General features: G+C 39.4%; 1 protein-coding gene and 1 long non-coding RNA gene across 4 annotated transcripts; both read left to right on the top strand.

The window, feature by feature from the left end:
* The first annotated feature begins 47566 nt into the window (after positions 1-47566).
* Positions 47567-273607, top strand: LOC124556845 (C2 domain-containing protein 5). Of its 3 annotated transcripts, none has more exons than XM_047130863.1 (22): positions 47567-47763; positions 81144-81227; positions 121588-121787; positions 132620-132806; positions 150700-150840; positions 171804-172020; positions 172106-172237; positions 175011-177400; positions 201420-201569; positions 209087-209436; positions 231818-231951; positions 232027-232261; positions 234748-234951; positions 239788-239901; positions 239975-240190; positions 240301-240403; positions 241147-241239; positions 257009-257139; positions 257217-257261; positions 257345-257470; positions 257554-257700; positions 272549-273607. In XM_047130863.1, the coding sequence occupies exons 2-22, from the start codon at positions 81155-81157 to the stop codon at positions 272609-272611; spliced, it is 5451 nt and encodes a 1816-aa protein (XP_046986819.1). In that variant the 5' UTR covers positions 47567-47763; positions 81144-81154; the 3' UTR covers positions 272612-273607. The 3 variants fall into 3 exon arrangements, with proteins under 3 accessions (XP_046986819.1, XP_046986821.1, XP_046986820.1); XM_047130865.1 differs by having other exon boundaries at positions 177234-177400; positions 272549-273602; XM_047130864.1 differs by lacking the exon at positions 81144-81227.
* On the top strand, positions 81674-84652 carry LOC124556846. Its single transcript, XR_006968707.1, has 2 exons — positions 81674-82520; positions 82709-84652. It is a non-coding gene; the product is annotated as an uncharacterized LOC124556846 (long non-coding RNA).
* Positions 273608-288358: the final 14751 nt, after the last annotated feature.

Genomic DNA, 288358 nt, shown 5'->3' with positions numbered 1-288358 from the left:
AACAGTTTCTTCTCTTTGAGTACAGAAAAAGAAATACGAATTTTAGGATTTTTTAAAATATTTTCACGTTGTTCAAGTCTATAAATTGGTTCATAATTAACAACAGGTACACGTATTTCAATAGATTCTACAATAATTTTACCTTCTTTTGGAAGAGTATCTTTTATATCAACACCAATATCATTTTTATCAAATCAATGTAAATTGCATCTCCAGAAGATGTAAAAACAGTTAAGTTTCCTTCAAACATAATTTATTTGTAATCTTTAAAAAATGGTAATGGGAAAAGTACTTCATTTCTGTTACTATTTATTTTTCCTGTATTAAGATTATGTCCTTCAAAACTTATTTTGTCAGTAACAGATGAAATTAAATGTGGTAAAACTGTTGATGAAATAAAAGGATGTTCAAATCTAGATATTGTATTATTTCCTTTTTTTATTGTTATAAAGTCAAACAATTTAGTCACATTATTATCAATTAATTTTTTATTTGATTTTCTATCATAAGTTGTATAATCTGAAACATCATTTCCAATAATACGAAAATTCCTGTATAATTTTGAAGGTTTTGGATGTAGCCAACAATCACCAATATTTATATAGATTTCTGTATCTTTGTTCGGAAAATTTAAATTATTTTTAGTTTTTTAATTGATAGGAAATAACAAAACTGTAAATTTTCAATTTTATGCATGATTTATTAAGAAAAAAATTTATTAAGATATTTTTAAAATAACTGTAACAGTAGCACCATTACAGTCACTTAAACTATCATTTTCATCAGTTATAGTAACTTCTAAAACTTGTGTATTAAAAAGAGTAATATTTACATGTTGATTTGGTTCATAAATTATTGGTCTACCAAATCCTGCAATGTGACTAAATGAAGCAATAAAATTAGTTTTTTTAAATGATCGTTTGTTTTACATACATTCCACCAGTAAGATAAAATTTTTTATTCATTAATTCAAAAAGAATTATTTTAAGAGCATCTTTAGCTATAGCTTTTTCATTAGCTTGAACAACTTGATTTTTAAAACCAAGTGAACTTCCAATACTATCTGCTGTATCCAGTTACAATTTTACATCACTTTCAATAACAATTCTGTTTACAACTTTATCTGCTCTAATGTGCATCTTCAAATGCATATTTTTTTTAATTTTTTAAAACTATAGTGATCTACAGGAATTTCTTTTGTTTCTCCATCACAATAAAGTTTATTATTTTTTGTTGTAATATTTGGTGTTACAAAAATTGAATAAAAACCAACTAGTGTAACAGTAGCATAATTAACATGTTTTGGAACAGTTAATCTTTGTCTAAGTATAGAAGATTTATCACAAAATGATTAATTAATGTAAAAATTATTAATAAATGAAGTAAACAGATTGGGAACCAAAAGTAAGAATTTTAGACAATAATTTAAAAAACAAACATGGAAAACTTTTACCAAATTTTATAATATGTACTATAATTGGATAAAGTGCTTGTGGAAAAACAACATTAATGATTGATAATTATATTTTAGCTCCAGGATGGTTAAATTGGAATAAAGTTAACCATTTGAATGTTTATACAAAAAGTTTAGAACAACCAAAGTATCAAGAACTAATTGGAGCAAAAGCAGGTGGCTGCCGCTGCACAGGAACCTGATGCGGCGGATGCAGCAAAGACATCAAGGTTCGATGAGGACGACCGTGGAGCAACTCAGCCGGCGAGCGATCATCTCGGGGCTGAGAGCGATACGAGGACAAGAAGAGCAACAACGCGTCCTCCCGAGAATGCGACTCTTTCAACTTCAACATCTGTGACTTGAAAGTCCGGACTTTCGTTCAGCGGCACCGTTTGACTAAGGCGAAAACGGCGCGGATGTCAGATGTTGAATACCAATGGCCTCGCACAATGACTGAATTGTGGGCCATTGTCGGAAACAATAGTCTGTGGAAGACCTTCAATGCAAAAGATAGTGGATAACGCTTGGATGGTGGCAGACGACATCGCGGAAGACATCCGGACAACAAAAGGAAAATTACTGAATGACTCGACAGCAACCAACCATCGAGCATTCCAGAATGGACCAGCAAAATCTATGTGTACGCGTTGCCAAGGGGAAGTGGCTTTCGGCCATGCAAAGAATTTGCGCGGTGGTGCGGATTTTTGTTCAGCACACGCCATGCAAGAAGAGCACATATTCGTAATCGCAGCATCGATGCCGAACCAAGTAATGTGCTGACGAGCAAGTAGATCCGTTCGCACTATACCCCAATGTCCTTGGTGGAGAAGCCGTAAGACAGAGGACTGTAACGAACGTGGGACAACGACCCTGGACTGATCATTATCAGAACGCAACAGGAAAACACCACGTCGAACAAAAAGTCTCTCCTTGTGAGCAAAAAATCGGCGAACCAACGGATCCTCGATCCGTGATTTCGACAAGGGCTATTGCGTAGCAACAAAACGCAAAACGGTAGCAAGGACAGGGTCAGCAGCTGTGGCTGTAGCTACACGACGAAAATCAATCGGAAACGATTCGACCACGTCATCGGCCTCCGCATCAATGAACATGCAAGCAAGTTCGGAAGAATCGAATGCTCTATCCTCAGCAACAGGCAAACGGGACAACGCATCGACGTTTCCGTGCTTAGCAGTGAACCGATACAAGATATCGTAGCGGTACTACGAGAGGAAAATAGACCAGCGAATGAATTTCTGCGCTGTACGTGGAGGTACAGGCTTGTTCGGATGAAAAAGCGATGTCAAAGGTTTGTGTCTGTGATGATGGTAAAGTGACGACCATACAAGAAATCATGAAACTTAGTAACACCAAAGACGAGAGCCAAAGCTTCTTTCTCTATCTGTGAATAATTTCTTTGCGCAGACGAGAGCAATTTGGACGCAACGGCAATAGGGCGATCATGCGATCCATCTTTGTGCGCAAGCACAGCACCGATCCTGAAGTCCGATGAATCTACCATCAACAAAAGGTGTTTCTGGGGATCAAATGGCGTAAGGCAAGTATTTGAAAGCAACGCCGATTTCAACTGGCGAAAGGCGCGTTCGCCGTCCGTCGTCCAGACGAACGGAACACCTTTACGGCGTAAGCGATGAAGCGGAGCTGAAATAGAAGAGGTATGTGAGATATATTTATTATAGTAATTTATTTTTCCCAACACGCTCTGTAGCTGCTTCAAATTCTGCGGCGAAGGCAAGTCTTGTATGGCACGGAGGTGCTCTGGACTAGGATGTATGCCTTGGGCATTGATTACATGTCCCAAATATGGTAAGTCACGAGCAAAAAACACACATTTGTCCTTCCGCAAGCGAAGACCATTTTTTCGCAAGACCTGAAATAATGTTCGGAGGTTGGCTAAATGTTCTTGTTCCGTCTTTCTGGAGATCACAATATCGTCCAGATAGTTTGCTGCAGTATGGACCGATGCACAAACAGTTTGCAGATATTGCTGAAACAATACAGGGGCGGATCCACACCTGAATGGTAGTCTTTTGAATCGATACAAACCAAGATGCGTGTTAACCACCAAAACGCGCTGGGATTCTTCGTCCACAGGTATTTGCAAGTACGCATCGGCTAGGTCCAACTTCGAAAAATATTTACCCGGGCACAGTTTGTCAAAAAGATCTTCCGGGCGGGGTAAAGGAAAAGTTGCAATCACTAATTGTGGATTCACCGTAGCTTTGAAGTCCACACAAAGTCTCAGTTTACCAGAAGGTTTTGGCAAAATTACTAAGGGTGATGCCCAGAGAGAAGCCTGTACACGTTCTATCACACCTTGTGATTCCAAATCGTGTAATGTTCTTGCTACCTCATCACGCAAAGCGTGGGGAACATTGCGCGCTCTGAAAAATTTTGGTTGCGCGTTTACTTTCAGTTCCAAATGTGCTGTATAGTTCGTAGCGCAACCTAGGCCCGGTGCAAAAATGTCTGCAAATTCTTCACATAGACGAGAAACACCGGCTGAAGGCACAGTCTGGATCACTGATAGGACCTGATTGACTATAGACAAGTTAAACAACTGAAATAAATCTAAACCAAACAAGTTCACTGCAGAAGAAGAATGAAGGACATAAAAAGACACAAGTTTTGTTTGTCCCTTGTATGTGGCAAGAAGGCTGCACTGTCCTAACACAGGGATCTTGTGACCTGAATATGTAGTTAGCTTAACATTTGCGGCACGCAACGGAGGTGTGCCCAGTTGTTTGTACGTGTCTTTATTGATCAATCAAACTGCAGCTCCGGTATCGAGCTGGAATGGTATCACGTGGCCATGAATGTCCAAGACTACAAAAAGTTTATTGTCCTGCTGATGACAAGAGCGACTGTCTCGTGCAACGTGAACAGACACTGGTACAGAATCACTTGCTAATTGACGTGATTTCCGGCGATGTCGACGCACACTTTTTGTGGGACGCACACAGTCACTTTTAGCGAGAGTGGCACTGGGCGGAGTGGAATTAACTACATGAATGTCCATGGGCGAAGGTTCACGAGCCTGAGTATTCTTGGTTCGATTCCGATTCCGGCGTGAAGCAAAGGGCCTGGAATGGTTGTGAGTGTCCGATCTGAGCTTTTTCTGGCAAACACTCTGAACATGACCTTTTTTATTACAGAAAAAGCAAATAGCTTGGCGTGACGGGCAATTTTCACGCGAATGTCTAGTAGCACACCACGGGCATGATTTCACTGCATTTTCTTGCTGCCACGGGACACGTGGTTGATAGCTAGGCGGCAGCTGCGCGGACGAGTGTGAGGGCTGTTTACAGTTCCATGCAGCTCGCCCGGCGGGCCGGTTAATGTGACACACAGCTGGCGAAGTTGCAAATGATTCCTGAGCAAAGTCAAGTGTGTCTTGCCTATCCAATATGTCTATCACTTGTTGAAGGGAGGGATTGACTAGTTTCAAAATTTACTCCCGTATACGAACATCAGAAACGTTCTGTGCAATTGCATCACGCACCATAGTATCTGAATAAGGGAGTCCACATTCACACTCAAAAGGACAATCCCTTGTAAGGCCTTGCAAAGTTGCAACCCACTCCCGATTAGTTTGACCGGCTGTACATTTTGAACGAAAGAACGTATACCTTTTTGCAACTACATTGACTGATTCCTTGAAATATGCATCTAATGCAGACAAAATTTCTTCGTAGGACAGAGTTGCTACGTCGCGTCGGGGAAACAATTTCACTATCACTTGGTACGTGTGGACGCCAACACATGATAATAAGTGAGGCTGCCGGTCATTACCTTGAATTCTGTAGGCGGCGAGATGGAATCCAAATTGGCGTGACCACTCCGTCCAGCTTTCCATCGCCGCATCAAACGGACGAAAAGGTGGTGCAACAGCATGTTGTGGCTGCGGTAGCGGTGGAGCAGCGGCTGCCGCATCGTTTTGCATTGCACTTTGACCCTGGACGAGCTGTCCAAGGGCAGCCAATAACGCCTGCGTCTGCTGATTCTGCAAGCGAAACAATTCGGACGTACATCTGGAGATTGTGGCGAAGCCATGACACAGGTAAATTAGAGCAATACAACCGTTAAATCTTCGTCGCCAAATATGTTGTGACTTAGCACGACAGCCAAGTCACAACGAGAGGAAGCCGAAAGGCACGCGTTAAGCTCACGCAGATTGGCGTGAGGTCTGGAACAGGACAATATCTCGAGAATTGCAAATAAAGTGCGTAGTTGATATTATACTTAACTTTAATCCACAATTGTAGAACATCTCTCGTTACAGTACATACTTCATAATATTAATTATCCATTGAATACGGCGCCTTGCTAGGTCGTACCAAATGTAGCTGAAGGCTATGCTAACTATCGTCTCGGCATATGAGAGCGTAGTTGTCAGTGAACCATTGCTATGAACGTCGGCTGTACAACTGGGGCGAGTGCTAGTACGTCTCTGTAGACCTGCCGTGTGGTGGCGCTCGGTCTGCGATCACTGACAGTGGCGACACGTGGGTCCGGCGTATACTAATGGACCGCGGCTGATTTAAAGGCTACCACCTAGCAAGTGTGGTGTCTGGCGGTGAAACCACAGTTATCATAAAAATAATGATAAAAAATTTGTTTTTCATTCATTTTGTGGTTTTATACCAAAAGAATAACTATTTAGCAAAAATTATCTGATGTACAATGTGCCAGCCGTGGTGGTCTCGCGGTTCTAGGCGCGCAGTCCAGAACCGTGCGACTGCTACGGTCGCAGGTTCGAATCCTGCCTCGGGCATGGATGTGTGTGATGTCCTTAGGTTAGTTAGGTTTAAGTAGTTGTAAGTTCTAGGGGACTGATGACCACAGCTGTTAAGTCCCATAGTACTCAGAGCCATTTGAACCATTTGTTGTACAATGTAGAAAGAATACAAAATTTTGAAGATGTAATATTTGCTCATTTATGATTATTTTTCTTAAAATGCTTTGTGAGAATTACAATTTTAATGGTATTTTGGATTTAATAAATGAAATTTTTGGAAATAACATAATCTAACAAAACAAAATGAACTAGTACTTAATACATCTATATTCTATTAACAAATATTTGAAAAAAATGGAAAAAAATTAAAAATTTTCTAATTAACTACCATCATCAATAGATCTAAAGATAACTAATGCAATTAAACAATTTAAAAAAGAACATAATCTTATTTTTAAAACATCTGAAAGTAATATCTTCTTTAAATAAAGAAGACTTGCTAATATAAATGATCCAATTGATGCAAAAGATGTAGTTAACAAACAATACTTGGAAAAAGAATATGTTAAAAAACGAGAATACACAAGCATTTTAACACAGTTAAATAATTATTTTAGCAAAAAAGAAGTAGAAGAGAATTTTTCAGATTTCTTTTCAAAACAGATTTAACACCATACTTTAATGAGTTAAGTATTCTTAAAGATAATGTAGTATAAGATATACAAATAATTCAATTTAATTTTAAAAAAGTGAACAAAAAATGTAGAATTCCGATTACAGTGTTGTTTTTAAAAAAGTTATGTAAGTTGGTCAAAATAAAAATAAGGAATTAACAATTAAGGATTCCAATATTTTTTTTGTAAATGTTTATGATAGTCTTGATATAGTAACTTCTTCTAATCAGTAAGCAATAGCAATAGATAAATCACGTTTTCTAAAAATAATATTTAAAGATTCTGTTAAAACTGTTCCAGTTGATGTAAAGTTAATTATAGGTTTCGAAATATTTTTATAAGTTTATTAAATTTTTATCTATATACTTTTTTAATCTATATAAATTATATATATATATATATATATATATATACAAATGGATAATCATACTTCACATAACTACAATATTGATTGTTTAGAGTGTAAAGAATTTAAAGAAACACATAATCAACATAGAAGACAAAGAATTGAAGGTATTTGAACAATTAGTAAATCTAAAGAGAGCAAATTTGTTAAAAAGTTTGAAAATGGTGAAGATTTGATGCAGTCTAAGACTCCATTGCTGTTGCTAAGTAATATTCGTGAAAATTCAATTAATGAATTACATAAACCAATTAGAAAGAATTTTAAAAGAAGACACATTGTTTCTCTTGTTATAGATGAATAATGGAGAGCTGATGTAGTTGAAATTGATTCAGGTAATATAAAAGGAATTTCAAAAATAAACAAAGGTTATTAATATTTGTTGTTGTTGTGGGGTCTAGTCCAGAGACTGGTTTCATGCAGTTCTTCATGCTACTCTATCCTGTGCAAGTTTCTTCATCTCGCACTAACTACTCCAACCTACATCTTTCTGTATCTGTTTAGTGTATTCATCGGTTGGTCTCGTTCTACGATTTTTGCCTCTCCGCTGCCCTCCAATACTAAATTGGTGATTCCTTGATGCCTAAGAATATACCTACCAATCGACCCCTTTTCTAGTTAAGTTGTGCCATAACATTTATTAACATTAATTGATGTTTTTTCAAAATATGAATTTGCTGTTCCTATTAAAGAGAAAACAAGTAAAAATATAGTTGTTGCTTTTCAGAAAATATTCAGGTTAGAAAGCCAATGATTTTCAAACAGATAATGGTAAAGCATTCTATATAAAAGAATTTAAAGGTTTAATGAATAAATATAACATTAATCATTATCAACTTTTTCAAAATTAGAAGTATCTGTTGTTGAATATTTTAACAGAACAGAATAAATGTGGAAGAAATTTGCCTTACAAGGAAATTATAAATGGTTAAAATTAGTTAAAGATCTAATTGATGAATACAGTTACACTAAACATTCTACAATAAGAATGAAATCAATAGAAGCTACTGAAAAAAAATTAAAAATAGGTGACATATTATATACTGAAAAAGCTAAATTTAAAACAAGGAGATAAAGTGAGAATTAGTAAACTTATAGATCTCTTTAAAAAAGGATATATAGCCAATTGGTCAACAGAAGTATTTGAAATCGAAGATGTTATTCATTCTAATCCTATTACATATGAATTTTTTATTTTTGAAAACTAATAAATTTTTTTCTACACTCCTGGAAATTGAAATAAGAACACCGTGAATTCATTGTCCCAGGAAGGGGAAACTTTATTGACACATTCCTGGGGTCAGATACATCACATGATCACACTGACAGAACCACAGGCACATAGACACAGGCAACAGAGCATGCACAATGTCGGCACTAGTACAGTGTATATCCACCTTTCGCAGCAATGCAGGCTGCTATTCTCCCATGGAGACGATCGTAGAGATGCTGGATGTAGTCCTGTGTAACGGCTTGCCATGCCATTTCCACCTGGCGCCTCAGTTGGACCAGCGTTCGTGCTGGACGTGCAGACCGCGTGAGACGACGCTTCATCCAGTCCCAAACATGCTCAATGGGGGACAGATCCGGAGATCTTGCTGGCCAGGGTAGTTGACTTACACCTTCTAGAGCACGTTAGGTGGCACGGGATACATGCGGACGTGCATTGTCCTGTTGGAACAGCAAGTTCCCTTGCCGGTCTAGGAATGGTAGAACGATGGGTTCGATGACGGTTTGGATGTACCGTGCACTATTCAGTGTCCCCTCGACGATCACCAGTGGTGTACGGCCAGTGTAGGAGATCGCGCCCCACACCATGATGCCGGGTGTTGGCCCTGTGTGCCTCGGTCGTATGCAGTCCTGATTGTGGCGCTCACCTGCACGGCGCCAAACACGCATACGACCATCATTGGCACCAAGGCAGAAGCGACTCTCATCGCTGAAGACGACACATCTCCATTCGTCCCTCCATTCACGCCTGTCGCGACACCACTGGAGGCGGGCTGCACGATGTTGGGGCGTGAGCGGAAGACGGCCTAACGGTGTGCGGGACCGTAGCCCAGCTTCATGGAGACGGTTGCAAATGGTCCTCGCCGATACCCCAGGAGCAACAGTGTCCCTAATTTGCTGGGAAGTGGCGGTGCGGTCCCCTACGGCACTGCGTAGGATCCTACGGTCTTGACGTGCATCCGTGCGTCGCTGCGGTCCGGTCCCAGGTCGACGGGCACGTGCACTTTCCGCCGACCACTGGCGACAACATCGATGTACTGTGGAGACCTCACGCCCCACGTGTTGAGTAATTCGGCGGTACGTCCACCCGGCCTCCCGCATGCCCACTATACGCCCTCGCTCAAAGTCCGTCAACTGCACATACGGTTCACGTCCACGCTGTCGCGGCATGCTACCAGTGTTAAAGACTGCGATGGAGCTCCGTATGCCACGGCAAACTGGCTGACACTGACGGCGGCGGTGCACAAATGCTGCGCAGCTAGCGCCATTCGACGGCCAACACCGCGGTTCCTGGTGTGTCCGCTGTGCCGTGCGTGTGATCATTGCTTGTACAGCCCTCTCGCAGTGTCCGGAGCAAGTATGGTGGGTCTGACACACCGGTGTCAATGTGTTCTTTTTTCCATTTCCAGGAGTGTATATTAATGGAAACTACTTTAATCAAGAAGCAAATTAATTTTAGAATTTACAAAGAAATTAGAAAAGTAAATGAGCTAGAAATAAATGTTTTATATAATATTATGAAATGTGAATATTTTAAAATACTAGATTTGGAGAACAATTTTGTCTAGAATTTAATAATGATTTTAAAGATATTTTACCAAGTAGAGTTTCTAAATTAATTAATGATTTTGATAAAATTAAAAAAGGACAAATGAATTTAAATATAAAGGAATGAAGAAACTTAAAAATAGAAACAATGAATTTCATCATTTAGAATTCACAATGTGATTTTTTTAAATAATTTACTTTTATTAACCAATACATTTTAATTAATTTACTTATGTTGATAAAGTGATTTTTAAAATGATGTATTTTAATTAACTAATACATTTTAATTAATTTACTTATCTTCATGATGTGATTTTTTAAAATAATTTACTTTTGATATCTAATACATTTTATTTTGCTACTATCACCTAGTAAACTAAATAATAAAGTTAGAAATCAGTTGTTTGTTGTATTTATTTATATTATTGTAAAAATGGGAATTTTGTTAACGTTAATAAAATCGGTTGATTTAATTAAATATACTGAATTTTTAAAAAGAAATATTAAAATCGTTTTTTTTACATATAAAACACAGAATTTATTTTAACATTGTGCCAGAACTGGCCAAATCATTCTACTATGGAGAATTACCAGAAGACATACACTATATACCGCCATTTATATACACCTACCGGAATTGGCTGTACAAGGCTGGTTGAACCTTGTGGGAACGAAGCCAATTTCACGTCTGATAACTTGACTTTCGGGTGGCAGGTAGCATTGTCTATAAAATAGAGAACTTGGCGAGTTCCTTCTTTCATTTTGTCATTGAAAGAGCCCAGCCACGTGTCTATAAGACCGCTCACCATAAAGGCTGTTTTATTGCTCAAATTCAGTCCGGAACCACGTGACTTCTACGGTCGCAGGTTCGAATCCTGCCTCGGGCATGGATGTGTGTGATGTGCTTAGGTTAGTTAGGTTTAAGTAGTTCTAAGTTCTAGGGGACTGATGACCTAAGATGTTAAGTCCCATAGTACTCAGAGCCATTTTTTATTGCTTCACCATCTGACTGGAAGCTTACTGATGTCTACATTTTTGAAACAGTGGAGTTCTCCCACCTTTCTACTCTCCAGTGCCCTCTACATTTTACCTAGCATTTTCCAACGCAGCAGTATTTTAAGTCTTTAATAGGACATTTTTTTCGCTGATCCAAGTTTCACATCGAACAGCTACGGATTTTGAACAAGGAGGTTAGAAAATAAGGAGACGCCCATACACCAAAAAAGTAAAGCCTACTTTCCATCAGCCTCCACCATATGGCTGAGTCTTGGTGTAGTGTTGATATTTCTATGCGGCTTTTGGAAAGAGAATCTTAAATTCGTTAAGAATGGTTTCTTGTGTTGCCTACGATGTTTCTATCATACATGCAGAATTTAAATTTCACAAGTTGTTACTTAAATAATTGTAATGTTTCAATGTATTGTGTACTTTTTGGAATGTCAAATTTGGCTGTTACTCATTTTGTGTTGGTATCCAATTTGTCTTTAGTACATGCTAAGTTTAACGTTTTGAGCTAATACAGGGACTGAATATTGTGATCTGACACAAAATAATCTTTCGAAATTTTTAGTCTTTTTTGTTCCTACAAGTGGTTCCAGTTCTAATTATATGTTTTAGGATTCCTCTGATTTCTTCAAAGCCATTGCACATTACGATTGTTAGCTATATGTATGGATAATCAGAAAAAAGGGGAGAGTTAAAAAAACTAATGTACAAAGGTGTCGTGAATCAGTTGGAGTACATAACCTCTTCATAAAAGGTTTTGTGTAGCTTTCTAAACACTTTCCTATGATTTTATATAGTACCTAAATGACATGTAGCATACTGTGATCTCATGACTAGTGGTGGGTAAACTTCTCATGGGGCAGCATAATTGGGTTCAATGGTCTTGAATACAGTTACTCTTTTATTTCATACAAAAATTCATTTTATGTGATACACAACTATCTCTTAGCACCTTCAGAGGCTACCTTGTTACTGCAATATTAAAGTGGAGTTAGAAAACAGGGCTTGAAAAAGAAAAAAATGGATGACTCTAATGTAAGATCTGTTGAAAAATACATTATCAGGAAGCCAGTCTCCATATTAACTATAAATCTCCATGAAGAAGATAACGTGATTTTGGACTCATACAATCTATAATTGTAGGCTGTTTTTAAATTATCTGCAATGTATTATTTGTCTGAACTTTTGTTTTGTTTTCTGTTCTGCTGGTATCCATATGAATTATACGAGTTCATTTAATGGTAGTAACATTGCCAATTCAGAGGTTAGGTCTTGAGCACATCTTGCTTTAACATATGCTGCATTTTTGAGCAAGTATTGCAATGTTGCAGGTTCACAAGTAGAGACATGTTTTGCAGTGCTCAACACGGGAAGTGACATCTGTGATATGTAATGTAGAGAACCACCAAGTTCCCAAGAAAGTAAGTCTTATACTAACTCTCCAGAAATTAGTGCAGTGATTTTTAAACCTTTTCATAGATCTTCACTTCATATGTACCCTTGATTAGGTCTTGCGAACTGCAAGTCTACCCATTTCAAGTGTTATTATACTTTTATGTTGGAGTTTTTAGAATAACTTTCAATGGCCAAGCCCATTCAGTCTATCTTATGCTTTGCCTGTTAAATGTGTTTCAAAATAGTGCTACAATGAGGGGTGTAAGAGGGGCTTAAATCTTTATTAATGTTACTGTCGTGGCAACAGATTGTGTGAGCTGTCCACAGAATCCTTTGGGATCTATGGATCATAGTTTGAGAACCATTGCTCCATTAAGTAGTAATAATTACTGTGCTTCTAAAACTTATGAAATGTTACTTTTGTAATTTACTGTATTATTTTTTTTAGTGTTGCCAAATCCAATCACATCACCTCGTGACCCTATTGTAGCAATGATGCAGAAATTGGACAGTGTCTCAGAGGCAAACACGCAGTACAGAAAAAAATAAAGATTCTTCAGCAGACAAACAGTCGCCTCAAAAAGCGAAATTCCGGTTTGAAATACATTATAAATACTTTGCAGAAGAAGAACTATTGAGATGAAGACAGTATTTCAGTTCCAGACACTGTAACTGGTGTTAATGAAGAGTTGTAGTCATGTCAGTGTGCAAAGGTTACAGGGACTTCATCTCCAAAAAGATATGGATCAACCTTGACAGCCTTTGGATTAACACTCAACTTTTATCCTACAAGAGCGTATGATTAGGTGAGAGCTACATTTGACACATTTTTACCACACCCAACAAAAATAAGCAAGTGGTACCAGAGTGTGAATGGGGCACCTGCTTTACAAGTGGGGCATTTGAACTTTTAAAAGAGAAAGCTGCTGCATATAAGTCAAATTATCCTCTCATCAGTAGTCTTATAATGGATGATCTTCAGTAAGGCAACATGTAGAATATGATGGCCATTGGTACTTCAGCTATATTGATGTTGGATTCGCTGTTGACCCAGATAGTTTGCCAGTAGCGGAAGAGGCAATGGTGTTCTTGATTGGGAGTGTAAAGTGGAGCTGGAAACTACCAATTGAGTATTTTTTAATTGCTGGAGTGAATGGAGCCCAAAGAGCTAAATTGGTGAGGAAGCGTATTGTTCTCGCTGAGTCTGCATGTGCGAAAGTTATATCTTCAACATGTGATGGTGCTGCATCAAAACTTTTCATGGCAATTGCTCTCGGCTGTTCTTTCTACCATCAGCTTTGCGAACTGCTTTCAGTGTTTTTTGAAAAACACATCTGTTTCATTTTTTCTAGATCCCCGCATATGCTTCAGTTGATAAGGAACGCTTTAGAAGACGAAAGGGATTTACTTGATTGTGATGACAGTACTACAATGAAGAGCCGAAGAAAGAGGTATACCTGCCTCATATCGTGTAGGACCCCCACAAGCACGCAGAAGTGCCACAGTGCGATGTGACATGGACTCCAGTTATGTCTGGAGTAGTGCTGTATGGAATTGACTCCATGAATCTTGCAGGGCTGTGCATAAATCCGTAAGAATACGAGGGGGTGGAAATCTCGTCTGAACAGCATGTTGCAAGGCATCCCAGTTTTGCTCCATAATGTTCATGTCTAGGGAGTCTGGTGAACAGCAGAAGTGTTTAAACTCAGAAGAGTGTTCGTGGAACCACTCTGTAGCAATTCTTCATGTGTGGGTGTCACATTGTCCTGCTGGAATTGTCCAAGTTCACTGGAATGCACAATGGACATGAATGGATGCAAGTCATCAAACAGGATGCTTACGTATACATCACCTGTCACAGTCGTATCTAGATGTATCAGTCCATCACTCCACCTACACATGCACCACACCATTATAGAACCTCCACCACCTTCAACAGTCCCCTGCTCACATGCAGGGTTCATGGATTCATGAGGTTGTCTCCACACCTGTACATGTCCATCTGCTCGATACAATTTGAAACGAGACTCGTTAGATCAGGCAACATGTTTCCAGTCATCAACAGTCCAATGTCAGTGTTGATGGGCCCAGGCGAGGCATAAATCTTTTGTGTCATGCAGTCATCAAGGATGCATCAGTGGGCCTTTGGCTCTGAAAGCCCATATCGATAATGTTTCGTTGAATGGTTCACATGCTGACACTTGTTGATGGCCCAGCACTGAAATCTGCATCAATTTTGCGGAAGAGCTGCACTTCTGTCACGTTGAACGAGTCTCTTCAGTTGTCGTTGGTCCCATTCTTGCAGTATCTTTTTCTGGCTGCAGCGATGTCAGAGATTTAATGTTTTCCGGATTCCTGATATTCTCACTTAAACCTTCATAACGTGCCATTGTAGCAGCAGTAACCGATCTAACGACTGCCCCCAACACTTTTTGCCTTATATAGGCGTTGCTGACCGCAGCGCAATATTCTACCTGTTTACATCTGTATTTGAATGTATATGCCTATAGCAGTTTCTTTGGTGGTTCAGTGTATATCATGGGGCTTCACTCAGGTACTGCACAGACTTCAAGAAAATGAGCGTGTTCATCTAGCTAATAAGTTACATACAAGTCACATCAATGGGGCTAAAAACAAAATGAAAGTAGCACTTTCCACTCATCTCTTTAGTAACTCAATCAGAGTAATGAATCGGCTGTTTGACATGATCAATTCAAGGAGCATGGCACAGTATGGTTGGAAGAAACCAGTCAGTATTTCTAATTACAGTGAGATTCACTATTTCCTTATAGAAGCAAGGCAATACATACTCATTCTATAATTAAATGGTAGTAATGAGCTGGTCACTCATTTGTGCGGCAAACTGGGTTCATTGGTTTTTTGGTATGCATATCAAGTTTATTGTATCTGTACGAGCTGTTTGTTAAGGGTAATGTGTACACCTGTGCTGAAGTATTTGCCTCTTTACAAATGTTCGCAGGACCACTTAGGAATAATGTTTGGAATGATAAGGTTGCGTGGAGGTTGGAACAACAACCCCATTGCAGAGCAGTTTGTAGGGGCATACAAGAAGATACTGTCGAAACGTGAATGGAGAGAATCTGGGAAAGGCAACCTTCTTGACTTTAAAGGCAATAAAATAGTCCTGTTAATGTCTGTTCTTAACACATCTTTTGGGTCATAATTCGCAATTAGGTTGTGCATTACTGTATTCCATTCTGTTGCTATGGTTTTCTGCACATTGTTAGCTTAATTCCATAACATATTGCGTCTAGCTTTGAAACTGTCCAACCATTCTATGAATGAGAAACTCCATATTCCCAAGCTTGTTAGCGTCTTTAGGACCCTCACTCTGCAATGTGGGTCCACATAAAGGTAAGCATGCCAACACACTTACAAACTGTACCCACACTATCTCGTTAATTTCCTCATTTCCTGTCGTCTTCGCCTTTCTTTTCATTTTCCTGTTCCCTTTCGTCCATTCATGCTCTATCATTCCTTTGTCTTTGAAGGGGACTCGTCCATGATACCAGGGGAAACCTTGCAAAAATTGTCAATTTTCTAAACTCAAAGAATAAGATTTGTAAGCCCATATCATGCTCACCATCTTTTAAGACATCTTTTGGGAACATTTTTATGTGTGAACCAAAGCTTTAGCTCTCGCCCTTTTTTTAATTGTATTGTTTTATTGCAATTGAAATAAAGGATGCTGATTATTTTTGTATATCATAAGCACACATTACTCAAAATACAAACAAAGTAGGTGGTTTATTTTTTTCCTGTAAGTTCTTTACGCTATTATCTTTAAAGCAGACTATTGAAAAGATGGTGCTGTCATAAATTGTGGTACAAAAAATTTTAAGTATGATTATCAAAAATTTTGGAAATGAATTCAGGGTTTTTCTTCAAAAAAGCATTTTACTTTCAAAGTTAAGTCACAAAATTAGTCCACCTTTTAGTTAAGCATGTTTTAAGACAGTACACAAAATTTGAGCTCTCTATCTTTAATAATTTTCAGCCAAAGTTTACCTGCCAGAACATGAAGTAATTTAACTTTCAGGATATTAAAGTTAAAGTTAAAATTTGCTTTTTCTATTAAACTTGCATGGCACTAATACATCCTGGGTCCATATTCATCTAGCTTCCTCAGTTGGTCTTCCTCCTTTCTCTTTTCCACACTACTTCTTCTTATTCTTGCTTCTTTGTTGGCTCCCAACACTAATTTATCTGCCTCAAAGAGCCTCCTTCAGTCAATGGCTATTAGAACTCTTTGCATATTTAGTTCACCAGCCACTCCCATCAGTTCCATAAAATCAAGCCTTGGCGCTGCACTGTCATTGAAACATAGAACAGCATCTAGTACACCTATTTTCAAAGTATTTAGCCCTACTAGAACAGTTTTTGGTATCTGTTCCCGCATACATTGTTGAATCTTTCATTTGGATTTCGAGTCCCACCATGGAAACATTTCTCTAATAATCTTGTGTCACTAAAATCCCTATATATAGCTTTCATAACATCCATTATAGCAGATGGCAAAGAATGTTTATCGTTGTGGGTCTTTGCGACCCCATGAATCACTGCCAGGTGGCAGAGTGCATGACATGTGTTGTCATCTGTGGAGGATTTATGAAAGAAGGTAGCCCACAATGCATTTTTCATTCCCTCAAGCTCATTTTTATTTTGTCTTATGGCTCGTCCATAATAATACTGCAAGCTGTCTGTTTCTTCGTCTGTAAGCCAACCACGTCCACTAATACACTTACCATCAGCTAATTTCCTTCCCTTCAGATTCCCCTTCGAGTTCCTCATTCTTGTACCCAAACTTTTCTGGGGGTGTCCAACACATTCCATTTTTTTAAATTTTTGTATCAACATAAGGTTTGGATTCACAGACTTTCTGGTAGCCTTTTGAGTCTCAGTCTCCTAGGTAAGATGTATACATTACACCATATTTCTCCACTAACCTGTGAAACATCTACACAACACCTTCAGATTCCATCCGTCCACTACAACAACTAAAATTAATCAAACATTTATGATTTTCAGTTCCACTAGTACAACCTTGACAGTACTTGGTAACACTCCACATCAATGACTTTACCGTTGTCCAAGGAGATAGCTGTCACTACACCACGTAGGGAGCTATGGGATCTTCATTGCCAGGATGCATCCAGGATTGCAGACATACATTTCTGTCATTCATGTCGACAATTTCCTGAACAGCATTTTTCATACTTTCACCAACTGCGACATAATTGCATACACAAACAGTGATCCAATACTGTCAAGTGTTTTTTTTTCCAGTCTCTGATCACAATATCAATTCTTTAGACGATGACCGGTTTCAGTCCATAATGACCATCCTCAGATCTAAAATATAGAAATACATACATCTAGTGAGCAGTGTGTCTTTCAACATAAAACAGCAATATGTATCACAATATACTGTCATACAACCAGGGAAATGTACAAATAAAATATAGTATAACATAACTTTTTACACCATGTCCTAAAGTAATAAGACCATAATGGCATCGTCAAAACATATAAATATAATCAGCACAGCATCGTCACATGGATCTAATATAAGGTGTAGAGCAGGCCACATCATCTACATAGTGATTATTGCAATTGGCTACTGAAGTGCAGTAGCAACGACAAACCTTTTTGCCGACATCCTCCCTAGATGTCGCTACTGTGGGCTTCATTAGATGCTGTCATCATTTACACAAAAAACATAATCTGATAAAAACAAATTAGGTAAAATGCATGTAGCAGACTAATTAAAATTGGTGACTCACTACCATAAAATGTGTAACCCACGATTAACTAATGCAGCTTTCATTACATCAAGCAGAAACAAAAATTTAATGGACTGTGTTTTAAAATCCCGTGTAATATAAACAAAGAGATCATTCGGTTACTATATTCAAAGTACTAAATTTAAATTATTAATACCAATAAATGTTATTAAAAGTTAAACACATTATAGTGATTGACAGTCAATATCAATAAGCATATGCCTATAGTTCTATCTGTTGTTTGATTGATTTAAGGAATACTGTTGACATGAGGGAAGGCTATACAAATTCAAGAAGCTGCATTCTTTATTCAATATCATTTATTTACAATGTCGCTGCAGTGCACCCCATTGACATATGTTAGAATTTTGAAATATTGCCACTGTACAGATCTATCTTCAAGAGAGTAGTTTGCAAACCATTCTCTTCTTAAAGTGGCCTGCTTCGAATAATTATTGTTTCTAATGTTAATAAACATTACTGTTAATGTTGATAATTAATGGTGTTGATGAAATAGCGTCATCACCAACTAAAGCCGTATCTTATAGCACGCCGAGTGTTCTCGATTGTAATGCACACAATATGATATGTAATTTCAGTTCTGACGACAGTGCTTCATGCAATACAGTACCTTTATTCCTTATCACATAATTAACTCTATTTAGAAGTAATGTGAACACTTCTGGTGACATTCTAAGATAATTAAAATAACTTCTTCCGTCTTCCACTATAAATTATTTCAGCAAGGATGCTGAGCTACTGAGCTGACGTCTTTTCTTCACCCAGTCACGAATCGAAACACGTTTCTAATTTTTTTTCTTATGCAGCGATTCCACAAAACAAGCTTTAACTCCATCAAAACTAGTGCGAGGTGCAGCTGCCAAAACTTTCATTTCAGACACAACCCAGGAACCCACTAAACGACAACACTGAAGTGTGTACAGATTTCGCCATGTCTACAATCAAATATGAAACCATTTGCTTCAAGTGGCTCTAAGCACTATGGGGCATAACACCTGAGGTCATCAGTCCCCTAGACTTAAAACCACTTAAACCTAACTAACCAAACGACATCACACACATCCATGCCCGAGGCAGGATTCGAACCTGCGACCGTAGCAGCCACGTGGTTCAGAACTGAAGCGCCTAGAACCACTCAGTCACAACGGTCGGCATGAAACCATTTGCGTGAAACTCATTCCACGCAACGAGTGGCGCAACCCAATGTCGTCTTGTAAACTAGGCTTTAGCATCTGAGTTAACTGATCTCTTTTTGTAATGTCCTATGTTGCATCTGTAATAATAGAAAATAATGAGGCAGTATTATTGTCATTAATAATTTCCTTCTCGACTGTGCAGAATAGTACATTTTGAATTGAAGTGCTAAGGTATTTTAGCGTATAGAACAATTTGATTTATTTATTAGACTATGTAATACCGGATTGTAATTTGCGACAAGTATGGTGGTTGGTAAAATTTCCACTCTTTGATTTTCTAATTTTCTCTCTATGCCCTAGAGGGCTATGTTATTGGATTCCAGTGTTATGTTATTGTCATATTCACAATAAGCTCAAGAACATGTTTTGAAACATTCTTACTTTTCCTTAGCTATGAATACACACCAATGTCAAATGCGTGTTTCTTACACTACCAATCAAACACAATGCATGCCTTCAGACGTACATATAGTTTCTTGTCACATTACAGTTTTGGTTAGCCACCTCCAATCTCGAATCACTTCCCTCTAAGTTGAAGATTTCGTCAAGGAAAGAGCTTTATAGTTTCATCATTTACATCCAACTGGGAATCTGCGTGATCATTTGAACTGTCTGTGGTATTAATGAGCCTAAATACATTTATGCCGACTTTACTACTATCGTCAATTCCGCCTTGATAATTGCTGTTATAGCTTTTCCCTTGAGAATAGCACTCACTTGTGACACTTCAAACTTCTGTCAACGTTGTGCTAAACTAAGTAGACTGCCAGTTATTACATCACTACTTCTTATTGGATAACCGACAGTTTTGCCAAATAAAGATATGATAAAAGTTACATGTTCAGAAAAATGCGCATTATACAGTCTCAGGTACACTAAACATCAAGAATGCATAATTTTATACCTAAATGTGATAGTTTGGTATTCATTTTCATTGTTCTCATTGTTTTATAATAATTAATCTGCGCCGCACTTTTTTGAAGTCTGAAGAACATGCTGCAATCAGAATGGTACGAGAGATGACAAGGACAAGCTCTCTTTCCATACTCTGTGCTAATCTCAGTTAAGCGTGACTGATGCTACGAAAACGTGTGATCTGACGATTTCTATGCATCTTAATTTACCGTTTATTGTATACATGTTTCTTTGTTTATATTTGTATATATTTTATTTAACTTCTGTTTTTAATTCTCAATATAATAACAATAATCTTTTACTTTCTGCGATCTGCTAAACTAGCAGACCAGCCCACATTTCAGGCCCTGTAACTGCAGCAGCAGTTGCTGAATTAATTAAAATGCAAAACATTTTTAACCGACTATGGCTTATCTCCATCTCCTAAAGAGAGACAACGTAGTAGTTGGGCAAAAACTTTTTTCCCTAAAGCTCGAACACCAATAGACTGAAAAATCTAAGTCAATACAAAGAATACTAATAAAAACCAAAGAGTAAAGCAGATTGTCCTTGCTCTCGTCGCCACAGAAGAATGCTGCGTTTCATTGTGCATTCACATTTGTTCTTATGGCGACACCTACACAGAGGTTTTTTTTATTATTTCATCAGAAAATAAGTTTTTCGGTTGTATCTGTAACCAATTTTGCATCGCAGCAATGACGTCTTCATCACTTTCAAATCTTCTTTCCTGTAGTGCTTCCGTTAAGGGCCCAAACATGTGAAAATCGCTTGGAGCTAGGTCTGGACTGTATGGTGGATGTTCCAGCACCTCGAATCTCAACTCCTTTATTGCGTTGGCTGTCCGTTCGGCAGAATGTGGGCGAGCGTTAGCTTGCTGCAGGATGACACCTCTTCACAGTTTTCCACGACGTTTGGATCATTGCAGGTTTTTGTTTCGTATGCAACACATCACATCCACCATACAATACAAACCTGGCTCTAAAGCCTCGGTTACTCTGGGGCGACGTCTTGCAACATTGTGGCATGCTACGGAAATGTGGCGTGCGTCGTCTTGTTGCTTGCTACAACAGGTAACGTCTTGCGGCGTATGTTGCATGCGGCAAGTTAATTTATACCAAAGTAACAGTATTTCTGCCACATGTGTGTCGGTCTTGCAGTATAATGGATGATAAAGTGATCGCAGCGGCGGCCTACTTCGTACTTGCACAGGCAACTAACAACGGAAATGAAAACCAACGAAAAAGAAAACGATGGTGGAAGAGAGGAGTATTTAAAGAAGATCCACGAAATAGAACTAGAAGCAGACGATGGTGCGTTATTTAGTAATTTTACGAGAATTTTGACTGAAGACTTTAATTACTTACTGCACTTAACTACACCTCTTATTGTAAAGGAAGATAACTGCCAAGACAGTATTTCACCAAGAATTCGATGGGCCATCACATTACGATTTCTATCCACTGGCGATTCATACAAGTCGCTAATGTACTTATTTAAAGTATCATATTCTGCTATTTCCCTCATAGTGCCAGAAGTACAGAAGCTATTTCGTTGGTGTTGAAGAATTACATAAAGGTAAGCACGCAAAATTCAATACTGATTTCATTTAAGTAATGTTTTATTGGAATTTTTAAGCAAATTAAAATGGATATTAAAGAACTGTTAAAAAATACTTATTTCTTAAATCGAATTAATTCGAGCTCTTTTGTTTCTATTTGAACAAATTCGTCACAATTATTATTGTCCACATATACAGTTTCACAGCTAGGTTTTGCAACCAATATTTCGATTATTGGAGTTTGCTGTTCATACTCCCCCAAGGCCACCTTAAATAGAACATTTGAAAATATGTCCTTGACATATGTGGGAGGTACATGTTCTTCAAGATCTACATCGCCGTAATCTTTTGATACTGTGTCCTCTGTGTCATTAGTCTGAAAAAATAGGGAAAGTAATGAATATGTTTTACTTTTCAGATTCCAAAGGATGCTGAAGAATGGCAGACGGTAGCAAGAAATTTCGAAGTGAAGTGCATAGGAGCCATATATGTCAAACACGTGCAAATTATGTGTCCTACGAATACTGGAAGTGAATACATCAACTACAAAAAAACATTCAGCATTGTCCTTACGGCAATTGTAGACGCAAATTACTACTTTCAGTATGTAAATGTTGGATGTCACAGAGAGAGGAAGAGAGGGGAGGAGGAGATTGACTTAGAGGGGGAGAGAAATTGACCTTAGTGAAGGGGAGAGTGACGGAGGGGGTAGGAGGTGATAGAAGAGAGAAGCAGATGGACAGAGAGAAGGGCAGGAGAAGATGGGGAGTGGGAAAAGAAGGAGATGGACATAAGGGGGAGGTAGAAGCATCCGGGCAATGCCGAGTTTATTTACCTCATTTATAAAATTAATAAATCTTCATATGTTGTTAATTAACAACTTTGTCAATTATTCATGATACTCAACCTACACTAAAATATGAGATGAACAAAATGCAATATTACAATTTTTGTGTTTTTTGTGCTTCATTTAACACTCTGAAGTCATAAATGAATGTTAATTTGTTAAATCATCATATTATGACAAAGCCACAGTGAAGTTTGGCCGGTTCAGTTAGTACTACAGTATATAATTGTCATTTTAACTTACAGAGTTTAGTTGAAGAAACGAGATGAATGAGACTGCTTCTGAAGATTCGAGGGTTTGCCTGTTGGTTTGTCAAGGGCGCTATGGTGCTGAGACTTGATCCATCTTGCTGCAAATTTTTCTGCATCGAAGCAATACAGTGGAGGTCCATTTATTGAAGTGAAAAGTATTTTTGAAAGTGTCGGAATTGGTAAGTGATTTCTCTGATCAGTCAGTGTTAAATTCATGGCACTAAATCCACATTCTCATTCAGCCATAGATATAGGTATAACTTCGACTGCTTTCACAAGTTCCTTCACAGATTTGGGCATGTGTTGAGGATTTTCTTTATAGATTCGAAAATCTTTAACTAGTGACGCACACGTGCTTTCAGGTAATTTAAAATCCACCTTATTACACAAGCAAGAAATTGACATGTCACCATAAAACACACGTTCATAATCATCTGAAGGCCGTGTATCTGAATTTAATATGGCTGCATCCGAAAAGAAATCCAGGTACTCAAAGCGGTTTTTTATATTGTCTACCAAAGACTGAAAAAATTTCTTCCGAAATGTCTGAAATCTGTTATATTCATCACAAGATGTTTCTTTAATTTATACCCTTTGAATGTGCGCTTTTCCTCCATGTAATGTTGATGCATTAATTTGTTCTGAAAGTGGTGCTGATATTCAAGACAATAAAAGCAGGTTAAACGCTGTGAGCTATCTGGGGAAGTTAACCTTGCATTACTGAGCAACTGTTTCACCAGGTATCCAGTCTAGCTTACCAAATTCCCAAACAGACTAACATTAATTATAATCTTTTAATAGTCATCTTACAATAACCGGTGATATATATATATATATATATATATATATATATATATATATATATATATATATATATATATATAAAGACAATTTAAATAAAAAGAAATAAATCAGTTTATATTTGGACATTTATTTTAACAGTGATCATTGTTCTGTTAAAATTTCAGCATATTAAACTTGATTCATAACTAAACTGATGCCTTATTTAGGATTGTGAAAATGTGAGTTTGTAATCTTATGGAACAGATCAAATATAGAGCCAAGATTGGGAGACTGCATACAACACTGCATTCATAAAATAACACACGAAGAACGTTGAAACATATGCAAGAGGAAATTAACCACAACCAACCGGTTAAATTTTTACCTAAAGAAGTTATGTTCGTAGCGCAATCCCGTCCGTCATGAAATTACCACACACTGGTATACTAAATTCATACTAACTCTCTGTGAAATCTTCACGAAAAGAATAGCTGAGGGCTACTTTGATTATTACACTACATGCCTCACGTGGTCAACTTGGTTTACACAGAGAGTGTAACTCCACAATAATTTTGATAATTAAAATAAATTACATCGAAACACAAATTACAAAAGAAAAACCTCGAACTGGTTACTATCGTCTTACTATTAACCTGATGGGTCAAACAATTGTATAAGCACGTGGTACCGGTCTCACAAAGTACACCCCACATGGGTTGAACATAACGAAAAGTTGCTATATTGAAAAATATTGTCAAGACGAGACGTTATAATCTCAGGCACATTCGAATTTAAGATTGATGATCTTAGTTAGAGTTACGGATCATCCACACATGGTTCCACTTTACTCACAAAGTAGTGACAAAGCAACTACTGGAAGATATTCTGAACTTCACACTCGAATTACTGCGTTGCAATTTAAGATAACATTAGATATTTTAGATCTAAACCGGAAATAAAGGTGCTTAAATTTTCAGTTAGGCTGAACTTAAGAAATCCATTGGCCTACGGACTTAGCAGGGACGCGCTTTGCCGGAGATCTTACCACTTCAGACGCTCGCCGTGGACCGACTGCTGTGGGCCCCTACCAAAGGTTCTTCCAGATACAAAACGGAAGTGACCAGAGAAGCAGCTTCCTATACCAACATGACAAGGGACGGACAGGACCATACTAAGAATAGAAACCTCTTTGCTTTTAGAAAGCATAGCTATCTGTTCCGACGTTGGTCCTACTGTTCTCTGGCAGACAGGCTTGTCTGCTTCCATCAAGCATGCAACTAGACATACATTTGCTCATTCATCCTTTCACACAGAAGGGAAGGGAGATGACAGTATCGTATCATATACAGTATATAAAAGAAAGCGGATGTAGGTTCTGTATGAGACTGTGTGACATGAATTACGTATAAACTGTGTTTTAAAGTGTAATAGTGTGACAGATCGTTCTTGATTATGTGTAAAAGTAACACGTTCCACTGCTCAGTCTCCTCCCAGATAGAGTCAGAAACACCACAGTAAATTTAGAAGAGGAATTTGTGCCATAAATGACAACAGATTTAAGAAATTAACATGAAAGGAATCCAACAGAGACCTTTCATAACCCTGACGCTCCGGGAAAAGACTATGCAGGGAATTTTCTGGCCATGGTAGGACATTCCCAAGCAGGCTTCTCACACCCAACTTAAACCAAAAATTGTAAAGAAAAAGCAAAAGGTCACCAGCTATTTGCTAAAACACAATAATTGCAACACATCTTTAGAAACTACCAATTTCAAAGAGAAAAAAACAATCTGTGACACCTATTTAAAAGATAGTGTAGACCTAATTCGGTCAGCAAGTAAAAACAAAGGTCCCTGTGTCATTAATATCAAAACAATTTCTGGATGTTACCCTTATGGAGTTCACCAGTATTTGCTCATTGCAAGAGCCAACTGATCTCAGGGAAATTTGTGACTGTTTATTAACAAGTAAAATTTATGAAAATAGCAAAGGTGCCACACCAATTTAAAAAAGCATGTAAATAACATCAGTATCATAAAGCAGAACATTACAATGCACAATCTGTGAAAGCAAAAAGAATGATAAGAGAAAAAAACATGTTTTACAAAATGGTTATCGCAAAAAAATTCTATATCTTATAAAAATAATAATTTGTAGAACTAAAATAACTTTGTGGCACTAATTTAATCACTCTACTATATTTCAGTTGGTTAGCAAACAATGATCACTGTGTCGTTATACTGAAACTACAATCAATTACGTGATTGTTACCCTTATGGGGTTCCTAATTATAAATATGCCTCATGCAAAGGCTAATCGATCACAGTCCAATGAGAATGAATAGCTATCTGACTGATAAACGAAGCAATGCCACAGGAATGACTTTACGAAACAAAATATCACAAATCCAATACATCACACAAAAACAAACATTGAGAAATAAAACAGCTCTGAAAGTACAGTAGTCAACATCTAAAAACAAAGAAAACAAAAACACCAATAAATAAAACACCTGCAAAATACAGGATTCAATTCTAAGAAAACAATAAATAGAACACCTGCAAAATACACAAGTCAGTCTAATAAAAAAAACACCAATAAATCGAACCCCTGCAAAATACATGAGTCAAAGTTCCTCTGAAAGAAACACACATATACGCATTGGACCTAGAATCATATGATCACTGTTCACTAGCACACTCAGTAGTTCCACTGTTCCAAGGCACAATTTAAGGGGAAGGGGGGCGGGGGTGTTCGTCGCCGCAGTTGTCAGTAGGGATTTTTGTCCATCTGTTGCGTGCAATCCCGCCGTCTCTGCCCTCTCATGAAGTTTCTCTTAGTGGCCCGTGTCACGTACATCTCGATTTGGTTCCCTGTTTGTGTTGTCAAATTCGTGCGGTATCCTCGTTTGATTCGCCGGGTTGATATTCCTGGGCAAGGATGACACTTAATGGCTCTTCTTTGTGTCACCCTTAGCGACCAGAGAACATCGAACCATGATTTACTGTCGCTTGACACTGGGCAGCATCTGCCAGGAAACGTTGATAGGCGTCATTGAAGTCTGCCAGTTTCTCTGCTCAGTACATGTCAAAAGGCTCCACGCCGTTTGTGTTGTTAAATTCTTGAGTTATCCTCAACTGGCTCGCCAGTTTGATATTCCTGGGCAAGGATGACACTTAGTGGCTCTGCTTTGTGCCACCCTTCACAACCAGAGAACACCGAACCATGATTTACTGTCGCTTGACAATGGGCTTCCGCCAGGAAATGTTGACAGGCGTCGTTGAAGTCTGCAAGTTTCTCTGGACTGTACCTGTCAAAAGACTCCACGACCCTTTATCCCCTGTCTTCTGTCGTTTCACAGCGGCCGTCTCGTCACGGTCGCGTGCGTGTGGTGCGTTGCCAGCAGATGGATTTCCGTGCGGTGGACCACTCAGCCATCACAGGTCATCGCCTCCACGAAGGGTCGCACTGGTGCTGCCGGCCATTAGCTCCAGGTGTAAGGGAAAGTGTTTGCTCCGCACCCTTCTTTTGTTGTCGAGCATGCTCCAGAAGTGGCCCGGCTGACAGTGTGTCCTGCTGGGAAACGTACCTGTTTACAACTAGTCCTCCTCCTCGCTGCTCCCGCTGTCTCGTAAGAGTTTAGCCGGTTCGCTTTCACGTTCTCAACTGCATTCACAGAAATTGTTCATCATAGTTGTGTGATTACAAAATGTCATACATAATACCACTTAGTATTGTCTTTCACAATTTTTAAGAACAAAAGTGAGACTTTTTTTGGGTATAAAAAAATTACATGAATTGACAATATAAAAATAAAAGTTAAATGACTTGACAGTATTAAAAAAAGTGAAATGACTTGACAGTATAAAAACAAAAAATAAATAAACTGACAATATAATATCTAAATCCACATCACTAATGTGGTATGCTTCAAATTTAAACAATTTACTTCGGTTTTAATAAAATAAACGCTACTTATTAATCCACTAAAATGAATAGTATTATGTCTTGTGCAAGTATAGGTCAGGACAGCATAGGGTTCACATGTTACTTACACACACACATTTACACCTGTTGTCTATTCTACAAACTAACTACCCATAAACATGAATTACTCAAAATTTTACTTCAATCCACTACTAGTTAATCCAACAACCTACTTCAATCCTACTTCAACACAGTGTTTATACCACTATAACATTGCTCTAATTTGTCCTCTTGTTGACGCTCGCCGCATATGTCTTGTCACATGATAAATTTGGAGAAACTTTCCTTAAACATACATAGTAAAAGAACAATGGTTATTTACGCGCCAAAACATTTATACCAGTTGACACACCTGATAAGAGACTCGCAATTATACATTTATCATACTCATATGTTTATACATAGAACAGTAAGACAATTTCTTCTAAAATTACGTTATCACAAGAATTAATCACACAGATGACTCTGAGAAGGGTAAAAATATTTTCATCATACAGGTTATACTACATTTTCTTACCCATTTTGCTCCAATTTCGTTCCTTCTTTAAGTTACCTTTCGCTTCCAAATAAGTTATTTCGCCTGTGGTGGTTATTCTGGATTCATTTCTCATGAATGGCAAAATTGTGGTCCCCTCTATTCTATAAAACAGTTTCATCTTAACATCCTATTGAACTTACAACTGACACAAAAGATCCGAATCCTCCTGTAGTTAAAATGAAAAATGTTTTGCTTCATCCTTATTACATTAAACCAAGCTGTCCTTCGGACCCATAATCAAAATTATTTAATCTTCCTCTACCTTCAAGAGGGAAATTTCGTCAGTTCAACTCATATAGGCACCAGCGAAAACAGTAAGCTGTAATGCTCACAGCATCAGCAAAACACATAAACGTCGCTTTTCTAGGACAAGTATAAATGCAGAATAATTTTTCAGGCTCTGGCTCAACATCAATCAACACTACAGAAAGGATCCATATTTCTGTTCCATTCTCCATTTGCTGAAAAACTGCTCGTCATTTGACTACCACAATAATATTTCAGGGCCACGTAAATTACACAAACCACAATTTTTCTTTCACCTCAAGGGAATCGATCCACTTACGAAATCCACAGATAGCACTTCATGTACTCAGCTGTAAAGAACAAAAAAAGACATATATCATCAATATTAACGTATCATCGCATATTGGGAAGCCATTGGTTAAACAATCGTATTATTACATCCTGTTTTCAAAATTCTAAACTTACTCATTCCTTTCTCAGAGTTCTCCTATCTTAAAATATTCATACAGCATGCATACTATAGTAAGAGATCCTCATTTATGACAGATATAGAATAGTAATAGATAGATAGTAGCACTGAAAGCAGAAAATCGGAAACAAGGCTACTAACAGCTTGGGAGCTGGGTTTGCCAGACCCATAATACCACAGATCGGATAATCCCCTGAGTTTTGCATTAATTCAACACAGATCTTGCTTCCCTTGGGAGCGACTTTTTCAATTTACACAAAAAAACCATAAACAGCATTTCACTCGTTCACAAAGAAACCTTTTGTCTTCACATTTGAACCAACCTAAATCCTAATTGCACAAGGAAAGAAAAAAACTACAAACATCACTTCAATCAATCATGTAGAAACATCTTTATCATTACTTTTACCAACATATTATTCAAAATGCATATGTCACAAATGTAAGCTAATCAATTCAAATGGCTCTGAGCACTATGCGACTTAACTTCGGATGTCATCAGTCGCCTAGAACTTAGAACTAATTCAACCTAACTAACCTAAGGACTTCACACACATCCATTCCCCAGGCAGGATTCGAACCTGCGACCGTAGCGGTCGCTCGGCTCCAGACTGTAGCACCTAGAACCGCACGGCCACTCCAACTGGCCTAATCAATTCATTCTCCTCTCTATACACCCTATGTACTCATTTGCCATGTCACTCATTTGTTACGATTGGGCGCCTTTTGCGCTGATCATTTCACTGTCGGTTTTGTTCATTTCTATTTGCTGGATTATGTCTTGGGTTAGCCGGCCGGATTTCAACATCATGTGGTGCTCCACCTACAGTCCTATTCCCACCGTGTTCACGGTGGTATTGATTCTGGTTGCTGTAACTGTTGCGTTCACGATCTTGTCCACGTCCTCGATCATTTCCGTTGTTCCACCTGTGTTCGCGAATGTTACCCCAGTTTCTATACGGCCGATCCCGATTATTGTTCCGTTCGCGTCGCGACGATTAGTCACGCCGTTGATTAGTACTTTGGCCACGACTGCGGTCGCGCTGCTGTGCCCCGTAATAACTTTGTGCCTGATTAGGCGGGTATTCTCCTGTATTATATTCCAACTCTTGGAGAAGTGTCTTAAACGTTTCCACGTCCTCTTTGCATCGTCCCGCAAGAATGACGTGGCGCAAGTGCATCGGCAATATGGTGATGCATATCCTTATTAGTTCCGCAGGCCCGTATGGGTCGTATAGAAATTGATTCGCCTGCAGCATGTGGTCGAATAGGCGTGCTGGGCTGCCGAAACCAGACTGGTTCAAATTTGGCAGCATAATTATGTCATGCTTGACCCTATCTTGTGCCGCTTCCGACCAATACGCGGACAGAAAGGCTTGTCGAAACTCCTGAGTGGAGTTGCAGTGTCACGCTGCCGACCTCATGCTACTCGCCAGTTCACCTTTCCAAATAGCCACACATATATTCTATCTTATTTGAACTTGCCCAGTTGGGGGGAAGACAGAATTCAAATTGCTCGAGCCATGCTCGTGGATGTATTCCTTTTTGCGAATTTCGAAATATCTCAAACTTTCTCACCATAAGGAAATGTTTGAAATCAAATCCCCGCATTTCCTCCCGGAGAGGCCCTTGAATGTTTCTATTTTTCTCATGTCTGCCCCTCAAAATACATTCTTCCCTGTCGTCACTATCTCCCTCGTGGCCGGGGTCCCTCTCTCCACTGTTCGTATGGCTATTTTTAGTGCTGTTGGTGAGTTCGGAATCACACCCCATGCGGCTTTCCAGATGCGCCACGCGTTCTTGTAATTCGCCTGCTACAGCTTTGTGTCGCCTGTTCACTTCGAACTGTCCCTTCTGAAATCTAAGAAGCGAATGCACTTCTTCGGTCTCTGCGACTGCTACCGGTGTAGTATTGATATCGCTCTCCGTCACCTTCATCGTGCCTACGATGTCCGCTAATGCCACAATCTTATCATGTATTTGTCCGTTGTCCTCCGCCCCAGTCTGCTTCAATTATTCTACTTGCTGTTCGAGTGCGTGAATCGCTTGACTGTTGTCCGCTACTTTGTTGCTAACGGATGTGGGACAACGCGTTTCCGCCTCCTGGACCCTGAAGAGTACCTGCTGGTGTTCCCTTTGGCATTCTTCTCTCAGCACTTGGAAATTCCTAAGTAGCTGTTCCTCGCTCTCTTTCGATTCCGCATCGCGACTCCCCTTACCCTGTTCTAAGGCTTGCAGATGATCATCGATTTGTTCAAATGGACAACCTAATTCTTTCATAATATCACTTTTTATTTCACTTGCCAGATTGTTTATTCTTTGTGAGATATCATCGGACACTCTCTGCATCGACTTGTCGACTTTATTCGTCTGCTGGATTAGTTTTTCGTCTATTTATTCGCCTAGCTCGCGGATCGATTTTTCAGATTTCTGTGTCATTTGTTCGCCTAGCTCATGGATCGATTTACAGATTTCTCTGCATTTTCTTTATTTTGTTGCAATAAGGCTTTCATGAGTTCTGCCAAATCAATTTGGTTAGTTGGAGGCAAATTAATTTCTGGCTCTGCTGTGAGCCCGTTCGTCCTGTTTCCTCTGAAGTATTCCCCATTGCATTTTCGGAACCGTCCGACGCGTTAATATTCGAAATCAAATTATCCCCTTGGTCCATGTTGCTTAAGTTGTTGGACCGCCTACTTTTAGCTTGGTTACGTGTCTGCATTAGTTCAATTTATATCTGGTACGCAACACACTGATCACAATAAATGTATCCCCGAAAAATTACGACAGTTACATGAAAGGTACCCAACCTAGTACGCACTTTTCACATGCAAAACAAATTTTTATCTTTGATCGAAGCAGTGCAATTTACAACCGAGGAAAAAAAACACACACACATATAAAACACACAAATATAGAAAACAAAACAACAAGACAAACAACGCTGCTCAACAACGCCGTGAATCTTTTCAAGGTCTGCTCAGAAACAACGCAGAAGTTGTTTGACCGCTACAGGGGAAAAAAATTAAGATTATCCAAGGCTAGCAATCTAACGTTTCAGAGATTCCAGAGTCTAGCGGAATCACAGAACAGGGTCGCCATGTGTAATGTTGATGCATTAATTTGTTCTGAAAGCTGTGCTGATATTCAAGACAGTAAACTCTTGTTCTATTAGTGTTGTATCATTAGCACCCTGCCAACTGGCTTTCTCCACCGCAGTCGACACTCCATCTTTCTGACAACAGAAGGGGTATCAACTCAGGCTCCTGGATATCTTACAGAAGTACTGAATACAGGCTTTGGCGACCACATCGTATAGAAACTTACTCTCCACTCAGAAAATCAACTAAATTCAACAATTATATATGTTTGACACAGTGTCAACTGTTGGGGACGGTCTGAATTGTTATATCAATCTGAAATATCAGTAAGCCAAGACCACTTGTAAAAAGATTTAAAAGTGACCTTGGTGTACCTGATATATCAGAATAACAAACTCAAGGAACTGCTTAATAAACATCAGTAGATGCTATGATGCTGATAACACAAATTAATTTCTCCTTTGCCTAATGAAACAAAAATGGGAAGAAATATATAAGTGCTCAAAAACAGATAAGAAATTTGATAGCTTCATTAGCAACTTTGTTTATTACTTTGAACTGTGTTTCCTTCTTAAAAAGAAGAAAATGCAAAAAGAAAAAACACTGGAATACAAATACCTTCAGACAGTTACTATGCTAAATGTCCAAATAGAATACATTTTGGGAGTTATATACCTATTCAAATCCTACAGGAACATTCTCAGTAGGATCATAGGAAAATAAAATGAAACCCATGTGGAATTTTGTAAGGAGGGAAACAGCAGCAAAACATGAAGATTTCCAAAATATTGACCTCTCTGAAAGTCCACATGTATTATCAGACCCCAGAAAAACTGCAAATAAATTTCATTCGCACTTCACGCAGGTACTAAAAAATCTCGTACAGCAGGATTCACAGTGTGTCATAACGAATCAGAACAGATGCAGCCCAAGTAATAAGTCTCTCTTTCTACACCCTACCAGTGAGAAGGGAATGCTACATATAATTTAAGAATTCATATTAAAACACTCCTCTGGTGTAAATTATGTCCCTAATTTCATAATAAAGAAGTATTCTCCCATCATAACAATCTGTGAGAGGTTGTGTTCCTAAATATACTGGAAACAGCCAAAGTAAAACTTCTCTACAGAAAAGGGATAAATAAGACTATGTAACTGTAGGTCCAAATTACCCCTACCAGCTTTTTGTAAATCCAGGTCTACTGAGGCTGCCATCTTTGCAGCCCTGAATGAAGCTTTAAATAAAATTGACAGTAAATAGCACAATTCTGCAATTTTTCTACTCCTTTCAATAGCAACCAAATATTGCTCAACAATCTGGGGTTTGTGGGTGTTAGGAGAGCAGCCCATGAATGGTTAAAATCATATATACAAGGCAGAGAGCAAATACACTCCTGGAAATTGAAATAAGAACACCGTGAATTCATTGTCCCAGGAAGGGGAAACTTTATTGACACATTCCTGGGGTCAGATACATCACATGATCACACTGACAGAACCACAGGCACATAGACACAGGCAACAGAGCATGCACAATGTCGGCACTAGTACAGTGTATATCCACCTTTCGCAGCAATGCAGGCTGCTATTCTCCCATGGAGACGATCGTAGAGATGCTGGATGTAGTCCTGTGGAACGGCTTGCCATGCCATTTCCACCTGGCGCCTCAGTTGGACCAGCGTTCGTGCTGGACGTGCAGACCGCGTGAGACGACGCTTCATCCAGTCCCAAACATGCTCAATGGGGGACAGATCCGGAGATTTTGCTGGCCAGGGTAGTTGACTTACACCTTCTAGAGCACGTTGGGTGGCACGGGATACATGCGGACGTGCATTGTCCTGTTGGAACAGCAAGTTCCCTTGCCGGTCTAGGAATGGTAGAACGATGGGTTCGATGACGGTTTGGATGTACTGTGCACTATTCAGTGTCCCCTCGACGATCACCAGTGGTGTACGGCCAGTGTAGGAGATCGCTCCCCACACCATGATGCCGGGTGTTGGCCCTGTGTGCCTCGGTCGTATGCAGTCCTGATTGTGGCGCTCACCTGCACGGCGCCAAACACGCATACGACCATCATTGGCACCAAGGCAGAAGCGACTCTCATCGCTGAAGACGACACGTCTCCATTCGTCCCTCCATTCACGCCTGTCGCGACACCACTGGAGGCGGGCTGCACGATGTTGGGGCGTGAGCGGAAGACGGCCTAACGGTGTGCGGGGCCGTAGCCCAGCTTCATGGAGACGGTTGCGAATGGTCCTCGCCGATACCCCAGGAGCAACAGCGTCCCTAATTTGCTGGGAAGTGGCGGTGTGGTCCCCTACGGCACTGCGTAGGATCCTACGGTCTTGGCGTGCATCCGTGCGTCGCTGCGGTCCGGTCCCAGGTCGACGGGCACGTGCACCTTCCGCCGACCACTGGCGACAACATCGATGTACTGTGGAGACCTCACGCCCCACGTGTTGAGCAATTCGGCGGTACGCCCACCCGGCCTCCTGCATGCCCACTATACGCCCTCGCTCAAAGTCCGTCAACTGCACATACGGTTCACGTCCACACTGTCGCGGCATGCTACCAGTGTTAAAGACTGCGATGGAGCTCCGTATGCCACGGCGAACTGGCTGACACTGACGGCGGCGGTGCACAAATGCTGCGCAGCTAGCGCCATTCGACGGCCAACACCGCGGTTCCTGGTGTGTCCGCTGTGCCGTGCGTGTGATCATTGCTTGTACAGCCCTCTCGCAGTGTCCGGAGCAAGTATGGTGGGTCTGACACACCGGTGTCAATGTGTTCTTTTTTCCATTTCCAGGAGTGTAGTTGAACCTACATTCCAAGAAAGGAATAACATAAAATCCTACAACGGAGAAAAAATGTGTATTAAGTAAGGTGTGCCACAAAGCTTCATTCTGGGGCTTGGTTTGCTTTTGTTCCTCGCGAATGACCTGGAACCATCTCACATCGAGAAGCATATTAAATCTGCAGATGATTCAAGTGTGCTAGTAAAATGAACGACCGAATAAGACTTACAAAATGAAATCAAAACATGCACTTCCTACATTACAAATAGGGTTTCTGGAAAAAATCTCATAATAAATACACAAAAACCCGTTACTATGATTCTTCACACGGTACAGAAGACACAGCCATTAAGACTTCCTATTCAGCTATTCTCTAGAAACCTGGAAAATGTAAGTGCTGCAAACTTCCTTAGACTATGCATCCAGGTGAAGCTGAGTTGTCCAATATACAAAATATGTGAACAGTAAACCGAATACCATGTATTGCTACGCTGTACTGATTAAGTGTTTGAGGAGACCAAACAGCTAAGACCTTCAGCCATCTATTCACCCCCCTCCAAGATCAATGTATTTCAGTCTGTCTGTGTGTAGAGTAAATTCTGTGTGCAGATGTGATAAAGTGTTCTAAATGTTTACGTAGTATGTATCTGAGGTGGAACATGGGAACAAACCCAGTATTCACCTAATGGGATGTCGGAAACTGCTAAAAGCCAACATATAGGCTGACCAATACATCGCCCCTCACCGTAAATCTGCTGGGCGGTTTCAATCCAGGGCCAGTATACCTCAGCAATAGGGTGCATATCAAATTGATATGCAAATTAATTAAGTTATGACAGCTGATTGGTTTATGACCGTAACCTATTATTCTGCTAAGTACTTAATGACATCCTGAGGGCTGATTTTTGACCACCTGGGGATAATACATCCTTCTGAGAAAGCCTCCCACCTCTCCTCCTACTACTTCACCTCCCCCATCCCTCTGGAAAGCTCCAACATTCCCCTCTCCCTTTTGCCAATACAATCTCACTTTCAAGCCTGAGTTATTCCTCCCATTTTATCAATTTGATTGACTAATTAAGTCAATAAATTAACTAACCCATGTCGCTCTGGAAAATCTCCCAGTCCTCTGCCCTCCCCCACTTGGAAATTGACGAGGAAAGGACTCAGTCTGTAATGGAGAGGAAGGACCTCACAACAGGAAATTCAAATCAATGTCAATTGCATAGCAAAAGATACACTCTTATTTATAAAATTCAGTTTGTTTGGTGCGAGAAGCTCATCATTCTCTGCTGTCTGGGAAGACGCAGGTCTTGTAAAATACATCTGAAAGAAGTAATTCATTAGATCACTTTTTCTTCCAATTGCGCAAGGAATACCGTAACGAAAACGACGTGAACATATTCCACCACATGTAAACTTCTGATCGTATCTTCGCATTGATTGCAGGCCAGACGTGCTGGCTGGTACATTGTGTGCTTGAGAGCTGAACTCACTGCAAGGCTGCACCATGTGCTGGTGTCCAAGAGGCCCCACTATGCCCGCTCAGGCTGCTTGGGATAATTACAACCTATCTGTCCAAACCACCAGGTTTAGTCTCAGAATACTGCAGTCATTTTTTGTGACCATCCGGCAGCCAGGTCACGTCCACAGCCGTGGTCCTCTTTGTACATGGCAGTGTCCTATGCCACCTCAAGTGGCTGCTTCTGGTTGCAGCACCTGCACAATCTGCTCCCAAACACGTACCTTTCATGTCAGGTCAGTGGAAGCTATTGTTCTATGTGTTCACCTGCTGTAGAGATACTGACTGAGTTGGTTCACAATACCACCAGCAAAGGACGCTGGGAGAAGGAAGCCCACCAGCCATCCTCCCTCCAGTTCCCTCCTATCATCCCATCAACCTTCCAGTTACTTCCACTCAGACAAAGAACCAGGTGGCAGCAACTGTTTGATACGGGCGGCGGCAACTCTTTGATATTGAAACCTGGGAAATTCCTCTCGAATCATATGCTCTCTCTCCCTCTCCCCCCCCCCCCTCTCTCTCTCTCTCTCTCTCTCTCTCCCTCACTCTCTCTCACGTGGCTACTTCCTGCCCAGCGAGCATCTGTCATGTGCCACACTAACCACTCTTCTGTCCAGAATAAAGTAGTGGATACCTGGTAAATCCCCAGCTGTCGATGTCTTAGATATATTCCCTCACTCTATCAGGTTCATCGACTAATTAATTAAATCGATACCCTCTGTGTATAGGCAATTTTTTCTTGCATCCTGTTGGAGGATACTAGGACTAGTATATGTGGTAGCATCCAATCCCACAACTGTCCAGTTTCCAAACTCTTCCAGATTTTTTTCTTCCCTTGCGTCCTGTTGGTGGATAATGGAACAGTTAGGCCCTTTGGCAGGAGGTCAATTCATTGGAGGTAGCTGAGAATTCCAAATTTCAGCTCAATCACATACTATGTCCTTAAACAATCTGCGGAGTGATTGGGTTGATGTGTGTGCTCTCAGTACCACTACTGGAAACAATAAATTAACCAATCGAGGATTTGACATCTCGATTGGAAGCAGTGCTGAATAAAATGATAGTTGGAATTTCAAATTTTGGAGTGGATTCATACCGTCACGATAATGGAATTCCCGACCACTACAGGTCTGATAAGTGTACTTCATGAAGCACTCCACAATTCCTAAATTGGTTCTTTCTGCTACATTCAGAAGGAGAAGGCGGAGGAAGGGCCTACTACATGATAGGGTAGAGACAACTACAAATACCACTGCAAGACAGAGTTCACTGCGATGTATTGGGAAGCACTAAACACGACACACTTAAACTGCAGTCCAATCCAAAGTAGTAGTTATCATGGCTAGATGTCTGAAACACTCATGCATCCCATGCTCTCATGTGTAGATGTCCACATGCAGCATGTCTGTCTCCTTGTACAGTTTCAACACTCAGAGGTCAGAGAAAACTGCTGCCACAGCCGCAGTTGCAGTCGTGGACGCATGTGTATTCAGAGTGCACCACCCTGGCCATGGAGGGTATCTGGGGGTGATTACAATGATAGAAATTCGGATGTTGTCAGCACATCCAGCGCCAACACCTGTCAGTGATCGATACTGAATTGCTCAGTCTTCCACAGAGAATAGATGCAACACATGCGGTCGCAGTGACAGCTCAATGCACACTGATATTAGTTCACTATTCAGCTATCCAGAGGGCGCCATTGCCTGGACTTACCCGCGCAGCTGAGGGCAAGAACTGACTAGCTGGCTGGCTGGAACTTTTCTTTGTACCCCTCGCTCGCAGCAGCCTTAAGCTGGAAATGTCAGTTTGCTCCGGCCAACAGCTACCTCCACCATGTGCCCCACATGGCAAATGGTATCGTCCTAGCAAACCACCCACGTATTGACCAAGGACACCACCATGAACAAAGATGACCATGGTTGTGTGGGTTACCTGGCTGTCAGATGGCCACAAAAAACTAGTGCCGTATTCTGAGACTTTATGGTTTGGTGGTTTGGACAGATTGGTCGTAATTCTTCCAAGCAGTGACATGTGGCAGGAATTAGCAAATTGGGGTGTGAATATACCACGAGATGGCTGGTGGGGCAGTCGCTGACAGTGATCGGGGGGCTCGGATGGGCATAGTGGGGCCTCTTGGACACCGGTGTGAGGTGCAGCCCAGAGAAGCAGTCATCATGTGATTCCACAATGTACCAATCGGCACGTCTGGCCTGCGGTCAGTGCGAAGATATGAGCAGAAGATTATGTACCGTGAGATATGTTCATGTCGATTTCATCACTGTATTCCATATGCAACTGGAAGAAAAAACAATCTACTGAATTACTTTTTTTACTTCTTCACAAATAGCAGAGATGATGAGCTTTTTCCACCAAATAAAAGAGATATTACACCCCTATGAATTGGATTTTATAGATAAACAGTATATCTTTTGCTATGCAATTGACATTGATTTGAATTTCCTGTCGTGAGATACTTCCTCTCCAGTACAGACTGCGTCTTTTTCTCGCCAGCTTCCATATTGGGGAAGGGAGGGGCTGGGGCATTTAGCAGAGGGGGATAGGTTAACTAATTTATTGATTTAATTAATCAGTAAATCAAACTGACAGAGAGGGAGGGGGCTATTCGAATAAGTCAGGCTTGAAAGTGTGTTTGTGTCAGTGAGGGGGTAGGGGGAGGGTTGGAGATTTACAGAGATGTGGAGTGGGAGGGGAAGAGATGGTGCGCTTTCTCAGAAGGACGGATTATCCCCAAGGAGTCATAAACCACTTAACAGAACAATAGGTGAAGATCGTAAATCAATCAGGTGTCACAGTTTAATTAATTTGCGCATGAATTTGACATAAAAATTCGGATAGAAACCCTGTTTCCCTATTACTTACCTCCCTGTGCCAGAAGTGATCACGTTAGCACATGTGGCTACCAGGGCAGGTCAGTTACTGTATAAAAATTCTCATAAGAGGAAATAATAAATAAATTGTACTTTGTCAAAGGAGAATTTTTGACGTTATATGGCGCAATATTCTGGGGAATCTTGAGTGCTAGCAAAAGTCGTTTCACAACTCAGAAGGGAATTGCATGAGCCACAGAAATTACAGTTCCTGAAAGATGGTGCAAGTCTTTGTCTTAAAAAACACAAGTCCATCCATTGTCTTGTTTATACATACGTTGTTTAAAAAAAAAGTGTCTAATACTTTGAGAGCTGGTAGTGCTCATCATAACAAGAAAAATAAGTGCAGTAAATATTAGCCTGGAAACACATACTTTCCAAGATAAACATGTGTTTATAAAAAGGGCTGCACAATGCTTGGTTGCAGATATTAGCACAGCCGTTGCACTGGTGCTCCGCCAAATGTGTCAGGCGGGTATTATGATGTCTTACTCACAGTACACTGTATAACATTAGGTGCTCTGCAATCAGTTGTGTGGTTCGTGTTGTACAGTACGGTATGTTAGTTTTCGTTATGTTTGTGTGCCTTATTGTACAGAACTGTCAACCCTGGGTATGTATCACAGTGTTATACCTTCTTCCAAACACGGATTCACTCATGTGTTTAGTGTTATTACGTCGTCTGTACATACAGATGGTGTAGCACATTTACATTGTCTCTCTTCCACCGCTTTTTAGCAGTGGAAACCTAATATTTGCATGTTCTGGTAAGCTGTTCAGCAGATTTTTCCATGGTCTGAGGGATACAGATACCGTTGCACCTCATAAGCCTGACAGTGGAAGGCCCAGCACTGTCCGCAAGCCTGACATGGAGGAGTGTGCACTATGTTGGGTGGAAAAAGCCCCAAGGGATGTGCGACGATTAGCAGCGGCAGAAGGCGTGTCTCATTCTACCTGGAGGAGGGGAGGGTGGGTGGTTAGTTCATGAAAAATAGGATATTTGACTGTTTTCTGGAAATTGTCTTAGATAATTAATTACGTCATTTTATGATCCTAACATGCTGTTTTTCCTCTTGAGTTTCAGTATTCTCTTACAAAATAGGATTTGAAATTCAAATAATTTGTATCCCCACTAAAAGGTACCATTCGAGTCATGTGATGTCTGTAATGTCACTGGCTAGCTCGCTGCTCTACTGTCATAATACCAATTCACAGTGATGTCTAGTTTTGGAATTTTTGTTTCGCAAAATGGGTTACAATGGGTGTGTAGTACCATGAAGTACATCCGCTCCCCATAGCTGAGTGGTCAGCGCGACAGAAGGTCAGTCCTAAGGGCTCAGGTTCGATTCCCACCTGGGTCGGAGATTTTCTCCGCTCAGGGACTGGGTGTTGTGTTGTCCTAATCATCATCATTTCATCCCGACGCGCAAGTCGCTGAAGTGGCGTCAAATCGAAAGACTTGCATCCAGCAAACAGTCTACCCGATGGGAGGCCCTAGTCACACGACATTTTTACCATGCTGTACAAATACATCTAGAAAAACTCCTGAAAAATTGTTTTTGAATGTTCCAGAGAATGAGAAGATTCGTAAAATGTGATTGAACTGTAACAGCAAATTGCCACTACGTCGACGCACAATTTCAATAAATTCATTAAAAACGTGCCGCACTAAGAAATTAACGTTAATTTACCTCTGAGATTGGCTTTCCCACTGTTACAAGAAAGGATAGCGCCACTGAACGAAACGAAACTCGTAGTGAAAATTGTCGTTTTACCCAATTTCCCATCAATTATTCGGTGGGCCACTTGTTAGGTCGGTAAACCATCGAATTTTATAAGTCCATAGATAGCTGGTTCGAATCCAACTTGAAAGAATATTTTAACTTATTTGTCAAACGATTCGTCAATTCTCTCATATGAAATCCAAATCACAATTACAAAACTTCACGCCGCTGATCAGAAACAGAATATAATTGTGTTTTCCTTGCTGTTTACATGTGCTTACATTTGGAATCGCTGTTCAAATGCCTCACATTCAAAAACATATTTTCTAGTTAATGTGACCACCCACATTTTACTGTATTAGGAATAATGTTTTTCTTTTATCTTCGTACTGTCCAGCTAGGATCCTTACTTTTTACACTTTTGCAGTTTCATCATCTTACATAAAGATGAAGTAACTGTTTCAGACGCTAAATTAGTTTAAATTCATAAGCATCACGGCCCTTACATTTGTCTCACCTGCATGTGTACCCACTTTATATCGTCCTACACCTCGTTGCACAGTGGACACATGGTGATATATTCACTACTCGCAATGCTTTCCAAAAAAAGTTGATTACTTGTTTACAATGTAAATGCATTTATCTTCTGTTGTCTGTTTCTCAGACTAAGACTAGGGTGAAGCTATATATAATACATCTCACAATCGAAACAACTGCTACAATCAGTTCTTGCTGAAGCTGTTTTCGTATTTCGTGTAAAACTTTTAAAAACATGTGACCCTTCCAGGATTCGAACATAGGAGCTCTTTCATTGGAGTCGGGGGTGCTATCCACTGCGCCACAGAACTCTTAATAGCTGCAGTATGTCTGCCAGCTACACAGGAAGTCAGCACAAAGTTTTGTCAAGAATAATTTAGTTGTGCTTTGGGCTGTGGTTGGTGACAGATAGTCGACAATCTAGTTATAATATACCGACCCATTTGAAAAAGTTCTACAATTCCTTAGTTTTTAGCGAGTTTAATGATATTTCAGGAAACAGGGAAAAGAATGTCCATTGTTGCACATATCTGCACCCTAAATGGGTGAAGCACAAATGCATCAACTTTTCCAAGGCCCCCACTCTCAGCATTCACAAAATTCATTTCTATTGTTACTTAAGAGTTGTAATTGCGTTTTTCATCACTAAATAACTAAATTATTTGCAGTAAAAGCACATAAAAATCTCATGACTTCGGGTGACACTCCTATAACACAAGTATAGCTTCGTTTTACTCCTAGCCTGTGACATCACCAGAGCATCAGCCAATAACAGAGCGTTTTCAATCACATGACCAGAGCTTGATATTTAATGTTTTTTAAGCTTTAATTACATAAAAATAAAATATATTTTGTGAGAATATTAACCATAAATGCTATTTAAATGTTATAATTAATCAGAATAACAACAATCTGAACCATATTTTTAGCATGGGAAAACAGTCTATTGCTGTCCCCATATCATCTATTGTGCATTAAGGCCCTCAGGCCACAGGATCACAATGGCAAATGGCGGTTCTGTCAATGGCTGTTGCAGAAGTGTGCTACAGATCCACTGTCCACATCAAGGTGTTATTTACCAATGAGGCAGGGCTCACAAGAGATAGTGTTGTGAATTTCCACAACGATCATGTACAGGCAGATGTAAATCCCCAAGAAATTCAAGAAAGAGGGCATCAACACCGATTCTCAATCAATGTATAGGTAGGCATACATGGTGACAGGTTAATAGGGCTATACGTGCTACCACAAAGGTTAACTGGGGCGCATTATCTGGACTGTCTCATTAATGTATTGCTTAACTTTCTGGAGGCTGTGTCATAACAGCAACAGATACAAATATGGTTTATGCATGATGGTGCACCAGCACACTTTCGTTACAGTGTGTGCGAACATCTCATGCAGACAGTTCAGGACCACTGGATTGGCCAGGGGGCCCAACGCCCTGGACTGCTCGTTCCCCAAACCTCAATCCCCTAGACTTTTGGTTATGGGGGCACTTCAAGGAACTGATCTATGTGACACCAATCAATGATCTGGGGACACTATAGGGTCACATCTTCAATTTATGCCAGCAGATACAACAACAACAGTGTGTACTTCAAAGGTGCATTAGTCTTTACACCGGGAAATCAGAAGGGTGCATTGTTATGAATGGATGCCACGTTGAACACTTCATGGAAACGTGGTTATAGCAGAGAGTATGCACTTCTTGGACTTATCTCAGAAAGTATAAATTTCCAGATCCAAGTTTATTGGACTTATTTCTCTTGTTTTGATGAGTAATATCACCTCTCAAAGTATTTGACACTTTTTTGAACACCCTGTTTATTTTGCAAGTAATACTTATCACTAGGAAAATGTTAGCTGATGATAACCAGCATGTAGTTAAATACGAGATTGCACATTCACACAACACAAGATGAAATGAGAAATATACTAGACCAATATTCAAATACAACACTAAAACAAAATGATCTACCACAAATGGCAAACAAGCTGTACAACAAACTATTTTGTGACGCCAAATGATCGAAGATATTTTTGCATTCAAAACAACTGTTCATGCTTACCTACTTCAGAGGTGTTATATGGTGTAGGTGAGTATCTAGCAGGTAACAAATTTGTAAATTACAACTGCAAAAATATAATGATAGTACAAAATTTATATAGATTTTGTCAAGTGAGAAATATCTGAATTTGTGCCAATGGTCATACGAACTACACCCAAAGAATTAAAGGCCCATCCACACGCAACGATCTGACCGTGTAAATGTCTACGCATATCACTACTGTGCAGAGAGATCGCTGCGTGTGGGCAGGAGTTTTGCGCAAGTATGAGATTCGATTAGATTAGATTTACTTTCATTCCAATTGATCCGTAGTGAGGAGGTCCTCCAGGATGTGGAACATGTCAGAAAAACAACAATACACGACAAATATTTACAACTAAAACAAGTAAGCTAATGTACCATTCCACAGGTCCCAAGTGGAATGATCGTCATTTTTTAATGAACACTAAGAGTCATTTTACAAATACTAATGCACTGAATTTAAAATAAAAAAGTTTTTTATTTATTTATAAGGTAATAAACATGTAATACAACTACTGTAATACTTATTTACAATGAACACATTACCGCACTGAAATGGTGCAGAAGTTAGATTAAACACACACACACACACACACACACACACACACACACACACACACACACACACACACACACACACACACACACACACACACACACAAATTTTCAATGAACACATTACTGCACTGAAATTGTGCAGAAGTTATGTTGTACTTATATACAAATCAGTTGGTTTTACTAAGAAATTCATCAATGGAGTAGAAGGAGTTGGCCACCAATAAATCCTTTAGGCTTCTCTTAAACTGAATTTCATTGGTTGTTAAGCTTTTTATGGCTGTTGGCAAGTTATTGAAAATGTGTGTTCCTGAATAATGCACACCTTTTTGTACAAGACTAAGTGACTTTAAATCCTTGTGAAGATTATTCTTATTTCTAGTATTGATTCCATGAATTGAGCTGTTGCTTTGAAAAAGTGATATATTTTTAATGACAAATTTCATTAAGGAATAAATATATTGGGAAGCAGTAGTTAGTATCCCTAGTTCCCTAAACAGGCTTCTGCAGGATGTTCTTGAGTTCACACCACATATAACTATTACTGCGCGTTTTTGTGCCCAGAAAACTTTAGCTTGGCTTGACGAATTACCCCAAAAAATAATCCCACATGACATTATGGAAAGAAAGTAAGCATAGTATGCCAGCTTTTTCATTTTTATATCCCCCATGTTTGACAAAATTCGCATTGCAAACAGCGATTTGTTAAGATGCTTCAGCAGTTCTGTGGTGTGCTCCTCCCAGTTGAATTTATTATCAAGCTTTAATCCCAAGAATTTAACACTGTCCACTTTTTCTATCTTCTTGTCATCATATGTTAGACATATACTCTTGGGACACCCCTTACAAGTTCTGAACTGCATGTAGTGTGTTTTTTCACAGTTTAGTGACAAAGAATTGGCTAGGAACCAGTGATTAATGTCCACAAATATTTTATTGCCTGATCTTTCTAAGACTACACTTGATTTGCTATTTATTGCAATGTTTGTATCATCGGCAAACAAAACAAACTTGGCATCTAGTAATGTTACTGATGAAAGGTCATTGATATACACAAGAAAAAGTAAGGGCCCAAAAATGGAACCTTGTGGGAGCCCACATGTAATTAGTTCCCAGTTGGATGATGCCTGATAGCTTGATACATGTCTCTTTCCTAGTAACACCCTTTGTTTCCTGCCAGAGATATAAGATTTGAACCATTTTGCAGCATTTCCCGTTACACTATAATATTCTAGTTTACTTAAAAGGATATTGTGATTGACACAGACAAATGCCTTTGACAGATCACAAAATATACCAGTTGCCTGCAATTTTTTGTCTAATGAATTAAGCACATTTCCACTGTAAGTGTAGATAGCCTTCTCAATATAAGAACCTTTTAGAAATCCAAACTGTGACTTTGACAGTATGTTATTTGAGATAAGATGGTTATAAAGACGACTGTACATTACTTTTTCGAAAATTTTTGAGAATGCTGGCAACAGTGAAATCGGACGGAAATTTGATGCTATTTCTTTATCTCCCTTCTTAAACAGTGGCTTAACTTCAGCATATTTCAGCCACTCAGGAAATATTCCACTGATACGCGACTGGTTACACAGATAGCTTAATATGTTACTTAGCTCAGAATCACATTCTTTAATTAACTTTGTTGATATTTCATCATACCCACTAGATGTTTTTAATTTTAAAGGTTTTATGATGGACATTATTTCTGTTGGGGTAGTGAGGGTCAAATTCATATTATGGAAGTAACTTGATATGTCTGGTCTAAGTTAATACATAGCAGCATCTACCGAACCTGACAACCCCATCTTTTCAGTAACGGTTATAAAATGTTTGTTAAAAAGTTCTGCAACACTATACACATCTGTCACCAATGTCTCATTTACTCTTAATGCTATTTGTTCCTCTTCATGTCTGGTTCTACCGGTCTCCTCCTTCACTATATCCCATATTGTCTTTATTTTGTTATCTGATATGACTATCTTTTCCCTGTAATATATTTGCTTTGACATCCGTATTACAGTCTTTAATATTTTGCAGTATTTCTTATAATGTGCTATAGTATCAACATTGGAAATGTTTCGGATTGACAGATACAGTTTTCTTTTTGTGTGATGTGGGCAAACTGTCAAGCTTGAGTTTTAAATAAAACTGCTCAAATCTGTGTTTTGAATTCACATCTGCGCAGACGACCCCAAACCTGTCGCTAAAACGTCTTTTAGTCAGCTGTTTGTTTGGTTAGGTGCTTCTCGTCTCTGGATGCAGAGTGAATTTTAATATGGCGGATACACGTCTGTGTTCTACATAGTTTATTGCCTAATTGATCGAAATGTTTAGGGATCATACATGTTTGGAGAAAATTAAAAGCTGGTACTACAGCGATAGGAATCAGAAAGTAGATGATTATAGTTCTTTAATAGGGAAATTACGAACGGTTGAGCCTATGGAAAATGGGGAAACGGTACATAATAATTCATTGCGGACTCTTTACTGCAAAGAGCTAAGTAAAATAACGAAGTCTGTCTACTGCATCTCAAACACCTGTAAAACCGTAAAAATATGACCGGTAAATTGTCAGAACTGAAGTATAGCATTTTACTTGCCTCTGTAAAATTAACCTTCAGGACAGCGAAAATAGTTCACTTTACTGGCGTATGATTTCATTCAACGCTTCTTTCGAAACTGCAGTTGGGAATTCTGCATCGTTGTAGCTTATTGTCTGGAACCTTAATATCACCGTCAGCCACTTATGTGGAGAAATTGCTCTCCTCATACAAACTTTTTCCCTATTTACTAGAAGTTATGAGCATCAAAAGATAATTATACATTCCTAAATCCATCCTCAAATAACTACGCCAGTAGTCTAGTTCGCTCTGCAACTCGTGAAGTAAATCTATGTGTGAAAACTGCCTTACCTTAAGCAACCATTGTGTAGACCATTTTGATCTGTCTTCCTATTTCTGGTATTTTGCTTTTTGCATCGTAAGTTCCTCATTTCTGAATAAGTGAAATAAAGTTTGAGGATACTGTAAGAGGATGTTAGCGCTAGCCACTCAAATTTCTTTTCTACATCGAGACATGGCGGGCGAACAATAGACTGGAGCTTGTGTCGTGTCTACCACATCTGCAGCACAATCATTTGCGAATATATCTGCGCAGACAAGTCGTTGCATGTGGACCGACGGTCCTTCATCGCATGCGTCGGCTAAGATGTTATCGTGTTGTAGGTTTTGTCTTTTAAGAATCTTTGGTCATATTGTTGTGAAGATACGTATGTAGGCGGGTACTAGATATATTTATACACACACAAACAGACAAACAAACAAAAAAAAGTATGCCGACTGGAGTTCATATAAACTGTCAACATAAAGTACATTTTTTTGTGTGTGTATCTTGAAATAACGCGGCAGTGTTGAGAATGTGTGGTTCGAAAGTAGACAACAGTGAGCAGTATACAGTGAGTATTCACGAAAAGAAAGATCAACCTTACAATATACCGGAGCTTCAGTTGTTCGAACGAATACGTATTTTATTTATCCAGAGGTGGTTCATTGCTTTGTAGTTCCACAATTAAAAGTACATGACGCATTCTTAGCGAGCAGTGTGCATGCTATTATGATAGTGTTTAGATAATTCTTTTAGAATGCTCAATATTTGTCTGTAGATTTGGCAAAAAAAAGTCGTGTATAAATTGTTATAAATATGGAGAGTATAAACCATGCTGCTTGGACTGTGGTAAATTATTTCTTTACTGGTACTGTTCGGAATTATCATTATGTAAATTCCCTAAACATTTGGAAGTGAGGCCATGGCTTCATGACTACGCGGACAAGCATAATTATACTGCGTGTCTATTTCGCCTTGGTCTCAATTTGGTTCTAGTATTTCTAATACCATTTACTTGTGGCAGTGCTTTCTGTTTGTGTAAATGTTAAATTGCACATCAAGTTACAGATTCACCTATGGTGTTCCAATTATTGGCCTGGCCATGTGGATTTATGTTTTCGGTGATTGCTCTAAATTTCTTAAGATAAATACCTGGTTGTCAGCATCGAAAATGTGACAATCAGTTACCTCCCCTAATCCAAGCTTGTGCTCCACATCTAATGATGATGTAAATGTTATGTTACACCCTTTTTTTCAGCACACTATTATTAAGAAATCTCAACTGCTGCAGGTACTACTGACCCATTGTCTATTTTTTAGCAGTTGCGTAGTACATGTTTATGTTTGTGCTGTATGTGCAAAGTTCAACAAAAAGTATAGGAAATGCACTAAAGCATTCCAAAGGTTATAATATGAAACTTAAAAAATGAACACTGGTTCATTCAGTGTAAGCAGTTGTAACAATTCAAATTCAGAAGGGACTTAACAAAAACAGAATCATCATCATTGAGAAATATAATTGGCACCACTTTGTTGTTCACCTAGAAATTGATGTTTGTCAAGTTTGTCATTGCTGCCTCTGGATACAGATTTTAACTGTACTGTTATGAATCAAATGTACTGAAGAAGCATTTCTGGGCCAACTAATTTGTTTCACACAATGTTACCATTATACAAAATGTATGTGCCCAGATGTCTTTGCTACAGATTAATTTGTACCTGCGGCCCTAATCATAATGAGTCATGCACGCAATTGCCTGTCAGGTCATCCAATAATTTGTGATTGTTTGTTTGTAATGAATTAGTTACACATACAGGGCTTGGACAAAAATATAGAAATACTGCAAGGAATGCATGCTTGGGCATAAATCCTGCTTGTTGTGCTGTTGTATTTAATCACAAATGGCTCCTGTGCAATGTCTTTGATACATTGCAAATGTCAATCATTGGCGAAACAGTGGTCTGTGTGTGTGCACTATGTTGGAGCTAAGTGAATTCGAACGCGGGCTAATAGTTGGTGCTCCTATGGTGAGTGATTGCATAACCAAGGTACCCAAAGTGTTTGGTGTTTCAAGGGGCACCTTATCGAGGATTTACACCGCATACAGGGAAAGCTGAGAAATATCATCCACTAAGTCACAAAGCAGAAAAAATGTGTGTTACATGATTATGATGGGCTGTCATTGAAGAGAATTGTGATGAAAAATACAAGAATGACAGCTGCAAAAGTCATTGCAGAACTGAATGTTACTCTTGCGCACCCTGTCAGCACCAAAACATCGAGGATGCTCCATAAGCTGAGAATTACAGGGCAAGCTGGAATTCCGAAGCCACAAATCGGTGATTCAAATGCCTGCAACGGGAAAAAGCAGTGACAAAGCTGTAAAACCTGGACTATGGAACAATGGAAGGAAGTCATTAGGTCAGATGAAGCTTGTTTCATGCTGTTTCCAACTTGTGGCTGAGTTTACCCAGGGGTGAAACATGGCAGGGGGTTGGTGGTGATTTAGGCAGCTGTATCATAGTACGTTTTGGGCCCCACAGATAATCTCCAAGGTTGCAACACTGCTAAGAATTAGGTGACCGTTTTGGCAGATGGAGCCCCTGTTCACCCATCTCGCAGCATACAGGCTGCTTTCATGAGCACAAGGATGAATTGACACATCATCCATGGCCACCACAGTCACTAGATTTCAATTTTATTGAGCCTTTGTGGTATATTTTGGAGAGAAGGGTGCATGATGCCATCCACCTCCATCACCATACCTGAAGTTGCCACTATTTGCAAACTGAAGTGTATAAGGTTCCCTTGAAAATGATACAGGATAACTGGAAGCTGTTTTGAATGCAAATGGTTTTTCTATACTTTATTACACATGTCTCACGTTTGTTGTTTTTCCATATTTTTGTCCACCCACTCTACAACCTGTTAGCTTTTATCTCGGGATCTTCGGCCTACATTTGTTCTTTGAATTTTACCAGCATGAGTGGCTGGCTATGTTGAAGGTTCCATTGCTGCTAAAAGACTGGGAGTGGATGGTGAACCCTTACACTGCCAGTCACTCGTCCTGGTGAAAAACCATGAAATAAATGTAGGTTAAAGATTCTGAGACAGAAGCCAATGGGAGATAACAAGTGCACATGAGAGCTTCAACAATTTTTTATGCTTAATAGTTCTAATGGATAAGTTCATAAGCCAAACACAAGAATTTATACCAATAAAGGAGAGGTTGAAAATGATGAAACAGATCATGTGTCCTAACATGTAAGATGGAAATATGAATATTAATCTACATTTGCTCATAAGGATTCGTCCTAAGCTATTAAAATCAGTAGTTTATTTGTCCTGAGTAGTGTGGAAAGAGGAGCAAGTAAGGTGTATACTTTTTCATATGCTGCGTGGCAAATTTCAATATTGTCTTGTGTTTTGAGGTCCATAATAATCTGATTTTAAGTCCCACTTCCTCCTTCCCTCATTTTCTCTCTTCCCTGTACCAATGTTGAGATTCATCCTCATTTAATTTTTTACAGTGATTTTAAATAGTCTTTTTGTAAGGGATCAGATATCTATAATGTAAAGTACCCAAGTTTTTGATAACTCTAGTAGAAACAGTTGCAACACATGTTTATTGTAAGTAAGTTTTTAATGAATTTGGACTCAGAAGTATGTGGTTATTCTTATTTTCATAAATAAGGGAAACTAAAATGATCCGTTGAAAAAACATTTTTCTCAAATTAATTTACATGGCTTTTTTTTACTTGTGGGAACATATAACTTTGGTTGGTACACTGCATGCAGCATGAAGATGTCACATACATCTTTATACAGCCAATTTCTCTAAAGCAGTGTGGTTGCATGGTAGAGGATGGTATATTGTCATTGGTGTCTGGTCAATTTTTTGTGTAATCTTTGAAAATGTTACTGAATTTTCCTCCTAGTTGAGAACAGCCTTAACGAAATGTATATTTGCAGAACAGTTTATTGACGAACAAAGTTGAATTGGATTTGCTATTAGATGATGGATAGTGCTTCCTATATATATTAAATTTAGTACATGTTGCTATGACTGGTGACCTGCTATTTCTATCCATCCGCAGCATGCAAAATAAATTAAATAGTGTAGTGTGTGTGTTCTCATTTTTCTTTTTGTGTTTGTTATGTTTGCTTGTTAATAGGCATGCAATTTTTTGTGTTTACCTTAGAAATGCAGAAGCATTTGATACAGGGTATTGGCTTTCTCACATGGCATCATCAAAATGGCAAACATAAGTAACTCCTCTAAATTCAGTATGGCTACAGTGAAATCAATTGTGCTACCATAATTAACAAATAGCAACAGCATTCTGTCATAAAAAATATATTTCAGATAGCCTAAATCAACATACAATTAATGGGTGATGTGTGTTGATTCTCCATTACAAAATTGAACAGAAATTCATTATTCTTACATTACATAAATCCTACATGAAACCCAAATAACCTATGTAGCTAAGCTGAACTCCATAAAACCAATTAATCATGAAACTGATATTCACAGAGGAGGGGAAGAGGGTCTGAGATGTAAATTCTGCTATCGGTAAATTCACTTAATGGTATAGGTAAAATGAACTTCCCTATCCACCAAACACAAAACTATGACATCTGAAACATAAAAAGCCATTTAACACATATTTTTCATATCATTATTTGCACTTAATCTGTATAGCTAAAATGAACTTTACAGTACAAGGCAAACATCAAACATAAAAAACTAGTTGTGATGTAGGACTGGTATTGTTATATGCATTTAACCTACCTAGTCAAAGTGAATGCCACAGTAACCATGAATGATTCACAAAGAAACCAAATAACAGGACAATATGAACATACATTAGTATCACTAACTTCAATTCGCCTATATGTCTAAAATGAGGTCCACGTCACCCACTAAACAAACATCAATACATTTGTAGTAAAACCCATAAAACAGTATACCTACGAAAAACACAGTAGTACAAAAAAATCTGCAGTTTTGCAAAACAGGAACAGAAAATAAAATATCGTTCAGTATAGTGTCCAGTCAACACAAAAAGTGAATGGAACCTGTTAAAATACCTGCCTCACCTGTTTGCTCCAGGCAATCATGCCAACTTACCCTGATCCCCAAAAATCCTTTTCCACCAATCAATATCCATTTCCTTACAGCAAACACAATACATGCTGAAATTAAGTTAAAAAGTAGAGAACACACTTTTTGAAATAAACCGTATCGAACATATAAACTATAGAATATAAAACTCGCCACACACCCCTTCACAACTGACCAGTAACTGAACAATCATTGACAACTATACAAAATCACACGGAAGACAAGCAATACCAGTCTTGTGGATCATCTGCCTAGATCTTTTTGAACCAAGTTCCCCACCAAATCTATCGTTAAAAATTATCCAAATGACAGCACCATATGCAATCATTACTGCTATGGAAAGGAGACATTTTTCAACAAACTTGCAGATTCTAAACATTTTTGACATTTAACATATTGCAGCAATACACCCTATTTGTGAAGAAAAGTTACAGTTCTCAGCATGTCATCCATCTCCTCAGTCAGCATAAGGCTGTTAAACTTCACTGTTGGATTCATCATTTAACCAACACATTCAGTGATCTTTTGGAAATAACAACACATTTAGCAACTTTCCTGCATTGAAATTAATCACAAGGGAGCACCACATCAAGCAACACACCTCCTTCAAAACACCCTCTTGTCACATGCTAACTTTCAAATACGTAATGATATGAAATGCCAGATCATCATCATGTCATGGGTCAAAGCCAATGCAGTACTGAATTCTTGGGCTGACCCATCAAAACTGTGGAAAAGATTTTTACATTCATATGTTCCCAACAGGAAATCTTTCAGTGTGTTCTGTACTGCTGTCAACTAATTTATTTTCTAAAATGTTTCGATAGCAAATAAATGGACAGTTGAGAAATGATAATGTGCCTTTTGGTTCATGATGTTTCACAGAAGTAAGTCACTCTTTAAGAAAGGCTTAGTAACACTGATGTTTTCTCTGTCATTACTGTTCTCATCTCATAATGCCTTTCACTTTCTTTAATCTAAAATACGTATAATATAGCCAGTTAGTGTCACAGGAAGCATTACCATTGTTAAAAGTGGTTTTAGTAAAAGACGGGGATTGAGATACTCCCAGTGTTGCAAATTAGTCCCATAACAACCATATGTCTCTCATAGTGACTCCTTTGTTGTAGACACTTTCAAGGGAATATCAAAGATTACAGTATCTCACATCCGCTTTGACCCGTGACATCATCAAGATGTCGGACACCCTATTTCAATGTATCAGGAATTTCACTTGACTTATCTAGCCCAAGCAAAGTCCACAGTACCTTGAAAATCCACGCGTAACTCCAGAACCCAGTACCAGAAATTTCACTTGATCTATATAGCTCAAATTAAGTCCACCATACCACAAACCAATACATAACCCCAAAACCCAGCTCCAGAAATTTCACTTGACTTGGTTAGCTCGAGCAGAGCTCAAGATACTAACAAACCACAACTAGTAGAACTAGTATCAAAACCTAACCAGACCAGAATAAGTACAACATACTCCATGATACCCACCAGTGTAAACTATAAATGTGAACTTCAACCACCAACCCAAGCCATAAAAGCATAAAAAACTACTCAAACATAAATTTCAACACCCACATTTCAAAGAAAATTACAAGCATAAAAAAATACACTATACTACTTACAATTTCAGAAAACTAATAAAAACCAATCACAACAAAACACAATAGCACAAACGTAATTGCCACCTCCTCCCATCTCAAAAAAAGGTCATTTTCCTTAAAACAGAACCCTGGGCCACATTAAACAATGCCGCCCATACATTTAAGTAAAAATCTTCAGCACATACATTTTCCCAACAAGCTTGGAAAGACTGAAATGTAAATGGTTTTCAGGCAAACTCTTCCTCCAACTCTACTCATAAGAAGAAGCTGTAGGATCCCTATGATGGATGTCACTACCACCCCCGCCCCCCTTTCCTGTACCCCTCCATACCATTAATATAAGTTCCCATCATGCAACATTTAAACTGTACATTATGATGTACCATTAAATGTCAGTAACCCCTAATACCAAAAAATCTGTATGAAGAAAATAGATTTGAAACAATAGTGGAATCCTCTGCAATGTACTCCTCAATTAATCAAACCAAAATCCATTTTGTATACTTACCCACCACTATAAAAACCACATCAGAATACCCAGCCCCTGAAACAACAGCCCCCCACATCCCCAGATACCCACAGCACCACCACTCCTCCCATACTTCACCTTCCCAAATGCAAACTCATCAATTCCCACAACTACCCCACTACACCCCCACACCCCTCCAATGACCACCTCTACTTTATAAACTGTGAACAAAATTCATGACAAAAATAAAAACAATCTAAAACAGCTCATGGCAAGAAAACCAAATTAGCGAGCAATAGCGCCAGTTATATGTTAGCAAAACAATATCTCGTATAGCCAACCTAGAATTCTCGTATCAGAAACTCCTTGTAACTGACCTCCAAATATTGTCATGTTGACCGTGCCATGTGTTCATATATTCCCCTACTGCTTTGTCTTCAGATTTTCTGCCACGAGATCATATAATCAGAGAAATTTGGTAGTAGCAGCCATATCATCACCCATAGCTGCAACTAACGAATAACTAGTAAATTTTTTCATAAGATCCATGTTTTGCAAAAAATTGTCCTCATTCCTCAAATGATACCTGTGTTACCGAGCGAGGTGGCGCAGTGGTTAGACACTGGACTTGCATTCGGGAGGACGACGGTTCAATCCCGCGTCCGGCCATCCTAATTTAGGTTTTCCGTGATTTCCCTAAATCGCTCCAGGCAAATGCCGGGATGGTTCCTCTGAAAGGGCATGGCCGACTTCCTTCCCCATCCTTCCCTAATCCGATGAGACCGATGACCGCGCTGTCTGGTCTCCTTCCCCAAACCAACCAACCAACCAATACCTGTGTTAGCCCATGGAAAAGTTCCATAATTCTCTTGTAATCATTGAAGTAACTGGTAAAAAGTGTAGTATCATACCTCTGAGTTGCTTTGCTTTGCACCATTAATCTGACTTGATGGGAATCCTAAACACTTGAGCAGTACTTGAGAGTGGGTTGTAAAAGCATTCTGTATACACTCCCCTTTATAGGTATGCTACACTTCTGCAGAATTCTGTCAATAAATCATAGTCTGCCACTCACTTTCCCTGCAACTGATCATGTGTGCTCATTTCATTTCATACCATCTCAGAAGTTTAAATTTGACACCTAGATATTTAATCGTAGAGACTGAGCCATTCATTGTGTCGTTAGTACTGTATTAGAACATTATAGGAACATTTTTCCTAGCCGTCGGTATTAATTTACATATGTCTACATCTGAAGCCTGCCATGCATCACACGAAATGGAAATTCCACCTAAGTCATTCTGTCCAGCCATGACACTTTCCTTCATACAACAACATTCATCAAGCAAGTTCAGATTGCTGTGTTCTCTATCTGATAGTGTTTATGTACATGATAGACAGGAATGCTCGTGTCAACTCACCTGGAGCACTCTTGGCATTACATCTGTCACTGATGAACACGAGTTACCACAATATACAGGGTTCCATTGCCACATTCAGTTACGTATTGTTAATTGTCTACAGTGTGCTTCAGTGTTGAATGCTTTGCTGAAATCTAGAAATATGGGATCTGCCTGCTGGCTTGCATCTACGGTTTGCATGATATTGTTGAAAGAATGAGCTTAGTTTCACTTTGCTTTCTAAATCCATGCTTTTCTCTCTGAGGGGAAACTGATTGTATCAAAGCGTAGAATATGCTCAAGGATCCTACATCTTTAAATTATTGCACTGCAATTTAGTGGGAGTAACCTACAATTTTTTTAAAGTCACTTGAGACTGTTTGTTATTTGAGAGAGTCACAACAAATGTGAGCTTGAAAAGAGGCCAGTGCTGCAAGGTACTCTCTGTAAAACCAAAATAGAATTCCATTAGGGCCTGGTGCCTTATTTGTTTTCACCTAGTTCAGATACTTTTCAACACCAGTAAGTCTTATTTCTAAGCTTCAGTTTTAGAGCTTGTGTGACAGTCAAATGATGGTAACTCTGTATGATTTTTCTATGTGAATGATTTGTTTAAATGTGAGACTTAAGACATTACCTTTGAGTTTGCTGCCATCTATTTCACACCAGGCTGGCTGATGAGTGAAGTGACTAAATAGACATTTTTGACCTGCTTAGTGGTGTTAAATAGTATTAGAATTTTCTAGGATTCTCTATATTTCACTAATAAATGACAGTGAAGTGATGAATAGCTCTCCTTACAAATGTGTGAGATTCTATAAACTTTTGCGTCTCGGGATATCTACACCTTTTTTTTTTCTTTTTTTAAATGAGTGTGTAACAATCTGTGTTCCTGCTGTTTCTCAGCATTTTCTGGATTATATTAAAGCAAGGTAGGTCTTAACAACCTTTAATCAGCAAATAATTATCCAGAATGCAACACACAATAATTTTAAACTTTTCTCACGATACCTCAGTGTCTGCACCATTTGAATTTCCCGATGTTCGTTCATATTGTATGTACACTACTCTGCAAAACTTAAGGATGAGATAGATGAAGTAACATAACATATTACCCACTCAATGGAAATGAGTGAAAGTGAGGGAACATGTTGCTAGAGGTCTCCCAGTGCACAGAAGGTTGGACATCATGTGGTGTGAAGTAGTTTTCCTGTAGTGCCAGATGGGGCTAGCCTTGCAACACGAGGTAGTTGAAGGAACAGGAAAAAGACAGTGTGTGTCAATCAACAGGCAGTTATGGTGTTCTGTGGTGTTCTTAATTACAACAGGGGGCCGGACACAAAATTTGGATAACTTCACAAGGGGAAGAATCGTCATGAAACTAGAAGAAAGGTGAAGCGTGATAAGTGTAGTCCAGGAGCTTGGTATTGCTTACAGCATTGTTCACATTCATGGGGGGGCATTCCAGATCACACGCACTGCTGCCCAAAGGATAGGAGGCGGTTGACTGTGGTCAGCTACATCAGCAGATGATTGCTATTTTGCAATGGGCAAGAAGGGATCTGTTCCAAACAGTGGTGCAGCTGCAGCCAAATTTAACAGGGCTCCAAGGGACGAATTCTCACTCTCCACAGTGGCCTGGTGACCGCATGGGGATAGTCTCTTTGCCTGACAGCCAGTACATTGTGTTCTGTTGACACCCACTCTTCGGTGGCACTGTTGAGATGGTGTCAAAAGCATAGGAACAGGACCAGTGGGGAGTTGGTTCACATGCTCTTCTTGGATGAGAGCAGATTCAGCCTGAGTAGTGATCCACAATGTACCCTCATATGATGAGAAATTAGAACACATAAGTGTACGCCAGGAATATTGTCGAACATTATTGTTTTGGTGATACATGTGCTTTGGTGTGGGAAGTTATAATGTTGTGTGGGCGTGCCGACCTCCAAATCTTTGAATGTACTGTGATACACTCACTGGTCAACATTATTGTGTCACTATACGCTCTCCCCTTGTGCATCTTTTCAGGGGTGCATTCAGCCCTGACTTAATTTTTATGGATGACAGTGGACAACCATATCAAACAGTGCAGGTGGAGGAGCTTTTGGAAAAATAGAGGATATTCAGCGAATGGACTGGCCTGCCTATTCCCTCAACTTACATCCAAGTGAGCACATAAATCCACGTGAGCACATATGGGATGTGGTGGGGAAACATATTGCAGCACATCCATTTGCACAAATGACCATCCAACAGCCTGAGCTGGTGGAGGAATGGAACATCCTGCCACAAGAACACCTTACTAACCTTGTTGTCAGCGTAGCAGCGTGTTGCAGAGCATGCATTGCAGTCCATGGTGGTCACAACCCTATTAAGAAGGTTGTCCCACCTTTTGTAATGGCCAGGGGACCATCATAAATTGTGATGGCTTTGTGCAATTATTGTTTTTGAATAAGTATGTCACTTTTGTTTGTCTCATTGCATGTTGCAGTTACCTTCTGTACTATACTGTAGCAGTTCTTTAGGGTCCAAGTTTCATTGAGTTATGTTACTTGGCAGTGACACGTCATGTGAAAGTTACTTTCATCCTTAAGTTTTGCACACCAGTGTACAGACTATTTATCTGCTGTATCAAGCATAACAACTCTCCTGGTCTTCTTGATGGATTTATTGAATCTCGAAACCATCACGGCTATGATGATATGGTGCTAGTTAATCTCTGCCTCTTGACTGATACCACTGGTAAGGTAAGGTTTGTTTGTAACTAAGGTGTACGATATTTTTGTTATATGTTTGCTGCTGAACTAATACCCCATGTGTCCTTGACAGCTGGACACGCTATTGCCAGCTTTCAAGCCTAAATTGCAGAAGGCCACTTTAACTGTCAAAGATCTTCTATCACCATTTGGACTATAGTTGTAGAAGACAGTTTTTGAGCCAGCAGGTGTGGCTGAGCGTTTCTAGGCGCTCCAGTCTGGAACCGTGCGACCGCTACGGTCACAGGTTCGAATCATGCCTCGGGCATAGATGTGTGTGATGTCCTTAGGTTAGTTAGGTTTAAGTAGTTCTAAGTTCTAGGGGACTGATGACCTCAGATGTTAAGTCCCATAGTGCTCAGAGTCATTTGAAGACAGTTTTAGAAGAAAGTATCCAGAACTATTTTGCAAGACTGCCTCTCCATTTCACCAGCAGCCTAAACGTGGTAGATTAAAGTCTCATTCTCCTCCTGTTATTGCATAATTGGAGTATTTCTGCACAGTGGTACTTGAACTTTTTTGAATGATTCTATAAATTTAACAGAATTGGATAACAGGTAAAATTATCCAATGATTAATTTGAGAGCACCCATGCTGGTTAATCACATTCAGATAAGTTCAGTCATAGGAAATTTTGATGTTCCTAAACATAATATTTTTGTTTATTGCAATGAACATACCCTCTTCCCCAATAATCTAGCAGTTTTTTTTGTCAAAGTAAGTCCCATGTTTCATTAAATATTTTAGAACTTTTTACTTGGGTTTTCATCAGGCTCTCACTTTCGAGGATAATTTGCATTCAAAAATTTTTATGTAGTCTGGTAAATTATGGGACTTTGTTACAAATGCTTTGGCAGTGAACTACTAGAATATTGATATTGTCACTCTGTAAGTTGTTGGCAAACTGATTGTGGGCTTTATAAATGATCTGGTGAGCGTCCATCAGAGGTTCTTGAAATTTTGTCAAGCCATAAAATGCTCCTCTGTGCAGTCTGCATGCACTCTGCAAGCCTGGTTGCTGCTTCCTCTGAGAAGTGATGTATCAAGTGAAGTGCTAAAATCCTTCACTCCATGGTGTAGATCCAGATACACTATGTGATCAAAAGTATCTGGACAACCCCAAAAACATATGTTTTTCATAATAGATGCATTGTGCTGCCACTTGCTGCCAGATACTCCATTAGTTATTAGACATTGTGGGAGAGCAGAATGGGGTGCTCTGCGGAACTCACGGACTTCGAACATGATCAGGTCATGGGGTGTCACTTGTGTCGTATGTCTTTACGCAAGATTTCCACACTCCTAAACATCCCTAAGTCCACTGTTTCCGGTATGATAGTGAAGTGGAAACGTGAAGGAACACATACAGCACAAAAGCGTACAGGCCGACGTTGTCTGTTGACTGACAGAGACCGACGACAGTTGAAGAGGGTCATAATGTGTAATAGGCAGACATCTATCCAGACCATCGCACAGGAATTCCAAACTGCGTAAGGATCCACTGCAAGTACTATGACAGTTAGGCGGCAGGTGAGAAAATTTGGACTTCATGGTTGAGCGGCTGCTATTAAGCTGCACACCATGCCAGTAAATGCCAAACGATGCCTCGCTTGGTGTAAGGAGCATAAACACTGGATGATTGAACAGTGGAAAAACGTAGTGTGGAGTGACGAATCACGTTACACAATGTGACAATCCGATGGCAGGGTGTGGGTATGGCGAATGCCCAGTAATTGTCATCTGCCAGCGTGTATAGTGCCAACAATAAAATTTGGAGGCGGTGTTGTTATGGTGTGGTTGTGTTTTTCATGGAGGGGGCTTGCACAACTTGTTGTTTTGCATAGCACTATCATAGCACAGGCCTACATTGATATTTTAAGCACCTTTTTGCTTCCCACTGTTGAAGAGCAATTCAGGGATGGCGATTGCATCTTTCAACACAATCGAGCGCCTGTTGATAATGCACAGCCTGTGGTCGAGTAGTTACACAACAATAGCATCCCTGTAATGGACTGGCCTGCACAGAGTCCTGACCTGAATCCTGTAGAACACCTTTGGGATGTTTTGGAATGTCGACTTCGTGCCAGGCCTCACCGACTGACATCAATACCTCTCCTCAGTGCAGCACTCCCTGAAGGTTGGGTTGCTATTCGCCAAGAAACGTTCCAGCACCTGATTGAACGTATGCCTTCGAGAGTAGAAGCTGTCATCAAGGCTTAGGGTGGGCCAACACTGTATTGAATTCCAGCATTGCCGATGGAGGGCGCCACAAACTTGTAAGTCATTTTCAGCCAGGTGTCTGGATACATTTGATCACTCAGTGTATCTGTAGCTAGGACCGTCACAGAGTTGACAGAGCCACTCATTGAGACCCTCTACCCGATTCCAAACAATAGGACCCAAATTAATGCAGATGGTAAGCTTCACTTGCACCCTTTGATCAGGGGAGCAGCCTTTACAATTCATGCCATCCCGATTCCAAGCTATATGCATCATTGGTACTAACATTAGCTATGATTTGAGGATGACCGCACCTTCAATAACAATAGTCAGAAGCCTCCTCCACACATCAAATGAGACCTAGGAGACATGTACAGTGGCTTGCTTTGTAGCCCTAGGTGCTATTTTCCAAAGGGGTTTCATAACCTACCTGAGAGTGAAGAATCTGATAAGTAACAACCTTTCCCCCTGCTGAGAGAACAGCACATGTCTTTGCTATCTATGTCAATCCTCTGCAGTCCACCTTAAGGCGTGTGATGGGGTGTACCCTGTACTATTACTAGTCATTTCCTTTCCTGTTCCACACACAAATAGAATGAGGGAAGGCAACAGAATTCTTCTGCAGTCAACTTTGAATTCTGGCTCTCTAAATTTTCTCAATAGTGATCCTCGAAAAAAATGTCTTCCCTCCAGGGATTCCCACTTGAGTTTCCAAATCACCTCTGTAACACTTGCATGTTGTTCGAACCTACCAGCAACAAATCTAGCAGCCCACCTATGAATTGTATCAATGTCGTCCTTTAATCGGAACTGGTACAGATCCCAAACACTCGAGCAGTACTCAAGAACAGACTGCACTAGTGTCCTATATGCGATCTCCTTGACAAATGAACCACGCATCTCACGTGCCCGTCCCATTTCATACTGCTTTGCAGTGTTACACGCAGATATTTAAATGACTTGACTGTGGCAAGCAGGACACTACTAATACTGTATCTGAACATTATGGGTTTGTTTTTCCTACATATCTGCATTAACTTACATTTTTCTACATTTAGTGCTAGCTGCCATTCATCACATCAACTAGAAATTTTGTTTATGTCATCTTGTATCCTCCTACAGTCACTCAACTTCAGCACCTTACCATACACCACAGCATCATTAGCAAACAACTGCAGATTGCTGACCATCCTGTCAATCAAATCATTTATGTATACTGAGGATAATGGCAGTCCTATCACACTTCCCTGGGGCACTCCTGATGATACCATTGCCTCTGAAGGGCGCTCACCATCGATGATAAAATTCTGGGTTCTATAACTTAAGAAGTCTTCTAGCTGCTCACATATCTGTGAACCTATTCCATATGCTCATACCTTCTTTAACAGGCAGCAAGAGGGCACCAAGTCGAGCATTTTCCCGAAATCTAGAAATATGGGATCTGCCTGTTGCCCTTCATCCATAGTTTGAGTATATCCTGTGAGAAAAGGACGAGCTGAGTTTCACATGAGTGGTGCTTTCTAAAACCATGCTAATTCATTGACATAAGCTTCTCGGTGTCAAGAAAATTTATTATATTTGCACTTACAATATGTCCGAGGATTCTGTGGCAAACCGATGTTAGGATATTGGTCTGCGAGTTTGTGGGTCCGTTCTTTTGCCCTTACACAGAGCAGCCACCTGTGCTTTTTTCCGATCACTTGGGACATTCTGCTGGGCGAGAGATTTGTGATAAATATAAGTTGACTAATGGGCTAATGCTTTAGAGTACTCTCGGGGGAACTGAGCTGGGATTCCATCGGGACCTGGTGATTTATTTGTTTTCAACTCCTTCAATTGTTTCTTTATGCCAGGATGCGTATCACTTTGTCATCCATACAGGAGTCTGTTCGATCATCAAACAACAGTATGTTTGTATGATTCTCCTGCATGAACGATTTCTTGAATGTGAAATTTAAAACTTTGGCTTTCGTTTTGCTACCTCCAACCGTCACACCAGACTGGTCAACAAGTGACTAGATGGAAGCCTTAGATCCACTCAGTGATTTTACGTAGGACTAGAATTTTCTTGGTTTCTCTGCCAGATCATTTCCTAAGGTATGACAGTGGTAGTAGTTGAATGCTTTGTTTACCAATGTTTTCGCTGATGCACAAATCTGTACAATCCTTTGCCTGTCATGTCGTCATTCGTGTGTTCCCTTTGAAACAAGAGTGCAACAGCCTCTGCTTCCTCAGCTGTTTTTGAATCTCATTATTAAACCATGGTGGTCTCTTCCACCCTAAATCCACTTACTAGGCACATAATTCTCCTGACTATGATTCACAAACTGCTTAAACTTTTCTCATAATTTCCCTGTGTCCATCTTATGTGAACTAAGTGATGCCAATTCACTTTCTAAGTGAGATGCTGACAACTGCTTATCTTCAGCTTCTAGCAGAAACACTCTCCTAGCCTTCTTAACTGATTTATTAACTTTTGTAACAATAGCTGCTGTAATGACCTCATGATCGCTAATATCCGTGTCTATATTGACATCATTGATAAGGTCTGGCCTATTTGTAGCTACAAGGTCTTAGATAATTCCATTGCATGTGGGTTGCCAAATTAGCTGCTCAAGACAGTTTTCAGAAAATGTATTCAAAAGCACTTTGAACCACTCTCTGTCTGTACCCCTTGCAGTGAACCCAAGACATCCCAGTCTATAATCAGTAGGTTAAAGTTGCCTCCAACTAGCAATCCATGATCTGGGTATTTATGCACTACTGACCATAGACCTTCTTTGAATGTCTCTAGAACTGTCACAGCAGAATCGGGTGGCCAGTAAAAACATCCAACAATTAACTTTGTTTCACATAGACATTTTATACGCAAGCAGATAACTTCGCTGTCACACACAACTTTGACCTCACTGGAGACAATATTTTTGTCAATTGCAGTGAACACTCCTCCTCCTATGTCCTGTAATCTGTCTTTCTCATATTCATTCCATGACTTGCTAAATATCTCAGAGCTTTCCATTTCAGGTTTCAGCCAGCTCTCAGTTCTGCAAATAATTTGAGCATGAGAACTTTGACAGTTTACAGATAAAATTTTGACAGTTGAAATGTCTTTACTCTGAACATTGTCTGGCTTCCCTTTCTGTATATCAAATGGTGAGTGTTCATTTAAATGGTAAGTGTTAATTTAAATGGTGAGCATTCATTTGAATACCTCAAACTACCGACCAGCCTAAAACACCTCATGTACACTCCACAAGTACTCTGCTACCTGAGTAGCTGCTATCTTCAAACCAAAGGACCCTTATCAACTATGGGTACAACGCTACAAATTGCAAGCTCTGCTTGCACCCCATGCATGAGACCAGCAGCCTTCACCATTTCTGCCACCTGCCTGTATGAACTGAGGATGGCCTTGGAACCCATGTGACAGATGTCGTTGGTGCCGATGTGAACCACAACTTGCAGACAACTGCATCTTGCACGCACGATAGCCACAGCCAAGGCTCACTCCACATCTCAGATGAGGCCCCATGGCAGACATACTGAGTGCACACTAGTGTTCTTTCCAGCCTTTAATGTGGTCTGCCTAAGGGGCTCCATAATGCGCGTAATGTTGAAGCTCGCAATAATTAGTAAACCCCTCCAACCCATGTGCCTGCTCGTACCCTGCTGAAGGAGTGGCCACCTGTCCACTCACAGTGTGAATGGGTGAGGCCAGAGGACCAGTCTCCACATAGGCCCTCCACTTGAGGGATGCAAACGCATTACCACCTGCCACTCACTCTGCTATAAGGGTGGATTGCCTGCGACAGCTACACTAGGAGGTGCCTCAGTAGCAGAGCCCATGGATGAAACAAGCGACACCTAAGGTGTCTTATGCGACATGCCAGATTCTCTGCCACTGCTACATCCCGAGGTGACTGATTGTAGCCAAAAGCGCATTCAGCTGTTCGCAAATTGGGGCTAGCTCCTTGTGTGTCCACACACAGCATGCACACATCCTACCCTCCTAGCAGGACTAACTGAAGGAGTAAACTATAAAAGCAGACAGATTCTAGATATCTAACTTGCTACCCTACTGATGTGATGTGTCATCAATGGACACTGATGCCTCAGTGAGCTATGTAGCTGGCTGTTCAGAAGAAATGAAAACTGTGCAACAGGATGTCCGAATTTACGCTTACAAAATGCAAGCTTACGTCTCATAGTATGGAAACAGGTAAGAAATTTTAGAAATATACTATGAGGAAAAGAATGTAAAAGATAAACACTTAACTTGGCACTCTGTAGATGTAACTGGAGGCTCACTGACTGGCTTACTAAATGAGTGGACACTTGTCTTCAAAACAAAACAAATGAGCTACTACTGTGGCACAGACCGAATGAATTTACACTTACAAAAATGAGAGGTTAAACTTCTTAAACAGAAAAACATGCACAAAATTTAATAAATATGCTGAGAGGAAAAGACAGGAAAACTTAACTTGCTGCTATGTAGGTGTGGTATCAGGCAAGAGCTGTAAGATGCCCAGTCTTGACATTCACCCACTGCATAGTGTGAAACGAACTGACCACAGCATGCCGCTTGTCCTGAGATGAGTACAGAGCAACCATAACTCCTACACTGGAGGTACCTCAGCAGCTGAACTCATGGGTGAAACGTGTGACAGCTGTTGTGTTCCGGGTGGGAAGTTAGCTGGCCAGAGCTGACTAATCGTCACCAACAGTGCTTTCAGCTCTACATGGACCCATGGACCACAGCCAACTGCTCATAGATACACACACAACAAATGCACTCCCTGTCCTCCCTGCTGCAAAAATTTGCACTGTAGGAATCCCTGCTTTCCTTCTGGCACTAATTAAAATGCCCCAAACGTTCTCCACTAAAGCTAAATGCACTGATCACTACTGCTTTGCAGTCAGGCAGATTCTCAAATGCAAGTAATGGCTATGATGATCAAAGTGCACAATTATAGTGTTGCAAGCATTACAAAACTATGCTACTGCCATATAAAGTACAAAATATGAACACAAAGCAAGATAACCAACATACTAAAGCATCTGATACTGGACATCAGATTAGACTCATGATATTGTCAAAATGGCAGACAGAGTAACACATTTAAATCCAATATGACACCCATGACATCATTCGTGCTACCATAATAAAGGTACAGCAGCCATTTCGTCACAAAGAAGATATTTGAAACAATCTAAAAATCACTAATAGGACACCTGCTGAAATTTGAGGGTTAAAGGCTGACATGGACTAACCCCTGCCTCATACACAAAAGTCAAACAAAATCCATTACTCTCACATTACATAAATGTTCCAAAAAAATGCCACAAATTTTCAAGCACTGTCCGAAATTAACCCGCATAGCCAAGCCGAAATCTGTAGTACCAACTAACAGTGATACTGCAGTGTTATGCAGATGGGCATGGCGGGTACAGGTGTTGGTATCGATAAATTTACTTAACCTATCTAGCTAAAATGAGCTCCACATAACCCACCAACCATGAAACAATGATATACAAAACATAAAAAAAAACCATTTATGATGTAAGACTGGTATTTTTATTTGCACTTAACTCATAGTTAGTACCTTGTTCCATAGATCAAATTCTAATAAGCATTATGGTGTGGAACATCTTAACAGAACAAACAGAGAACACTTATATAAAACTACAAAAATTAAATAAAAAATAATGTGTGTATGGCTAGATAATGACTATTTGCAGTTTTTTAAGATAAATTAATTCTTCTCAGTAAATCCTCTATGGTATAGAAGGAATGTCAATAAGAAACATTTTCAATCTACACTGAAAACATGTCTGCTATCTATCAGACATTTCATTTCCATGGGTAGATTGTTAAAGATTATTATAGCTCCATATTTCACCCCTTTCTGTGCCAAATTTAGTGTACACCGTTCATCAAAAAAACATTTTTTTCCTGTTTCTCAGAAAATACATTGTGTGCCTAGTTTTACTTTGAGAGCTGAATTCAAACCTGTTTTAAGTTTTTCTGTCAGGGGTAGTTTATGAGCAATCATGATTTAATTTTTTCTTTGTTATCCTGATATAGTGCAGGACACATTAGCTGAAATTCAAAAAACAAATCAGTTTTTTATGGTCTTATTAAATTCATCACATTAAGGGAGTATGGGATTTAACATGTACTCCTAGTGCATTCACTTTGTAGCATTTATTTCACTTTAGGAATTATAGAAAAATGAGCTACCATATAGTAATGCATGTCACTTTTTTGTCTTTTATTGAGAATGATGCTTCTCTCAAATGACATTCCAGTAATAATCTACTAACATAAAAGGTACCTGGAGCTTGACAAGCTTTGGTCACATAATTCACCATTGCTTTGTAGTGGTAGCTCATCATCTTTTTCTTCTTCTTCTTCTGAGGAAATTTTCTGGTTCCATCTTGAAACACTCCCATGCTCTCTTTGTTTGTCAGTTAAACGTGCTTCAGAATTTTCATCTTTCTGCAGTTCCTTGGTTAATGGGCCCACAGTCACACCTTCATTTATTTTTGCAGCTGAAAGATTGGGGAATTTGTAAGCTGGATGTGTGAGTCCACTGCCTGTTGGATCCATGACCTTGACTAATTGTTTCATTAAGCCAAGTTTTATGTGAAGCAATGGAAGTGGTATACCTTCAGGAGCTACCAGATTTTCACATTGCACATTCTTTTCACCCACTTTCCAGCTGTGCGTATGCCATTTGTTTTTCATTTAGTGGGAATTTCTCTCATGACTATTCCATTGCAAAGAAAACATGCATACTTCGTATAGCCTTGTTGCGTTCCCAATATCATAGCAATTACTCTGAAGTCTGCACACATTTTCCATTTGTATTCATTATATTGTAACAAATTCAGCATCCTCTGTAAGAGATCTTAATTCTCGTTAGTCAAGCTGATGTAAGCAACTGAAACAAAGGGCATTTTATTTCAGCTGTGTAGCAAAACACCCTTGAGATATGCTTCTGGGGACATCTATTAAAAGTCTCCACTCCTGTGAACTGCAGGTGAAGTTCAGCACTTTCATCAGCCCAGCAACATCATTGCAGATCATCAGTGCTTCATCAGTTGCAAAATAAGAAATAAAGATATGTTCTCTGTTCCTAAAATCAGTGATTTTAGTACTTTAGTGGAGTAGATTGTACTCTTGTGATCTTGAACCAAGCAATTGCGCCTTTTGTTTACTTAGTCCTAGTTCACACACTAAATCATATAAATCTGCTTGTGTTAGTAAATATCTTGATCACTTACGTGTGTAGTGATATAGAAGATCATCTGTTGCATTATATGTGATTTTGTCAATACTAGTTACTTTACTGTTGCTCCGAATTTGATCTGGAGCTCTTGAAGGTACTGGAAGGCTGTCGGAATGCTGCACTGGCATTCTTGCTGAAGGTGGATCTGGATAAACAATGTGCCTCTTTGATTTTTTGTTATTTAAACCTTGTATTTTTGTTAGAGAGAAATAACAATCAGTAATGTGGTCCTGTGGCTCCCTCCATACCAGGGGCACAGCAAACAATGCCACGCTGTCTATATTTCCACCATTGAGTAAGTTTTCAGTAACATGTAGCATAACAGAAATGTTGTGCCCATTCCTTATCTTGGTCTCCTACCTCTATTCCAGAGTAATGCCTATACACTTTCTTTATGAATGCTGAAATTGTCTCCTTCTTTCAGGCAAAGATGAATTTCCCAAAAATGTAACAGACGTTGTCTGGCTTACATCGACATCTACAACAATGTGACATTTTCTGGAAATTTAAAATACCTGCTCGGAAATATGGTAGACACACACTTGTTAAGATTGAGACTAGTTATGGTTAACACCACTGTTGTAACATTGCTCACCTGCCAATGGGATGCATGAAGCTTTACTGCTGAGTCAGCGGCCGGCTGACACCCTTTGAGGTAATGAGCGATTGCAGGTGGACCCGACTACAGATGTGTGGTGGGGAATGATCCACTGACGTCTGCGTCACTTTCCATCTGCTGTTGAACAAGAAATTGTCATGTTCAATCACTACTGGATGCGGCAACATACACATATCTCTCCTTAACGGACCTGTGTTTGCCATGAACTGTGTATATATACAAATATACATACATTGTACAAAAAGTATTCCTGACAATTAAATTCTGTTACCAGATTTGAACACTTGTGAAACATTGTTGTGAAACAGTAATGTGGATCATTTTTCCTTCTAGTGGTGTACTTGCGAATATCTCTGTTTCTCTCAAACTTGGAGGGATTGTTGATAACACATATCTTAAGTGAATAAATCTACTGTGAGGATGTGTCTAATATCCCCAGGTGCTTAAAGGTGTATCTGTAAAATGTGTGTGTGTGTGTGTGTGTGTGTGTGTGTGTGTGTGTGTGTGTGTGTGTGAACTTCACACATAATTCAAATTACTTTCTTTTGTGCAATGTGTAAGCAAGGAGCTCCCGCAGAATATTATCCCAAGAGACATCAGTGAATGAGAATATGCAAAATGTGTTAACTTACTGATTTCTACATCCCCAAAGTTGGCAATTATCCATATGGCAAAAGTACCTGAACCTTAGTGTTTTAGCAGGTTTTACATAGCTTTTCCAGTTGTTTTCATTGATATATACACCTAACAACGTACAATTTTCTGCCCTGTTTCTCGTTGGTGTACTAGGTTCAGAGTATGTGGCTCCGTAAACTGTCCCAGTGTAATAATTCATTGTATTCATATCGGGTCTCCAGCCGGAACATCTCGTCACCTGGACACAATATTTCAGCGATCCACCTGGCCACCATCTTCAGGTGAGTAGGCCATCGCACTATCTCGCCGGAACTGAAATCAAACATGCCGCAAAGCTCCTTTCTACGCCAACCGTGGGTCCACTGCATGTGCGCAAAAATAACTGCCCTCTAGCAACAGGCACAACAGTGCACCGGTGGTGAAAGCTCGCGGAAATGATAAATCGATATAAAACAGTATTGACAGTTTTTGAAGACCAAGTCAAGGACCGTTGTTTCTTAATGTCAAACACAACAGGGTTCCAACACTTACTTAAAGGATACCCCTTATCTCTGTTTATGATATTGTCAAATAGCCGGATTTCAGTGATTTCTTTCACTACACAGTCCCAATACTGCAACGCAGGGGCAACCACTTGTGTCTTATCGTATAACATTTTATGTCCTTCCGTAAGACAGTGTTCTGCCACTGCAGATTTTTCTGGCTGAAATAAATGCGGAAAACTTCTGTTTTTAGATGTCTTGTTCTACAGGAGGGATGATGGGACATTAGGACATAGTGTTTATGGGCTGATATCTTCATGCATCAAGTTGTCATCCATTGTACCAATGCAATGGGGTCCTACATACATTGGTAAAAAGAGCTTATGCCATCTCAGATGCAGAAAGCTGTGTTCAAGAAGAATGGTTATACTGACAATCAGATCTGTCGTGCTCTACAGATTGGACCTTCACGGGAACCAACGGAAGATACAAGCAAATCAGTGGCATTCCTACCTTTTGCGGGGAGCATATCTTCAAAAATAGATAGAATTTTGAAGAAATTTAATATTAAAAGTGTATTCTGTCTACCAGCGAACACCAGAGCCCTGTTGGGCTCAGTGAAGGTGATTTAGGTTTGAGAAAGCCCAGAGTCTACAAGATTTCCTACCATTGCAGGAATCTCTATATTGGACAAACAATTCGTACAGTCCAGGACTGTTGCGTGGAGAGTCATCACCACACGCAGGACATTGTCTTATGGAAGGAAATAAAATGTTGTATTATGAGACACAAGTGGTTGCCACTATGTCGCAGAATTGGGACTGTGTAGTGAAAGTAGCCATTGAAATCCAGCTATCTAACGATATTATAAACAGAGATAAGGGGTATCCTTTAAGTAAGTGTAGGAACCCTGTTCTGTTTGACACTAAGAAACAGTGGTCCTTGTCTCGGTCCTCAAAAACTGTCAGTAGTGTTCAATATCGATTTATTGTTTCTGTGAGCTTTCACCACCAGTGCGCTGTTGTGCCTGTCGCTAGAGGGCAGTTAATTTCATGCACATGTGGTGGACCAATGGTCGGTGTATAAAAGTGCCGCTGTGGCGTGTTTGATTTCAGTTTCAGTGGAATAGTGCGACTGCCTACTCACCTGAAGATGGCGGCCAGGTAGATCGCCGAAATATTGTTTACAGATGATGAGATGTTCTGGCTGTAGACCCAATATGAATACAAGAAAAAGGTTCATAGTAGGTGGGATATTTTTAACAGTGCAAAGCTGAATGAACTGTGTTTTTCCAAAGTTTTAAGGTGGCCTATTTTTACAAACCCTTTCTGTAACTTCCACAAAAAAATCATTTACGCATTCCTGTGTTGATGCTTCTTCATTCAACTTCACAACAATGCTTGTATGATCAGGAAACAGAACTAATTCTGTTTCTTGATTAAAATGAAATGGTAGATCATTATAATAAAGCAACAGTAGTCATGGGCCAGTGATTGAACCCTAAGGGATTCACACTGTAATTTCTCCCCATGAAGCCAATGTGACATCCCTCTTCATATTACTATTACTCGAGCAGCTTAGAGTAACTTTCTGCATTGTGTTTCTTAAATAAGAACTAAACCAGGCATTTGCTGAACTACACACTCTATAAAACTTAACTTCTCTAATAGAATGTTGTGACTGTCACAATCAAATGCCTTCAGTTTGTTATGTAAGATCCCAGTTGGTTATATTTTATGATTTAGAGGTGTTATTATGTACTCAGTAAATGCATAAATAGCTGACTCAGTAGAATGGTGCTTTTGAAATCCAAACTGTGATTGACTAAGTATCCCATTACTACACAGGCGTGTGACAACTCTGGAGTACATTATCTTCTCAAAAAAATTGGGAAAATGGTGTAAGGAGTGACATCAGGTGGTAGTCACCCTTTTTATAGAGAGACCTAACAATGACACATCTCAAACTTTCTGGGAAAACACCCTGAGTTAGTGATGCATTACATAAGTGACTAAGAGCAGCACATAATATACAACATTTTAGTGTCTTATTGGAGATATTATCCACCCCATATGAACTTTTACTTTTTACAGTCATTATGCTCTTCCTTATTTCAAATGGGGATGTGAAATCCATTCTTAATTCACTCAATGTTCTCTGTGTTGCTTCTTCGGTGTACTGCTTTGCTTTTTCTTCTTAACTGTTTTTGCCAATTTCCTCTCCTATTTAAAAAAAAGTAATTATTAAAAATGTCTGTAACGAATTAACTGTCTTCCACAAGCCCCCATTGTGTTTACCATTATGATGTCATCTCCCAATGCTTCTTTCCTGTTCCCTTTTTAACAATATTCCATATTGATTTTATTTTATTATTTGATCTGTCGTTTTAGACAAAATGTGCATACTCCCGGATTTTGTTACAACTTTTTGTAATATGTTACAGTACCTTTTGTAATAAGAAAGTTTTCTGGGCCTTTACATGGTCTGGCTATTTTGTACAAGCTCTTTTTTTCATTGTGAAGAGACTCTGATATATATAGTGATCCAGTGTTTCTTTAATGACTTGTCATTATTACAGTTAATTATATTTTTAGGAAAACTAATTTCAGAAATGGATACAGACTCATTAAGAAATGTACAGAATTAAGGGTTAACAGGAGGCTCACTGTAAACTTCATCTTAGTCAACATTTTTTAAACTTCTTTAAAATCTTCAGTAGTACTGTCATTAATCAGCCTCACTGGTTTCTTAGACTGTTTCAGAACTGTGCATGGAGCTAATTTATATAAGGTGGCTAATTGTGCATCATGATCTGACAATCCATTTAACACCAGAGAGGCTTGTGTCCCTCTAACTTCTGCTTGTTGAATGAATGCATTATCTAGAAGGGTTCCACATCTGTGTGATAACTAAGATTAAATTCAGTACCAACCAGACATGAAACAACTATATCCAAAAAATAACAAGACACTTATGACTTAAGACTGGTATAATTTTGTGTTCTTAACATACATAGCTAAAGAGAATGTCATAATTGCTACCGCCCTTTTGCAAAATTAATATTCACAAAGAAACCAAATATCATGTCAATATGAACACACAATGGTATCATTAGCTTCAGATTACTTATTAAGCTAAAATGAAACTCATGGGACCTAATAACAGATATCAATACAGGCATTATAAAAACCAAAAACTGAGTGAACACGTTACTAACCTATCCAATAACAAAAACAAGAAGTAAAACAACATTCAATATAGAAACCAAAGAGCATAACAAGTAATACAACCAAATGAAATACCTACTTTGCTCCAAACAAAGATCCCAGCTTATCCCCTCCCCCTTTCAAAAAACCAAACTGTCCCACTCTCCTATATAGAACCAGTCAATAACTGAGTGATCACTGATGCCTGTCTTGTGGCCACAAAACCACATATATGAGCAATACCAGAAATAATAATTGAAGTTAACGATATTGTGGATCACCTGTATAGATTTTTAAACAAAGTTCCCCACCATATCAATTACCACAAATTGTTCTTGCAACAGCACCACATAACACCATCACAACTATAGGAGGGAGCCACTTTAACCAATTTTATATTAACATTTCTGCCACTACACCATACTTCCAAAGAAAAGTTATGATACTCAGCCTGTTACACACTTCCTCTTAAGTTTCACGTGCAATTATATTTTATAAATAATACCGCCTTCAGTAATTTTACGGACATAAAAATTTATATTGTGTGAGTGCCACCTCGAGCAACACACTTGCTTCAAAGTGCTCTCGTCACATGCCAACTTTGAAATATAGTATTTACCCCAGTATACGGCAACCCTGATTATAAGACGAACCCCTTTTTTCCAAAAGACCTCTTGCAAAAAAATTATTTTTAACATATTCTCACTAATCAGAATTACGAACTGTTTTACTGGCATGAAGTATCTGTGTAAAAAGTTAATGTTATATCTATTCTAAATTTATGCCATTTATTGATTGCCTTCATTGTGATATTACAAGGAGACATAAAATTAATGAAAAGAAATGGTTTACATATTTGCAGACCGTTTCCGTTTCTACATTTTTCGCTTACTAACCCTGTCATCTGTGGTATCACTGTTTTTAATCATTTCCATAATCCATCCTTGCACAGCTGAGAATACAGCTTTTTTTTATCTAAATACATATCGGATTTCGCTTCAATATTGGCGTGAGAATGCTACAATCTCTTGCTTATAAACATATCTTCTGCCCGCCGCTTTCATTGGCTGCGTAGAACCGGCAGTTGACACACCCCCTTTCGTTCCCGTCATACGTCACATGGAGCGTCAAGAACATTGTAGGCAGCACGAAATACATATGTACGCCACTGACCTCCAACTGGACTTTACCGTCACCTGCAGAAATGAATACTCCTGTTGAATATTCGTCCAATTTTAAAGTCAGTTGAATTCCAACTGCAAACAGGTTTAAGCAAACTGTAGTTCGAACGAGGTACTTGTTTTTGAAAAGCCAAAGTACGCAGTATACATTCCCATGGTTGGAATTACGACGTAATTTGCTGCCCGCTTTCGACTCCCCTCCCCACTTTCATAGTTCTCAACCAAACTAGTATCACTGTACCCTCTCCAACCCTTCCGTAGTGCTAAGCTTCAGCAGGCGGGAAAGACGGATTGCAATATATTCTAGAGTGCAGGTCATATGTAACAACAGCAACTAATACTTAAATAAAAGATAGCAACCACGATTCAGTCCAGTTCACGTACTTGAGCTCGTCCCGCCATCTACTGACGTCTGTTGGTATTATCTCCGACTACGGGTCTTACCACTGTAATTTATTATCGCTACAACAATGAGTCAGTTTATTTCGTTTGTTAGATATTTCATTCTTGATAAATTTTCCACCTTGTGTCATCTGAATGTCAGCATCATGTTCTAAGGCTGATTAAAAGCTGGTAACGTTTTCACCTGGTATTCTAATACGCGAACAGCGGTTGAATTTCTCTTTTACAATCCAGTTAGTAAATCATTACAGTCCTTCCGTAAGCGAATAAAATATTGATCTGGTTTGAGAAACAAGCAATGTTTTTTTGAAGGACAACGTTTTCGCTGCTGAATGTTGCCTTCAACTAAAAAGCAACATAATGTTTGTAACGGTATCCATACATAATGAGAACTTTTATTGCAAACGTTTTCAGATACAACAAGAGTTTGTAAGCTGATTGAATTTGGTGCTCTTTTCTCCCGTGTTTCACAGAATTATCAAAATTTAAGGAGAGCAATAGATTGTTAAAGTGTCTAGTTTTAATTTCTCGCGTATCCCTTGCAGTAGCGCCGCGCGAGTAAAATGTCACGTGATTGTTTGAGCAACGTCGATCCTGTATCGAGCGCTTCGGCGTATCGGGAAACTTGAGAGGGGCAGGAAGGCGAGTGCCATTTCACCAGCCCATCTCAGCTCTTTCGAATTCTTAAAAATAAATCTACACATGATCTCAATAGCCCCCTTGCCCAGCTCAACCCAACCATTTCGAATTCTTAAATATAAATCTATACATTACCTCAGTAGCCAAAGCTTCATCTGCAGGCTTAATATAAGACGACTAATATATACTCCATTAAACGACGTAAAAATGTTAACTTCAGCAGCAATAGTTTAATCTGCGAATATAAGACGACGCTATATTTCTTGAATGATGAATTGGGAAAAAACCTCGTCTTATAATCGGGTAAATACGGTAGACTGTTCGTATATGATGTCACATCCTATTGCATCATCATGTCGCGGGTCAAAGGTGACGCCCTTTAAGTCCTGGTGACCTTTATATGATCAGCAACACCATCAGCTAATTCTTCATTGATATATAAACAGTAAGCTGAGTAAGCTACTGAACTATGCAAACTACTGCCCTGCAGTCAGGTAAACAATGAAATGGAACGAATTATGTATAAACTGTGGAAGTTAGTCTTCTTGACTCATATTGTTTTGGTATGTCTTGCTCTACTTCCCAGTAATATGTAAAACTTAGAAAAACAGAAAACTTGAGCACAGAATGGAAAATATTTGGTATAACATGAAATAGGATACTTATGTTACATTTTTCTTGCTACCAGTAAAAGTAGCGATACTTGTTAAGGTGAGTGGTCATTAGTCAGAGGGTCTTCAATTAAACTCCTGTGTTGGATGTGTGTGAAATTTTAATGTGCTTCTCTGTTGTCTAGGTGCTGTCCTGTGTTGTCCATTCAGCAATGGGCACGCGCCATAGGGGCTACAACTTTTTCAGTACTTAGTATAGTTTACATGATACGGACTACATAGAACTGGCCTAGAGGCCTACTTCCTGATGCTGAGCATCTACAACTAAACAAAAACGAATATTTCTAGCATTCACAGAGTAAGCCTAGCCAGAGGTGGGCGATTAATAACACTGAACTCAACAGGATATGAGTGTAGGATCAGATGTAATGTTTGAACCATAATCGTACATACAGTTTGATATTCTACAGATCTTCAAGAACGTTTTTATGCAGTTTTTATTAAAGTATGGATACTTTATTGAGTTCCTGTTACAGTGAATACTAGAAAAGATAAAATGAAATTGCCTGACTGCTGCAAAACATTCTTCAATTTTTAAATGTTAGCTGATTCATGAAAATATATTTTTCCAATTTTCTGTCTCAGTGAAGGTTCTGTAGTATTCTGGAACACATTGGGGAGGGGGGGGGGGGGTGGACAAAATAACATGAAGACATTATATACTGAGCTTTTTACCTGGCTCCTCTATGATGCACTGGCTCCTCTATAATACACTGACGATGTCTCGTGTAAAACATCCTGAAATATTAGAACTGTGTGAAACTAATCTTTTGCAGGCAGTTCTTTTTCTGACAGAGATATCCTGTTGTAAACAGAGATATCCAGTGATAAATTACCTTCAGTGATTCAGTTATCCTAATATTTCTCCCTACTTTCGTACACTTCACAATAGTTGTTCTGGAAGAACCAAACTTATAAAGTCAGGTAAGGAGTCGTTGTTGCATAAGTTAGTCAGGAAAAATGTTGTCTATAAAAGAAACAGTCCTGGCTTGAGTCCCAGTTCTGAAGAATTTTAATTTGTCACAGTGTACAACAGTGTACACCCCATTGCAGGATGAAACATTTGTTGTGAAGTGTCCTTGTGTTTCGCTGAGAATGTTCTATCGCCTGTATTTTTATGATCATTGTGGTGTTGTGTTGATCTTCTGTCATGCTGGACTTTACAGACTTACAACAAGGGGAAAATATTGGTCCCAACTTTCTATACACATAGGATGTGTGTGTGTGTGTGTGTGTGTGTGTGTGTGTGTGTGTGTGTGTGTGTGTGTGTGTGTGTGTGTGTGTGTGTGTGTGTTTAACCCATAGCAACTTATTTTATTTCAAAAGGTACACAGTGAATAGCGGTTTACATATTATGTGTTAATTTTGACAGAAATTAATTACTTGTGGAAGATAATGTCTTTCAAGTACTGGCCCTTTTTTTCGACATACTTGTCAACCCCCTGCACTAAGTTTGTCATCACTCTCTCCAACATCTTACGGGGTATAGCGTGAATCATTTGCTCTGTGGTATTCTTTAATTGAAGCATGGTACATGGCTTACTAATGTACACTTTGTTACTGAAGAAGCCCCCCGAGAAAAAGTCACGTGAAGTAAGGTCTGTATAACAGGGTGACTAGTCAACACCTCCTCTATTGGATATCACTTTCTGCAGAAACAACTTTCTGACTTCAGACATACACACATTGGAAGTGTGAGCTGTCATGCAGTTTTTCTGCAACCAAACAATTCGACAATTCATGCCATGGCAATGAAGTTTCGAGACAAGAAATTCACACAAGATGGTCAAATAACACTCAGATTTCATGGTGCTGGCTTTCCCTTTTCTTCAAAGAAATAATTTCCAATGACACCAAATTTCCCTAATCTAGCAAACACTGTAACTGTTTTACAATGCAGTGTGTGCTGTTGGAGTTGCTGAGGGTTGTTTAGAGACCAGTAATGACAATTTTGCTTATTAGCAATGCCTTTTAGGTAAAAATGAGCCTCATATGGCATTAAAATCACAATCCCAGGTTCTTCCACCAACCTATCTTCCGTTACTTAAGCAAAACATCTCCTTTTCACAAAATCTTGAGGCTTCAACTCCTGAATAATCACAGTTTTGTAGGGATGAAAATTTAGATAGTGTAAAATGCGTCAAACGGACGACTTCGATAACCCAAGAGACTGTGCATGTCATATTGCAAGTCGATTGGGGCCCTGTTGAATTGCATGGTGCACAACAACAACATTTTCAGGTGATATGGTCACCATTGCGCTGCCTCCCAGTTTTTTTTTTCACTGTCTCACAAAAGTTCTTAAAGCATAACAGAACGGTAGTGCACCATTATGTGAAATGTTGAATTGGGGATGGATGTTCACTGAGTTGTGGTCACAGATTCTGAATTCTTGCATTTTTAAAGAATGTTGCTTTGATGAATGCACAGTGTTGCACAGTCCACCTCTCCATTATAACTAAGGCACTGTTGTAGGGGAGGGGAAAACAATAAGCCCAAGCATGTCTCTCCACTATGACAACTCACCTACTACTTCTCTAGCCAGAAATGTCAGGTAATGCTGACTCACCCTGTATTATAATGGTTTTAGTTGCACTGAAAGAAAAGGTAATTGTTAAGCTGTATGATTTTTTTCATATCATATTGATTCATTGTTGCATACCTTGTTTCCAGCAATCACTTACATACACCAGACAGAATATTAGTCACCTCCATGGAGACATCATGGTAATACCATGAAACACCCCCTCTAGCCTTGATGAGGCCTCAGCTCAATAAGAGGCTTCACAATATCATAGAACCACCTTTGGCATGAACTACACCCACCACACCTTGTGTGTTAAACACCTCATTTGGCGTCAATGCACTCAATGTCATGCAACATTTGAAAGGAGTCAAAACTGCAATTTGTCAAATCACACTACATGTCTACAGTCAGCTACTGCCAGTTTCTGTCTTATTTGGGCCATTGAAAACTTGCAACTTTAAATGCTGCAGAGAGCACTGGCGTTTTGCAAAGTCACTGTCTCCAAATGACAATTGTATACCACTCACTTCACAATGTTTGGTTGGAAACTATGTGAGATGGACCTGCATTCACAGACAGCAGTAACTCAGATTTGAAACCACTTATCAGTGAAACAGGTGTGGTAATCATATCCGGACCCTGCCAATTACGATCATTTTTGACCACTGCTCATACACCGTATTATGTGACTGTGAGTGGTACAGCATTCCTTGCAGATGCATTGGTCTGATTATGTTTTTATGTAAACAAGTTGGATAATTTCATTCCCTGTGTGGTCAAGAACACGTCCGAACCTGATAGCTCCTTTCTGCCATTGTGTTATGTTTCCCTGTTGACCCATGTTACTGTGTTGATACCATACAACTTGCTGGCACAACATAGCATTTCAGTGCCATGTCAGTGCATTGTCAGCAGTGGAGGGTCAGAACTGCTGGGTACCAATCCTACACTGTCTTCAGAATTCTAGATGACCAGTAAGCTTTTCTAAGTGGGTAACTAATATTTTGTCTGGTGAGCTTATATGTCCCTGAGTGATTATGCACCATTCCTACAGTTCCACATGTTCAAGATTGATGTGATGATTGTGAGAATAAAACAGTTTGCTTTCAGGACCTCCACAGTCACTTTATCTGAACATTATTCAGTTATTGTGATATTGTTTGGAAAAGATTTAGGGGCCGATGGCTCTTTGCTAGAATCTCTCCAGAAGTTTCCTCTGCGAGGAATGGCACGAAGTCCCATTGACAAGAATATGGAATTTATATTCTTCAAAACTCAGTAGTGTTCAGGTTGTTTAGATATTGCTGGTTCCTGACCTGTCTTGTGGTTGTTTTCATGTTATTTTGTCCACCTCCTGAAAGGTACATGCTTCATGATGCAGGCAGGTTGATGGTTTTGTCTTTGAGTTTTGTCAAATTGTATTTTTTACCTTACAATATAGTGCAGCTGGCAGTATGGGTGCTCCCTCAACGCTTAGGCTATAGAGGAGAGAAAATTTGACATGGGAGGAACTCAACTATCAATCGGTTGGCTTTAATACGGGGCAGAATTTCCTAAGTGAAGCCAACTATGAGAAATCACAAAACTGAAGTTAAATTTAGGCCTGGAGATATGCTCAGATAGCCTAGGAAGTAAGGCATTCACTTGCAATATGCAGGAAATATAGGTTTGAATCCTAATTTGGTACAGATTTTCAGTTGTCATTACAGGTTAGTTACAAAAGTGCATTTGATGGAAGAGGTCAAGATAACATAGTTTAAATTTTTACACTATGCAAGTACACACACATACTCACATTTACCCCAAATGAGGCCAGAAGCTAAAAGCCATGAAACTCCTTTTTGTGTGAATTCTACAAGAAACAATCAAGAACGTCTGAGAATCACTTTTTGCTACAGCTTCCTTAATAGTTAAATGTTGTACCTTGCATGTTTTATAAGAGCAGTGTTTTATGTAATGCAGACAAAGGTGCTAATGTTATTATACTGTTCATTTGGCAATAATTCTCCATCCCTCTGCTTTTTGTGCATCCTATATCCAATTTGCTTGCCATGAAATAGGCTGAATAGAAACAGTAGGTGAGTGGTTGCTTTCTTTCTTTCTATTTTTTTTTAATAAACTTCCAACAGTAGTGAGACAGGGATTCATAACAATTACAAGGAAAATGTGGTGGCCAATTGTAGAAATTACCAGGTTTTCAACACCAGAAATAACCAAAAGTTGTTTCATTTGCAGGTTTAGAGGTGATGGTTACATTTTCTAACTGTAAGGAGATGACTTACTGCATGCAGTCATTTCCCATGCTTTTTACAGGAGTGTACTTCATGTTCATACTCATAACATTGTTCCTGACAATGCTCAACCTCACTTTAAAAATGAAGCCATGAAATAGTTAAAGAAATTTAAGATTATTCTAAAGGATCTGAAAAGTAATGGCCCATTTATGTCATGTGCTGTAGGCTGGGAAGACATGCTTCAAAATATGTGTATAAGTAGGAGGTAATGTTAACACCAAAAGAGAATAATGAATGTCTAGTGCAAAAGTGGATGGGGGAGGGGGGTCAGAGCCTTTTTTTATTAACACTTGTATAATTATTACTTTTGCAAAGCCATAGTGATTCCATTTTCCAGCAAGAGATTTGAAAAATTGTGCTGTTTCTCAAATGAAATAACTGTCAAATTTGTATTGAACCCTTACAGGAGAAGGAGAAATGACTGGAACCAGAAATACTGTTGAGAGGAGTGATCCACATTCCAGTGATTGTAATCCTGATTTGTCTGATTGTAAGTTACCATTCCAGAGTGAAATAGATTAAGATGGAGATGAATAAGGTTTTGGGCATGATATGTTATGGTTAATGAGGAACAGATTTTCAGCAGTGTTAGGCCATGAATGTGTGTGTTTCTGATAGTAACAGTCTTGGCTCTTGACACTAGATTAAGCACAAAGTACACTTTTTCCCATCCCACTTGTTCTCTGTACCCTTGTTATTCCTTTCTCTTCTTTTTTACAGTTTTCATGTTCTCAGTAATCTGTTTTTAGCTTTTTCATTTCTGTTAATTATGCCTATTTTATTTTTTGTGTGTTCCTTAGTAGTATGTTAATCTTTTGACCAGCATTTCCATGAGCCATTTTTTATCCACTTCATCATTTCTTCAGCCTGTTTTTTGCTCATAGCAGCCTATATTTGTCCATGATCAGTTTTTGTAGTTTCAGTCTAATCATTTGTGCCTTATGCATAGAGTAATGTTGTGGATTTTGAGTAATTCCCAATTTTTATAATGCAATTTGAAGGAAAGAGGTTACACTGTGCTTAAGGAACAAGATTGCCATTTGACAAATACGAGGTTCAAATCTCTTGGAAAGTTAAGGATGCAAATGTCAATCTGATCATACTGATAGAAGGATTTTTAGTTTTCAAAAACTCCTTCAAACTAATGATTCCATTGACAAAGCCATGACCTTTTCTTTCTACCATGTTTCTGTAAATGAGGCAGTTATCCACCTCCAATGATTTTGCTATAAATAAGCCACTAAGCTGTAGTATTCCCAGTTTCCTGCCGGCTATCTGTGTGTCCTCCTGGGGTTATATGTGGTTTATCCTGCTTGAGCTGTTTCTTTCAGCCTTCTGCTCTGTTGAAAAATGAACATCTTGTTTACAGACTGCAATACAGTGTTGCTTTTCATGTGTCAATCAAATGTTAAACTTTGTGAATGTTTTGTCACTGGTTGTTTTATGTATCTGTTGCCATTGTGTGTAAACTAAGGTGTTTACTTTTAACCCTGATATGTCAAAAGGAACCACCATAAACTGGGACTACTTTGGGACTGGTAGGGTAATATTAGGTCAGCGATCCTTCAATGTGCAGGCCGCAACTTGTGAGATACCATGTTGCTTCCGAGGTCTCTACTAGCTTTGATCTTTGCTGCCATCTATTGGCCATCTCCAAAATTTCCACATACCACCTGTGCTAGGCAGCAGCCATTTTCGTATTCGTGCCAGTGGTGACAAGTGATAAGCATGCTGCAAACTTTCACATACAAAAGTGGAACTACTTTTGGACCACAAAAGACAGGTAAATATAACACATTGTAAATGCTTTAGCTAACAGTTCTGTGAATATATAATAAAACATCCCATAATTAGTAACTGGTTTGGCTGCTTTTGTCGATAATGAGATGTTTCGTGGGGCAGCTTTGGGACTGTCTCGAAGTTACCCCACATATATGTTGTAACTAACTTTGATTATCTGTTTTGTTTTAGGAACTGTCGGGAAGGCTTCTCAAAAGTATGGAATCCCAAAGAACACACCTCTACTAAAAGTTAAAGAAAGGCGTGGGGGACAGTTGGCAGGCATTGTGTGTGTAGAGGAACGGTTTGTTTCCCGTGCAATAGCTTTATCAAGTTTTGGATTTCCCATGCGGACATTTGACCTCTGATGCATGGTAAAGGCGTGCCTTGACAGATGTAACAGGAAGGAAGCCAGATTTAAAAACAACTTCCCTGGAATAGACTGGGCAAGACAATTTATGCAAGGGCACAATGCTGTTTTGACACTCGGGCTGACGAAAAACATCATGTATGCAAGAGCAGAAAATGACAAAGAAATCATGAATGCATTCTTTGACAATCTGGAGATAGAGATGGAAGATGTTCCATCTGTGAATTTGTGGAATTATGATGAAATCAATTTAGTTGATGAACCACAGGGTTCAAAAATAATTACTAAAAGGGGAACAAAGTATCCTGAACAAATACAGAATTTGTCAAAAACATGCAACTCCTTAATAGTGTGTGGTAATGCAGTGGGAACACTTGCCCCCCTTATCTTAAATTACAAAGCTGAAAAATTGTGAGACACATGGATGGAAAATGGGCCACCAGAAGCTAGGTATAACGGAACCAAGAGTGGGTGGTGTTACAGTAAGTGCCTATAGGATTGGCTATCCAGTTACTCCTGCCTATCTTAAAACAAAATGGTGTTAAGCTTATTATAGGTGACAACCTGAGCTTGCCTATTAATCTTGAAGTGCTCTGGTTGTGTGAAGAATATAACATAAAACTCATTGCACTGCCACTGAATGCAACCCACTCTTTGCAACTGCTTGATGTTGCATACTTTCAACCTTTGAAAGTACAGTGGCAGAAGATCCTTGGGGACTGGAAACAGACAGCAGTGGGCAGCAGGTGTAGCTCTGGGCCCAAGGACAAATTCCCCACCTTGCTCAAGAAGCTGTGGAAATTCATGACCTCAAGAGGAGATAACTTGTTCAGAAAACTGGCAAATACCCCTTGAATTGCCAAATTATGCTGGAAAGGATTCCGTCATTCATGATGGCTCAGTAAACAAACCTCACTGCAGTCACCGGTGACACCTTCAGTTATCAACTCGTGCAGAAGCAAAATGAAGCAATTCAGAAGCGTCAGACTGTGATATGCAAAAGGGTAAATGTTCCTGCAGGGAAGAGCATTTATGCAGCTGATGTTCTTGCTGGCAAGATGAACGAGCCATCCACTTCAGTAAAAGGAACTAAAACTGCACAGAGAGCTCCTCATCTGGCAAAGACAATGGTAAACAAAGAGGACACGGACAATGGTACTGACGAGAGATCGTCTTCTGTTCCTTATAGAATTGGATGACAGTGTAACCATGGATGTTGAGGATGAAGAAGATGGGTCTAAAGACACTGATTAGCCTGTACCAACCCACTTGGTTGTGTCCCATGGGAACCAAACAGAGAATGTGTGCTGTTAGATGTACGTACTTATTCCATATGAAGGTAAACTGTATCCAGGATAAGTCACAGAAAGAACAACAGAGGGTTATGTGGTCTGCACCATGGAAAAATGTGTGGAAAAATGTGGAAACAAGTGGAAGTGGCCCGAGAAATAGGATCTTCTAGAATATGTTGCAGAAGGCATTTCCAAATCATCAGCCCGTTGGAGAAAATTGGTCATCAAGGTATTTTTTATGTTAAGGAGTTGGGACTGTACGTGCCGGACTGAATTTTCCGAGATGTCTTTTTTTATTTTTTGGTGATTTGCATTTTTTCATGATTTATTATCTGGTCACAGTTACCCATTAATTTCTCAAATTCTTTAATGTGTGTAATTATTAATTTTTTCAGAATTTCTATGTTACTATTACTTTTAAGTCATTGTGGTAGAGCCAGTATTATCCAAATAAAGAGTTGATAGTCTAACATTTGCACAGTTTTTTTTTCTTTATTGGCTTTAGCCTGAAAAATGACTTGTCTCTATGTTACCCCAACCCATGGGGTAAAATTGGGACAAAATCTGAGGGGTCTCACTTGGCAAGGAATGGTTACAGAGCAAAATGCATTTCACATTCAAATAGAGGAAGGTTAAATATATAAAACTAACTTTCATTTAGTCATTTAATATGCTAAAGCTCTTCAGAAATCCAGGAAAATACTAAAATCCGTCCCAAAGACGCCCCAGTTTATGGTATCTTTTTATTACAACAGAAGTTCTGCCATTTTAGATTATTAAACATTGCTGAACTGCAGATGCATCTTTAACAGAAATGTAAGTGATCTGCTGAATGTAAGTTTGAATGAGTTTCAATGTTGTAATGTTTTGGAAGTATTAAGACTTAGTTGCATTGATGGTCATTTGGGATATAAGCCAAATGGGTATTGAAATGATACAGCATGTTGGTGATTTTGCCAAGAAAATATCGTGGAAGAATTTCCAGAAGTTGAAATAAACTAGTTAGTGTAGATCAGTGACCTTGTCACAATTTATCCTTGTAGATAATTTTATTAAAAAATGAAAAGGTGTACGAGCAAAGCATTATTAACTATGTGTATTAATTTGAAAGAAAGACTGTGTGAGTATTGAAGAAGAGATGAGCATATTGCTTCCCCGTCAAGACTAGAAGGTGTTACTGCTGTTGCAGCTAGATTACCACAAATTTTATTTCAAATCAAACGGATATAATGTATGATCGAGAATCCAAACTACTGAAGTGTTATCACTTTTTATGGTTACTAGAGAATTTTTTTCATCAAATTAAGTTTGTAAATGAAATTAGTGTATTTAGTAAACTGAACTGTATTTTTTGGAATAAATTATGTATTGGCGTGGTCGTAACGTTTTAATCATCAGCTCGAAAAAATCGAGGTGCGACCATGAAACTTGTTGATGGTGCCAGACCTACTCTACATACTCCTCCATCAATGCGACATGTTTTCTGAATGAGTGATTTTGTGGAGAACTTGATTGTAGAAGGCTGCATTTTGGTTGTTCGGGAAATGTTCCACCTTGAAAATCATGTCATCATAATTCTGGAAATGCCTACTCTGCAACAGTTTCTTCATCTAAAAAGTAACTGAGTGTTGTTTCAGTAGAATATGAGAGGTGTGCCAAATTTAGATATCCCAAAGAAGCAGCATGTGTGATTGTGTCCTGTGCAGAATGCCCTCATGGACAGCTTCCTGAGAAACTCAATCTTAACAGCCTTCTGTAACGTTCAGTAGCATGCTCCTGTGATGTTTTCTCCCCTCTTGAGCATACTCTGTTAACACCACATCATGATAGTCCCAAAAAAGAGCCCAGTATTGCCATGCCCGATGATATGGTTGACTTGTTTCCTTTTCTGGTGGTAGTGGATTTGTGTGTTTGCACTGCTTACTTTGTTCCTTTGTTTTGATATCATGGTGATAGACACAGCACTCGTCCATTGTGATTAGATAGCTAAAGAAGTCATCTAGATTGACACAGCTGCATGCGACATTTCCGGTGCTTCCTGTCCAGTCATGTTCAAAATGGTGTATTAAGATGCTGAAAATTGATCCATGGCTGATATTCACTTTTCCCACTATCACTTCAATTGTTATATGCACCAGGGCCTCCGCTCCTCTTCCAATTCTTAGTTCTTTGCAAAATAATTTCATTCTTTGACCTTGCCGGACCACACTGGGAGCATCTATGCCACCTAATCACTGTGTTATATGATAGAGCACTGTTGCTGTACTCTTCTGCCTACTCAGCATGGAATATTTATTACTGTGCTGTTCCCTTAGTGCTTACTGTACTTGGGGGCTGTGGCCCTTTGTTTTAAATCCTCTAGTTGTGTGCTAGAATACTGTGGTGCTTGGATTTTAATGTGTACCAGAACTGCAGAGATGTAGCCGCAGACAAAACCTTAATTTCATAACTAAATTTTTAAAGGTGAAAATTAAAGCTGTTGTACAATATCTTTCTGCTTTTGATATTTATTGACGTTGACTTGATCACTTTGATTAACTTCTCATAGCATTAATGTATGTTTCATACCAGCAGACAAACTTATAGTTTTTGAATGAAATTTTATTAAAGTATTAAATGAGTTATTTTGCTAGTTTTGGAATGATTACAGCTGTATTTGTAAAATGTTGACTGAAAAACAAAGATAACAGAATAATATATGTGTTCATATTTATTACACCAGATTTCCCAGCTACTTTATTAACATTTATGGTAAGTGGTTTTTCATAGTTTGCACTAGAGAAGTTTAATGAAGTACAGCTGTATGTAATTTTGTGTATTAGATGATCCAGAATACTGTTCCATTATGAACTGAGTTTCATTTTTAATTACGTGTACTTGTTGAAAAAATTTTGAGCAGATTATTCAAACATTTATCGGAACTATCTCATTTATGATTCTGAAACAAAAGACGTTATTCTTTAGGCTGCTTTTGTTGCAATTTTCACTGCCTATCTATTGTTAAAGGCAAAAAAAGGAAAAGAAAGGAAAAGGTAGTGCATGAGAGATCCGTTTCCAAATGTAGATGCTTACCGGTTATTATGCACTTTAGTTTCTATTACAATGGGAGTATGTGAGTGTGGCATCAAGTAGTGCAATATATTCTACTCTGTTGCACTTTTTTGGGACCCTAATACTGCAATGAAAATTCTGACAAATTGATGGGAGGCTAATATTTTGTTTAGCAATAATTTTGTTGTGTCTTCATCTTTTCAGTCCACTGGAACCCTTATCTGTTTCGGTGCTGTAAGTGGATACCTGTCGCTCTGTATAATTCACTTCCTATACTACTATTATTCCATTTGCAGAAACATCACACACAATTTTCTTGTTGTTTATGTTGTCAGCAGTTGGTCTTTCCATAATACAACTTCAGTACTGTTCTCCAGCTTTGTACAGCTGAGCAGGAATTCAAGAAAAATGTCATCTTTTCAGTGAGACCATTGCCTTTTCTGGCTGTTTATTGTATAGCACAATGAGCATAGGGAGAACGCTGTGACAAGATTACCTGAAGGCAGTAAACATACCAAAGTCATTTATATAATCATTCAGTCATCATACTGCAACTGAAACAATGGATGTCACATAAAATGCTGAAGTACTGAATTCTGTCTTCTAAAATTGTTTAGCTGAGGAAAATGGCATTTTAGTTTGGTCTTTTAACTGTCTCAGAATTGCTGAAAAGCAATTGGTTGTAATTACTGGCTTATATTGTAGATATGTTCTATGCTAGTGTGTTATGACATTCCTGGAAATTAAAAATCTCCTCTGCTGGAATCAGTGTGGACTCTGCAAACAGGAATTATGTGAAACTCTCTTCACTCTGTTTGTTCATGAGATTCAGAAAGCTTTTTTCATGCCATGTCCCTTGACTTCTTGAAAACATTCAGTACAGTTCCACATTGTCACCCAGTTGAACAGAATACCAGCTTATTGAATGTTGTAAAAACCATGCTATTAGGTTGAGGATTTCTGTTAGATAGAAGACAGCATATTGTTCTTTATGGGCAGGCGTCATCAGATGTGATATTTACCTTTAGACATACCTTTTATATGTGAGCAGTCTCAAAAACCTCTACTGCTAAACACCAGGTATATGGGATCCATTAGAGCATCATGAGACTCTTTGTAGATGAAGCTACTGTATGTAGGGAAGTCGAAATGTCAGAAAATTTTTGCAAAACACAGGAAAACCCGAAATGGGTCACTGCTTGGTGCTGGGGTTGTGCAGTAGACCCTCAGTGTAAACAAGAGTAAAGTGTTATTCGCAAATAGGAAGAAAAATCCATTATTGTATGATTACGTTCTTGACGATCAATCACTCACAGTAGTCCAGAGCGTTTATGCCCCGGGACTTGAAAATCTAGGAAAAATATGAGAAGAACATGGGAATTTTTTCAGTTCCAGGAATTTTTGATCCCAATAAAACATAAATGAGAGAATAACACCAAAATAAAAATTTAATTGCAAAGAAAATGCACCATTTACAACTGCAAAATACAGTGCACACACAAATGTCTGCTGACAGCAGACTGTGTCGAAAGGCTTTAGGACGAAGACTGTGCAATATGTGGTAACAGCAAACAGTTTTTGATGAGCATGATGTCGTAGCTGTTTATGTTTCTAATAGGTCGTGGGAAAATATTGCGAATGGTGGTTTGAGAAGTGTTACTTTCAAAGTAAATTCCCTTTTATGCAAGATTAATAATATTATGTGTGGGAATATGTGATGAATTTCTTAAATTGTGGAGCATTTGACTCTCATTCAAAACTTAACACTTTGAGTACTATCTGCTTAGAAAAACTTCAGGCCCAGAAGACCAGCCATTTAAGCCATGATTTCAAATTTTACTATCACATTTGTGTTTAATATATCTTAAAGGGTAATACGTCTTAAAAAAGACCAAGCTTTAAGGTTAGGTTTTTACATTTATTTTAGTTCTTTCATAGGGTGTAGTTCAAATTATTGCAAGGTGGGTTCTCGAGTGCTTTCACACATGATTGGTTTTATTACGAAAAAGTCGAAGTGCTCGATGGAACATGTATTCGACCAGGTGACCCACGAAATGTTCGGAGAACAGCTCTGAAATTTATAATCTTGCTTGTCAGAAATGTTCAGCTGCTGCAAAATAAGCTGTTCTCTTAGGATCCTGCCTAACCACACCCTTAGAAAAAAACAGCAAAAAGTTTTGGATGGCCAATATTGTATGTGAAAGCGTAGCTTTTCTTGTAGCAGCACTGTTATGTATCTCAATTAAAACCCTTAACTTTTCTTAATTGTGTGTCTGCTATTGACTGACTACGTCATGTGTCCTCTGCTCTGAATATCTGCTGTCACTGGCTGGTGAGATCATGTGACGTGAGCTATGATTGGCTGACAAAAGCACATTGCAATCTCAGTTTCAGTGCTTCGGAAGCTACCATGCTATATTTGGCGGAACTTGTTTTTATACCTTCATAATATGAAAATATGCAGTGCCCATGTTGCGACGCATCAAAGAGCTTCTCAAAACATGTTTTTATTTTCTTTTTCTTTTCTGTGTTTCATTTTCTAAAGTGCTATGAATCTCTGTGTCGGTCTATAAAACACTTGAAACAATTACCATTCTAAGGACTGAAAAGTTTTACAGCTCTGAGAGAGAGTATATTGACACTTACCATGGAGAAAATGTACTTTCCTGTGGGGTAAAGTGTATTTTCACCCAGGAAAAAGTATATTTTTAGCAGCGAAGAAATCGTTTTTTTCCCTTGTTTGTGTATACACCCTATAGTCACAACTGGTAAATATCTTGGAGTGTGCATCCTGAGTGATATAAAGTAGAACAACCACAAAAAAAGTTGTAAAGGTAGTTTTCATACTTAGATTCATTGAAAAAATCATAGAGGAATGTAATTCACCCTCAAAGGAGCTAACATACCAAGAACTTATTCAATGAGTTCTTGAGTGTTGCTCAAAATATGATACCCTTGCCATGTAGGAAACAGATGAGACCAAAATGGTAAAATCAGGGAAATTTGAAGTGCTTTACAGGCATAACAATAGTAGTACTTCCTACACGTCATAGTGTGAATGGAACAGGAAAATGAGGAAGTTTTAGTGGTACGCAAGTAATCGCTGCCACACATTGTAAGAAGGGATGCGGAGTGTAACTGTAGTTCAAAATGACAAATCGGTAACCTCCCCTTCCGTCCCTTGCCACTTCCTCTGTTTAAGCTATTTCTCAATACATGTTAATACTTCGTGGATTGGGCAGCTAAGGTGTAGTTCAGATAGCTGATACTGTGGTTTGTGATAGTTTTTCTGAATTTTGTGTAGCAGCTTCCATTCCATGGACCTTAAGTCAGTTTTTTGCATTAGGAAGTGGAGTCTTTCTTTTATGAAATACTGCAAAGAACCATAGACTTACATTAGTGACTTTTTTTTATCAAAATGAAAATGTGTTGTGTACAAAACAACAGAAATTTTTTTGTCTTTTGTTTCCTGTATGGAGGTGTAATTCTAAGTTGCTGGTACTAAAAATGAAATTCTGTGAAATTGAATTTTTTATTGAAAATTACTTAGTTACACTTGCCGTAGTATGAAAAATTTCAAAGCCTTTTGAAAGACGAAGTCCTACGTCATATTCTTCACAATACTCCCTGGTATATTTTGTTGTCATGTTCTGAGATCTTGCCTTGGTTCGTTCTACACAAACTTTATATCTCCTCCCAGGGCATTTTGACACGTCTGTCACTGAAATCAATTTAAGAAAATGTCTTCAATTGAGTCTGTTTAGAGGTGAACTATTTGGTGTGGGAGTTGATTCAAACAGGCCTCCTCTGTTGATCAAAGCTGCTGCAAATTCAGTATCAAATTCAACAAAATGCTTGCTAACAGGCCTTGAATTTTTATATGAAACATATGATTTTACAAATGTCATCATGAAAATGTGAAAAAAAAGCTTTCTTCCACTGCTTTATTTGCTTCCTCTGAAAACAGTAGTAGCCCATTTGCTGGTCTCTGTGTTACATACCAGCTTTGTTTATATTATCATTGAAAATACAGGCATGTTTCTTCTATTGTCTCATTCCTAATTGTGTCCTGACCTTGGCATTGGATGCAGTCATTTTATGCTTTGTCTTCAAAATATATACATTCCATATGACTTTTCATATCACAAACAATAAATGGTCTCAAACTGCAAAATATAAGTTCATTTTTCTTCAGCTTCTGGGCAATTGTATCCTTAGCTATCCCTTTTCTGTTTTCAGTACTGTGCTGTAAGACCACATTGAAAATAAATATGAAGCTTGTAGCAGAGAACAATTGGTGCTCTTTGCACTGCGTGGTCATTGTGAGGTGTGGCACGTGGCAACCAGGGTGAACGTGAAGGCCACAAAGCAAGTAACACACAATGTTGTCTGTATTCCTTTCCGGCCTTAATTGTTTGTCTCATTTGTCTTTTTGGTGTATAATCTGTGCCACAATGCTGAGACTTTCCAAAACATTGGGAGAGTGGGACCTCTTCTTAGGTTTACTGTTATACTCACTGACAATGTTCATCTGGGGTACTGCAGTTCATCACAGAATATAATGTGGTGCTATTCATCTACAATCCATGTTTCCCAATCATGGCACGACTTCAAATGCAGCCATTTGTATTGTGGTGTTAACAACAGCCTACAAATGTTATGGTAATTCCCTAGGTCAGTCTGCCACTCTTTAACCAATGGTGCAGGATGACACTGAATGCTGCAGTGACCCCATTACTTGTTCTGGAATGACAACTGTAGGTGTGAAGATGTTATGATGTTCCTGGTGCACAACATGGTGACCCTCCCATATGGTAGTCAGATGTGGTCAACTAGAAACTTAAAAATGAATATGTGCCCACACAGTCCATCATCCTGCCACTGTCACTTTCTGAATGCCCCACAAATCTGTATATTGATTGATTCAACCAGCTGTCCAAATGGAGACCCACAATGCCACTCATGATCTGTACGTGTATCAAATTAGGTTGACATCTGACCAGGTCTTCTGGGTGCTTCACTTTTTTTGTCAGGCAGTGTATGTTGATTTTCTAAGTAGTCTTCTTTATAATTCTTAAATTAGATAAAATAATCCACACTTTTATGTCCTTACAAGAAATAGCTTTGACTTTATAGTTGGAAGTTCATTGTCTGATAATGATAAAAGAAGAAATGATAATTTCTCATGAGTAAAGGACAATTAGGTAGTATAAGCATGGCTTCTACACATAGTATTTAATCCGTTCCCATGACAGACATCATCAAATTTTTCGGGCGCTGATAACCTCGTTGTTGTGCGCCCTAAAACACTACTCATCATCATCAAATTTTTCCATACAGAGTAAGGTTTAACTATTCACGTCTTATAGTTTGGCATCCACTCACATGTAATGCATAACCAGTCATTTTACTTTGTGGCAGTGAGCAAAATTCATGGGAGCTTCATGATATACAACCATACAGAATTTGTTTCATGAGTAGCTCATTTTTAAACTGGCTGTGCTTCATGATATAGCTGAAAACAGAAGTGATATGTATTGCAGGCATAGAGGAACTCATATCCAAATGCTGAAATTTTCAGTGAATCTAGGTGGTGTGTATACCAGAGCTACACTTTTTTCAAGTGTTTTTGTTGGTACAAAGCAATGTATTTTTAATTCAAACCGAGAGCCAACAGCAGCAGTTCATTACCATCAGATATCAACTGAATACATCGTATATGCTTATGCTTTAGTTCTCTGTAGCTTTCTGGCTTGGTGAATGACAAACGTTGGGGACTACGAAACTGAGGGTAGGGAAAATACAGAGTTACATAATAGTTTGGCCACTACACTTTAAACTATGACTCTCCATTGTAACTGATAGCTGAGCTGGTTCTCACATTATTGGAGGGTAAGTGCATTCTGTCTCCAATAGCTCAGCATTTTGTTAAGCACATTGGTGTTTAAATAAATACTTGGGTTGATGACTGCTTTCTTTCATTTTTCATCTGCAGACATCTTGTGTGTACAGACTCATTCATTGACATGAGACTGAATTGTGGGAGATAGAGAACCGTTAACCCTTTCGGAAGGGTAAGAGTCCCAGGACACTATATTTGTTGATAATACATAATTTTCCTATGGCTTTCAACTTGTGGTTTATTGTCTTCGTATGCTGTCTGCAGATTCTAATTAGATGGCACTGAGTACATTTTTCTTGTGAAAAACTGAAATAGATTTATTTACTTCATATCCAGCCACACATTCATAGAATTTGTCGTCTTATACATTCACTGATGTAAAATGGTTTAATATGTTCAAAATTCTGGGAAAAATAGGATAAGTTATAGGGAAAGATGGATAATGTAACATATGTACAAGAGCCAAGAGGGAACAGTAAGAGTGGAAGACCAAGAATGAAGTGCTTGAATTAAAAAGGGTGTAAGACAGGGGTGTACTGCTCAGTCTATATATCGAAGAAGCAGTGACGGAAATAAAATATGATTCCAGAGTTGAATAAAAATTCAAGGTGAAAGGATATCAATGGTAATATTCACTGATGACATTGCTATCTTCAGTGAAAGTGAAGAAGATTTACAGAATATGCCGAATGGAATGAACAGTCTAATGAGTACAGAATATGGGTTGAGAGTAAATCGAAGAAAGACGAAAGCAATGATAAGCAATAGAAATGAAACTTAACGTCAGATTTGATTATCACGTGGTAGATGAAGTTGAGAAATTCTGCTATCTAGACATTTAAATAACCCCTGAAGGATGGAGCAAGGAGGACATAAAAAGCAGACTAGCACTGGCAAAAAGGGCATTCCAGGCCAAAAGAGGTTAACTACTGTCAAACATAGGCCTTAATTTGAGGAAGAAATTTCTTAGGCTGTACATTTGGAGCACAACATTGTATGGTAGTGAAACATGGATTGTGAGAAACCAGAAAAGAAGTGAAGTGACGCATTTGAGATGTGGTGCTAGAGAAGAATGTTGAAAATTAGGTGTACTTGTAAGGGATGAGGAAGTTCTCTGGAGAATCAGTGAGGAAAGGAATATATTGGAAACATTGACAAGAAGAAGAAACAGGATGCTAAGAGATCTGTTAAGACATCACAGAATAACTTCCATGGTACCAGAGGGAGCTGTATAAGGTAAAAACTGTAGTGGAAAACAGAGATTGGAATACATCCACCAAATAATTGAGGACACAGATTGCATGAGTTACTCTCAGATGAAGAAGTTGACACGGGAGAGGAATTGAAGGCGGGCTGCATTAAACCAGTCAAAAGATTGAGGACTCAGAAAAATCTGTCACTTGGGTATCTTATGTAATTTGCTGTTCATCTACACTTTTATGTTTCTTTTGAATGGTAGATCATCCCTGTATATAGCATTGTTGTAATCTTAGTGAAGGGAGTAATGCTTCTCACCTCTGTGACATTTGATAAGTGAAACTTACCTCCTGGGTCTTGCAAAATGTCAAGTGTTACATAGTGTTCAGTCTTCATTGGCTGAGTTCTAGGTTGATCCCTGAGCTAGGGACTGGTGAGCATCATCAAGTCCTTCATAACTGTAAGCTCTGGGTATACTTAAGTAACCACTGTGAGGCACAATGGTGGAATGCTGTGTGTCTCCTAGGCATGCTTAACCCTGCCTAGGTGCACTAAGTACTTCCCTTGCTTTTTTCGCGCTCAAATGGAACTCATTGATTAATGTTTAAAAACTCCCGATTGTTTGGATGAATCATTGGACTGTAATGAATTGCAACAAGCATTACAAGCACCTGGGATTTTAGTCCAGAGCAAGTGCCTGCTAAATAAAGAGTGGGATATAGTAACAGGACACTTTTATTTTAGTCATCAGTCTTCTGACTGGTTTGATATGGCCCGCCACAAATTTCTCTCCTGTGCCAGCCACTTCATCTCAGAGTAGCACTTGCAACCTACGCCCTCAATTATTTGCTGGATGTATTCCAATCTTTGTCTTCTTCTCAAGTTTTTGCCTTCTACAGCTACCTCTAGTACCATGGAAGTCATTCCCTGATGTCTTAACAGATGTCCTATAATCCTGGCCCTTCTTCTTGTCAGTGTTTTCCACATATTCCTTTCCTCTCCGATTCTGAGCAGAACCTCGTCATCCCTTACCTTATCAGTCCACCTAATTTTCAACATTTGTCTGTAGCACCACATCTCAAATACTTCAATTTTCTTCTGTTCTGGTTTTCCCACAGTCCATGTTCCACTACCACGCGATGCTGTGCTCCAAACATACATTCTCAGAAAGTTCTTCCTCAAATTAAGGCCTATGTTTCTTACTAGTAGACTTCTCTTGGCCAGGAACGCCCTTTTCACCAGTGCTAGTCTGCTTTTGATGTCCTCATTGCTCTGTCCCTCATGGGTTATTTTGCTGCCTAGGTAGCAGAATTCCTCAACTTCATCTACTTAGTGACCATCAATCCTGATGTTAAGTTTCATGCTGTTCTCATTTCTGCTAATTCTCATAACTTTCGTCTTTCTTCAATTTATTCTCAATCCATATTCTGTACTCATTAGACTGTTCATTCCATTCAGCAGATCATGTCATTCTTCTACACTTTCACTCAGGATAGCAATGTCATCAGCAAATTGTATCATTGATATCCTTTCACCTTGAATTTTAATTCCACTCCTGAACCTTTCTTTTATTTCCAGCATTGCTTCTTTGATATACAGATTGAACAGTAGGGGTGAAAGACTACATTCCTGTCTTAAGTCCTTTTTAATCCGAGCACTTTATTCTTACAAACCCTATGAGCGTATCTTGATTTTTGTTTCATCTTGCTTCCGTTATCAACTGCAACGTCAGAATTGCCTCTCTGGTACCATTACCTCTCTTAAAGCCAAACTGATCATCACGCAATACATCCTCAATTTCTTTCCATTCTTCTGTGTATTATTCTTGTCAGCAGCTTGGATGCATAAGCTGTTAAGCTGATTGTGTAATAATTCTTGCACTTATCAGCTCTTGCAGTCTTTGGAATTGTGTGGATGATATTTTTCCAAAAGTCAGATGGTATGTTGCTGACTCATCATTCTACACACCAGTGTGAATAGTCTGTTTGTTGCCACTTCCCCCAATGATGTTTGAAATTTTGATGGAATGTTATCAATATCTTCTGCCTTATTCAACCTTAAGTCATCCAAAGCTCTCTTAAATTGTGATTCTAATACTGGATCCCTTATCTCTTCGAAATTGACTCCTGTTTCCTCTTCCAACACATCAGACAAATCTTCTCCCACGTAGAGACCTTCAGTGTACTCTTTCCACCCACCCGCTCTCTCCTCTGCATTTAACAATGGAATTCCCATTGCACTCTTAATGTCACCATCCTTGCTTTTAATTTCACCAAATGTTGTTTTGACTTTCCTACATGCTGAGTCAGTCCTTCCGTCAGTCATTTCTCTTTTGATTTCTTCACATTTTTCATTCAGCCCTTTTGTCTTAGCTTCCCTGCAGTGGCAGCTGCTTTGTAAGACCGCAAGAGCATGTGAACACTCTAACTTTCGACACCTTGTGGATTTATTGCTATTTTTCTTTGAATGCTGTTAATCTTGACGTAGATGCTGGAATCAGAAAGATACAACACTTAAATCTACCGCACTACTGAACCTCTAGACTCTGAAACTTGGCATCAGGATCATGAGCACACCTGCAGTTATGCACACTTTAAGGAGCTTTTGTGCATGCGCAACTTGTGTGGCATAACTGCTTTATGGGCCAAATACATACAGATTTGATAAACAACGTGCACACTAGCCCTTGCCACTCAACTAGATGTTTCCGTCAGTGCTGCCAGGTGGTAGTACACTGCGGCAGACTTTTACCCTTGTTCGCTCAGTATAGATCCTGCTAGGTGATAGCCCACTCCTCAGACATGCTAATTGACACTTATTTACTTTACTAAAATTAGATTGAACGTCAGTATATGTTAAAGCTGTAGTGTCAGTAAAACTATTTTGTGGGTTTCTTATTGAGTTGTGTATTAAGTTATGAAGTTTATCAAACATTAATCCATTTGAGGCGCTGACAAGAGAAACTCCCCCCCCCCCCCCCCCCTCCCCCTTCAGATTTAGTGGTAAGATGGTCCAGTGGATAGTCCTTCAAAAACTGAACACAGATCAAGCATAAAAACAGGAAGAATGTTTACTGAACTGTGAAAAAATAGCAAAATAGAAACAGCAAATGGACCAAGCTTAACAAATAGAACATCGAGCATACTTACACAGCTATGGCGTTGTGGATAAGTGGTCATGGTGTTGAACTGCCAAGTGAATGAGCAGTGTTCAAAACTCCCTTGTGTCAATTTTTTGTATTTATTTCTTTCATAAAATTGTCAACTGTCCATCCAGTCACTGAAATGTTTGTTTTCTTCCTGTAGTTGTAGCAATTGTTGTACTATACATTGGTGGTTACAGAATATGAGTCATGTGGTAAGAGTACATTACTTCACAAGTAAATGTGATGAATAGCGAGAGCAAGCGAGAAACCACATAGACATCTCACAGAAATGAAAACAACAAATAAATGGGTGTGAACAGTGTTACAACAAAGTAATACAAGAGTTAAAACTTTCAAAATGGAACAAATTTTCAAAAACATTAAAACATATGGTTCGATAGATCACAGGGAAAGGTGTGTGATTGTGAAACTATTGCATTCATTTGTTGCGGCTTATGTGACAAACTATTATGTTTTCATCATTTCCTTGGGAGTGGTCACATACAAACACCTAAATCAGGCAAGGAGGCATATCCCACTCAATTACCAGGCATACAAATTAGGTGCGTTGGTAAGAGATTCCTATCATGTGACACATGTACTGTCACTAATGCCATGTATGACACACCAGACGAGTTTTCTGGTGGAGGATTCGGTTGACTTATCACCTTGGCATTGAATGTTTATGGTTCCCATTCGAAAGCCATTTACTTTTGGCTGCTAATTGAGTAGTTGTGCAGAATTGACTTTCATTATAGATCTCTTCCTTACACCTCACTTTTGCAAACGGTCGTTACACCATGACACAGACATAAAGTTGAAAACAATGAGCAGATACATCAATGATAGGAAAAAAAAAAAAAATGGCACAATGGAGCTTTGAACATGGGCTTGTTTGCTGTGTAGCCACTTAACCATGACACCATGGCTCTTTGCCTGTGCTCAATGTAGTATTTCTTGAGCTTGGACCATTCACTCTTTCTACTTCGCTTTTTTTTTTTCACATTTCAGTACACCTTCTTCCTGTTTTCACGCTTGATCTGTGTTCAGTTTTTGATGGGCTGTCCACTGGGCCCTCTTACCACTAAAACTGAGTGGGGTATGAAGGGGAGTTTCCCTTGTGAGAATCTTAAGGACCTAAAACACATCGCCGTCAATTGAGAGATTGTAGCATTTATTCGTGCTTCTGAAATCTTTTCATCTTATGGTGAGTCAGGTTTATCTGTGCTATAGGCCCACACTGTATATATGAAAATTTACTAAAAGCTGTATCACTGGTTTATCTAATATTCACTTAAATGTGGAATTGACAGTGGTGTGCTTTAGGCCCTTATGGATCTCCATACCTCATTTTTATTCTAGTCAAGTGACTATGTTGGTAGGCATCACTACTTGAGTTTAAACTTTTTCACAAATGGTGCTTTGTGTTTGGAGTTGGTTGCTTACTGTGCAAGAATCGGCTTTCGTGTAGAGTGTAAACATGGATTATATTCAATCTATTATAAATGCTAACAGAAAAGTAAAGCTGTGAGGACTGCTCATGAGTCACGCGTGGGTATCTCAGTCAGTAGAGCACTTGACTGTGAAAGGCAATGGTCCTGAGCTTGAGTCTGGGTGTGGCACACAGCTTCAACCTGCCAGCAAGTTTCATGTTAGCGCAAATCACTATAGAGTGAAAATCTCATTCTGGGGACCGAGCGAGGTGGCGCAGTGGTTAGCACACTGGACTCGCATTCGGGAGGACGACGGTTCAATCCCGTCTCCGGCCATCCTGATTTAGGTTTTCCGTGATTTCCCTAAATCACTTCAGGCAAATGCCGGGATGATTCCTTTGAAAGGGCACGGCCGATTTCCTTCCTCATCCTTCCCTTACCCGAGCTTGCGCTCCGTCTCTAATGACCTCGTTGTCGACGGGACGTTAAACACTAATCTCCTCCTCCTCCTCATTCTGGGAACAGAAAAGTAAATTACCAGGAAATGTTAGCTGCAAAGGAACTATGGCCCCTGAGAACATATCCTTTGAATGTTTTTGTGATGCCTTCAACAGCCATTCTCTTTATTTCATATACGATTGAACAATTTCAGCCTTAGGCTATTTTCAGGTATCTAAAATGGAAGCATTATTCATTGGATACATAGTGACACTTGTGATTTTGATTTAGGAACAAGTCATATCTGTAGATATACTAAGCACATTATATAACTTACTTTACTGATGTTTTAGTAGAAAATTATGCCATGTTTGGTGTTGCTGTGTCATCATGTTATGCTCATAAAATAAATTAGAGAGGTTCTACACTGTTTTAGGAGCATGTTACTTTCGAGGACAAGGAGTCATAGGAGCAATGACATACATTGCATAATTTACTACAAAAAAATTGTCCATAAAGTAAGCTATAATGCGCCTAGTATATCTACAGATATGACTTGTTCCTAAATCAAAATCACAAGTGTCACTAACGTATCCGATGTATAATGCTTCTGTTTTAGATACTTGAAAATGGCCTAAGGGCAAAATTGTACAGTCATATATGAAATAAAGAGACTGGCAGTTAAAGGCATCATCGCATTCATCGCAGCTGCAGACCATATTGCACTGAAAAAATAACAGATCCTTTGATTGAGAGAGTGACGAAGTCAAATAAGCATGACTACAAGTGAACATTTAACAAGGAAGTGTACAGTTAGCACTAGTTATTGTGTGGGTGCAATGTAAGAATATCTGATTTTCAGTCTGGAAGTAAATTTGTGAACTAATACATCTGTTAGAGATCTTGTACATTCCACTGGAAAAATAGAAAAGCACAAAAACTCCCACTTACACAAAAAAATGCGAAATGGAGAGTTACGAAAGCTTACACTTTATTTCATTATTGCCCTAAACTGTACTTAATTATGCACAAAATTCTGCAAAAACACACATTTCTTTTAATTGTTGTTGTTGTTGTTGTTGTTGTCTGTAGCTGTTGTTGTTGTTGTGGTCTTCAGTCCTGAGACTGGTTTGATGCAGCTCTCAATGGTACTCTATCCTGTGCAAGCTTCATCATCTCCCAGTACCTACTGCAACGTACATCCTTCTGTATCTGTTTAGTGTATTCATCTCTTGGTCTCCCTCTATGATTTTTACCCTCCACGCTGCCCTCCAATACTAAATTGGTGATCCCTTGATGCCTCAGAATATGTCCCACCAACCAATCCCATCTTCTAGTCAAGTTGTGCCACAAACTTCTCTTCTTCCCAATCCTATTCAGTACCTCCTCATTAGTTATATGATCTACCCATCTAATCCTCAGCATTCTTCTGTAGCACCAAATTTTGAAAGCTTCTATTCTCTTCTTGTCCAAACTAGTTATCGTCCATGTTTCACTTCAATAAGTTGCTACACTCCATAAAAATACTTTCAGAAACGACTTCCTGACACTTAAATCTATACTCAATGTTAACAAATTTCTCTTCTTCAGAAACGCTTTCTGTGCCATTGCCAGTCTACATTTTGTATCCTCTCTACTTCGACCATCATCAGTTATTTTGCTCCCCAAATAGCAAAACTCCTTTACTGCTTTAAGTGTCTCATTTCCTAATCTAATTCCCTCAACATCACCCGACTTAATTTGAGTACATTCAATTGTCCTCATTTTGCTTTTGTTGATGTTCATCTCATATCCTCCTTTCAACACACTATCCATTCCGTTCAACTGCTCTTCCAAGTCCTTTGCTGTCTCTGACAGAATTACAATGTCATCGGCGAACCTCAAAGTTTTTATTTCTTCTCCATGGATTTTAATACCTACTCCGAATTTTTCTCTTGTTTCCTTTACTGCTTGCTCAATGTACAGATTGAATAACGTCGGGGATAGGCTACAACCCTGTCTCACTCCCTTCCCAACCACTGCTTCTCTTTCATGCCCCTCGACTCTTATAACTGCCATCCCCTGGTTTCTGTACAAATTGTAAATAGCCTTTTACTCCCTGTATTTTACCCCTGCCACCTTCAGAATTTGAAAGAGAGTATTCCAGTCAACATTGTCAAAAGCTTTCTGTAAGTCTACAAATGCTAGAAATGTAGATTTGCCTTTCCTTAATCTAGCTTCTAAGATAAATCGTAGGGTCAGTATTGCCTCATGTTCCAACATTTCTACGGAATCCAAACCGATCTTCCCTGAGGTCGGCTTCTACCAGTTTTTCCATTCATCTGTAAAGAATTCGCGTTAGTATTTTGCATCCGTGACTTATTAAACTGATTGTTCAGTAATTTTCACATCTGTCAGCACCTGCTTTGTTTGGGATTGGAATTACTATATTCTTCTTGAAGTCTGAGGGTATTTTGCCTGTCTCATACATCTTGCTCTCCAGATGGTAAAGTTTTTTCAGGACTGGCTATCCCAAGGCTGTCAGTAGTTCTAATGGAATGTTGTCTAATCCGGGGCCTTGTTTCGACTCAGGTCTTTCAGTACTCTGTCAAACTCTCCACGCAGTATCGTATCTCCCATTTATCTTCATCTACATCCTCTACCATTTCCATAATATTGTCGTCAAGTATATCGCCTTGTTTCGACTCAGGTCTTTCAGTACTCTGTCAAACTCTCCACGCAGTATCGTATCTCCCATTTATCTTCATCTACATCCTCTTCCATTTCCATAATATTGTCGTCAAGTATATCGCCCTTGTATAGATCCTCAGTAGCTATCGTTGCATGAACTTGTTGAGAAGCATAACTGTTATACAGCAGATGCTATTAATTTCACACTCTGAAATTTTTCTGAATCTAAAAATCTGTGACCAGTTAGAATGTATACTTGCAAGCCGACACTGTTCCCTGTACTTAAGTTCTGCAAAAATATTTTATTTAAGTAATGAGTTTTCTCATAAGTATTTCCGAGGGCTTACAGAGATGGATCAAGACTCTCAGATCACTGAAACATCTCTGTTGTGATACTCACAATGTGGAAACTTCTACATACATCAAGTTTACAAACCAAAGTAAAACACTTTGCAAATATCCAGTGGCAGCATAACTACACAATACTCTAAATTATACGTAAGGTGCCAGTTTATAGATGTACCGAGTGGTTATAATTAAACTTTCCCTGTTTAACACATTATAACAGGGAAACTAATTACCATATGAGGACCAAACTTGGTAGTATTAATGTCAAGGATATGGGGAAGTGAAATAATGCAGGCTCAGTTCAACCAAAACACTTTTAATGTGCTTCTACGGTACATCACACTCTTAAATACCAGTACCATTACTGCTACAAAAGGGGCTCAATATGATCCTCATCAGTGCCCAGAAGAGTCTGAAAGTGCAGGATTGCATTCTGCACAACAGAATGAAGCATGTCTGTAGGTATGCTGGCTACCTCTCTTGATATGCTGCGCTTCAGATCAGCACGTGCGTGAATGTTCCCCTGGTAAACCTGTTCTTCAGGTAGCCCCACAACCAGGAATCACAGGGAGTGAGATCAGGTGATCATGCTGGCCAAGCATCTGGAAACGATGGGCTGATAATTTGATAGTTTCCAAATGTGTTTCGGTGAATCAGGTGATCTTCATGAGAGATGTGCGGTGCTGCCCCATCTTGCATAAAAACTGTTGAGTACAATGTCTCTCTCTCCTGTAGGGTGAGTATGACATGCTGGTGAACCGTATTGCAGTAATGCTGGCCAGTCACACTGCACTTCTTTAGTCCTTGAGCACCAACCTGTTCAAAAAAGAATGGGCCAATAATGAATGTAGTCGTGAAGCCACACCATACGGTGACATGTTTACCATACAGAGAAACTTCATGCACAGTGACTGGAGGTGAAGATCCCTACACTCGGCAGTTCTCTGCGTTCACCTCACCCGTCAGAAAAAAATGAGCTTCGTTTGTCCATAGGATGGTCCAGGGCCAGCCCTCATCAGTTTCAATCCCTGCGAGAAAGTGGGGTGCGAAGTCAACACGTCATTGTGCGTCCTGTAGTGCAAGCTGCTGTACGATATGGATCATGTATGGATACCATTTGAGAATGGTTTGAAGCATCTTCCGTACAGTGGACCACAGGATGTTTAACTGTCGTGACACAGCACGCGCACTGCCTGATGATTGGGAATTGTGTGTAGCATTGTCTGCCATAGCAACAGCTATTTTATCAATCACCTGTGGTGCAACCGGTTGTCGGCCTCTTTCCGCAGTGATGCCCAGTTCTCCAGTTGATTCTAACTTCTTCATCATGCTCCGCACAGCAGGTGGAGAAAGAGAACCCTTCCATAATTCTTTCAGCCAGTGATGTTCTCAAAGTGCAGCTACAGCTTTATTGTTGTTTTGATAACAGAGCTTCACCAATAATGTCCTGCTCGTTTTGTCCAAGCTCATGTTGACACACAGCAAGTGCACAACGACTGATCAGGTGTGTGAGACTACAAATCACGATGATTGATGACGGCACCTGGTGGCCATAGTTGGAATGGGACAGTGGTGCTATGACACGTTGAAATCATGCACCCCATACTCTGGACATTAATGCTACGAAGTCTAGTACTTGTACGGTAATTAGTTTCTGTGCTATAACATGTTAAATAGGGAAAGTTTAATTATAACCACCCGGTATTATGGATATGAGCATAAATATACCAGAAAGAGTGGAAGGAGAATGGAGTCACTCATGTGGAAACATTCATGGTTAGTGTAATGGCGAACTTAAAGAAAACTATTATCTGTATCCAGATATCCAATTGTCCATTGTTACCTAAATACATTGAGGTAGAGTTTCTATATCTCAAAGTACTGTCAATCTTCAATTCAGTGACATGTTCCAGGTGCCAAAAGTTTGAGATACTATGGGTGAGCAAAATTGGAGAGATATGACATGCCAGCCTATGAAAGCGGTGCTGCGTGTATGTTTCCAGGGAAATGTTTTCACTATTTTGATGACTGTCAAGCTTGTATCGAACAATATTCAGTCTTTATACATGACAAAAAAAAAAAAAATCTGTGAAATCATGGAGATAGTTCTCGGATCTTGTGCCAAAGTGAGGAAGCAATTTATAGCACCACAGCCCATGCTTCTAAAACAACTTTTGCCACACACTGAACAAAATCATAGATTGACCTTACTGCTTCAACACAGACCCAATAATTAGGGAGAACAAGTCTCATTTGTATTAATTACTACATGTGTGGAAAGAGGCTAACCGCTCATTGCTGACAGAGCCAAAGCCTGATGTTTCCATGAAGATAAAATGTTTTGCAAAATAAGAAATCTGTAAAGTCTGTGTGTTCAGTAGGGGCACCAAATTTGTTGTCTTTTGCAATGGCAACAGAAGAAAAAGAACAAGTGAAATGAAAGGAAAGAGACTAACACACCACCATTTCCAGGAGACCCATCACATGCAGTGTGGATAATTCACTACTTGACTCCAAAGTAATAAAGGCTGAATCATACGGTTATACTAATCTTTAGTCCTTCGCAGTTCTCCTATCATACAGTGGAATAGAAATGACTGCAGGTTTCATAAGGAATAATTGAAGTTTTTAGTACAAGAAAAGCCCCTGTGTACATGTCTCCAAGTCTCTCACTTTAAACCTACCTACACACCTAAGAAGCAAGACTACAAACCTGATAATCCTAGTTGAGAATAGTGGAAAGGTGAAGATACTGTTATCATTGGTGAAATCTACCTCTCATTTCATATTGCCTCAACTACAACACTCGAGATGTAGCTGCAGAACCTTGAATTTCAGTATGCACACCGTATGTACCTTCAAGTGAACATGTTGACAGTGGGGCTTTCAGTGAGCTTGTGAACTGACTGCTTGACTGATTTGTCATTTTAAGAGATTTCACTGCACATTAAGTGCTGTGGGGCTGTGCCAGCATATGTAAGAGTTGATTGGTTGAGATCCTGTTTCTGTCAGAAGACATCTCTTTTCAACATGGGGAATAATTCATTTCAGCACAGCATCAGGGTTCTATGTGGCTGACCTCATCTTGTGCTCTCCAGCCCATGCAGATACTGTTTAGTGGGAAAGTGATGAGGGACCAACAGTCCAGTCACCACTTCCAAATCTGCCTGCTCTTCCTGAAAGAGTGGTACCCAAAATCAGACTGCCAAAATGTTTTGTCCGTAAGACAATCTGGACACTGTGCAGCCAGCTGGCACTGTTTGAGCAGCAAGACAGCATCACAAAGTCATTGAGGTGTCCATGCTGCTTTCTTGATATTGACTCTGCAAAGGTTGATAACTATAATCAGCCCTCCTACATGTGGGAATTTCATGCTGCATTGGTTACCTATCTTAAAACTACCCCAGGACCAAATGTGTTTCATTATAGCACGTTGAAACAGTTCTTGTATTTTTACACTAACAGCAGTTTATTAAAATAGTGCAGTTGTAGCCATTGCCAGTTAAAAATTGTGTGTGATACACTGCCTGACAAAAAGGTGAAGCACCCAGGAGGAAACAAAACAAAAATTCATGAGTTGAGAGAGTATGTGATGTTCTTGCAGTGATTCTAAAATTGAGTCAGTATTCTAAAATTGGCAGTATGAGCCTACTTATCAGTGCAACGTTGCATCCTCTCTGGCCTGGATGCTTGCACTGATACAGTTGGGAAGGGTTTCGTAAGGCTGTTTTGCCCTTTCATGATGCATATTGGCCTGCAACTATTGTAACTGACTCTTGATATGCCAGATACAGGCAGTGGGACAGACTTCACATCCGAGCTGGTCCGACATGTGTTCTATCGGGGATGGATGTGGGGGTCCTACTGGCCATGGGAGTATGTCAGCATCACACAGACAGTTTGTAGATACATGTGCCTTGTGTGGATGAGTATTGTCCTATTGAAAATTGGCAACATGATACTATCACATGAGAGGTAACATGTGAGGATGCAGGACGTATTGTTGTGCTGTCTGAATTCACTTGATCAGTACCAGCAGTGACTGGAAGCCGTACTTGATGGCTCCACACACCATGATGATGGGAGTAAACAGTTGAGCCTCTCCAAAACATTGGAAGAATGGGACCTCTCCCAAGGATTGCTGCCAGAACTGGGATTCATTGCCGAACATAATGTGACTCTGTTCATTGACAGTCCATGTTTCCTGGTTGTGATGCCACTCCATATGCAGCCCTATTTGTTGTGGTGTTAATGGTAGCATATGGATGGTACAATAGTTCTCTAGTCCGGATACCGCTAGTCTCTGAACAATGGTGTGGCACAACACAGAACGGTGCAGGGTTTCTGTGACTTGGTATTAGCTCGCAAGCACTGATGTGTGCCTGGTGAACAGCACAGCAAGCATCCTTTGTGGTGGTCAGACATGGTTGACTGGAACCTAGACTAAGAGTATCCGTGTCCTCATGTTACTATTCATTCCAACATTGGGCCAGTGTCACATCTGAATGCAGTACAAATCTGGATATTGCAGAATTTGATCAGTTGACCAAATGGAGACCCACAATGAGGCCCTTTTCAAACACTGTCAGGAGCAGACAACACTGTCTCACATGAGCATGTTATATCTTCATGCCGTGCACAGTGATCACACCCCTTATATACCCTGCCAGGCCTGGGAACAACAGTAAATATGAACAACACTAATCACTCTGGTGGCCATTTACCTGTCACAGAGGATTGTAACTCTAATTATTTACACAGTCTCCAATGGTATGTATATGTACAAAGTTACTGTGACATCTGACCATGTCTTCTGGCTGCATCACTTTTTTTGTCAGGCAAAGTATATATGGCATTGCCCCTGCATTTATCTCCACCATACAGTGTGGACTTCTCTCTTTTCCACATATATCCATTAGAGAAAGTAAAACGTTTTCCAATGATAAAAGAAAAATGAATTGGCAGATCAGTTAATTAAATGCCATTTCTCTTTTATAAAGGAATGGAGAAACTCCTTTTGACTTGAAACTTCCTGGCAGATTAAAACTGTGTGCCCGATCGAGACTTGAACTCGGGACCTTTGCCTTTCACGGGCAAGTGCTCTACCATCTGAGATACCGAAGCACGACTCACGCCCGGTACTCACAGCTTTACTTCTGCCAGTATCTCATCTCCTACCTTCCAAAAGTTTGGAAGGTAGGAGACGAGATACTGGCAGAAGTAAAGCTGTGAGTACCGGGCGTGAGTCGTGCTTCGGTATCTCAGATGGTAGAGCACTTGCCCGTGAAAGGCAAAGGTCCCAAGTTCAAGTCTCGATCGGGCACACAGTTTTAATCTGCCAGGAAGTAAAGCTGTGAGTACCGGGCGTGAGTCGTGCTTCGGTAGGTCAGATGGTAGAGCACTTGTCCGCGAAAGGCAAAGGTCCCGAGTTCGAGTCTCGGTCGGGCACACAGTTTTAATCTGCCAGGAAGTTTCATATCAGCGCACACTCCGCTGCAGAGTGAAAATCTCATTCCTTTTGACTTGTAATTATCATAGAGAATAAATTTACTATAACATTATAGTGTCATTCACTTGCAGAATCTGTTGCATGTGTTAAATGTTGTGGAAAGTACGTCATTCTGTTGCAAAATGCTACATATTTTTGTTTGTTATTTGTTTCTGCCCCTACAATGTAAGTAATTTTGATATGAGATGTGGCCAACTGTGTTGAATAGGAGAATGGTCTAACAGTTTTCTACAAATAACTTAAAATCATAACTTCCAGAGGCTCTGTAAGCCTATGTGAAAATAAACAGCACACTTTCCATGGTTGCTCACTGATGGATAATAGCATCTAGACAGTAAAGAATTTACTCTGTTCGGCATAGATTAATTTAGATCATAAATTAATGAAATGTTGTTATGGAAAATTCCCAACGTGGCACAGATATATATGGTTACAATATTAAGTTCTTGTTTGTTTGCAATAACGTGTGTGCAGTTCTGGTACAAATTGAAGTTCCTGCACTCTAGCACATCACTAGAGAATCAAAACAAAATGGCAGTACAGTAATTCATGTTTGGCAGCAGTGGAAATGTTGCATCTGTGTCTGACCAGTGGAGACAGCTAAAGGAGTCATCTTCAATGGCCTGACAAAACTGCAACATTTCTGCTGCTGCCAAAAATGATTTACTGCATAATTCTTCACTTTACCAATGATCAGTGACATTTTGTTTTGGTCTTCTTGCAGCGTGCTATAGAGGGCAGTCATTCGGGAAAGTTAAGGTGGTATTGATGTGGTAGTTCGAAGTGCCGATGTCATTGGTCTGGGTTTTACTAGAAGTTGCATTCAGTTTCCAATTGGCTTTTTTTATTAAGGTTTTGTGTATTGTCTGTAAGTAACTTCAGGAGAATGCTTGGATGGTACCCTCAGTTAAATTCTGTCCAGAACTTTTTCCAGCCGAGCTAATTCTTGTTGTCTGATGATGTTCATGATTTTAGACGTGTTACTGTGGTAGTTACAGTGAATCCTAGTTTATATGCTTCTTTTCGATGGTTGATCAATAGCATGGCTGACAGACTAAAATGCTTTTCTGTAGGATGCTATTTTGTGCTGTGTAAATAGAACAGAATCAACTGCCTTTCAATGGCTTATTGTTTTGAAACATCAAAGAAAATTATTGAGAGTCAGTTGTAACAGCAGCTCTTATTCTCTTTTTCCCTCTGTTGTGCATAATCTTACTTGGCCAGTAAAATTAATCTGATGTTCGCTTGTATATTTTGGGTAGAACTTTTCATATTGTGTTCAACAACTCATTGTAAAATTATGCTCATTATTGGGATCAAAGATGGTGAGTAAATTCACACAAATATAAGAATCATTAGTACAGAGACTGTTATGATTGTCTTCTGTTACATTTAATACCTGGTAGTTTACCAGCAGATAAACCTTGTTTCTGAATAACTACTATATTGTTCTCAAGTACTGTTAATAAATATGTAAGAGTGGTTGGATACATCACTACAGTTTTGATGATCAGCAAATTTTATTGCCGGTTGAAGGTGGACTTGTTTCTTGTTTAAATTGACGTTTGTTGCTTCTGTCAAAGATTTCTTTTGTTTGTTGTTGATGTATGTTTCAGTTTGGCATTTTGATTACCACATGAAGTAATAATTTCATATTCAGCTAATGAAGTACTATGTCACAATAAAACAGTCCATTGACGTTGTTCAGTTGTGAACTTCTCAGCTGTTTGTTTAACATATGATTATTTCACGATGTGGAATTATTGTTTACATAATATAGAGGCACAACACATTGATAGTTTATCCTGTAAGATAAAATAACTATTAAGAATTATCAAAAAGCATATAGAGCAGGTTGTATGTTTTTCTGCAATTCCAACTCACCTAGATGAACTTAATATCTGTTCAGACATTCAGAAACAGCATTGGCCTACCAAATTTTTGTTTGTTGTTCTGCCACACTTGGCCGGTATGTTGGGAACAGGATACCACATGGACAGAATTTTTAATACTCAAATTTCTGAGGACCTGTATAACTGAAGTAAGAGCTTCATGGAGAAAGATCATTAAAATAAATTGGAAATGAGGGAAACAGTTTAAACAGGATGAGGGAATTTGTTATAATAGACAGAGATTGCTCATCTAACTTGGGGCATCCGGGTATGCTTTGGAGATTTATTGTAAAAGATCTCATCTGCATGGACTTGTAAATTGTATCATTATGTAGCTACAGCAAGGACTTAATAATGGTACCAGTGCTCTCATTAATTTGATGAGAATCAAGATTTTCAGCAGACGGCATATAAACTGATAGTTCTGGCAAGGAATTGTTAGCTGAACTGTTGGATGAAAGTGTAGGGTATAAGCTGAGATGTACTTGAATAGAAGATCACATTATAATAAGTAAGAGAATGAGCCTACTGTGAATATAGTGTTAGCTAATTTTTGTCCATCTCTTAAAAGAAGAGCATAGTTCTTTGTCAGTTAACATAGTGTGTGGAAAGGACTGGAATTTCTTTGAGTAAGGGAAATATCATGGAACTTTTGAGAAAGTTAGTGATCTGAAAAGAGGGGAGAGAGAGAGAGAGAGAGAGAGAGACTTCAGAAAGTGTGGTACACACGTCATTCCATGCTGAGACCATTGTGCAACAAGTGTGGTGCATTGTCAGAAGGTAGTACATATATTCTGGATTTCCTGCAGGCACAGTTATGCTGTGATAAAGATAACACGTGCATCACGGCATAGGGGCGAAATGATGTGGCAAATGGAAACAGACTCCAAAGTTGAAGTACACAGACAGTACGATTCTTGGATGCAGAATGTCTAAAATGCACACAAATTCACCATTAAATTCTGGCAGTATGTAGACCAAATGCAATGTCATGTCCAGCTGTAGTGAAATGGTGCCAACAGTTTGACCAAGGACGCACAGACGTGTGATGCTGATCAGAAAGTCCAGATCTCTTACCGTGCGATTTCAATCTTCTTGGAAAGCTGAGAGAGCCTCTGAGGGGCAGAGATTTTCCAACAATGAGGCATTCACACAACAGTTCTTGAATGGCTTCATGACCAAGTATGGGTTTTGTATCATGTGGGAGCTGAATAGTTGGTAGGATGTTCTGGCCATTGTTTTCAGAGACTTGGTGACCATGTTGAAAAATAGAATGATATATCTGTGTCACATTGAAGTGTCATGCACTGTTCAATAAAAGTTACTTAGCCTGCCATAATAATGTGTAACTTATTTTTTGAAGTCCGCTCATACAAGGTTAGTGGGAAGGAAAGGTGCATGCTTTGAGGGGTGACAGTATAAGCAATTCTGAACAAAAAACTCTATACAGATATATGCCTTATTCTGAATGGTTTCTGAGATAGAACACATTTAATATCACTTGTGTACATTTTCTCTCGAGTGACTCGAAAACCACTCCCTCCAGTGATAATGTTTCACAGCACAAAATTAAACTATGTCAGACTTCCTACAAAAAAGGAACTTTTCATTTTTTCTCTAGGACTAATAGTTTTTGCGAAAAGAGCGCAAGAATATTCAAAATCGTGCACAACGCACGTGCACTGTAACTTAGGTAGATTTTGTAGGCCAATTAGAGGTAGTTTCTCGATTTACTAGACCAAAGATGTCCCTATCAAATTGCACGACTCAACTTCTCTTCATTACTGTGTTACATTGTAAACAGTGACTATGTTTGAAAATACAGAAAATAAAACACAATGTACATTAAATGTGTTATATCTCGGAAACCATTCGGAAAAGGGCATATGCCCAGCTTATGTGTTTTGTTCAGAAACACAAATACTATCACACATCAAAGCTTGTACCATTCCTCCTGACTCACCCTGTATATAATTATGTGCCCCAGGTAGTGTCACATTTGACACACCCTATTATAGACATGCAAATGTCTACTCAACCAATCCTTAACAGATACGTTCTTAGGATTATTTCTGTCTGCTTTTTGGGTAGTCACTTGGATCTTCCAAGAAATGCATTAATAATATTTCTGATTGATAGCACACAGCAGAAGCCATTCAGGTGGTGAGGTCCTCAGCTTCAGTTAAATTTTTTACAACTATTTATATTACACTAAGATGAGGAAGTACAGATATCTGTGACAACTTGAACTGCTTCCAGCTACAGCTTAGTAACACTGCTGAGCTTCACCATTAACTTAAAACAAATTAGTCCATGTGTTTCCCACAGTTGAGACTACCATGGATTAATTATAACCTTGAAAAAATAAAGTTCCTTAATTTGTTTGTTTGTAGGTACATGTCTGCAGTCCTGTTAGACATTGAAATTCCTCCCCCTGCGGGTCCGGGAGTTAGGATAGGCCTGGGATATTCCTGCCTGTCGTAAGAGGTGACTATAAGGAGTCTCACATGTTTCGGCCTTTATGTGTTGGTCCCCTGTAGGGTTTGACCTCAATTCTTCAAAATTTTCCTGAAGAGTGAGCCAATTGGGGAAGGGCGCCTTACATGGTGCATCGTGTCCATTGTGCATCAGGATCTTAAGCCCACTTTCTCATCGTCGCATTGCTGTCCCACTCATTCTCCATCTCTCGGGTGAGGACACCTTCCTGGGTGTGTTTTCCACTGTGCACAATGCAGTGTCACTTTCTGCGCCGACGATGACCGTGGACTTCATTACACCTCATATCCAACACGGTAGCCAGTCCGTTGTGGTGGAGCTGCCGTGTACTCTGTTGGTTGTAGCCCCCTGACCACACAGGGATCGCTCTGCTGATGCCTGCACCGTTAACTCCCCACATATGCCAAGGGGTAGATGACCATCCCCCTGGGGCATCGGGACTCAAGGCAAAGGTCATCCTGCAAGGTGGCCTTCACTGCGGCTGGGTGGCACCTGTGGGGAGGGACCCTGGTCAGAGTGGGTGGCATCAGGGCGGATGACAAGCGATGAAGCATAGTACATCATCTCTTGCTGGGGGTTAACCACCAGCAGTCTCTAAGCATTCACAGGCTCAATTCAACACCCAGAAGTACGACCCCAAATCGTTCCCCTCCCTGGCCACACCATGGGAGGAACGTCAGGATAAGGATGGCAGCGAATCATGTTCTCCCCAGTACCTAGTATGTACACGAGCTAAAGGGGAATCCTTTGTGTCCATGAAGCCTCAGTTTTTTGTAGAGCATTTAGAGGACAAGTTTGGTTAGGTGGAGGGCTTGTCGAAAATGTGGTCTGGGTCAGTCTTGATAAAAACAGCCTCCTCTGCCCAGTCACAGACATTACTTGCTTGTGACAAGCTGGGGGATGTTTCTGTTACTATAACGCCCCATAAGAGCTTAAATATGGTCCAGGGTATTATCTTCCACAGGAATATTCTTTTACAGTCCGATGACGAGCTGCACGCCAACTTAGAGCAACGAGGTGTTCATTTGTGTGGCAAGTCCACCATGGTCTGAGGGATAATCAGGTTGCCACCGGTGCCTTCATCTTGGCCTTCGAGGGTGACACTACCTGAGAAGGTGAAGGTGATGGTGTACCGCTGTGATGTCAAGCCGTATATCCCTCCTCCGATGCTGTGCTTTAAGTGCCGGAAGTTCAGCCATATGTCTTCCTGTTGTACTGCCAGCCTCATATGTCGAGATTGTGGTTGTCCATCCCATCCCAATACTCCATGTGCCCCGCCTCCCATCTGTGTCAGCTGCGGAGAGCACCATTCCCCTTGCTCGCTGGACTGTAGGATTCTGCGGAAGGAAAGGAAGATAATGGAATGCAAGACGCTGGACTGACTGACCTACACTGAGGCTAAAAGGAAGTTTGAAAGGCTCCATCCTGTGTGCATGACATCATATTACGCCGCCGCTATAACAACTGTTACAGCCCCATCCCTTGCACCAATTCCAGTCAGCTCTCAGAGCCGTAAGTCTACACCTGCCCCCTTGATGGTGGGGGTCACTTCGCTCCCTGTTGCTCGCGCACCACCTACTTTGGGAGCAGCACTCCCCCAATCATTGGGGACATCAGTCCCCACTTCTAAGCTGGAGAGGATGACGGTTCTGTTATATCCTAGCCAGTAATGCCACCCGAGCCCGCTGCCAAAAGGTTGGCAGCATCAAAGTCCGGATGCCGTCCGCATAAGCAGCGCCAGCGAGACAGGAAATCGCCGCAAGTCTGCGCGCGCCACCGCTGGCTTCTGGTTTCTTAAGCGCTGGAGTCGCGAGCGCTAGGACAGTTCTGTATTCGCCGCTCAGTTGTATACTCGCCACCGAATTGTGTACTTGCTAGTCAGTTGTGTGTTCATCGCAGCAGAGTTGTTGTTTGTCGTCAGCCGACGCTGACCTAGCCGCTCCGACTCGAACTCGACAGATTTCTGTAGACACGGAGTTCACTACTGTTTCTGTATCTTCGTTAATAAAGATAAGTACCGACTTTTATTTAATCAGAGTGTTTGGGTTTTCATCTTTCTGTTCACTGTCCCAGCGGACCGGTCGGCCCGCTATTAAAAGTGTGGCGGTGACTTCGTAAGCCGTTTCTACAGCGAATTGCTTGTCGCTACGAACGCCGCCACAAAAGGTTCAATCCCATCTCCGGCCATCCTGATTTAGGTTTTCCGTGATTTCCCTAAATCGCTTCAGGCAAATGCCAGGATGGTTCCTTTGAAAGGGCACGGCCGATTTCCTTCCCCATCCTTCCCTAACCCGAGCTTGCGCTCCGTCTCTAATGACCACGTTGTCGACGGGACGTTAAACACTAATCTCCTCCTCCTCCTCTAAGCTGGAGAAGCGTAAGTCTTCTTTAGCTCCTTTCACTAGGAAGGGGTCCCTTGGGTCACTCCCTTCCCAGGTTCTTACCAGTGGCAAAGCGGACACCTGCCGGTGGCTGAAGCTGAAACAGGTAGCTGGTCATAGGGCTTTACGATCCTCCTCAGTCCCGGAGACTGAATCAAAAAAGCCCTCCTAGCTAGAGAAACCCAAGGAACAGCATGAGAAATCAAAAAAGGAGACCCCCCCAAGAACAAGAAAATTGCGGTGTCGCACACACCACTGCTACCTACAAGCTCTGCATCTGAGGGTGAGGTGGAAATTCTGGCATCCGGTGGGGACCTAGATCTCACTGGACCCTCAGACACAATTGATATAGACTGCTGAGGCAATAAGTCAGTGGCAGCAGGTATCCCTGAGGTGTAAACTGCATCATTGAATGTTCCATGCTTTCCCAGTCTCATGATGACGTCATCTGCCAGTGGAATTGTGGCAGTTTTTTCCACCGCCTGGCTGAGTTACGCCAACTGTTAAGTTTTACACATGCTTCCTGCATTACCCTCCAGGAAACTTGGTTCCCGGCACTGCGGACCCCTGCCCGGCCCTCCGCGACTATAAGGGATATTACAGGAACTGAAGCGACTGAGTGTCAGGTGGAGTTTGCGTTTATGTCCTAAACTTAGTCTGTTGTGAAGCAGTGACCCTTCAAACCCCTCTTGAAGCTGTGGCTGTCAGGATAAGGATGACACACGAAATAAGTCTGCAACATATATCTTCCTCCAGATGGTGCAGTACCACTGAACGCATTGGCTGCACTGATTGCTCAACTCCCTAAACCCTTCCTACTTTGGAGAGATTTTAATGCTCATAGCCCTCTTGTGGGGTGGCACCATGCTTACTGGCCGAGGCAGAGATGTTGAAACTTTACTGTTGCAATTCAACCTGAGCCTCTTAAACACTGGGGCCACCACACACTTCAGTGTGGCTCATGGCAGTTACTCGGCTATTGATTTATCACTTTGCAGCCCAGGACTTCTCCCATCTGTCCACTGGAGAGCACATGATGACCTGTGTGGCAGTGACCACTTCCCCATCTTCCTGACACTGCCCTGGCGTCAGGCTCATGGACGCCTGCCCAGATGGGCGTTAAACTAGGCGGACTGGGAAACTTTCACCTCTGCTGTCACCGTTGACTCTCCCCCACACGGTAACATCGATGAGATGGTTGATCAGGTGACTACAACAATCGTTTCTGTGGCAGAAAGCATGTTCCCTCGCTCTTTAGGGTGTCCCTGGTGAAAGGCAGTCCCTTGGTAGACGTCGGAAGTCGCTGAAGCAATTCAGGAGTGTCGGTGAGCTCTACAGTGGCATAAGCAGCACCCTTCCCTGGAGCACCTCATAGCCATTTAAATGACTCCGTGCCCGCGTTTGCCAACCTATCAAACGACTGAAGCAGGAGTGTTGAGAGAGATACGCCTCGACCTTTGGGTGCCATACATCATCTTCCCAAGTCTGGGCAAAGATCAAACGTGTTTTGAGGTACCAGACCTCAATAGGTGTTCCCAGTGTTAACATAAATGGCGAGATCTCTACCGACACAAACGCAATTGCCGAGCACTTTTCTGAGCACTGTGTTCGAGCCTCTGCGTCGGAGAATTACCCCCAAGCCTTTTGCACTTTTAAACGGCAGCTGGAAGGGAAAGTCTTCTCTTTCACTACACATCACAGTGAATCCTATAATGCCCCATTTACAGAGTGGGAGCTCGTCAGTGCCCTTGCACATTGCCCCAACACAGCTCCTGCGTCAGATCGGATCCACAGTCAGATGATTAAACACCTCTCATCTGACTACAAGCGACATCTCCTCATCATCTTCAACTGGATCTGGTGCGATGGTGTCTTTCCGTCACACTGGTGGGAGAGCACCATCATTCTGGTGCTTAAACCTGGTAAAAACCCATTTGATGTGGGTAGCTATCAGCCCATCAGTCTCACCAACTTTCTTTGCAATCCGCTGGAATGTATGGTTTGTCAGTGGTTGGGTTGGGTCCTGAAGTCATGTGGCCTACTGGCTCCATGTCAGGGCGGCTTCCGCCATGGTCGCTGTACCACTGATAATCTTGTGTCCCTCGAGACTGCCATCCAAACAGCCTTTTCCAGATGGCAACACCTGGTTGCTGTCTTTTTTGATTTGCAAAAAGCATATGAAACCACCTGGCAACATCATATCCTTGCCACATTATATGAGTGGGATCTTCGAGGCCCGCTTCCTATTTTTATCCAAAATTTTCTGTCGCTCCGTACTTTCTGTGTCCAAGTTGGTGCTTCCCATAGTTCCCCCCATATCCAGGAGAATGGGGTCTTGCAGGGCTCTGTATTGAGTGTCTCTATTTTTAGTGGCCATTAATGGTCTAGCAGCAGCTGTAGGGTCGTCTGTCTCACCCTCTCTGTATGCAGATGACTTCTGCATTCCGTACTGCTCCACCAGTACTGGTGTTGCTGAGTGGCACCTACAGGGAGCCATCCACAAGGTGCAGTCATGGGCTGTAGCCCATGGCTTCCAGATGTCAGCTGTGAAGATGCATGTGGCGCATTTCTGTCGGCATCGTACCGTTCATCCGGAACCAGCACTTTACCTTAATGACGATCCACTAACTGTTGTGGAGACATATCGATTCTTAGGTCTGGTTTCCAACACTCATTTGACTTGGCTTCCTCATCTTTGTCAGCTTAAACGGCAGTGTTGGCAGCAGCTCAGTGCCCCCCGCTGCCTGTGCAACACCAGCTGGGGTGCAGATCGCTCCACACTGCTGCAGCTCTAGAGAGCCCTTGTTCAATCCTGCCTTGACTATGGGAGTGTGATTTATGATTCAGCGGCGCCATCAGCATTGCGTTTGCTCGACCCATTGCACCATTGCGGAGTTCGACTAGCGACAGGATCTATTAGGATGAGTCCAGTGACCAGCGTACTGGCGGAGGCTGGAGTCCCTCCGTTGAATATCAGACATGCACAACTGCTCGCCAGTTATATTGCACACATTCATAGCTCTCCTGAACATTCTAATTACCGTCTTATTTTCCCAACCGCAGCAGTTAACCTCCCGCATAGGCGGCCCAGGTTAGGGCTAACTATTGCGGTTCACATGTGATTGTTTCTGTCTGAACTGGAGTCCTTGCCTTTACCACCTCTCCTCAAGGTCCATCCATGTACACATCCATGGTGTAGCCCTAGGCCGAAGCTTTGCCTGTACCTCTCACAAGGCCCTAAGGACTCTGTTAACCCTGCGGCTCTCCACTGTCACTTCCTCTCGATTCTTGAAGTATTCTGGGGCTCTGAAGTGGTTTACACTGACAGCTTGATGGCTGATGGTCATGTTGGCTTCACCTACATTCACGGTAGCCATATTGAACAGCATTCCTTACCCAATGGCTGCAGTGTATTCACTGCAGAGCTGGTGGCCCTATCTCGTGCATTTGAGTACATACGTTCATGCACTGGCGAGGCGTTTCTCCTCTGTACTGACTCCCTGATTAGCTTGCAAGCTATCAACCAGTGGTACCCTCACCAACCTTTGGTAGTGACCATCCAGGAGTCCATCTATGCCCTGGAATGGTCCAGTCGTTCAGTGGTGGTTGTCTGGACCCCAGGACATGTCGGCATCCCAGGCAATGAACTTGCTGATAGGCTGGCCAAACAGGCTACACGGAAACCACTTCTGGAGATCGGCCTCTCTGAATCTGACCTGCGTTCTGTCTTACGCTATAAGGTTTTTCGGCTTTGGGAGGTGGAGTGGCATAACAGTACGCACAATAAACTGCGCGTCATTAAGGAAACTGTGAATGTATGGAAGTCTTCCCTGCAGGCTACTCGCAGGGAATCAGTTGTCCTTCGTTGACTCCGCATTGGCCATACGTGGCTCACACCCGGTTACCTCCATCGTCGTGAGAGCCCCCTCAGTGTCACTGTGACTCCCCAAAGACGGTCGTTGACCTCTTGCTAGCCTGCCCACTTTTAGCCACTCTGTGGTGGATTTTTAACTTTCCCAGCACCCTACCTTCGGTGTTGGATGGCAGTGCTTAAACAGCAGCTTCAGTTTTACGTTTTATTTGTGAGGGTGGGTTTTATCACTTGATCTGAGATTTAGCGCATGTCCTTTGTCCCTCTGTGTCCTCCACACTAGTGCTTTTAGGATGGAGGTTTTATTGTGTTGCAGAGTGGCTGGCTTCCCCTTTTTATTCTTGTGGTCAGCCATCCTCTGTAATCTGCTTTCTTGTTTTACTCTTTTCTAATTGTTTCTTGGGTCTCTCTGCTCTTTCCTTGTCCTCTTTTGTTCCTTTTAGTGTTTTTGCTCTTTCTTCGTTCTTTTTGCTTTTTCATTCCTTATGGTATTGTGCTGTATGTGTCTTTTGTTTTATTTTACCCCTTGTGGACTTATGTTATAGGAGCAAGGGACCGATGACCATGCAGTTTAGTCCCTTCCCCCCTCCCCCTTCCCCCCTCTTAAGTCATCCAACCAACCATTGATGAAATTCTCATGCCATAGTTATGTAGCAAGCTGCCAGAGGGGCCAAATCAAGATGGCACAGTCACTTTATAATCCAGATTGTTTCTCTACCTGCGTGTATTGGCGTGACAGAGGTGCAACATTTCTGCTGCAGTTAAAAGTGAATTACTACATGATACTACGCTTTTTTACTGTAGTGTGGGAGTTTTCAGTGTGTAACCAGACTGCAGACCTTTATGTGCAAAGAAACAAAAAACTGATTGATTATCTCACTCTTCATGAGCCTATTGTATTTAAGATAAATAATCCTCATTTGTCAAACAGAGTTGTATTTAAGAGAAATAATCTTCTTTTGTCAAAAACTGGATAATCCTGGATGGAATAACAACAGTATTATAAAAAGGATAGATTGCTACTCACCATATAGAGGAGATATGGTGAGCAGCAATTTATCCTTTTCATAATATTGTCGTTAATCATCTTTTGTATTATTCAGTCATTTTATTGCTCCAGAATGTAACATGGAATCATTCAGCTTATCATATGCATAATGAATTTTCCTTAGCAGCACAAAACTGCCGCTTTCATCATTCTTCAACACAAAACAATACTGTACTCCGGGGTTGTGGTTACCCTGCTTTCTAAAAAGTTATAGTTCTTGTATGGCATCTGAGTATCACAAACTTTTCTGTTTAACTTATCTCTGATTTTTACTTGTAATGTGTGTCTAATCTGTTTTTTTTTTGTGTGAAATTGCAACTTGGAGCAAAATACCCACATTAAATTCACTTTCATTTTGTTATTTCTGCTTCTTCTGGATACATTTTTGTGAAGGTTTAGTTACAAAAGTGTAAATCATCTGATAATGTTAGTTTTAATACTATCAATTATATATTATATGCTCCTGTAAAATTTATTGTGGTTCATAATTAGACTTAGTTGATTTTTGTAATGTGTTTGTCCTGTTTTGTATGCACATTGAATTTGCTGTGATTTACTATTAAATTTTGGCTCTTACACTTCACTTATTATTTACAACGAAATCAATGTAGAAGAAATACTACTTACTGAAGAGAAGCAGCAGAAAAAGACATTTGACATACAGTCATAGTGTTAATAACTGTATGAAGCAGCAGTAAGATATTTAGTTAAATAACATGTCCTCTAACATATCAGTAAACATTTGTTTGGCATGCACTTCTTTTCTGACTTGCTCCATCTTGTGTGCTGGCGTGGGATGTGCTGTCTGTCTGCTGCTGCATACAGCAGCATTACTCTGTTACTGCTGCCAGAGACCTGGTTTTTTTTTAAACCACATTAATATATATAATGAAACTAAATATCACTGTAGACTAATTTGGAACCACTCTTTCAAATGGGCACACAATATTCCACTTAAAAAAGAAAATTTTATTTTTAACAAGAAACAAACCAATGTCTTCCATTGGAACTGAGTGTTGTATGAAACATACCATAATCAGTATTATTTGTTGTGAATCTGTCTACACAATGCAAAAGTGAAATTGCAGATAGCTACCAAAACACCAGAGAAAATGTGTCTGATGACTTTTAGGAGACACCTGGTGGTAGAAGAAACCATTGGAAAAGTCTCTAAAAGTCATAGAATGAAAAGAATATGGAATACCTTAATTTTAATTTATCAAAATGTGCTAGCACTCCAACTAATTATTGAGATGAGTTTCCAGGAAAAAAATGTAAGTATGTTGCTGGTATGTGTGTTCATAAAGCTTGTTACCAGCTATTAGCATTTGGAAGCAGTGAATTCAGACCACCTGATCGGATTGTGTTCTTATCAACTAGAAATGCCTGAGACATATAAAAAATAGGACCTGTAAAAAAATGTAGATGTACCATCTAGAAAATTCAATTAGTGAATCTGATACCTGATTATATATAGAGTTCAACAAAGTACCATTAAATTAGAAGAGTCGAGGAATGTTGTTTTTCATATAAGTCTTTGTACCAGCAGAAATTTGAAAGCCATTGGTAATAATTGTTATGACCTGGTACAAATAAACCTAACTACACATCCATAACATTTTTTTCTCATAATAATGAAAATTGTAATAGTTCTTGTTATAACACAAATTGTGAAACTGTAATACTGGTAGTTAGTTATATGTTTAAAATTGCATAAAAATAAATTTTTAGAGTTATATACAGACGGCATTCATTTTTGATGACTTTTATGACAATTGTGAATGGATGATTTAATATTATTTGGCTGGAGGTAACTACCTTAAGTCTACTTGAAATTGTGCTTGCTTTGATAATTACTGAGAACAATATCATTTCAAGGACCCAGTCATGCTACACAGTAGTTTGACTTTGTTTGTAACTATATTCAACTGATAAAAGGATTGGAAATCTTAGTACAAGAAATATGGAATAAAAAATAATTTATAAAATATTCATACTGCCTCTCTTTCTCTTTCTCTCTCATTTTAGGGTTTGGGATAGTACATCGAAAAATGCCAGGAAAGGTGAAAGTGAAAATTCTTGCAGGCCGAAACTTGCCTGTCATGGACCGTTCAAGTGATACAACAGATGCCTATGTTGAAATAAAGCTTGGCAATACTACATATAAAACTGATGTTTACCGGAAATCTCTTAATCCTCAATGGAATTCTGATTGGTATAAATATGAGGTAATTTAGCTGTAATGCTGAAAATTTCCTTTTTATATTATACTGTCACACTTAATGTCCAAATGAAAAATAAAACACCAACAAGAATAGTGGTTCTTGCTTGTTAATAAGTGGTGGTGTGGTGGTAGTGATGTTGATGATGTCCATACATTTTCCAGAATTATTTAATTATTTATTGCCAGCCACTATGTGCCTTTCCACCCTGACTTGGCTTTTGAAGGGAATATTTTGGGGAAGAGCACTATTTTTCATATCTGAGGTTATGTATGGAGTATGTACATGATTGAATTAGAGGCTGGCATAAAAAAATGATGTTCCTCATAACTCATTTGCAACAAATTGAAGTTCACTAGCACAGTGAAATCTGATTGTCACCAGCTAATATTTTACAACACTCTAAGTGGAGTGTTGTACTCATTGCAGAACTATAGGGAAAATGTCCTTGTATAACAGAGTAAAACTATGTCCTGGATTAACTCTTAATGATATGTGGTGTTAGATTGAAACTTGGAGTCAATCTGTTACATATGTTTGGTTGTTAAGTACAGTGCTACTACTGAAAGATAGGGATCTGTGTTCAATTCTTGATGTGGCCGACAATTTTAATTTTTTTGTACAATAGACTTACATTCCGCACATCATTATTATGGTTTTTAAATTACTTTTCTGATTTACCATGTCTTTTTCTCTGCTGCTACTTACAACTAAGATTCTGTGCCTTGAAATATGTGATGTCTGCTGAATGGTATACTCATATCAACTTGAATTAAAATATATTTTCACTTTGAGAATTGTCATGTTTCGTCAAAAATAAATAGAAGAATACTGTTGGAATGAAATAAAATTATTTACAGAAATATTGCTAAGGATGGAATTATTCATTCTACAGAAAGACAGTTGAAATCATGTGGAAGATTTTTTCAGATTAATGTGTAAAAATATGCTGAAAAGTGAAGTTGGATGGTTTTAAAGAAGCTCAGAATGAAATTTTAGTCTAACAATAATGCAAATTTCTGGATGGAGCAATACATAAAATAAGGAAAAGGCAAGCAGTCACCTATAGCAGATCGATGCACGGAGCACAGTAACGCATAACAGAAAATAACATTTGCACTAGCTTTTGTGCAGTAGCAAGAGCAAATATCTGCACCTCCACATCTTGAGTTTAGACACTATGTACTTATGCCATGGCCCATTGACAACAAACCACCCTTGATCAGGTTATTGTTATCGTGGAGGAAGGGAATGTGTCGGTATTGAGAACCTGGGACATGGTATGACATCCCTGAGTACACTGCCTGGCAATGGATGCAACATAATTGGGAACTTGAGAATCCAGTATGCATGTGGGAACCAGACTTTAGTGTGTTACGACACTGTATAACGTAGTGGTGAGTAAGTTTATAGGCAGCTGAAATACTTAACTGATTTTTTGGGACAGTAGATATGGCTAAATGCCAGTCCTGGAAAACCAGACTACAAAGTAAACTTGGCTCTGCAATGAACACAAAAGAAGTTTATTCCAGTCCTAAATACACCTGGGAGTCATTTTATGGTAGTTATTGTGTCTTCAGCAGTGTGAGGCTTGATATCTTACCGTGGACGTGAAATGCTTTCTGTGGTAAATGATAATCTTGATGCTGTCCAGAGTGATGTCATGATCCTATCAGTGCTATAATTGCACCCTGAGAGTGTGACCTGTTTCCAGTAGGACCAGTCTCCTACACATTATTCAGCAATGACCAGACATAGTTTGGTGACAGGAATGAGATTTCTGTACCCAGATGGCATGCTTCTGCACCAGCTGTAACCCCATCAAAAACATATGACTAGAGACAAATTAGATGATACAACATAAATGTCCTGACCATGTGCCAAGAACCTGAGATGACCTGTGGAACATAGTGCTGGCTGTCTGGGAGGAGGTGGCAGAAAATGAGGTGTTTATTGCCCATTACATAGACACTTTTCCCTTCAGGATGCAGGTAATCATTGAAGTTGAATGCATGTGGATGATATAGTAATTGTTGAAGAAAGCAGGTGCTGTGTCCTTTTCAGCACTCTGTTGATCGCCTATCATAAAGACTCACTCCCTTTCAGAATGTAGGTAATCATTGATGTTGAATGCCTGTGGGTGATAAATTAATTTTTGAAGAAAGCAGATGCTGTGTCATTTTCAGCACTCCAAACATCTAAAGTGACATGCAGCTGTTTGTCTTGCCACCGTGTTGCTAAGACATTTCACTGGTTGCTCCAACATCTAGCTGTTTCTCACTACCATTGCACCTTGAACTCCACCTCATCACATGAAGTGCCATTTCCAGGTCTCTGTTTCTGGCAGATAGACTGTGCAGGTTTCCAAGTGTGTATTTAGAGGATGCTGTATCTCAAGTGTATGTAACACATTCCATCACATTCACAGTTACAAATATTCTTACTTTTATGAGTAGTACTATACATCCAGTAATGTGATTTGTGTTAGTGAGATGTGACAGGTTGCTTAAATTTCAACACCAACCATTTTTTGTGATGTCAAGTGTACCTCTAATGTGCATACACTGCTCCATAGAAAGAATTCTGCAACAGTACATGCAAACTGACATGACACAAAAACTGATATTCACAGTCAGCAGCACTAACTAATCCCTAAAGAATAGTCTCTCTAAATGGATTTCTCAGTGACATCATCATTAGGTCTTTGATACCACTGAAAAATCCAGCAATATCCATTGCCATTATACCATCTTTCAGTTATAGTACTTCTGGACAGTCACCACATGCTGTGTGCCTATACAGAGGGGTGGACAAAAATATGGAAACACCAAAATCACAACATATTTCTGTGTATGCAGTGTAAATTTTCAATATAGTGTCTCTTCAAACACCAAATACTTTGTTCAAAGTCATTTAGTTCTGACATCATGCACTCAGAACTACACAGAACAGTGCTGTGACCACAGCTGACACTCACAACGTATTGAGGACATTGCATAGGTACCATTCATGGTCAAATACAACAGTGCAACCTGCAGACTTGGCTAACATCTGCATTTATGTGGAGCATACATTTCTCATGGTGTTTCCATATTTTTGTCCAACCCTTGTAGCTTCTCAAACACATTGTTTTTGAATGTGGCAGCAGAAAGTCTGTGGCTGAATAAATAATTTAGGGAGTAAAGATATATAGGAACTTCAGAAAGTAAGTGACACATGTTGTCCCACATTAAGACTGCTGTGCAAGAAGAGTGGCACATTGTTGGAAGAAAGTACATGTTCTGGATTTCCTGCAGAGACAGTTATGCTGTGGTACAGATAGCAGATGCACCACAGTGTGGGAGCGAAATGATGTCGCAACTGGAAAATTACTGTGAATTTGAAGTATGTGGTCCAGGTATGGCTCTTGTGCGCAAAATGTCTAATTTGCAGCCAGATTCACCTTAAAATTCTGTCTGTATGGAGACCAAATACAACATCACCTTAAGCTGTAGGGAAATTGACACAGACATGGGTGATGCTGTTTGAGATGTCCAGATCTTGGGCTTTGTGATATCCATCTTTTCAGCAAGCTGAAAGAACATCTGGTGTGGAGGACAGATTCTTCATTCACATAGCGGTTCTCGAGTGTCTCTTGAGCTTATTGGCTGGACCACAGTTGGCTCTCCACTCAATTTGTTCATTAGACCATCTTAACCTTCTTATTCTATCTTCATTTCTGATCTCCTATTTGCACTCTGATTCCATCTGTTATCACGGGAATGCCAACCTCGTCCCGTCTGTCCCCAGATCGGTCTGCCACCGTGGTTGCCCCAGTTGCTGCCCGCAGTGGGGCTGAGCCCTCGCATGTGGTTGATTGGGAGGTCATTCCAAGGCGTGGCAGGCAGTGGAAGATGTCCCCGGAGGCTGATCATAAAGCCTCCATGGTGTGTCTGACAAACAGGTTTCAGGTACTGTCTCTGGCTGAGCCAGATGCAGCTGCCTGCCCTGATTCAGAGGGTGATTCTCAGCCTTCAAGGTCCGGGCAATCGAAGAGGGTGGGCTTGTTGGTAGTTGGGAGCTCCAATGTTAGGCGCGTAATGGGGTCCCTTAGGGATATGGCAGCTAAGGAGGGGAAGAAATCCAGCGTGCACTCCGTGTGCATTCCGGGCGGAGTCATTCCTGATGTGGAAAGGGTCCTTCCGGATGCCATGAAGAGCACAGGGTGCAGCCAGCTGCAAGTGGTGGCACATGTCGGCACTAATGACGTGTGTCGCTTTGGATCTGAGGAAATTCTCTCTGGATTCCAGCGGCTATCTGATTTGGTGAAGGCTGCCAGTCTTGCTTACGAGATGAAGGCAGAGCTCACCATCTGCAGCATAGTTGACAGAACCGACTGCGGACCTTTGGTGCAGAGCCGGGTGGAGGGTCTGAATCAGAGGCTCAGACGATTTTGTGACCGTGTTGGCTGCAGATTCCTTGACTTGCGCCATAGGGTGGTGGGGTTTCGGGTTCCGCTGAATAGGTCAGGAGTTCACTACACTCAGCTGGCGACTACATGGGTAGCTGAGGCTGCATGACATGGACTGGGCGGTTTTTTAGGTTAGAAGGCCTCGGGAAAGTACGGTGTGGGCTGCAATCTCAAAGGGTGCATGGCAAATACAGGACGTGCTTGGATCAAGGAACAGTTGGAATTGTAGTTGTAAATTGTTGTAGTTGTGCTGAGAAAGTCCCTGAGCTTCAAGCGCTAATAGAAAGCACAGAAGCTGAAATCTTTATAGGTACAGAAAGCTGGCTAAAGCCTGAAATAAGTTCTGCAGAAATTTTTACGAAGTCTTAGACGGTGTTCAGGAAAGATAGATTAGGCAGAATTGGTGGTGGAGTGTTTGTGTCTGTCAGTAGTGGTTTATCTTGTAGTGAAGTCGAAGTAGATACTCTGTGCGAATTGGTATGGGTGGAGGTTATACTTAACAGCCGAACTAAGTTAATAATTGGCTCCTTCTACCGACCCCCAGACTCCGATGATATAGTTGCTGAACAGTTCAGAGAAAATTTGAGCCTCGTAACAAGTAAATACCCCACTCATACGGTTATAGTTGGTGGGGACTTCAACCTTCCCTCGATATGTTGGCAAAAATACTTGTTCAAAACCAGTGGTAAGCAGAAAACATCTTCCGAGATTGTCCTAAATGCTTTCTCTGAAAATTATTTCAAGCAGTTAGTCCATGAACCCACGCGAATTGTAAATGGTTGCGAAAACACACTTGACCTCTTAGCCACAAACAATCCAGAGCTAATAGAGGGCATCATGACTGATACAGGGATTAGTGATCACAAGGTCGTTGTAGCTAGGCTCAACACCGTTTCTTCCAAATCCTCCAGAAACAAACGCAAAATAATTTTATTTAAAAAAGCGGATAAAGTGTCACTAGAAGCCTTCCTAAGAGACAATCTCCATTCCTTCTGAACTGACTATGCAAATGTAGACGAGATGTGGCTCAAATTCAAAGATATAGTGGCAACAGCAATTGAGAGATTCATACCTCATAAATTGGTAAGTGATGGAACTGATCCCCCATGGTACACAAAACAGGTCTGAACGCTGTTGCAGAGGCAACGGAAAAAGCATGCGAAGTTCAGAAGAACGTGAAATCCCGAAGATTGGCTAAAATTTACAGACGCGCGAAATTTGGCACAGACTTCAATGCGAGATGCCTTTAATAGGTTCCACAACGAAACATTGTCTTGAAATTTGGTAGAAAATCCGAAGAAATTCTGGTCATGTGTAAAGTACACAAGCGGCAAGATGCAGTCAATACCTTCGCTGCGCAGTGCCGATGGTACTGTTACCGACGACTGTGCCGCTAAAGCGAAGTTATTGAACGCAGTTTTCCAAAATCCCTTCACCAGGGAAGACGAATGGAATATTCCAGAATTTGAAACACGAACAGCTGCTAGCATGAGTTTCTTAGAAGTAGATACCTTAGGAATTGCGAAGCAACTCAAATCGCTTGATACGGGCAAGTCTTCAGGTCCAGATTATATACAATAGCTCCCTACTTAGCAGTCTTATACAACCGCTCGCTCACCGATAGATCTGTATCTACAGATTGGAAAATTGCGCAGGTCACACCAGTGTTTAACAGGGGCAGTAGGAGTAATCCATCGAACTACAGACCTATATCATTGACGTCGGTTTGCAGTAGGGTTTTGGAGCATATACTGTATTCAAACATTATGAATCACCTCAAAGGGAACGATCTATTGATACGTAATCAGCATGGTTTCAGAAAACATCGTTCTTGTGCAACGCAGCTAGCTCTTTATTCGCACGAAGTAATGGCCACTATCGACAGGGGATCTCAAGTTGATTCCGTATTTCTAGATTTCCGGAAAGCTTTTGACACCGTTTCTCACAAGCTACTTCTAATCAAGCTGCGGGCCTATGGGGTATTGTCTCAGTTGTGCGACTGGATTCGTGATTTCCTGTCAGGAAGGTCGCAGTTCGTAGTAATAGACGGCAAATCATTGAGTAAAACTGAAGTGATATCAGGTGTTCCCCAGGGAAACGTCCTGGGACCTCTGCTGTTCCTGATCTATATAAATGACCTGGGTGACAATCTGAGCAGTTCTCTTAGGTTGTTCGCAGATGATGCTGTAATTTACCATCTAGTAAGGTCATCCGAAGACCAGTATCAGTTGCAAAGCGATTTAGAAAAGATTGCTGTATCGTGTGGCAGATGGCAGTTGACGCTAAATAATGAAAAGTGTGAGGTGATCCACATGAGTTCCAAAAGAAATCTGTTGGAATTCAATTACTCGATAAATAATACAATTCTCAAGGCTGTCAATTCAACTAAGTACCTGGGTGTAAAAATTACGAACAACTTCAGTTGGAAAGACCACATAGATAATATTGTGGGGAAGGCGAGCCAAAGGTTGCATTTCATTGGCAGGACACTTAGAAGATGCAACAAGTCCACTAAAGAGACAGCTTACATTACACTTGTTTGTCCTCTGTTACAATATTGCAGCGTGGTGTGGGAACCTTACCAGGTGGGATTGACAGAGGACATTGAAAGGGTGCATAAAAGGGCAGCTCGTTTTGTATTATCACGTAATAGGGGAGAGAGTGTGGCAGATATGATACGTGAGTTGTGATGGAAGTCATTAAAGCAAAGACGTTTTTCGTCGCTGCGAGATCTGTTTACGAAATTTCAGTCACCAACTTTCTCTTCCGAATGCGAAAATATTTTGTTGAGCCCAACCTACACAGGTAGGAATGATCATCAAAATAAAATAAGAGAAATCAGAGCTCAAACAGAAAAGTTTAGGTGTTCGTTTTTCCCGCGCGCTGTTCGGGAGTGGAATGGTAGGGAGATAGAATGATTGTGGTTCGATGAACCCACTGCCAAGCACTTAAATGTGAATTGGAGAGTAATCATGTAGATTTGGATGTAGATGTATCTTCCTCCTGTTTCTGCTTTCACTTCTTCTGTACCTTACTTCATCTTCCTTTTACCTTTCTTCTTTTATGTTTTTCCTTTTCTTCTATTTATCTTACTTCTTCTTTTGTTTCTTATATTTTGTGTCTTTACTACTTCCATTGACTTCTTGGAACAGATTGGTTGTGTGTTTTACAGCCAGTACAGCTGTAAGAAAATATCTTGGATTTTTTACTGGTCATCACAATCTTCTGCAGTTGTGGTGACCTACACAACTGTGTCAGTCTGTAAATTCTTGCGGGCACTATGAACATGTTTCACAGAAGCTACTTGATGCAGGCTATTGCATGGATTTAAATGCTGGAACTGTTGCACATTAAGGTAACTTTCCATCTGCACTTGCCTTTTCGTGTTTGTCATTGCTGCATGACGTTTCTTCTAACTCATATTTCTTCTAACACATCTTTACACAGCTCTAAAAGCCCATTTGATAGATTCAGTTCTGCCATAACTGTGACGTAGAGAATTCTTATATGTAATTTCCACTGTATGATGTGAATTCCTTGCTCTGCATCTATCATTTGTCTCGTTGAAGTATCTGCGGGATCCTTGCACTTCCTTTCTGTAGTGTTTTCAACAAATTGACACCTGAAATTGTCGGATTCAGCATCCACTTGAGACAGAATTATGTTGTTCTTTGATTTTTCCTTCCAGATGTCACCTGTTGACACTCTGAGTTGACAAGGCATTTGCACTCTTCTGGAATCTTTGTTTTTGTTATTCCAGCAAATTCCATTTTGTGAGATGTATTTGACTTACTCTTTACATGTTCTGGCAAATTTTTCCATCTTCAGTTCTAATCCATTTTTCAGCATTTCTATGTCCCACTTTTGTATTTCATGCTGTTTCTGTTAGGTCTTCAAAGCTTTCTATCCTCCTGTACTTCTCATTTTGCCCCTGCTCTCTGTTTTTCTGTGTATTGTGTTGAGCTTACAGACTGCCCATCACTTATTCTAATGTAAATTTCACAACATCCCTTTTCTGGATGCCCTGTTCACTGTGTACTCGTACATTTTCTTTTACATAAGCCATGATTCCCATGGCTACATAATATTCACCAACACTGTTCATTCAAGTTAGTTATGTGGTTGTGACAATTTATCCTTCAATTATCATTATCTGCCACTCAATTGCACCACAAAACACAACCCTATCAATGATGAAAGATTATGGTCATAATGTGTAGCAACTGTTGCTTTCAGCCACAGTTCTTCGTTGGTATGTCATGGTTGTCACTTTAAGACAGTGTTGCTTCTTACCATTCATCCTCTGGTTACATTCTTATAAGCCCATATCATCATCCTATCACCTGATCCCAGGTATGAAATACATATGGTAATTAGACACCCTCACGTAGATGGGATGTTGGAGTTTACATGCTGATTATAAAGCACTGTTTTAATGAAACATGAAGTAGCGACACTTGACTGTAATTACACTGACACACATTATCTACTGAAGAATGGAACAACAAGTAGGAGTTGACCTAAGGTAAGATCAATTTGGGTTCTGAGGAAGTGTAGGGACACTTGAAGCATTACTGAACCTACGACTTATAAGGCAGACTGAAGAAAGGCAAACCAGCATGTATAGCATTTGTTGAATTAGAAAAGACTTAATAATGTTGACTGGAATACACTATCTTAAACCCTGAACTAATCAGGCTTAAAATACTGAGAACAAAATGTTGTCTACAACTTGTACAGAAACCAAACTCCAGTTATGAGAATCAAAGAGCATGAGAGGGAGGCAGCAGTTGAACAGGAAGTGAGACAGGGTTGTAGACTATGTAGCACATTCTATTCTATCTTTATGTTGAGCAAGCACTAAAGAGAAATTTTGAAAAGAAATTGAAATTCAAGGAGAAGAAATAAAAACCTTGAGGTTTGCCAGTGACGTAATTCTGTCAGTCAACAAAGGACTTGGAAGATCAACTAAATGAGATATTTAGTTCTTGAAAAGAGATGATCAGAGGAACACCAACAAATTTAAAGTGAGGTGTGTAGTTTAATTAAGTGAGAGATGATGGTAAGGGAATTGGATTAAGAAACAAGACACAGAAAGTAAAATAATTGATGATGGCTGAAGTAGAAATGGTATAAAATTCAGACTGGCAGTAGTAAGAAAAGCATTTCTGGAAAAGATAAATTTGTCAACATTTAATGTAAACTTAAATGTTAGGAAGACATTTTGGATGAAATTTGGGGCTACAGAAAAATTCTGAATATTATATGAGAAGATTGGATAACTAATGAGGTGATGCAGAATAGAATTGAGGAGAAAATTAATTTATTATACAACTTGACTAAAAGAAGGGATAAGTTGAAAGGATTGTGAGGCATTAAGGTACTGTTGGTTTGGTAATGGAGGGAAGTGCGATGGGTAGAAAATTGTAGAGGGAGACCAAGACTTGTATGTATTAAGCAGATTCAGATAGATGTAGGTTGCAGTAGTTATGTGGAGATGAGGAGTCTTGCACAGGATTAATATCTTAAACTGCACAACCCTTGGGACATGGGTTGCAGACTGAGTGTGGCTGCTCTAGTTTTATAGTGTTGTTATGTACTCCCATGTTGATTATGGATGCATGGTGAGTATTCTACCAAGAGAGATGGGGCATAGGCCACCGCGAAGGAATCAGGCTGGCCACAGAGAGATTAAGGAGGAGCCACATTCCTGCACTTGCAGCAAGGCTAGTGAATTGCCACTTCACGTCAGGCAGAACGCCTTGTGGTATAACAGCTGTACAGAATATATTCCATATTCCATGTGCCTGTATACCGCACCATTGCTCACCCTCCCATGGAATGACTTTTCAATAATTGCCTGCGGCCATTTGGTATTTGTTCAAATAATGTAGAAATGGGTGTGGCTTTTGTTAATGTATTGTGCCAAGTTTGGAGCAAGAAGTCACCTTTCCTTCACATGAGGTCCAGAATTGTATTAAATTTGATTCAGTTTACGAGAGAAAGCATTACAAATGATATTTTTAGGTCTGTCTGTCATAATATTTTACATGAGAACCTCAGTTTTTATGTCAGGTATACAGACAAAAAATCCATTGTCTGTTTAAGATCAGCCCACCACCAGGTAGGTTCACTGTGTACTGTTGGAAACGGGGGGAGGGGTGGGGGGGGGGACTTGGTGGATCTGTTTGAGTAAACAGAATGAAAGCAAAGAAGAAACAAATGGAAAGAAGCAAAAAATTGTAATTGTTGTTCGTTCATTAGTTCCATGAAATACTTTTGTTTTATGTAGTTGGATGACTCAGAGTTGCAGAATGAACCTCTCCAGTTCCAGTTAATGGAAGTGACACTTCATATTCATTAGTTTCCTGACACTTCTTTTTTATAGGTGGATGATTCAGAGTTGCAGGATGAACCTCTCCAGATTCGGTTAATGGATCATGACACTTACTCTGCTAATGATGCAATTGGAAAAGTATATTTGGATTTAAACCCTCTGTTACTACCTTCACCGCCTCCCATCAAAAATACTGCTGTGTCTGAAGGTGTCCCATCTGGCACAAATGTGACTGGTGGTAAGTGGTTACTATAACATTTTATAATGTGTAATAATTGTGTTATTTGTAGATTTCCAACTTTTATGAGAATCTAAAGCAGTATAAAATTGAAAGTGTAATGGAGCCTTTTTAAGTGGCTTTCCACACTGGAAAATAGCAGCAAGTAGCAAAATTTTCATGAATTGTGAAGGAATTATGCCCTATTTTTGCCTGTAACTCTGATTCTCAGCATCAAAGTAGAGGTAGGAATGAATGCAAATGGAGTTAGGGAAGAGGGAACATATGGGACATGTGAAAAATGCTTGCCATATAAATTGTTTCTAAATGGAACAGTCACTTTCAGCAGAAAGCTCATCAGGTGATTCCCTGTAGAACTTGGAAGAAAGACAGAGACGTTTTAGTTAGATGAAAAATTAAAATAAATGACCAAGGAGTGTGTATAAAAATGATTGAGAAGGAATAGCCTAAAAGATATTTTTGTATCCATGATTTAAAAGTTGATTGCAAAGAAAGAGACAAAATGTTTTGCATACTTTTATCTGTGATGTATATATTATTTTTCATGTTTGGTGGTAAAAATCTTCCTTGCAGATGCTGTGTTGTTGCATGTGTGCAATATTTTGAAGTACATACTACAATATTACAGTGAAATAACATGCATGCCCTTCTTCTTATTCTTTTACCTGGCCTTTATCCCATATGTTCATAGGGTCAGCATGTTAATTTATGGATTTGGCCGTGTTAGTGTTAGAGGTTGGCCAGTTGTCCTTGCTACATCCACATCAGTACTCTGCAATCCACTATATGGTGCATGGTGGAGGATACCCTGTACCACTACTAGTCATTTCCTTTCCTGTTCTACTCGCAAATAGAATGAGGGAAAAATGACTGTCTGTATGCTTCCATATAAGCTGTAATTTCTCATATCGTATCTTCATGGTCCTCATGTGCAATTAATGTTGGAGTCAGCAGAACTATTCTGCAGTCAGTTTCAAATGCCGGTTCTCTAAATTTTCTCAGTAGTATTCCTCAGAAAGAATGGTGCCTTCCCTCCAGGGATTCCCATTTGAGTTCCCGAAGCATCTTTGTAACACTTGTGTATTGTTCAAACCTACCTGTAACAACAGCTCGCTGTCTTCCTTTAATCCGACCTGGTACGGATCCCAAACACTGAAGCAGTTCTCAAGAGTAGGTTGCACAAGCATCCTATATGCGGTCTCTTCAGAAGAACCACACTTTACTAGAATTATCCCAATAAACTGAAGTCAAACATTCGTCTTTTGTACCATTTCATATCACCTTGCAACGCTATGCAAGGTACTAAATTTAAATGATGTGACTGTGTCAAGCAGGAGACTACTACTGCTGTATGCGAACATTATGGGTTTGTTTTTCCTACTCATCCACATTAACTTATATTTAGTGCTAGCTGCCATTCATGACAGCAGCTAGAAATTTTGTTTATGTCATCTTGTATCTTCCTACAGTCACTTAATTTTACCACCTTAGTGTCTTAGTCTTTATGATCATGGTTGTTGTACAAATCTGTCTTTTGCTGCCTTTATTCCATCCAAAAATATTTGCAGTTCAGTTTTCACATACACAGTGCTGAAGGGCCAAAGAATGTTGTGACACCTATTAAGATATAAACCAGGACCATCAGATTACTGTCCCAAAACATTGCCTTTTGTGGGCATTATTTATTTGTGTATTTATTTATTCAGCCATTTCAGTTGATACATGTTGTATCATTACTTACAGACCTTGACATTTGGTTATACAATGACAATTAAATAGTGTACTCTTCAGTTTAGTTTATTTATAGAGAGATTACAGCATAATATGTTATGATATTTTACAGTATGTGACTTATCTTTAAATTTACGCACACACACACACACACACACACACACACACACACACACACACACACACACACAATGTTTATCAAAATTGAATGATACTGCTGTTTTCTATCTTTGACATGTGTCATATTTTAGGATGTTCCTTTTAATAATCAATAATTTCATGTAAGGAATTAAATGGATTCTTCTCCAGCATTTCTCTGGCCGTGTGCTTCAACACATTAATGGTTTTGGAAGACTATTGAATAAGTACATCCCTATATATGTTACACTTTTCTCATTGTCCTCTGTTGGATTGTTCTCTGTTTCCAACAGTTTCTTTTCTGTATTGATGAGTACCTTCTTCTTATTTACAGAGCTTCCCCTTAGTATTATTCCATGTAACACTATGGATTCAAGGCATACTAAGTAAAACATTTAGAGGACTTTGATACTGACAGTTTGGCTAACTTCCATAGTTCATAGCAACCTGAATTTAATTTACTACTTATACTATTGATGTGCTCTTCCATGTTAACTTATCATTGAGGTGGAGACCCAGAAATTTTACATGAGGTACTTGCTCAAGTTCTTAATTTTTAGCACTAAATCATTATTTTGTGGCCGATTGTCTTAAGGCTCGTTAATTGACTTTTTTTGTAAAAGAACACACAAACAGTGATGGACACAACACTTTATTAAATCAAGGAAAAACTTGTTTGCCGTAGAGTGGCTACACTACTAGTCCAATAATCCTTGTCAGAATGTCAACAAGTAACTGAGGGGGAGCCTGGCCAGGAACAACTCTGTAAGTTATCATGTAATAATACCGTACCAACAGCCATTATGTTGATATTGTATTATTAGGCAATCAGTTTCAACATTCCAATCACGTCATCTTCAGGCCTGTTGCATGAGTGACACCCAGTTCCACTTGTGCATTTATAGGACAAGGCACCAATACTCGTATCTGGTTCTGTTACTTGGTTGGTCAATTTGGGGCAGGGGACCAAACAGTGAGGTCATTGGTCCCATCGGAGGGGGGAAGGAAATTGGCCGTGCCCTTTCAAAGGAACAATCCCAGCATTTGCCTGAAGTGATTTAGGGAAATCACAGGAAACCTGAATCAGGATGACCGGATGTGGGTTTGAACTGTTGTCTTCCCAAATGCAAGACCAGTATGCTAACCACTGCACCACCTTGCTCAGTGGTTTTGTAGATATCCAAATTTCATGAGCTGGCACATGTGTGAAGAGCACATGTGCTCATGAAGTTCAGATATCTGTGGAACCAGATACGAGTATTGGTGCCTTGTCTTATACATGCACAAATGGTGCTTGGTGTCATACATGTGATACGCCTGAAGATGACGTGATAGGAACGTCAAAACTGGTTGCCTAGTAAAACAATATCAATATAATGGCTGTTGGTATAGTATCATTACATTTCATCGACCAGCCTCTGTCCCATGCTCCTGGATCCAGGATGGCATTACATTTACTGTAAGTTGTCGGCTGGCTGGTAGAATGCATGGAACAGATGCATCTACAATGAGAGTAACTATGAGATCTTGAACAGCAAAAAATTTTTTTAGAAAGCCTGAATACTGACTTTGGTAGTGGCTGAGGAGCACTGGACCGTGTATAGAAAATGCAAAAATGTATCAGTGACAAACAGCCAAAGCACATTCAGAAACGGACCTGCAAAATCCACATGGATGCATTCCCAAGGCTTGGTTACTGGAGGCTATGGGGAGAATGAGGCCTTGTGAGTCTCATGTTGATTAGCACACTGGGGATACACAGTAATCAAATGTTCCAACTCTTGGTCAGTGCTAGGCCAGGACTCATGTCTGCAAGCCATGATTGGTGGGGGGAAACATCTCAGTGACCCTCATGTAACTGCTGTAAGACCTCCTGTTATAAACTCCCGGGAATGACCAACCTGGGAGCTGCGTCATCCATGGAGAGGAGGAGGATGACCCCTTCAATGACCAAGAGACGGTGGTGCAAGACAACGTAATTACGGAGCAGATCGGAAGCACGGCCTGGAGGTCAAGAAGACCAATGCTGCTGGACAAGGTGGACTACCTGCATTAGGGCAGGGTCAGATGCCTTGGCATCTTGGACACTAGTGATTGGGAACCCGTCTATCACTTGGCGGGAGGAGATATCCAAATGAAAACATATGAGCTCCACTTGATCAAACTTGGCGTCTGGGCCAACGGGCAGCCCAGATAAGGTATTTGCGTTGGTATTGCAACCAGTGGGGCGAAAATGAATGTCATAGTCATATTTGGAAAGGAACAAGGTCTACTGCTGCAACCTGTGGGCCACCTTATCAGGGACCCAGGCAGACGGACTAAATAATGAAATTAATGGCTTGTAGTTTGTAATTAGTTGGCATTGACCACATACACAATGGTGAGAGTCTCCCCCTCAACTTGATGGTAGTGGACCTGTGCTGGACTGAAAGTTTTGGATGCAGCACGAGTGACTGCTCCAACCGAGTGAGGTGGCACAGTGGTTAGAACACTGGACTCTCATTCGGAAGGATGATGGTTCAAACCTGTGTCTGGCCATCCAGATTTAGGTTTTCTATGATTTCCCTAAATCACTCCAGGCAAATGCTAGGGTTGTTCCTTTGAAAGGACATGGCCAATTTTCTTCTCCATCCTTGACGCAATCTGAGTTTGTGCTCTATCTCTAACGACCTCGATGTTGACGGGACATTGAACCCAATCTTTCTTCTTTCCTTCTGGCTGCTCTGCACCGTCTGCATTGTGATGAGTGAGGACTGCCCCCATGCCATACTGAAAGGCATCTGTAGCCAAAACCAACGGTTTGTGGGGATGAAATGTAGTTAGACATGGTGCCGACCTGAGACGTTGCTTCAGCATGGTGAAAACTTGGTGGCATGCTGGAGACCAGACAAAGGAAGCACCCTTGCAGAGAAGGAGGTAGAGAGGGCATGCAATGGTAGATGTCCCAGGCATCAACTGGTGGTAATAGGCAATTTTGCCCACAGAAACCTGCAGTTCCTGCAGCGACGAGGGGCATGGCATGTGCGTAATGGCCCTGACAAGACTCTCCATGGTTTGGATACCCTGCCACAAGATGCTGTGGGCCAGGTACTCAAGAGATGGTTGGAAAAAATTGGACTTTGGCCGATTTTAATGCAGACTCATGGCCCGAGATTTATAAAACAGGACCAGAGATTGTACGGGTGGTTGCTTGTAGTATGTCCGGTAATAACAGTGTCATCCAGATAGTTGGAACAGTGTGGAATAGTAGACATGACCTGTTCCAGATGGTGTTGAAAAATTGTGGGGGCACTTGTCACACCAAACATCAACCGTTGGTATTGATATAGGCCAACAGGTGTATTAAGAACTGTGATACACTTGGATCCTCATCCAAGGGGAACCAGTGATATGCTTCGGAAAGATCAAGTTTGGAGAAGAATTGGCCCGGCCATTGCTAAGCATGTGAGCACTTCATACAGATGTGGTGGTGGGTACATGTCCAACACAAATTGTGAATTCGCAGTGACCTTAAAACTGCTGCAGAGCCGCAATTTAACAGAGGGATGTGGCCCATTCGTTAGAGGAAATGGAAACCACAGCCCTGAGAGAGGCAAGTCGGTCCAGCTCCTCCTTGACTTGGGAACATAGGCTATAGGAATCTGCCTAACATGAAAATATCTACAATGAGCCAAGTGCTTCAAGGTTAGTTGCGCTTGAAAGTCTATCACACGCCCTAGGCCTTCCACAAAGATATGTGGAAATTGTGAGCACAGAGATTCCAATGATTGATTGGGCACTTTGATGGGAACCAACTGTATGGAGTCTATGACTGAAAAGCCAAAAGCCTGAAAGGTATCAAACCCAAAAAGGTTTGCTGAAGTAGCGTCATGGACAATAGTAGAGATAATAGACCAATTCATTGATTTATAGGCAACTTCAACCATGAATTGACCAAGAAAGGACATTTTCTGTTTACCATACCCCAGGGCACCTGTTTACCAGCAATAGCGGTGGAGAGCTGATGTCTGCATATGTTTGGGCATTAAGCAAGGAAACTGCCATGTTGGTGTTTACATGCAGTTGTATCTGTTGTGATAGAACCAAAACGCCAATAAAAAGCTTGTTGGAATTCTGATCGGGAACTAGCCCTGATGATGACCTTCCATATCCATGGTCACTCATGCTGCATTCTATGCAGTTGAGTGGCAGATTACCATGGCGTGGCCTTTTTTCTGACACTTATGACAGACAGCCCAATGCTAGAGTCACTCTGATCTGTCATGTTAGGAGTAATGAGACACACAAGACAGCAACAGGGAATGATGACTGGAACAAACAGGGAATGATGGCAGGAACACTGTTTATAAGATGTGTGGAAGCCGTTGGATTGGCCGTCTTGCACCACTGCTAGGTTGTCCTACCCAGATACAGCAGAGACAGCCGAGCCATCCTGTACTCCCATGACATTATATCAGGCTTCCAGCTTCTGACCAGCAGCATGTGACACATCATACGACTGGGCAATTGACAAAACCTCATTGAAGGAGCGGTTCTCTAATTGGAGGGCCTGTTGTTGGACTTCCTTATCCGGGGCAGAGTGGATTATAATATCGAAGACCATGATGCCCGCATATGATTTTTTTGAGTTGGCTGTGACCAAATGGCACTTGTGACTAAGGCCGTGGAGGGTTGTGGTCCAGGCATGATAAGACTGATCGGTCTGCTTCTTGCATTGGAAAAATTCAACCCTAACTGCCAGGACGTGTGTGCTGGTGGCAGTAGGAAGACAACAATGAACATAAATGAAATGATAATTAAATCAAGATCCTAAGCTGTCGACAGGCATTGATATATATCAACGGGGACAGTTGAAAATGTGTGCCCCAACTGGGACTCGAACCTGGGATATCCAGGCAGATGCTCTATCCATCTGAGCCACCGAGGGCACAGAGGATAGTGCGACTGCAGGGATTTATCCCTTGCACGCTCCCCATGAGACTCACATTCCCAACTTAATGTCCACACACTACATTCGTAGTGCCCCTGCCCATTACACTCATTACTCGCGGCAGACAATCTTACCGAGTCCCGTAAGAGTTCGGACAATGTGTGTGCATCCAGCACAGAAGAAGAAGGTAAATGGTTGGTTAGCCTTAACTATATGAAGATGGTATCTGTTCTTTACACATGTCCAAAACTGCTACATAATTAGGTTCCCGGCATGAGGACCACTTAAGGTCACCAGAGTATTATTGCTTTATGTAAAATTATTATAATATTTGGATGCAATGGGATTTCATCAGATTAACTTTGTGAAGTTCACATTCAGATTACTCACACTCGTGTTGAGCAGGAGGTATAATTAAATCATCAATGATTACAATGTCGCCCGCATCTCGTGGTCGTGCGGTAGCGTTCTCGCTTCCCACGCCCGGGTTCCCGGGTTCGATTCCCGGCGGGGTCAGGGATTTTCTCTGCCTCGTGATGGCTGGGTGTTGTGTGCTGTCCTTAGGTTAGTTAGGTTTAAGTAGTTCTAAGTTCTAGGGGACTTATGACCACAGCAGTTGAGTCCCATAGTGCTCAGAGCCATTTGAACCATTTGATTACAATGTCGCAAAGTGTGTGAGTTGGTGAGTGTTTAACTATAAAACCAGAGACTCAATCCCCAGTTGATATTCTGATTTTTTTTCTGTAACTCATTACTTCTTTCACCTCTGGTAATGTTTTATGTACGTGAAAAATGCCTAGTTCCACCATGATTTGGAATACACTTTAAACTTTAGGTCCACCTAAAGTTGGTTAAGTTGGAAGAAGGTACATGCATGCCACCTGCAGTAGGAGAGGGAAAGTATGTAGAAATTTAGAAGGAAATGATTATCAGAAGGGTAGGATCAGCATATAGGAAAGTCAAAATAATTTTCAGAGAATTTGAAAACAAAGCTGTCAGCATTAACAGTGCAGAACAAATTCCGTCATTAATTGCAGAAGAGAGAACAGATGGTTGGAAAAGGTGCATTGAAGGCCTCTACAAGGGAGGAACTGTTTGCTAACTTGTCAGAAAATAAATAAGTATTGATTTAGAGAATGCAGGAGATCTAATATAAGAGTTTGACAAGTAAATGATATTTCTTCAGCCGTACTAAAATCATTGGGAAAGTATCAACTAAAGAATTTTTCAAGTTAGTTTACAGAATCTATGAAACTGGAGACAAACCATCAGATTTTCAGAAGCATATCATCTATACAATCCCAAAGATAGCTAAGGCAGGTAAATGTGAGAACAGTCACACAGTCATCTTGATAACTCTTGCATTCAAGTTGCTGACCAGAATAATATACAGAATAATGGGAAAGAAAATTGAGAATCAGTTAAATGATGATCAGCTTGGATTTAGGAAAGATAAAAGCACCAGAGAGGCAGTGCTAGTGTTACACTTGATAATGGAAGCAAGAGGTATCAAAAATTAAGACGCACACATTATACTTGTTGGCCTACTAAAAGCATCCAATAATACAAAGTGGTGCAAAATGTTTGGAATATTCAGCAAAATAGGTATACAAAAGGGAAAGAAAAGTGATGTTGTGTTCACCAACAGTAGGTAGCGAAAACAAAGGTAGCAGGATGCGAACCCCTTGCCACAGATATCCATAGCTAAATGGAAGTGGCTTGCTTGCACACGAACTACAAACTCTTCACAGGCAATATATCTAAAACAAAATCACTAGGCAACCATGAGTAATGATGATAATCATTTATGGAAATAAAATACATAAAAATATTCTTGGCTTTGACTTCCAGGGAAGGTGTGGCACTGATGTAGAGCTCTGCACCAAAGCTAACATAACACAGTGGATGATTGCTAGCTAATCTAATTAAAGTTCAGATGGACTGCTGTTTAGAATATTTAAGTTCAATCTCTCAACAGATAAATATTTTGACTATCATTTGTTTTTATGTTCGACACTTGGTGTAAACTGTACAACGACTAAAACCGTTCGGCACTGTAGGAAACTTGTAAAACTGAAGAACTGATTTATCTGGGTGATAACTGATGTGTAACTGATGAGAAATGCCAGAAACTGATAAGAACTGGCGAGGAACTGGGCAATAACTGCTCAAGTGTTGGCATGCCGTCGCTCAAATTGTGCGCTCGGTGTATGAATGTCATCATGTGAACTATTTGGTGGAGGAACTGGGCAATAACTGCTCAAGTGTTGGCATGCCGTCACTCAAATTGTGCGCTCGGTGTATAAATGTCATCATGTGAACTATTTGGTGGATGTTGCAGATAGCTTTCAGTTTCAGTGCACTCTCTGGTGGCAGTGGTAACTATTGGCAGATGAATGGCCTGTTTTATATCTTGTGCAGAAACCTAAAACAGTTGATATGAGTGCCATCTAGGAGGTAACTGACAGTACTATTTGTTGCACCATGCTGAGACTGCCTGTTATGCGGCACTCCCTCCCTGATGCTACTGCTGTGTACCACAGCTGATGGTGATGCAGCAGGTAATATACAATATGTGCAAGAACTAAGAGGGTAAAAATAAGAATGGGAGACCAAGAGAGAAGTGGTTGCATTAAAATCTGCATAAAGCTAATAAGCAGACTTTATCCTCTGCTATTCAACCTTTATATCAGAGAAGCAATGAATGAAATAAAACAAAGGCTCAGTAGTGGACCTAAAATTCAGGGCAAAAATGATATCAATGATAACATTTACTGATAGCATTGCTATCCTGTTTGTAAATGAGGAGGCATTGCAGCTCCAATTGAATGAAGAGTCTGCTAAGCACAGGTTATATTCTGAGAATAAAGCAAATAAAGTATTTAGGAGTAGCAGATATGGGATTACTGACAAATTTAACAACAAAATTGAGGATCACTTAGTAGACAAAGTTAAGGACTATGGCTGCTTTGGAAAGAAAATTATGCGTGTCGGTCAAAGGAAAGAAGGTATAAAAAGTGGACTAACACAAGTAAAGAAAGTGTCCCAAAAGAATTGGGTTGGGTTGTCTCGGGAAAGAGACCAAACAGGGAGGTCATTGGTCTCATCAGATTAGGGAAGGATGGGGAAGGAAGTTGGCCGTGCCCTTTCAAAGGTACCATCTCGGCATTTGCCTGGAGTGATTTAGGGAAATCACGGAAAACCTACATCAGGATGGCCGGATGCGGGATTGAACCGTTGTCCTCCCGAATGCGAGTCCAGTGTGTTAACCACTGCGCCACATCGCTCGGTGTCCCAAAAGAACTCTACTAGTATCAAACATAGTACTTGAGAAAGAAATATCTGAAAATATACATCTGGAGTACAGAATTTATGAAGTAAATCATGGACTGTGGGAAAACTGAAAAAGTAGACAGTCAAAGCTTTTGAGCTGTGGTGTCACAGAACGATACTAAAAATTAAATGGACTGATAAAATAAGAAATGAGGAGGTTCTTCCCAGAACTGGCAAGGAAAGAAAACAGAAGTTAAATTTTAGTGGAGGCAGTTCTGTTGTATTTTATTTTTTTTCTAATGAGTTGTGTGGGACCAAGATTTAATGGTGGTTTTGATTTTTATGATCATTATCATGATCATCATCATCATCATCATCATCATCATCAGGCAGTTCAATCTTTTGGTGATGTGGACTCTTTGAGTCAGAGTGTGACATAGAATCCCAGCAAGTTCTTGAGCATCCCATTGCCAATGGAATCCTGCTGCCTTTTCAAGTTTCTGTGCCACCTGTCCAGTCGGCTTCCCTTCGATCTTTTTTGGTAAATTGGGCTCCAATCTAGTATTTATTTTGACTGTCTGCCATTCATTCTTTGAGTGACATTACCAGCCTACTGCCATTTCAAGATATTTACTTTTTCTGTTATGTCACTGACCACTGTTGTACATCATACCTGCTGCTTTCTTTCTGTAGCTCAACAGTGATCTTTCCATTCCTCTCTGAGCTACAATGAGTTTTCTATCAATGAATTTATTTAGTGTCAATGTCTCAAAGCTCTAAGTTATTACTGGTAGTATACACTGGTCAAAAATTGTTTTCTTCTGCTCATACAAGAGTATCATCCGTAAATTTGACAGCCCAATTTAATATGTCAAAATATTTTGGTTTTATGTCTCCTTTGATATCTATAAGTTGACGCTGATAGTCATTTTCTATTACCCTTTGCAGTTGCGTACTTCCAACACATATGTTTCCCTCCAGTGTTCATTCATTCATTCATTCATTGTGATCTTGATTTTTGTCGTAGTTCATTTTTAGATCAACTTTGGAGCAGAGTAAGGCAAGTTTGATAACTAATATGTGAAGTTCTTCTATACCATTTGCAAATAGAACAGTTTTGTCAAAAAATCTCAGGTTTATTTAACCTTTTTCCCAGAGCATGGATTCCCTTTGTTTTCCAGTTTCATTTAGACATTGGTTTTCTAGGACTGCTGAAAAAAGTTTTGGAGATAGTCACCTCCTTTTTCATATTTTTCAATGGGAAATTCGTTAGTTCCTTCAACAACACACACAGATGCTGTGGAGGTTGATTATATGTTATATAAGAGTGTAATATAGCCATGTTCTACTCCTTGTTCCATTAGAGCCTCAACCACAGCTGGGTGACAAATCACATGGAACATGAGCCTTGTCAAACTATAAATGCAAGGCAAAAAGGTAGAAAGTACTAATATCTTTTACTAATTGTTTCTTGTAGAGAGAGGATATGCTCAATTGTACTAAATCTTGTGCGAAACCCAGCTTGCTCACTGGACTGAGCCAGGTCAAGTGTAGTGTTCATTGTGGTAGTCAGATTTTTTGTGAAAACTTTGTAATACACTCCTGGAAATGGAAAAAAGAACACATTGACACCGGTGTGTCAGACCCACCATACTTGCTCCAGACACTGCGAGAGGGCTGTACAAGCAATGATCACACGCACGGCACAGCGGACACACCAGGAACCGCGGTGTTGGCCGTCGAATGGCGCTAGCTGCGCAGCATTTGTGCACCGCCGCCGTCAGTGTCAGCCAGTTTGCCGTGGCATAAGGAGCTCCATCGCAGTCTTTAACACTGGTAGCATGCCGCGACAGCGTGGACGTGAACCGTATGTGCAGTTGACGGACTTTGAGCGAGGGCGTATAGTGGGCATGCGGGAGGCCAGGTGGACGTACCGCTGAATTGCTCAACACGTGGGGCGTGAGGTCTCCACAGTACATCGATGTAGTCGCCAGTGGTCGGCAGAAGGTGCACGTGCCCGTCGACCTGGGACCGGACCGCAGCGACGCACGGATGCACGCCAAGACCGTAGGATCCTACGCAGTGCCGTAGGGGACCGCACCGCCACTTCCCAGCAAATTAGGGACACTGTTGCTCCTGGGGTATCGGCGAGGACCATTCGCAACCGTCTCCATGAAGCTGGGCTACGGTCCCGCACACCGTTAGGCCGTCTTCCGCTCACGTCCCAACATCGTGCAGCCCACCTCCAGTGGTGTCGCGACAGGCGTGAATCGAGGGACGAATGGAGACGTGTTGTCTTCAGCGATGAGAGTCGCTTCTGCCTTGGTGCCAATGATGGTCGTATGCGTGTTTGGCGCCGTGCAGGTGAGCGCCACAATCAGGACTGCATACGACCGAGGCACACAGGGCCAACACCCGGCATCATGGTGTGGGGAGCGATCTCCTACACTGGCCGTACACCACTGGTGATCGTCGAGGGGACACTGAATAGTGCACGGTACATCCAAACCGTCATCGAACCCATCGTTCTACCATTCCTAGACCGGCAAGGGAACTTGCTGTTCCAACAGGACAATGCACGTCCGCATGTATCCCGTGCCACCCAACGTGCTCTAGAAGGTGTAAGTCAATTACCCTGGTCAGCAAGATCTCCGGATCTGTCCCCCATTGAGCATGTTTGGGACTGGATGAAGCGTCGTCTCACGCGGTCTGCACGTCCAGCACGAACGCTGGTCCAACTGAGGCGCCAGGTGGAAATGGCATGGCAAGCCGTTCCACAGGACTACATCCAGCATCTCTACGATCGTCTCCATGGGAGAATAGCAGCCTGCATTGCTGCGAAAGGTGGATATACACTGTACTAGTGCCGACATTGTGCATGCTCTGTTGCCTGTGTCTATGTGCCTGTGGTTCTGTCAGTGTGATCATGTGATGTATCTGACCCCAGGAATGTGTCAATAAAGTTTCCCCTTCCTGGGACAATGAATTCACGGTGTTCTTATTTCAATTTCCAGGAGTGTATATGTACAGAAGCCTGATGTGGTGATAGTTCCTTATATCTTTAGTACTGCCTTCCATATGTTTTAGGACTACCTGTATATTGCCTTTTTTTCCAATCTCTTGCTAATGTTCCACTGTGCAGACACATTGAAAATATTATAACTTAATTCTGTAAAAATTTTTCATCCATGAGCTACAATATATCGACTGAGAGGTCATAGCTATGTGGTGCAGTTCCTTTTTGATCTTGTCTGTAGCTTGTTTGACTTCTGTGGGGAGTATATCTGAGATCTGGGAGTCAGAAGCAGCTAATCATCATATTTGCTGCCGTATAAGACACACCAGCATAAAAAACACACCCCACTTTTTAAGACTTTTTTTTAGGGAAAAAATTTCTCACTTAATACATCTACTGCAAAACCATTATATCACATAGGTGCATGTGCATCAAATATCTGGGGAATATAAATAGGAAAAAGTGCTCTCCTTTTAATTTTTGTCCTCAAATCTGCATAATTCATCCTCAGAGCTGAAGGAAGGAATATTGTGCTACCATGTCAGAATCTGAATCCTCATACAATAAGTTATCCTCTGTAACATCCAGTGCAGTACTGTTTCCACACTTCTTAAATGATTTAATTGCTGTTTTGTGAATGTTTGACCCATTCACAAACTTGAGAAATGCTAGGGCTCGTACTGCTTCCTGATGGTGTATATAGTTTCAAAATCTGTAAAATTGCATCCATCTGTTCCACTCGTCTTTGATAAGTCCCTTAAATGGTCTGGTGATACATACATCTAATTTTTGGAGTAAAGTAGTTAGCAGTACTGGAATTACAGATAACTATGTCTTCGATTCATTCAGTCTGTTTTAATGTCATCTGTTCTGAGAGAACGAAAGTGAGCCCATACGAACAGGACAGGCTTCTTTAGTGGGTCTCTAGATTGCATAGATCAAATTTTCTCTATCCACAAACTCGTTCCTCCTCCATTAATCCAGCCTTTATTGTGTACATAGACAAATACTCCTTTTGGCACTGAGCAAGATGGCACAGTGGTTAGCACATCGGACTCACATTCGGGAGGACGATGGTTCAAACCCGTCTCTGGCCATCCTGATTTAGGTTTTCCGTGATCTCCCTAAATCGTTTCAGGCAAATGCCAGGATGGTTCCTCCCAAATCCGAGCTTGTGCTCTGTCTCTAATGACCTTGTTGTCGACGGGACGTTAAACACTAATCTCCCCCTCCTCCTCCTCCTTTTGGCATTCCTCTAAAAACCAAAAGTGCTGGAAATGTTGTCCAATCAGCATGGCAGGATAAAATGACAGTGTAATGAGTCTTTTTGTGCCCTGAAATTGTAACAATAATGCTTCTGTGCCATTGGAATTCACAGTTCTGTTAGAAGGCATATCGAAAGTTAGTGGAGTCCCATCCATGTTTCCAGTTTGTGAAAATTCAAAATTTTCTCTTTTCCTTGCGTTAATGACAAATTGATGAAATTCAGCAATTTGTTCTTCATGTTTGGCTGGCATCTCCTTGATATTTTTATCTTGGTCTGCATACAAAGCTGATACCACGTCGTAAATCTTGAACACCATGATGTTGATCCAGTAAATTTGGCAATCCCTTTGTTATAGGGTATCGCTTTCACTTGATGAATAATCTTCATATAAACAGAAATTCCATCTTGTCTGTTCTCTAAAATCCAAGTATTGAGTTTTGCTTCAAATTTTGGCTATTTAACAGTCCCACTTCTCACATTATGTTTACCGTGAGTTGCTTTCTTTAAAACATCTTTCTGATTCCACAAAGTTCTTATCATTTTGTCAGTTGGAGCTGGTCTGAAATGCCTTTCGTAGCCCTCTTTTCATGATGTTCAGCACATGCAATCACTTGCAGCATAAATGCAGTAACATAGCAGTGCCATTTTTCAGCCATAGTTTACAAATAAAATCACAGTATAGGTAGGGCACAAGTGGATTTTCACACTGAACACAATAACTAAACACAACAATATAAAAACTAATGACAGTGCATGTGCATCAGCTGAACCCTACACAACTGGAATGCTTAAAATTCACAGGAAAGCTAACAATGAATTGCTTCAAGCTGGAAAACAGAAATTTGGAAGAAATGGAGGTTTTAGATACATACCTTAACTTGCTATCTGTGCATAAGATGCATCTAGTTTTTGCACTTATTTTTGAAGGAAAAAAGTGCATTTTATACACTGGCAAATATAGTAATCTAGGATCAAGGTATTATCATTGATTTTACTGTACAGGTTACTATAAGAATTACCAGTATAATTGAGTTTATCTTCATTATCTGTAATTTGGCTTTCATCTATGTCTAACACTATTAGCTGATTATTTCCAGTCATTAGATTCTGCTTGGCCATCTTTAAACTAGATTTATTTTCAAGACTGCCTTTCATTGTATCTTCTTTGTACCTCACGATGTCTTTTTTCATGCTCTTTGTGAAAGCCTTGTGCAGTTCTTTATATTCTGTCTTATTTTTGTCTGATTATACTTTCAGTTTTCTTCTCTTGTCCATCAAACTTATCGTTTTATTTGTCAGCTTCTTTGGTTGATTTTGAGATGTACACAAGCCACCCATCTCTTAAGCTGTTGTGTTTAGTACTTGTGTTACATTTTCTACTTTATATTCTTTTAATTTTCCCTTAATTCTTTCATGAAATTCTGCTTTCTGTTCTTTGAGATTAACGTTTTCCATTAATTAGCTTCATATTTCATCTTATATATTCACTTAAAATTTTTCTGTTGTTAATCAGTGATCACTCACTGTTCATATTGAACCTGTTCAAAACAGAGACATTTTTAACATTTTGCGGCTTATTGGTAAGAATGAAGTTTATCTCATTTTTCTCTTCAAAACTGTCAACCCACTAAGTCCATTCGCAACATGGATGTTTCATGAAAAACATGTTCATAATAGGTGTTTTCATGCATTCTGGTTTTACTAAAAATCCAACTGCATTTGACTGCTGAAACCAGTCACTTTTTTGAATTTGTCTTTTGTTCCATAAACTAGTCTTAGAACCTTTTCAGGTTCATCTTCATAGCATGATGCTGGGTGCTGGATCTGGGAGAAGAAATAGGAAATGCTTTAATGTACCACCATCCATAATGGATGAGCTTAATTTAAGTTTCCGTTTGGTTCACCACAGTAATACATGAGATTTCCTAAATCCAGGCAAAGGCAGTTTTCACCTTGACAGTGTACTTCACTTAAACCAACAATGCACGATCTGATTTTCTGTAATACCTCTTCTATTTTTGTCATCTCTCACTAATGAACGACAGTTGTATGTGCATATTTGAAAACAATGATTCCCTCATTGCCTAGACTGTGGATTTTGTGACACTGTAGCAGCTCTCACCTGGAAATCTGAATGTGTAGTTAATTTAACTCCAGACAGAACATTTTACCTTAGTGTCACACATAATGACTCAAAGGTGAAAAGCATAATCACCACACTTGCTTCAGTAAAATGAAATGATCGTATGGCATTTATTGGCTGGGATATCCCATTTGGGGTTCAGCCGCCGTATTGCAAATCATTTTAGTTGATGCCACTTTAGCGACTTGTGTGTCAATGATGATGAAAATGATGATGAAGGACACACAACACCCAGTCCCCTGCCAGGAATCGAACCTGGGCCCCCTTGCGTGGTAGGTGGAAATGCTACTGCTGCACTACAGAGGCGGTCACCTGCTTCAGTAATGGATTGGTGATCCTCCAGCACTGACTGGCTCGCTGATGCAGTTTCCTACTGGAGTCTGTGGGGCATCTCTTGTGGGTTACATGCTGCAGTTGGAGTGAGAGAGGCTAGAGGACTATATTCTTGTGAAATCCTTATAATACTGTTGTGAGATGAACTTCAGCAACACTTTATCACCCCCATTCACCCCTCCTTTTTTATATTGCTATATATTTGTACTGCGGTTTGGAAGTTTTAATTATTACTAGTGTCTACCTACTCAGGTATGTTTCTCTCTTTCTTAATTTTGACATTATCTATAGGAAGTATTAGAATTATAGATCCCATTGAATAGAAGTAAGCATGCACACATATGCATTCATTATTATTCTGTTTACACTTATCCAAGTTATGCTCAACAGAACATGATCAGTTCATCAAATGCTTACCCTTTATGCACACACTGTTCCCCAAGTACTTTCATTGATGGTGTGATTCGTACATTGTTTTCATGAGTGATCTGTTGCTTTTCCTGTACCATATGCTATCACAGTATTTTCCATGCTTCTATATTTGACATAAATTGGTTAGTTAAAATGTTTTCTCATTTAAATGCTTTCGTAAATCATGTAGATCGAAAGATGGCTAATGCCAGCTGAAACTGGTAATTTCTGTTGAAATTTTTTATAATTAAGCTGTTTGTATTGATGTTTGAAGTAGTTTCAGGACAGAATTTGAAACTATGTTGATGTGTTGCACTGTTGATAGAAATTTCTCAGATTTCCAGCTGGTTGGCAGTGTTGAAATACTGTAACATTTCAGTGAGTCTCATTTCAACACTGCAACATGGCTGGAAACCTGACATTATTTGATCAGTGGTATATGCCTGGATAGTCTACATTCATGCAAGTGTTGTAATATTTCGAAATTTAAAACGTGATACATTCCCTGTATTTATTTGCATTTTATTTTGTTGTTGAAACTGAAATATGTTATTGGAACACATGTTTCAGTATTTTTCATGAGTATCATTACACAATTAAAGTTTTGCCAATCTATATCATACCAATACTCATAATATTTTCCTCTTTAAGGTGCAACTATGGCTGGTTGGATACCTGTGTTTGACACAATGCATGGTATACGGGGTGAAGTTAATATAATCGTGAAAGTGGAGCTGTTTTCTGATTTCAACAAGTTTCGACAGTCCTCGTGTGGAGTTCAGTTCTTTTGTTGTAAGTAAAACTGTGATTTTAAATTCAATTAGTTATGGTATTAAAAGGGTAGAAAATAGTTTAGTAATATTCTGTTATACATTTTTGTGGATAAATTTTTTCCATCTACAAGGGCAGATCAGATATAAATGGGATTTTATTTTTATTTAAATTCATTTATTGAAAAACTCAAGGCAATTATAATTTATTTTTCCACGTAGCCTCCTACTTTGGAAGTGCATTTGTCCCAGTGATGCCCTCATCATAAAAAGAACTGGGTCGTGTCACCAGCCAGTTGCACATGAAGTCTTCCACACTCTCATCATCTTCAAATTGTCGCTCTCCTAGAGCTTCTTTAAGCGGTCTGAATAAATGTGAATGGCGATAAGTCCGGGCTGTAAGGAGGATGATCAAGTGTAGTCCAGTGCATTTTCTGTACCTTGGAGACAGTTTAAACTGCAGTATGAGGTCGCACATTGTTGTGGAGGAGACCTGTTGAATTGATTGGTCTCATCTTTTGCGGCGATATGCAAATATGCAACTCTTGCCTTGTTCAACAGTTCGCAATAGTAAGCAGCATTGATTGTGCATTGCTCATGAAAAAAATCAATCAGAAAAATGCGTCACTGATCGAAAATAACGGTTGAAAGAACCTTGCCAGATGACAGTTGAGTCGGCTTTCACTGGTGCTGGCTCCCCTTTCTTCTGCCCCTGCTTACTGGCTTGTTTGGTTCCTGGAGTGTATTGGTAAACCCACATTTTGTCACAGGTGATGATCTGACTCAAGAATGCATCACCTATGTCCACAAACCTTGCTGTAAGCCTCTGACAGACCCCCAAACGTCTGAACTTCAGTTTTTTGGTCAAAGGTTTAGGGACCCATCTGGAACACACTTTACAGAACTGTAGGTTGTCTGTGATGATTGCTTGACAGCTCCCATAACTGATTCTGACTTTTTGTGCAATTTATGATACTCTCACCCGTCGATCGTCATCAGTAATGTCATTAACCACATGAATGTTTTTGTCTGTAATGCTGGTCCGAGGGCGGCAGTCATGATGCTGATTTTCCACACGTTCTTGTCCTTCCTTGAACTTTTTATGCCAGGCAAACATACACGTCCTTGATAATGTTTTATAACTCCTTCATGAGCAAGAAATTTGATAATTATGTGTTGCGCAGTGGAGGGGTGCACCTGTTGCCCAGACATCGGTAGCGTTACTAACGAAACAGCAGGAAATAACTGAAAGTACGTTCTCCTCACTTCTAATGGTTCTGCCTAAGCATAGCAGAAGTGTGTGGCCAGTCCTACCAACTGTTGATGTTCAGGAACAAAAATCCCATTTATATTTGATCCCCCCTCATATATTGAATGAAAAGTACAATCTTCTTCTTCTTCTTATTCTTCTTCTTTTGTTTGTGTCCTTGTCTTGCCTCAATGCAGGCTGACATGGTTACTATTGGATTTGGCAAGGTTAATTTTAACGGGTGGCCAGATTCCCTTCCTGTTACCACCCTGTTGTCACCCTCTCACAAGTTACCCCTGGGACGAATTTGTGCACCCCAACTGTCTGTGGAGTGTGAACACTTCTTAAATGTTTCCAAATCATGTAATTGAGATGGGACTTGGATACCAGCCCAGTATTCACTTAGTCGGATGTGGGAACCCACTTAATAACAACATTCAGGTCAGCTGGCTCATCAGCTCTTACCGTTAATCCGCTGGGCAAATTCAGTCCAGAGCTGATGCACCTCCAAGTGCTGGAAGTGGCACTTTAACATATGTGACTATCTGGGCATCTTCTGATTGGAGTACAATCAAAATATTATGTTGAAATGGTGAAAGTGTTTCTCGTTAAGCGGTGTGGATGGTATGAGAGGAAATTATTGTAGTCCGAAGGAATCTAATTGTTCTCAGAAAGGAGTTGGGTTGTTACTATCTGCTTCCCCTGTATACAGGATGACCCAAAAGTCCATTAACATTTGAAAATTCAGTACTTCACAGAATAATGTAGCCAAGTAAAAATTGACACACATGCTTGAAATGATATGGCATCTCAGTGGCACTCCATATGACACAAAAGCAATAATTAGCATAACAGTTGATTTTTAGCAAAGATGGTGTTCATTGTAACAAATGCTCAACATGTCAGTTGTTGTTCATCAGCAGTACATGTAGTTGAGGGACAGTGTTGTGAACGGCACTGTGCAGCATGTCAGTAGGTATGGTGAGAAATTGGATAATTGCGGTAGACTTGCAACTTCATGTAACCCCATAACCAATAATCACACAGATTGAGGTCTGAGGACCTGTGAGGCCAAGCATGAAGGAAGTGGTGGCTCAGTATGCGATCCTCAACACACAATGTGTGTGAGAGATCTTTCACATGAGTAGTAGTATAGGGGTGAAGTACTATCCTGCATAAAAATCTTACCTTCCCGCAGGTGTTCATCTGCCAGGCTAGGGATGATGCTATTCTGTAAGATATTAGTGTACCTTGCACCTGTCATGCTGACAGTTTGAAAAACAGCACACCATGTTTCCTGTAAGAAAAAGGGTCCGATCATTATTGATATGGTAAATCCACATCACACCGCGACTTTCTTGTCAAGCATTATAATCACAACAGTCATAGGATTTTTGATAGCCCAAATTCAGCAGTTGTGGGTATTGACAGACCCTCAGTGTGTTAAATGAGCTTTGTAGGCCCACAGCATGTTAGACAATTAATTGTGATGCTGGATTTTGTACGGATAACATTAGGATATGCGTTAGTGCTCTCCAAACATTAGTGTGTAAAAAGCTGTTGCAACATACGACTTCACGAGTGCTGATTTCACCATGTGGAGATGAACCTGCTAAAGTCTCTGTTTCTTTCTAAACTTTCCGAGCAGCACTAGCAGTTGTGTCTAATCACCCACTCTGAGGCTGATTATCTGGAGAACCCAAGGCTTCAAACTTTGTGATTATATTCCTCACAGCAACACTTGTCACACGACATCTACCCATTGGAATACCCTTATTAGGGTGTTACGATCATAAAGCTGCAGTAGTGGAGTCTCCATTCTGATAGTAAAGCTACACTAACATTGCCTTTTCTGGTAAAGTCAACATGCTGTGATTGCTGGCACATCCGACTCCCTGTCTCGGTACTGCTCATTTTATACATGATTCTCATGTTGTGTCATTTACATATTGCTGTCCAGTGCCATCTGTTGGTCAGTTTTTACACTGGTTTTGGTTTCATTAAAACTTCATGTCTTTTCATTTTTACCTCTTTACCTACATTATTCCATGAATTAGTGCATTTTCAAATTTTAAAGGACTTTTGGGTCTCTCTGCAGAATCAGAACAATTTCAACCTGCAAGTTATTAGATGCCAGTTTTCAATGCAGGTTGTGGTCATTTGAGAACCACATAACAAGATTTCAATGATACTGGGAAGTCCTGGCTGGAATATAAATAGTGACTGGAGTAGAGGTGAATATATACAAATAACATATGGGACTGCAGACAGGTGATAGCTTCAAGAATTGTCAATATTTTGACAGCTGCACACACACTGATTGTTTGACAGGTCATGTCATATTCAAGGTACAAATGCAACAAGAAAGCACTGTGTAAGTAAATTTAGAACCATGGCGCATAGAATATGCGGATAAATGACACTTGTTGCCCCCCCCCCCCCCCCCCCCCCCCACACACACACACAAAAAGAGAGAGAGAGAGACACACACACACACACACACACACACACACACACACACATTCTCTCTCTTTTTCTCTCTCTCACCATGCAGTTTGGTCCCCCCCCCCCCCTCAAACTAGCCATTCGTCTCTATGTAACTGCTAGTGTAGTGCCACCACACAATCAAAGATGGTCGATGTCAGACATTATTGACATTGAATATTAACCAGTGGGATAGCTTGTGTGAGGTAGCATTAACTCACTCCCTCTGTTGTTTGACCAGGCCCTGAGAACAGGACTTCACACTCTATTTAAGCAGGAAGTGCATGACAGAATCTAGGTACTGTTATTTTCCATAGGATGACCATTGCCAGGGTGGTGTTCTGCAATAGCAGATTTGCGTGGTGGTTGTAAGCGTGTGTGTTGCTTATGCTCAGTACAACAGTCCTCCATGGTCCTTATGGTCTGACCAATATGTGATATGCCAGAACTGCAGGAAATACAATAGGCATCACCTTATATAGACCAGGATTATCCTTTACAGATCACAAGAGGACCACAACAGGATCTTAGATGGTGGTTGAAAAACATTTTTCTCATGATATGTCCTCAGAACATGAGCCATCACATTGATAAGGCTTCCTGTTCCGTCGTGGCAGGGTTCTGTTCTCTGTGCAGGCTGCACATTAAAATTCACGTACCTCAGAACAGCATCTGCTCGATGTCCCTTCACGCGGCAACGTAGATACTTACTAGATGATGTAAAAGCAGCGTTGATGAAAAACACCATCTAATATCTACAATTACTGAGGCCGTGCAACTCTAATAATGAAATAAAGTTCTGTAGAAAAACTGCCATTAAAATTTTATCGGGCAGTAAGAAAATGGATTGGCTTCTGGAAATGGAGTGCTCACTCATGATCATACTTGCGCTGAAACTGGCCTGCACCAATCCTTATACACAGACGCATTTATGTCATTCTGACATACAAATGTTAAAGTAATGTTTAATAAATGAAAACAAAAATGCAATAATTCTGGAAATATTCTTTAGATACTGATTTTACTCCAGCTGACTTTCTGGCTGCTCTGTTACAATAAAAATCACACCTAGAAATACGTCATCAGCAAAGTGGGTAAATTCCCTAGGATCATTATCCCATGACAGGCTTGTGTAACTCTTGCAGGTTACTTAAGACAGTATATCATGCAACATTTAAATCTGACGAAAGTCCCACGTACACACTCTCATTTACTCACATTTATTCCCACAACAGTATTAGACACAAATAATAATTTTATCTGATTATTATATTATGAAAACGAAAAAAATTAATTGAGATTTTCATATTATAACTTTAATTAATTCTGCACTTTGAGAGTTCTGTTTATGTTTTCCAATTATACCGAAAGATAAACTATTATATTTCCTAACTGAATTTAGTTCCCTAAGTGTCGGTTTTTGACTCTTTTAGCAATTTTATCTCTGAAATTATGATAGTTACAATGTTGAAATTTTTAAACAATCTTCTCCTGAATAGCAAAAGGTAGTGTACGGATTTTGAAACTGTTTGAATAATATTTAATATCATTTATTTAGGTTCATAGATGGCATGAATATACAGTTGCTCGAAGTGACACAGGAGCTGTTCTCATGCTGCAATAGCAGCAGGTGTATACGAGTCATAGGTAGGACACAACTTGCGGTCTCCTTCACAGCCTCCAGCTCCAATACTGTGGGCTGTACTGCAGTGTAGCTTACTGCAATAATTGTTATCGTGCATTAACTCGCGATGTCCACTGTGTAAGGTAAAAAGGCTGTAGATTTTGGTGTTATCTCCTTATTACCAACATTCACCCTATTTAGAGTTGGTCAATAGTGCAATGCATGTCTAATCTGTCTTTTGCTATAATCATTCTGACAAGAGAAGAATTCAAGATTAGTTAACTCAGCTGACAACCTTGCTGCATCTGAAATGTCATTAGCTCAATAAACCAAGGTTTGAATTACATCTTCATACTGAGTTGTATGGTGTCAACTATCAGCCTATAGATGCAAATAAGTGTACATTGGCTTCCTATAAATGGCATCTCCCAATGTACAATCAACTTTCTTCCTGGTCAAAACATCAAAGAAGGGAAGGCAACCATCCTACTCCACAAACATCGTAAAGCGAATATAAGGGTGCATTGAATTTCGATGTTCCAAAAAGCCATTTAAATTCTTACTTCCATGAGACCAAACAACAAAAGTATCAACCACATATCTGAAAAACCACGCAGGTTCCAATGCTGCCAACACCAGAGCATGTTCCTCAAAATCTTCCACAAACAATTTTGCAGTCATATGTGACAATGGGCCCCCATCACAACTCCATCTGTCTGTTTATAGTACTGGTCTTTGTGTAAGAAGTAAGTGGACATCAACACATGTTGAAGTGGCATAATTAACACCAAATCTAAACTCAATCAAACATAACAATTCAGACACAGGAATGCTAGTGAAGAGAGGGACCACATAGAAACTTATGAAAATATTGAAGTCATTCAAACACAGTCCCTCTAATCAACGTAAAAAATCTGTCAAGTTCTTAATGTGATGCACACACTGATCTGCTAGTGGGCTCAACAGAGTAGCTAGATGTATTGCTACAAGGTATTTCTGAGCATCAATGTTATACTTGCCGACAGGTGATATTTTTTCCTAAAGAACTATTTCTACTGCAGTTAATGAATACTTCAAAAATTTTGTTATTTGCTTGGGATTGGTTGGGGAAGGGGGGGGGGGGGGTGCTTCATGGTTACAGTCTGACTGGCAATTTCATTCTGTAACTACCCGACATTCGGAAAGTTTGAAAGACTTGGGGTCTACTACTTAACTTCAAAGGTCTGTGATCAGTGTCACTGAGAAAGCTTTTGATGATGCAACCTTATCCATGCTAGGGAAAGGTTTAAATTTTTCACCGACACACAAGCATTTACCAGTTGTTGATGTTATAAGTTCTGTCAAATAGGTTGTTTTTAAACTTCCTCCTGATGCTGCTAACGAGGTTAGGAGAGAAGCATGCCTTGGGTTGACTATGGCACGTTTACCCAAGAGTGGTATAACAGCTGCTGAGAGAGCTGCCTTATGTTCACTCAGGGAGGTTTCTGATTTTGTTATTTTACCTGCAGACAAGGTCATAGCTATCATTGTATTGGACAAGCAGGATTTTGTTCAAAAGAAGCAGTATTCATTAGTTGATTCAGCATATCACAGAGTCAGTGCTGACATGCAAAAACTTTTGAGAGAAAGACACACAACCTTCTGAAGAGAAGCTCCTTGTCACATGAGACTATCACGGGTCTTAATTTTTACTGTGCTGCGCCCCCTAGATTATATGGCTTTCTGAAGATCCAATGGGATGGGATTCCTTTAAGGCCTATTGTTGGTAACATCGGTGCTCCAATGTACCATGCAGCAAAAAACCTTGCTATTGCTACTTCATAGTAGTCGGTCAGTGTGTGTATCACACTGAGAGCTTGGCAAATTTCTTATGTTGGTTAGAGGGACTGAGTTTGAATGACTTCAATATTTTAGTAAGTTTCTATGTGGTCCTTCTCTTCACTAGCATTCCTGTGTCTGAATTTTTATGCTTGATTGAGTTTAGGTTTGTTGTTAATTACTCTATTTCAACATGTGTTGATGTCCACTTACTTTTTTTTCAATAACCAGTGCTATAAATAGACAGATGGAGTTGTGATGGGGAGCCCGTTGTCACATATGACTGCCAAATTATTCATGGAAGATTACGAGGAATGTGCTCTGGAGTTGGCAGCATTGGAACCTGCATGGTTTTTTAGATATATGGATGATATTTTTGTTGTTTGGCCTCAAAGAAGTGTGGATTTAAACAGCTTTTTGAAACATCTAAATTCAATGAACCTGTATATTCACTTTATGATGAAGGTGGAATAGCAGGGTAGCCTGCCCTTCCCTGATGTTTTGGTCAGGAATAAAGTTGATCGTACATTGGGAGATGCTGTTTACAGGAAACTAACACACATTGATTTGTATCTACAGGGTGATAGTTGACACCATACGGCTCAGCATGAAGGTGTACTTCATACCTTGGTTTATTGGGCCCACGTCATCTCAGATGCAGCAAGTTTGTCAGCTGAGTTAACCCATCTTGAAGTCACCTTTTATCAGAATGGTTATAGTGAAAGACAGATTAGACACATATTGCACTCTCAACCAACTTTGAAAAGGGTGAGTGTTGGTAATAACAAGGTGAAACCTAAGTCTACAGCCTTTTTTCCTTACACAGGAAGCATTTTCAGCAGGACATATTCTATGGAAATATGACGTAAAATGTGTTCTTCGACCACTGTATAAGATCATGTTGGGGTCAACTTGGGCTCCATAAAGGATAATCTTGGTCTGCATATGGCAAGTGCCTATTGTATTCCTTGCAGTTGTGGCTTGTCATATAATGGTCAGACCATAAGGAACATGGAGGACCGAGTATTGAGCATAAGCGACACACATGCTTATAACAGTCAAGCAAATCTGATATTGCAGGATATCACCTCAGAAACAGTCATCCTATGGAATATAATAACACCAAGATTCTGACATGCAATACGAGCTGTTGGGATAGTGTCATTAAGAAATTGAGATTAATTTAGCAAGTGATCTTATAAATAGAGAACTAGGCTTACACTTAAGCTGTGAGTGGAATCGTGCTCTCTTCCTGGTCAAACAACAGAGTGACTATCTCTCCTGCTGGTTATTGATATTCACTATCGATAACCTGTTGTGTGGTAGTGCTAATGTGTGTGTGCGTGTGCGCGCAATATTTTCATGTTTTATTTATGCCTTGTAAATGACAGACTATGCACCTGTCGAAATAACGGTGTTTATAGAAGATGTCATCTGGCTAAATTCCTGTAAGTTATGCGAGCAGTTTAAATGCTGAGAAAAACTCAAGTTTCACACTCACCATATAGCTGAGCAGTTGAAATGCATGTGAACAAAGTGAATAAGCTGCTCAGTTTTTGGACAGTGTCCACTTTTGGAGCTGAAGCGCGTGCGCGCGCGCGCACACACACACACACACACACACACACACACACACACACACACACACACACACACACAAAATAGTGGGATAGGAATGTAGTATTGCTGAGCTCACCCTACAGCAGGAAGGAGAAATTGCACGAGGCACACAGTAGAGTGGAGAAGTAAGTTAGGTGGGGAGGATAGAACCCAGGAAGAGAAAGACCATATAGAGAAAAGTGTGTGTGTAAATTAATGGAGTGAAGTGCAAGAGATGATGATAGGGCTAGAGGTGGATTTGGTATGGGGGCTAGCAGAGGTTGAGGCTAGGAAGATTGTGGGACCAAAGAATGTGTTCTAAGGACAAATTCCATGTATGCAATTCAGAGAAGCTGATATTACAGAGGGAGCATGTAAATGACACAGAATATGAAGTAGTCATTGAAGTCAAGTAAGTTCTGTCACAGGGTGGCCAGATTTGTTCTTGGCCTCAGTTTAGTGTAGTAATGTGGGTTGGGCAAATGCCCAGTGGGCAGGACATTGATAAATGGGCATTTAACCAAAGCAGTTTTCAATGCCCAAAATGTGGGCATTTATAAAAAAGTACTTTTTGAAGTTTTTACTGCTGAAGTGTATAATGTACCAATTAAGATAAGAGATGGAACAATTCTCCTGATATTAAAAGTTAGTAAATGTTTACATTGAAACATATGTATGTCATTCATTGCCTTTATTATTATGAATGAAAGGAAAGAAGAAAAAAAGCATGGTGTTTTTTTTAAAACTTGTATTCCAACTCGCTGTACCAAGGAAGGGCACGTGTTGCTGACAGCTGCTTATCATTTCCATGTCAGATCTCTGATGTTATTGAAGAATTATTATTGGATTACTGATAGCAAAATTATTACTGAACGAATTCAACAGCTCGCATGTGTTTCTTCATAATAAATGTATTCTTAAATGTTAAACTGTTTTTAGTGAGGGGAGAAAAAGATACTTTATCGTCAGATGTAGTGACATTTGAGACAGACTATAGTTTTCTATTCTACTCCTTTTGTTAACTACTTCTGCATTACTATGAAGATAAAATGGGAAGAATAACATAACAAACATTTAATAACAAAGAATCGATGCCCAAGATGCTGGAATTGTTCAGTTCCGTTACTGGTCAATTCCTAGAGAATCGGTGACTTTTGGAATTATGGAATCGGAACCAGCACATGAAACACCTCTAATTAAAATCAATATGAATAAACGTTTTTTGCTCTAATTTTTTTGTAGTAGTATAGTATAAGTAAAAATACTTTGTACAGGCTACCTACTTAATGCAAACTATATTTTATTCCAAAAATTACTTTTAAACTTGAGTTTTGTTTTCTTTTTTTATTATGATGTAGTACCTCAAGAATTGACATCATTAAAGATGTAAAAAGTTATGTTTACAGTCCAGTTTATATCATCTAATAACTCTTCCGTAACTTTCAAGCAGCTTTTTCAACTTGGCTACCCAACCACTACAGAAGCAGCGTTGCAAAACACCGTCCCCAATACAAAACATCAGCTTAAATTTTTTTTATAAGTGCCACGTATCAATTAATCTTTAAAATGCATAAATGCCTGGCCATTTATGGATTTTGGGCATTTGCCCAGGCATTTATTGTTGGCATTTTCCACAATTTATAGATGCCCAAGCATTGTACACTAATAGTTTGGTGGTAGCAATTCATTTGGGTGGACACTTGGTTGATGGCAATGCCTATATAAAAGTTGGTGTGGTGGTGTGGAAACTATAGTAGAGATGGTATATGGGATTGACAGTGTCACAAGTGACCCTGTCTCTTATAGGTTAGGACACGCCAGTAACATGACTTGAATAGGATGTGGTAGGTGGATTTATGGAATAGGACTTTACCCTGTGCCTTTCACGAGGATAAGACCCATGTGACAACAAGGGGTTAGGAGTTAGTGTGGCTTTAGAATGGCCCCAGATGTTTCACAGATTGGGTAGGCAGCAGAATACCTCATTAGAAGAGTTGAGAAGGATTATCAGAATAATGTTGCCTATTGCAAGACATTATGAAAGGTATTCTATACCCTGGTTAAGAATGTGATTAATTATTTCTGGTCTGGGATGATACTGGGTAAGAGGGGGGGGGGGGGGGGGGAGGGGAGGGGAGGATGCGATGCTATCTCACAGCTGCTTCCGCTTTGATACTAAAAAGTCCCCCCCCCCCCCCCCCCCCCATACAGATTGACCACCCATGCATCTGCAGTGACAATCAGTCACTAGCCAGAATGCTGAAAATTGTACTTCACAGACAAGCATTTCCATCAAAACATAGTCTGCAAACAGATTTCCCATGTCATACCCACATTGCTCATAATTCTTCAACCACTCCCTTAGACAAATATACAACTAACAAACATAATTAGTTTTTTTTGTTTTGTTTTGTACTAGAAATGTAATCAATGCAAGCATGCATACAGAACAGAAGAAATGGTAAACAGTACTCTTAAAAGTATCATTGACTGGTTTTCTGCAAATGGTCTCACTCTCAATTTTAGAAAGACACAACGTATTCAGTTCTATGCGTATAGAGGTACTACACAAGATAAGTGCAACATATGGTGAAGAAATAATAAATGGGGTGGAAACTTAAAAATTTTTAGGTGTCCATATGTGAAATAAACTGGAAAAAGTACATTTTGAAACTCCTAAAACAATTTAATTCAGCCTCATTTGCATTTAGAACCATTGAAAATCTTGGGAATAGACAAATCAGTGAGTTGACATATTTTCATTCAGTAATGTTATATTGAATAATGTTCTGGAGTAAGAAAGAAACATCTTCAATGTTCAAAAACACGCTGTAAGAATAATATGTGGTGCATATCCACAATCATCTTGTAGACATCTGTTTTAAGGAAATTTTGATTATTGCTTACAGTATATTTATTTCCTCATGAAGTTTTTTGTAAATAATCCACTGCAGTTCAAAAGGAACAAAGGTGAACATAATTACAATACAAGAAGAAAAAATGATGTTCATTACTCCACATTAAGTGCAAAATGGGGTACACAGTGCTCCAACCAAACTTTTTGATCACTTACCTGGCGATATAAAATGTCTGATAGAAAAGTAAAATTTGAAAATAAACTGAAGAAGTTTCTCCTTTGACAACTCGTATTCTGAGAAGAATTTCTATTATTGTAATGTGTAAAAGGTGGTGGGTAGGAATTACTGAGTGACATCTGCGTTTTTCAAGTATAAAAGTTCTGCATGTATCTATATTCACAAATTAATTTGTGATGTGAATGTAAAATCACTCATTCCACATCATTACAATTTATCATATAAATGATCCGTGCAACATGAAACTGACTAACTGCCTGACAAGACAGTACCCTTGGTTTTCTGACAGCAGATGGCAATGTGATTTTGTGCATGTGTCAACTGTATTTATCACTTCAGTCCCATTTCTGTCACCATTTAGTTACAAGCAGTTAAATCAGTTATGGAAGAACTCCTTATTGTTTCTACAGGGTGGTCCATCTGAAGTTTCGGATAAGATTATCTCGAAAACTATACATTGGGTAAAAATGATGGGTAAGACAAGTTCGTAAGCTCAAAGGGGGACATCAAATGATACTAAACATGACCTCCAGCCCGTGCCCCCTTGAGTGGGGTGGGGGGAAACTTTTAAATCTTAAATGGAAACCCCCATTTTTTATTGCAGATTCGGATCTTCCATAAAAAAGTAATCAAGTTTTGCCTGAAACGTTTTTTTAAACCATTGACAGATGGCGCTGAAATTGAGAAAAATTAAAATTGTGGAAGAACTCTGATTTATTTAGAATGATCCGAGAAGGACGCATCAAATTGATGCAAAATGCGCACCAGTTCTTTCATTATGCCAAATTACGCTATTTTTTTTTTTTTTACAAAACGTGTCCTACCCACCACAGTTTTTGATGAAGGGAGGCGGAATGGTATTAAAATCTCATTAGGGAATGCTTCACAATTGCATTACTCACCCAACTGTGGCGCTACCATGGCCAAACTGTGAACTATGGCTCAGTATAAAGGTTGGTGCAATGTGATCAGACGTTACTTCACTTTCAGATTGTGAACTGTAAACATCAACTGACGAAAGTAAATTATTCTTTAGCGAAACATGGCTCACTACCCTCCTACAGAGATTGTTGATATGATGTTAATTTTAGGTGAATGCCATAACAATATGCTGCAGATGCGCAATTGTATGCGGATCATTTCCCAAACAGATGACAATCCAAGCAAAAACATTATTCGAAATTGCACTCAACAAGCTCAAAATGGATACATGCACCGTCCACCTCGTCATCGCGAATACAATGAAAATGACGCTCGCACCATTACCATTCTCACCTGTGTTCAACTGGATCCCAAAATGAGTAGTCGTGTGATTCAGAGACAAACTGGAATAGCGAAATCAACAGTTTTGAGGATTTTGAAGGCTCATAAATGTCATGCGTATCATATCACGCTGACACAGGCATTAACGCCAAAAGATATGCAAATATGCATGCGTTTCTGCCAATGGGTCGTGGAAATGATAAGAGGTGACAATGATTTTTTTTTAGATGCGTTATGTTCGCTGATGAAGCCACATTCAAAAACAATGGCAAATTAAATTGTCATGATTGTCATTATTGGTTCCCTGTCAATCCACACTGGCACTGCTCTGTCGACAATCAACACAAATGATCGTTAATGGTATGGTGTGGAATTTAAAATGGTTACTTGATAAGACCGTATTTTTTTGACCGAAATGTTACTGGGGAATCTTATTTACAACTTCTCAGCGATGATTTGTTGGAGCTAATGGAAGATGTTGATTTAGGAACTAGGCAACGAATCTGGTTCCAACAGGATGGAGCAGCTCCCCATTGTGCTAAAAATGTGCAGAACGTTTTGAATTTATGGTAACCTGGTCGGTGGATAGGACGCGGTGGACCAATTCAGTGGCCTCCACGTTCACCAGATCTAACATCTCCTGATTTTTTCTTGTCGGGGTTATTTAAAAAATGTTGTTTATGAAAGACAGACCACAACCCAAGTTGATATGGAGCAACACATTTGAAGAGCGTGTGCAGCCATACCATGGGATGTGCTGCTCAAAATTTTGGACAACTTTCGCAGACGATTGACTTTATGCATTAAAGCAAATGGGGATAATTTTGAACAATTTCTTTGAGGCTAATTTCATTAATTAAGCATCCCAAATTGTGAGAGGCAAGGGGACTCACATTAATGAAGCACTCCATGGGAACATCATTCTACTACGTCCATGTCGTTGTTCCTGGGTAATGCTAAAAGTAGGATACAGTACATTTTGTACAAAAATAGCTTAATTTGGCGTAATGAAAGAATTGGTGCACATTTTTTATGCGTCTTTCTAGGATAATTCTAAATAAATCCGAGTTCTTCTCCAGTTTTACTTTTTTCTCGATTTCAGCGCCATCTGTCAATGGTTTAAAAATATGTTTCAGACAGAACTTGATTACTTTTTTATGGAGAATCCGAATCTGCAATAAAAAATGGGTGTTTCCATTTAAGATTTAAAAGTTACCCTCTGCCCCACCCAAGGGGATGGGGGCTGGAGGTCACATGTAGTATCATTTGTTGGCCCCCTTTGAGCTTACGAACTAGTCTTACTCACAATTTTTACCTGATGTATAGTTTTCAAGGTAATCTCATCCGAAACTTCAGATGGACCATCCTGTCTATTTGTGTTGTGTCCTCCAACAAATACTCCACATGATAGACTGGCTTTTATAGAGCTGTTTATGTAACACTGCTGTTGCTTTGGATGTTAATACACACAGTACCACAGCGAGTCAACTAACACTGCTCCTGGAGACAGTGTTTTGCAAACCTCTTTCTATCAGAAAACATTTATATTTGTAACAGAGCCCTAGCAGTGGAGTTGTTTTCAGCAACAAGTTGGACCTCTGCTGTAGACTTTTTGCTTTCTTGATCTGCTCTTGTAAACATTGCATTAATGGGTATTTGATACTGATCTCCATTATAACAACAGCTGCCCTTTGTAGTTATACCATCCGGGAAGACCATCCCTGAAAGAAGGTGCATATTACATTAAGAGAAGAAGTCTTGCAGAAAGTGAGGGGGAAATTTTTGAGTGTAGTTGTAGGAAGTAGGAGGAGGTCATTCTAAGAGTTTTTGGATAAATTAATTGTTTTAGCACAGCCACAAGAGTGTGATAGTTGATCAATAGGATCTCTGGGAGATGTGCACTAGCGCCAGTCACAACTATATGTAGTAAGTGAGAGCTTTTAACTTCTCTGCTTGCAATAGACCTGGTAATGATAGAATATTTTCGTAATTTAACTTCTACTGGCATCAGACGTCCCAAAGTCCTACACAGGAAGGATGGTGCAAAAGAGACTTCCAACACACCGTCAGGTGGCTTGCGGAGTATGGATGTAGATGTAGATGTAGACAATTAAGGAGTACATAACAGCACTTACATTGGGCATGGCTAAAGATATTGCTCCAGGATGAGATGCTGAACAGTGTGGCACCTAATCTCAATTGAATGCAGCTATTAAAAAGATTCTTTTCAAACTTTTTAACAAAATTTTGTGATAAGGAGAAGTCTTACCTTTCGTAGTGAGACAATCATGATACTCTTCCTAAATGAAGAGAAGAATAATGTCTCCACCAGTAGTTATTTAGTTTCACTCTCACCTGTAGTGTTTAGGGATAGTTTTGAGTGAATGATGAAATGTTCTCAAGTAATAAGAAATCCACACTTTCAGAATGGTCTTACTTGATCTTACTGTAGGTAGCTCTGCAAGAAGCTTTCTTGTAACTGATGGATATACCTGGTATGTTCATAAAGTAATACTAGTGTTGCCATAAAAAATAATATTGAGTACAGCTACAAATGTTTAGAAATCTTCAAAGTACTTACCTCATGCATCTACATACTTTTTCCACCAATTTTTCCCAGGCATAGTACACGCCCTGGAAGACCTCGACAGGAACCTTATCGGCAGGGTGGTTTGGGTCATTTAGTGCTGTCAAAGCAGTATCCTTTTAGGGCAGGCTTTATCTTCAGAAACAAAAAGAAGTTAGCCTAATATATTTTGGATATTGATATCCTTTATTTTACAGATTTCTTTCGGTCACTGAGTGATCATCTTGAGTGCAAATTATTTGAACCTCGTAGGCCCATATTATAATAGCACAACATTTTTGATGAGGTGTAACATGTACTGTGATGATTACTTCCAACAGATATCTTAACTTTTATTCGGGAGGACAATGGTTCAATCCCACGCCCGGCCATCCTGGCTTGGGTTTTCCGTGATTTCCCTACATCACTTCAGGCAAATGCCAGGATGGTTCCTTTGAAAGGGCTCGGCCGATTTCCTTCCCCATCCTTCCCTAATGCAAGCTTGTGCTCCGTCTCTAATGACCTCGTTGTCGTCGGGACGTTAAACACTAATTTCCTCCTCCTCCTCTTAACTTTTACTGCAGACAATAATTTTTAAATTACAGAAGAGCCTATCTTGTAACCTTATCAGTTGCCAATCCAAAATAATTAGGTAGGCTCTTCTTTAAATTTAAAAATTATTGTATGCAAGAAAAGTTGGAAGTAATAATCACAGTACATGTTACGCCTCATAGAATTGTGCTATTTGATATTGGCCTACAAGGTTCAAGTAGTTTGCACTGAAGATGGTCACGCAGTGACTGAAATTGATCTGTAAAATAAAGGATTTCAATATTTATGATTGATACTGCCATTATCCAAAATATATTGACAATAATACAGTCGTGGTGCACACCATCAAAAAGAAATTGTTGGGACTGTGAGTGGGCTGAGGAAGCATTAACAAACTATGCTTCAACAGGACTCACAGACACACAGAATGGTGTGCCATTGTCATGATGGAGCACCCATGTAGTAGCGATCACCTTTTGCATCTGAAAGACCCTTTTTCTCAAACTTCAGTGAACATCCATGTATTAGCCTTTGTTGATGGTCTGACCTGGAGATGCCAGCTCCCTGTGGACCACACCCTTAACATAAAAAAAGACAGCCAGCATTGTTTTCACTTTTTTAATTTTTCCGTGGGACCACATTAAGGAGAAGCCTCCATGGTCATGGAACGAGTCAATACGTGAAATTACAACACGATTGTAGAAACAGATAAAATGAAATATAAGAAACATATTCAGTTGTAGATTGTAGAAACAGATAAAATGAAATATAAGAAACATATTCAGGCGACACGTTGTTAGTTTAAATAAAGAAAATCAAGAATGTAACACTGGAATTTGCTTAATTTTTTAGCTCTTCCAGGAGCTCCTTGACAGAGTAGAAGGAGGAAGCCATGAGGAAACTCTTCAGTTTAGACTTAAAAGCATTTGGGCTACTGCTAAGATTTTTGAGTTCTTGTGGTAGCTTATTGAAAATGGATGCAGCAGAATACTGCACTCCTTTCTGCACAAGAGTCAAGGAAGTGCATTCCACATGCAGATTTGATTTCTGCCTAGTATTAACTGAGTGAAAGCTGCTAACTCTTGGAAATAAGCTAATATTGCTAACAACAAATGACATTAAAGAAAATATATACGGTGAGGGCAATGTCGAAATTCCCAGACTATTGAATAGGGGTCGACAAGAGGTTTTCGAACTTACACCACACATAGCTCGAACAGCCTGTTTTTGAGCCAAAAATACCCTTTTTGAATCAGAAGAATTACCCCAAAAAATAATACCATATGACATAAGCATGTGAAAATATGCGAAGTAGACTACTTTTCGTGTTGAAATGTCACTTATTTCAGATACTGTTCTAATGGTAAATAAAGCGGCATTTAGTTTCTGAACAAGATCCTGAACATGGGCTTTCCACAACAGCTTACTATCTATCCGTACACCTAGGAACTTGAACTGTTCCGTCTCGCTTATAACATGCCCATTCTGTCTGATTAAAATATCAGTTCTTGTTGAATTGTGAGTTAGAAACTGTAAAAACTGAGTCTTACTGTGATTTAGCATCAAATTATTTTCCACAAGCCACGAACTTATTTCATGAACTACATTATTTGATAATGTTTCAATATTACACACAAGATCCTTCACTACCAAGCTGGTGTCATCAGCAAACAGAAATATTTTTGAATCACCTGTAATACTAGAAGGCATATCATTTATATAAATAAGAAACAGCAGTGGCCCCAGCACCGATCCTTGGGGAACGCCCCATTTAACAGTGCCCCATTGGGACTGAACATCATTACCACTCTCAGTATTGCGGAGAATTACCTTCTGCTTTCTGTTCTTAAAGTAAGAGGCGAACCAATTGTAAGCTACTCCCCTTACTCCACAATGTTTCAACTTCTGCAGTAATATTTTGTGGTCAACACAGTCAAAAGCCTTCATTAAATCAAAGAAAACACCTAACGTTCGCAACCTTTTATTTAATCCGTCCAAAACCTCACAGAGAAAAGAGACTATAGCATTTTCAGTTGTTAAGCCATTTCTAAAACCAAACTGTACATTTGACAGCAAATTATGTGAATTTAAATGCTGCAGTAACCTTGTATATACAACCCTCTCGATAACTTTAGCAAACACCGATGGCATAGAAATAGGTCTATAATTATCAACATTATCCCTGTCTCCCTTTTTATAAAGTGGCTTCACTACCGAGTACTTTAATTGGTCAGGAAACCGACCACTCCTAAAGGAAAAGTTACAGATATGGCTAAGTACTGGGCTAACATACATGGAACAATACTTCAGTATTCTGCTAGATACCCCGTCATATCCATGAGAGTTCTTGGTCTTTAGTGATTTAATTATTAACTCAATCTCCCTCTTGTCAGTATCATGGAGGAGCATTTCAGGTAACAGTCCTGGAACACTTTTTTCTACGAGCGCTATATGATTCCCTGTTGGGACTAGGTTTCTATTTAGTTCACCTGCTATATTCAGAAAGTGATTATTAAATACTGTACATATATGCGACTTATCAGTAACACGGACATTCCCACTACACACTGATTCTATATCCTCGACCTGTCTCTGCAGACCAGCCACTTACCTTACGACTGACCATATGGTTTTAATTTTATCCTGAGACTTAGCTATTCTATCTGCATACCACATACTTTTTGCCTTCCTAATAACTTTTTTAAGCACCTTACAATACTGTTTGTAATGGGCTATTGCATTTAGATTGTGACTGTTTCTAACGTTTTGATATAATTGCCACTTTGTTCTACAAGATATTCTTATACCTTTAGTCAGCCACCCAGGCTGCCTGTTTGTGCTAGTACCCTGTTTTGAACGTTCTAACAGAAAGCAACTTTCAAAGAGCACAAGAAAAAGTCTTGAGGAAAGCATTATATTTATCGTCTACTGTATCAGCACTATAAACATCTTGCCACTCTTGTTCCTTGATAAGGTTTACAAAAGTCTCTACAGCAACTGGATCAGCTTTCCTAAAAAGTTGGTAACTATATTTAACATGTGTTGCAGCACAAAAATCTTTTGGACTTAAAATTTGTGCATCATGATCTGAAAGGCCATTCACCATTTTGCTAACAGAATGCCCTTCTAGTAATGACGAATGAACAAAAATATTGCCTATGGTTGTTATACAGTTCCCTTGCACTCTCGTTGGAAAGAATACGCTTTGCATAAGATTATATGAATTAAGGAGGTCTACCAGCATCCTTTTCCTTGCACAATCACTTATACAATTTATATTGAAGTCACCACATATAACTAACTTTTATGTTGCTCATTCTTGCCTTCTTTTGTTTATGGATGTCAGGATGTGCAATTCAATACTCAGACACTTTGTGTTTGGAATGTACTCAAAGGTCATGTTTCATCCCTGGTGATAACATTGCCTCAAAAATCAGGTTCACTTTTAACACATTCCAAAAGCTAAATCATAATTGTCTCTTGATTACCCTTTGGCTCGTCTGTCAACACCAGAATGGAGATCATTTTTCATCATTGTGTACACACAATCGCTTTTTGAGGTTTGGTGTCTATGCAGTCATCTTAACACAAGTTGTTTACTGCTTCCCAGCCTTCCATATACCTTAACTCACAAGGTGTGGGCTCTCAGAACCCACAAAAATTTTTCAACTCGCTCTCCATCAGTTGTGATGGAATGCTTCTATAGGCCCTGTACTCTCCTTAAATTGCCAACCCTACAATGTTTTGTTGTCAGTTGCATTATTGTTTTCTTTGTTTGTTGTTGACACATATTATTGACAGGTGGTAGGGTCTCCCAGGCCATGCCTCATGAACTATGTACCTGTTTTCTTCTGTACAGTGACATATAGTACAAAATATGTTAGTAGGCATATGTCAGTTTTAACTTCTCTCAGTTACGTGGATTATCTGTCACGGATGTAGGAAGGTGTCAGTGGTATGGATCAAGAAATAGGCAAAAAATGCATTGATTTGACAGTAACCAGTGATCTCTGTTCTGATACCAAACAATAGCATCATTCAGAGGAAGAACTTAAGGGGAGTTGTGATGGGACTGTCTGTTTCACCAATAAAGTACTTAAACTGTTTTAAAATCAAATTTATTCTTAATAGTGATAAGAAAAATTTAGATCCTAACAAATCCCAGCAATGAATGCCAATTTTGCAGACTTCCTTTTTGTACCTATCAAGTGGAACTTTTATGTGCACATTTAAACCATGGAATTTAGTTTTAAATGGAAATTTACTTGCAACAGAGATAATAGTATCATTTTTCAGAATGTGAAATTCAGTTCTCTAACAGTCCATGTATGTGCACTAGTTAAAATACCACACAAGACTGTGATTTTGTATGATAAGTAGTAAAAGACTGCCGGCTTTATTTAGTTCTATAAAATAAACAAGCAGCAATACTAAATAATTGTAAAAATAAATGTTATATAACGTAAGTTAAAAATTTCGGACGGTCGAAGTTGACTCGAAACATTTTCTGATCACCATTGTAATGCTTACTATTACCAGTTTTCCTTGTGAAAAATGCAAACATGGGTAAAAATATTGCCATAGATTGAAAAAAGTTAATCATTTTGTAAAACAGTGTACCAATGAACCCTGTTTACAATAATTTCCTTCACTTACTTTCTGTATAAGCACTGCTCTATGTAATGTTGACATTTTGTTTGCAAATTAACTTTGCCTGCCCACTATTTTGTTGCAGCTCCTGTCATACCTCAAGGGTACCATGCTCAAGTAATACATGGTTTTGTTGAGGAGCTTGTAGTCAATGATGATCCAGAATATCAGTGGATAGACAAGATACGAACTCCTCGTGCATCAAATGAAGCTCGACAGACCTTATTCTTTAAGCTATCAGGTGAAGTACAGCGGAAAATTGGCCTAAAAGCACTTGATTTAGGAGGCAATGCAGTGATAGGGTTAGTTTTGTTTTTGTAAAAGTAAAATTTGTGAATTTACCTGTACTAATGAGCAAACACTTTAAGGCTTTTTCGATCCTGCTAGGTATCATCAATGCTTTGATTTGGAGGGTGAATCTGGTATAGTGGTAAGAGGAATAGGAACTGCTGTAACTCTTACTAGAATTAATGATGTTCTTCAGCCTTCTACAACCTTGGAACCAGCAGTCACAGATGAGTAAGTTGTGTTTGCTAAAAGTGAATGTTCTGAGTGCTATTATATTTTTATGCATGACTTCTACCTAGAATTGATGTTTTTTGAGTGAAAGCATGTGGTTCATGTACTGATTTTTTCCCCCATTTTTGCTCTTTTAAGTCTCCCTCTTTTAACATGTTTGCTGCATTTTGCTGTGGGCTAACCAAAAACATTGTGGTATCTAATTGGGTTTATGAAACATGATAAAGCAATAGACTGTTTGTAACTTGAAATAGAGAATAGTGATACAAATGGTACAGCTTAGACTTCACAGATTTCTTCCTATTAGGAATTTATTGTAGAAATCAATTTTCAAGAAGAGAAGTAAGACCAACTGTGTTTGAAGGAGCATAACATGACTTACAGCTTACTGCATTGTTTCTGTCAATTTTCCTTTTTATTGCAAAGAACCTTCACATAGACAAGAAGTTTGACAGAGAGAAGTCACAGTTCATCTGTTTTCTCTGAAATTTCATTGCAATTCTGTCCATCAGGTGAGTGAGGACTTGGTTGTGTTAGCAATGTGCAAATGTTATTTTTGATTTTCCTCCTGCTCAAGATGCTGCATTGCTTATTTCTTTTTGAGGTGCTTGTTAATTTATCTGTGTTGCCTGCCAGAACTAAACATTAGGGGAAAAAACAGTGACTGAACTGAGTAAAGTTTAGAGTAAACTGAAAAAATATATTGGAGAGGCATTAAATTGATATATTATGTCTTAAAATTACTAACTACACTAATTACAAATAGATCAATCACATCATATAATCCCTATCATCTCCCTAACATTCCCATCATAATGGATGCCAAGCCCTACATATTTATGGTGACGGGGGATTAGAGAAAAGAATGGTTTCCCACATTCACAACTCCACTGCCTTAAGTAATTTCTTAATCCGACACACATTGTTGAATTTGACATATCTTACTACAGTACAGATTCATGATTGTTAATACACTACCTGCCTCAGACGAAAATGAACAGTTTCTCAGCCTTAAAAGAGTCCCCACAGAGTTATAAAATACCTGACAATGATTAGTGCATCCTATCTCAAGGCACAGTTTATTTAATCTTACAACAAAATTCTATTTAATTGTTATTCACTTGATCATGCATTATTGAAACTAGATCACTGTTTCATAGCAGGTAGTGGTTGTATCAACAAGATACTTCACAGAATGCAAAAAAGCATGAGTAAGCATGCCATGTAAGTTCTGGGTTTTCAAAGTCAAAAAATTATATTACAAAATAAAAATTATTTGAACTTTTCACATTTTGTATGTTCAAATGTTGCTATGCATAATAATATCTACAGTGTTCTTCAGTCTTTTTTGTGTTACTAGAAAGTTTGTGCATTTAATCAGTATCATATGCCAGTCAGAGAGAATGTTTAGATTTTTTGAAAGAACATTTGTGTTTACCTTTGTGGTGTCAACATTCCCACTCCTTTATAATTGGTTACAAGGAAGATAATTATTACTGGGGATTCTTAAAATGTAATAGCATTTACAAACTTGTATTGAAGTAATCAGCCCCCTTTTTCATTTTACAGTTTCATATCAAGTCAGCAGTGAGGGTTTTAAAGACCAAGAATTACCTTGGGAATTAGATATGCCTTATGAAAAGACCACTCAGCCCGTTGTGTTTCAGAATAAGCAACTTCATGGCTTTGAACTGAGCTTATTCTCAATATTAGTAGACAGATTACCGGTGCACCACTGCAAAATAATTGTGAACATTCTATTGTTTTCATTTTTTTCTTTTCTGTAGATGCTGAACTTAACAATGGTTGTTGCTGCAGACCATTTCAGTTGCAGAGATTTTTGTTTCATTTAATGACTGGTGGATACAAACTGAAGCTACTGTAAAAAGTATTTTACATTAAACATTTTTCTTGTCCATCATGAATTCTGAACATTTGTAACTGTTTCCAGTATTTAATTCGTTAGATACAAGGCACTAGAATTGCAGTCTTCAGATTTGTGTTTCATTTTCCCATCTGGTGCATGTGATTTACAACATTAATCAATTTTATTGTACTTGTTTAGTCCAGGATATAATCAGTAGCTTTAATCATCTAATCATTTTGAGCTTACTTATTACCTTTCAGATGGTCATACTTAAAAGTTATAATCATCAACAGAACTGACAGAAGAAGGAAAAAATACTGTTGTGTAAAGTCTGTCATGTTGTTCAAGCATAAAGGACTAGAGATTATTGACAATGAGTTCAGTAAACTTGTGTCAAAGATTACTTCACTTTCATATGTGCAGCACTTAAAATAAGTTGGAAAGGAAAGGAAAGAAAAAGAGAAAAGTCCCCCACCTGGAGATTATCATTTTCTTTGTAAATACAGTATAGACCTGTACGGGAAAAAATATTTAAATCAAAGGAAATTTGACCTTAATAGGAAATTTTCCTATAGAATATATTACTTTACATGTTTTCTGAAAACAAAATACTTCCCATCAAGCAAATTTTTTGATATTCATTATCTCTCAGATTTAAATGATGCATTTTGCTAGAAAGCTCCCTGTTTTCTTTATTGTGAAATTATTTAGGTTTTTTACATGATACTCATGAGCATTTATAAGTTACCATTTTATCTTATCAGATAGAAGTTTCTGTCTGCATGTGTGTAACATTCCTACTTTTGTGAAGTTCATATAGAACTTATTTATTTATATAAACTGAAACATGTTTTCTTTTTTCTCTTTTTTCTCTCTTTCATCCCTTTCCTATTTTCCAATTTGCAGCATGTTTTCTTCCAAGCCTAATGCCATAGGTAGTAGTGTAGCAGTAGAGGGCAGTAGAAGCCTGATATCAAGTCTACATTTGCTTAGACCAGAATCAGGTTTAGGTGCCTGTTCCTTAGGGTCACATAGGAAGTATCGAAATACAGGAAGACGAACTGTTTACCCAAAGACTAGCATAGAATTTTTAAGAAGGTTTGAATTAAGAATGAACGAGCCAAAATTCCATGTAAAAGTCATACCTTCATACTTATCTACAGATTACAAGACAGAAAACAGTAGAGTTTTGTGTAGCAGGAAGAGGCCACAGTATTCACGCCATCTGTCCTACACCTATGACAAAACAGATAATAGTGATGTCTCACAAGGCTTAAATATGTTTCGAAAGCCTACACAGAGTCTTTCTGTTGGTCATTGTGATGACAGTATGAAGCAGTTAATAAATAAAATGCAAATGCCACACAAAGAACAAACGACAAGCAATAACAGATTTATCAGAGCTGTAAAGCTTTTGCCATTTTTTCATAATGTGAAGTGGAAAAGTACATTATCTGCTTTAAAGGGAAAGCTACATCATGATGTGTATAGTAGTAAACGGCAGTTTCATTTTAAATTACACAAATATTCTGTTTTTCCAAGTAGACTGTCAAGTATTAGTAATGTAGAAGCAAAGCAGACAGCTGTGAATGTTTCCAACTTATTACCATATTATGCAACTGGAGAAACACCTGTGCATTCCACATTAGAAAGCTCATTCCATCAACTTGATAGTGTGACAGAAGTTACAGAAGGCTCTGGCTCATCTGTGACGTACCCAACATGTGACAGAAATGTGGATGAAAGCATTAATGATACGGCAAATGATAGTGACCTGACTTTAATTAGTGCAAGTTCTTATTTGCGACTGCCGAGGCCTGATGATGGACCAGAATTACAGTATGTTGATGGACATCTTATGTCAAACATCCGAGACCTTTCGTCATCATCCTCATCAGCTTCATCAAGTACAGATGATGACGTATCTGAGTTTTCTTACAAAGATGAAGAAAAAATTCCAGTTACCACTTCCTTATTTCAAATGAAAAACTTTCAAATAAATGTTGCCAGACCTAATGCTGACACTGATATTGAACAGGAAGTAGGAATATTTGTGTGCAACAATGAGTCTACTTTTGAGTTTTCTGGTGAAGCTGCTTCAGTACTGCATGGCAATGCAAGTGTGAGAGTCATTTTACAGGAAGACAATAAAGAGGATTATAAAAATAATACAGCATATACTGGAGATACATGCAAGCCAAAGTTAGCTACAGGAAACAATGGTACCACAAGGAGTGATGTTAATAGTGGTACTGATTGCTCAAGGAAAATAAAGGAATCTGATGAACACAGACAGAAATACTATTATGCTTCACAGCCAGCTATGAGTAATTTTGAAATTTCCATTGATAAAAGAGCATTTCTTGCTGTCAAGGATGTGAATGATCCAGCTAGCTCTATGGAAAAAACGTCAGATTGTGCCTGCGAATTGACTGCAGCACCTTGCAAAAAATACAGGACAGTGATGGTTGTCACAGATCACACAAACCGTTTGCCACTTCATTCAGATAAACATTCTGTGCGAAATATTCCACTTGTTGCTGTTACTGATACGTCTCTAAAAGAAACTATGTTAGAAAAACATTGCAGTGAAAACTGTGTATACATCAGGAATAGGAGAAATTCGTGGCCTGACACAAGGAAAACTTCTGTAAGATATCACATGAATATTAAGACCAGATCAGTACCAGACATTGTTTCTTTTCACTGCAATATTGGAAATACATCTTTACTTCATTCAACCAAACACGCTGACTGCTTGTTTGCTGCAAATAGGCTATGTGTGCCAGCTGTTTGCACTGCACCTGTAAAGCACTGCTCGCAAGTGATTGATTCTTATTTCTCACACAAACCACATTATTTTAATTTAAGTCCTGATGCGTTAGAGAATCGCCGTAGTACTCTGCTAGCAAGCAATAGGTTGGAAAAAACTGTATCAGTACCTGTTGTAGCTGCTGCTGATGATCCTGACATTGATTTGCTCTATAATATATCTCCTGTACACAAAACTAGGAGCGCTTCCTCTGTTTGCTCTCTCTCTGTTACGCATGGTACTAACTTTGTTGGAAGTCCTCTTGAGGACTTGAAACACCACGTCATCAAGCATGGTCCCTGCTTGGTCCCTATCAGCAGGCACGTTGCGGCCGACGATGCAGCACAAGTTGAGAGAACAGTTGAAGTGCCACTCTCGTTACCATCTGGCAACAAGATTTCTCCATCCCCAGCAAAGATACCTGCTGGACCTAGTGGCATATGTAGGAGATCATCTGATTCAGACCTCAGCATTACACCTAAAGGTAAGTTTGTGTTTTGACTGAAGTGGATTCATTGTGGATAAATTGTAGTTGTGTTATAAATGAAATGAGCATTTTTATTTTTGGTATGTCAGAATTGTAGACAATAAGAGAGAGCATATTATAAGGTTTCTTTTATGATATGTTCTTTCACAGAAATGACACTTTATTTATTCATTTAAATGAGGAATTCAGTCATTTTACCAAGTTATTTTTGTATTTGTATCAAAGGTTGTGCCCTCTGTATTACTTTCTAAATATAATATTAATCAAGATGGAGAAATTAATGTTTCTCTCTTAGAATAAATGACAGTTGTCACCTAAAACATACTTTTCCCGTACAGCTTGAGCTTTCGTAGTTAAAGATTTTTTTTTGGTAGAAAATGAATGTGAAATGTAAACCACTTAATACAGAATATTAGCATAAAGAGAAATTAGCATTGGAAGGGGGCAAAAATACCTATTGCTTAAGATCTAAAATGGGCAATACTATGGATCTACACTCTGTACAATTTCTGCAGTAGGCGACAGTAGCTGCATTCACATTATATGCTGTGAGTAATCTGTAGAACAGAGTTAAATCTTACATTTAAACAGTTCTTCCAATTGTGCCCTTGTCATTGTCTCTGTCTTTACTGGGATTTTTAAACTTGCACTCATATGCCTGACTGTGAGTAGGTGAACCAACCCAAAACTTTTTGTTAGCCAGTGTTTACTCGTGTTGCTTAGTAATTCACCTCATACTTCTTTTAAAATATAATTATACTTTCTGTCATCATTATTTTAAAATTTGTGGTCTGTCAAAGAACTAAAGTAAATATGAAAAATAAATCTAGAAACTTTGTCTTATTGTAGTGTGTGTTATTCTAGAAGATATATCAATTACATATTTGCCAATTACATATATACCATTATTTGGCATAAATGGCTGATTTTCAAGTCCTGACGTTCTTCTAAGTGGTTGGTCTTCAAAGTGTTAAGGATTTTGTAGGTACAGTACCTGTTAATTTTCAGAAACTATTCCTCATCTCTAAGTGTTGGGATACATGTGAGAATTTTTGCACTCATAGAGTTTGGTACTCTCAGATGGTACTTGAAGAGTTGTTTACACCAGGGGCAAATTTTCGGTGATAGTTACTGTTTGATAGTTCCTTGTGAGCACTTTCTGTAAGTGTTTGAGAGTCTTGTGAGAGCAGATGTCTGAAGCCTTTTACATACAGCAGGGTGAGAGTGTTTGTGAGAGTTGAGGGATGACTCTCCACAAGACTTTTCTGTTGGCAGTTAAGTGCGTGAAGGAAAAGGTAGTGATGGGAGAGCGTCTGGCTGCACTTTTGATACTTTTAGTGACAAAGAAAGAAACATGAATGACTGTGTTTGTCTTTGATAAGAGAGCAGATTAGGTGGTGGGATGAGTATGCAAGGGTTGAGCTTGTGAGGGAAAGCCCACAGCAAAATTGAAATTTTAGAAGAATGACATCAATGGAGAGGGAAGAAATACTCTTCATAGTTGGACCCAAAATTACCAGTCTAGATACTCTTATGTGTAAATAAATCGGTGTTAAGACAGACTGCTTGTGACACTAGTATTTCTAGCACCAGGTTTGTTTATTCTCTTTAATATGTGGTAAAGTAACAATTAAGATGAAATTTGATGCATAGCATTGTTCTAAGTCTAGAACTTCTGAAATAGGCTAACTGCTCATGCTGTTTGTTTAGGAGGTAGAAAAGGTGACAGTTTTTTTGGTGCTTCTATTTAATGTGTACACGAGTATGGCAAAATATATTTCCAAGATGTGGTAGTGTGCAAACTGTGAAATATGGCACAAATCTGGGATGCAGTATGGCTGATCAGCAGTCTCCAAGTACACTCAGCTCTCCAGACAATGTCAGTATAGCTTTTCTTGTCTGAAAGCTAAGGCAAGCAGCTCTTGGGAGATGGAGGTTGCTGTCTACAAGAGAGGTCTAAACTTGCAGAGCGTGGCTATGTAAGATCTTTCCCCACCCTTGGACACTGCTGGCGAGCTGACCTTCAGCACTGTTTACATGATGCTTATTACTCATAAAAGTTCTCTGAGATGGAAAAACTCTCATGTGTAAACCTAGTTTTACAGTCGTATTTGTGTCTTGTGTTCTTGAGCCACTTCTATATTTGTGCCCAAGGTCATTGTGTAAAGGACACTCCGATTGTGAAATGTGGAGTACCTGTCTCATATTTAGTCACATTCTGGTGTTCACTGTTTCCTCATCCTGCAAAAGTATCCAAGATTGAGCTGTGCTTGTGACGAAGTATATGAGACCCTCCAAGTGTACCCAGTTCCTATCCCTCACACTTGCATGATACAGACACCCCAAAACTACCATTGCTCTGGCCAGAAGATATTTCTGCTATGCAGTCCCAATTTCCTACATCCCATTCCTCAAATTGAAACCCTTGCTCTCCAGCAGCTGAAATGTTCTAAATACCTGGTCTAGAAGCTAACGAAGCTGCTATTTCCCTTCTGCGATGCTGGACTGTCGATTCCCAACAAGACCTATGTTACCATCATCCAAACTCTTCCTTGGAAAATGATGAAAATATTCTAAATTTATCCAGTAGTTAAATCAAGTGTTTCACATACATTTCAACAAAATAACTCTTCGTTTTTGTAGAGGGAGTACTAGATGTAAAAGGTGGGACAGGATGTGGTTATGGTAAATAGTATACTTGGGGCATTATAAAGCGATGAAAATCAGCTCTGGAGCTTTCAACTTAAGTTCTAACCTTAATAGTTACTTCAGTATCTTCCCAGCAAACTAGTCTTAAAGCATCTAAGCAGCTCTGAATGTCTCCATATTGAAAAAAGAAGGGCATATTGAAAAAAGTGTAAAGCTAACTTAGTTGCTTAAATGTGGTCTTGTAACAAAAATGAAAGAAACTGAGAAAATGAACAGAGGAATAAATACTTGTGAGGTAACTATTGTAGAATTTATTTGACATATTAAAAAAATAATTTCATTAAAGGACCGAGATTATTTGACGAAGTTGTATTCTTCCAGAAATAAGTAATCACATAATTATTTAGATTGTGAATCACTGCAAAAAAATATAATACTAAGTTCTGGAAGCAAACCAAGGTTATGGATTGACCAATAATCAATAACATCAGTATAACTTACCTATTTGGCAACCAGAAATTACAGCTCACATAAATACCATCTTAAAAAAAAAAAAAAAAAAAAAGCCCAAGTACAATATACTGTTCCTTTGTACATGTATTTCACTTTACGATTTCTGTGCTACATAAAACAAAATTTCAGCTCTTAAACATTTCAAATCCACCCATCATAGTTTTCAGCTCAGAGTGCATCAGCTGCCTCAATGATAATTTATTTTGTCCCCTTGTTTATTGTTGGGGACTTGTCTGTCAGTAAATGGACTGTAATTATTGTATATAATTTTGTTGTTTCCTATGATAATCACACATAACTTTAATTACAATGTTAGATCTTTTCTCATTTCATCCACGTGTGCAGTGTCATGTAGTATTTGGGCATCTGCCGTGAATATACATTTGTGCATATTTTTACCCATACAGAAACATTGTTCGTAAGTGATGCCATACCCACAAAGCAGATATAAACTTCACATCTAATCGAAATTAGGTAGGCCCTAAGTCTCAAAAGCAGTTTTTATATCTAAAATCACAATACTAGTCAGTAGTAAGTAAACTGTATGGTATATCTATGCACAGAAGTAAAGTGTGTAGCATTTAAGAAACCAAAGGCAATAGCTTATCCAAAAAAGAAAGGAAGAAAATCCACTGCTGATGACAAAACACTGCCGAGCCATATTAAAATGGAGGCCTTAAAACAGGCAGAATAGTTTCTACAGCAAGACAATAGTTAGTTCTTCAGACCTCAGCTAGTATCCATTTAATACAGTTTCACCTTTGATTAAATGTTAAACTCTTGAAAAAGAATTATGGACATCATGCACAAATTGTATGCATAATAAAGCTGAATAATTTGATGACAAATGCAAATTAGAAGTATGTTAATTAAATAATTGAAAATTCAGGACAGACTGTAATTTGTGTAATAAAAGTAAAAGGATACAGCATTAGTCTCCAATGCTATGAGCTCCAATGCTATGAGGATAGGACGCAGAGGACAGGAATGGAAAAAAAGATACTCATCTTTCAGACAAGTTCTCTCTCTCTCTCTCTCTCTCTCGTCTCCCAGTGCTGTCACCTGATGGGGAGATATGGGGTGGGCAGTAAGAAGATAGAGAGTGGTGTGGAGTGGGGAGGTGAAGGAACATAACCGATGATAGGAAAGATTGTGCTGTACTGGAACAAGCTTCCAACACTAAGCTGTTGACAAATACCAGGTAAACCATGCTACTGCTGAGCTTCCTGAGCAACTTAGTTTGATAGACTTCAGTCACAGTTTCATAAACCATCTTATTAAGATTCTTCTGTACTAACACAGCATTTGTGATCTGGACATGTGGGTACTCTCCCTGCCGCATACATTTTGATCCCATAACTTCTGGGTCTCAACTGGTCCTGCACTCCACTTAACCTTGTTGTCCTCCCCCTCCCCCTCATTTTCACTCTACACTCCATTTTATCTCCCCCACCCCCTACCTCCACCACCACCAACAACACCACCACCACCACCACCACCACCACCACCACTACCACTGTCGTAGCGGCCCTTTTTGTTAGACGGCCCGCACAATCAACACACAAGATGGGTTACCGATCCCCTTTCAGGAGTGCAGAGAGAAACATTGCCAGCAGACAGAAACAATAACAGACTTTCCAAATAAATGTGGAACTACTTCGCCAGACAACATGTGACAGGGTTCCACCAATCAGAACTCATATGACTCGTGTAACACTCCGTCAACCTGGCTTTATAAGCATGCCTAGACTGTCAGATTGCCAGTGTTTATCAACCGCTAGGAACAGCTTTGGTCAGTACTTATGCCGGCCCTAGCATTGTATTCACTCGTTGTAGCATTGTGGTAGCATGTTGTATTTTGTAGAGTAGATTTCGGTCAGTATTTTCTTCCATTGTCTTGTTTCCTTATCTGGCTTGCCACCAGAAGAGTTGTGGGGTTTTTCTGTTTGTTCTTGCATTTAACACTTAGTGTATGCCAAGAAGGCGTGTTTCTTTAATTATAATAAAGTGTGTTCAAATTGACTGTTAGTTCTTTCCTGCCAACTGCAGACACTACAGTTATTAAACTTCCTGGCAGATTAAAACTGTGTGCCCGACCGAGACTCGAACTCGGGACCTTTGCCTTTCGCGGGCAAGTGCTCTACCAACTGAGCTACCGAAGCACGACTCACGCCCGGTACTCACAGCTTTACTTCTGCCAGTACCTCGTCTCCTACCTTCCAAACTTTACAGAAGCTCTCCTGCGAAACATGCAGAACTAGCACTCCTGAAAGAAAGGATATTGTGGAGACATGGCTTAGCCACAGCCTGGGGGATGTTTCCAGAATGAGATTTTCGCTCTGCAGCGGAGTGTGCGCTGATATGAAACTTCCTGGCAGATTAAAACTGTGTGCCCGACCGAGACTCGAACTCGGGACCTTTGCCTTTCGCGGGCAAGTGCTCTACCAACTGAGCTACCGAAGCACGACTCACGCCCGGTACTCACAGCTTTACTTCTGCCAGTACCTAGTCTCCTACCTTCCAAACTTTACAGAAGCTCTCCTGCGAAACATGCAGAACTAGCACTCCTGAAAGAAAGGATACAGTTATTGGCGATGAGGATAAAACTTTCATTTCCAAATGACATGGCCTCCTCTGAGGAGCTTCTTTAGTCCTTGGTCCTACTACAGCAGATTCCGGCAACACTCACACGTTCAGAAATTTGCTCTCACTTGCCAGCGTTGCAAGAGGTAGCTCATAGAGTTGATTCGATCGCAAGTAAATTGAACACTTTGCACATGGCTCCACCGATGTTTCTGGCTTTAGATAGGTCCGTCGAACTATGATCAAATTATGTCGAACAGTTGGAACAACATTTACTGGCGCATGGGATCCACGACAAAAATTGAAGACTTTTTTTTTAGCAACAGTCAGTACACAGGTGTATCGTTTAATTCAACAATTGAACCCTGAAAAGTCCCCGCGAGATCTCTCATTTTCTCACATTAAGGTCTGCCTTTTTGACTACTTTGATGCACAAATACACGTCACCTCCACCCATCAGACTTTCTCTTCTTGTCGAAAGTCCCCAGCTCAGACTTATCGGGAGTGGATTACGACGCTCCAGGGTCTCTCCCACGATTGTAAATTCCGGTGTGCCAATGTTGCCTGCAAGCAGTCTTATGCTTCTTTGTCAATTCATGCACCAGACGAGGGTCTTCGGGCTGATAGTTTGAAGTTACAGGACCTGTCCTTCGACACCTTTCTGCTGATCATTCGTGCATTTGAACAGTCTCCCCGGTTACAACCACCACATCTTGGTCCAGCTGTTTTCGTGGCTCACCAGTTGCCTAGCACCGAGTGGGAGCCCCGTTGATCTGTTGGTCCACTCCGTGACAGGAAGTCTTTCACACAGCTTCCACCCTGTCCGGACTGTTTCCAGACTCACCAACGGTCGGAATGTCCCCACCGGCTAGCAAGATGTACGTCTTGCAGCCGAGCTGGCCATATCGTTGTGGTGTGTCAGGCTTCTCAGAAACATCACGTAGATGCCACACTTCCTACGGATGCACAGGATCATCAAAAATCACCACTTCAGGGTCTGGAAGCCTCACATTCCATTTATGGCCAAGTATTCTCCATCATTCCCCAGTTGGGTGCTTGTTTTCTCCTTACCTTGGAGGTTGCCCATATTCCGGTGGTCTTCCAAATTGACATGGCATCATCTGTTTCTGTTGTGGGTGGTGCCACACACCAACGTTTCTGCTCGCCAGTTTTATCCCTGTGCACTGGCACCTTGTGCAGTTTCAGTAATCACTCTAAATCAGTCGACAGCATTTTTTCCACACAAATCTCTTACAGTGGTTGTTCCTTCACCACTCAGTTTTTGGTGATCAGATCCCCCGGCACTACTAACCTTCTGGGTGTGGACATTTTTGGTCGTCTGGGATTATCAGTGCAGGACGTGGTACAGATGGTGTCAATTCCTTCATCGGATACCCTCTTCGCACCATCGCACAGCAAATACGAAACGTTGTTCTGTTCCTCCACATCAGAGGTGAAGGGTTTCACCATGCATGTTCAGCTTCTTCCCTCTGCTGTTTCTCATTTTTTTAAGGCCTGCCATGTCCCCTTTGCTTCCCAAGACAGTCTCTGGGTGGAATTTCGCCGCTTACAAGGCGAAGGCATCCTTTCTCCCATCGTGCGCAGTTGCTGGGCAGTGCCTATCGTGGTAGTCAAGAGAATTGTGCTTTACACATCTGTGGTGATTTTAAGGACACAGTCAATAATCAGTCCATCATTGATGCCTATCCTGTCGCATAGGTGGATGACGTACTCTCACATCTTGCGGGCTCAGCCATTTTTGCCAAAATTTATTTACGTGATGCTTGTTTGCAGCTGTCGTTGGATGAGGAATTGCAGCAGATCCTAGTCATCAATACCCTGTGTGTGCTTTTCCGGTACAACAGCCTCCTGTTTGGCATTGCCAGCACCCCTGCCATTTTCCAACGTTATTTGAAACACCTCACGAGCCAGGTGACCAGGGTGGCCAATTATATGTACGATTTCAGCGTCAGTGGCTCATCCACGGTGGACCTCATGGACAAGCTGGATCAGCTGTTTCAGCTTTTTTTCTGAGGCTAACCTGCATTGCCGGAAGAAAAGTGTGACTTTTTTGCGCGAGAGGTCAGCTATCCCAGGTTCACAATTGATACCCATGGCCTACATGCCTCTAAGGAGTATATCAAGGTGATTCAAAACCTGCCTCCTCCCACCAATGTGAAGCAACTGCTATCTGTCCTTGGACAAATCACCTATTATCGGCGATTTATACCCCCACACTGCCGAGATTTTGGTGCCCCTGACTGGATTATTGTTCAAGGGTGCGCATTGGGTTTAGGATACGGTGTGTGAGCAGGCTTTCACACGTCTCAAGTCAGCTCTCTCCTGCCCTGCTTGTCTGGCTGCTTAAAATCCTTTCTTACCCCTCATTGTCACCACTAATGCCTCAGACTATGGCCTGGGTGCGGTCCTCTTGCAAGTGGTTGACGGTGTTGGGAGGCTGGTGGCTTTTGCATAAAAAATATTGACTGATGCTCAAACCAAATATGGTCATATTGAAAAGAAAGCTTTGGCACTGGTTTTCATGCTGACAAAATTCTACGATTTTGTGTATGGTCGTCATTTCATGCTGCAGACCGACCACACAAGCCTTTGGTTTCTTTATTTCACCTGGGTGCTGCTGTGGCCACCTGGACGGTGTGCCGCCTCCTGCGTTAGGTGCTCTTCCTGGTGACGTTCGACTTTGATATTGTCTACCACACCTCTGAATGGCATGCAAAAACTGATATTCTGTCCTGGCTGGCTGCCGGGATGGACATGAGTTTGACACCTCTCCCTTGGTTTGTTTCCATGTGGAACCAGACATGGATGCACTTCCATTGGATGCTGATGTGGTACAGCGGGCCACTGCTCAGGATCAAACGCTACAACCTCTGTGCCGCCAAATCGCTGTGGGTTGGCTGACCAGCTGTCGTAGTGTCCGCGATGCAGAGGTCCAGCATTTTTGGGATCATTGGCACAGTCTCTTTTTCCGTAGTAGCGTCATCCTTTTGCATAGTGATTCCAACGTTCCCTGGGTGGTCATACTGCAAATCTTGTGCCACCATGTCCTTGACCTCCTCCACGCAGGACATTGGGGCATCCTCCTCACCAAACAGTTGGCCTGCAGACACCTTTATTAGCACGGTTTGGATAAAGACATTGCCTCCCTCGTGTCAGCCTGCACCACACCCCAAACATATCAGGCAGCTCCCCCGCACCAGTATTTTATGTAACTGGATGCAGCTGCTCTGTGGGGACCTCTCCATTTGAATTTCACAGGGCCATTTCATGGTTCCCAGTGGCTCATACTGATTCACTCCGTGTCGGTGTCGGGATACCCTTATCTCTCCTGCATGGTGAACACCACTTCTGCTGAGACTATCAAAGTTCTCCACTGACTCTTTGCTGTCGAGGGCCTCCCCAAAATGATTGGTATGGATAACGGTCCACAGTTTACTTCAACCAAGTTTAAGCAATTCTGTACTGCCAGTGGTATTTCCCTCGTCCATACCAACCCATTTAACCCTGCGTCAAACGGCCCGGCAGAACATTTCATGCGGACCTTCAAGACCAAGCTCGATAAGCTGCTGAGCCACCACCTGCTGGAGGAGGCCATGCTTCTTTTTGTGGCTACATACTGTGCCGCCCCCCATGCTGGTAAAAGTCCAGCAGAGATACTTCACAGTCGACCTCTCTGCTCTCCCTTATCTGCCCTGGTTCCTGAGACTTCTCACCCTTCTGCCCACACACCGGCGCACTCCTTTTGCATCGGGCAGGAGATCTGGGTGCCGACCTTCTCTCATCCATGGGCACATTGGGCACTTGTGGTCATCACTGAGCTCTGCGACCGGGCGATGGCTTCTCTCTGGTGGGCTGACGGTTCCGCCGCCCGCTGGTACCTCAACCAGCTCCGCCCCCATCTGGTGGACCACAATGCCCCGGGGGAGCTGCCAGTGCCTATTGCTGATCACCCTGTGGCGGAATCTCCGCTTCCGCCTCAACAGCTGTCTCCGCTGCCAGCTGCCCGTGCTGCGTCGCCGCCGCTCGCCCCTGCCGGCCACAAACCCATGGACATCGAGCAGGATGCCCCTACTTCTATGGATATTTATGGTGCTGTGCATTTTTTTTTCCCATGGGGAGAAATGTCGTAGCAGCCCCTTATTGTTAGAGGGCCCACACAATCAACACACAAGATGGGTTACTGACCCCTTTTCAGGAGCACGTAGAGAAACATTGCCAGCAGACAGAAACAATAACAGACTTTCCAAATAAACATGTAACTACTTCGCCAGACAACATGTGACAGGGTTCCACCAATCGGAACTCATATGACTCATGTAGCACTCTGTCGACCTGGCTTCATAAGCATGCCTAGACCATCAGAGTTTATCAACTGCTAGGAACAAATCCGGTCAGTACTTACGCCGGCCCTAGCATTGTATTCACTCGTTGTAGCATTGTGATAGCATGCTGTATTTTGTAGAGTAGATTTCGGTCAGTATTTTCTTCCATTGTCTTGTTTCCTTATCTGGTTTGCCACCACAAGAGTTTTGGGGTTTTTCTGTTTGTTCTTGCATTTAACACTTAGTGTATGCCAAGAAGGCGTGTTTCTTTAATTATAATAAAGTGTGTTCAAATTGACTGTTAGTTCTTTCCTGCCGACCGCAGGACACTACAACCACTACCATTGTATTGGTTTTCACTTCCCTTGTTTCTTTTCTAATCTACTCAATCCTCCTATGCCCTGTCTCTGTGTCTTGCTCTGTGACCTTCCACTGGTACTTTCAGTAGTAGTTCCTCCTGTTTTTTTCTGTATGTTTCTTCCAGCAGCATTGTCCCTTGATTGCCATTGCATTGAGCTACGTGTTCTATACCATCACAATCTTAGCACAACATTCATCTATACCATTCCTCCCTCTCTTCGTTCCTTCATTCCCATCTCCATTTTTTCCATTACCCACCCTGTTCGAGATTGCTACTTGCACCAGTGTCATGAGACAACAGTGGCCAACATATATATATATATATATATAAATGAAAGCGCTGGCACGTCGATAGACACACAAACATACACACAAAATTCTAGCTTTCGCAACAAACGGTTGCTTCGTTAGGAAAGAGGGAAGGAGAGGGAAAGACGAAAGGAAGTGGGTTTTAAGGGAGAGGGTAAGGAGTCATTCCAATCCCGGGGGCGGAAAGACTTACCTTAGGGGGAAAAAAGGACGGGTATACACTCGCACATACACATATATCCATCCACACATATACAGACACAAGCAGACATGTCTTCCTTTCGTCTTTCCCTCTCCTTCCCTCTTTCCTAACGAAGCAACCGTTTGTTGCGAAAGCTAGAATTTTGTGTGTATGTTTGTGCTTGTTTGTGTGTCTATCGATGTGCCAGCGCTTTCGTTTGGTAAGTCACATCATCTTTGTTTTTAGATATATTTTTCCCATGTGGAATGTTTCCCTCTATATATATATATATATATATATATATCTCTGTGTGTGTGTGTTTCCTCTAGTACTCAACTTTGTCTGAAAGTTCAGCATTATCTGCTTTTTTCTACATTTCTGTCCTTTGCTCATTGCCTTGACTTTGTTACAACATAGTAATCAAAATCATGTGATTTGAAAAGAAAAACTTTCTTTTTGTTAATTAAGCCATAGATGCCATTTGGTCAAATGCAACAACAGTACTACAGTAGATTATTATAATTAATGAACTTTGTTCACATCAGTTTTTAACAAACCAATTTGAAATAGTGATTATATTTTCCGCAGGTTTTAATCTTTAATTTACCTTATTTTCCTTATAGGATGCAATAGGAAAAGTAAGTAAAATATGAAAGTGCCTCTTAAAATTGTAAGTGTTATTCCTCAGTTTAATTTCGGTGTGCATTATGTTACTCTTGTGATTTCTTACATGGCTTTCTATGTATCTGTGCAGTCTAAAAAGAATTGCATTATGTGGATGTAGGATTTTAGTCAGCCTGTTCCCAATAATTAGTTTTTCTTATTAATTTATTTTGTATATGCAACTTTTGTTCAGTCCCTTTCATTTTAAGAATATATGGTAAGCATCCAGCATTAATATTGATGTTTTTCATTTATATTCCTTAGCACAGATCTTGATTCAAACTATTCAAATTTTTTAGTATGGTGTGTTCATTTTCAATGTTTCTGGAAGATGCGTATGTTTTTTGTCTGCTATGATGGAATATGTCTGTGTTGTTGTCATAACAGTGTAATTACAAACCTGTGATGTTAGTAACTGTTTGGTTTTACTGCAGAGGGAATGATCTTTGTGGCATCGAGAGTTTTATTGATTTCTTGTATGTGATAGTTAAAGATTTCAGCATTTCTTTTCCCATTTCTCTGTGATATATGACCAATATTCCAAGGTTTCCAACTTCATTGTGGCTGTGATGCTATTTTACTTGTTTGTGATGAGGAGATTTTCCCAGAACTGAAAAATAAAATATGAGAATTTTGTAGAGCATGTTGTGTACACTGCCATTAGAAACTAGTGTTTTCGAAACCTTTTAGTGAACCATTGCATTTCTTCTTTATTTTTCTCTGTTATTAAGCATCGCAGATACCTTTTACTTTGTGTGTATTCTTCTTAGTGAAACACTGTATCACAGCTATGCAGCTGCTGTAGTGATGTGCTGTGTCTGTTATAAGTGACTAACAAATTCTTTTTTTATTTTTATTTTTTTTAATTTTTAGTTTTTTATTTTATTTTACAAGCAACAATTTACAAAAAAAGTGTGTGTTTTACACTGTATTGTGCTATGTTGTGCACCAGCATTCTGCTATTTGCTAATTATCTTATGTTTGTAGTGGCATTTCAACTCTGTAGTGACATTTATTTGTTTTAAATGTGACATTTGCTTTGGACAGTAAATATCAGTCAGAAGTTGGTGTTATTTGTACAAGTAGTGTGGTAAATTCTAATGTAGGGTTTGTGAAGCCAAGTTCTGAGTACTGCAGTTGGCTATAAGCAATTGCAAGCCTTGCTAACCACAGCATTTTAAAAGGATTCTCATTTGTTTGTATGTTTTAAGTATAATTTCCTGCAAAATGATAAAGATAACTGTAGCATGTGCTTGATAGATATCTCTGTATGTGAGCTGATGTTAAGAATGGTTAATTCCTGCCTCACAGTCATTTGTAACTACATTTGATTTGTTTGTTCTTGTCATTTGGTATTCATTTTGAAGCTTATGGCATTATTAAAGAAATGGCAAGAAATTGGACAAAAGACTCAATGATAGCAACAAGGAATTATACCTTTTAACAATCCAATTAATTGAATTCAGCTTATCTTTTACTTTATTATCTTTGGGCTCTAACTCATTTTTCTGTTCTTTGCAGCTGATAAAACTGTTGTAACTGAGAACAATATTTGCGACTCAGAACATGAATTGACACTCTGACTACTAAATAATCTACTGGAGATGTTCATTTTTTTAACTTTCAGTATATTGACAAAACCAAAAAAGTTTACATCCATCTTCACAAAACATTATGCTGACTGACACAGACTGAACTCCAGCTGACCTCACAAAGACTGTCCCTATAAAGATTGCCCAAAGACTACTCATGTGGTCTCTGCCAAGTCATCTTTAAATACCCTCTCAGTAATCACATGTACTAGTTTACTTTTTTGAAAAGATTATATTGACTAATTCACAATGAAAAATTATAATTTTGCAGCAGGTTATACGCTTCATGAATTATGGTATATTATAATAAATTTGTTGTTATAATCTCAGTCCAGATATTTTACAGTTTCATAAGAAATTGTATTATTTTACATTCCTTAGCAATACTTTCAGCTAATGTTTTTGAATACAGATTAATTACTTTGAACATTTTATTACTATCAAAATTAATGTGTATGAAGAGTGTTCTGTTGCAGGTGCAGTTTTTAGTATTAAAAAAAAAGAAGATCAATTCTAGAACTATTGGCATGTTGACAGTTACATGTACGAGATGTGATCAAAAAGTAATACACAATTTTTGTAAGGAATCTTTATTTATTGATCAACATCAATTTTGTTCCTTTCAAAGTAGTCCCGCACGGATATAATACACTTGTGCCAGCATTTTTTCCAATCTTGGAAACACTTCCGAAATTCACTTTTTGTTATTATGGTGTTCAGGTCCTTCAGCGATTCTAATCTTATCTTGTCAGTGGTGGCAAAATTACACCCATTCATCATTCTCTTCAGCCTCAGGAGCAGAAAGAAGTTTCAGGAAGCCATGTATTGGGAATACGGTGGCTGAGACAATGTAATGGTTATGTTTTTTGCCAAAAAAATTATGAACAAGCATTGACATGTGAGCAAGAGCATTATTATGATGCAATTTCTGTGAGTGGTTTTGCCACAATTCTGATCATTTTCTTTAGATAGCTTCATGCAAAAAGAACATAACTCCCAGATGGTATTCTGTATAGACTGTACAACCATAAGGTAGGAACTCATGATGCACTGTTCCATTGTAATTGAAGAAACCAGTGAGATGAACCTTCACATATGACGGAACTAGTCGAATATTTTGTGGTTTTGGCTCTTCAGGTAGTTTCAATTGGGATGACTGGACCCTGGTTTAATGTCATATCCATACCCATGTTTTGTCACCTGTTATAACTTTCTTTAGAAGTTCTGGATCATTGTCTGCTTCATTCAGAAATTCCTGAATGATGCCTACATGATGTAATTTTTGGTCAAAATTCCAGAATTTGAGAATAAGCTTTCTTACTATATGTTTCATGTCCAGAACATAAGAAAAGAAAAAGAAAAAAATCGATTAGCATGAGCCAAAGGATATGTCAACATCATAAGCAATCTCCCTGATGGTGATTTTGTGATTTTCCAGAACAATTTTCTTTACTTCTTCCTCACTGTCATCAGTTATATATAAAAACAAAGATGAGGTGACTTACCAAACAAAAGCGCTGGCAGGTCGATAGACACACAAACAAACACAAACATACACACAAAATTCAAGCTTTCGCAACAAACTGTTGCCTCATCAGGAAAGAGGGAAGGAGAGGGGAAGACGAAATGAAGTGGGTTTTAAGGGAGAGGGTAAGGAGTCATTCCAATCCCGGGAGCGGAAAGACTTACCTTAGGGGGAAAAAAGGACAGGTATACACTCGCACACACGCACATATCCATCCACACATACAGACACAAGCAGACAGATTTAAATATGTCTGCTTGTGTCTGTATGTGTGGATGGATATGTGCGTGTGTGCGAGTGTATACCTGTCCTTTTTTCCCCCTAAGGTAAGTCTTTCCGCTCCCGGGATTGGAATGACTCCTTACCCTCTCCCTTAAAACCCACTTCCTTTCGTCTTCCCCTCTCCTTCCCTCTTTCCTGATGAGGCAACAGTTTGTTGCGAAAGCTTGAATTTTGTGTGTATGTTTGTGTTTGTTTGTGTGTCTATCGACCTGCCAGCGCTTTTGTTCGGTAAGTCACCTCATCTTTGTTTTTATATATAATTTTTTCCACGTGGAATGTTTCCTTCCATTATATTGATATCACTGTCATCAGTAATTGATGTGCAAGGGCTTCCAGGACACTTGTCATATTCAACATCCTCTGAACCCTCTTTGAAATGTTTATGCCACTCATAAACTCTTGTCTTATTTGTTGTAGTTTAGCCAAAAGCCACAGTAAACAATTCAATAGTGGTGCTGCATTTTGTTCTATTTTTCAAGCAAAAATTAATGCAAATTCTTTGATCCATCTTTTTAAAGTAAAAATTTGTCCAGCACTCAAAAAGACATATAACTTTTTGACTGTCAACAATAAACTAAGTATTCAAAACAGCTGGAAATGCAAAGATACTTCAGGAACATGTGTACCAAAAAGATTTAAAAATTGAAAATTTGATATACAAAGCCCATGAACTTAAAAAAAATTCCTATTACTTTTTGATCACACCTTGTATGTTCTTTGGACTACTAAATCGTATAACAAAACTGAATAATTAGCTGAAAGTTGCATAGACAAGAAATAGAAGTAAAGATATAGTTCATACAGAAGGACACATACAAATATACAATTCAGTCAATGCACACAGTGAGTGAGTAGAATACACAACCGTGGAATCAAAGATGCTAACTGAAGTGTAATGGATCAATACAGTAAGTATTGTACACTCTGCCAAATTACAACCTCAATGAGGAACCAAAAGTATCACTTTTACATTAGTGTTTTTAATGGGTGTTACTGTCTGCCTCACCAGAGTTTTTGTTGTAACTGGTGCATTAGTGTTACTTGTGTTCAATGTTTTCACCAGGTGTGTAGGTAGTATAAGGAGTGTGAGCAGCATCGTATGTTGAGAGATCACTGTGAAGGACATGAAGATGCTGCATACTCATGCGAGACACAATTATTAACAGAGAAACACTTCGAAATGAGCCTTGTTTTGGCTCACCATATAGCCGACCGAATGGTTGAATTGTACAATATCCAGATTTATATGGCATTCAGATGTGACAGTGGTCTGACGTTGGACTGTATGGGAATGTGGGGGCAGTTAAACTTGTCATCAAGGTTCCAGTTGGCCTCCTCTCACCACCCACCAGAAGGTAGGATCATTGTATCAATAAACCAAGGGCATCATTACTCCTTCACATTGGTGCCTGCCATCTGAGAACATGTAATGGACTCCTTGCAACATACTGTGTCATCCTGCACCATTGGTTGGAGACTAGCAGCAGACAAATAGGGAATTTTTGTCCCTTGTGTAGGCTGCTGCTAGCACCACAACACAAATGGCTGATTTTGAAGTGATACTGTGGCAGGGAAGCATGGACTGCTGATGAATGGTATCACATTGTGTTCAGTGATGAATCATGGTTCTTCACTACTCCGAATGATGGTTATTGGTGAGTGTGGTGGTTACCTGGGGAGAAGTTCTACTCTTCCAATATTTTGGAGAGGTACAGCAGTGTTATCTCTGGTGTCATGGTGTGGGGAGCCATTGAGTGTGACTTCAGGTGACAGATGGTCATGATTGAGGGCACTATGATGGCAGAACAGTATGTCACAGACATCCTGCATCCTCAGGTGTTTTCTCTCATGCAACAGTATCGTAGTACCATTTTCCAACAGTACAAGGCTTATTCACACACGGCACTCTGCCTCTTTGAACTGTCTGGACAATGTTGATGTACTCATGTGGTCAGCAAGATTCCAACATCTGTCCCCGATAGAACATGTGAGACCAAGTTCGATGTCAACTCTGACTTAGGATGATTATCTGGGATATCAAGCACCAGTTACAACAGTTGTGGGCCAGCTTGCCTTTGGAGAGCATATAATGGCTTTATGACACTCTTCCCTGCTGAATCAGTACATGCAGCCAGGCCAGAGGGGGTGGAATGTCATCCTGATAAGTGGGCTTGTACTGCCAAGTTCTTTGTAAATTTGATTCAATTTTTTAATCACTGAAATAACATCACACACCTTCTCAATTTGGGAAGTTTTATTTTGTTCCCTCCTCCTCCTCCCCTTCTGGCTGAAGAATTGAAAAAAAAAAAAAAATATTGTTTTGTTCTTCATAATGGTGGCTTGACCGTACCTCAGTCAGAAAACATACTCAAGTGGTAATTTTTGAACAATACATTTTAAATTTAAGTAGGAGCTCATCTGCAGTTTCTATCCTAATACAGTATGTTTGCAATGAAAGTAATTCAGCATTGGTATTTTCTGGAGCAAGAATTTTTGTTTTGTTTCTCATGAATTTTTAATCTTTGTGATCGTCTGTAGAACAGTGCTAGCTGATAATCAGTGTTGATAATTCACCCATCCATGATAACTGGACAAAGTAATTGCCAAAATGTGTAAGATTGTGACACTTGAAGCGAGTTGTTTACGGTAGTTATTTACTGCCCGTACTGTTCAATTATACATGCAGAAGTATTACATATTAATCTGTCTTTCTAGCTTCAATTGTAAGTTCGTAAAACATTTTCTTCTCTGTAGCTGGCAACTGACATTTTTCTACAATAAAATAGCATGACTAAAATACTTGTAGGAAATATTTTAAAGCCTCCATATGAAGCAATTACATACTGCTGTAATTGGTGTATCTGGTTCATAGGAGAAACTATAAGTTTTCAGTTTACCTGTTGCAGCTCACTTTAGTCATAATATTTTACTCTGCTTGAACTGGTGATAAGCCAGTTTGAATCCAGGTTGTGGAAAGAATTTTCACTGCCAATGTTTGGTCAGTAAGAGGAGGAGAGGTAGTAGCATTAAGTTCCTGAGCACCAAAATTTGCACCAGTGTCCTGTTTTAAATACCAAACCTTTCCACAGTGTCTCATGAAGTGACAGCATGTGAAACTGTTGATGGTGATCTGTCCGTCGAATGGGGACATAAAGCTTTGTGCCCTCCTTGGTGCAATTTGCGAGGAGTAGGCTATGTGCCAGCACTGGGCTTCACCCTCTCCCTTCTATCATCATCATCATCATCCTCCTCGTCATTGTTGTCGTCGTACGACACACACACACACACACACACACACACACACACACACACAGGTATATACATGTAGTATTACAAATACTGTAATGATGCATGTCGCAAATGTAATATGCTTAATCCATATTTATCTAACAATCTTTGTTCACTTCTTAACATTTGTTAGTGTAATATTTCAGCTGGCATCAAATTTGTCATTCTAATTCATATTTTACTCAGAATTAATGATTTTAGTTCTGCTTAGATTTAGTTTGAACTGGCTGTGTGTACCCAATACCGTAACGACAGAACTGCTGTTTATAAATAACGCTATCTTGGGACATTTATTGTAGATTCTCTTGCAGCTTTTTTAAAAAATTAAAAAAGTAGAAAAATTTCCGGGATCAAAATATGAATTTCTGGTAACTTCCAACCGGCTTACTGCTATACAGTATTTAGCCCCATTGCATCATGTATCCTTCAAAGTCTAACAAAAAAAAAAAAGTTTTAAAAGCATGTTATTAGCTCAGTAATATTATTAGCTGTTCTTTAAACTTCTTAAAAATAGAGTTAAGAGCTAATGAAAAATCACAACATTGATGAGGAAGGAAAATTGGAAATTCGCAGAATCATTGAAACTGCTATCTAAATTGCTGCCCTGTAACATTATCCTTTCTATATTGTACTATGACAATGTTGTTTTAAATCTTGGTGGTAGTTTTAAAAACACTGGTTCCGTCATTTATAAAATTTTTATTTGTAAAATTATACTTTTTTTAAAAAATTTAAGGGAAGTTACATATTTGGCTGTTTTATGTAAATTTGCCAAGGAGCTTCTGGAAATAAACAATGAGAATGATATCAAAACTGAGAAACCCAAAGACCCTATACAAGTATGGACTCATAATACATTGATCATTACGTAATATGCAGTGAAAAGAGTATTTTAAGATCACCTTTTATTACCACAGCTGTGTCGCTCGCCAGTTGTGACTGAATGGACTGCAACAGTATTATGAAGTTAAGCTTATAGAAGCACTTCGATATGAGTTGTATGAACAGTCTGGAATTTGGCTTTTTTTCTTTTTTAACAGAGTTGACAACTGTTTTGAAAACTTTTGTTTTGAATAATAACAATAACCTGACAGTTTGTCCCTTTAATACAGATTTAACTGAATTGAAACATCAAATTAAAAAAATTATGACCCAAAACTAGAATTATTTTATTTGTTAATTTTATCACATTCTTCATCTACTAATCTACTAAGTTGTCCTGTAGTTTTGATGTATCAGTACTCACATTGCAGAGTGTTAAAGTGATCAGATGAAAACTAGGTGATTTTACTTGAGGATTTGGCTAATGATTCAGTGTGATTATCAGAGAAATTTCCAGTTTGATACTTAATCAATATTTCATACAAAAATTATGTGTTTTATGTTACTTTGTTGTTTAGCTCAAATTGACAAACCTCTTTATTTCTCATTTGATTACAAATTATTTCAGCTTTAATTTCCCACTCAATGACATTATGTTTCCAATTACGGTTATTATAATGCAACAGAGGTATTGTTGCATGGTGTCCAAAGTTTATTAATTTTGAATGTCATGTCCCTACTGCGATATCAAATAAAAACTTCAGGATTAACAATTGTCAGATTTAAAATACTGTTCTCCCATTCTGCTTTATTTCTATAAAAGAAAAGGAAGAGCAGTTAATGTTAAATGTCTCATCAGCACTGAAGTTATTGGAATAGAGGTTTTCTGTAAATGAGATGTAGATGTATCAGTGTAAGCAAATAATAGGATGAATCTTTCAGCATTACTATCAGTAATGTCTTCCTTGTCATTGCCACTACTGTATGAATGTTCCTTCACTGATGATATTGTATACGGGGTCGTCTTAAAAAAAGTTCCTTATTCTGTGTACTATTCTAGCTGCAAGTTATAGTTTTGTGCTGTTATCTACCTGTGCTTAGTTCCACTCATAAGCTACTAATATCTTTTTATCGGCTTTTCAATTTTTTATAGCTTGTTAACATGTAGTTTGTGTGTTACAACAAGTTCCTATATTGAAATTGAGCAAGGAAGTTAAGTAAAATGCATACTTCTACAAATTTGCATCACAAGTGAAGTATACTGATAAAACCCACATTTATACAGGTGTGTGCCTTATTGTTTTTCCATATACCTGATTGAGTGCATGTGAAATGATTTAGGTACAACCCATGAAGCTTGAGGTTAGTATAAGGAAAACCAGATCACTAGATCTGCAGATAAATCTCTCTTTTCGTACAAGAACTGTGGAAAGAATTTGGCCACTCTATATTTGACACATCAAACTGTATACAAAAGGCTCTTTACTCTTCATGTTGTGAGCTGTCAGTGTTTAATTATTTCTTGTGAGCTGTCAGTGTTTAATTATTTCAGTCAGCAAGCTCTTAACACTTGTATCATAGTAAATACAAACTGGTTATGAATTTATAAGTCTTAACAGCTCTCAGTTGGTCCTAGATGTCCTTGAAGTGTTGCTATAAGGGCAAAGGGCAAATTCTCACCCTGGCAGAAACTCGAAATTTTAGATAAGTTAAATCAAGGTTCTTCACAGAAAGCCATTGCTGCAGAGTTCAGCATTGAATGTGCAATTATTTATGACATCAAGAAGAAAGAAGATGTTATTCCATAGTACTCAACACAAATGGATAGTGATTTGGGAAAACAGAAGGTTATGCGAAAGAGTGAGAATGAAGACCTGGACATAGCTGTTAATAGATCGTTCACATAACAGCTCAGTAAAGGAATTGCAGTCAGTGGCGTGATTATAAAGGAAAAAGCAACTGCATTTAACATACAACTTGGTGGTAGTAACTTGTTTGCAGTGAACGAAGGTTGGCTATCAAACTGGAAAAAAACAACATGGCATTCGGCGGCTGACAGTCACCAGGGAAAGTCGCTCAGCTAACGATAAGGATTCTGATGAGTTTGTAAGCAAGATACGGAAGGTAATAGAGGAAGAAGATTTAACTGCTGATGCCTTGTATAATGCTGATGAAACAGGACTCTTTTACAAGATGCTTCGTTCAAAAACATTAGCTGCCAAGAATGAGAAGGAAGCTCATGGTTACAAGCAACAGAAACAGTGCATAGCATTAATGGCGTGTTGTAATGCAAATGGGAGTCATAAACTACCGCTTATGGTGATTGGAAAATCCCAACATCCATGTTGTTTTCAACACACTGACACAAATGCTCTACCAGTGCAGTATTGCACTCAGAAGAAAGCATGAATGGACAGACAAATATTCTCTCGGTGGTTACATGAAACCTTTGTACCAGCGGTGAGCAAAGAGCTAAAGAAGAAAAAGCTTCCACTGAAAGCTATCCTTATAACCGACAATGTTCCCAGTCATCCTTCAGATGTTTCTCTAAAGTCCGATGGTATACATGTACAAGCACTCTTTCTCTCACCCGACAGCCCTAGTTCATTCCATGGACCAGGGAATTTTGGAATCAACTAAACGCCATTATCGACATTCACTTCTCATCTCCTTGCTAAACGAAAGTGAAAACGACTCTATCGAGACTGTGCTGAAGGCATGGAAAGCAATTACCATATGTGATGTTGTTTTCCAAGCAGCCGAAGCATGGGATAAAGTGGAGAGCACTACCATAATGAAGAACTGGAGAAAATTGTGGCCATCCGTTGTCGCCGAGTTGGATCCAGTAGTGAGTGACTGCGACGAGCAAGTCAGTTCAGAGTTATCAATTACTTTGTTCAGTGACATGTTCCACAACCTTCCAGGAGGAGAAGAAATTGATGATGAAGATGTTACTAAGTGGCTGAATGAGGAAAACTGTGATACGAACCAAACTTCAACAGATGAAGAAATAATCAAAAGCATGCAAGAAAGTAATGATGAAAGTGATGAAGGAGAGGACACAGGAGGAGAGAGCATGAAGATTTCTCACACTGCTGGTGCTGAAGTTGCCGAGGTCTTCCTGGTGTACATTATGCAACAACCTGATACATGCAGTACCGAAGTAATGCTTGCAAAGCGGTTGCGTGATAAAGCATTCTACCACCGCGTATCATTATTGCGACAGTTAAAAATTAGGGACATGGTTCATAGTGAGTGATATGACTTTATAATTATGTACAGTATACACTCAAGGACTAAGTTTTCTTTGAAAATTAATGTATTTTTGGATTTAATAAAGTATATCCTCTATGTTTTAAAATTGTATCATCCAGTTTAATAAAGTACAGTACATTATATACCCTATGTTTTCAAAATAAATAAAAAACAAAATAAATGAATAAAACAAATTTCAGACACTCAATAATTCGGCACTTCTGTTAATCTGGCACCCATATGTGTCAGGAATGGCTGGATTAGTGAGAGTCTAGTGTAGTCATATTATTTGTGTTTGATTCAACTGAATAAACTGGAATTCTGTTTCATCATATAATTCATAGATTTGTACCAGTTGACACTAAAGGAAAATCACACAAAGCTGTCTAATAAGACTTATGAGTCTGTTTTTAATTTTCAACAGCCAAGACATGTGAAGTAAGTCATACTTGCTGCACTTCTCATGAAATGATCTACAGCAAGAGGCTCGAAAATAGTAACTACAGATGAAAATACCAAGAAAGCACATAATATAGTACTGGATGATACATAATTGAAGGTATCAGAGATAGCTAATGCCACAGACAAGAAATTGGTATGATACATTTAAATGAGAAAACTTTGTGAAAGGCAGTTGTTACATTCGTTGAATTCCAACAAAAAGTAAATGCAGAAACAAATGTTTGGACCGTTTTGAAAAAGAACACAATTAATTGTGTTCATCAGTTGGTTACCACGGATGAGACGCAAGTGCAGCACTTCACACCATACTTTAAACTGTAGTGAAAGCATGTGGTGGAAACCTGTGGCCTTGACCAGAGACAACAAAGTCAGTTACATCTAGAAGAAAGGGTATAGACAATGCTTTTAGGGCAGCAAAAAATAATTCTTCTTAATGATTATCTTATTAAGGTGCAAACAAATAACTGGGAAATAATACAAGATTCTTCTGGTCCAACAAAGTAGAAAATATTGCTGAAACCTCCATCATTTTATGAGATTTGGCATCCTCCGACTTTCAAGTATTTACAGATGCAAAGAAATTTGTGGCTGGAAAACACATTGACTTAAATGAAGAGTTTAAGGCAACTGTAGATTAGTATTTTACTGATCTTCCATAGATAACTTCAGGGATGAAATCTACTCCCTGGAGAAACACTGGACAATGTACAGTGACCTGTAGGAGTTCAGTTTTGAAAAATAATTGCATTTTGACCAAAAAGTTTCTTCTCTTACGGGGTGAGAACTTTTCACTTTGAAATTATAGACTAGGGCATCAGGCTCAAGCACACTATTCATAACTGCCACTTAATACAAATAATCAGTTGCAAATATTTCTGTGAAAGTGAACTGACACTCCACAGGAAAGTATTGTGTGGTTGATTATTAACTTTTGTGACACTGCACTACTGATCCCTACATTTCTGAAGTGACAGTAGTGTTTGTGAGCCACATATTATAGAACAAATTAGTTTTATCAATTTTATTTAAAACAGAGTTAGTTCTTAAAGATTTTTGATATTAACAATTTTCAGATAAATTTGGTATTGCATTAAGCTATATCTTGGATGCTGAAATTACTGGAGTAAAATTAAATTAAAATAAGCAGTTTTAAACATTTTAAGAGCTAAAAAGTTATATTTAATTTCAGGAAACAGTTTAACTGGCAGTGACCGTTCATCCAACATGGGATGTCATTTTCGTTCCTTACGACCAACAGTAAACCAAGATAATATGGAAATGTTGGAATATCCCTTTCTCACCATGAGAAAGTATGGTCCTGGTTTTATACAACATCTAGGTAAAAAGAATTGTCTAATATAGTTTGATGTCACATAATATCTTATTGTGTACTAATATTCATTCTGAAAGGATAAAACAAATTTGGACACAAAGGAATGCCAACCATCAAAAGTGACATTGATTGATGTACCTCACGTGGTCCTATTGGGCCCATACATGAATAATAATAATAATAATAACTTTATACCAGTAATAGATTTTGAGATAAACTAGAAGTGTCAGTATTATATTAATGATTTCTAGATGAGGACCATCTGTATGCAGCTGAATGAGGGCAATATTTGTTTTGCCAGACATATACAAGGACAGTCCTAACCTAAAAATCATTAATATAATATTAATAGCAACTGAGGGTTCGTAGAACAACACTGTTAAAGATGTTAGGACTGTAAATGTTTATTTCCTCCAGATCAGTTTGGTAGTAAATTAGCAATAATATAGTGGCAGGGGAAGAGAGCAAGCACTCATTTACAGGGTGACAATTATTGAACTATATGAAAAGAAAATGTAAATTAGTTACAAACTATAGTGTGTACACACTTTATTCAATATGTAAATGTGACTACAAGTATTCAGATTTAAGTTATGACATGTTGATATGCCTACCATCATTGGCGATCATCTGGCGCAGACAGATAGCAAAATTCTGCATGACCCGCTGAAGTGAAGTGTCGGAAAATTGATGTTGTCAGTGACCCTCTGAATGGCTGTTTGGGGCATTTGTTGTACATCTTGTCTTTAATATAGCCCCACAAAAAGGAGTCAGACGTGTTCAGATCAGGAGAATATGGCGGACAGTCAAGGCCCATGCCAGTGGCCTCTGGGTATTGCAGAGCCAGAATGTGGTCCCCAAAGTGCTCTTCCAGGACACTCTCCTGCTTCGATGAGGTTAAGTTCAGTCTTACATGAACCAGTCTTGTCAAAATTAAGGTCACTTTGGATAATGGGGATGGAATTATCTTTCAGAACTTTCACATACCGTTCAGTAGTCACTGTGCCATCAAGGAATATCACGCCGATTATTCTGTGACTGAGCATTGCACACCACACAGTCACCCATTGAAGGTGAAGAGACTTCTCCATCCCAAAATGCGAATTCTCAATCCTCCAAATGTACTAATTTTGCTGATTGACGAACCCATCCAAATGAAAGTAGTCTTGGTCACTAAACCAAGCCATACTAATTCCCATCATGCCCTGCATCTGACCATGCAGTTTGAATGTCCTAATGCAAACCATTCAGAAGTTAAGACGATTTTATTTCATATAGTTCAATAACTGTCACCCTGTATTATATATTTGAACATATGAATTCATCTTAAGCAAATTCTACAGAGGAAAATACTTAAATCTATAGCCCAAAATAATGGATATAAGCCCTCCCTCATAAAAACCGTAGTTGAAAAAATCCAAAGTAGTCTTTAGCAATTACCATCACCATTATAAGCTAAGAAAGAAATGTCAACATTTGTCAGTCTTGCATTCTTTGGCAGAGTGTCATATAAACTCTCAAATCTTTTCAGACTACATAACATAAAAATATCCTTCTACACAGACAATAAACAACAGAGTAACTTCACAATAATAAATCCACTGGAGAGTGCCATCAAAAGTCTGCCATATACAAACTCACATGCTCCTGTTTGTGCTTCTGTATAGGACAAACAGGGAGAAGTTTTGTTATACACTACAAAGAATATATGGATGCCCTTCAACTCAAAAACTTAAATAAGTCCAGCTTCGCATCACACATTGCAAGAACACACTATTGGTGGTATCAGTGATAATCTTTCTGTGCTACATATTGCTGACAAAGGGTTACAGATGGGTCTCCTTGAAGAATTGGAGATTTACTATTTTTTAGATATTGTGGCACCAAAACACTAAAAGGACAATAATAAGACATATTCATCCTCCTGCATAAATTTTATTACAGTCTCTTAGTCATATAATAACTATGGCATTCGGCAACTCATCCACTCTACAATTATGTAGTAAATATATTACTCCATTTGTTTACCTTTTGTGTAACTTTTTAATCCATAATGCATTTATACTGCCAATATAAGAATACACTAGCAGCTAGCAAGATTCATGCACATATATTATCGATACTTGTAAATATTTATTCTCTAATACAATGCATCTCAGACCAAAGATCATGATGTAACAAAGTGTGATATATATAATATTCATATTCTGTTTATTGTATCAATGTTAACCTTCTATGAATAAGTGCAAAACCAAGTGCAGATAAATACTGTGTATATTTGTGTGTTGTACCTGTAATGCACATTATGGGGAAGGATTTGCTGTAGATATTGAGACGCAGTGCACTTTAAGTACCCAAAACATAACAATCTTTCTGTTCCATCAACATTTCATTCCCAATAACTATATTTCCATCATTTTCGACATAACCATCACCACAATTTGTAGCTACACTTGGTCAATGATATAATGTTCCTGTAACACTGCCATCTGATGATGAGCTTGCAGTGACTTGAAACTAGTTAATGGGGTGCAATAAATCATATCAAAAATCTAAGAAATTGACTAGTTGCATATTTATATCTAAATAAATCGCCAGTACAGATGACACTATTCTAGCCGACTCTGGGTGCTCAACCGGGAAGCCAGGGAGCTGAACTGTGGAAGAAACAAAACTCTACATGCAGTCAATATATGGGGAGTGGAGAGTTCAAACACTGTAGAGACTGGCATAAAGAAAGCAGAAATGTGACCAGCCTGAATGATTAAAATATTAGCATACAGAACCTAGAACATGGCATGTTGTAGAAACCTGGGCCATGTAAGTATTGACTGGCCCAGTCTGTTGCCACCAGCAAGTAAGCTTGAAACTGATGGGTCATCAGGTCTGCCCATACTACACTCCACATGTGCCATCCAAGATAGCTTTCTGCGTTACTCTACCTCGAGACCCACACCAGCTTATCTATGTCTGTATGTATGTTCACTTGCGAGGATACTAAATCCCCCCCCTGGAAAGACCACTTATAACTGAAAATGGCTTGGTTTCTGTGGCAACCACTGTTTCAGAGTGGGAAAGGGTGTGAGATTCCCTGCAGTAGTTCTACCATCAAAGTAGGCAATGATGATTCAGCGGCAACGAAGGTTCAGCAGCAACGATGATTCAGCTGACTCCACTGGAATGGCGGAAGATTTTGTAGGCTAGCAGAATGGCTGGTTTTCCCACATTGGCGGTGTGAAGACTCATCCATGGGTGAGTGAGCATAGGGAAGTGCAGGTTCCAAGTCCATGAGCTCAGCATCAGGAGCTGCAGGAGTGACTGCTGCTGGCACCCTATGCCGTGGGCAAGATTAGGATGGCGCATCTACAGTGACAACAGCAATGGAATTCACATTGCTATAATTGTTAGTCTCCTATATGGAAAATGCCACAACTGATCCTGTTTGTTGCCTGGCTTGTATGGAGATGCAAATCCAGTCGATTGCAGACACAACTGATTTGAATGATGGTTCAACTGTTCCTTATCAATGTCCCCCACAAAAAAATGCTGATGTTTGTGTCCCACCAGTACATCTGGTAGTCATCTCTGCTGCTGGCTAAAAGACTGAGCTCAAACAGGACCCTTTCAGGAAAATGTGGTAGGCCGCGACGCTCCGGGGCATGTGAGTCGGAGTGCAACAAATCGTAGAGGCCCAGTGGCTGGCACACATGCAACAGTTCCAGCAGACTACACCTGTTAATTGGCATTGTCTGGTTCGTGGCCAGAAAGCTACACAATGTATTGTCACTGGACAATGCATCCATGGACTTCAGCATTTGGATCTTAAAAGTTAGTATGAATTGCTCAACTTTCAAGTTATAATCCAGGTGAAATGGGGCAGTAGTCAGATGCTGAATACCACTTCAAATGCAAAAAATCTGCACACTACTATGGCACAAATTGCCAGCCATTATTGGATACAAGGATCCATGGGAGCCCTTGATAGCAGAAATGACTGACAACATGTGAATAGTTGCTGTCAGTGTTGCGGAGGATAGTTTGGCTACATATGGGATGTTGGATAGTACATGTGTTACTGACATCCACATGCTTCCCAAAAAAAGGGCCAGACAAGACAACATGCACCACATCCCAAGGGTGCTTCAGGACTGGCCAAGGGGACAACTGATGGCAGTGTAGTCTGGTTCTGTGTACAGGCTGACCAAACATGCACAATGTGTTCAGTATGACCATCAATCACCAGCCAGTAGATGTGGTGCCATGCAACTGCCTTTATATGGAACTTACGCCAGTGCTACGTGTGCAGCAGCGGGAGTATGCCGGCATGCAAATTCGGAGAGGTGACTACTCAACAGCTTTGCTGCCTTGTTGCAAGCATGAGGACCCTGTAGACAACTTTGAATCAAGCTGATAGTAGGAAAAATGTATGCCATGCCAAATCTTCTCCCGACAGAGTGTGCTCAGGCCATTCTGTCTGGACTGTCGAGGTGATTTTCTGGAAAAGCAGATTGATGTACTATTAACAATAAATAAATAAATAAATATCCAGTAATGTCTGCTGTGATGTGTTGTCCAACACAAAATTGAGAATGTCCTCTCAATCGAACTCCCAGTTGGGTCCCGTATGCAACTGAAAAAGTATATCTGCATTAGCATGCTGGGCAATGGTCCAGTAACGAATGTCATAGCAATAATTACTGAGAAAGTGTGCCCATCTCTGCAATCCACAGGCCATCCCATCTGGTAGCTTAGAACAAAGGCTGAATAATGTAATCAGTGGCTTGGAGTCAGTGATGAATAGCGACATTGCTCCATACAAAAAATATGAAAATTTTTAATCTCAAAAATGATAGCAAGCACCTCCTTTTCCACCTGTGAATAGTTAACCTCTAGATGACAATATTAGAACAAAGCCATTGTACAGCAAGAAATGTACTGCTCTTTAATTTCAGGAACTTCTTTTCTGGATTATAACGTTAATACTATTATAACGGGTTCTTTCTCTTTGTTATGGATATTATCAATAATTTATCTATATGTAATTAGAGCTGTCATTCATTACACCAAGTGAAAGGTTTGTACAAACCATTCTGCATTTCCTTACTGTTGTTCAATGACAGCCCTTTCTTCTAGACAATTACACCATCAGCAGACAATGTGATAATGCAACTGCCCATATCAGATAAATCGTTTATGTATATCGAGAGCATTAGTGATCCTATTATGCTTTTTTGCATGCACCATATGTTACTTGTATTTTTGTTGAAAATTTATTGTCCAGGTTTTTCCGGTAAAAAAATACATTGAGCCAATTGCATATCTGTGAAAATACTCTGCATGACTGCATCTTTATTATTATTTGACAGCTGTTTCTGAATCTGGTGGCTGTAGAAACATCTTGTTATTAATTGAAGTCCACTAACCTGAGTTACTCTTGTCTATATGAATTCATAATCAGATTCATTTTGGACCTCACTAGATGTAATGTTTCTCCTGGTTCCTATACACACTTCACCCTTCTGGAGCATAATTTATGTTTCCAGTCTATGTCCAATGTGTTGTTGATAAGTTCTTTATTCTCTACTTCCAGTTTCAATTGGTGACAACTGCTGTCTAGGAGACACTTGGGTTTTGAAACTTCACAGCAAGTGCTCCGCTACCTAACAACTAATATTTTAACATTCTTACTCTCTGCATTTTCTGTCATCTCTGTTGTAGTAGTGGTTTTAGTTGATGGTGTGTTTACTACTGGGATCTCAGAATTTGTTTAAAATGCATTCCACACCTACTTTTCTATCTGAGTGTCTGTTCCTGATATGTAGTGCAAACCTAACCTGTCTGTGGTTCCTTTACAAGTCTCCAACTTGTTTTGTAGACTGAGGGATCTACAGTTGAGTTCATCACAGAACCAACAGTGCCTGATTTTGACCTCTCACACAAATTCATACCTGAGGACTGCAACCAGTCCTCTGCATGATGTTGCAAATTGACAGCTGTGCTGAGATACCACAGGTGAAGCTAACTGTCTTCACCACTTCCATCAATTTCTGGAAGAACTGAGAATGGCCTCAAGTCCCAGACAACAGATTACATTGGTGACTACATGAGTAATGTATGAGCTGATTGCAACACTCACTCTCAATTCCTCCTGGGGTGACCTTTTGTACCTCATGGACTATCCCCCCTGGGCCACACACTGAGGGCCCTTTGAGTTTTTTGCCACACCACACTACAGGACCCATCTTGTGCTTCATATTTGAACTGACTACAACTAACAGTTCCTTCTTTCCTCACTCTGGCTGCCCAGATATCGGCAGAAGAGAGCCAGTGGTTCGAGGGGGAGAGGCAAGCACCACTAACCTTGAGGTAACCTTTGTGCCATGTGCCACCTACTGTCTTTCCAATAACACAGATCCGGAACTGGACACAACTTGCCAGCTACCATCAAGTTATTTCTGGGTGGCAGGCTAGGGCTGTCTGCTGACCACATTGGCAACAGGATTAACTTGCAAGTTATGCAGGAGACCACTCTGTCATGCCATCACTGATTAATTTGCAATAACTGTGAATGCTGGTTGCCACATGCCAACACAGCTCCTGGCTTTGTGGCATCACAGTGTGTCCAAGTTCATGATAGTATTAAAAAGCCATCTGGATTCCTCCAAACTGTGCGCCATCTCCTTCCCCTCAGCAGGTTTTCTGAATTGAGTAGATGAGAATGTTCTCTGCAGAATTTTCTTTTTCATGGCCTTAGCCTCATCATGTTCCTGAGTTCTGGTTCATCATTTACCTCCACCCCTTCTCCAGATGCCACCTCAGAAAACTGACTGCTCCTCCGTAACCCCCTCCCTCTCCCTCCCTGCCTGCCTCAGGCTTTCTGTGATACTTGTGTGCTCAACCTTGACTTACTAATTTTAACTTTTCCTTTTTTATTCTTTCTTCTGTTTGGGATCTCCATCTTCACTCGTTACCTTCCTTTATCAGCATTTCTACTAGCAGTTCCCTTCTCTGCTTCTCACTCTCACATATAGTTGCCAGCCAGCTACCACCTGTCTTGCACACACATACAGTTTCCACACTACTGCAATATTTCCCAATTCTCTCTCCAGTTGTTCTGTGTCCTCACCCAACACCCGTACCATTTCACAATATCCACTACCCACCCCAGTCAGACTGCAGCATCAGGGGGCAACAGAAGAGGGGGAGGGAGAGAGAGAGAGAGAGAGAGAGAGAGAGAGAGGTGTGTGTGTGTGTGGGGGGGGGGGGGGGGGGCATGGGCGTGCGTATGCGCGCTTGCATATACGTGTTTGTGTGAGTGTACACACATGTCCACTGCTCAACACATTTCCTGTTTGGTTAACACTTATTTATAGTTGTATTCATATTCAGTTTTGATTTCCAATCATCAGTGCTTTATTTTCAGCATTTTAGTTTCCTAAGAAGTAAATCTATTGTGTTGAATTTACATTTGTTTGCTTACAGTTTTGCTTATAATGGTATCCCATCTATAAAATATTTTGCAGGAGGAACGATAAGTGCAAGATCAGTAAAGCTTTTGGAGAGAATCACTAACCTGGATGAGCCAGAGAGTAGAGACTCATGGTGGACAGAACTTAGAATGGAAGTGCGATCTCATGCAAGAGCTATTGGCTGCAATGTTGTGCTTGGTTACTCAGAGCACACAAGCATTTGTGATGATGTGTGTGTACTCAGTGCCTCTGGGACAGCAGCTTTCATACAGATGGATTCTGGAGAGAGTGCTACACAGCACCCCATAAGCAGGCATCACCTACAAACAAAAGAACTGATGACTACATCACTTGATCGTACAGATTTTGAGAAGGATAAACCTGTCAGTTCTGTACCACTTTCGGTAAACCCATATGATGATTATCTCTAGTCCTATGCATATGAACTTAAATCCAAATAAATAATATAATTTACTATAATTATGAGGCCAAGTTAAAAGTTATTAGCTGAACAGAGAGAGAGAGAGAGAGAGAGAGAGAGAGAGGGAGAGAGAGAGAGAGAGAGAGAGAGAGAGAGAGAGAGGGAGAGAGGGAGAGAGACTGTTTTTGTGTAAAAATCTGCACTTATTTTGGGATATAGTTGCCCTTCAGGTTAATGCATGTCATCCAGTATTTTTAGAGTGAGTTGACGTCATCCTTGACATACAATTCTGGGAGACCCACAAAACACTATTTTCCATGAATTGCTTTAGATGCAACAATAGATGAAAATTAAATGATGTCAAATCTACTATGTATATTATATGTTCTGACAATTTGTATTTTAAATCCCTCGATTTTCCCATTCTCAAAATACATTATTTTTATCTGACGGAAGATTATTTTTTTCTTTGCAATCCCAATTTAAGTGAAGTTGGTTTGAAAGACTTGTGTAAATTTAATCAGTTAATATTTCACTCTTTCAGAGCTTATCAATAACAATGACCCCTTTTGCATCCCAGAAAAAGACTGGCTGTTACATTTCCAGTAGATGAATTGAATTTTGATGTGCACCACCAGTTTCTACAAACTGTGTTAATTGCTGTTTTGCTTCTAGTGTGAGGTGGTGGACACACATCTCATTCACAGCAAATTAGTTGGATTATTTTTAAAATGGTCAAAGATTTCTCATAGATAATTCTTCTAATAAAATGTACCACATTCTTTGTTCTGATCTGCAGAATGTCCCATGTATTTCAGACACTTTTAACAATTAGTCATCTAATACCATATTGTCAATTATCTAGATATTCCAATCTGTGGTAATGTTTTAGGGATGTCCATAATGTGGGTAATCTTTGGGAAGAATATGGCTGTGTTGAATTCAAATACATATTTCTTAACTGCTGAAAATGAAGGATAAGACTTGCCACTATTAACTTTGTCTTTGAATGAATTTCTGTTGGTAATAAACAGTCCAAAAGAACTGATTTTGGGACAGCACTATCTTCCATTTTATCCATTTGAAGAAAACACACGTAGCAAAGACTACTTCAGAAAACGTATCAACAGCATTACTTTGGAGGTCAAGTTGGCATTTGATGTGTACAAATGTACAAAAAAATGAGATTACTTTTTGATACTAGTGCAATCTCTGTGCCATACTGCGAAATTATTACATATCCCCTGTATATCTAGTCTCTCGGAGAATAATATATTAGCTGGAATTGTCCAGTTTCAGGTACAATATTTTTTCTCTGCAATCTATTCTTTAGCATTGTTTGTTTCCAACTAGTTAGGTGTCTTGTTTCTGAATTACTTTATGTAGTACACTTCTTACATGAGCATTATTTATTCATTGCAGAATACTGTGGTGAGATGTGTATTATTTGAACGATTTTTCTTTTTTAGTAGAATATTATTTGTGGTTTCATTTTGGTGCTAGTATGACTGTACTGTAATTTTTAAGCATGTTTGGTTATACAGAAAGTGTACTTCATTTTTGTATTACAGTACTTTGTTAATCTTATGAACAAAATATGTTACCTTATAGAGAAATACAAGACTGGTTTGTTGAATAATATTTAAATTTATATTATGTCTACCCTCTGAAACATACACCACAAGCACAGCATACTGTGTTCATTTTCGTGAAGGTTACTTCTACAGTGTTGGGGCTAGCATTGCTGTCTTCTAGCACACGGAGCTAAGGTTTGACTCCTGGTGACCACATTGGATGTTTCTGTGATGTAAATCACTCTGTCTAGTAAGGCCATTTTTCCCCAGATCACTCAACATGGAAACCAACCTGACATCCACCACCTAAAAACTAATCCCAACCTTATACTCTATCTGCCAATAGAGCCTCCACCACTGTGGCTAGGCCCTGCAGGGATTATCTGGCACAGGGACCCCATCAGCTGTCAGGTATGTCCATTTACAAGCCCTGCCACCATATCTCCTCAAATCCATGTCCATAACAGAACCTCTCCCTTGAGTGTATCTCCCTCGTCACTTCCACCAATTCCTGCACTCCTACATTTTACATGCTTTCTAATGTATATAAACCCAGGCACCTGGGACACCTCATTCTTGCTGATTATTGCATCCCCACAGAGAGAACCTCTGCCCTTAGGTACCATCACCTTCACCCTATTACCTGTAACCTACTCCCCTACATTTCCTATGCCAACAACCCACAGTTCCTTGTTTCTTTATCACCTGTGTCATCCACAATGCCAATGGTCTTGCCACTATTGACCTCTTACCATTCCCAATGAACGAATGGACCCAAACCTACTATATCTTTCTTGGTTGTGATGACCAACTTTATCCTCATCTACAGTCATTCCTTCCGTGAAGGCATCACCTGCAAATAAGTCCATGGTACAGCAATTGGCATGTTCATGGAACCATTGTATGCCAGACTATTCATCAGTCATTGAGAGAAAACCTTCCTATCCACCAAAAATCCCAAACCCTCCACCTGATTCAGATTCATTCATGACATCTTCATGATCTGAACCTCAACATATTTTCTTCATACGCTTCAACTGGTCCTTCTCAGTCCACCAAACTCACCTCCACCTCAAGGACAATTACATCACTACCTCCATCCACATCAAACTTCCAACTAGTAGCAATATCTCCATTTCAACAGCTGCCACCAATTCCACAACGGGATGACCCTTCCGTGAAACTAACCACCAGTATTCGTCACACCTGTAGTGATGAGTAGTCCCTCTCTAAATATTTGAAGGGTCACACTGAGGCCTTCACAGCCTGAAAGTACTGTCTCCACCTTGTCCACAAACAGATATCCTGTGCCTTGTTTATCCAGTCACCTCTAATCCCCAACATACCCACTGACCAGCCACAACGGAGTATCCCTCTCATGACTCAGCACCACCCAGATTTAGAGCAACTGAGTCACATTCTCTGGTAGGGTTTTGGCTACCTTTCATCATGTTCTGAAATAAGAAATGTCCTCCTCCACTATCCTTCCAAGCCCTCCTGCAGCAGTACTTGGCACCCACCCATTCCCTGCAATATCATTGTCTATCCCTCTGCCACCCCTGCTCCCATTCTGTTGCCCAATGGCTCATATACCTACAATAGATCTAGTTGCAAGAGCTGTACCTTACATCCTCATATACTCCAGTTTTTCTGTATTGTGCATGTGGGAATTATCCCCGCAACATATCCTTCATTCCCGTAAGACCCCCCCCCCCCCCCCTCCACTTCTCTCCTCCTTAGCCCTTTCTGCCCTCCTGCTCCTTGTTATGGCCTGCCGATGTTGTACCTAACAGCCTATTGTCCTGTCCCCACCATGTCCCTGCACACTCTCTAAGGCAGCACTAGTATCTTCCCCCATCTCCCTCCTCACCCCCACACCACTTCTGTAGCTTCACCACCTCACCTCAGATGCAGTTGCAGTCATGACTTTGTATTTCGAGGCAACAGTCTCTCTCTCTCTCTCTCTCTCTCTCTCTCTCTCTCTCTCTGTGTGTGTGTGTGTGTGTGTGTGTGTGTGTGTGAGAGAGAGAGAGAGAGAGAGAGAGAGAGAGAGAGAGAGAGAGAGAGAGAATTACACGTACTTAGCCGTATGAGTGCTTTCTGTTTGAGCATTTAAAGCTTGCCATGGGTGCATCAAACAAGTCATGGGAGAATGAAGTGGTGGGTCATCTCTTTACAACAGCTAATGCCCTGCTTTTGATGGGCTCAGTGCTGACACAATGTTAAATATTACTTTTCTCTTTTTATTCACTTTGTGAGTAATATGTAATTGGTGATTCAATTTTATCTTTTTCTTAATCATTCCACTCAGCATAAGTTAGTTATTTGTGAATACTAATCATACTTTAAAAAAGAGGACATTGTTTTACTAAGCAGAATCTAAGCTATATAAAAACCTATGTATCTTCTCGAATGTGAAATTCCACTTGAATGATCATTTCTATCCCTGTTTTAAATATTGAGAATGTTGTTGTTTATATGTTAAACATCATTGTAAAGAAACAGAAGTAGACTTACAGAAGCTGAATAACTGTCAAATTTATAGTTAGGTGTTATATGTGTTGTTGCCCCTAAAACAAACTTCATTCATATGGAATCTTTCTTTATAACATCTGTCCTAAAACTCTGTAAATGAAAGTTTGAACTTCTTACTCAAAACTTTATGCCTTTCATGCAGTTATTGTGTGTTTAAGTTTCATTATCTACCACTTGGCCTGTAGAAACTCCATCAAATAACCATTACTCCTGTGTAAGATTGACATTGTTGGGTTTCTTACATCTTAGTAATATTGTACCTACTTCATTGTCTGCATCCATAATTTGCCTATCAATTTGCCATTTTGTTTCTTGTCAATGCATGCACATTTTGTTTGTGTTTGTACTGGTATTTGCAAGTTCATCATTTGCCCATTGTATTTTATTCTTTTGTTTTTAGTTCCTTTCTTACTGTCGCCCTCAGTGATCATTTTTTGATCTACATAAAAGCTGCTGAAGGTATGTAGGTCAAAAAGTCTGTTTATGAAAGCTAGATATTGAGTCAATAGAAGATGGGTATAGAACAATCACTTGAATTGCACAATACAGGTTTTTTTACTGACTTACATTGTGGAGAAAGTGGAAAGGTAATTAATATATATGCCAGGCAGATTTATTTTTATTTCTGCACTTGGAAGGGCAAAGCTCTTTGTTGTTCAGAAATAAGTTAAAATAATAATAATAATAATAATAATAATACATACATACCAACATATGGAAAGATGAGATGATGAGTGATTTTTTTCCAATCTGAGCATTGCATTAATGAGAATAAAGTACGTAATTTTTGTTGACTTGATAAATTTGGACTAATCACTTTGAATATGAGCCATATAGGCAGACCAAGCAGTAAAAACATGCCAATGGTTAAAGGCTGACTACCTGTCTTTGTAGCTTCAGCATGGAACTGATTTAGAATTTTTGAGTAGAATTGATAGGAATTTCAGCTTTCGTAATCCCATACTAATTACAGAAGTATCACAGTTGTGTAGCATTTCTTCATTAATGTTTGGTTCATCACCTTGTGTTGATATGCAGGCCATTAATTAGCTGGAACTGTGTAAAAATCATCAAATTCATTTAAATTTACTTTTATGAATATAATAGAGGGAAACATTCCACGTGGGAAAAATATATCTAAAAACAAAGATGATGTAACTTACCAAACGAAAGCGTTGGTATGTTGATACAGACACAAACAAACACAAACGCACGCACAAAATTCAAGCTTTCGCAACCCACGGTTGCTTCATCAGGAAAGAGGGAAGGAGAGGGAAAGACAAAAGGATGTGGGTTTTAAGGGAGAGGGTAAGGAGTCATTCCAATCCCGGGAGCGGAAAGACTTACTTTAGGGGGGAAAAAAGGACAGGTATACACTCGCACACACATGGATGGATATGTGTGTGCGAGTGTATACCTGTCCTTTTTTTCCCCCTAAGGTAAGTCTTTCCGCTCCCGGGATTGGAATGACTCCTTACCCTCTCCCTTAAAACCCACATCCTTTCGTCTTTCCCTCTCCTTCCCTCTTTCCTGATGAAGCAACCGTGGGTTGCGAAAGCTTGAATTTTGTGTGTGTGTTTGTGTTTGTTTGTGTCTCTATCAACATACCAATGCTTTCGTTTGGTAAGTTACATCATCTTTGTTTTTAGATAAATTTACTTTTAATATCATCACTGAAGGAATAATACTATGTACAGACATTTCCAATTTCCTGGATTTCGGTCTGTTGGCATACTTGTCTCTGTGCAGCTACTGTATCACAGAAATGACAAATTTTCACTTCTGTACAATGAAAATGACGCTGACAGATTACTACGTAAGTCAAACCAGGTAAAAAAAGTGTGAATCCCATGTAACTGTAAACGGATGAAGTGATATGTAAACTGAGCATCAGAAGATCCATAAGGCTATTCCAGGATGATGCTTTTTCCACAGGGATGTTCCAATGCTAGAAAACTTTAATACAATGCAAGGAGCCACGCAGGGGATTGACAATTGTTGCAGTAGCTGGCATTTGTAAATCACACTCTAAAAGAAATCCCCACATTACTTTCAAATGTGCAACAATATCTTTCTCACAAGGGAACCTCCCCATCGCACCCCCCTCAGATTTAGTTATAAGTTGGTACAGTGGATAGGCCTTGAAAAACTGAACACAGATCAATCGAGAAAACAGGAAGAAGTTGTGTGGAACTATGGAAAAAATAAGCAAAATATACAAACTGAGTAGCTCATGCACAAGATAAGCAACATCAAGGATGATGTGAACTCGGGAGCGCCATGGTCCCATGGTTAGCGTGTTACTGTAGAACGAGAGGTCCTTGGTTCAAGTCTTCCCACGACTGAAAAGTTTACTTTTTTTATTTTCTCAAAGTTATTATCTGTCCGTTCGTTCATTGACGTCTCTGTTCACTGTAAAAGTTTAGTGTTTGTGTTTTGCGACCGCACCGCAAAACCGTGCAATTAGTAGACAAAAGGACCTGCCTGTCCAATGGGAACCGAAAACATTTGATCGCAAGGTCATAGGTCAACTGATTCCTCCACAGGAAAACAGGTCTTATATATTCTATACGACACTGGTGACGGCATGTGCGTCACATGACAGGAATATGTTGTTGACCCACCTAACTTGTACACTTGGCAAATGGGTAAAAAGATTCTTCTACCTTGCCCGATTTAGGTTTTCTAGTGGATGTGATAATCACTCCCAAAAAAGTGATGAAAACGTAAGAGTTTGTAACGTACACTGCAAAAAATGAATGCAACAGTTTCACAGTCACACAGTTTTCCCTGTGCTCTGTCAAAACATATGTTTTTAACATTTTCAAATTTTTCGGTTTAGGTGTAGCGTCCTCATACTACGGTGCAGTTACCTCACATCGGACGGACGGACGGACGGACAGATAATAATTGTCTGAAAATAAAAAATTAAACCTTTCACTCGAAGGTAGTCTTGAACCAAGGACCTCTCGTTCGGCAGCTGCTCACGCTAACCACGGGACCACGGCGCTCCTGAGCTCATATGTCCTTGATATTGCCTATCATGCACAAGGACTACTCTGTTTGTATATTTTGCTTATTTTTTTCATAGTTCCATACAACTTCTTCCTGTTTTCTCGATTGATCTGTGTTCAGTTTTTCAAGGCCTATCCACTGTGCCAACTTATAACTAAATCTGAGGGGGGTGCGATGGGGAGGTTCCCTTGTCAGTGAAAAGATGGTTGTGAAACACTGTCTTTTTCCATCAATTGGAGCCTTGACTCAAAAACTGCTTTCTAACACAGATAGCTACGTACCAAGCAGTAACAATGTGCTGTGGCAGCATGCACATTTGCATTTATGCAAAAAATTGATATGGAGTCATTTAAGTGGAAATTGTACTTCAGTGACAATAAGCTTTTGATTTAGAGAGTACCAGTAAACAGAATTATTCAATTTGGAAGTATGTGCATATTAAGGACATTAATTTTTCACTAACTCTTTAAAGGATTGCATGTGCATTTGTATCTGTCTTCATAGCACTGAATCAAAAAGGTAGTTGGTGAGTTTTGTGCAATAATACTTACTAAGTTATTGAGAGTTCTACAATACTGACTGCTGAAGGATAGTGATTGTATAGTTTCTGGTCACTGTGTTCAAGTCACTGAAATTGTCTGCTCAGAGAAGAAGCTGTATCTGGTAATTTGTGATGAAAGTTTAGAAATTATTGACGCCATTTGGGTAAGAATTGTTCTGAATACAAGGTATGGCAGTGGTTTCTGCAGTAGCCACCAGAAAGATCGCGGGAGGCGCACATCGGCACGGCGCGTCACGGACGGTAGTTGCCGCAAATGGAGTCCCGTCCACCAGAGGGCACGCGAGAATTCGGCCGCGACCTCTGCCAGCGGAACAACAACAACAACAACTCAGGCAGCACGGGCCGTGCCCAGTCAGTTCACATTGAGCATGCCTATGAGACAGTTCCCGGTCTACTCTGAAATGCGACGGAAAACGTGAACCGTGTTACTACAGTTTCTAAGTGGGACGTTCAAAAAGTAATATACTTATTATTATGGCAAGCCAAGTAAATTTTACTGACTGCTGCACTACACTTCAAAATGAGACAGATACATGACACTGCTATTCCACATAGTCAAAAGTCTCTTTAAACTGTAGTTGGTACATTCTAACAATACTTCAATTACTCGACTATAGTAATCTGTTCCTTGGTAATGGAACCATGGGAGAAACTCTCTGTGAACATACTCATCATTCAAAAATCTCTTTCACTCCATATGTTCTTTCAGATTGCTGGAAAATTTGCCTGGATATTTTCGTCTGTGGTCGATTTTGATGGCTTTGGATCTCGATCAGTGTCACCCACATTTGTGTGGCCTTGGTCAAATTGTTGGTTCCATTTCATTACAGCTGGACATTACATTACATTAGGCCCATATACTGTGGTTGCAGCTTAGGTTGTAGATCACATGACTGGTTTCACAGGCAGCCCTGCCTTTTATGTCTGTGTGTGTGTGTGTGTGTGTGTGTGTGTGTGTGTGTGTGTGTGTGTGTGTGTTTTTTTTACAGACAAAGTCTGTGGCCAAAAGCTATATGTGTGTGTGTCTCTGAATGGTGTCTCTCGTATGCAATTTGACGTATCTTCTTTATGGTAAGTAGCAAACTGTATTTTCCTACATTGTTGATATTGCTACCTGGATTTTCCATTGTTTGATTCACGTTCACAGTTTTCTCTGTCATTTTGAGTCTTGGTACTCTTCTGTGGGTTGGATTTCACTTTCATCTGGAAAAAAGACATTGAATATCTAGTCTGAGATCTCTTGGCGATGACGAACACTGAGAACATCAGCACTAGTCATCGTCAGCTAGATTACAGGCTAGAAGCTTCGGAAACTCACAATGTCTGGTATTAACATCAGTATTATTTGCATGGTATATTATTTGTGCATTTATGACTGCAATGTTCATCATGCTATAAAAATCACCATAGGGCATCTGTTGGTCTTTGTGGATATGTTATATGTACTACACAGCTAATCGACAGTATTGGCTCCTGATATGGTTGCATTATAGAAGGTTATAATTTCTCACTTGTTCTTATCACCAAAAATTTTATTGATTGCATTATGAAGATGCACTGTGGAAACTATCAGAACCACCTTGTTTTTCTTGGTGACGCATGACATTATCTGAAAAATTCAAGCACTGTTTTTCCTACCTCCTGGTTCTTTGTTTGCGTAAACTCTGTGGCTAATTTCAGGTTTATTCTCTCTTATAGCTCCAACCAGAGTAAGATTCTTTTGAAGCAAATAACCAGCTAATTTTATGGAAGTGAACGACTGGTCTATGGTTATATTACATCCAGATCCTGAAATCGCAGAAGTGAGTCATTTCACATCTGTCAGATTTTTTTGCTAATTGCAAATGGCCCTGCAGGCTGTTCACCATCATATATTTCCAGGTTGGCAATGTAATACATCATAGCATCCACCAAAGCAAATATTTAGCCCTGCTTATTTTGTTTGCTATAGCTTGAAGAAACATTTGCCCTGGAAAGCTCCTAGCTTTTCATCTATGGTGCAGTACTCCCAAACTAAATAAGCATTTTTACAATTTTCCATGAAAGAAGAAAATATTTTAGATGTAGGGGTTTAATTATCAGCCGTCTTTTATTTCTTCTCAAGTATCCCCCTCCCTCGCTGCGGGTTCGGGGGTAAGAATAGGCTCACGGTATTCCTGCCTATCGTAAGAGGTGACTAAAAGGAGTCTCACACGTTTTGGCATTTATGTGATGATCCCCTGTGGGGTTTGACCTCCATTCTTCAAAATTTTTCTGAGGAGTGAGCCTGTTGGGGAAGGGTGCCTTACATGGTGCATTGTGTCCATAGTGCGTTGAGATCTTTAGCCCCCTTTCTCATTGTGGCATTGCAGTCCGTCTCTTTCTCCATCTCATGGGTGAGGATACATTCCTGGGTGCAGTTTCCGCCATGCACCCTGTCGTTCCGCTTTCTGCTGAGACGAAGACCATGGACTCCTTTGCAGCTGATATCCAGCATGGTAGCCAGTCCGTTGTGGTGGGGCTGCCATATAACCTGTTGGTTGTAGCCCCCTGACAACACAGGAATTGCTCTGCCGATGCCTGCACCATTAACTTCCAACATATGCAAAGGAGTAGATGCCTGTCTGCCTGGGGCATCGGGACTCCCGGTGATGGGCATCCTGCCAGGTGGCCCTTGCTGAGGCTGGGTGGCGCCTGTGGGGAGGTCCCTTGGTCAGAGTGGGTGGCATCAGGGGAGATGACCCACAGTGAAGCATGGTACATCATCTCTTACTGGTGGCCAGCTGCCAGCAGTCTCTTAAGTGTTCAACGGCTCACTTAAATGCACAGAAGTATGACCCCAAATCGTTCCCTTCCCTATCCACACCTTGGGAGGAGTGAAAGGCTAAGGATGGCAGCGATTCTTATTCACCCCAGCACCTTGTCTTTACGCGAGTTGATGGGGAATAAATTTATGTCAACGAAGCTTCAGTTTTTTGTGGAGCATTTAGAGAACAAGTTTCAGGAGGTGTAGGGCTTGTGCAAAATGTGGTCTGGGTCAGTTTTGATAAAAACAGCATCCTCTGCCCAGTCGTGGGCATTACTTGCTTGTGACAAGTTGGGGGATGTTTCAGTTGCCATCACGTCCCATAAGAGTTTAAATATGATCCAGGATATTATATTCCACAGGGACCTTCTTTTGCAGTCTGATGACAAGCTGTGCGCCAATTTAGAGTGGTGAGGTGTTCATCTCGTCCGGTGCGTCCACCGGGGTCTAAGGGATAATCAGGTTGCCACCGGTGCCTTCATCTTGGCCTTCAAGGGTGACACATTACCTGAGAAGGTGATGGTCTACTGCTGTGACGTCAAGCCCTATATCCCTCCCCCAATGTGGTGCTTTGAGTGCTGGAAGTACGGCCATATGTCTTCCCGCTGTGCTTCCAGCCCCACATGTCGAATTTGTGGATGCCTGTCACATCCCAATACTCCATGTGCCCCGCCTCCCACCTGTGTCAAATGTGGAGAGCATCATTCACCTTGCTCGCCGGACTGCAGGATTTTATGGAAAGAGCGGAAAATCATGGAATATAAGACGCTGGACTGACTGACCTACACTGAGGCTAAGAGAAAATGTGAGCACCTACATCCTGTGGCTATGACCTCCTCATATGCCGCCACTATGAGAGCAGCTGTGGCCTTATCCATTGCACCAATTCCAGCCAGCACGCAGAGCCATAAGGCTACACCTGGCCCCTTGATGGTGGGGGGCACTTCCCTCCCTGTTGCTCCTGCACCACCACCTACTTCGGGAGCAACACCCCCCCCCCCCCCCCCCCCCCCAACCATCGGGGACATCAGTCCCCACTTACCACACTTACCAGCCGCTGAAGAAGCGTAAGTCTTCTTTGGCGCCTCTCGCCAGGAAGGGGTCCCTTGGGTCACTCCTTTCCCGGGTTCCGACCGGTGGAAAAGCAGACACCCACCAGTGGCTGAAGCAACCACAGGTCACTGGTTGTAGGGCTTCGTGGTCCTCCTCCGTCCCTGAGACTGACTCAGTGAAGCCCATCCAGCCAGAACCACCGAAGGAACAGCGAGTGAAAAAAAATAAAAATAAATAAATAAATAAAGCACCCAAGAATCCAGACCTTGCAGTGGCACCCATACCACTGTTCCTAACAAGCTCTGCGTCTGAGAATGAGATGGAGATTCTGACGTCTGCAGAGGACCTAGATCTCGCCAGACACAATGGATGTTGAATGCACATGTACTCAATCGGTGGCAGCGGGTGACCCAGTGGTGTAATCTGTCTCCTTGGTCCCTTCGCGTCTTTTTCGGCCATGGACAATGTCATTCTGCAGTGGAATTGCAACGATTTTTTCCACCACCTTGCTGAACTCCAACAACTTATTAGCCTTCACCCTTTCTTCTGCAGTGCTCTCCAGAAAACTTGGTTTCCAGCGATGTGAAGCCCCACCCTCCATGGCTATCAGGGTTATTATGAGAATCGGGCAGCTTATGAGAGGGTATCTGGTGGCGTCTGCATCTACGTCCTTAACTCTCTTTACAGCTAGTGTGTACTTCTTCAAACACCTTTAGAGGCTGTCGCTGTTCGGATGTAGATGCCTCAGGCTGTTGCTGTCTGCAGTATCTATCTTCCACCGGATGGTGGTGTCCCACAGCGTGTATTGGCTGTGCTGATAGCCCAACTGCCCCCATCTGTTTTGTTACTGGGCAGTTTTAACACCCATAACCCTTTGTGGGGTGGCTTGGCGGCAACAGGTCGAGGCACTGTCGTTGAGCTGGTGTTTGCACAGCTCGAACTTTCTCTCTTAAATAATGGTGCCTCCACACATTTCAGTGTGTCACATGGCACGTACTCAGCCATCGACCTTTCGGTCTGCAACCCTGGCCTTCCACCATTTGTCCAATGGAGTGTACGTTTATGCAGTAGTGACCACTTTCTGATCTTTCTGGCACTGCCACAGCATCACTCTTCTGGCTGCTTCCCCAGATGGGCTTTGAATAAGGCTGACTAGGACTCGTTCGCCTCCATTGCCACTATTGAGCCTCTTTCTCATGATACCATTGATGTCGTGGTTCACACGGTCACCACCGGCATCGTTTCTGCCGCAGAATCTGCAATTCCCTGTTCTTTTGGGTCACCTCGGCAGAGGTCGCAGGCGGGCCCTTAAGCGCCATAAGTGGCACCCGTCAGTGGAACATCTCGTCGCCTTTAAACGACTCCGTGCCCACGCCCACCCCCTTTTTTGCAGTCGGAAGCAGGAGTGCTGGGAAAGGTATTTCTCCACCATTGGCATCCGTACCTCTCCATCGCAGGTTTGGACCAAGATTAGGGGCCTCTATGGATTTTAGACCCCCGTCAGCGTCCCTGGGCTTTCCCCAAATGGAGCAGTCTGTACTGAACCAGACATGATTGCTGTACTCTTAGCAGAGCATTTTGCTCAGAGTTCCGCTTCTACGAATTGCCCGCTGGCCTTCCACTCCCTGAAAGAGTGGTTGGAACGTTGGAGTCTTTCATTCCATAAGTGCCACCCCAACTCGTGCAATGCTCCATTCAGTGAGTGGGAATTCCAAAGTGCCCTAGCCGCTTGCACTGATACAGCTCCCAGGCCGGATCGCATCCACTATCAGATGCTCAAACACCTCTCGGTGAACTGCCAGCGATGCCTGCTAGACCTTTTCAACTGTATTTGGGTTGAGGGTGAGTTCATGTCACAATGGCGGGAAAGCATTGTCATCCCTGTGTTGAAACCTGGCAAGAACCCCCTGGAGGTGGTTGCCATCTTTTTTGACATGCAGAAGGCATATGATATAACATGGCGACATCACATTCTCACCGCGCTTCATGGGTGGGGTCTTAGGGGCCCGCTCCCAATTTATATTCAAAATTTTCTGTCACTTCGTTCCTTCCACGTGCATGTTGGTTCCTCCTATAGTTCCTCCCAAGTCCAGGAGAATGGGGTCCCGCAAGGCTCTGTCTTCAGTGTCTGCCTCTTTTTAGTTGCTATCAATGGGCTAGCTGCAGCTGTGGGAACATCCATATCGGCTTCTTTGTATGCTGATGCGTTTTGCATATACTATAGCTCCACTGGCATTGCAGTTGCTGAATGGCAACTACAGGGCGCTATCTGCAGGGTGCAGTCTTGGGCCGTCACACAGCTTCCAGTTCTTGGCCGCCAAGACTTGTGTCATGCATTTCTGCTGGCATCGCACTGTTCACCCTGAGTCGTGGCTTTATTTTGACGGTGAACCTCTTGCTGTGGTGGAGACGCATCGGTTTTTGGGGTTGCTTTTTGATACCCAGTTGACTTGGCTCCCTCGTATTCGGCAGCTTAAACAAATGTGCTGGCGGCATCTTAATGCTCTGCATTGCTTGAGTTACACCAGCTGGGGTGCCGATCAGTCTACCCTTCTCCGGCTGTATCAGATGTTGATTCAGTCCCATCTCGATTATGGGATCCTGGCTTACGGTTCGGCATCACCTTCCGCATTGCGGTTGCTTGACCCTGTACTTCACTGCGGGATCCGATCGCAACTCCACATGAGCCCTGTAAACAGCATACTTGTGGAGGCTTATGTCCCTCCATTGCGGATTCGGCGCCAAAGCTTACTGACTGCTTATGCTGCTCGTGTTTGTAGCTTGCTTGGACATCCCAAATACCAACTTCTGTTCCCCAACTCGGTCGTCCATCTTCCCGAACGGCGGCCCCAGTCATGGTGTAAGATCGCGGTTTGCGTTCGGGCTCTTCCTCTGGGCTTGTGTTTTTCTCATGCCCTCCTCTTTTCCGGGCCCATTTACATATATCCCCATGGTATGCGCCCTGCCCATGCCCTCGGCTGGACTTGGCACAGGGCTTGTAGGACTCAGTCCCTCCTGAGGCCCTCCACCGCTGCTTTCTTTCCATCCTTGCCGCGCTTCATGGCTCTGACGTGGTCTGCACCAACGGTTCAATGGTTACTGGTTGAGTTGGTTATGCTATTACTCTTGGGGATCATTCTGAACAACGCTCATTGCCGGCTGGCTGCAGTGTTTCCACTGCAGAGCTGGTAGCCATCTCTCGCATCCTAGAGTATATCTGCTCTTGCTCAAGTGAGTCCTTCGTCATCTGTAGTGACTCCCTGAGTGGTTTACGAGCTATCGACCAGTGTTTTCCTCACTCTCATCTGGTGATGGTTATCCAGAAGTCCATCCATACTCTTGCCCGTTGCGACCACTCCGTAGTTTTTGTGTGGACCCCAGGTCATGTCAGCATCCCGGGTAATGAACATGTTGACATGCTGCCCAAACAGGCTATCAGTGAACCGACCCTGGAGATTGGCCTTCTGGAATGCGATCTCCAGTCGGTATTGCGGCAAAAAGTCCTTATTACTTGGGGTGATGAATGGCGCTCCCTGCCTTCCCCCAACAAACTCCGGGTCATCAAAGAGACTACCGGTGTGAGGCGCTCCTCCTTGCGGGCCTCTCACAAGAACTCCATTGTACTCTGCCGACTATGCATTGGCCACACCTGTGTGATGCACGGTTATTTATTGCGCTGCGAGGACCCACCTCTCTGTTGCTGTGGTTCAGCATTGACAGTGGTCCACATCTTGTTGGATTGTCCACTTTTAACTGCACTCAGGCAGACGTTTGCAGTGCCTGATACGCTCCCTGCACTTTTGACAAATGATGTTGCCATGGCAGGCTTAGTTTTGAGTTTTGTGTGCACGGGGGAGATTTTATCGCTCTATGTGAGTGTTTGTCTCTTTTTTTGTGTTGAGTCTGGCCTTTGGCCTAAGGTTTTATATTGAGGTTTTTAGTGTGTCTCTTGGTGGTTGGCTTTCTCTTTTTTTGTTACCATGGTTGGCCAACCACTGTAAAACTGTGTGTTTTTTAATTCATCCTTTATGGTGTTTGTCTATGTCTTTCTTGTTCCATGTCATCCCTTTTTACCTCCGTTGCTTGTTTTTATTCCTTGTGGGTTTTCATGATCATGGAAAAAGGGACCGATGGCCTTTGTAGTCCGGTCCCTTCAACCCTCACAATCCAACCAACCACAAGTATTCCTGTTGCTGTATCTCAAACAGTATAATGGGAACATAAATGATTTTTCACTCATTGTCTGATGACATAACTCAATTAACATTTTATTATATGTCGTGTGTGTTTGTATGATTTTCTTCTCTTGCTGCACATAAATACAATATTTGTAAATGAGCTTTTATTTCAGTTGCATCTGTCCGGTTAGTATCCCTTTCTCTGGAATAATGTCCCTGTACTTCGGGTGTCTTTTTATTAATGTACTCAACAATGGTAGAGAGCAGCTCATTGTCAAAAAAGCATTTCCAACATTAAATTGGTGTTCTTACATACTCCACAGCTCCTTTCACTCACGGTAAGTGACTGACGATGTTTTGTCATCAAGTGCAAACATTTTTTTGGTGGATACATTTTGACCATTTTGTAGAGTTGTTCCATTGTGGAAAACACTGGTCAATATGATTATCACTGGAATCTGCATCTTTCTCAGTGCCAGTATTTTATTGTCTCGTTTCCACACTGTCTTCTTTCACATCGCTATAAATGCCAAACCCATCATCTGAGTGATCATCTTCCTCGAATAACAGCTCTAGTACTATTTCCCTGTCACATTCATTTTCGAGACTGTAGTTCTTCTGTGAACTCGTATTGGATCTGAAGATGAGTGAATACCTGTTATTGGCGGCTATTACTTACAACTACTAGAGTTTTAAAAAAAGTAAAATATTTACCCATAGTAACGGCAAAGGTCGTGGGTCTTCTGGTAGACTCCTGCAATACAGCTGTAGTAACAACCCCTTCACTCCAACACTGTACTGCAACTGATGTGTTGTTGATGAGCAAAATGTATTTGCATTTAGTTAACTGGGAGGTAGATAGCACCACAAGCCTGCCAATGTATCTGATGGACAGTACTGCGTAAATAAAGTTTACCTGGCATCTGTGAGATGCCATGTGACCACTCCAGGGTTAAAAGTTAAGCATGTTTGTTACCTGAAAAACACAGCTGTGAAGCTGAGAACATTTCACATTTTCTTTGTATTCTACTATCAATCCACATCCTATGACCTTGTTATGTTTCCTGGTGATTCAACCAATGTAATGTTAAAATATAACATTTTCTTTCAAGTGGTACAAGGTTAGCTGCCAATTGTTTTATTTAACTCATATTGATTACATTGATTCAGTGAGTTTCACCATTTTGATTTTTAGATGTAACACAGAATGTTTCCCATAGTTACTCTTGGTATTACACTTAACAAAAATCAAAATAGTGAAAGTTAGTGAATCAGCATAATCACATCACGAGGAAAAGAGAAGTGGTTGATATGAAGTTCTCAGGGTTCCAGTCAGGTGAGTTGGTTGAAATGGCATGATATTTCTCCCATCATCTTCTGATGAGTGCCTTTATGAAGTGATTCTCCCAGAAGTGACTCTTATCGAACAGTCATTCCATTTCAGTGAACCCACCTGGCTGGAAACCCAATAACTTTATATTAATCCACATCTAGTTTATGTTTTTGTCTCATGTACACAAGATACTGAGGAATGTTTCAGGAATAAATCTGAAATGCCTCAGAAAAAAATCATTCAAGGAAGTAGACAGTACTCTGCATGTAGCAGTGTGTTCTTAGGATTTGGTGTAGAGTTGTGTGGTGGTCCCTACTGCACTGATGAGATCTGTCATGGTTCAGAGTCATGTTTTCTTTAAGTTTAGTGCCATTTGCTCCCAGTGTTTTCACTGGTGCAATCAAAGCATGATCCTGAGTGTGAATACCAATATCACAGTATACAATAAACACCATCTAGGATGGCTGACTGACTCAGTTCACATAAAATGATGTTCTAATGTAGTCACTATTGATTTCAACATGTGTTGTGACTTCTGTCAGAAATGACTAATTATGTGGCTTTTAAATAGGTCACTGTTTATCTTTCTTTACAATAATTAATCATACGTGTTACATTATTTTACATTACATAGGGTGAATCATATTCCAAGAATGCCTTGGAGAAGAGTTTCTAGGTTGTGGAAAGAAGTTAAATATGTAAATACTGTACTGGTAAAACAGAGTGTATTGAGTTTGTGAATTATATTATAACTAAAAGCATAAATTTTAAAAATATCCCTTGTTTTCACTGGAGTAGGAATTTGCTAAGAGAAAGTTCACTTGTAAACTCTGTTATAATGCCTACATGATGTTGAGTAAGCTCTGGCAGGTTAGTAAATACATGTGTTTTCATGTATGTGACCATTCTGTGCTAATGGTAAACTTTTGAAGTATTGGTAAAATTTAGTCTTTGGTCTTTGTGCTATTTTTGAATAAGAAACATAATTGTCATAACAGAAGAATTATATATGTTGTACAACATTTGTTGTTAGTCAGCTGCCAAAATATGAAGCTCTTTCTAAGAAGTCCCGGCAGGAAGTTATTGGAGTAATACCTGAAGTAATTCTTGTAACCCCATCTCTGTTCTAAAAATGTGGTCTTTTTTAGTTGAGTTTCCCAAAAACTGATTACACAACTCATTTGTGAATGGTCACATGTTCATTTTTAAATCACTCATGCAGTGGAAATGTTGCTGAGGTTAGGCAGTTTGTCAAGTATAGAGTTTTGGTTTTGCAATTTAGGATGTAATCTGTCTGTAGTACCAAAAACTGATTGCTATCTATTCCTTGAACTTCATTGTTTGCATTCACTGTAACAGGATGCTCTGGCATTGTGTGAGCTTTACTAAATAGGCTGTACTGAGTTTTTTCAGGATTAATATTGACATATTTAATTAACTACCCTTTCCGTAAGAGGACCAAATAGACGAAGTAACATTTTCAAAGTTTGTTGAGAAAGTAATGTACTCAGGAATGGTAAGCCATCTCAGCAGTAATGGGGTACTTAGTAAATCACAGTTTAGATTTCAAAAATGCTGTTCTACAGAGACAGCAATATACAGTTTTGCTGCCCACATAATAGAGTCTTTAAATAGTAAAATGTCACCAATAGGAATTTTCTGTGACATATCCTAAGTGTTTGAGTGTGTGAACCATGACTTCATATTACAGAAATTATAGTTCTATGGTATAAATGGCACAGCATATAAGTGGTTTAAGTCTTACCTACAGAACAGGAAGCAAAAAGTTTCTTTATATGGTTTAAATGATTTAAGGAAGTTTCCAACTTCATCTAACTGGGGTGAAATTACGTTAGGTGTTCAACAGTGTTCGATCATGGATCCCCTTCTGTTCTTGATATATGTGAGTGACCTCCCTTCTTATCTTAAACAAGAAGTGAAACTGACACTTTACTGATGATACAAGCATCATTATTGATCCAGTAAAAGAAACTCCAATAGAAAATGATGAAAATAATGTCTTTGCAAAAATTATTGATTGGTTTTCTGTGAATGCGCTTGCTCTGAAATTTGGAAAAAATAAATAAATAAAAACACAGCGCACCCAATTTTCTACTCCAAGGAGTACAGTTCCTTCAATAAATATAACATATCAACTGAAGTTAGTAGCCAGGGAGAGCATACTAAGTTTTTGGGTGTGCATATAGATGAGAATCTTAATTGGAAAATTCATATTTTGGCTCTCTTAAAGTGACTAGGTTCAGCAACATCTGCAATCAGAATAATTGCCAATTTTGAGGATATAGAAATTAGCAAGCTAACATACTTTCCATGCTTCCACTCTGATGTCATACAGAGTAATATGTTGGGATGACTCAATACTTAGGCAAAAAGTATTCACTGCTCAAAAGAAAGTGGCTAGAATAATGTGCGGGGTTCCTAGTTGCACATCTTGTAAACATCTCTTTAAAAGGTTAGGAATTCTTACAAGAGCCTCACAGTACATTTACTCAGTTGTTCTCAACAACATGGACCAGTTTAAAAACAACAGTGACATTTATGATTATAATACCAGAAGAAACCTATCTTTGGCACAGAAAGGGGTAAAATATGCTGCTGTAAAACTTTTTGATAAATTACCAGATGAAATAAAATGTCTGACAGACAGCAATAACAGTTTTAAAAATAAATTGAAATCATATCTCCTTCACAACTCCTTCTATACCATAGATGAAGTCTTGAATAGGAATAAATAAATCTATAGGTATAATGCATTTTGTGCCATTTAAGGAAATGGGGCAGGTAATAAAAATTTTAAGCTTTAAAACAGAAAAAAGAAAATGAAAAATCCTTCATTCATGTGTGCATTTCTTATGCGTTTGACATGTTCCACATCATAATGGTTATCATTAGATTTATTAATGGAACACGTAACTAACTAGAACAATTTAAACAACACACACACACACACACACACACACACACACACACACCTTTTGTTGTTGATAAGTGAAGAAGTGTGAAGAGGCACGTATTTTTGTTGTGTGATAAAGAATATTAACTCTTGTATCAATCGAGATATGGAAGCAATTACAATTTTTTAAGTAGAATGATATACGTATTTTAATAGCATCTGAAAGCACTTGAAAGGATGAAAGGATGAGTACAATGATATAATGCTTGTTTTAATTTTGAGGTTGAAACTCTTCACAAAAGAATTCAAGAAATATTGTAAAATGGAAAGGCAAGTCAGCCAGAATCGACTATTGCATTGGAAACGTGTTCATTCCAGGCTACATCGTTGTACTAAACCTTTTGACCATTTACTTGTCTGCACTGCAGAAATAGCAGGAACTGTGTCATCTATTTACAGGTCACTTCTGCTTCACATTTTTTCCATGTAGACATGTACAGCAATGGAGAGAAGTTGGACATGCTACTTTTATATGATGAAATGTCAAAGAAATGCTGTCAGAAAGGTATGGCGGTATAGGCATGTTTATCCTGATCCTCACTGTCCATCATGCCAAGCCCTTGCATGAGTTATTACATCAATAAAGTGCGCAGGTAGCGTCATCATCAAACAGAGGATGAGCATGAAGACTGCAACTGGCTGAGCACATGAAGAAGCTGTTCTGGCTACAATGCTTATCAGTCTCCATGGTGGCATGAGACATATTGCCAAGGAATGTGGTATCAGCCAGATGAGTGACATTTGCATGTTGCATCAACATAAATACCACCCTATCATCTGTCACTACATAAGGCCCTCAAAAGACATGACTTCCAACATCGTATAGTATTCTGTCAGTCGGATCTGCAGCACCTGGGAGACAACACTACATTTTTCCAATGTGTGCTCTTTACTAACGAAGCAAAATTTGTGAACCATGGCAATATAAATTTATGTAACATGCCCTATTGTGCCTTGGAAAATCCGTGCCAGCTTTGTCACATACAATTCCAACTATCGAGGAGTGTAAAAGTGTGTGTCATCAAAGAAAATACCATTGTTGGATCTTACATCATCCAAGGGATGTTAAATGGAAATACATATGCACACTTTCTTACAAAAATTCTACCTGCTCTTCTAGAAGATGTACCACTGCATAAGTTACAGTGTACATGTTTCCAACATGACGGCTGCCCAGGTGCAGATACTGAATGAAAAGTTTCCTGACCATTCGATAGGACAGAATGCTGTGGTACAATGGCCAGCCAGATTCCCTGATTTGACTACTCCTGGTTTCTTTGTGTGTGGAGCACTGGCCACAACTGCACCAAATGATAAGCACAATTGAATCACCACTGTATGCAACTGCACATCATGCAATGTACTTTCATCTGTTCATTTAACTCTCCAATGGTGATTGCAAATATGCCTTGCAGTTGATGGTACACAATTTGAGCACATGGTTAAGTAAAGTACACAACAACGTTTCATTAAGAAAAGTATGTAGTTTGTGGGTGACATATTGATAGCCATTCTGAATAAAATGTTTAGTTTATTTAAGTTTATTCTATCTAATTACAATTTCAAGTAGTACCTGTAGACACATTTGTCTGGCAGCAGGTGTTTCCTGTTTAAGAAGCATTCCAACACCCCCAGGCAAATACAGGTTAGATTTTTTTTCTATTTCAGAGCTAAGAAAGTTACTATAATAGTTTTTTAAATTCTGTCAATGGGGCATTTATCATCATGAAGTATTAACAACGAGCGTTTCTGTTTCGGCTTTGACAAGTAAGCAGCTCTGGGGAGGGCTTAAATGGAAAACTGCCTGACATAAGTGGAGTAGTTTTCACAAAAAACCTAGAAATATACACATATTTGAAATAGTTTTCCTAAGCCCCATCTGATGCACCAGAAGCTTGCTTATGCCATAGTTCCACGTGCTACAAAAATCACAGCTGACCCTGTAGCTATGTTGTATAAGAAATGAGATTTTATCTTAGTAGCATAGGTCTGTCTTGCTGCATACAGTGATGGCGCATGGCGTGAGAGCTCTGCAACAGACAAACTTATTTCAGTATATCAGTTGATAAATAATTGAGACCATTATCAATACAAAACATTCTGTGCCCCTCAGTGTACTATCAGTTGTGAAAAACCTCATTTTGGTATTTGGAACCATCTGCTATTTGATCAGTGGTCTCCTTTACTAATAAAGTATTTTTTGAATTATTACCCATGTCTTTCATTGCAGTATCCAGCATTTGGTTCCATATTTACAGAATAACTCCTAATGTGTTTGTACTGACTATTTTTCAATTCTAAGATCTTCATGTACAAATTAAGTAACTGTTAAATTAAAATTAAAATTACTTTCAGACTCTTCCAAAAATGCAGTGTGTTCTGGAATCTTCAGATGGTGATAATGTGCCAGCATGCAGTATCTGTCACATTCCTTACAGTGAAAGCAGTGTGCCTTTCAGGGTGACAATGATGAAGTGTGTAGTGTGTGGGTGAGTTTGTATATAGCAGATTTGTTTAATTACTAATTCTAGAGCAATGCATTACACAGTTGCTTATTTTTAAAGGAGAGGGAAAGTTCCAGATGTGCTGCTTACAACAATTGAGCCTCCTGAAGGTTTGCCAACAATGGGCAAAGGTTGTTTCTTGCAAGCATATGTGTGTCGCCCAAAACGTGTTCTGAGAGGTGAACTGAATGCAAAAGAAATTTCTGATGGACTACCTTTCCTTGAATATGAATTGCATCGATTGTTACTCATAAAACTAAAGCTTGCTGGTATGAATTCAATTTTTGGACTCAAGGTAAACAATATCTGTTAATGTGGTTCTTAGAAATTTATTGAACTTATATTCATTGAAAATAATGTGTTTTGTTGTAAAAGATATGCATAAATTTTCTATTCATTGTTTGAGTGTATTCCATGATAATTATCACGAGACAAGCAGTATTATTTAGGAAAAGAAAGTTGATCTTTAATATCCAATAATTTTCTGTGAGCCCTGGATAGTGTATTTTGGAGAGTGGCGGGCTTGACAATTGCAACCAGACATTTCCATCATTTCAAAATGTGTTCCTTAAATTTGTAAGGCAGAAGTGCTTCTTTGAAGAGTGTATTGCATATGTATACAGTACTTGAAGACTTGCAAGGCCTAGAAATAATTCGTAAGTACTGTAAAGTCTTGGGCGGCTGAGATAGGGTGTATTCTCCCCCCCCCCCCTTTCCCTTCCTCCCCCCCAACCCCCCCCCCCCCCCCAAAAGAAAATTCACTTAAGGATGAACATGACCTTTGTTTGAAAAATATGTGATTAGTATTTTGGTTGGGACCAGTCTTTGCCTATAATTGAATCATTCACATCCTTGAAGCTGCTAGCTGTCAGAACATCTTATAACACTAACTACATTCTGTTCTGTCATATTTTTCTGCAAAGGAATTGTAGCTTATGTAAATCAGAATGGTTTCTGTCTTGTCCATGGCTACATTACAAAAAAAGAGTGACTGCATTAGGTCAGTCCACATAGTGAGCAATAGAAACCCACAGAAATAAAAGTTTTTTTTTTTCCAACAAGGTTTTTGTAACTGGAAAAAACTATAGAAAAGTTGAAAATATGTGACTATAGTCTTTTTCAATGAGAATCTGTTGCAATTTTTCAGTGATGTGGAAATAGCAACCTGTGGTCAGCAAACTTGCACATCTGCTGACCAATCAGTAAAAAACGGGAGTTGCTTTACTAGTAATTATCAGTTAACTCAGGGGCCTGAATTAAACAGAACACACACTGAGAGCTCGTGGAATGTTCTATAGAAATCTCATGACACTTTTAGATGAGAAGAAGAATGATGTACCAGAACTGAAGACCTGGTTGAAGTACCATGACACTTGCTTGTGAAGGTAATCCTTCTTAAAGACCAGTTAAAGAGCTGTTACCTCCACTGCATTCTTGTTTGGATCTTGCACTACATGGTGTTTCCAGAAATTACTGTCTATTGTGCAGTGTCTAGGTAAATGTGATAAACACCTTAAACATAATTGTGGAGTCAGAAAGAAGGAAACCTGTGTACACTAATGTTATGCTACCATCTGGTGTCGACAAGGCAAATCCAAATCCAAAAGTTCAAAGGCTGATACCAATGTGTCCAACTTGATGAGCTTTAGGGGCAAATTCTTCTGAACATTTCAGTGAAAACTATACCCAGGTCCAGAAAACAGTGACCGAAGTGTTGAATGCACAGAGCTCAATAACAGATGAAAATCCTGCGAGCTACACGAAGCGGTTCGAAAAGTTTGAGAATATTTTTTTATATGGCACTTGCTATTGAATTCTTTGGGCTATTTGAAGAACTGGCCAGATCTCTACAGAATCAAAATTTTAATGCAACCATAATAAAACATTCTGTAGACTTTGTAAAAGCAGTTTTGGAGGATGTAAGGACTGCATAAGTATTTGATTTGCTGTTAGAGAAAACCAAAGATTACTCTTAAGAACTTAAATCTGAAAGACTGAAATAACTCATGGTCAAGGAAAATACTAGTAAGATTCAAACACACAGAAACATCATGTCTTGTCATGTGAATGAAGAGTTAAGAAACGTATGTAAGAATTTGTTGGACTCTTTGAGGAAAGTTTGAAACAAGATAATCTAAAGCTACTATCTTGTCTTGAAGAGATACTTATTACATCCTTCCAGGTGGAACGTCCATCTACACAATATTTGGAAGAGTTGCTTTGAGTATACACAGCAGAATTTAACCTGAACAGATTTCACGCATGGCTCAAAATGCGGTGAACTGTTATGACTGGTGTACAACCATATAATGTATCCTATATTGGAAGTCAACTCATTACTGAATGTGGAAGTATTAAATAATTGTTTTAGCTGTTTCAGGAAGTTATTCTGCTGATCATTCTGATTATGACAGTTCTAGTATGAATAGCGTCCTGTAAGAGGTCATTCAGCACCTTGCGACAACTCAGATCCACACTGACACAGTCAAGTCTCTCCATCTACCCTCCTTTTTGTTCATCAAGACAGGGCTGGGAAATTTAATTTAATTTACATCATGAAATAATTTGTTTTCCAAATGGTGGGAAGGAAAACTGTGTTCGGAAATTGCATGTGAAATTTTTGGCGTCTAAAAATAAACAAAATAAATGCTCTCTTCTTTTTCAAATCAACTGAGATGTGATGCAGTGTTCCTAAACCCTTGTAGAACACAGTGAACGTATTTCTGAATCCACCAGATTTGAATTTTAGATATCCTTTCAATTGCAGATGTTGTTTTGCAGGTTGAAGTTGCTATTGGAGAGAAAATGATGATTGCGTTAGCAACAGGCACAGCTATATTCCTTTCACCATTGCCTGTGCCTCCCATTCCAAAAATATCATGTGCAAATCCATGGACAGATGAGAAAAGACTTAATGAAATACAAAAGAGTATAGTGGAAACAGTTAAGAAAAACAGAGATTTATATCAGTTAAAAAATCTTGCAGTAAGTAAACATACATTTTTGAGCAACTACTTTCTTAATTAATTGCACTGCTATAATTCAGTATATAATTTAGTTTATTAAATAAGTTGTATATTATTCACAATGTACACTTTACTGTCACCAGTAGCAAAAAATGATATGGGCAATTCTGTGAACTGCAATAAAAACAACTAATGTTTTTCAAGCAGCATGAGAAACAATGAGTATGAAATGTTGAGTATGTGGTTCAAACATGAAACCATTTTACTGAGTTTCAGCTTCCTGTGCCATGTAGATTGGTTTGTTAAAAACACACTTTTAAACTGTATATTTTTGTACTCTATACTTTATAGCAAATATAAATGTTTGAAACGTTGTGATTTGTAAATCTCGTATGTCAGTGTCTACAGTTACACTTGTAGATCGACAAATAGGCACATATCTGAGGGAGCAGGGAAAATGTATTAATATTATCTTTTTTTTCCTAATATGCTTATAAACTATTTACATTAATTCCATGCATAATTATCCCAATTCAGACTTCTGATTCTGTAGCTGTTCAAATTTAAAAGCTTTGATGACATGCTCATGCCAAACAAATTGCTGCAAATTAGAATAAGGGACTAGAAATACTTTCAAACCAACTAATGTGTGGTATAGAGAGAGCTCTCCGAAAGAAGTGAGCAACTGAATCTGACAATCACAGACCTGAATTAGTACTTGTCTTTTACTGAAACATTCCGTTTAAGAATACTTTGGGTTTGATGATAACTTGTATGTCATGAATTTCAAAGTAAATTTCATTTGTTGTTAGTACTAGGTGCATAGATTGTATTCGGTAACCTGAGTCTGTGGATCAAAATTTTGATATCGCAGTTATAAGATTATCATCAGTGATGGAATGGATCAGAAATTTTTGATCACAATAATCTCGGTGAAGATTTTGTGTAGATGAGTAAGTACATTATAGAGCAGTGAAAATACACATATAATGCAATTCCACATTATTTACCTGACAAGTAGAGTGTCACTATTTGCCTCTGTAATACTGTGTTATATAGCTTCTAGCTTTGTGGCACAGACAGGCAAATGATCTTATTGCTGGAAGTGACTGGAAAGAAATGTGTGTTTTGATAAGATGTAGTGACTACAGTAAGATTACGAAATTGGAAATTATATACATCTTAATACTGGAGGACAAAATGGGGTTACTTGATCTTGGATGGAATAATGACAGTATTATGAATAGGATAGTTCCTACTCACCACATAACGGAGATGCTTAGTCACAGACAGGCACAACAAAAAAAGACTGTCAAACCAGTAAGCTTTTTTTTTTCCTCATAATCTGCTTGTAAACTATTTACATTAATTCCATGCATAATTATCTCAGTTCAGACTTCTAATTCTGTAGCTGCGTGCGCGCGCACACACACACACACACACACACACACACACACACACACAAACACAAACACAAACACACGCGCGCGCGCAAATGCAACCCACACACACATGACCACAGTCTCTGGCTGATCTCCACTATATGGCGAGTAGCACCTATCCTTTTCATGATATTGTCGTTACTTGATCTTGCTTTATTGCCTCCGAGATCTTCAGTTCCAGAATTATTTCTTGTGGGAACTTAATGGATGGAATGTCTGTGATACATTAAATTTATTGTTAAGACAGAAAAGTATTTGCAGAAGTGATTCGACTAACAATAACTGTTGCAGATATTTTCTAAAACTTTTAGAATTACTTCCAAATGAAAATATCTCTAACACTTGCTTTAAAGAGTATGTAATCTCTGACTGTCCTAGAGTTGTTCAGATTCAAATACCATGATTGTCACTGTAATATGAATGCAATCATAGACTAATTGTTTATCAGATAATTGCAGGCATTTATGAAGCTTGCATAAAGGGAGTTGAAATGCCCTATCCCGACAATGTTAATTTTAGTGATTTGGCTTCCCTGTATTTCAGGAATCACTGTAGCCATTGACATGAAACTTTTACAGGACATTAAACTGTATGTTCTGAGTGTACTGAACTGCAATAATTACGTTTCAGCCACTGTTTTCGGAAATACAATTTTTTAATTACACGGTTAAAATTTTGTGCACTTTTTTTGTACATTATCCTCAATAATTTTAATTATTCATAACATTATGTTCTCTTTTTAGTTCAGTAGACTCAGGGAATGTATGTTATTACTCCCTGAAAATTTGAATACTGTACTCAAAGTTGTTTCTGAGATTTAGGGAAAAATGCAACAGAAAATGTAAATTTTCAGGAACGGCTTCTAAAGTTTTGAAAGACTGTAACTCACTTTGTGTATGCTTAATTTTTTATTTTTAGTCACTCAGAAGCACCCTGCACCATACTGTATATCATCCTCTTGATTTTTTTCCAAGTATTTTCTTCTTTTCTTCTTTCTGGACTCCTTAGTGGGCAACTGTGCTGCATACTCTGCTCTATCAATGCAAACCTTCCCCATTTGTTAAAGTTCTCTGATGCAGTTTGCTCCAGGATTAATTCCAGTATGCTGTAGCACTTTCACCCTACCAATGTTGCCATAATTAAAAGCAATAACAGCATCACTGACCCCCCACCCCACTTTAGTGTCTTCATTCCAGCAAAAACATTTTTTGGTAAGCGAGCCCGTATAAGATTATTGAATGATTCATTGGGATTTTGAGTCTGACCATGCAGTCACTTTTTCAGTAATTCAGGATTTGCCAGCTCTCTGTAAATAGGTTTCATGATACCCATGACTGCTGCTGGGATGCAATGTTTATGGCTGTATTAACTGTTTGAGTACTGGGCATAGTGGTAATTGCACCATGAATCAGTTCCAAGAGGACAAAGGTGGTGTACTGGTTTTTCATCAGTTGACAGTCTGTGGGAGAAGGTAGTCCATACAGCCTGCTTCAGTTTCAACAAATCCTCAATATTATTTCTAATGGCCATCCCCTAATACTACTGTAGTTCATCTCTCATTTTGTCTGTCAGCCTGCCTCTTACGGTTATACCATCAGAAAGTTTCTTGTCTCTCAAACTTTGTTTGAACATCCTCCACCTGGTGCCCATCCTCTTCTGGACATGACCAACACATTCCAGTTTTGTGATAATCTTCTCACCATAAGGCTGAGCGGCTACTACACTGTTATATGTTTTTGAGTCTCCATCACCTAAGAACTTAGTGTTACACACTCCCCTTTCATTCACAGATCGACTACAAATTTCAGTAGCTGCAGAGGCCTACATTCCGCTGGCCGCTGTGGCCGAGCAGTTCTAGGCGCTTCAGTCTGGAACTGCACTGCTGCTACGGCCTCAGTTTCGAATCCTGCCTTGGGCATGGACGTGTGTGATGTCCTTAGGTTAGTTAGGTTTAAGTAATTCTAAGTCTAGGGGTCTGATGACTTCAGATGTTAAGTCCCATAGCGCTTGGAGCCATTTGAGCCTCCATACCACCACTTGTTCCTTCATAATTTTTGTCACAGATATGCCCTTCTTCATTCCTTGATTTACACTTATAACAATGTTTGGTTAAAATCTGGAAATCTATTACCTTTCCAGTGTCCACACTGGTCACTGTAGCAACAGAATTCTTAGAACTATAGCTGTGCTTCTGCCAAGTGTCACCAAAAGCTACTGGTGTGTCAGTCATACCATCATTTATTTCAACAGCTGTGTTTGCAACACCCTTCATTGACTCACATGCAACAGATTCCACAGCAGCTCTGATAAATCCTGCATACTTATTGATTCTACAAGGTGGGCGTGTCATATTCATCATGGCACACATTCTTTCTGCTACAGTGTGTCCTTTGCCAAAAGCTCTCAATCCATAAAACCACCTAACTTATACTTCAAAATAATTATCTTTACACTTATCAGAATTCCAAAATGAATCAGTATAGTTACAACCGGCACAATTAATGACAAGTTTCCTGGCAAGTCCATTTGATACCTCACTGTCTTCATGTAAACTAACTGGCCCTCCATATATTTTGCAACACACACATTCACCTAACACCCTTGTTAGGATGTTTAAATCTATCAGAATATAACCTAACCTACCATTTACACCACTTTCGTTTTGAGAAAACTGTGTATCACAATGTTTTATTTTAATCTTTGAAGCACTAATGGGTGTTTCTCTAGATACTGATGAGTTTGCCTGTATTTCATTGTGTGTAATTTCACACGCCACATGTTGAACACAATGTTTCCCTTTATTCGAAAATCTATTACCATGAAACACACATTTCTCAGAAACACCTTGTTTTGGCATCATACTTTACTTTTTGAGAGATTTTCCAATCTATTCATCACTTTTCATCAGAAAAACGTTAGCACTTTGACATACAATGCATGTTTATACTATGAATCGATACAATAATCTTTTTGACACTGCTAGCAATACAAACATGTAATTTAACCTTTATAACATAGCAATCCACAGCCTTCTATATAAAAAATTACCAGTTTTGTTAGATCTTAAAGTAATGCATGTAAAAATTTTAACATTTTCAACGGGTGTAGATTATATTTCAAAAAATTGAATAAAATACTTCCCATGTGAGTGTGTGTGTGTGTGTGTGTGTGTGTGTGTGTGTGTGTATATATATATATATATATCATTTTATTTGGAAAATTGCAAATTTTATAATGAGATAAACATCTGAAAATGTGAAAAAAAAAATTCCATTGTAACTCCCCTTAATGTTGGGTCTGTGCTAAACAGATATGTATTGTAGTCATAGTACTCACATTTTAATATTGTGAGACTGAGTATGTGATACTTGGATGTGTGATTCTGCTGTAATAATGGTAATCACTGTGTACAGGAGCCTGACACATATTCCAATGGGAAGGTTCCAACATTTGATACTGAAGACTCAGATGATGAACGTCCAGCACTGGAGCTATCAACAGGAAATAAAGATACTTGGATATTTGAAGTATGTAACTTTTGATGAGATTTGCTTGCCATGCAGTCCTGTGAATTGTATGACACTATATACATACTTTCAGATTGATGACTCTGAGGATGTGGACAAGTTATCATTGTTGATTGATCCAAGGCCACCAGAAGGTTTTCACACGGTGAACATTGAAACTGTTCCTGGTCTTGATGAACTTGAAGTAGTTCGAAACCTACAGATGTTTACACAAGTATGGCGAGCAAAAATATCAAGCCATCAAACTCACGTTGGTGCGTTTAGTCAGCATATAAACAGACTTCTTCAGGTAATATGTTTCGTACAAAACTTATACTTCTGTAAATGGAATATCTACAATGAAACATTCCTTCTGTGTCCTTAGGTTACTCATTTATAGTTTTACTCCTCTGTTTCCAGAGTGTATACTTCAAACTGAGGCGACTAGTTCCATGTGCATTGTGCAACTTAGAATTCCGAGTTGAGTTGCCAGAAATTGATGAAGTTCAGTTGTCTGTGTTAGGTAATTCCATGATATTTTTGAATTTGTGGCTAGTCCTAAAGAAAATATGGTATGGAAAGTTCTGGCAGAATGTAAATAACTCATTGAGCAGTAGAAACAGCGAGTCATCGACAGGCACACAAAAAAGAATATTTTATATTTTTCTTAGATGCGGAAAGGAGGAGCAGATGATGATTTGAGCTGGGATGTCAGAAAGAAAAAGGCATTGGTGGCTATTAAAAGGAACTCCGAATAACAAGTTACTGGTCTGGTAAATGAAAATGTGAAAAAAAATTGTGCTGTGGGTTGTACATGTTAGTGATTGTTGCACATGGTAAATAAGTGACAGGTGTAAAATGATGATTGGAACAATGTGAAGAGGAGAGGTGGGTTGATTTGGGGGTAAAATGTAATAATTCAAGACAGTGCTTTGTGCATTCTGGCTGAAACTATTTCAGGGCATGTACATATTTTGCACAGAAACATTGCTAACATTGTATAATTTAAATGGGATGGTCCTGATAGACATTGCACTAACAATGATGAGACATAATTACTAACGGTTAATGGACATTGGAGCTACATTCAATTCATTATATCAGTTTTTTGTTTCTGAATGAAACATGCCAGTTCTTTCTACCCATATGATTTATAAGTTCAGTATATATTATTTATAACCATGTTCTTGAGAGTTACACTATACATCAATTAAAATGATACTTAATTACATTCTAAACTAATGAAATGTTTTTATTCTGTGCAAGGTATGGCAATAGGTCTTTCAGAACCTGAAAAAATGACAAAAATCCGGAAAAAAATTCCTACTCCTACAAGCAAGGATGATTTTAAAAAATTAGGTAAGTTACATTTGTGTCACACTAGTGCATTGTTCATTGTTCATTGTTCATTTGGTTACATAGTACGTGTTAAAAATAAAACCCACAGAAAATAAACTGTGCTGTGTTGCTATGTTAGGGAAACTGAAGCGAAGAAAATCTTGCCTGTTTCTCTCCATTATTCATTGTGAAAACCATACATATATTTGTAAGTTTTATGCATAAATGTTTGAGACACCAAACTAATTTTGCATCATAGCAAAATGGCTAATGTAAGACATTGCATTAATTTCATCATGCTAGAAAACTCTTAAAATCAGCTGTGCAGTAAATCTTTTATAGGTAACATATCAACAGGTTCTTTCAAGAGGCAATGGTTTTGCAGATTTTAGTGTGTTTTTTTTTTGCAGATTACCATGATGAACACTTCAGTGATAATGGACAACACTTCATTGCAAGAGATATGATAGCTGTATATTTTAAGAAAAGTTTATTTTGCTAGCCTCACTTATATGGAATAAATAGTCGATGACTAGTTTCGATCGTATACAGGATGGTCAGAAACAGTCTGTAAAACTTGTAAGTCGTTGCAGATAGGTTGTGCTGAGAAGTAATTGTTAAGATAAAAGTCAGTATGTTGCACTATTTCTGAGTTAATTGGTGTTGAAGTTAGCCAATCACACTGTCGTGTGTGCAAATTCAAGCCACATACAATTATTATTATTATTATTATTATTATTATTATTATTAGTAGTAGTAGTAGTAGTAGTAGTATTTATTTTATGGCCTTCATTGGACCACTCTAGTCAAAAATACAAAGTTGTAAACAAGTTGTTACACAGGGATACAATTTGGCTCAACAATAACTTAATACAATATTTAGGTAATATAATTATTAGAGTATATTCTTATATGAAAGGTGTTTTGCTCTTCTGTCTGCCCAATATTTCTTCATCCTTTCAGATATTTTCTTTCTTTCTTCATCTGGGACCACTCTTCCTGTACTCCTTGTATTGATTTTCATTTGTAGTCTGGTTTGTGGGTCTTGCAGTATTCTGGTTTTCTCTGTCTTGTTTTTTAGGTCATCTACTGTAATTTGGAGTTCTTTTATATCTTCCTTAATTTCTGTGATCCATTTAATGTCACTCTTGCTATTCCACAATTTTTGTATTATTTTTTTACTAATTCTGTTTTCTGGAGTTCTCATCAGATGTCCAAAGAATAAGATGTGTTTCTTCCTGATCGTGCTCATGACTGGTTCTATTTTCTTATATACTGTTTCATTTGATGTTATTCTCCAATGTCCATTTATTATATACTGTTTATTTATACATGTCCTAATTATTCTCCTTTCTATTTTTAGTATTCTGTCAATTTCTGCTGTATTAGTTGTTTTGAAGATAGTTTCAGCTGCATACGTTATTTCTGGTTGTGTAACTGTTTTATAGTGTTTTAATTTTGCATCTATAGATAGGCTTTTTTTGTTATATGTAGTTTTGGTAATGTAATTTGCGTAGTTCAGTTTTTTTATTCTATTCTGCCATGATGGCTTCTCATTTAGATTGTATGTTATTATTTCGCCTAAATATTTAAATTTATCAACAATTTTGATTTCCTGTTCTCCTATTGTAATTTTGTTTGCAATTGGTGGACCAGTTAGCATAATCTCCATTTTTTCAAATGATATTCTAAGGCCTACTTTCTCTGCTATTTCTTGTAGTGATATCACTTGTTGCCTGGCTTCTTGAACGGTGTTGGCTAGGAGAACAAGATCATCAGTGAATCCCAAGCAGTTTAAGCTAATATCATCTTTTGCACTTCCAATTCTTATCATCTTTGGATTGTCCTTGTACCATTCTCTCATTATGTATTCCAGTGCACAGTTGAACAGTAATGGTGATAGGCAGTCACCTTGTCTTAAGCCTGTTTTTATGAGGAATGGTTCTGAAATTTCTCCTCTAAACAATTAGTATCAGTTGTTCACATAGCGTAGATGATACCATGTAAGACTGGTAAGCTTTTGGTTCAGGTTTGCTCCTTACTACTGTCCCATGTTCAATTTCTCTTTCACTCTGTTCTTCCATTTCAGGAAACCAAATGAAGAACACATTTAACGACACCATCTCTGGGGACCTACTTGAATTTGCACGTGCAGAGACCTGATAGGCTAACTTCAATGCTAATTAACTCTGAAGTGGTACAACATACCATTTTTTTCTTGCTCAGTATCTGAAGGGAATATAGGGCGTGTTCATTAAGCAATACTAATCTTGTCATAACAAAAAAAGATATAGTTACAAATACTTAGAAGTCTTTGAAGTACTCCCCTTGTGTATCTACACATTTTTTCCAGCAGTTTTCCCAGGAATAGTACATGCCCTGGAAGGCCTTGTCAAGATTCTCATTTAGAGAGGTTATCATGGCAACTTGGACAGAGAGATTGTCATGGCAGCTTGGACAGAGTGGTTGTCACAGCAACTTGGACAGAGAGATTGTCACGGCAATTTGGATTTTACCAATGCTGTCAAAACATAGTCCTGTGATGGTGGTGTTAATCCTCAGAAGCAAAAAGAAAGCTGTCAGAGCCATGCCACAGATGTGCAGAGAGGTGTGTTTGGGAGCGTTGTCATGATAGAACAGCACGATGAGCAGCAATCTCCTTTCACAGGCAAAGGATCCTTTTTATCATTGTTTTGGAACATTCACGTAGTAGGCAATATTGACAGTCTGTCTTGTGAGTACAAACACCATGTGGATCATACGATTACTGTTGAAAAAGACAACCATAATTATTTTCACTATTGGCTTGTTCATTCTTGTTTTCTTTTGTCTGGGGAATGTAGGGGTTTACCATTCGTAACTCTTGGCACTTTGTCCCCAGGCCATAGACAGATACCCATGTTTTGTCCCCAGTAATAATATTATCTAAAAAAATCAGGCTGAATTTGAACACAGTCCAAAAGTTTATTTGCAATTGTCATTCAGTTGGCATTTTGCTCATCTGTCAACACGTCTGTTGACTATATTGTGATTAAAATCAGTTTGTGACTGACAGTGTGCAGTGGTGGTGGTATTACCAGTGTGCAGCCAGTAAAGATTCACAAGCACTACACACACCTACTGGACGCATGATGCTTGAGAAAGAAATACGTTTGGTTGTTGGAAGACCTCTGCCACTCAAGTCGCTGAAACATCAGTCACAAAGTAATTTTAATTGGAGTATAGCTCTGAGCACACATGTTGATACTGTTTGTCATGATGATGTTGAACTGGTTCTGCACACTTGTTGATATTGTTCGTCATGATGGTATTGAACTGGTTCTACTTGCAGTTGTGATGCAGATTGATTAAAAGTTTCAGTTCATAAATGGCAATGTTCAAACCACAACACAAAGTCACAGTTCATATACCAAGTAAAGAAAAAGTCTTTCAATTCTCTGTTGTAGACAAATTTGTGTACATAACTGCTGTTTCTCTGTCACACATTAATTTATCTGGTACATTTTTGGCTTTCTTAATTAATACATCACGTGATGATTTTTCCATCACAGTAACTGTACACAGCCCTGTTGTTGCATTCTACAGCCACTGTCGCCCTTAAAGCAACTGTCGAATCAAATCATGTATATATATGGAAACTTATGATAGAACGTAAATTCTTTTGGATTAGAGGAGACCACACACCAAAAAGCAGAAGTACTGAGTCATCGACTTATGCACATAAAGAAAGAAAACTTGCTAGCTTTTGGGGGAATCCTGTTTTGAACTACAGAACAAATACACAAAGAAGAAACTCACCCATGCATGCATACACATGCTTGCATATGCTTTCCTATGTCCCTATATGGTGCTAGCTGGATGCACAATACTGCATTTCAACAAGTTGCCTAAGTTGTGGTGGATACTGTGTCAGTGGGGGTGGGTACAGGGAGAGAAAGTTAGGAGGCAGAGGGAGAGTTTGAGGGTGAGTGGCTAGCAGTTTGACAGTAAGCAGCCAGTTTGCCACCTGTCAGTGACACTTTGCCATATTGCCATCCCTCCTTCATAATGTCAACACCATCTCTCCTATCTGCTTCACCTGGTCCTCCTTAACCCAATGTGCCACCTTCCTGGATGTTGACCTCCACTTCTCTGATGGCTCCAGCCAACTCCTTTGTCCAAATTAAACATACTGGTCATTGACAATACCTACATTATGACAACTGATTCCTCTTCAGCACCAAAAAATCCCTCCTATACAGTCTGGCCACCTGCGGATGATGTTTCAGCAATGGTGAGAACTCCCTTGCCCAGTATGCTGAAGGTCTCATGAGAGCCTTCACAGACGAGCACTACTCCCAAATCTAGTCCACAAACAGATTTCCATATCCTCAATCCTCACATACCCCCAAGCCTCCCACAGTCCCCAAGAATCAACTACAGGGGAATGCCCCCCCCCCCTGCCCCCCGCCTCCCCTCATCACCCAGGACTGAACTATATCCTTCTTCAGGCTTTGATTACCTCTCATCATGCCATGAAATGAGGGACATCCTATCCAAGATCCTTCCCACCACTCGTAAAGTTGTTCTAATCCACCCCTATACCATCCCCACTGCCAACCCTTTTCCACAGGCATCATATTGCTTTGGAAGACCAAGGAGCAACCTGTCACAGGCTTATCCTGCCCCATTAGATGCCAGACCACCTGTGAAAGGAGCCATGTCATATATCAACTGCGCTGTGAATGCTGTACAGCTTTTTATGCCGGTATGACTACCAATCAGCTATCCACCAGCATGAACGGCCACTATATGTTGCCAAGAATAAAGTTGACCTCCTGGTGGTACAACATGTAGCTGAGTATAACATGCTCAATTTTGATGGTGGCTTCACAACCCAGGCCGTCTGGATCCTTCACTCCACCACCAGCTTCTCTGAACTATGAAGATTGAAGGTATCTTTGCAACACATTCCTTCATTTCCATAATCATCATAGAATCAGTCCCCCAATAACCTATGTCCTGAAACCCTCCATTCAGCAGTCCCCTCTTCCTCTGTCCTGTCACCCCCTCCTAAACTCATGTCCAGAAGTCACCGTCTACATACGCTGCTCCCTACTAGCTCCATGCATCACATGCCTACCTAGCCTGTGCTCCTCCCACCAGTAACATTTGTAGTAGGCAAAGTGGCTGCCTCCCATGGAGCCACTAGCCACTCATCCCCAACCCCTCTGCCTGCCTTCCACCTCTTTCTCCCTCTACACACACCACCTGACACAACCCCCACAACAATTTAGTCCACCTGCCAAAATAATGTGGCATTGTGTGTCCAGCTGGCACAATGGAGGGCCATAAGCATGTGTACCTCTGTGTGTGTGTGTGTGTGTGTGTGTGTGTGTGTGTGTGTGTGTGTTTTAGCTTGAAAAAGGATTACTCCAGAAGCTAGCAAGTTTTCTTTCTTTAGTCTGCCTGTCAACAACTTAACATTTCTGCTCTTCAGTGAGTGGTCTCCTTTAATTATAATTCTTCTTTTATGTACTTCAGTTATCCTTTCCCTTAATGTAATTGATAGGTCAAAATTTCATGTTTTTTCGTCAGAATCAAACATTTCACAAAAATCAACATTGTTTATGCTTTGTATGAAGTTATTTTGAATTACTTTTAAATTGTTTACAGAACTCCTTCAGAGATGATTTCTCTTACCAGTCAGGCAGCAGTTGTTTACAATGCTCTCCAAAACATGATTCTGTGGTTAAATTGTTTTATTATTTTGTATGATCAGGAGCCTTAAAAAATGACTATACATAATACATGTTCTGTATGGTATCCCAGATCAAGTTCACTGCTTGAAAGTTTTCCTGCTCACAGCTATGACGCAAATTAATTAAAAGTTTCAGTGATAAATTTTAGTGTTCTCTCCAGTGTACTGAGAAAGTTGCAAAAAAAAAAAAAGGAGCGGGAAACAAGTCGTTGACAAACAAATACTTACCTCAAAAAATCAGCAATGTTGATGGTCATTGATCAAACCAGTACATCATTCTTGTTCACTACAGATTCCCTGGGGTGATTTTTTTAATTACTGTGTATTTGTACATGATTTTGGGAGTTTTACTTTCCAAACAGTCTTCTGACTACAAATTGGTCACTTTTCCTCTTTCCGCATCTTCATTGCAATTTCACAAATCAGCATGATTCTGGCTGTTCTCGATTGAGCTAAAACAGGTTTAACAAAACTGACTTTAACAACAGCTGCCTTGAACTACAACTGCTATCCTCTTTGGCCTAACATCGGTCCTTATATCGAATCTTACAGTACATGGTACTGACAGTAACATTATAATTAATGTTGTACGTAATTTACAGTGGAGATACAGTTCTGCAAAATTGTTTATACGTGATAACACGCTCAGCAGAAAATAAAAATATGTCTAAATAAATTATTTTGTAAAACACAAAGCTTTTCTATTCTGAATTTCATAAGATGAATCTCATGGTAACTCCAGTGGCAAAATATTCTTAAAAAACAGTGTTTCAAGTCATGCTGATGACTGGTAATGTGAAAACTGCTTACATTCTGAACAGTTGATTATGCCGTTCATAGGGCTGGAATAAAAATTCTACTAAAGTGTTTTCAATTGATATTGTTTCAGATGTCATTAAATGATGATTAGTGTAAGTTGAGAGTTAAGTCATGACCATAAATATATAACTGCATAGTAAAATTACAGTGTATTGTGATTATTGTAATCAGACATATTGTGAACTATAGAGCAAATTCGCTGTAGGCCTGCAGAATCAGTTGATTGGTATTGGTATAACTTTTGCTGAGTTTGACATAGAACTTGATTGTGCGCCATTGTTCAATCATGTGCTCCATCACACATTGTGACACATCTTTGAGATGAGATTCACAATATAAGTGCTACTGATTAAATCACTGTCCTAAAGAGCCTGACTTCGGCCGCTTTGTGGAGACAAGTGTCGTCATCGCCCTCCCCCAACCTAGCCCACGCACCTTGAATGTGTTACAGCGTGCACACGCTTCTCAGTAAAATCATTTGCATTACTTCCGGGACACACAGGTGACTTGCTAATTTAATTTCAACTGCTTCCTTAATAACACTGTCGCTGGAAATGCATACCACAATCTTCATGTTGGTATATTCCATAGGATGACCAGTGCCAAGACAATGTTCTGCAATAGCAGACTTGCTCGTCTGTTTTAAGTGTGCGTGACACTTATACGAAGTATGCTGTCCCTCCACAATCCCAATAGTCTGACCAATACGTGACATGCCACAAATGTGATGAATATGCTAGACACCCGCCTTACGCAAACCAAGATCATTCTGTGGAGAACCTAACGGGACCCTAATCTTAGATGGTGGTTGAAAAACACGTTTCACATCATATTTCCACAAAATACACCAGTCCTTTAGAAATGCTCCCTGTGAAATGCAAAAAGGCTATATACTTTGGTGCTGCCTGAGTATTATCATCACTCATCCGGTGCACAGTCGGTTGATTGCATGACACGCATCAGATCTGTCTTTCATTATAACTATTCTGACAAAAAGTAACCTCAAGATGGACTAACTCAGCTCACAAACTTTATAGGTCTAAGATGAGTGGACCCAGTGAACTAAGGTACGAAGTACCCCTTGATGCTAGAGCAGATGGTGAAAACTATCAGCCTGTAGATACAAGTCAGTGTGAGTAGGCTTCCTATAAATGGCAAGTCCCAATGTACCATCAACCTGTCTCCTGACCAACACATCAAGGATGGGAAGGCAGCCATCCTTTTCCACCTCCATCATGAAACAAATATTCAAGTGTGTTGAATTAGGTTGTGACAAAGCAGATTGACTCCCACCTTTCTACTTTGAGTACACTCCTGTATCCATTTAAATTTTTGTGAGCTTTCTTTTTAAAATTATGATGTTAAAATTCCTACATTAAGCACTTGTTAAGCAAAGTATCAAAATTGTAGAAACAAATTCCAGAACAAAATTGTATTATTCAGATGATTCAGTTTGTTGTTCTGGTTGCATTGAGATAATTAGTTTTGGCAGAAATGATGGCAGTAGTTATAAAGTTTCATACATCTAGCCAAAGAGAAAATTTTATAAGCTAGTAGGTATATTTGGAAGGAAAAATGACTTTCAAATTAAAGAACTATTTTCACTGTTTTCAGTGACCTATTAACATCAGACCAAACTTTATTAGTTTAAAAGATATTGATAATAAAAAGCTTCACCTGCTAAATATTTCCAGTGCCAATCATAGCCATACCACTGTAAATTTGCAATAATTGTTGATATATGTTTGATCGCCAGATTTTTCTGAACCACTTGACACCAATTTTAATAAGCAAAAGTCTCCAATTAAAAATTACTAAATTTTGGTTGACTAAATTTTAATTTCTTAGACTTTCCTGGCGATTCGGTGTCATGTCATGGAATCAGGTGTACTACTGATGGTCTGTGTCTTTCCAACACAATATTTCCACATCGTAACTCAGTGTCGCGCGGGGTTGCCGAGCGGTCTGAGGCATCTTGTCATGGTCGGTGCGGCTTCCCCCGTTGGAAGTTCGAGTCCTCCCTTGGGCATGGGTGTTGTTCTTAGTGTAAGTTAGTTTAAGTTAGATTAAGTAGTGTGTAAGCTTAGGGAGCGATGACCGTGGCAGTTTGGTCCCATAAGACCTTACCACAAGTTTCCAAAATAACTTGGCATTTTTCTCGAGTATTTCCCGCAACTGGTTGACAAACTGATCGTGTCCGTTATTTATGCCTGGGCAGTGTCTGGTGTTCCCTACACCATTGGCACCTGCTGTGTCTGTTTCAGGCAGTGCTGTTTATCTCTAGGCATTCTGTCGTCTGTTCGTGCCCGTTTTTGCTGTTTTTCCCGGTGGCAGCCACGCCTAGGTGTTCTGTACTAAGTCTGCACACCCCAGGTGTGTTCCCAGCACTATCGGCATGCTGCGGATGTTTCTTATGCTGTTGGTGACCACTCTGGCTTTCTATCATGCCCCTGTCATTCTCGAGGACTTGGGGTTCGGTACACCTTTATGAGATGCACTTCCTGCCACATCAGACCACAGCGGTCTCTCATGGTTGTGGCCACCATCTGGAGTTCTGTATCATGTCTGCTCCTAGGATGTGTGGTGCCTGAGGTTTTGGGTGGTGGTTGTTGTACCCTCTCTTGTGCATGAGTGCTACAGTTGTCTCCCGAGGAAGTAATCGTCACCTGGTGCTCCATAAGAGATTCGATTCCGTTAATTATGCCCCTGGTTGTCTGAGGTTTTTTACCTGAGAAGGGAACTTTTTTCCACTGTTTCTGTAGCAATTCTAAAGCTGTATTCCACACTGTACTGAGGTTGTATCCTGCTTTCTGCTTGATCAGATTCTCTGATTTTGTCATAATGCATGGTGTGTTCAAGTTCCAGGCAATGTTCTGTCTGACTCAGACAGCTTGGCAGCAGAGTTAGATCGTCAACAGCAAGTGTTTATAGACAATGAGTACTCAAACAGGGACATCTGCGAAGTGCTGCATCCCACCAGATGACCTGATATAATGGGAGAAGAACAAGAAGAAGAAACCAGGAGGGTAGCCTTCCTACTGTGTGCAGGATCCTGAAAAAATACAAAATCAGAAGTGTGTTCTGCCCGGCCAAACAAGAACAGAGTGCTCCTTGGAATGCTCAGAGATTATATGGGGTTATGGAAACCTGGTATCTACCATATACCTTGTGAATTTGATATGTATTACATGAGCAAAACCACCAGAACAGTTGAAATAAGATGTAAAGAATACCAAAGCCATACCAGCCTATGACAGACCACTAAATCAGCAGTAACAGAACATTGCCTGGAATTTGAACATGCCATGCATTATGATATACCAGGGATCCTGGCTGAGGCCCCCAAATTTTGGAATAGTGTGGTTAGTGACTCTATTGAAATCAAGGTGGCAGAGAACCTGATCAACCAGGATACCAGATCAGTATGTCGTACAGAAAAAGGTTCCCTTCTCTGGGAACAAATCTCAGATAACCAGGGGTGTAATTAACGGGATCAAACCTCTTATGGAGCACTAGGTGGCCACTACCTCCTTGGGACACAACTGTAGCACTCACGCAATGAGAGGGAACAACATTAACCACCCGGAACCTCAAGCGCTACATATTGTAGGAGCAGACACAGTGCAAAACTCCAGATGGTGCCCGCCGTCACGAGAGATTACTACGGCATGCCCAGACAGAATATGCAATTCCCACAGCAACCTGATTCAGCAGGAAGTGCATCTTGTAGGGATGTACAGAACCCACAATGCCTGGAGAACGACAGAGCATGACAGAAAGCCAGAGTGGTCACCAACAGCATAAGAAACATCTGCAGCATGTTGGTAGTGTTGGAATGATCCTGGTGGGTGCATATCTAGTATGGAATGCCTTGGCACAGCAGCCGTCAGGGGAAAACAGCAGAAATGGGCATGGATGGAAGACAGAACACCTGGAGATAAATAGCACTGATGAAAACAGTCGCAGTGGGCACAGACAGTGTAGTGAACACCAGACAACCACCCAGGCATCAATATGGGACATGGTCAGTTTTTTGACCATTCACAGAAAATACCTGATGAAGACACCGAATTATGATGTCGAAATATTGCATTGGGAAGATGCTGACCACCAGCAGTACACGTGATTACACGAGATAACAACTAAATTTTAATATACAAGCTGGATCCCATGGTTATAAACACGGGATCCCACTGTGTAGGCATAAATTAGTACTGCATATGTTAATAGATGCTGCTCATGATAAATAACATTCAAACAAAATATAATGATGATCTCAATAGTCAATGAAAGATTAACCTTTTGGACTATAGAATTTATTGTCTATTATAAGTTAACCAAAATTGCATAATATTCTGGATCAAGTCTTTATAAGGGGAGCTCTCACACCATTTTAGTCAGTCTGTTGTTAGTGTGCTCTTAGTTGTAGTTCATTCTGTTCTCAGTGTCCCTTCAGTCTGTTTTTGATCTGCTCTTAGTATTCGTTTAGTGCTGCTTCCATCTTCGTCAGCCAGGTTCATATATAGCCCAGCTTTGTGTTGCCTCTCCATTCGTTTAATTCAGGCTCAGAACATTTTTTATAGTTACGGACAGTAAATATCGAAATGTGTGTATTTTGGTTCAGCTGAATAATATTTGTGGCTATAGTGACAGTTCTGCAACTATATTATTTAAATGTGTGTGAAGCTTCATCTGTACTGTGTACAAGCAGCTTCTGGCTATTTATTTTAAGGATAGATTCTACAACAGCAATTTCAGGTGGTGGAGCAGTGAAACTGTGCAGATACTGAAGGCTTGTGCCACAACAGGTCAAGGTGATCTAAAAAGTCATTAAATTCTCACTGCCGTGAGGCCAAATGACAAAAGTATCATCTACATATCTGAAAAAACACTCAGATTTCAAATCCGCTTACACAAAGGCACATTACTTGAAGTCTTCCATAAATAAATTGACAATAATGGGTAACAACAGGTGTACATTCACAACTCCAGCTGTTTGCTCATAGTAATGGCCATTGAATAAAAAGTAAGTGGGACTCAACACATGATGAAATAGGTTCATTAATTAAACACTAAACTTTACCTCAATTAAAGTCAGACAGAGGAACGCAAGTGGAGAGAGGCCACATCAAAACTTACTAGAATGTCAGAGTCATTCAAATGCATTCCCTCTAATCGACATAAGAAATCTACTGAGTTCTTAATGCGATGCTCACACCAACCTACTAGTGGGCTCAACAGACTATTGCTGCACAATGTCAGAGCACATATAGTACTCTCAATTGGCCTAAGAGGAACCTCTATCTGGTGGACCTTTGGAAGGCCATATAACCTCAGGTAGCAGCACAGTAAGAATTAAGGCTCTTGATAGTCTACTGCAACAAGGAAATTTAGTTTTTGAAAAACTTAAGGTCAGGCTATTTGCTGTGAACCATTTGTGTACATTGTTAGTGACTGTCAGGCCTGTATCCTGCATTGTGAAGTTTGGGATCTTTACAAGAATAATTGTATCATCAGCAAACATCACTATTTTTACTATGTTATTAATTTTAAATGGTAGATCATTAATATAGAGCAAGAAAATCAGTGACTTAAGGATTGAGCCCTGGGGGACTCCATTTTTTCCATTTCCCTTGTCTGAGTTTATTTTTACACCTAACTCCATTAAGACAACTCTTTGCTTTCTGTTGTGTAAATAAGATTTTAACCATGCCAAATGTTTGTCTTTGATGCCATATTGTGGAAGCTTTTTTAGCAACGTGTTATGGTCTAAGCAGTTAAAAGTCTTAGCTAGGTCACAAAATTTCGCCACTGGATACCTTCTGAAATTAAGTTCCCCTAGAATTTCATGTGTTATGCTAAATATAACTCTCTCCTTGTGGAGAATCCCTTACGAAAGCCAAACTGTGTATGTGTCAGTAAACCATTTTGTGTAGTGTGGCTATGAATCGTTTCATACACTATTCTCTCAAATACATTTGAGAGCACTGGCAGCAGAGAGATGGGCTGATTGTAGGATATTACACTCTTATCTCTGCATTTGTGGACTGGCATCACAATCGCATATTTTAGTCTCTCTGGAAATACCCCAGTCTTCATTGGCTGAATACACAAATAACACAAAATGTTACTTATTAAGTCTGTACATGATTTTAAAATTATACCTGTTACTGTGTCTTAACCAGTGCACTGAGAGCTTTCAAGTAGTTTCATGATTTTTTCGAAGTTTTTAGAAGTTGTGCTTTTGAAATGAAGTGCTGTGACTTGCATCTGGTTAAGTAGCTCTATGGCTTTTGTCGGAGATTTACTGATATGGTTACCTGTTTCTTCAGCTGCACTGAGGAAACATTTATTGATATCTGAAGTTATAACTTTTCGATTATTCTAGTCTGTATCATTATGAGACGATTGAGGTATCCCTGTGTGTTCTAATTTGATGTTCCTGTTTTTTCAATTTTTATGATTTTTAATTTATTGTTTAAACTGCTATTTTTTTTTCTTGATGCATATGTCTGGTCGCCCTGATTTCACATTTTAGAATTTTACTGTATTTCTTGTAACACAATTTCACTGTTGTACATGATATTTTAATGTCAGTTGTTAACCACTCATTTTCTTCCACTGCATCTTGGTTTGATTTTAATCTACGTTTGGTGGGTGGGGGGAGGGGGAAGCTGGTTTCAAAATGTTTGTGAAATAAGTCTGTTTGATATACTTCCTCCCACTGTTCTGAACCATTTCTAAAGAAGCTAGTAGATTCAGTATTGGTTGTTCTAACATGTTTTACTTGGATGTGTTCATTTACTGTTTTTCTGCTGGCAAGTTTCTAAGGATATCATTTGACCACCATAATCAAACTGTTTATTACAGCCAGTATTTTTCCTTCAGGGTAATCTGTGGGGTCCACGTTTCATTGAATGTTTTATCAGTGGCCTACTGTAATGCTAGAAGAGTGAAACTGTCTTCACATTAGTGTATGATGTTTTCTCAGCAGTGGTACAGATGTCATCCTGAACTTTGCAGTTATGGTTGTAACCTATTCCTAGCACCACGTATTATTATTATTATTATTATTGTTATTATTATCATCATCATCATCATCATCATCATCATTATATAGTCTTGTTCATCAAGAGCCTTCCACAAGGTGTCTATATTACTTGTTACATTTCTGAGCGTAGAACTTCGCCCAATAAGACCAGTGACTTGATATTTCTTACCCATGACTTCCTGTGAAAACAGTGAAATGCCTCTGACATGACTGTCGCCAAGTACAAGGACCATTCTGGTTACCAGTGTATTAACTGTGTTCTTGCTTTGCACTTTGTTGACAAATTTATCAGGCTATACCAGCTAATCCTGACTATTCTGTGTATCTTCCTGAGGGGCCATCACAGTACTAAGTCGCTCTGAACTGGTTTCTGGGAGTGATTATTATTTTTGGAACACTTTATAGTGCTGTTGTTCATTTTGTCACAGTGTTTTGGTAGTTTGTCAGCATGAGACAGTTTTGTTGGACCTTTGCCGCGCAGGATTAGCCGAGCGGTCTGAGGCGCTGCAGTCATGGACTGTGCGGCTGGTCCCGGCTGAGGTTCGATTCCTCCCTCGGGCATGGGTGTGTGTGTTTGTCCTTACGATAGTTTAGGTTAAGTAGTGTGTAAGCTTAGGGACTGATGTGACCTTAGCAATTAAGTCCCATAAGATTTCACACGCATTTGAACTTTTTTTTTTGTTGGACCTTTGTACTTATATTTATCATATTTAAATTTCAGAACAAAGTTCTCATCATTTTTTACTGATAAATCCACTTTCTTACAGTGAAAATTAAGTCATGTTGCAGTGCCTGCAACTAATTCTGAAGTTTATAGTTTTACAGCATTTGTTACAAAGCTCAGCTCCCAAAGCTATATTTTGGAGCGATGCCATGTCCACTTTCTTCCTTTGTACACTTTATTTGTTACACATAGCATACAAATTTGCAATTAGTTAAGCCCAGTTGTACAAGATGGTATTACTGACACTAAATGACTTTTGTCTGAGTCCATAAAAAAACCTCAAAAAGGCACATGTTCTCCATCTTCGAAATGGCCAATACAAAATTTCTTTTGAACAATATTGACATGGGGGGTATTCTTATGACCTTTGGTTAACGAATACACCAACACTTTTTCCTTGTCAGATAAGGTAATTCTAGATTCTGGATCCATATCTAAGAGATCTGATAATCAAAGTTGGTACTTGTTTGATATCTGCATAGTAAGTAGCAAAACATTTGCAGAGTTCACCAGAATATTGTTTGAAACTCGAACTATAGCCAGAATGACGTCTTTCCAAACAGCTACGAGAAAGTAAAAGAAAGAGCCTCAAAACATGTTATTGGCTTCTGCTTTTAACAAAGCCTTGAAGCAAGATTTCTCCTGAAAGATAAGATGGTTGTACTTACTCTTGATCACATTCACTATGCTCACTGTACAACAGCTAGTGACAGCCAGGGGTATCCATCTCTGGGGGTTGAATATGCCAAGCAAGGAAATATGTACTTTATGATTTTTAGATGACTTTAATTTTGTACCAGTACAGGAAATTTGGTATGTAGATTTTAAGTGACATTAATTACAAATAGCATAATAATAATAATAATAATAATAATAATAATATTGTGGGTTTACAACAAAAGAGATTGGACCATTGCCTTTTTAACATCATGAGTGATGGGAAGAGGAATGAGGATCAATCACAGAGGAAAAGTGTTTCGCCTGCTTTATGATTTTTAAAGTTAAACAAAGCCCAAAATTCTCACCCAAAAAAGGGGAAGCTTATTTTGTACATCACACCATGTACAAAATATGCAGGAATGCTTCCAACATAAGATTTTTGTTTTTATTTTAAGTGGAAACTCTGAAATCTCTTTCGTTTATGGCGTGTTATTCGTCTCGGCTAGCTTTGGCCAGTCTTGATGGATAAGAGTAAGTTTTTAAGCTTTTAGCATTTTTCAAGTTAAAAAGATATGAAAGTATTGTTCAGGTGTGAAGAGGTCTCAATAGTTTTTGTCACTTTGCTTCACTGCGTCTGGTTTCAATTAGTAACAATCAATACTGATTCTTTACTTTTTATTTCTGGATGTTGATGTTCTATGTTTTCTCTTTCCTGTTCCAGCTCATTGTCACCCCCTTTTTCCTATCAGTTTATTTGCTTTTTAAAGAATTGTGATGAACATATGGTTTCTTGCAGATGAAGGGGATATGATATTCAATTTGGAAGAAGACCATGACATACATGTTGTTCCAGCACCAGCTGCGTTGACAAATAATCATCCATCTCGCAGTACTATCTCTAGTGCACCCTTCTACAAACTTTCAAACGTTAGTATATACTTATATTCATAGTTATTCTCTTGGTTATTGAAAACTGAAGTTGAATGCCTACTTTATGTTTATAGGTCCAAAATACTGGAGATGATGATGAGGACCCTAAAGATAAAATGGTATGAATTATAATGGCAACAGTTTTCACTTATTTTTAGAAGTGTATTTTAGTAATGACATTATTGCATATTTTTTATCACAGGTACTAGGTAGAGAGCGATACGGAGTTGATATCACACCTTTATCTTACATCCCTGGTGCAAAGATTGAACGTTATCTTGGAAATTTGAATTTCTTTTTCATCAGGGAAAGTACAAGCATAAGAGAGGTACTTTGATGGAAAAAAAAAAAGAAAAATAAATTTCGGAGTATATTTATCACTGTTTAATGTTATATTTTCTTTTTTCGCAGGCCGGTGGTTTGAGTGGTTTTGTCCACAGTTTTGTGACAGAAGTTCTGGCTATTTTACGGGCACATGTAACAGCCCTTGGTGGCAATGCAATGGTTGCTTATTTCATGTCAGAATGTGTTCTGTACCACAATCCTCACAAGAATCAGGTGCATATACTTTATATTTACTTTAAAAATGTAGCAAGTTCCCAGTTATCCAGATTAATGTGGACCCAAGGCTCCATAGAGAACCAAAAAACATGGATAATTCAAAATACACGTTTTCACCAGAAGCTGGTATTCGCTGTATGTACAAACCATATTTCATGTCACATTACTTAGACTTCATTGGCTAGGGAAAAAAGCACTGTATTTTTGCATCACTTGTCTCAGTGGAATCATATTCTAAATGAGAATATTTGTTTTAATTACAACAGACTGCTTCAGAGTTTGTTTTCTTTGTTTTCCAAATATCGCCAAACAGTTCATGGACCATCCACAAGCTGGATAACCCACACACAGATTAACAGGAGCTTGTTAATTACCAAGTAATTACCTATTACCTATAGTAATTTTAAGGAAGAGTGGTTCTGGCACAGAAGTACGCAATAATGACAGTACTGCAGCAGAAGTTTCTCCAGAAATTACACAGAGATATCACTCAGACAGATGTAAGGTATTTCACATTCATAAATTCCAATGAAAACCATGATGCAGCTTCCCATCATCTCGCATAAATGGTAATTAGTAATTGTAACTTTTGTTCCAACAAGACTGCAGAATACAATTGATCCTGGTCTGCATGGGAGCTAGAGTTGGCATTGTCTCTGGTTGTGGAGACTCCAAGAGGTAACAGCGGAATACAATACAGCATCTGTCAGAACTTTAAATAGTAGTTGATGAAAATGTTCCTGATTTGTAGAGGAAGGGAACGTTGGTTCCCCTCGTGAAGCCAATGAAGGACAGTGCATTGAGTGGATAATTAGCTGTTGTGTGACTCATATCCCAAATCCAGGGAACTATTTAGTCACTTCTGTTGTGTGTTCAGGAGGTATTGCTTCACACTCGAGCACTTTATGCAGCTGGAGTCAGCAATATAACAGTCTTTCCTATGCAGACATATTCATATTCTTTGATGTTGAGAGGACCTACAAAACTACTTGGAGATGTAATATCTTTGTACACCTCCACAAATAGAACTTCCATGGATGTCTGCTGACTTTTGTATAGCTCTACCTTTTCAGCTGTGTTTTTAAGTATCAGCTTAGTCCTACCTCAACTACAGATATATGGTTTATTGCTGAATAAGGTTATCATCCCTTAAAATCATCTATGCTATTCACTGCAATGTGGTCAAACTGACAACATGAGAATATAAGATCAGCCTAATTCCCAGCCACTGTGTGAGCTGTCAGTTGCCATCTATTATGTTAAGTGAATGGGCTAATATCAACCGCACTGTCACCAGCATTTCATACCATTATAATGTTTTGAATATTCATGAACTGACAGAGCAATGAGACCATTTGGGATTTCCACGTTGCAAGACCTGGTCCCAGTTGTTGTGGACTGCATTACTGTACTTAAATGGAAATGAGGCTGTTAACTACACTGGTTGATATGAAGGCCCAGAATTATTTGAGATTTGTCAGACTGCTGCAAGAATTTTACTTTGAACTACATTTTGCTTTATGTAATTTTATCCAAGCACCATACCTATGTTGCAGGTTATGCTGGTGGGTCTGAGCAAAGGAACTTTTTTGACTGTTGAGTGCTATTTGCTCAGTATATCCTCAAGATTTGCATGCCTTATGATTTCACTGTATTTAGCACTAAATTATTCATGATCTTGAGGATACTAGACCAAACAAAATGTAACTGAGTTAGTAAATTTGTTATAAGTCAAATTCTCTGTACTCAGCCGATAAGTCCAAATGATTCAGGATTCTCTTCTCTCGCCACATAGGTGAGGAAAGGAGCTATCATTCTTCTGATTACCAGAACATTTAGGCATTTAGGAAAACAAAACCTCAAATAAAGCAGCTTATGAAGCCAACTTGGAAAGTACTGTCATGCTACGTGCCATCTCACTAGCACCAGTCACCTTGATGTTTAGGCTCAAGATTGTGTGTCATTGAGGTCAAGAATTACTAGTGTTGAAGGAACAACAATCAGTGCTTAGTGAAACCAGAAATTGTGCCAATTAATATGCCATCTAATTTTGGAGTAATGAGATGCCTGTGGTACTTGTTTTAATAAGATAGTTTTGTATGTTTTAAATTTCACACACACTCTAAAATAAAAACAAAAAAGACACCGCAAAGGAATTATCCAAATGGGATGGAACTTAATAGATGTGATGTTATGTGTACAGATAAACAAATGGTTACAATTCCAGAAAATTGGATGATTTATTCAAGAGAAAGAGCTTCACGAATTGAGCGTATCAGTAACATGTTGGTTCACCTCTGGCCCTTATGCAAGCAGCTGTTCAGCTTGGCATTGTTTGACACAGTTGTTGGATGTCCTACTGAGGGATATTGTGCCAAATTCTGTCCACCTAGTGCATTAGATCATCAGAATCACAAGCTATACTCTGCTTATCATAAGAATGATTGGTCAGAAGCCATAGCATACGTACACTGGCGTTGTTAGGATCTTGGAAGTAAGTCCTACGTATGTAATAGATATCTTATTACTAAGTTCTGTTAAATAAGTTCTGTTAAATAAAACTTTACGATATTGTAACCATCAATGTTTTTCTTAATCACACTTCAGCTATGTAGTTTTCATTTAAAAAATCATGTACAGTCACAGTCTCTGTACTGTTGTGCTTTGATTGTCGCATTGTTAGTATGCAGTATGAAAATGCCTGAGGCTGCTTGCTGCTCTGTAGTGAAACACGTGTGTGGAACCCAGTTAAAAACTGCTGAGAAATTGGTTGTTCTTAATGTTTTTCATAAATTTACAGAAAAAATAGGCATTGAAGTTTTCCAAGGGACTATATTCAGTACAGTTGAGATTCAAATACACACTGGATGTATAGCAGAATCGGTAGGTATTAGATCGATAATCTGGTGCAGTTCATGGATCGCTGATCCATCCTTCTTTTTTTTTCCATTCAATTTCAAATATGTACGTCTTGAACTTGTAAAACCCATCATAATTTTTTGTGACTAACACACATCTTCTTGTTTCTAATTACATATTGGACACAAAATTCCTGTTTTCATTTCAAATGTAAATTCTTAATTATTGATATTTTATGAAAGATTGTTAATAAAGGTTGCTTAAAGTAAGAAAATGTAACAATTTAGTTTTTAAGGCAAAAATGAAAAACTAAATACTCTTGATTTGGACTATGTCCATTATTTTATACCACAGATGTAATCTCACACGAACTAGAGTGATAATTCTTGTGGAAACATGAAAAGCAATCATTTTCACAGCATTGAGCACACCATAAAAATGCTGCATTTCTACATTTGGAACTGTACCATTACAATATGAACCCAACAGAACTGATTGGAGCCAAGCTAAGGGATTCGTCATAAGAAATAACAAGCGGCTTCAGTAGTCAACAATAGGGTGAAATCCCAGCAGTATGCTTTTGCATCACACACAGCTCATGTGGAAGAATTATCCTGTTTTTAAGTTAGGAATTTTCATATCTCTTGTTTGTAATTAGAATACTGCATTAGGTGAGAATGAGAGAATTCTACGCTTTCTGTCTGGGCACCTACGAAGGGTGCGGTAGTGATGTAGTTTTGTCAAATATTATTTCATTCCCTTTAAAAATTAAATGTCATTCAAAGCTACTCATCTCTTTTTATGTCTGAACTGCAACTGCTGACATCATTTTAGGTTAGTTGCACCAACTGGCTGGCCAATGCTGTCCAAATTAAATGCGCGGGTTATGCTGTTGTCCCATATTATCACTCAGTATGTGTGCATGTAACACAGCATAAAACATATCCTTATGATCGCACTTGACTATACTTCCACTGCACTTGACACAAAATCAAGTGAGATTCAAGCAAATGTGGAAGAACACATCAGGTTTATTCTTATGATGAATACAGCACAGTTGGAGGTCCCTGTCCATAAAGTTCCAAATCTTCTCAATTGCGGAGAGATCCTGTGATCTTGCTGGCAAAGGTATGATTTGACGAACATGAAGACAAGCAGTAGAAACTCTTGCCATGTGCAGGCAGGCATTATCTTACTGAAATGTAAGCCCAGGATGGCTTGCCATGAAGGGCAACAAAACGGGGCTTAGAATATCATCAATGTACTGCTGAGCTGTAAGGGTGCTGCAGGTGGCAACCAAAGGGGTCCTGCTGTGAAAAGAAATGGCACCCCACGTCATCACTCCTGGTTGTTGGACCATATGGTGGTGCAACAGTGAGGTTGGTATCCCACCACTGTCTGGGGCATCTCCAGACACATCTTCAGCCTGGAAGCTCATTAACTGGAATGGAATTGTCTTTGATGATGAGTCCCTCTTCAAACTGAGCCCCAATGACCAGCAAAGATGTGTCTGGAGACATCCCAGACAGTAGTGGGATACCAACCCGACTGTCAAGTGCCACACAGCCTGACAACCAGGAGTAATGGTCTGGGGTGCCATTTAATTTCACAACAGGGTCCCTTTGGTTGTCATTCGCAGCACCCTTACAGCACAGCAATACATCAGCAATATTCAATGTCCTGGTTTGTTGCCCATCATGGCAAGTGATGCTGGGCTTACATTTCAGCAAGATAACGTCTGTTCGCACATGGCAAGAGTTTCTACTGCTTGTCTATGTACCTACCTTGATCAGCATGGTTGCTCAATCTCTGCGCAATCGGGAATATCTGTAGCATGATGGGCAGGGCCCTCCAATCCACATGAGGTTTTGACAGGCTAATGCACCAGTTGGACAGAAATTGGTATGATATCCCTCAGGAGGACACCCAACAACTCTTTCAATTGATGCAGAGTCAAATAACTGCAGGCATAAGCGACAGAGGCATGGACCAATGAGTTACTGACTTGCTCAATTTCTGAAGCTCTTTCTCTTGAATAAATCATCCAATTTTTCTGAAATTGATATAGGTAATTTGTTTGTCTGTTTTTGCATGGATGTGTGGGAGACTGAGAGTGGGAGTATGACAGTGTTTATCTTATTACACTCAGGATTTTTGTCACTGAAAACACAGTTTTAGGTATTTTAATCATAGTCATCTCTTCATATTTTGGTAAGAGCATGATCATTCAACCATGCCAACTAGGTGCCAAAGGATAAGCTCCACACCCCTCCTCCGTGCAGAGGTTTGTGAACCACTACTCATAGTTTCAAGCATACAATTTCTTATCTGTTCCAGAACTACCAGTACTCCATAAAGGTATATACCATAACCTGTTGTAGATTTTCATAAACCATCTGTAAGCAGAAAAGGAGGGCATTTTGCATAGGCCCACTGTATGTAGATACAGAGGCAGTTAGCATGTTGGTACTTAAAAGACCAAGAATATTGCGTCTGTGAAGTTTTGAAATCAGGAGAGAGGTACTGGCAGGTCTTAAATGTGTGGAGTGTTGTAGGTTGAGCTTGGATAGCTCATTCGGTGAGGGTCTGATTTCTTGTGATTTATGTTTTACTTGTGTTTTCCCTTGCACCAGTTGCTCATTAAACTGTTGTGTGAAAACTGAGTGTTTTATAACACTCAAAGAATTTGTAAATGTATAACCTTGATTAAAAAGCTCATTGCTATGTGGCTGCCACAGTGATTTTAAGTCCAAGCTGACTGCTACTGTGGCAGTAAGTATGACTGTACTCAGAATACTAAATCTGGCAGTTCATATGATTTGGTTGCATTGTGCACTGTGAAAGTTCAATGCATATATCTTCTCTTGGATTCAAGTATTTGCTGTATCAAGTAGTCCTGTTCTGGTAAAGAGCATACATTGGAAACTTCAAGTCCAACTTGTGAGGCTCCTTGTGGCATAACTTTTCCTATACTTTATTTTGTCTGCATGTTAAAAGTACATATATAAAGTACAAACAAACACAATTTATATTATTTTTCTAACATACCAATAGTAGCAGTTTCATCAGAACACTGCCTGTGACAGACTATTTGGCTATCTGAACACCTCTCAACACTTTGTGCTCCAGAGTTCATGACCAAGTGAAGTGATACTGTGGTAAGGTACTGGAGTTGTATTCAGGATGGTGGCAGTTCAAATTCCCATCCAACAGTCCATCCAAATTTAGGTTTTCCATGAATTTCCTAAATTGATTAAGGTAAAAACCAGAATGGTTCCTTTGAAAGAGTACAGTCTGCATTATTCTCCATCTTCCTCCACTCTGAGCTTGTACTCCATCTCTGATGACTGTATCATAAACATGACGTTAAAGCCTAATCTTCCTTCCGTACATAGTCCAACTGTGATGCATGTTGTAGGCTGACAGAAACCAGCCACAGACAGAAGGTTGCTTCATACTGCAGTGACCGCATGTGATTTATAGTTACAGCTGCTGCACTAACTTCAACAAATGTATACAATAGTTGCCTACAAATGTCATGTATATTTCCATAGTAAATAAAGTGAATACCCTGCAGGAGAAGTTTGACAGGAATGCAGACACTGTCATTTGAGTTTGACTTTCTTGATTGGCGTCATGAAGAACTTAAGGTGTTAGAAAATGGTATAATAGGTATTCAGCTAGATTATAGACAGTGCTGACTATCTTTTAAACTTTAAAGTATCTAATGAGGAAGGGTGCATAAATTTAGCATTTGCTAACACCTGTGTGAGAAAACTTTATCATAGTTGTGGCAAAGTTAGTCATGTGAGAATGGCTTATGCAGCATGTGGCATAAGGAACATCAAAGTATATGATCTAACATCATGATTAAAATTTACCTGAACATACAAATAAATTAGACTGTCACCACAATTAGCTTATGGTGAAAGAGTACATTAATGAAAGGAAAAGTAATTACAAAACAAGTGTGTCCAAAACATCACTGAACAGTTAGATATGATGCTGACCTTGAAACTCGTGTCATATATATAAATAGTATTTCATGATTACCTCAAAAGCTTCAAAATGTAGTAGTAGTAGTAGTAGTAGTAACTGGCGTGAAAAGAAATTCAGTTCATAAATTACATTTTCCACAAATTTTGAAAAGCTGAATTTTATGGTGAATAATATATGATTTTGGTATGTGTTTTGGTCCACAGAGCCTGAAAATGAAATTTATTGGTTTGCTCTCATTTTTGAAAGAATATATATTGTATGTATTAGTAGCAACTCGGTGAATAATATAGACATTGGGTTGTTCACAGGCACATAAACCAGACTGAAAACTTTTGCTCACTTTCACTCGAACCCTTTTTTGAGCTAGAGTGAAACACACACACACACACACACACACACACACACACACACACACACACACACACACACACACACTTGTACAGCTACAATATGCTGGATGAATATACTGTGCTGGGACTGCAGCGTTGGATGGTGTGACCACCAACCAACTGTCCACCTGAATGAATGGTCACCACCAAACTGTGACCAAGAACAGAGCTGGCCATCCACTGGCAGAACTTGCTGCTGAGAACAAGACACTTGATTTCAGTGTGTGCTACTCAACCTGCCCCAACAACAGCTTCTGTAAACTACATAGGTGGGGGTTGTTCTTGTGACACATCCTTCATTCCCATAATCCTCCTAGCCTCAATGTGTGCTAACCCTCTGCCCCACACTCACCTCTACTCTGCCCCAGGATGCTAACTTCACTCATCCAGTACCCATTCCCTCTTACCTGCAATCTCTCCTTCCTTTGCTCTGTCATACCCTCCCAGTTCACTCCTCCACGTCAGTCTCATCAAGTGCTTTATGAACTTGCAGGTGGGTGTCAGTACTGGTACCTGCGTCACATTTCTATCCCATGCATCTGCAGTCTCTCTCTCCCATATTCGTATCTTGTATGCCTGCTGCCTCCTTTCCATCTGTCATGGCCATCAGCTCTCTCTTGAGTGCTTGCGTCCTTTCTTCCCTACCCACTCCACCTGACACAACCCCTCGCCCCAATCAAGCTGCAGAACTGCAATACTGGCCAAGTATATTCAGTTGGCACATTAGCCATACAGAGGTGTGATTTGTCTGAAAGCTAGCATTTATGTGCCTGTTGATGACTCGTGTGTACTATTTGGTGAACTGTCATCTTCACTCCTAAATTACTTATGTTCTGCCAGAAGAACTCTCTATTATTATATTTATTGTGTGTATATTACAACAAAAGGGGAAAATATAAATACCTTAAAAGCATCTCTTACTGACCTACCACTGATACTGTGTTGCAGAAGTGTTCAGTTGCACCATCCAGAAATAATCACTTAATATGGCAGTACTCTGTTTCCCCATTGTACCTGTACTCCACCAGAGAAGTGTCCTGGTGAATGCTCTCACCGTGTTAATTGATTGCAGCTGGAGAATTTGGTATTGCACGCAGGTCATCAACGAGTTCTTTAAATTGTCTGGTTTGTAATTTCCCGAAAAACTATAAAACTATAAAACCAGAGTTTCTGCTATCCTGTGTCATTTCTTGCATTCAGGAATTCTATGCAAAATCTCGCAAGAGGCTAAAAGGGCCTCAGAAGTCATATTTGTCATTTTAGCAAAGGTCTTCTGGGTAGAAAGTAAAAGAATTTCGTGACAAAAAATTCTTTTGTTTTTCCTCTTAATTCAGGATGTTTAATTGCAAGATGTTACAAATTACACACTGCAGGCAGTCTTCATCATTGATTGTAGTTTTTGTGAATCCTATCAATTAATAGTTCACATCATTCTTTCACATTTTCAAGTTTGCAGCATCTCCCACCCCTCCACCACTTGATGGACCACTGGTGTCTTTATGTCTGTCACTAATCAGGAACCACTTCATACTGCAATCAAATCTTCCTCATGAAAGAGTGTAAGGAGGTGTGAAGATAAACAAGCCAAAGCTTGCACTGTGCATGATAGTTAAGGATACAGTCACAGTGCAGCCAACAATGGGCACTTCTGTTGATGGCTGACATTGCCTAGCTCTCCTGATCATTTCAAACAATGCTAAAAATATGACTGTGGTTCCATTGTTGTCTGGCAAATTCATTCCAAATCAATGGCATCTTCTTTGTTTGAAGGAAAAGATAAACACACTTTGTTGGTGATAATTTTCTTTTTTAGTATACCACGACTCCTCTTGCATGCCATTCCCCCCCCCCCCCCCCCCCTGCCCACCCCCCCTCCCTGGAAACGCACCCTACAGTTTGAGAACCCATGACCTAGGGGGATGTGGAAAGCCAGTTGAAAACCACATCCTGGCTGGATGGCTGGCAGGCAGGCATACCAACCCTTGCCATTAATCTGCTAGGTGGATTTGACCTGGGACAGGTGCATCACTTTAACCTGGAAGTGGCACTTTAACCTGCACCTGTATCTGGGTGGGTAGCATGTAGCTTTTCCATAGTTTCTACAAATCATTTAAGGCAAAGGCCAGAATGGTCTCTCTACCAATCTGAGTTTGTACTCCGTCTCTAATGAACTTGTTATCAACTGTATGTGAAACTGTAATCTTCCACCTCACGTTTCCAGCATTGTCTTGTCAACATAGCTTCTTTGCCATTTCTGTTGTGTCTTTCATAATAGTAGAACTTGCATAAAATGTTGAAATTAATACCTTATAAGATGAAAACCAATTTTGTCCTAAATGGGCTGAATGGATGGAAGTTTTTAACGTGTTGTTGAAACTATGTATAGGGTATTTGCTTTAGCACCATTTAAAGTTTATTAAAAAAAGGCACTTCAAGAAAAATGTAGAAATTGTCGTCTTGTAAACTGAAATAGCTTTCAGTGGTATGGTCCTCTTTTGTCATTATGGGGACCACATTCATTTTTGTTGTTTTGAGCTAAGATTATTCTTCCTTAGAAAATTAATACCTTTTTCCTTAACTGTGTATGCAGTTTCATCTGTGTTTATATATTATATGTCAGTGGGTTTGTAAGGTAGCATCTCCAATTAAAAAATCTGTTGAAGTTTTGTTTGTAGTTTCTGTCTTGACATATTTAGGTCTTTGGATATGTAGTTCTGTGTTTCACTTTTGATGTACTAGGTACCTTCAGTCATCCACAAAGTTAATGAGACACTTCTGTTGTTCATGTTCTTATTCCCATCAAGCTGGATAATGCAGGTACTGTAGGGCCTTGATAATCTGGCATGCTCAGGGATTTGTCAATGTCAGATTATCAAATCTTCTAGATTATCAAGGTTATTTTTAAAAACCTGGTTTAATGGAATGGAATTATGCAACCCCTGTAGTCTTAACGTAGAAAAACAAATAGTAGTTATTTATTAAATGCAACACAACTGGAGAGATTACAGTATAAATAAATTAAAAGTATTTATTACTTTTCTGTAAAAAAAATTGAATTAAAAGTCAAATAATCTACTGCTCTATTAAATCAGTTTAAGACTCTAAAGTTTTAGTGAAGTTAATGTACATAATAATTTTTTGCATGCGAATGACAAAATAAAGTAAGCACCCTCTGTATGAAAAGATAAAGAACAAACTATGAGGTTTGCTCAGAAAGTTTCAGAACTTCATTCACAAAATTTTTGTTTGCATACTTTTTACTTATTCTGCATGCTTTCCATTGAAATACTCACCACCACCACAATTGATACACTGCTCCCAATGCCATTTCCACTTCTAGAAGCAGTCTCTGTATGCCTCTTGCTGGATTGCGCAAAGCACGTCTCTGATTTTTCTTTTATCGTGTCTGTCATTGTAAATCTTCATTCTTTCAACAGGGGGAAAAAAAGGAATGCAGGGGCTAGGTCTGGGGAGTATGGAGGATAAGGCAGCACAGTGATTTTGTTTCTTATGCAATAATCACATACCAACAGTGATGAATGTGCGGGTGCATTATCGTGATGCAAGAGCCATGAATTCTCTTGTCTCATTTCAAGCCATTTCCTTCTCACATGTTCTCGTAGGTGTTGCAACATGTCCTGATAGTACCATTGATTAATAGTTTGTCTACTACCATTGATTAATAGTTTGTCCCTTTGGCACAAATTCAAGATGAACTAATTCTTCAAAGTCAAAGAAAACTATCAGCAAGGGTTTGGCATTTGACCTGACCCGAAAAGCTTTCTTTGGTCTTGGAGAACCTTTCCTGATCTATTATGAGGATTGAAACTTGGTCTCAACATCATAACTGTAGACCCAAGTCTCATTGCCAGTTATGGTTCTCTTACAGAACATCTCGTTCTCATTTGCGTGATCAAAAACTCTTCACAGATTGCGAGGCGAAGGTCTTCCTGGTCCTGACTCATGAGCTGTGGGATGAACTTGGCAGCATCGGATTACACCAGTGAAAAATACAAATGAGTTGCACACTTGTCCTGTTTGATTTATGACAAAAGCTTACTTTCACAAAACTTCAAATGTGTGCAAAACGGCCTTGTCCAAAATGTCAAAAAACAGTGTGATACTATGCGCTGTTGTCCTCAGATGGACTGTCTCTATGTCTGGTCTTGTGTCATACATAACTAAAATATCAGGAATATCAGCAGAATGTGGAGATATTATGGATAATAGGCTAAAACACCAGTGCCACTGAGTAATAAATGAAACTGAGTATTCACAAGGAAAAATTGAATGTATGGCTATTGAAGCAGAAATGAGAATGTGCAGTTGTGCACTTTCACACATTTTTCACCTCCCAATCTACCATAGATGATGCATACTACAAGCTTGTTCATTGCTTCTGTGATTTATCCTGTCTTGTTTGATACTGAGATGATTAACAAAATTCAGATTCTTGTTGCTGACAGTTGCTTCGAATCTGTTCAGAGACTTTCTCTTGTTTGGTTAGTGGTGTAAGTTGGTATTCATGAAGCAGATGACTGTGGTTACTCTTGTGAGGTTGCTAGGAGGCATATTACTTGGAGGGCTATGATTTGTTACATACTCATGACAGTTAGCAGCCCAATTAAAGTAGTATTGACTGGAAGTGATAAGACAACAGCTTTTGCAGCAAAATTGGAACTGGTTATGAAACCAGTTACTTCATCTGAAAGTGAGCACTCTACTATGTGGACAGGGCATTGCTGCAATAAAACTCTCTCATTGCCGTATCATCTTAGCTAAGTTAGATATCTTGCAACATGAAAGAAGAGAATAGGGGAAGCATATTCATCAAATGACCCTCGTGGAATCAAAAACTTTACTTTTCCAGTCTCATGTGATATTTTAAGCAGTAATTATTCAGAATATTTCATTGAGCTGACAAGAAAAATTCAAGCAAATTTAGTAGTATCGAGTCAGTCCCACACCCACAAATCACTGTCATGATTTAGCGGAGTTGCTAAACATTGCCTGCGCCATTGCAAAGTCTTCATTATGTTAGTGGAAACAAGAATGTGTTTTGAATTGTGCATGATTGGATTTGGAAATCCAACCTAGTGTGAGACAATGTGACATATTTAATGTTGTTCCTAATCCAGGGGAACTACTTTATTCAGCATTTACAAATATGCCTCATCTGTCGGTCTTGCCAGCAGGAGGATTTCCAACTCACAATCAAGGTCACAAATATTAGCATTACTGTCATGAGAGATCCTATACACAACCACGTTAGCCAGGGAATGGCAGTACATTATGCAAGTGGAGTTGCCACAGCTAGCATGGCCCAAACTTTTTGTTACCACCAAAGATCATGGAGAAGAACAATTATATTATTACCAAATGAGATACATTTTTATGAATTTTAAGAATTTGATCAGGTCTTTGGGCTTCACTTTAGACTGTACAGAAACATGGATCCTGCTCCTAAGGGACCAAAATGCAAAAGGATTAAGGACATTGAACACTTTTAAACTGCCATATGCATAGGTCATGAGAAATAACCAAAACCTATCTACTTAAGTCCTACAAGGCTTTTTTGCAGTCTCGGCTTAATAATAAGTGTGTGGCTTATTGGTTGCCAGTCTTCATACATTAAAGCAATAGACATTCACCATGAAAGGATTAGACTGTCAACAGCGCCATTTAAGTCAGTCCTGCATCTGGCCCTTGTGATGGAAGTAGAGAGCTATGACTTGCCATTTGGTGTCAGCTCCTCACGATGCATCATGCATACAGTTACTGGGATCTCATACCGTTGAACATGCAATGGAGTGCACCCTCATAAATTGACTCTATGCAAAAAGGCCGTTTGGGAACTGCACAAAGCAGGAACTGATAGCACTTAGTACTGGCGAAATTTCTGTTTTAAACCATTGATGAAGTCACCACACTCATGGTTACTGAAAATTCTCAGAGTAGCTTGAAGATTATTATGAGAATAATTGTTCCTGAGGCTACATTTTTAAACCTCTGCCACACAGGGCCAGTGTAAGGCCCAACTGATGCAAACAGCCTCTTGGAATGGCAAGCTGAGAGTAGTTCAGAATTTGTACAGAGGTTGTATCATAATTAGTAGTGGAAACAACCCATTTCCATGCTCACCAGATTTAGATTTATTTTTAAAGTGACCAAGGAAATGCAACTAATGTATGAGGAAGGGAGGAGGGAAGGACAAGGAGGCAGGAGTACCAAACAATATGTCACTTCTGTGGAAAAATATTCTCGAATCAGCCCTGGTGCCACAACCATGTAAAGATAGAGCTAAACAGGTGATGCCATCATCTGTTCTGTGGTATTACCTGGAACTGTCCACATGATTTACATACGAATTGAATTTACAGTGTATACTCAGAGGTCTATTCAATCTTGAGGGCATTCAAGCTGATGAGATGCATCCAAATTGTGAAATTACTGATCAGGAATTCGAAATACGCTGCAGATGAAGCAGTCAAAGATTTCTGAATGGGACATATTGTGGCACAATGTGCCAACTACTCACATGCAATAACTTTGCTATTGAAGCACAGGATCATGTGTTTGTGGGAAGAAGAGTGGCTCAAAGTTAGTGACAACTAGCTGTGGTCTGTTATGCCAACAATCTAGCCATATGTTTCTCCATCTGGCCTCTGAGGTAAGAGTAAGTTTTTAACTCATCTCCAGATGGGCCACTGTACTATGATGCAAGACTTCTTCCTCTAGTGAGACTCCCTGTGAGTTTATGATGGTTGTGGCATAAAACTTTTAGTGTGTCACATTTTTTAATGAATTTGTTTTGAATCAACGAGAGCTATCCACAATGAATTTTGACCTTGCAGCAGAGTGTATACTGATGTGAAACTTCCTGGCAGATTAAAACTGAGTGCTGGACTGGGACTCAAACCTGGGACGTTTGCCTTTTATGTGGAAGTGCTCTACTGACTGAGTTACCCCAACATGACTCACGACCTGCCCTCACTGTATTACTTCTGAGAAGTTCTCCTGCATACACTGCTGGACTAGCACTCGTGGAAGTATTTTGGAGATTAAGAGATGTGGTACTAGCAGAAGTAAAGCTGTGAGGTTGGGTTGTGAGTCATGCTAAAATAGCTCAGTGAGTAGAGCACTTGTCTGCAAAAAGCAAAGGTCCCAGTTTTGAGTCCCATTCCAGCACACAGCTTTAATCTGACAAGTATTTCCAGTTACGTACAATATAGTAACCTACCATTTTCAGTCCCTTTGGCACACACACGTGTGTGTGTGTGTGTGTTATATATATATATATATATATATATATATATATATATATATATATATATATATATATATATATATATATATTGCAAACTGGTTTTTAAGAAGGTTTTATGCTTACATTTTCAGTATTCACAGTTTTTAACCACATTGATTATCATCATGATGCATTTACCTGCAGATCACATTCTTTTTTTAAGTTTGTTACATTGATTTATGTTTCAGGTTTAGTGTGAAACTGTACTTTGTTGAGTCTGTCTAAATTTCAGTCTGATATACATATTGTGCTGTAGACAAAATATACTAAAATGGATGAATTTATTTTGCAGGGGCAGTGCCTTATTAATGTTGGTGGAGATGTCGTGTGTGCCACTTACTATACAGAAGAATGATTGTATAATATTGTATATTTCAAATAATCAAAGATGTTGCATTAAATTTTCTACATGTCTATAACATAAATATTTATTGTTGTGCAATTGGAAAAGTTTGGAAATACTTGGCCAGATGTGGCTTAAGCTCAGCTCAGCTCAGGTTGTGAACATCAGATTTTGATATTCAAACAAATAATTGACATTTTCTGTGCTATTGTAATTACAATAGCAAATGTTGTGTGTAACTTCTGTTGGTATTTTGTACTTTATAAGCAACTGAAGCTGAAATAGCAACTGAAGATCGTACTTAAATAACTGAAGATCGTACTTAAATAGCAACTGAAGATCGTACTTAAATAGCAACTGAAGATCGTACTTAAATAGCAACTGAAGATTGTACTTAAATAGTAACTGAAGATCATACTTAAATTCAACATTAATTATAATACTCACAGTTTGAAGTACAAGTCATATAAAAAGTTGCTACAGAAATGGTAACAAGGATACATATTGGAAGCTTCTCACTGGTACCATTGAACACGTAGTCTGCTTTTGTAATGGTTTCAAAAACATTTTTGCTTTGGTGTGGAGCCAAGCAGTTCCCAATTTTTAGCATTAAAGCTGAACTAAACATGGATGATCTAAAAGATTTCATATATGCTTCAAATTTTTTAATGAAGAACAGCATAAAGAGTTTGGCAGCTATTTGTTTATTTTCAGAGTGGTCAGTTTTGCTCATATCATTGTTGATGCTATAGATATATTTGTGAAAGCTGTATTATTTTAGATTAATTTTAACTGCAGTTTCTTTTTATATATGATTAAAAGATTTTTTAATGTGTGTGCCTTAGGTGATGTATACATGTGTGTTTTAAACTGTTGTGCACATGTCAGAATTTTCTTTAAATGAAGTAATGTGTAACATGCAGCTGTTGTATTATCATGTGGAATGGATATTTATATGTGATATTATCACTGATGTGAATCGTTGTTAGTGAATGTTATTTTTGCTGTAAATAAAAACAGTGAAGAACGTGAAATAAAAGAAAATAATTGTTTGAATCATATGTCAATAATTAGTTTCTTTTTTAGATAGACAATTGTGTTTTTTCTGAGGGTGGGAGGTGAAAGGAGGTCCAGTTTGGATTTGTCATAATTATCACCTTGGAATCATGTTTACAATTAACTACAAATTTGTAAAGAAGAAACCGCATACAATACAAAGAAATAACCGTTCTGATCTGTACACAGAAATAAGGTGTAGGAGTACTCTTTCCAACTAACATTAAAATTAAATGACAAAGCAGTCACTAAATTTGAACAGTGACCACTTGCCATCTGACTGAAATATAGTAACAGTTTATAGCCACCAGAATGAATTTTTTGCTCTGGAGTGGAGAGTGTGCTCAAATGAAACTTTCCTAGAAGATTAAAACTGTGTGCCAGAATGAGGCTCGAACTTAGGACCTTTGCCTTTCACGGGCAAGTGTTCAAGTTCCAGTTTATAGCTATTATCTGACAGTGGTGGGTAATTGTCTACTATGTCAGTGTGGCGTACCTGTATTTGTTAGTTCAGACCATGTCAGAACTGCAGTTTTTTTTCCACTGGTAAATCGTGTAAAAATAAAAATAAGCATAGTGACATAATGCCATTTTGCCACTTAAATATTACATATAATTTATGAGTACTGCTAGCTGCTGATGTAAACTACAGACAAATTACACAAATGTTATCGAAGTGGAAAACTTCACATCATAAAAGCTGATTGTGAAGTAGCTGCTTATGTTAAGGAAAATCAGCAGTCACATTGCAAATAAGTGCAAGAGTTTATTCTATAAAGGAAGGAAGAAAGACAAGTGTTACATTGATGCCAAGGTAACTTTTTGGTTAAAATTTTGTTTCACCACTTAATGATCTTGGTTTGTAACATAGATGGCACATCAATCTGTGCCCTTACTTCCTTTTCATCTATTATCTGTATAGTACCATATTGGGTATATGTTTAGGATGAAGTAACCACTGATGTACAGCTTTCTCTCTATTATCATATAAAGTGACATTTGAATGCTGAGGTGTTACTTTTAAATTGTAGACACTGCTATTTTTAGTTTGTATCCTATAAGGGTTTAAATCCTCCCACTCTTACTGAATTTTATTATGTTCTCCAAGTTGGTGGGAGGATGAAAAGAAATACAAAGAGAAATCTTTTCATTAAGATGACTCCCATATTGCAGCTTAACATTAATGGTCCAGGCCATAGGTGGAAGAACTGGAAACTAGTGATACAGGGAAAAGCCCGAGCAGTTGTTGACTTTTGTGTTTGCTTTCTATATGCAGTGCTACTAGACACATTATGCTGCTAGATTCTTACATATTTCCTCCAACAATTTCTCCAAGTAGGTGGCGAACACACACAATGTGCTTTGGGGCCTATTATGTCAATGTCTACAACTGAAGAACATTGGTAGCAATGCTGATTTTGTTAGATGGTGAATAACTTAGCTGAGAAGAATGTGAGAGAGTACTGAAAGACCTAAGTTGAGGAAGGCTCCTAGAGTAGACGACATACCCTTGGAACTATTAAAATTCTTCAGAGAACTAGCTATGAAAAATTTATTACATTTGGTATGAAATATAGGTGTCTCTCCTATGGGTCATAAGGTGCATTTTCTCTGGTGTTTTGGCGGGTATTTGCAGTTTCATTTTTGGAATGTGTAGCTAGAGTCAACTCCCACAGAACATGTCTTTTTATATAACATCCAATGTTGACAGAAAGCATCAGTTTGTTTCCATTTACAAACAAAAATATTTTTAAATCAGAATTTTACAAGAGCATTCGATAGATTGGTCCCAAATTAGCCTACTGCGATATGCGTTAACAGGGACAGAAAAACATGACTAATCACTATTCCAGCAGCAGCTGAGCATCCCTTCTGAATGGGTCAGGGCAGTGCTGTCACTACTAAAGTACTGGTCATTTTTGTACAACTGTCCCTGTTAATACAAATAAAATGAATATCACACTAGACTAGTATGGGACTGCTCTGTCGAGTGGGCACATAAAATTCCACTTTAAAAATCATTTAGTTTGTAACAGGAAACATGCCAACATTTTCTTTTGGCTCTGGGAGTCACATGAAGGATGTGATGAGCAGGATTTGTTGATGCTGACTCCAACTACAGATAGCAAACACGACATTACAGAGGAGAGACACCCTGTGTATATATTCCTGTAGGCTTCATGAAGAATGCTATAATCCCAATTACAAAGCAGGCAAGTGCTGACAGGTATGAATATTACCTAACTATCAGTTTAATATGTCATGGTTGCAAAATACTGACATGAATTATTTACAGAACAAGGGGAAAACTGGCAGAAGCTGACCTCGGAGAAAACCAGTGTGAGTTCTGGAGAAATGTAGGGATGCGCAAGACAATAGTAATCCTTCAGCTTATCCTAGAAGACAGACTGAAGAATGTAAAATCTTTGTTATAGCATTTGCATATTTAGAGAAAATATCAGCTGGAATAATCTCTTCGAGCAGAAATAAAATACAGATAATGGAAGGTTATCTACAACTTGTACAGAAACCAGACCGGTGTTATGAGTTGATGGAATAGAATATAAGTTTAGTGTCGCATAACCTATCATTTCAAGTCATTGACTTCATGCACAGGAGACTCATCAAAACACAAAAATTGGTTTACAGTTTTTCTTAAAATATCATTAACATAATGTCTTCACTTGATACATAATTGATACACAATTCATTATCTATCTTTAAATAACAAACTTCACTCTTAAGTATGTGTTCTGTCCCACTCTAATTTTCAGGTTGCCCTTCAACTGAATAATAACATTTCCCTAATAATTTTTCATATTTTATTTTTTCAGTGATTCTGAATTAATGTTGAGCAATTCTTTTCCATTTAGGTTATAAATTTTCATTCGCATGTACTGGGAAGTTTCAGCATGAAATTTTAAATGATAGGCAGCCATCATAAATTAGTTTGATTCCTGATGTGACAATATTGTTGAAATTGATTTTCTATAAATGAATGTAGAGAGATAATCAATTCATAGATATACAGTGAGAGAATTTTAATATTCTTAAATTTTTAGAAATGGGTGGCATGGTTTTCTTTGCTTTACATTGTTGTATTACACATTTGTAATGATGGTTTTATGAAGTTTTAATATTCAAAACATATGGTACAAACTACTCCAAAATATAATTCTGTACCTTATTACTGATTCAAAGTACCTGTGGTATAGTACTTTCTCATGTTAATGCTGGCAGCAGTGTATAACATCATCACTGCAAATGCTAGGCTATTTAATTTATTTGTGAAGTAATGTATATGCGAGGCCCATGATAAATTTTTATCCAGTTTCATTCCTGTGAATTTCAAACAGCTAGCTTCCTGCAAATCTTAGTTTTTGTGATGGATGTTAACAGAATTTAACTTTGCTTGTTTTATTTTAAACTGTATAATTGAGTTTTTTCCATGTTTAATTTGGCCTGTTTAGATTAAATCGGTTATGTAATTTGTTTAAGGTATTTATGACAGTTTGAGGAATCTGGTCAGTACTGTTAGTTTCAATGATTACATACGTGTCATTTGAAAATAAAACTGAGTGACAATTAATATTAAGAGGCAGAACATTTATGTGAGACCGAAACAGAATGGGATCTAAGTGTGAACCTTGAGGTACATGAAAAGGAAGCAGCAGCTGAGAAGATGGTGAGACAGGAGTTATTGAATCTGTACACAGAGCTAACAGTAAAGAAAACCAAAGAGAAATCCAGGAATGCGTCTAAAGTTCAGGGAGAAGAAACTAAAACTTTGAAGCTGTCAGTGATATTGTAATTCTGTCAGAGATGACAAAGGACTTGGAAGATAAGTTGAATGGAGTGTATAGTGTCTTGAAATGAGGCTGTAAGATCATCACGAGCAAAAGTAAAACAAGGATAATGGAGAGTAGTCCAATTAAATTGGTGATACTAAAAGTAGTTTCAAGTTTTGCTATTTGACAGTAAAGTAACTGGTGATGGCTGAAGTATAGAGCAAATAAAATACTTACTTGCAATAGCAAGAAAAGTGTTTCAGAAATACTCGTAGTGTCATATTTTGACATTGAAATGATAGTAAGTCTTTTCTGGAATTTTTTGGATAGATTGTAACCTTGTATGGAAATGAAACGTGGATGATAAGTGTTATAGAAAGAAAGAGAATAGAAGTTTTTGAAATGTGGTACTACATAAGAAGGCTGAGGAATAGATGGATAGACTGGAATTGTAATGAAGAGGTACTGAATCGAATTTGGGAGGAAAGTAATTTATGGCACAACTCATCTAAAAGAAGGGAGCAGTCAGCAGGACACACTCTTAGGCAGCAAGGAATAGTCAATTTGGTGATTTTTGTGTTGGGGGTAAATATTACTTGGGGAGACCACAGCTTCAATACAGTAAGTAGATGTCGGGTGGACATAAGACTGCATAGTTTTGCAGAGACGAAGAATCTTGTACGGGATGCACTAGCATGGAGAGCTGAATCAAACCAGTCTTTGGACTGAAGATCACAACAACAACAACATACACCTATTATATAAATGGTTTCTTCCATATCCTTCATTATTAACCCAAATCGTTGTAGATAATTACTGTAATAAGAAGACACTGTTGGAAAATAAATATTTGACACACACAATGTTCTGTATGCAGATGTATCGTATTTGTTCTGATTTTTGTGTTTCATTTTATAAATGCTTTGATAAGTGAGCTGAAGACACAGACCTATAAATCTTTGTAAGCTAATGTGAACCAGAATAACAGAGATACAAAGGGATGACACATTTTAAGAAGGAATGTTAGATGCTGATCAGAGATGGCTGGTGTTAATTAATAAACAAAAATTAGAAAACTGAATTACTGTTGTGCAGGTGTATTTTTCATGTTGTGCATATTGCTACTTATGGAAATGAGAAGGCAATTTGAGGGCTTTTGTAATGATTTAATTGGCATATTTTATGTGAACTACAGGATGCTAAGCAGCCAAGATCCATCCTTCAGTCATGGGTGTCCACAGAAATTTATCCAAGAGGGGGCAAAATTCTAAAATTGCTATTTTCTTGGGTAAGTGATGCAATAAGCCTGAGAATGATTTCCCATATTTCACTAACGTATGCAAAGTAAATTGTTTTTGTATTGTTAATGTGAATATGGGTGCCACCTATTTGAATTAATTGCTTGAAATTACATGCTTATATGATTAAAGTCTCAAACGATTCAGTATAAAGAAAATGTACACAAAATATATTTCTATTTATATACCAATAATGTTGAGTTGATAACGAAAATTAAAAATCTGCAATAGAAAAAAAAGTGTGATTGATGAAATACAATTAGATATAAAAAAAACAAAAAATACCAGTGATTTATACTCCTCATAGTGGAGAAACAGGAAACTAAAAATTTGGTTGCTATCTATAGTACTTTTTTATTCTTACAAAGCTTAATATCTGATCATGCTATTGGACTTATGCATTTTTTCATGTCTTTTGTTTCTTAATGCTGAGTGACATAATAAAAGTTGAAACAAATGTGTTGTGAAAGCTATATTTTTTTGGATTATTTGTGTGAAGTTTAACCCAGGGCCAACATTCAGCCAAATGAATGAGAGAAACCTTCCAAAACAACCCCTAAAATTGACTAGTAGAATCGACTCTTTACAGTCTTGGTCTGAATCAAGATAGTCCTCATCTCCTTAGTTAGACTCATTATTATGAAGCCATGCCAAATGGACTGCAGAATTTTTTACTGGATGTTGGACTGTGTTGCACCCCACACAGATACAAACTTCTTGAGACATCATTATCTCGACATTGAAGTTTCACTCTTTTTCACTCTCTTCTACTGCATAATATTGTGTTTCTTCCTTTCGACTGATTAATTTGGGTCGATATATGAGGCATACACCTACAGTCTAGCATGGCAGTGTCCTGCAGAACCTACTACAATTGCTCTGCTGGGAATGTAGTGTCAGCATTGTTCGAAGGGTCTTCTTAGTCAGTAGACAAGTGGTACAGTACACGTGTGATTAAATTGTGCAGCATGGCGTCAGTGGTGCCATGTTTACTTTGTGCTGATTGTGGAACTGCTCCTTTTTTCAACTTGATTAGGAATGTGCAAGGAATCGACAGAGAGAATGCTATATTGGCAAGTGGCTGTGTAGGGCCAGCTCCATCACAACTGGAAAGTAGAGCCCAAACTGCTGTTGTGACAAGAAAATGGTATAGTTTACAGTTGCGTCCACACCAAATGTGCCGCACCACATTGCACGCTAATGCACATTGCAGAGCATCGCAGAATGGACCAGTGTGCTCGTAGGTGCACACCAATGTTCCAGTGCGTGCACACATGCGTCAATAGAAATAGAAAATGAGGAATGCCATTGAAACAGAGCCACACATGAACGAAGGATTTCTTTTGATGTACTGACGCTTGTAAGATACCCCTTATGTGCAGATAAGAGCGCATTTTACTTTATTTCCAGTTTTGTCATTTCACATATGTGAAATGAATCTATCAGCGCTGCAGTATGTATGAAGTAAAGAGTGAGCGGTAGGTACTCACACTGGCTAGCAGAGGCGGTTGGCTATTTGGTACTTTCAGAGCCAGTGGGATGAGGTGCCGATGCAGAAATCGCTCGTGATGTCAGAAAAAAAGATGTGTGGGGAAAGTACATATATTTTGGCGCGAATAAAGTAATTGTTACCATTAATAAATATTTACTAACAAAAGTTGCCTTTTGCCACTCAAACATGAGGAGCAGCCTATGGGTCATGAATACTATTTTTCAGTAATCTCCAGGAAAAGTTATATTAATAAATAAGTGGATAAATTTGGCATAATCGAAGATTTGCGATCTTCTACGAACTGTACCTATTGTACGCTCGCGTTACAGACTGTGTGACATAGTTGGCAGTCGTCGATAATATGCCTTTTGATCTAGTCATGTGGTAGACTATGCTCTCGTAATGTTAACAGCTTATAATCAGTGTGAACAAGTTCATATTACCGTGCTTCTTAAATAAACGTGCCATAATGGCATCCTATGTAAAAATTATTTGCGAAAATAAATTCTTCCCGCTTAATTACGCAAAACATAGACAGTAGTATTGAACTTTCAGAATCCAACAGCGCAACTACGGCTCTGCAAGGGGCCATAAAACTACGAGAGCATATCCACATAACAGGTAGGAAGAATTTTTACGCAGCAGCTCACTAATTAAGTTCGGGGGAGGAGTGGCCTCATTATCACAAAAAAAGAAAAAAATCATCATGTGGCATTGATGGCCCGGAGGCCCCATCCGGGGAAGTTGGGGCGCCAGGTTGCAGGTCTTCACTTCGGGTGGCGCCACATTGGGCGACTTGCGCGTCAGTTATGATGAGTGCAACACAACACCCAATCAACGAGGGGAAAAAAACCTCCAACCCGGCCGAGAATCGAACCCGGGCCCGCTGCATGGGAGGCAAACACGTTACCAAATAGCCTTTTTTTTTTGTTGCTCTCATTGTGTTCGTTATTATTTGTTCATGGCGGACGTCCCATGACAACTGTTCAAGTTCATCGTTGATCCGTTCACTCAATTTTTTATAACAGAGGGGAGCTAATCCTCTGACCGAACATTCTGAGCTACTGTGCCAGCAAACTAAGGTAAGCAGGTTAATTATCGTAAAATTCGGATGTGAAAGCGTGGCCAGTTGTACTGTACGCCTCTTATACCACCATCTACAGACTCGCTGACAAAACAGAGACATTTCTGGAGCTTTATTACGAAAAGGGGGAGGGGGTTCTTGCACTTGGCATCCCTTGCGGGAATATGAATTTCTCGCAAATTTGGATGATTACAGTGGATGCTTCTTGCACGCCGTCGCAGTTTGGATAATTTGAGTGGATGCGTCTTGCCCTTGCAATCTTGTGAGTGATAACGCCTGTAGAGAAGTAACTTGCGACGGAAAAAAACTGCTTATTGCACATTTATGGGCATAACAGGAAGTGCAGTTTCGATGAAAAGCGCGACGAGAAAAGAAGTGGGAAGTGAACAATAACTGCCGGCCGGGATCGCTGAGCGGTTCTAGGCGCTACATTCTGGAACCGCGCGACCGCTACGGTTGCAGGTTCGAATCCTGCTTCGGGCATGGATGTGTGTGATGTCCTTAGGTTAGTTAGGTTTAAGTAGTTCTAAGTTCTAGGGGACTGATGAACTCAGATTTAACATCTGAGTGCTCAGAGCCATTTGAACCATTTTTTTAAACAATAACTGTTAGAGGTGATTATAATGTGTAACATTTAAACTGTGTGGGGAAGTAATACAGTAAGTGTATCACGTAAAGTGACGATTTTTGTATGGCGAAAAATACAATTCACACCACAGGAGTACGAACATTTCGCGAGTGAGGAATGGCGAACGATCGTGGAGAAGAGATCGTAGCAGAAGAAAGAAGATAGCGACATCCAACGTGGCAAGGCAAGCCGCGTAATCGGAGGAAACAGGAATCGTTTGGATAGCAACACAGCGCAACACAGTAGCCAGAATTGGAGGCGCTCTAGCTGAGGCCCGGAGTTAGATGTACGGTGAGGTAGCAGAGCATTACTGCTCCCAGGAAAATATACAATTTTCAAAGTTAAAGTGATAGAATGGTGTTGGATATAGTTAATGTTACTTAGAAGGACAACTAATAGTAAAATGAGCGAACCAAATATTAGCGAGAGTATGGCTCGGGAGGTCTCTGACTTGTCAGTGATGCAAAATGTATTTTCGCTTGCGAAATCGAAAGAGAGCTCTATAGTCAGGATGAATGATATTGTAGGTAACGAGGAGCAGGAAATCCCATTAAATACTTTAGATACCATAGAAAATGCTGCTGTGCCAGACACTCAGGCAATGGTTAAGGAAAGTATGACGACAGAAAATGAACCTAAAAAGTTAATGGTTCAGAATTTAACATGCAAGCCATGTTTTCAGCCATGGTGAGTAAACTAGAGGAAAATGTTAGGGAAACTAACAAGAAACTAGAAGCAAAATAACCAAAAACTCGAAGCAACTAATAAAAGAACAGAAGAAAGTGCTAGAGACACTAAAGAACAGCTGATAAAAAATATGAAAGTAATTAACAAGAACACAGAATGTAAAAATTTTAGATTACAATTTTGCTAATGAAACTGAAAAAAGATAATGTATCGATCTCCAATGTAAATAAAAAAGTAAATGAAACAGGGACAGCTTTATCTAATATAATCTCATCAGCAGAAACAAAAACTAAAGAGAGATTCACAAATGTAGCCAATATTGAGAAGGAGGTCTGTGATTTTACTAACAGAGGCACTGATATCTTTGCTGACAGAGTTGAAAAAGATTTTAGATTCAAAATTAAAAGATTATTGCTGGAAAAATTAGTGGAAACAATGCAAATGAAGACCACTATTTAAAAATTTGTACTATACATAATTTTTCAGCAAAAGAATAACTTCATCCTAAAGCCTTTGTGAAACAGTTCCAAAGTCTATTACCAGAAAACTGGGGCGAGAGGAGGGAAATAGAATGTGTTACAAGCAGAATGGAAGGAAATGATCTTTCATGGGGGATGAGAGCTGGCAAATGATGTCAAACGTATGACGAGTTTATTACAAAATTCTTAGACAAGTACTGGTCTAACAGTACTCAGTGCAATGTTACAAGCAGCATCTTCCTTGGTAGAAATTTCTTGGCAGTGGTTATCATAGCTATACAGATTATTTTCAAAGGTTCTGTGAGAAGACCGTATTTTAGATAACCCGCTTATTGAGGAAGACCTTATTGCTGAAGTATTGGTTAAACTAGCAGCGAGTGTTCGGAAAAAAATTAATATAGATATAGAAAAAGAAAACAGAAGATATTTTACAAGCTTTAAACCAGCTGGATGCAATTTCATGAGAGGAAACGTCCAGTAATGACTGGAGAGGAGTAAATTGGAGATTGATAGAAAGTAGTAATTGGAGGGAACAAAACAGAAACCAAATGAGCAGAGGGAACATATAAGAAATCAGAATGGGAGAGATGACAAGAAACATGATAGAACGTGATATCGCCTACATGATAGAGGAGATAGGAACCGAGGAAATAATAATAATCACAGTAACGGGCGATATCAAGAGCAAAATGAGAAATGTAATGATGACAAGGCAAAAGGGAAACACGAATGGGGAGACCAGGAAAGGGAAATCTAAAAAGGAGTTTATATGAGGTCCGAACACAAGCTCAGATAAGTGACAGACCATTGAGCGTGAAGAGGGCGGTAAGTGAAAGTCCTGGGGTATTAGAGAAGTTCTTCTTGTAGAAGATGAAATAGATAATAAAGAGGAATACCAACCCGTTGTAGATGTGGAACTTAATGGAATTAAAGCAATTGCTTTTATTGATATAGGTGGCTAGTTATATGCTGCAGCAGAGGGTCTCTATGGCCAAATAAGAGGTAGAAGTGAGGTACCAGTATTGCTGTTACAAGTACTTATAGTTATAGGTGCAGTAGGAGGAAAAAGTCAGAAAATTAAGGATCAAGTGTTATTAGAGGTAAATGCTTAAGGAATTTCATTGGAAGTTAGTGCTCTGGTGGTTCCAAATATTTGTACTGGATTGAAAACAGGGACAGATTTGTTGGTGGATGACACAGCAATTATGGATTTAGGAAATGATAGTATGGCCCTAAACCTAAAAGTAAACGGTACTCAGAGAGAAATTAAATTTGGTAACATCATTAGCCCCAAAAGGGAATTGGTGGACAAGTAGAGGAAAGTATCTAAATCCAGACCCCGGCCCCAAAGTGGACCCCTAGGGCTCCAGACTCTACATTGTGCTGAACTCTGCTGGAAATCCCTCGAAAGATTAGTTTAGGCTTGTGCCACTATGTAGTGGAGCTCTCGCGTCATCCATTCAGGCTGCCGCTTGCTCAGATGACAATACGTGTTTTTCTGGAAATCAAAGTCTTGAGACAGTGCTACTTATTGCTACTTTTCGTTAGGATACTGGAAGGTGAGTAATAATATCTATACATATTCTTTAATATGAAGGATGGGTATCATGTTTATATATAAGTTATGTTATTTTGACGTTTGTATAAAAATTATTTTAATTGTAAATCTGATAGTATGGGTGGCTCAAATCGGACCGCTTTCTGGTTCCCAAAACGGACCCCTTACTTTTTAATGTATTCTTTTGGATTTCTGTTTCAGTATCCAAAGGAATAATATGGTGAAAACGAAGCAGAAGGCGTGGAATCCAACCAAAATGAAAGAGGTTATAGATCCTATTACAAGTAAAAAGATGGACTGGAAAAAAGCAAGTAAGCAGTATAATGTCCCAAAAACTACGCTAATGGGATTATCTAACATGAAATACGGCACTCCAGAGGAAGCAGCGAATGTTAAAAGGGGAAGACGTACCGTTTTAGGCGGTACCCTGGAATATGAGCTTGTCAATTATTGTCTTGCAATGGAGGCTTCGTTTTTCGGGGTTACTCTTAGCGACCTGAGGAGAATGGCTGTTCAGTTGGCAGAAAACAATGGCCTTCAACATCCTTTCAATAATGGCATCGCTGGAAGAAAGTGGGTTAGACTTTTTTTCAAACGTCATCATGCTAAATTATCAGAAAGGAAACCTACTGGTGCATCTTACAGCAGGGCCTTTGGTATCACCAAAGAAAATACATAGAAGTTCTACAAACTTCTAGAGGAAGTTTACGATAAAGGAAAGTTCACCCCAGACAAAATCTATAATGTGCACGAAAGCTGTAACACTGTCGTACAATCCAAAGTTGCGAAAGTAATCGGCCTGAAGGGGAAAAAACAAATAGCTGCTTTAACATGAGCAGAAAGAGTAGCTCTTATAACTATAGTCTGCTGTATGAATGCTGCATCCTTCTGGTTGGATCCAAACCAACATATTTACTCAATGGTTCCAACAATTCATTGAAAACACCAGTCCTACAAAGGAAAAGCCTGTGCTACTGATCTTGGATGGGCACTTTAGCCATACACAGAACATTGACTTAATTGATCTGGCGAGAGCAAACCATGTTACCATAGCGTCATTGCCCCCTCATAGCTCGCATAAATTGCAGCCGTTGGATAAAGCATTTATGAGTCCTTTGAAAGTCTACTACAGGGAAGAAGTCAGGCAGTGGCTGAGACAAAAGCAATGGGCTTTCTGTGCTTATGACATCATGGAGCTATTTGGCAGAGCTTATGTTAAATGTCAAATAGCTCAAATTGCTATCAATGGTTTTGAAGTTACAGGGATATACCCCTTGAATAAGACGCTTTTCTCAGATGCAGAATACATTGACGAAGCAAACAAAAAGCAAACAACCTCTTTTTATGAAACCGCTAAGAGACAATCGTTGATATCAGACACCCCATCAACTTATCTGGTGAACCAGGCAGAGCCATTCGATCTAAACAAGCATCGACATCTTCAGCATCTGAGCCAGAGCCATTGAATCAAAACAAGGCATCAACATCTTTGGCAGATCAGGGGTTGACTCCACCACCATGTGGTGCATCACCAGAATTTAGCTCATGTACCAAAAAAAGTTCATTTGACATATTTCCGGTCTCGCATATCAAAAAGCATACCTCTACCAGGGGATGAAAAGCTTGTAGTTCTACTGTGATCACTTCCTCACCCTGCAAAACACAACTGGTTGAAACTCAGAAAGCTAAAGAAGAAAAAGAAGCTACAGAGCAACAGAGATGTGGTCAAGGATAAAAGGGTGGATGTGGCCATGTTCACAGTTCCGTATCAGTCAGGTCTTCAGGAAAAGGAAAGCACCAGCAAAAAAGCGACTTCATTTCAAGAAAGAAAATGATAAATACAGCAACAAAGATGAAAATGCCAGCATCTCTAGTGGAACATCTGAATTAGAAGTCATTCCAGGAGTTACGCCTTCCCTAGATGATGGAGATGGTGAGTGCATCTTCTGTTCTGGGAAGTTTTCAGAGGACACAAAAGGAGAGTTGTGGGTCATGTGCCTGATGTGTAGCTTGCGGGCGCATACAGACAGTGCAGGGGCTGAAAAAGACAATTGCATTTGTGAGTTCTGCCGCTAAAGGCAATGTATTCATAAATTGTTCGATTTTTGTTTCATTTTGCAATTTTTTCTACTTTAAAATACATACTTCTAACCCTAATTGTATTTTATTTCACTGTGACATCTCTGTGACTAATTTTCATTGCTATTTAAAATATTTTAGAAGGGGGTCCAAATTAGGCACCAATTTTCCAAAAAGAACAAAAGTAAGCTTTTTTGTAATTTTTTTAGAATAAGAATATTATTTCAAACTGTTTAAAATTTCAATTAAACAAGTTGACAACTAAATGAAGTACATATAGAATGCTCATAAAGCGTAAATTTCAGATATTATATATTTAGAAAGAATTAAAACAAAATTGAGTTCCACTTTGGGTACTTTCCTCTAGTATCTAAAATAATTCATGAATGTTTTCAGTAGGAAGTAGATAGAGGAAAAGTACCTGTTTATAAAAATATCGGCTGCATATTGTAAATACAATAACGGTTTTCCAGATGTATATTTAAGCATTGCTTTATTATTAGATATACTGTACATCAACAATCTAGTGGCCTGCCTATTCCTCTTAGAGCAAGAACTGAAAGGAAAACGATGCACATTCACACCTGGCAGATAACCACTTTGCTAACAATGGTAACTGCACGTAAGTGGCGTAATAGAAGGTGTCCCTCGTTCGGTTTCATCACATATCGGATTTGTCTGAAACACCTTATGATGATATCCCAGTGTTTTCAGTTCTGCAAACGTCAGCGACCTAGCAGTTGTAGTGTGAAAATTGCGTGGTGAAGCTAAACATTGTAGTTTCTGTTCGCACCGCCGATTATGTCAGCATTTGCCCCCACACCAATGTGAAGAAATAGCACACTAATTGCGATAAAAATAAAATTGTTTTTTAACGCAAGAGGTGTGCTGATTCTTCACATCGGACATTTTATTACATTCACACCGACCGCTCCTTTCCCCTTCTCACTCAAGTACAGAAGTACAGAAAGTTTGAACTTGATGAAAGCTAAAAAGTAGTAAAACTCCTTCACAAAGTGAAAGTAAAATTTGTGATACTACAATTTCAAAAGAACAACTAAAATATTTTCCAAAAATTGTGAAAAAATGATATAAGATAGAACTTTTGTTACTCGCTATTGCTGTTTTGATATCTATGTATCGACATGTCATGTAAAAATAACCCTGATGTATGTCGATATTTTGTGGAATAAATACCTATATGTTGATATTTTATCAACAGCCCTATCAGGGATAATAAATGAAATAAAGAATAAAGTAAAGAATATTGCTGTTATTGATGCAGATGGGAAGAGAGAGTTAGATAATGTGTTGTTAAAATATGCAGAAGTATTTGCAGATAGACCAGGATTAATGAAAGGAGTACTTTATGAATTTTAAGTCTCAACTTTTTAAGTTGAGAACACATGTAATAACATTATCAAGAAAATACAGAGGATGTTGTCTTTACATTATATTGCAGACTGTAGAGAGATCAACCAGTCAGTACTGTAACCCACTAGTCAACGTTACCAAAAAAGATGGTTCAGTATGACATACATTGCATGCTAGTGTTATAGGTAAGGTAATAGACTCTGACAACGATAGACCAGGAACTTTAGAGAAATTAT

The sequence above is a fragment of the Schistocerca americana genome, chromosome X, assembly GCF_021461395.2.
Source record: "Schistocerca americana isolate TAMUIC-IGC-003095 chromosome X, iqSchAmer2.1, whole genome shotgun sequence".
NCBI lineage: Eukaryota > Metazoa > Arthropoda > Insecta > Orthoptera > Acrididae > Schistocerca > Schistocerca americana.
This window is presented reverse-complemented; position numbering and strand designations above follow the sequence as displayed.

Bases quoted from the DNA above. Each gene is read 5' to 3' on its own strand.
- LOC124556845 (XM_047130863.1), top strand. From the start codon at position 81,155: ATGACTGGAACCAGAAATACTGTTGAGAGGAGTGATCCACATTCCAGT. The intron at 172,238-175,010 runs GTAAGTTGTGTT...TCCAATTTGCAG, and splicing joins GAACCAGCAGTCACAGATGA to CATGTTTTCTTCCAAGCCTA. The intron at 177,401-201,419 runs GTAAGTTTGTGT...ATTTAATTTCAG, and splicing joins CCTCAGCATTACACCTAAAG to GAAACAGTTTAACTGGCAGT.